This window comes from Lathamus discolor, chromosome Z (assembly GCF_037157495.1).
Source record: "Lathamus discolor isolate bLatDis1 chromosome Z, bLatDis1.hap1, whole genome shotgun sequence".
NCBI lineage: Eukaryota > Metazoa > Chordata > Aves > Psittaciformes > Psittacidae > Lathamus > Lathamus discolor.
In genome coordinates this window covers 12,341,990-12,630,347 of record NC_088909.1, presented here as the reverse complement: position 1 = coordinate 12,630,347, position 288,358 = coordinate 12,341,990, and the positions used below count along the sequence as shown (strand labels likewise).

The window sequence follows — 288,358 nt, the reverse complement described above, 5'->3', positions numbered from 1 at the left end:
TACCCATGTCTACTGGCTGCCCTCTCACCCTTACGGGCCTGGAAAAAATGGATGGAGCTAAAGGACTTTATGGTTGCTGCTGCCTCTTTGTGTCTGATAAGCGAAACATATTTGGTGTGTGTCACTGGCAATGACAGTGGCATCTGATGAGGTTATTGGATGACAAACCTTGTCACGCAGGTCTAGTGAGATTCTTGCCGTGTGTGCTGTGCCCAATGAGGAGGAGTAGTGAGGAGGAGCAGCAGCATTTGGGTCCCTATTGTATGTACATGGAGCCAGCATGTTGTCTGCAAGTGGGACGTTTGAGCTTGGAGTGTAACTCTGGAATATGTTTTTCTCCTTGGGATATTTCTGAACTGCAGTCAGCGTGCTCCCCACTAGAAAGTGCCATGAAGGAGCCACCCTTTCTTGTTGAAAGCTTGGTAGAATGTCTGAACAATATTATGGTCACCAAACTATGTCCAAACTTGAGTGGTTTCATGTGGGATTGATTGCTTGAATATAAAGAACTGAATGCACTGAAGACCTCCCAGAGGTTGTGGAAAAGATCAAAGAAGGTCAGATAGAAGGCCAAGAGTAGCTTTAGTGAGAGCAATTGTAATTGCAGTATTTCAGTGGAAGGGCTCCTGCCAACTCTGAGCTGTGGCTGTGATCTTTCAATGCGTCCATGGAGATAGACCTCGACAGGGCACGCGTTTGACAGCCACTTCTACCCACTCATGGAAACACTACAGTCCAGGCAGCTGCATGGCTTCATCTTCAGACAGAGCCAATACTCCAGTGTAAAAAGCTCAAAATGTTTCAGTCATCCTCTTTTGAGAAATTTATAGATGAAATGTCTTCAACAATTGTCAGAAACTCCACAAAAGCATCAGGAAAGGGGCACCAATCTTCCTGGTAACACTGCTACTTTCCCATTCCCACAAAGACTGCATGTAACCACTGCAGAGCTGTTACCATCATGTTGGTCCCCCATACAATAGCCAGGAATTCACTCTATTGTAAAGGGAAACCATTGCAGTTCAAAGCAAGCCCCCAGAACGCTGAGCCTGCACAGGACCTCTCTTACCTTCAGAGCCTGCTACAACCTAACTGCGCAGTGCAGCTCTACAGCGCTGCTCAGAAGGTGTAGGTCCATTTGGGGAACAGGCTCAGTGGAATCCTGGTAAAATATTTGCATTGACGTGAGACAGGTTTCTAGAAAAAAAAAAAGATGGCACGAACTTATTTTTCCATCAGCTAATTGTGTCCGCTGTTCTTCACTGGTTTGCTGCCATCTCAAAGCATGTAGAACAGCTCTGCTCAGTGCTCAAGCAGTGAGTGTTGCTGAGTCTGGAACAAGGATGGTTTCAGTGTTTCAGTGCAGAACTTCAGTATACCTCATGAAAGAAGAGCAAAACCTCAGCCGCTGCTGGGGGCACAGCCAGGACAAGCTTCCCTCTCTGCAGGGCTGCACAGTACCTGGCCAAGGGCTTAGACAAGATCCAGTAACCTTTACGAGGCTCTATCTGTGCAATGAGAGATGCAAGATAGAGCTTATTAGACAACAGAAGATGTTGCCATTAGGCACACAGAAGGCAAAGGATCAACTCCCACACTTTGGGCTTGGCCCCCATTTAAATGTTTGCGGCCATTGCTACAATGGTCAGGAAAGAGAGAGGCAGCAGACCTCTAAGCAGTGCAGCTATGTTGGCAAGGGGCCCTGTGTAAATAGCCAAGCCTCCTTCGTGCTGTGCACCCCATTACCAGACTGGGGACAGTAGCATAGGAATCCTCTCCAGCACGGCTTGCTGAGCCTGTCCTTTCCGGTTTGGCACTTTCAAGCTTGCCAGGGTGTCCCTAGCCAGAGCAAGGCAAGGACGAGGGGCCACGCTGACAACTGGAGTGGCACCGGGCATCCTCGTGAGAGAGCTTCCCAGCATCTCTACTGCCTTGTGAGCAGCAACTTGTGAGGCTGCAAAGAGGAAAGGGCAAGGTGCAAAAGCAGAATCTGGACAGACATCAGTTTTGGTCAGCACCAGGCTCCCAAAGGTTTTTGGGGTCTTCCTGTCTGTAAGAAGGGTTCTGTGCCTGGGTCTGGATAGTTTAGGGCTGGTCTTCCCTGACGGGCTCTGGATGAATTATCATCTTCTATTACATGTATGAGGAACTCTCGAGATACGCCTAAACACAACCCCTGTAATTATGGTGTGTGTGTTAGCAAATTAGACCAAACTGAGCCAAAGGGCCCTACCAAGGTATTAGAAGACGCTGTGTTGCATGGCTGCTTTCTGCAGCTGCCTGGTTGGAGAGGACACTGCCACAAAGTGAACAGCTTGAGAGCATGCAGGGAAGGCAGCTGGCTGGTTGCTGTGCTTGCATCCCTGCCCAGAGCCCCTCAAGGTCCAGGGAGATAAAGGCTGGACAGGCTAAGGTTGTTTAAACATGCACACCCCTGACTGAATTCATGAACACATTTTAGAGCCTTTTATTTCCTCAAATAACAGTGTGTAGACACCTGTAAAAGGGCTGTACCTACTTGGCACTCATGAGCCTGCTGCGGCTCATTAAGGGCCTGCCTGGATCCTGGCAGAGGCCAGGGCTGGTGCCGAGCACTCCAGAAATTCCTTTTTAGCTCCAATTCTGTTTGTTCTATCATCTGTGCAGAGCAATCCATCTAAAAGCCGCCTTCTGAAGGGCCCCATATTAAAAAACACCAAACACTCCATGGTGCTAAGTGGTGACTCAAACCAGTGTTATTTTTCCCCCATGAGACTCTTAGGGAAGCCGGGGCAGTGTGGCTGGAGAGTCCCTGTGACCTGTGCTTGTGACTTTGAATGGCTCCGACCTTCTCAGCACGGGGCAGAGTTGCCAATGCCTCCAAAGTGCTGAGAGAAAGTCCATTGTCAACAGAAGCCTTGAATTTGTCAGGATTTTTTCAAATTATCATTTCATTCGTTATTACTAATTTAGCAAATGAGTGCCATGATGAGCTTGATTAGGACTAGAATGGAAGGAAAGGTGTAAGATATTGAGGGGTCTGCTCCAGTTCAAGTGGGGCTGTGGAGCTGCTTTCCTGCAGGGAAAGAAGATGCAGTTCAGTGGCCCCCCTTGAGGCTGTCCAGGACTGGTGGGCAGGCTGCTTCTCCTGCTGCCTCTGCAGCAATCTCTGCAAATCCTCAAAGGCAGTGTAGTGCAGGCTGCCAGCTCTTTGCTGCAAGCAGGGAGGTCATGGTGGATCAGTGTTTGTGTAGAGCACGTTGAAGAGGGCTAGGAGAGCCTGAGCCACCATCATGAAGCTTTTGGCCGTGGTAAGACAAACCCTTTCAGAGACCGTCATGGCAGTTGTAGTGTCCCAGTGATATTTGTCATTCCCAGCTTCTCTCTGCTGCCACCAAATCCTTGCACCCAGCTTTGTCTGTGCCCTGGACACAATGACCAGGATTCCCCCTAACTCCCCGGGTAGAAATTTAAGTACAATAAGCAACTTTGCATTGCCTTCTTCCCACTGTGGTGCTGCCTGCTCTGAAAAGAGGGTGAAATCTCTGCGCAGGAGCTTGGGCTCATCCCCTTCATAATTTGGCCACAGAAACACTGTCCCTGCAGCTGTGGTGCTCTGGGCACCAAGCAAAGGAGCTGAGCACAGAGTTGGCACCCTGGTCCTGCTGCCTGCAGGGTGACCATGGCCCATCCAGGAGATAGAGATACTCCAGTGCCACTGAACTAAGTGAACTCCCCTTGAGCAAAATTTTCCTGTTTCTATCACAAAGTATTATTGCAACTCAGAGATGTTCAGGCGATGCTGCGTGTATCTCATGGACCGTTGCAAACTCCAGATAAACTAACTAAGAAATTGCTAGCTGAAGTAGTGGTCCAGAGGAAGCAGCAATTATATATCTATTGTCTGATTGCTGCTTCTTTGCAGCAGGGATGACCCCTTGACATTAGGCCTATGGAGTCTGCCTGTTAATAGTAGTTTTAAATGGTCAAGAGGTTACAGCAGTAAGGAATGTCAGTAAAAAAAACAAGTCTCTGTGGAGTTTAAACAACCAGTATTTTAGGCAGGGCTTGGTGGCTTACTGTCCCTGCACAAACAACTAGAATGTGAGAGTCTGGGCTGGGAAATACTTAAACTGTTTGGAAAAACTTGTTTTGTGCAGCTTGAGAGTGTCCCTGGAGGCTGTGGCCCAATGCCATGACTCCTGGTAAAGGCTGGGCTGCAGTAACAATGAAGCTTTTATGGGGAAGCTGGAGTACAATCAGAAACTTTTCAGTCCCGAGGGATTATGGGGAGGGGAGTTCCTGGGTTCAAGATGTCTGGCACATTATGCACATTTCCACCAGGATTTGGGGGTGTTCTATGGCATGCAAGGTATGCAAATTGCTAAATGTGTTTTCAATTCTGCTGTGTTGCGCTGTCTTTGTTGGGTGATCATTTTCTCTTCAATGCAGCCAGAAGACAAGATGGGTTCCTAACATGAGAGAAAAAGGGTACTTGTCTCACAAGCAGCACTGGCCTATGAAGTTCTTGTACTTCTGATTCTCCAGCATGCTCCTGAGTGGCTTCAGATCATTCACTGATTAAACTTCCTCTAGTAAGAAGTGTCCTGAACTGAAAGGTATCTTTGATGGACCGCTCCCTACCAAAGTGACCAGAAATACGCGGGTAGAAACTATCTCGTTCCTTGTTGCTATTATTTAACCTTAATCATTTGCATGCTGTCTATAGCAGATGTCAGCAAGAGGTCTAGCAAGTTACCAGTGTATCCACTCAGTCAGCATTATAGCATCAATTCAGATCTTCTTGGAAGGCATCACACTGCTGCTAATTAATATGAGAACTTCGTTGCAGGAGAGAAGGCATTTCCTTTAGACATAGACTTCCATTACTAATGGTGTTAAGTGCTAGAAAAAACAGGGCAGGGTGGGCCCTACAAACTGATGGAGAAGATAAAGGGCCGTTCCTGAGGGCTGAACGCGCATTGCCACCATACATCTGTTCTGCCATTAGGTCTGGGAACATTAAATCTTGTCCAGTGCCCATTGATATCAGCAAAAAGATTTCTGCAGATTTCAGTAGGCTGTGGAAGGGACCATCCAGAGGCTGAGGAGCAGCAATCCAGTTATCTCCTTGCCAGACTGCAGCACAGGGTAATGACCATACCTTGCTCCCCACACAGAGGCCACACATGGCAGGGCAGGGCAGGGCAGGGCTGGCCAAACCCTTGCTCACCAGGCAAGGGAACCAGGCTTCAGAGCCCAGGAGTGGAGAGGCTGGAAGTAAATCGTTTCTCTTTAGACTGCAGTAGTTATCGAGCTGAGACTGGCCAACAATTGTAAGATTTGATGGTTTTTATTCCTGCTGCTGTTCCTTTCTCTGGGCTCTGAAGGAAGCAAACCACTGACAAGGGGTCTGCCTTGCTGATGGGATTCCACTGCCAGAGCCCCATGTCCCCTGTTTTGTGCATCTTCCCAGTTCATTTGCTGAGGTTTAATGTCAGGCCTGCCTCCAGTGTGGAAGCACTGAATGGCTCTTAATGACAGCAGTACAAACAAAACCCTATAAAGGCATGATTTGTGATTTACAGGGGGTTAATTACCACAACAAGCATGTTTATTAACTCCTCTAATAAATCCTTAAGATGGAACAAGTACTAGCTTGACGAGATTCATCCTGTGCATGTATATTTCTTGTAGCCATTGTTGCAAATCTCTGTGTGCAGGATAGAAAGACGCAAAATATCTCCCATCACTTAGGCAATAACTCATGAGTTGTGTGCTTTTCTGCCTGCAATGGCATCAGCATTTACTTCAGATCTAGTACAAAATAGACTTTATCATTTCTTTTGTCATCTTGGCTTCTCTTGTTTTTAAAGGAAATGTGTAGACCATAAATGTGTATTAACTACAGCAGTGTAATCTATTGCTCTGACACCTACTTGCCACAGGAGGAATATGAATATGAGGCCTATGTTTGTTTCTGCTAAACTAATAAGACCTGATCATATAGCCATGAGGTTCAAAACCTGCAGTGACAGCTGCTGGTGCATGTCCAGGCCCCGCAGTGTGGAGCTGTGCTTCTGCGAGGGTCCTGCAAACTCCATCATTTCCTTAAACACTACTGATGATGGCAAACTGAAGACTGACACTATCAAATAAGAGGAGTAACTTGGATTCATCAGCCTGATTTACAGAAGAGAAAACTGATGTAGAGAGGTGTTTCATGGCTTTGGGAGACTGTTTTAGGGGATGGATCACTTGAATGACTTTATGGGGACCAATATTATTGAACACTGCCCCAATTCAATTGCATTCTGATGTACATAGGTTGCAAAACAGTTTTCTTCAGCTGTTGATTTTGCCTAGCTTTAGCCTTTTTTAACTAGCTTTTGTTTTCTAGGTTTCCAGTGGCCACACGTGTGGAGGGCTGTCTGCATTGCCCCTGATTTGCTGCAGAAGTATTTGCAATGGCTCAGTGCTGTGCCGGACAGGACCCATTGCCGTTCCTTAGCAATTTGTGTCCAACAGAACATTTTGTTACAATGCAGAAGATTTTGTCGCCTTCATTTGAAGGAAGTTATTTGTGTTAGTGCTTAAAGGTAATGTGAGACAAGGCAAGCTCTTTATTTCAGAACACATGTTATGCCATTGATGTACACAGTACAGTAAATATAACAAAGAGTCCACTGTGGTATTTACACTCACCACAAATGCGTTTTCAAAATAGGATTATTTGCAATCCAATAAAATAATTTTTAATTTTATTGCTTTTAGGCAGAAACCCTGTGTGTTCAGTGAAATGTGCTCCTCAGCTTTTTTTACCATTTATCAACCCAACACATTCCTCCCCAATTTTTTTAATGCCTTCCATTAATAGTTAAGAAAAACCTAGGGAAAACAAACACTCTATTCCTGATTGTTTATTCACCAGTCTCTTAGGAACCATAATTACGTCTCCCAGGAATTGTGTGTTTTATCATACTGTATATCTTAAAGAGCCACTTTAGGTAAAATAACAAGGAGTGCCTTATGAAGGAAAATTGGATTCATTTTAAGACTTTTTTAACCCTCCAAAGAATGGCTCTTTGTTTACTTCTTTAGTGCATGTGGCAACTTGCCCAAGTAAATACTATGCTGCATAAATACCAGAGATTGGTATTTATGATATTACATAAACATACTCTAGATAATGACTCATTGTTGCAGTGAAGAACACAAGCAATATACATTGCAGTCAGTGCATTATTTCTCATCACAGTATGAAGTGGCAATGAAGCGTTGTATTACAGAATGATACTGAGATTGGAGAAGGAAAGTCCTGCAGCATTGTTTAGCACATCTGAGTTTACTAAACGAAACAGAAAATATCTAAATCAGGAATGTGATGAGGATAAGAAACACAGAAGGTTAGCCACCAGTACACAGGGCTGAGGAATCAGTGGTTTGGTATATTCTGGGGTTGACTGGCAAAAGGTCTATCATTCTGTAAAGTAAAAACTCATCCAGTACATTCCTCCTGCTGTTACAGCAAGGAGCTGAGCCCTCGGGGTTCATACTCCTGGCCTGCAGTGATACTCAGGTCCACTTACGACAACAGAATATTGATACCAGTTTTTCACCCATGGAGCCATGCTTTCAAGTGACTTTATTCCTCAGAGTCTTAATTTATCCAGCTACAGTTTCATTGAACATTTACCTGCATTTCAGCAGAATCCAGTGTGTGCAAAGATTTCTGTGAACAAAAATGTCACCTTGCCATGCTTTGTATTACTGTGAAATGATGGCTCTCTTGCTGCATAGGGTTCAGATCTGAGAACTCAGAATCCCAAAGGGAAGATGTGTATGCCAGACCTTCTCTTTTAAAACCAGAGGGGTAATAACAAACTTCATTTTTCAAATCAATGGTTGTAGTCTGTCTTATCCAAACAGCAAAAATAAAATACACTCAAATTCTCAAAGGGCCACTGAACCACGACTTCAAAAAGGATTATGAAAACTGTCACCCATAATACTGCACTAGCAGCCACAGCCCTTCAAGAGCAAGGGAGAAATCCCAAAGGCAGAGCATGTCCACTAAGTGGGTGGCTGATGTTCCTAAAGTGCAGAGGTTTGGGAGTGCTCTTCGCTGGGAGCACCCTGCTTCAGGAGTGCAGGTTTGCATGTGACAGAGGGGTGACTTCTTGTGTTTGCTGTGATTTACCATCATCAGAAAGAATTTCCTGCCTGTGTGAAGAAAGGGATGAATTGAGGAGTACCCCTTCTTTGCTCCATCTCTCTCATCTGAGAAGATCGCACTAAATGTTTCCAGCAGCCTTGCAGACTTCATGGGTTTATGGAAACCTCTGCACTATGGCATGGTTAGTCGCTGTTTATTGTGGTTATTAAATTGTACCTTATTCCTCTAAATTTTACTAGTTCCTGGGTTTACTTCTTCAGTCAAAACCCACCATGTGTAAGCAGAGCTGTGTTTTGATCTTGCCCTGGGTGCCATGTGCTATTCCATCTTGTGTGCAAGGTCTTACTCGATGAATGGAGCAATCATTGATGTTTTCTTCTTTGCAACTGACAGTTTTTGTGCAGAGCATGAAGGACCACAGGTGATGGGAGGATAAAAGGCTGCAGGTCTGCAACAAGCAGTTTTTAGAGGATGTGTCCAGGGCGGAGACTCAAATGCAAGGCAATAGTTTCCTAAGGCTCTGCTAACAAGCCTGGGAATGACTGTGGTGCCTGCTGTGCCATTCTGGATGACAGAAGATTTATGCCTTGGCCACTTGCAAACAGATGCCTCAAGTGCTGCAGGTCCAGGCAGAAAGCTACACCATCAAGGTTTGTCCATATTTCCCATTTTCCCAAGAAAAAAAGTGGGGGAGTAATGTGTACCAGCAAAGCTGAGAGAACGAGAAATAAGGTCAAATTCAAAATTTAATCAGAGTTGTATTTTTTATTTTTCTATTATTTAATCAGTGACAGTGCCCAAAGCTTCTGGTTCTATGATGTTTGGTGTTTTTCAAACACATGCTGGGAATTTCACTCCTTTATTTGGATTTTGAAGCCATGCCTCACTACCAGTTGTCTCAAAGCACATACTGAAACCTGTCCCAGGCAGCTTTAACCTGATTTCTTCCCTCACAGTATTTAAGTCCTGCTATTCTCTTTTCCTAGAATCACAGAATAGTTAGGGTTGGAAAGGACCTTAAGATCATCCAGTTCCAACCCCCTGCCATGGGCAGGGACACCTCACACTAAACCATCCCACACAAGGCTTCATCCAACCTGGCCTTGAACACTGCCAGGGATGGAGCATTTACAACTTCCTTGGGCAACCCATTCCAGTGCCTCACCACCCTCACAGTAAAGAACTTCCTCCTTATATCCAATCTAAACTTCCCTTGTTCAAGTTTGAACCCATTAGCCCTTGTCCTGTCACTACAATCCCTAACGAAGAGTCCCTCCCCAGCATCCCTATAGGCCCCCTTCAGATACTGGAAGGCTGCTATTAGGTCTCCACGCAGCCTTCTCTTCTCCAGGCTGAACAGCCCCAACTTCCTCAGCCTGTCTTCATACGGGAGGTGCTCCAGTCCCCTGATCATCCTCGTGGCCTCCTCTGGACTTGTCCCAACAGTTCCATGTCCTTTTTGTGTTGAGGACACCAGAACTGCACACAATGCTCCAGGTGAGGTCTCACAAGAGCAGAGTAGAGGGGCAGGATCACCTCCTTCGACCTGCTGGTCACGCTCCTTTTGATGCAGCCCAGGATACGGTTGGCTTTCTGGGCTGCGAGCGCACACTGAAGCCGGCTCATGTTCATTTTCTCATCGACCAGCACCCCCAGGTCCTTCTCTGCAGGGCTGCTCTGAATCTCTTCTCTGCCCAACCTGTAGCTGTGCCTGGGATTGCTCCGACCCAGCTGTAGAACCTTGCACTTGTCATGGTTGAACTTCATAAGGTTGGCATCAGCCCACCTCACAAGTGTGTCAAGGTCCCTCTGGATGGCATCCCTTCACTCCAGCGTATCAACCGGACCACACATCTTGGTGTCATCAGCAAACTTGCTGAGGGCGCACTCAATCCCACTGTCCATGTTGCTGGGGAGCCTGGGAGATGAGATGGCAGACTAAGGTCAGCACCAAAGTTTGATAGCAAGCATGTCTCATCCAAGCCCCACAGAAGTCAGTGGGAAGACTTGGGTGGACAGCTGTGGTTTGACTCAAGCCCAGAGACACTAGAAAATAACAAAAGGGACAGAAGGAAATAGCTTGGTCAGCTTTGGGGGTTATTCCTCCTGTCTTTAAAAAGGAATAAATATATGGTTTTTGTTTTGAATTTCTCTGAGAAGTTGGTTGTGCTCCCAGTTAGCTGTGTCATAGCAAAGTTCCTGTGTGACAGGGGCAGAGAAATTCTGAGCTTACAGGTTTAAATATCCTTTTCTCATTGCAAGGAACTGTGAGTCACCGATCTCTCTGACATGCTGGTCTACTCTGCATGAAAGCGTTCATACACTGCATAAGCATGAGGATCACACTGACAAAGAGTGACAGCACTGCTTAAGGAGTTAAGTTGGTTATTTATTCAATTCAATGTATGCGAATCAGTGCATTTTCCTGTGATCCAAAGTGGCTGCCAAAACTCTGATTAGTTTGTAGCTCTTATTCTGCCCTGTCTCATTCTTTTGTTTGACTGATAATTGCTTTGAAAATGGCAGCCCTCTGTAGCACCTCCCAAAGAAGAAAAAGGACAAAAGATTGCATTTCATTATTTCCACATGAGCAAACTGCACACCTGTTCATTTTGTACCTGTACTCATTGTACCTGTAGAAATGCACTAGAAAAATACTCTTCTAGGCAACAGGTACATATGAGGGCCTTGTCCACAGGCAGAACTTACAGATCAGGTTAGGGGTTACACTTTTCAGAAGTTCACCTGGCAATTATGTTCTGGCTCCTTCCCCTAACTATTGCTGCACAAGTGAGTAGCCACGTGATTGCAGATGGTAGAGAAAGATGAGGCAAACTCAACATATAAAATTTGTTGAGATGGCTTAGAAAAGGATCTTACAACTCAAAGATGGTATCACAGCCATTCACTGGTACCGCTTCCTTCTGCCACTCCCCACATATGCAAACAAAGCAAACTCTATTTCACTATTTCACCCACTGTTGTTTGTACAATGATTGGCATTTTTCAGATATCTTTTCTGTTATTATGTTTCAAAGACCTTTTTGTTGATCAGAAAGCAAAAAGACAAATAAACCCGCAAACCAGACGATGTCAAGTGCTAATTAAAGTTGTCTGACAGGCAGGAAGTTGACATCCCGCTACCAAAGCAAGAGACTCATCTCTTTTTTTGGCCAGTTCAGTGTCTGAGTTTTTGGGGTCCTGAAAAACATAACCACTGGGCAAAAGGTATGTCTCCCCTGCCTCTCAGCTATACTGAGGGGTAAGAATGGTTCAGAGAAAGGATTTTCTATTCCATGGGTAATGTTTATTTGTAAAACATTTTAAGATGCTCAAATCAAAGGGATTAATGGAACATATCCACAAATATATTACAGTAAGACACACAGCTATAGATGTATGTGGACATGAAAAAAATGCAAAATTATTTAATTGAACTCTACAGTTTGCATTGTGTTAAACCCTATTAAAATTCAATATTACATTTTAATCCTACAGTGCAGTAAAGCACTGGTGAGGCATATTTTTCCAGCAGGGTAGTGTTGCCAGAGGAGCTGAGAAGTAGACATAAAGCGATGGCTGCAAAGAAGTGCTTGTAAGTCAGAGGGCACTGAGACTGGACAGTGTGCATATGTGGAAATGGGCCCAAACAGGTTCCTTACCCAAAGATGTGGGAACTGAATCCTTCTTGCCTTCTACCTCAAGAGTCAGAGGGCAGGAGCATCACCATTCCTGCCACCCACTGCCTGAGAGCAAGGAGGGGCAGGGATGGCATGGGTTGCCATTCAGGTTTTGTACTGGCATCACCCACTTGTCACCTCCCCTGTTCCAGCTGGGACATGAGGCATTGAACCACAAGCACTTTCATGCCCAATGTACCCCTGCTCTAGTTGGTCCCTCCATCCAGCAGTCCAGAGCACCCCATCCACCTCATCCCACTCAGCTCAGTGGGAACACTTGGTCTTGGCTTTGCACCTCTATGGTCTCTTGGTTCCTTTCAAGACTTCCTGTCTTCTTGGATGTAGGGATCGAGATGTGTTAAACTGGATGTAGGTGAAACAAAAGTGCATAGGAGAAGCTACCTGACAAAAGGCAGACTGATGAGTATGTTGTCTGTTGTATGTGTATATATGTATACGTACCTTTTCCTGGCATTCCTTCTAACTGCTTGATTGTTGTAGGATTGTACTGTTGAATTTCTAAACAGAAATATGTTGAACAAGTGCTTTTTCACCCAATGCTGCTCAGCTTGTCCTTTCTGATGAAGATGCCTATGAAATGATTTATGTAGAAATGATTTATATATGTTTTAGCATAAGACCAGATAAAGATGTAGGACTGTATACTTTCCCACTCCACAGAAGCTTCTGTAACTTTGCACTCTTCAGGATTTGCCTCATCTCTACGATGCAGCACATCTGCCCAACTTCAACCCATGGTAAGAAATTCACTGGGGAGTATCTGAAGAAAAGCTTAGCACCAGTGCAAAAGGTATAAGAGATGTAGTGTCAGAGATGTCTGAGAGCTGTCACAGCTGGACAATAAACTATAAAAATGGCTGAGATTGCCCCATAGTTGATAAATTCGTATTACTGAAAATACCAGAACCTATAGCCTCTGGACAGCTGTACTCAGTAGTTAGATGCAATGCCACAAGTACCAGTAGGTTTAAGTATCACATATTTAGTGTAATTAGGTGTGCCATCCACAGAATATTTTCTTTTAAATCAATAGTATAGCAGAGTTTATCTTAGAAAAAAAACCCCAAAACAAGATATATCTCAATGTTCTTGTTAGATACCTCCAAGTGAATCACTCATGATTCCTGCTCACTGAGAAGTCAACTGATTTTTTCCCATCTGCAAATGCTCTAAACTCAACCTGTGATCTGAAGAAAACAGGCAGTGTACTTTCTTCCATTTGCATCAGTGTGCTAATAAAGATTCTGCAATCAGATTTTATCTGACAAGATGATTAACTGCATTGCGTTCAGGTCCATCTCCCATCCTTGCATTTGGCTCTCCATGTAGTAAAGGGGGTTTGTTTTTATTTGCAAAATAAAAAGCCTGGCTTTTGCCAAGCACACAGCTTTGACTTGAAGATGGGTCTGTTGATTGAGTTCCATTTTTACCACTTCACTCCTGCAACCCAAACTACCTTTTTTTTAAGAAAACTGAGATCAGGCTCATCAATCATGTGAGTCAGAAACATGTCAGAGACCAGAAGTGTGATAGCTGTTCTCCTGCAACCACAGGCATCCAGCGAGTATTATTTATGTACCATTGACAATGGGACATGCTCAGACTTGAAGGACTAGTGCTGACCTTCCCTTGCTAATCATTTATATACTCCTTGTTTTGAGTGCTCCACCTTAAGGTTTCTCATGACTCACTTTCTCTCTGGAGTGAACAAATAAATCCTGAAGGACTCTGTACACTTCCAAGTGTGTAACCTGCCCCTGGAACTCACCTTGTTCTCAGAAACAGAAGTTCTCCAAGTAGTAGTGCTGTTTATTATGGTGTGACCTCAGAACCATAGCACTTAGATTGCTGAGAGGATGGTGGTGTTTAGGTTGTTTTGGGCCTCTCCTGCTGAACGCCAACCCAATGCTCTCACGGGTACTATGAGGAAGGTATAAAGCTCCTCTGCTCTCCAGAAACAGAGAAGTTGAACATTTATAGTTCACCCTACAGACAGGAAATCTCAAAAGTTCAGATAGATACTTTGACCGTAGTCAAAAGCTTACAGAAACAAAATGAAACCTGATTGTATCCCATGCGAATGAGTATATAATATACAACATATATAATACATGTAATATATACAGTATAATATAATTATGTTACTGTATATTTTCAGTTCTACCTTAGACATAAATTATACATTGCATGTGTATATACACATATATATCAATATATAGGCATCAGCATGTATACATATATATAATATATATACATAATATATATAGGCATGTATATATACATGCATGTGTGTATACACACGTGCATAAACACACACGCACTTTTTAGACCATTTTTACTCATTTTACATATACCTCTGAAGGTGACCCACTGGGTCGGCACTTGCAGACTTTTTATCTGAAAGGAACAGTAAATTGAGGAGACCTATTTCTGGGTTGTTCAGACCAAAAGACTTCAGGCTGGATGCTCAGACACTGAGGCTGCTGCTGCTGGTAACTCTGATCCTCTCTGTACTGATCGGTTGATCTGCTAAGTGGGGGCTGCTCGTGCTGACATCCTCACTTTGCTTGCACTGCTTTTATAAGACATAAGCCGTAAATAGTTGCAAATGCTTTGGACATAGAGAGTGTCCAAAGGCTAATATTATGGGTGGTACAAATGTTACAGAATATATCAATCATGGTAAAACACCAGTATGGTCATTAATGAGACACACCACAGTTCACAAACAAGATGATAAGCCTGAGAAACTTAATGGAAGGAGAGGTGAGAGAAGACATAGGTACAAGGAAATAGGTGCAAGGGTGCAAGGAAATACCGTCTTGCCTTTGTCCTTTCCTTGTGTAGCTCTTCCCCAAGAAGCACTGCAGGGAAGCAGGGTGGGTGGGAAGGACCTTCCCACTGAAGGTTTGTGGGGAGCTCTGGAGACAGCTAGTCTGCCTGGGGCAGGGTTGGTTTGGCTGTGGGGTCAGAGGTGGAGGGAAGGGAAGAACATCTTTTGGCTTAGCTCAGCAGAGGCTGGAGGGCTGGAGCTTAATTTTAGGGGCTCAGGATAGGCCAGAAATGGTGGAGGGACACATCAAAATGTCATTGGAAAGAAGGAGTGAGGCTTGATCTAACACGCTAAGAGCATTGCTGCCCTAATGGTCCTGGGTCAAGACACATCTAATGGGATGGAGCTTCACCACAGCAGTCACAGGGGAGCAATATTAGAAGTAGGGCACTATGGGTTGGTCCAGCATGAGGGAGTAACTTAAACTGCAGGGCTATGATGCAGAGAAGTATGTGGTTCTTCTAATTCCTTCCCCTTGTCCCATTGTTTCCTTCCCAAGCACACACAGAATCTTCCTCTGCCCCTCCCTCTGAGCTCAGCTTTTCTCCTTTCTGGCTTTCTGTCCTTTCCCCATTGTAGAGCCAGGCTCACCAGTATACACCCAAGCCTAGTGCAGTGAGGACTTGACCACACTGAGTTAAATTTGCCTTCTTTTGGCTACTTCTCCCTATCTGGGACCCATATGTTGAGCAAAACAATTGTAAATGGCGTTAGTTATTACTTTGGCATGGGGTGGCAGGAGGCAGGGCCAGGAACGGGTTCTTCAGAAAAGGTTGTATCTCACAGCTGTGCCCATTAGCTCTGCTGTGGGGACTCATTTTGTGAATTTACAGAGCCCAGTCCCAGCACAAAGTTCTACATGGGAGCCCAGGTTATGATTCTCCTCCCAGTGAGGCAGGAAGATGCTAGGAAGGTCTGGGAGTTGCAGGCACGTAGGCAGAACTGGCATGCGCAGGACATAAGGGACATGACCTGTCCAGCCATTAGCTTTTAGAGCTAATGAGAATAAAGAGTCCCTGACTTCAGAGGACGCTTTATGTGTGTGCAAGGAACCCCGGCAAGGTCAGGGCTAGATTGCTTCACATCACCAAAATATGGATTCATACATTCATCCTAGAGCAAGGCTTGTGCAACAAGAAGAAATAGAGTAACTTAAAAGCTGGGAGCCAGAGCACGCTGCAATGTCACTGGAGAACATACCCCAGCAGCCCCACAGGAAGGTGACGTGGAATCTGCTGTCAAATTAGTGAGGGATTTCTCTTTTTACCACAGCCATGACCTTGAAGCTTTCCTTTGGATGCTAAAGATGCCACCTTTGACACCAAGTGCTGCAGTGCAGTAGAACTACATCTTTTAATGGAAGTTCCCAGGCAACATGCCAGTACTCTGCAAACATCTGAATTAATGGTCTTTCAGGTACAAACAGGCATGATTTGTGATCCAGAGGATGTGGTTCTTTCCATTCATTCTCCCTGTCCCCTTCTAAGCCTTCCAAAACACAACTGAATGCAATCTTCCCAGGCCAGTAAACAATATTCCTATTCTAAATTACTGGAATAACTTCACCAAAAAGAAGCAAAATCTTCGCAAACTCAGGCTATTAATCGCTCTGTGAAATACTAGACTAGCTTCTTTGGTATAACTCAAGAAACCCAGCAACTATAAGGTTTATTCAAATCTCTGCTGCTGAATTCGTGCTTTTTTGATACTGACTCCAACTTAAAACTTTGTAAACATTGAACAGTTTGTAAACTGGGAAAAATCCCTTTCTCTAGATTTTAAATACGTTTTTCCATGCTGATCTTGGACTAAAACCAGGCCGTTTTCACACTGGAAAAGGACCTGATTCTAAGATCTTGTGCTGTGCAGAAAAAATACATCTCCGCAGACAGGTGCAGACAGTCCTGAACTTGCTTTGCTCACGCTCTGCACTGTTTGGACGGGTGCCCTGTTACACAGCACAGCTCCTGAGCCTCCCCATGCTCGCCCGGTAAGACCAAGCAGCTGGAGAACAAGGTTCCTCAGAAACCTCCTTTGGTCTGGGAGCGAAGAGCGAGACCGCTCTGTGGCCCTGTGGTACAGGTGACAATAGGCCCGTGCTCACACGTGCGAAGCCAGCAGCCACCTGGCTTACAATGCTAAAAACCAAAAGAATTAAAGGCACACCACGTCCAGCAACGGCCCTGAGGTGTGCTGGGGCAGGTGTGCCAAATGCAGTGATTTATAATGAAGCAGCGATTTATAGCCCTGTTCTTTTGACTGTTTTCTGTTAGCTGGCGCAGAGAGAAGTATTTGTGGCATTCTCGTTGGGCCCAGAGTTTATGGCACTGTTTCCCAGAGACTGTAAACAGGAGAGGGCTTTTCATATGAGTTTGGAGACCCTATTTAGGGTTTTCTCCTATAGTAATATATAAAACCTTGGTGTACCAGGGAGGAAGATGCAGAAACTGCTGTATGTACAATAATACTTAACGAAGCCTAGTGCTTAGCTGTTTCTCTACCCATCCGTTAATACACTGTAGAGTTTTGTTCATTTCCTCCACTCAAGGATCTTAAAAAACCTTGTAGACCAAGTAATGTTTTGATTAGATCTACTGATAAACAAACAAACTGATAGACAAATAAGCAAACATGTTTTGGGGCACAAAGGTCTGTTTCCATTCTAAAGTAAGCTCTAACAGAAGAAGCAATTTTCAGTGGTAAATGGTTCCATTCAGTGGTTCTCCCAGGCTGCAGCTAGGCAGGCTGAAGCACAGAGAGGTGGGCTGGCTTTCCCAAGGCTAGGTGCCAGTCTGGGAGATTAAGAAAGTCCTGATCCAGGGCTCCCTGTTTTTACTAAGCCTGTGAAACCACATTTTCTCCTGTTGTGGCCAGTAGTGCCTCAGCAATATTTTTGGTTGCTCTCATACAAAGCCCTTTCCCCCTGGGATGTTAATGTTGGCATACAGGCATTTTCTATCAACCTTGTCCAGAAAATTTAGGTTGTTCTGAGAAGGGAATTAAGGAAGGAAGATTTACTACAGTTTAAAAAAAGCCAGCACTTCAACACACATCCCCAGAGGACTGCTTTGCGGTGTAGAGTATCGTTGCCTATCATTGCATTGGCAGTCCTTCCTTAGACAAAGCCTTTCCATGTTTCTTCCTAGGATATTAACATGTATTTAATCATCAGTTCAAACACGGAGCAAGATAAAACTTGCTTAAAAAAATGGGTTATGTGGAAGGGACCTTAAATTTTTATCTTGCATATTTAGTGGGGTTTTGTGGAGCATTGATAGTTACACATGTTGTTGGGTTTGCTTCCCTCCCAGTAATAGGAATATAACTTGGAAAAGTTTCACACTGGTCTTGGGAGAACAAGAACAGGATGTCTTGTTCTCTGTACAGGATTCATTCTCAATTTATGGCCATTTCCAGGTAACCTCTTCATCTGGCTGTTTGTCCTGCTGGCTCCCTGGATGAAGATCATTAGAGACAGTCCTAAGGGTGAGTTGATGGAAGCAAACAACACTTTTCCCAACTTACTTAACTGGAGTACTGCCTGTGTCCTTGAAACACAAACTGAAATATCTCCACAGTCTGCCCCCCTTCTCCAAGGTCTCCAGAGCCATACCTATGGTGGCCAGGGCTGTTGCTTGGTTGTACCAAGCTCATGAAAAGCCACCATGATTATCCTGCTGCACAGACACACCGGAAGTTCGCCATGGATATGAGTGACTGTCTCCATGAGCCCAGTAAGAAACACAGGTGCATGCCTTGGTGACAGGCACACATCAGGGGTCTGCAGCCCCTTCCTCTCAGGGCATGGGCTGCCCTCTTGCAACCCTTGCAACCTCTTGCAAGGACTCTTGCAACCCCAGCCAAGATGAGGCTTTAGAGTGACAGATGTATTTTAGAAGCATGGGTTTCAAGTGATTGGTTATCCCAAACTTGTTGCCGGCTATGGACAGTCACACATGGCACTGCGACTGTCAAAATCTCTCCCAGGCAGTTGAGCAGGGCTCCTCTGCCCAAGCTGGCACTGAAGCTGTGGAGCTGGGTGAGCCCAACTTATCGTTTCAAGGGACATTTTCATTTCTAAGTGGCTTGCTGTGGCAGCAGTTGCTACTTGCCAAACAAGCTTTTTTTACGGATTTCTTTCCTTTCGTTGTAGTTTAGTTGAAGTAATTGCGGAGGTGAGCGTCCAGCCGACTGGTGTGCAACAAAACCACACACAGTGCTACAAAGAGGCTGCCCTGCTCGCGCTGCTACCCAACGCAGCCGGGGCTGGCTCGCCCGCAGCCTGGCGCGTCCCCATCCACAGCCCCGCAGCTGAGGAGCCGTCTGGGGTGCTTTGCGCCAACCCCGGCTCCCTGCAGCGGCTGCCAAACCCCTCTTAGCCCAGCGCTGTCCCGGTACAGAGGCGAGAGCCCCCGGGGCGGTGGTCTCGCAGCTCCGTGAGCATCCCGGCCTAGGCAGGCATCCCCTGGCCGCATGCCTGGGCTGCTGGCGGAGGTGACTCAGGGCAGGGAGCCCTGCGAGGGCCCTGGCACATGCCTGCGCTGAACCACTGCCTACAGCCTCCTGCCTCTGCCCAGCTCGCCCTTCCTGCCGCCTTTCCCCCCGGGTCCTAACTCCCGACTTTGTTGCTCTATAAACATAATAACAATAATTATTCTCTCATTGGACACATAGCCATCTTCTTTGTTTGCAGGCTTAGATAACTATCATCCAAATCACGGAGTCTGATTCATGAGTCAGGACGGTGGCAGCCCTCCAAAACCTACTTGCCCATGGAGAGTGTGTTTGTGTGAGAGACAGTTTCACTGTATGAAGAGTAAGAAACTGGAAGCCAAGTGAATTAAATACAAAGCAGATAATTATGTGTAATTCATTTACTGACTAATGATTGCACCTGGTACGGAGGTTTATGAATTCATTTGACTCTGCATAGGTTCTCAAAAACAATCTCCCTGCTGCAAGATAAAACCAGGCTGACATTTCTTAATAGACCAGTGTTTACACTAGTGTTATTGTAAGATTCCGCCTTTTGGGCTCATTTCTTATTTTATCTCATGACCTTTCACTTTTCCTGGGTTCATTTGGTGTCTCTGACTACGACAGAACTGGCTGAGGCTGGGTGTCATTGCAGCATGAAGCCATTGCTCTGCTCCCCAAAACCACAGTACAATTAGACATGCTACTTATCTCCCGTCTGCTGCAGCCAAACCTTGCCACAGAGACTGTGCCTTTGGCAGAGGAGCAGCAGGTCAGGGCCCCCCTTCTCCTGGGATCACCAGCAAATTGGCACTGTTTCCATGGTGTCACCCAATTGTCACCACAGCCTGATGCCATCAGCTCCTTCCAGGTGAACACTAGCAGACAGTACCAACCCTCACCTAACGCCTGGGTTGATTTCAGGTTGAACTCCCAAAGACAAAGCCTTTCAATGGGGTGAAGAAGCTTCTGCTAACCCAGTGAAGCCCAGCAGTGATGTCCCATTGTCTCAGTCTCAGCCTCAAGACGGCAGCCTCGGGGACACTGATCACACCTGGTGACCCAGGTGAGTTCCAGAGCAGAGACCTGAGCCCGGCCAGGCCAAGAAACATGCCCGAGGCCTCGCTCAGTGCTGGCAGCCACAGAGGTGCCACCCAAGGTGATGTTCTTACCACGTGGCAGAAACACAAGAGCTCTTCCAGTTGTGCTCACTATGCAGCCGCTGGGTGTAAGCTGCAGCCCCTCCGCCAGCCTGTTAATATGCTAAAGGGAGCCCCAGCTCACCCTCCCCACCCACCCAAAACTACGCTCAGTATAGTATAGCTCAGGTCCGCTGTGATAGTGGTCCATCGCATCAGCAGACACTTGGCTGTGTTTCCTGCTGAGGCTGTCTGGACAATGAAACAACAGGGACCCATTTTTTTATTAGTCAGTTTAAGCACACGGTGCATCAATGTCTGTGAGATGCCCTTTAAGACTGACTTTCGGAAAGGCACAGAACAGGAATCACATCAGGCTAAAGGGAAGTTATTTGGCAATTTGCATAAAGACTATTTAATAAATCATGAGATGATCACAGTGAAGGAACAAGCTGATCACCCTTTGATACATTTTCTAGTGTTATTTGCCACACTGAGTGTTTACCAAAGCATAACACAGTGAAGCTGAGCTCACAGCTGCCAACAAACAAGCTATAGGGTCTGATGTAACTCTCATTACTACAGAAGCACACACTTGGAGGTGGTGTCTCCTTGGGGCTGTCACCAGCCTCAGTGTGTGGTGCTGGGAGGGAGCGACCTGAACTTCCCGCAATCTCTGTGCATGGTGCTGGCCCTGTGCTGATTCTGCTTCCCCCCAGCCAGGCAGCCGGGTCAGGAAAACATCACAACAAAAGAAAGTAACTCTATGTTCTGCCATTTCTGATTGGAGACATTTGTAATGAGAAAAGCCCAAACCAGCTCATCTTGTTCACGATGCTCCCATTGACTAAAGTGCAGTCAGCAGGCACTTTAATTCTGAACCTGTGCAATCCTTTTCTGATGAAGATCTGGCAAGCCAGAACAGATTGCAGTCCGTGAGATACTTGCAGCCTGATAGTATTTTACCTGTAGGTGGATCCTCATTTTAGATAGTGGGAAGCAGTGCCAATGAGCCTGATTCACTGCTGTACTACTCCAGCTTTTCAGCAGAAAAACACCACTGAATCATCAGCACTTGAAATAACAAATGGTAAACTGGGAGAATTGTGTCTGTTTGGGGGGTCCACAAGAAAATAACCAGCTCTTTCTGGCAGAACCATTAGCCTGTATGGATTCTTTTCAGTTCAAAATGTATGAAGATGATGACAGTGTATCCAGCTAAAATTTTACATGTCAAAGCCCCCATTAAGATCTAATACAACAGCTAGAATGGGACTCCCTAAATATGTCAATGTGCTGACTTTTTAATTCAGAAAAGAGGATTTTTGAGAAAAACTTCTCAAACAGATTCTGAAAGGATGCAATTTTTGGTGCAGTTCATTTGTATGCACTGGATGGGCACCGTGTAGAGCTTAGAAATAGGCTAAGTTAAAAACCTAGTGCTGGTTTCATTCCAAATTATGAAAATACTCACTGAGCAATTGAACTGAGTAATTGTGATCTTTCTGCAAGTAGTACTCTGGAAAAGCCAACTAAAGGCAGTAAGCAAGGTTGCAATTAGTAGTTCTAATTATAAAGTGTATACATAAAACAATGTAGCATCATAAATAAAGGCCAAATTCAAATGATGCAATAGGAACTGTAGAACATCATATGAAGATGGACAAATGATCCTGCAGGAGAAATACTTCTAAATTATCCACATTATTTCAATAATAGAAACAAAAAACAGGTAAAATAATAGCAGTGCTTTGTTTTATTGTCTGTAACTTTTACAGGAACCCTGCCTCAGTGCCACCTGATGCTCATAGTGTTGTCGACCATTATCTCCCCAGTGTCAGTGTCATACTTAGGTAATGAGATGGTCTAAACCCAAACTGGTGTGGGAGCCTGTGGATCCAACAGTGGGCTCGGATCATGTCTGTTATCCATCTTTATCAAGGCACCACTTCATGACTCACTTCCATGTCCATCACTGAAAGTGCCTACCAAATGTCACAGCTGGGTTTGGGTTTTTGAGCTCAGCCTGTATGCTTTCTAGGTAAGCCAGATTTGTGTCAAATGCAGGCTACAGAGCTTGAACAAAGGACTGATCTAAGTACAAGGCAGGGAACAGTGCTCAATAGTCTGTGATATGTTTAGGCATGTGCACACCTCAAGCTCCACCAAACTAAGACAATGCTTTCTGTGCTACTTACATAGGACTTGAAACTCCGACCTTACAGAGGAGCATCACTGCAGTTCTGATCTGACTGATGCATGTGCAGGATTGCACGCTGTGCTTCTTACAGAGCTGCTCAAAATAAAGTCCTGGATGCAACTAACGAAGGTGAAGAGACATAATACCTCAGGGAAATGTTTTTATTTATTCTCCTTGAGTGCATATATGGTAATCACCCATGCAGCGTGTTCCAGGATGTTGAAAACCATTTCATTATGTTCTATAAATAAAGGACTGATGTGGTTCAATTGTATCAATTATGCAACTCTTCTAAGTGGTGTAGTCAAGGGTAAGTGCAGGCAAAGGGCACTCCCTTTGTACCCACTGCTACTCTGGGCACTTCTACTATTTACCTGCTCCTTCTGTACCACAGACAGATGAATCTGCCCACTTTTATTTACCGCTGTACCACTGACTCCTCTTTGGTCAAGAGCTTTTCCTATGCCCAGATGACACAACAAAATACAAAATGGAAGTCAAGACACTGCTATATGTTAGTCTGTTGTGCAAGATATAAGTGTGGCTGTACAGTAATTTCGAGCAAAGCATCGGTTTTAAACAATGCTTAAACTGACACCATTATTATGCAATATAGTTAATTATGGCTAGAAGGGCATTTGAGGTTAGTTGGCGCTACCTTTGTCCATTTTATAATTATACCAAGAAAAGGATGACTAAGTTGTGCCTAAGCTAATTGTATCCATTTGGTTTTATCCCTCCTCTTCACCATTGTAAGTCATTTGCATTCTGAACTCTTAAGTTTTTTTTGAGGGGCTTGGCTGAATTTGTGCTGAATACAATGGAGCTCAGCGCTGACTGGGCAGCCTCAGGTAATATTGCAATAGTAGCTTTAACAATAGTAATAACAATTACAGCTGGTCAAATTGATAAGTACAAATAAGAAGTCACTTTTTTACTGCTACAGTCACCTGCAAGAGATTTATCCTGATCTGCTCCTGCTCACTGTGTTCTAGGATGTGTTTGTGCAGCTGGAAAACAAAGCTTCACAGTGTGACGTGCCATCCTCTAGATGTGCTGTGAACACCTCCAGAGAGGTGCTGAGGACCAGCCACAGACTTATGCTGCACCAGCTCCTGCCAAAGCACTGGTGGGTCTCAGTATTTGTGGGATGCACAACCCAGCTCAACTACCCAGCCTGATGGAGCTGGGCATCACAAACAGCAGCAGCAGTGGCACCTGACAGGGTCAGGATAAAAACTGAACCAACCAAATGAACAAAAAGCACCATCAAAACCCCCACCAAAATCCCAAAGACAATGGATTTACCCTGGAAAGGAATTTGGTAAAGTGGTCTTGTTCGGCTATGACAAAAGGCTACAGCCTTCAGTTGATGGCTAGAAAGTGGATTGAACTTATGTAAAACAGAACTGCCTGCAAGGGCTGAGTGCCGTAATTAACAGGCAGTTTTAGAAATTATTGGCTAATGCCATTTAATAGAAATACTGCCAACTACTGTTGTAAAAACTTGGTTTTTTCCTTTGGTGGTAATATAAAATGACTCAACACAGCTTCACTGGGAAGAAATACCTGTGTCTCTACCTATTCTACTCCATATCACTACCTACATCTTTAGAGTAGTTTAATATAGCAATACAGGTCTTGAAATTAAACTGTATTTCCCAAAACTAACCAGAGAGCCAACTGCCTCCAAAGCAGTCACGATATTGGTGATCCAACCCAGCCTGTTTATCGTCAAATGGCATTGCTTACCCGGTCCAGCTCCCACAGCAGTTTTTGCCACTGCTGGTAGTTAAGGAGTAGGAAGTTTAAAGGTTTCTGTAACAGGCAAATATGTTTATGTGAGTCTGAACATTTCCCTTGCAGATGTACAGTGTCACTCAGCAAATTAATCCACATTTTGGTAACAAACTCTCTGAACCATACAGGAGCACACAGTTAGCTTAGAGCTAATGTACTCCATGCTTTGGTCATCATGCTGCAATAGTGACCAAAAAGTTATTTCTCAAACCTTGTCCCCCAGAAGGTACTGGCTGAAAAGTTTCTGTTTGATTGCTAAAGAGTAGAAAGCAATAAATGACTATTGGCAAATCTTGGCTGAGGCATGATGTGGATGTTGTACACCTCATCCTAACACCCACCTTCACTTCAGGGAAAGGAGAAACCAGACCTGCAGACATGCTGATCGCCACCTGGTTTGAGCATTCCCACTCACTTGTTTGGAAATGAACTCCAGAACCTCACTGCTTTCTATTTACTGCACCCAGACCACGTAATGCTTCCGAAGAGTCATTAATTGCACCCCTATTACAGCATTTTATGATGTTTTAATGTACAGATTAAAATGAAAAGGCAGTCCGTGCAGGGATTGACCTTCCTGGTTCAAGAAGGGGAGGTGGATCCTCTCTCTGTTCAGGTGGAAGTAGCGCAAAGGTGAGGCACTGCTTGTGTCTGGGATGGCTCACCAGCCACCCTAGTCACCTCAGCTCAGCTCCAGGGCTTGAGGTGACCTCGAGCACCCAGACAGTGCCAGGCACTTCAGAGAACTGGTAGGCAACACCTTCCAGACATGCTAGAAGTGAGAGAGACAGGGATGCTGACAGCACCAAAGGGACTTGGGAACCCCATCCCAGTGGCTTTTCACAGCGCTGACCATGACAAGCTCTTGGAGAACCCTGTGAAACCCAGCACACTGTCTGACGCAGTTTATAGCCTCTCCTAAGCTGAAATGCTGGTAAGCATGTACGTAACCTGCCCCACAAAGACAATTATTTCCCTACCCAGACCCATGTATCCTTGTATCTGGAGAATTCTTGTCCACTGGCTAGAAACTGTGAAGGTGTGAATGCACCTTCTCTTTTGAAATGTTACTGCATCCTCCCACACCTCTGCCACCTTTGCTAACTCGAGTCAACCATCCCCTGGACCTACAACACCCACTCACTGATGAACATACATGAAACCAGACCTTGCTAAATAGACCACAGTGCCTGTGCCATTGCTGTTTTCATAAGGTCATTTGGATACATCCAACCCACAAATGAGAGCCCAGTGGTTGGGTAAAGACTCTAGGGTTTAGCACTCACTCCATGGAACAGATTGCCCATCCCAGCACTCAGCATCTGAGATGCTCTAGAACCTCAGGACCAAACCAATTGGAGGCTACAGCTGGTCCTGATGAGGTGTTCATGAACATCCCCCTGTGGGGATGGGCTCTGCACAACATAAACAGGGAGCTGGCCCCAGAAGGGCTCTTGTGAGCCTGTTTGCAGACCGTTATGGTTGGAGCTAGAGCCCCTCACCGTGTTCCTCCTGCATGCCCTCCCCAGGAAAACCCTGCACGCTGCGGGCTGAGGTCCTACACCCTCAGCCTTGCTTCCGTTAAACATCTTCTGCTTCATACCAACAACCTCCTGCAAACAGAAAGATCAGTGTGAGACACTGGTGCAAGAGAGGTTTCAAAAGGTGAAGGGAGGAAAAGTTCCCTAGCACTGGTATCATAATGGCTCAGCACTGATGCCATAAATAAAAGGAATTGTGTTGGATGTTTCATTTTGCCTGTGTGGTAAACAGTACAGTTAGTCTGACAAACTCATTTGTCAATTTTATAAGCTTTCTGATATAAAAATAAATAACCTTAAACAAAGAAGGGGTGGAGACCTGCCAAGCCAGCCTGGTTCAATAAGCACTGCACTGACAAGGCAATAATTTAATCCTACAGCCGAGGGAATAAAATGATAAGCTTTTCAGGAAGGCAAAGCCCCTCCAGAAGGAGCTGTGCTTTACACAGGAGGATTTAGAATCTAAGAATTAAAAGCTGACTCTTCCAAAATGAAACGAAAAACCAAAAATGCCATAAAATTTTTGCTACCAGAACTGCTTTTTAGTTTGACATGATGGCTGCATGCAAGTGATTGCTGAGAAATAGGAGTGTGGCAGGGTAATAGCAAGTATGAGTATTTCAATAGTCATTAAAAAAAAACCCCGTTTACTACGCTGAATATAAATCTGACATGAAGAAATCATGCTTTTACTTTACAATTAGCCTCGTCAGTGAGTTCTAAGCTTACCACTGAGATGCCACCATGGGAACTTCCAGTAGGGAGCAACTGATAATTACCACTGGGGTGAGGTGAATCAACTACTTTCCATCACGAAGCCAAAGAGAGACCCTCAGACCATCTGCCAGAGATTGGTGGGTGAGTAAGAGTGTTACTTTCTTGCTAGACTCCAATCAGGGCACCACACCTTGTGATAGTATCTCTGTAATAAGCAAACAACTTTAAATGATCTTGTGTCACTGCAGAAGAGTGACCCAGCAAGTCAGGTTTCATCAGTGCACAAGGGACTGCAGCATGCAGGTACTAACCCTTCCTGTGGAACCCTGGAAACCTCAGCTTGCCATGAAGATGAATCTAAACTCTGAGACAGTGTCTTCATTACAGATGCATGTGGCTCCACAGCAGTGGGGTCACTACATGAATGTCCTGTTTGCTTTTCTGTGCATCGCTGTTAGACATCTTTGAATGTGCTAGTGAGAACATTATAAATATAAGTCCATTATACAAATAAAATCATGTTAGTACGGGTACAATAGAAGATGATAGGATTATGTATGGTTCTTCTAATTAGCAAAACATGCTCGATGCTGCATACACAAGTGTTCCTACAGAGTCATTATCTCCCACTGCTGCGCCTTCCTCTCTCTACAATCACAATTACACGGTCGGGTCCAGTCACAAGGATGTGTCCTCATGGCCAAGCCTCTCAGCTGTGAAGGGTCTGGTGACTGCCACAAGGCCCTGCGCAAGGCTGGCCCATGGGCCCATTGACCGCCATTTACAGGAATGCTGTTTTCCACAGAAATGGAGTGGTTCGGGGATGGCACTGTTGTCTCCCTGGCAGGGAGCAAGCGCCAAGCAAGAGGGAGCCCCAAGCCACACGGGGGCATGCCAGCTCAGCAAGGCAGCATTTGTCCTGCTCTGGCTCCACAGAGAGACTTGGTGGCTTTCCAGCCATTTTATTTCTTACTTTCTATGGCAGTACTTAGCATTCTACTGCAGACCCTACCGAACCAAAGTTACACCTCGTGAAACTCAACCATCTCCTGTGAATTCAACCTCCTCTAGGCCATTGTGCAAATATGTATTTTAGCAAGTGCCTGGCCCTTCCTGTTGGCTGAACTACTCGTGCTCTCTAGAAACGACCATAGCTGTCCCTAGCAGGTGGCCATTACCCCTTCTTCTTGTTGGCAAAGCTGGGAAGATAGTGATTCCCAGTAGAGGAGAAATAGGTATGTCGTGGCTAGATTGCTTCTGAGTTTGACCAGCTCAGCTACTCTGTAACAAAAATTCCCTCAACCAACACTGCAGGCTCACGCTGAAGGTCTCGCAAACTCAACACATGTAATCAACAGGCTTCTTCTGAAGGGCATTCGTCAAAGCATTAGCAAAGATGAAGATATCTTATGTAAGATACATTTTTCTGGGCAGATTACAGAGCAAGTCCACCCAGAAGCCATGTCCAGATACAAGAAGGTTCCTCACAGCAGCCAGCATGGATCTACTACAGACGAATTGTACCTGGTCACCATGCCTGCCGTCTTCACTGGAATAACAGGCTGGCTGGATAAGGTAGGGGCAGTAGAAGTGGCTGCCATTTACCTTGGTTTTAGCATGGCCTTTGACATTCTGTGCCATGTGGACCAAACTGATGGTATTGCCTGACTGGATGTGCTACAAGCTGGCCGAAGAAAGCTCACAGCTGGGCCATGAAGCTCAAAGGATAATAGTGGTCAACAGCTAGACATTTAATAGGCATGTCAATTAACAAATGGCATTCCTCAAGTGACAACACTAGGGCCAGTCTTCACCAGCAACCTGGATGACAAAGCAGAATGGTTCCTCAGCAAGTCTGTGCATGAGATTGAACTGAGCCTGCAGGTCATTATGCTGGATGACAAGGCAGCCATTCAGGTGGTCCTCAGCAACCCAGAAGACAAGCCTGAAAGCAATCTTCTGAAATTCAGCAAGGACAAATGTGAAGTCTGCACCTGACATGGAATATACCTGTGTGAGAGCACAGGCTGGGAACCAAGTGGTTAGAAAGCAGCTTTACTAAAAGAAGGACCTGGGGTCCTGGTGGTTAAAAACCTGACGACAAGTCAACAGTGTGCTTTTGCGGCAATGACAGCTAATCACAGTGGGGCTGTGGGCAAGAACAGACCAGGCTCTCCTCAGAGGTGCACAGCACAAGAGCAATGACCACAAGCTGTGTCAAGAGAAATTCCACTGGACATCACAGAAGAGATGTTTCAAGATAAGAGCAGGTAAACTGGAGCAGGAGTCCAGAGAGGTCTGTGAAATCCCCAGCCTTGGAGACTGCAAAAAGTTAATGGACAAAGCCCTGGGCAACCTAAGCTAATGCTGATGTTAGCCCTGCTTTGAGGAGGATGGACTGTAGCCCTCCAAATGTCCCTTCCAAATGATATTGTTTTGTGGGTTATTGTGTTGGTGGAGGTTTTTTCATAGCTGTTGATGAGATAGACCTGGCTGGAGTTAACGATTCCTTGAAAAGAGCAGAAGCTGTTATTTCTGTAGCATCACCTGCCAATTATTTATTTATAGTATGAATGAATTCTGAGTACGCATCATAAGTCTAGACCATCAAGAGACTTCGTGGGTTTTATGTTTAAGGACTGAAGAACTGAACTTACTCAGATCTTCAAATTAAGCAGAAAAAAGGTCCTGCTCTTAACATACAGGAGTCAAACTGGTAAAAAACCTCCTCATTCAGGGTTAGCATGAGAAAGACTATTTCCCGGCTTTGAGCAGTTCTCACATTCTAGTGGTGGCAACTTCACATTTTGGGAGGCTTTCTGATGAGACCACCACTTTGGTCTGAAATGTAAAAGCAACACCTGAGATCGACCTCAAACCCCAGCCCCTGCTTCAGTATTTGCCTTCCACCATAATCTCTGGTTCATACAAAAAACCATGGCCCATCTCTATTCCCAGATCTACCCTGGCATAGGGGTATGAAGCAGCCTGTGTGTACTCAGGTATGCAGGAGACAGCTTCCTGGATCTGACACAGTGCTGGGGGGCACTCTACAGACCAGAACTGATGAAGAGTGTTTATGTGCACAGGGCAACCCTACAGCACACACAGGTTCCTACAGTACATGTGCCCAAGTCCTGTCCAACACATTGTGCTGTGCAATATTTATGTGCAGCCATTTGTCCAGCAGCCCAGGCTGCCAAAAGTTCAGAGAAATAGCTAACTGCCATGAAAGAAAAAGAAGCTGAATTTGAATGCTGAGTCCCAGCAGGACCACACTGCAGCTGTGGGGCACAGGCCCATGAGACCATGCCTCCAAAGAGCACTGGCTGCAATGGCAGCTGTGTAAGCACAGCAGGAGAAGCAAAGGACACATCACTCCCTGAGACAGGCTGGTCTATTATTACCTGCTCACCAGAGACCTGAGTCTCTGGAGAGTCACAGGTCATGGCCCTAAATGCACCCCTACCATCCCCAAAGTCCCAGACAACCCAGCCCTTCTGCAAGCTTCTTGCTGTCAGAACAAAAGAGAACACTCAGAAAAGGCACCAGATTTGTCCCCTATCTCTACATCAGTTAGGTCCTGTGGTATCAACACAAAACCTGGGCCAAGAAGATGAAAATAAATAAATAAAAGTAAAAACCCAAACATATTTGAAAGTGTGTTCAGAAACAAACAAGCAAAACCTCTAATCCAAACAAATCATAGTTGGATCTTGGGTGAGACCATGTTTATGAAGGTTTAGCCAAAAAGCTTCCTTGGAGATAATTCTCCAGTCTTAACATAACACTACCAGCCTGGACAAGTGCAACTAGAAAACACCTCATTAAAATGCTGTTGTGGTATTTATTTATGGATAGTAATTTATATCACACCCACCACACACCAATCTGGCAGCTATAAAGGGCAAATTGGACTCTTTTCCCACAGCACTCCCTGCCCCAGCCCTACTCCCCGATGCCCCCTGCTTCCCTATCAACACAACTGCTTCCCACTTAGGATGGCATGTGCTCAGCATGGCAGCCACGTCACTTTAATAAGCCTCTCTTTGCCCACATTTATCCAGCCCTGCAGCACTCTCCAAACATGCACGGGGGGTATCAAAGATGCAACAGCCCTATCAAGGGCCAGACCCACATCTGTGGTGCTCTGCAGTTAAATGTTCTTGGGTATAACCATCAGCCACTCCAGAGCTCATCCCTGCAGTGGACAGGTAGTTGGAGTCTGTGTTTGCTGTAAGATCCAAAAGTCCAAGTGGCTTTGGAATCCACCAAGGATAACAGCAAAGAAGCTCATGTGTGGGTCACAGACACCAGTGCAACAGCCAGAGTGATAAAACACCTTGTAAGAAAGCACTGGGTGCACCTTCAGTGGGGGAGAAAAGATTTTTTTAAAAAAGAGAAAATAAAAAGAAAAACAGACTGGAGGAAAAAAAAAAAAAAAGAAAAAAAAGGAAGAGGTTAGATGAGGTAGCTGGCACTGCCGGGGGCAATCTGAAATCAGTTTACATTAGAGCAGGTTGCTCTCGATTTTGCTACAGCAGTTGTCACGCTTGGTAAGAATAACAAGCTATTCATGCAGCAGCCACCACTGTGCAGATCAGCACATGCAGCCTGTGGAAACAAACCCAAGGAAATGCAGTTCCTGGGATGGGACTTCTTTTTTAAAAAAGCACATAAAATGGTTATGTAAATAAGTTTCCACTTCAGGAATCTGTGAGAACAATCATTTCCCTGTAAGAGGCCTCTGTTAGTGGAGCACCTGATGTTTTACCCGAACTCTGCACTTTAGATTGAAATGCTGGCATCCCACTGCAGCTCCTAGGTCCTTCCCACTATCTGGCCCCTTCAATCTCCAACGTTTTTTAATACTTTCAAGCTCATCACCTATGAGGAGTTCCAGCTTCATGCATGCCCAGAACTGCCCAGCCCTGGCAGGGCCAAGAAGCTCAGCCCAATTCACACCTAAGTCTGATCAGGATCAAGAAACTGGGCGTTGCTTTGCCTAAATCCCCTGAGGGCTTTGATCGGGGATTATATGTTACCTGGTGACTGTTTCATGTAAAATGCATAAACAGCCCTGGGAGCAGAGTCCAGAATCTCAAAATCCCATGTGAATTCTCAAACCAAAAGGTAGGACAGCCATGTTCCCCCAAATGCACTTGCTTTCCAGCCCAATGACTCAACAGCACATTGCTGTAGAGCAGCAGATCTTCAGCAGAGAGCAGGCTAGGAGTGTCCAGCTCCCTGCCTTGGGGTTTGGGTGCTCTGTTAGAGATGGCAGATGGGAACAAACAGCCTGAGAACAACGACCTTGCTTGTCACTTCTTGGCTGCTGGTAAGCTATGTTTCAGATTAGACATCTCTGCTGTGACAGAAAGGCTGTCTGTACTCACATTCCAGAGGAGGTGCTGGGCTGGGTCACTGCAGCAGTAGCATTTAAGACCAAAAATTTCGCTATTAGTCTCTCTGGCCACCATGCTCAACGTTTTTATCCTTGTGTGGAAGTGTCAGGCTTGCCTCAGGCACACTGACTTTAAAGTCAGAAGCCAGGCACAAGAAATCAAGAAACACAGTGTTTAATACTGAGACTTCAAAGTACTCTTGGGTATAACGTCAAAAGTTTGTAATTGCATTTGCAAATGCCACATCACCTAGCTGCTCAGGCTGGGCACTCAGGTCTCGGTGCGTAACACGAGGAGTCTCATGAATTACCATGTGCTAAGGGAAAATGTGTACTGCTGCTATAGCTACAGAGAACCAAAGTGTTTCCCTATCCAGCAGCATACCAGCTCCCTCCCTGGGAATGCTCTCTCCCTAGCACACATTGGTGCATTTGTCTCACCCATGACCATCTGGTCTTTCTTTCTTTCTTCTTTGTTTCTTCTCAAAAAGAAGGAAAATCGTACTTACCTCACTAAATAGCAAAATATTTTCTTGTATCTGTTTTCATTATTCATAGATATTAGAAAAATCTTTTCATGAGAAGAAGAATTATTTTGCCATAAAAAACACACAAATGATGACATCTGTCTGAGAAAACACCCAACTGGACAAGCTTCCATTTGGACCAAACTTGTGACAGCTTGGTTTGGTTAGTTTGCATTTTTACTACACAAATTATATTTGCAATGGTGCAAATTGATACTTCTGCCCTGGACCAAATGCACAAAATGCTTTGGAAAATACCATACTTTGCTCACAAATGAAAACATAAATGCTTTCTAAGTTTCACTTACAGCAGGAATATTTCTATTGTGTCGCACATGTGTAGGCATTGGTCAAATTCTAAGGGCCAAAGGGGACAACAGACAAGGAACACTCCTAGCACTTGACCCCTAAAATAGCAAAGCCTTTGCATGGTGATCTTAGGCTACTCCTGAAGCATAGCTAGACATCCTGTATTTCTAAATGTCTGCAAATATGGCAGTTTATGAGCAAGACCTCTCTTTACGAGAAGGGCTATGGGCTATACAAACTATACAGAAAGCAGGCAGAAGGTAAACAAGAGGGGTTCACCTCTGCCAGAGGCCAAGGTGCAGCCAAATACAGTGTTTGGGAAAACAGAAGAACTTTCTCTGAGGCTGATGAGCATTGGGTGCATGAAGCTCCAAGGTACAAGCTGAAGAAGCAAGTTACCATGCTATTTCCCACCAGTGAAGCTTGCTTGGTCCAGCAACAGCAGCGCAGAGCTCTGATTCACAGCACTGTTTGCAAGGCGTTAGTATCCCATCACGTGCAAGCCAATAATGGCTTCAAGGGAAAATTAACAGATGGTCATGGGGGAAAGCTCCAGAGGGGTTTTTCCCCCATCTCCTCTGTGATAATAGGCTACTTATGATTTCTGAAACCACCTGCATATTTTCCCAGGCATCCTGGCTCCCACTTAGAACAGAGTATATGTATCTACAGTCATGGCTGCAGCACTGGGCTTGCTTTCCAGTGATTGTCTCTCATTTGTGTGCAAAAGACTGTACAGTTCACTGTCATGGTACAACTGAGAGGTGACATGGTGGTGATGACTACTGCTCAGGCTTGGATTCAGGGAACACTTAACATATTTCTACCTTACCCTACTGCTTCAGGGGAGCCACCTGACATCCTGGTACCCCAGTTTTCACACTGCTGTAAGGGGAAGATGTAACTTCTCACTGGTCTTTAGGGGAAGAGTGCAATGTATCAGTGCTGATAAAGACTCTTGCAACTCACTAGGTAGCTTGAACAACAGATGTTACCCAGAACAAAGCACAAGAGGAAATAGCATAACATCCAGGGACAGGAGCAGAAAGCTCCACCAGCCTGGGTGTATACTACTGTATACCCTGCAGAAAGGCAGGGATGGGCAGGAAATGTGTATCTCATGAGTAACGAACACGTGCATTTTCATGTGGCATCACCATTCTGCAAGGGCTGCCAGCTAGTAACGCTTGCTGCTTTCCCCACCACGACGTGTGAGGTATGGCGTGGCCACATGCTCCTTCAGAGCAGCATGGAGGCATGGGATCTAGAGCTTTATGCTACCACTTTCTTAATTTTGTCTAAGCTACAAGATACTTGCCCAGATCCCCAGCTCAGACAGACTTATAAAAGTGAGCATCAATTCCATTGTACTCCCTGCTGCCCACACCAGGTATTCTGGAATGAACATCCTGCACACACCAGAGCAGTTCAACGATCAGTGTGACACCTTCTGCTTGCCAATCACCCAGCTGCAGCCCATCATGCAGGTACAGACACACAGGGCAGCACCAGCCATGCCTGTTCCTCCAGGACACTGTGTGTCCTCCGCTCTCCTCCTCCTCCTCTTGCGTCAGTAACAGAACAGTAAGGCAAACATGAGGGCTCTGGGGCATCCAAAGTACCCCTCTCTTGGCAGCTAGGAGCCACTGGTGCTGCCTTTCTCATGTGTGTGAGCACAGACCCTACAACAGCTCCCACATGTAGTCTTCCTTCTCTACAGTTTCCACACATCAGCATCTGCTGCTCAGCCTCACTGTCTTCTGCTTGGTGCTAGAGGAGCAGCTCTGTAGAAAGCAATTCCTCCCCTTCCCTGCTTGTGTGGCCCTGCCTTGGACGGAGGCAGGACTTGATGCCCTCTAGGACTACAGAGCTCAAGAATACTCTTTGCTAAGGTTATAGCACTTGAAAGACACTTTGAGCTCACAATAAATGTGACCTGCTATACTGGGAAAATCTTTCCTCACCAACCTCTTTCCCTCCCCCTGGGTTAACAGGCAATTGCGACTGCCAGAGCAGGGGTTGTTGATTTCTTAAAGGATCACTGCCTTTCAAAACTGTACTTCAGGAAGCTAGGAACTGTAGTTTGCAATCTGTATGGGTTTTATTTCCAAAGGTGACCTCGTGCATAACATGTGTGTGTGCCCCTGCTACCTTCCTTCAAGCAATAAGTATACATAAGGTGAAACACGTCCACAAACCAGCGCTGCAGATGCATGCCAACGGTACCACGCTGTCTGTGCTTTGGCCATGCCTGCTCCAGCACTGTGTACATCACATTCCCTATTTTGAGGACTAGATCTGTGCCTCAGGCCAGTACAGTTAAAGGACATGAACACCAAGGGTTAAGAATGAGAAGCTGTGGCTAGCTGGCAGCTGGCACAAGTATTGCTTTTTTGATAAGCACTTTAAGTGGCTCATTAATGGCAAAACCTTTTCTAGTGAATCCTACCCACAGCCAGTGGGTAGACTCAATGGTCAGACTCCAGCCCTTTTCCAGAACACTGCGTGGCAGCTGAAGACAAGTGCTGCTAGAAAATTACTTAGTTTGTTTTCAAAAACAAAGACAAGGCAGGGGTCGCAATGCACATCTGCTCAGTCACTTGGAAGAAGGATGTTCTCCAGTACCCATGTTTGAATTTTAACCGTTGACTGTAAACCAGATTTGGAGATGACGTAGGTGGTCTTGTGAGTTACATCAGTAACTTAGTGGGGTGACTGTAAGCCGGCCAGCTACACCACAGCTGCTTAATTGGCACAGTTCCACAGGGAAGATGCACAGGTCTGAGCTTAAAGGAGAATTTCCCAGGAGATAAATAATGTCCTATCTGATATTTCAACCTTGGTTACCTACAGTATCCCAAGACAAACACTCGCAGAAATATGGAATGGGTTTTTTTGTTGTTGTTGCTGTTCCCCTGATACAAATCCTCTCCACAGGTTTGGAAATGTTGAAAATAATCTATGAGAATGTGGGTTATTTTTGAATTGGCATTTTAGTCCAGAACTGGACGGAAATAATGGTGATGAAAGGAAAAACTAAGCCAGGCTAATCTGCTACAGTAAAGCAGTGTTGTGCTTTAGATTACTTATTAACAAACAGCAAATGGGCCCCTGCCTTGACCTTTTTTCATTTGAGCAAATATACTCTTCCTGCCCCTTGTAAACAGCAGTTACTGGTAACTGAGTCACGTAACCCCTCACATCACTGAAGTTAAGTTTTTTTCATCTGTGGCAAGGATTTTAGTCAAATTGAATTTTGCCAGGCTCACCAAGGTTATTAGCAGTATTATTAGTCTTAATAATACCAATGGTAATAATACTACTTTGGATCACCATAAACCTGAAAACATCTAAGTACTTCACAAATATTAATTAACAAAACCCAATAGGAGGTCTGAGAAGCCATCAGAAATTGTCAGCCTCAGTTCAGAGCTGAAGAGCTGAAAACAGAGCCACAGCAAGCAGAAGTGGCTGTTTGCCTGATGAGTTTAAATTAATGGCTGTTCCTCTGGTGTCATGAAATGCCAGGTGCCCAGTGCCTCTGGCAACAGTGCCAGGTTAAAAGCAGCAGCCCACAGCACATATCTGGAGCAGGTCAGTAGTAGGTTTGGAAACTGGAGTCAAAAGGATAGGTTATTCCACTGAAAGATGGGCTTTCAGTAGCTATGCTGCTTAGAATGGGACTACTGGATGTGCCCCATATGTCCTGTGCATTGCGATCCAGGATCAATGGCTCCTTGGGCACACTGGAAAACCCCACTGTTGCTGGTCTTCAATGAAACTGAAGAACAAGAACATGCCTTGAGCCTGCATGTGTCCCAACAAACTATGGATACCCACTCCTTTGTCAGCCTTTATATTAAACCTTTATGAGTGGAGGAGGCAAACTGTGGAGGAGGCAAACACAAGGAACCCTCTGTAATAGCTGATGACTACTTTTCCCACCTATTTATTTCCCTGTTTTCGCTTTACTGGTATTAAAGCTCCAGAAATGGCCAAAACATGACAATGGCACCAAGGAGTTTGCAGCATTCAACTTGGTTATAAGTTGATTTATCCTGCAGATATCACCCAGATCCATCAGACACTCAGTAAACAAGGTAAAAGTTTCATCTAGGTTCTCAACCAGTGATGTCTAAGAGTCTTTGCAGCAACAGATGATTACTTGTATTAATTGCAGACTCCTCTAAGGTCCATTATGCCACAGCATAAAAACGATTGGACATATAAATTGCAGGACTGACTTTATTTTTCTTTTCTTTGATTTGTTCAAAATACTTACCATTTGTAGGCACAGGAAGGACACAGAGTCAATCTGGATGTGTGGTTTGCAGTCAAGACGATGCAGTGCCAAAAGCAACAGCCTCACGATTGAGAGATCCAGGTGCAGTTTCCCACTCTGGCACAGGCAGCTCATGTGATCTTGAGCATGTCATAAAACCTGTCTGTCTGTCTGTCCCCATCTGTAAAATAAGGGTAATAGTAGTTAGCTCATGTTAAAGCCTGAAAGATGTCAAAACGGGAAGAAAAAGGGAATCTGTCTACACTAACTTTTCATCCATCAGTTGCTTCTAAGAGTTACAGAAAGCACTGTGACCAGACGGAATCCATCTCCCTGTCTATGATACACTCATTGACTGGTCTTTGGTTGGTGGGCGACTTTTCACTGTGACTGTGCTCTGTGCCTAATGATGACATTCTCTTAGAATGTCTTCTCTCTGAAAAGGTGGATGACAACCAGATGCTCTAAATTCGCAGCTGGATTCACCCAATTTACTCCACTTAACTCCCTCAAGTTCTTCACAGAACTTGATCAGACATTTTCACATTTTGCAAAGAATTTGAAGCACTTTGTTTGTTGACAATAAATCCCAATGTCTCACATGCTCCTTTACATCTCCTGTGATACACACTATAATTGCTCTTTACAAAAGGGACAAAAGCCCTAATGCTGAACTTTTGTGAGGTGTTGCTTTTGTGGGCACGGTAGAGTTCATTTTCCTCTGCTTCCCTTTGTCTTGGCAGCACAAGCAGCAGCTACTCCTCTCCAGAAACATGTTAGCATCATACAAATTTTCAGTCATGTGATGGATGCCTACTAACTTTAATGGAAGTCCCATAGCTGCCATCCCACACGGTGCTTTGAAGATTCGGGCTCTGTGTTTTATCCCATATAGACAGTCTATAAAAGTCTCACAAACAATTCAGGCACAGTCTCTGACTCTGCCAGCTTTCACCACTGAAATGTTATCCTACAGCAGAACCAGCCTCAGGCTTACATTTGGGTAGGAATGGAAGTGATGCCACGTCTCTTTGGGAGCACTCTTAGTCAGCAGACCCTTGAATATATACAACACAAGCGAAACAAGGCAGGGGTCCTCTGCATGGCCCTCTGGTGTTGCACTCTCCAGGCGTAACATTTGGCCAACATCAAAGAGGGGCAGGAAGAATAAGAAACCCCCACATCAGCTTGGCAGGAGTTTTGGGGGTTTCTGTGGGATAGGGCACATTCTGTCCAGGCACACACCCTTGGCCTGCATTTGTTCAGAGCACCATGGAATTACACAGTGCTTTCTGAAGAGCTTTAATGGCTGTGATAGAAAAAACTAAAAACCAAACAAACGTCAAGGGCAGGGTGAAGGGAAGGCTGCAGGAGTCTGCTGAGAACCTGAGAGGACAGCTGTGCACAGAACTTCCCGTTCACAGGCTGGGGACAGCTGCATGTAACCTCTGCCTGGCACGGGCACAGACACCTTGGGTCTGTGCAGATCCCCTTTCTCCTACCTCTGTCTCACCCAGCTGTAAGCTCTGTGCTCTACAGATACAGCAGGCTCAGCTGCTGGTCCTACTTCACTCACAGAGCAGGGAGAGACAGACAATCCTACAAGCAGGGAATAGGACCATAGTGTGCGAATACAGTGAGGAATTCAGTATCCTGATGGGTTGCTGAGGTCCCAGGACTCATAGGCACGTGGATCCAAAGCAGGTATCAAGCAGCAGGATCATGTTACCACAGACTGCTGCATCCCTTTTCCTCAGCACTATGCCCCCATCAGCTGCCAAGAGCAGCCGCCTGGTGGGGCAGGCCCGCTCCATGCAACCCAAATGTATAGGAGCTGTTCTGCACCTGCAGTGGTGCAATGGTGCAACAGCTTGTGTCCTTGCCTAACCCTTCTTTCCTTACCTTTATCTCAGACACCAGGCTTGTCAGTAGCTGTCTCCTTTATTGAAGAGCACACCCAGGTGTGCTGTCAGGTGAACAGGGACACAGGGAACTATGTCTCACCATCACCCTGTTCCCTGGCTCTTGCACAGCTGCAGCAGAGAGTGCAAGATGACCATCTGCGGGACTAACGCAGTGCCCAGTACCTCAGCCGTCTCCTTCTTTGTGCCTTCTCTGTGGAGGTCCCCCCCCAGCAGTGTGGAGGGAATAGAAAGAATCTGGAAAGCTCTATGGCTCTTTGCTGTTTTCATGTCTGTTTACACATACTACTCTCTGAACGGACAGAGGTCTGTGGAACTGCTGATTCATGAACATCTTTGCCATCTGTGGCCTCTTCAAATGACAGTTCACCCTGACCCAAGGATGATTTAGTTTTCTTGGCCGTTCATCTCAAACTGATTCTGCCTCCAGCCCCTCAGACTTCGAGGGATTTGGGAAAAAAATCAATATTATTGAATCTCTTGTGAAGCTGTTAACTCTGCGTGGTGAAGCATTCAGGTCTGACAGAGAAAGGAAAGATATCAAGAGTTAGTGCTGGGGGAGGACTTCATACACAGCCATCTTCTTCAAACCTGCAAGTATCAGAATATTTGCAAAATCACAGTTTGGAGACCACTGAAGAACAAGCAAGAGCCTCTGGCCCCTGAGCTGGGTCTGAGCATGGACTGGAACCAGAGTTTCCAAATACTGCACACATCCATCCCAGACAGCCTACAGCCACCTCCTGTCCCATCTCCAGAAAAGCTTGATTTCCTCCTTTCTCACCCAGCCATCATCAGCACCTGTTTTTTGTAGATGTTATCAACTTTAGCTCTACTGTCTTTCCCTCCTTTCTTTTCTCACCATGCTCTTAACAATCTATTGCTGCCGATCTATTTTCCCATGAATGGTCATAGCCTCACCAAGCAGGGCAAAGCTGTGGTCAGTAAGATCTCCTGCCAGGGCATGTTATATGACACTATAGTGGCCAAGCAGCTGCCCCCACTCTCCCCCCGCAGCTACATCTTCCTACTTGTGAAACCATCCCCTCAGAACCAGAAGAACTCGCTCCAGGGTAAGATGCCTGAATAGGGATAGCTGGAATTGGCCCTAAAACTTATGAGAGCTGACACCAGAATCTGAAGAGGTGCTGCTGTGCTGCACCTCCCACTAACGTCACCAGCATGGAAGGTGCTTTGCATGCCTCAATATTAGCCCCAGTGTTATCACAGGACAAATCATAACCATCATAATAAAATTTTGCAATAACCTCAGTTTAATTAATAGTAAGAAGAAAAAAGTCTCGCCAGGCCAGATGGTGAACTCTTAGTTTCTCACATGACAAATGTCAAATTACTGTCTCCACAAAAGAACATCACAGAGCACATTCAAGAATCATAGAATCATAGAATAGTTAGGGTTGGAAAGGACCTCAAGATCATCTAGTTCCAACCCCCCTGCCATGGACAGGGACACCTCACACTAAACCATCCCACACAAGGCTTCATCCAACCTGGCCTTGAACACCGCCAGGGATGGAGCACTCACAACCTCCCCGGGCAACCCATTCCAGTGCCTCACCACCCTAACAGGAAAGAATTTCCTCCTTATATCCAATCTAAACTTCCCCTGTTTAAGTTTTAACTCGTTACCCCTTGTCCTGTCACTACAGTCCCTGACGAAGAGTCCCTCCCCAGCATCCCTATAGGCCCCCTTCAGGTACTGGAAGGCTGCTATTAGGTCCCTGGAAATGTTTATTAAAGCAGCAGTAAAGATCCTGGCTGATCCACCAGGATCCGTCCACATAAAGCAGATAAATGTAGAGTTGGGTTTAAAGGAGTTACCACCAATAAAGGACTTAAGAGCATAATACTGGACTCTAACTGAACTCAGGCACTGAAATCCACAGTCACAGAGATCACTGTCCCTCAGCCACCTGCACCCTGTGGTCTGTCCCTGGTTTTACATCAGTTTTCTGCTTCTGTGCCTGCCCAGAACAGCATCTCCAAGGAGATGCACTTCATGCTGTTCTCCACAGACATCCAGAGACAGGGTGCCTTTTGTCTGAACACTCTGAGGCATGGGGTCTTACAGCTCTGAGAACATCAAATGCAGTGTGAGGCTCCTCACACCAGGAAGCAATGATCACTTCACTCCAAAACAGAAGCTGCTCACCAACAGCAGGACAGAGAGAGCAAATTAGCAGAGGGTATAGTTTCTCTCTGAAGAGCTTCACCCAGAATAGCTGATGGTCGGCAGTTGGAGAGTCTCGTGGGAAGTGAGAGAGGAGCACTCTCAGATTGAGGAACGCATTGAACCCAGGTCTCCCACTTCCTCAGTGAATGCTCTAAAATAAAAGACAGTGACTTAGAAGACAAAGCACCAGAAGGAAGGAGCCAGAAGGAAGGAGCGCTAGTCTCTCTTACTTCCAAGTTATTGCTGGCACTGTCCTTGGGGAGAAGCATGCCATCAGAGCCCTTAAAGGACTCAAGCACTCAAGTCCTGAGCACAGTTTCTGTGCTCTAATGGGATGACATGGATGTGAGAGAGGAAGATGATTTCAGAAACACCTGTATCTTCACTCTGTCCTTTAGACATCAAACATGCTCTCTGTTTGGCAGAAAGATGTCTCAAATGTCGGGGTTAGGTCTTAATGTAGCCCTCGTGAATAGGGAGAATGACAGGGAAGGAAGGGCAGTGCCACTGTACAGGATTGCTGCTCTGGTCCCTGGGAACATGCACACATCTGGGCTACAATCCCCCCAGCCTGTCCCAGCAGCCTAGCTTACCGCCTCCTTCCTGTCCACAGCCTAGGAAAAGCCGTGGCACAACAGCACGGCTTTCGCTCCTAGGGTCTGACTCTTGAAGCTATAGACAGAGGCACCCCCTGTTAGGATAGCTGTGCCCTCTGTTGAACATCACACACCCCAAACCAGACAGTCAGCTAGGGGACTGAGGTGCCAGGGGGTCTTTCACTTCATCTGCACTCTTTGGATGAAAGGATATGGTTCACTGAAGTTTTATAGGTCTTTTATAGATAAGCAAATGGACATATTCTATGGGGATTTGTTTCAACTCTTCTGTGTTTTTATATTCTGATGGGACAGGACACTTTGCTTTCCCCCTTTTGTAGAAAATAGGAGAAAAGATGACACTTCATGGCGTTATGTGTTATCTTGCAATAAGAGTAACAACAGCAAAACAAACCAAGAAAAGTGCACAAGTTTCAAGTGTTGGCTGGTAATTCCACTAACAGTCTTGTTAGGCCTGTCATAAAAAAAGGCAACATGACACAAGTTTTGCAAGCTGTTTCTCTTGGCAGATGGCATTTCCATTTTCAGTGTAACTCAAAAGGCTGAAGTGACTGACACCACTCTTAACTTTAGTTAAACCCTACCATAGCTGCTGCAGCCACTTCAGAGTTCTGCTTTCATGTTGGTGCTAGCACAGGGAGTTTCAGAAGAATTTTGGATTGGCTTGGATACAAGTCTAGCAGTGTGCTACAAATAGAAATAGCAGAAGAAGGTAGTAGAGTAAAAATATTTAGTGTTAGATCACTGGTAGAGAAGTAGCACAGACAGGAAGTCAATGAAAGGGATAGGCAATGCTGTTGCCCTCTCCCACTTGCTATGATTCTGAATGCACCCCATTTCCAAACCCCTGACAAAACTCCCACTTGCATTAACCTTGCCTCCCTCCCTCACACCAACACTTGTAGCCATTTGGATAAAAAGGCAGCCTCACCAGGAAGGGAAACGGCTTCTTTTAAATCTGTCCTTCAAAGCTGCCCCGTGCATTGTGCAATAGCTCACATGGTCACCACATCATAAAGTTTCATCTCACAACAGGTACAGTGTGACGGAACCCTGCACTTGAACCTTTCTGACCTTTGGGGACACATGTTTGTAGGCTGGGCTCAAACCATTCATATGGTGGCCAATACCTGAAAATCTGAGTGCCTGCAGCCAGGCTTTGGTGATGCACCTAATGGCCCAGCTTGTTTTCCAAGGTGCAGACCATGTCCAGTTCCTAGTCCTGTGGGATTTGTCAGTCACATTAAGGAATATGAATATGAATTTAGGAGCCTAACTTTTGGCACTTGGGGTGGAAAACTTTAGCCAATAAGACTGCACAATCCTATTACCATGACAGCTCGAGAATGTGAGAACTCAGCAGTTTGGAATAAGGCGCCACATTAAAAATAGATTAAACTGAAAACAGCCCTTATGGCCTACGGCACCTAGGACAAGTGTCTGCCAGCTGAAATGCCTCGTGGGTAACTGTTTGCTAGTGAATCAGGTGCTGGCTGAAGGTGCCCACAGTTGCCTCCAGACACAGACAGGTTTTTTTTTTCCAGAGACACTGTATTATTTTTTTTAGCACCGTATGAAACTCGGCAGCTCCAGCCCTAGGGGGATCCATGCAAACCTCCTGCTTGCTCTGGTTCCCATGGCACTCATATCCACTAGTTTCACTTTGAATTTCAGCCTCACAGATCTCCAAACTCAGCCTACAGTGATAAACTGTGCCAAGCCTGAGCTCTAGCTATGGAGCAGGACTGATACCCTTTCTTTTAACACTACTGTGTAAAACAATGGAAGAACCAAGTTGCCCTACTGTGACACAGGAAAATATGATCTGAATCCAGTGCAAGGTGTTGGGAGGACTTACTTCCTGGTCCATTTGCAGCCTGAGGGCAAAACAAAGGGTTAGCTTGTTTCCCTAGCTGGCGTCTTCCTGCTAGCCAGGGACAAAAGTCACTTGTCCGTTTGGTTCTCTTAGAACTGTCCAGCAATGACCACAGAGATTTGCTGACCTGCTGGTGGGCACTTCTGACAGTTGATGGGGTTGCATTTCAGTGGCTCTGCATTTTCTTCTCTGACGGCTCCCAGAGGGCAGCAATGCTGTTATGCTTAACATATGCTGTCATTTTGTATTATATCTTTTCTTTGGAAGTAACTTCATAAATGACCAAAACAAAACATAATCCCAAACCCCAAAATCCAAACACCAAAGAAAGCTGAGGGGTGCTGCAGACATCACAAATGAGTTACTGCTCCTTCAGCTGCTGACACGGAGTCAAAAGAAGCCATAGCCCCCACCCGCTTTGTAAGAGTGATCTGCCATTGAGTGGTGGTTACTGGTCACTAACATTACTTCCCTGGATTTCTGCTCTTTTTCTTCTCCAGTCCCATGATGTGGTGAGGCCCTTGATAGAGGCTTTTGCTGCTGTATCAGCATTTGTGGCATTAGAAAAATTTGTGACAATAGAGCAAAACTTTGGATTCCACAACTGGGTTGCTTAAAGACATAAATAACTAAGAACAACCCCAGTGCATAACTGTCCTCTTCCTCCTCAGTCCTCCCATGCCTGATTCATGCAGCAGTCACAGCGTGACAGCAAGTGTTAGTCTTGCATAAAAAACTGACAAACTACTTGCTCAATGCAGATTGGATGCATTCACACGTAATGGCTCAGTGTGCTGGAATAATATTACAAGCACATTCTGTCCAATTTCATCTTCAGCTGAGTATAGTAATTCATTGAATATTGCAATACACTCGTCAGATTCAGAAACCTTTTTATTTTATTAGGTTTAATTCCCTGAATAACTCTATTTCCCCCACAGGATTGTTTGGGAATGCCTTACACTAACAGAACCAAGAAAAAAAAAAGTATACAGCAGGTATGTGAATGAGTAATTCTGTCCTGTGACAAAAACAATGCCAAGACTTTGGGGGATTTCAGAGTAATTCTACTTCTGCTAATACAGGTTGTCTGAAGACATCATTGACTAGATTCTGGTGGAATAACTAAAACCAGGTAAATTATAGATAGGCATATACCTCTCCTAAGCCCTGGGTTTTTCAAAGACATCTGCTCCCCACGCACAGTTGATATATTTTGAGATGCAGAAGGCACCTCTTTTCATACATGACTTTTAACATTTACACTGCTTTTATGATCCTGCAGTACCTCTGTGGCACAAGGCCACGGGTGCAAACGTGGGTGGAAAAGCTGTCAGCATAGCGGAAAAAATATTCTGCTGAAACTCAAAACTTGCAGAAACAGCTGAGTCACTCTTTTGCAGTTAAGGTAGTCTGGGCTTGTTACCCTCTTCTGTGCCTCTGGATGGTGCCTGGCACACACCCCCATCCGACTGCCAGTGACTCCAGCACACCTCTAAGTAAGAACTGCCTGGGAAGTATCCAGCTGACTTTCCTCACACAGGTGCATTCTGTCATCCATGCACAGGAACTGAATGGATGCTGACTGTCCTGGACACTCAAAGGCCCTGGGTACACACAGCAATGCAAGTAGATTTGCAGTGGCCAGCTCATGCACATCAGCTCTATTCTGGTGTGCAAGACAGCACTCATCAATACCGCCAACTTGGAATCATAGAATATTTAGAGTTGGAAAGGACCTTAAGATCAGCTAGTTCCAGCCCAGGGACACATCACACTAGACTATGCAGCCCAAGGTTCTCTCCCACCAGGCCTTGAACACTGTCAGTGATGGAAAATTTACCACATCTTTGGACTACCTGTTCTAATTTGATCACAGCTCTCAAAGCAAACCTCCCGAGGATTAATGTTTTTTTAGACTTTCATTATGTTAATGCTTCTTAACAAAACATCTCAGCTCAAGTGCACTAAGCTAAAGGAGACAAAAAAATGAAAAAACATCTTGTTGTTTATCATTTTATTTTTTCCTTTTTGTCCCTCTCCCTCCCCCTTCTATTTGCTTTTCTTTTTAAGTCTCCTGATTCTCCAGTCAGCATTACTGTTTTGGCTGGGAAGAGGGAGCTGCCTAGGAGCCATTTATTAGCACATAAAATTACTGAAATTGCAAAGGTCCAGAAGTCATAACTACCAACAGATTATAGACTCTACTGGTGCAGTAACATATGAAATCTGTAAAGCTCATTTTAAAAGGAACTCTAGTACAGCCTGTATATTTTGATCCCCAGAAAATATAATCTGGCTTGAAAATCTTTTGATCCTGTAACCTGCATTTTAACCAGAATGCAAGATTTTCCTGAAAACTTGTAGTTGTGTATCCAAATCAAAAAGTCTACACATAAACAACCACTTAATTTGCATGTACAACAATGTGCCAGATTTTCAGCATGTAAGAATAATTTTCATAAGAACTGCAGCAACAATATATATTAATTAGCTGCACCATACATACACAACAAAGCAAATGTTGTCACTGGGATTTGCCTGCTTGTGAGGCAAGTTTGCCACTGTCAAATGGCAATATCAGAAGGTAACTTTTGCCTTTTAAGCCCCTTAACAACAAGCACACTCTGAGAAATCTTCCATAAAAGCTTATTTCCCAGTTTTGTATTACATGCTAATGTGACAGTCACTTCCTTGCACCCCTGTATTTCCTCCTCCAATGGGAAGATATATTCCATAACATACATCATAAAGCATGCCCAAGATGTACACATCCCCCAAGCTTCACTTGTTCCTTTACCCTACTCTCCCATCACAGTGGAATTATGGGTGGGACACTTGTGATGGAAGAAATGCAGGGAAGAATTCCCCTATGTTTCAGAATTTTCCTGAAACTTGTCTTGTTCTCGTATTTCACAAACCCCAGCAGTCCTCCAAGAGCACTTTGCTTTTCATGGGAAATTACTCTGACTGGGGCAAAATACACTTTTCTAAATAAACAGTTTGTGTTATATAGCATGAAGGCTAAAAAAAAAAATAAATTAAGTAGCCTCAGCTACTTTCACTTTACCCAGTTACTTTACTCAGGCCTACATCCTGCCTGCCATCCCCAAGTGCACACACATACCCAAGGTTTGGCTGGATACCATCTCAAGTGCTTGGCCCTCTAAGAGCAAAAGTCAGACAACTTGTTCTCTCTTGGGCACTCTTTTCCTTTATTCCTCTCCTTGAATATTTGCTCTCAATCCAGTTAAATTTGATGCAAATTTTGCTACTGACAGAATCAAACTCTGAATATCTTCACTTCTACAACCTAACTGCAGCCTTTTTTATTCTCCCTTCTCTAACTTTCCCTCAGTATCACAGTTTCTTCCAAATATATTCCTCTTAGTCTCCAGCAGCCTTGTTTATGCTTCTGCTCACTGGTGGCTGCCCATAGCTGGCCTGCAATGACCTGTACTGTAGCACCATGCAGACAAAGGGAAACCTGCTTTCTCCACGTTTTACATGCACCACAGCACTGGAAATGGCATTGCCAGACTCATGGTAGAGTCTTGCTGTGCTCATTTACTCAGCCCTGTTTCCTCAGTTAGCAGAGTGCCTGAACAGTGAACAAGCAGAGCTCAGATACCAACTGAGTTTCTATCACCATTAACTGCATGATTTGCACAGGGAAGAGCAGCCAGATCAATACATGAACTTTCTCTCTACTAGCAGCATACCCAAGAAAGAACATAACTAGGTGTCCTTCCAGTCAACCAGTCCCTCCGAGTCAACCAGTAACGCTCAGTGAAACCAATGAAAAGACACCTATAACCTGTACTGGGCATGGAGCAGCCATCTTGACAGAAGTACTTAAGCCTTCAAAAAACATTGCTCAGTTATAAGCACAAAATACAGGCACCAAACTATGTACTGTTTAGCTGAGCACTAAAATGTTTTCATTACTTGAAATCTCCTCCACTGAAAGGGGAAGCACAAATTTCACTTGATCAGATGAATACATTAGAACTCTCCCTCTCTCTGCCAGATGCTCATAAGCTCTTGCAGGGATAATCCAGGTCACTGTAACCCTGAGGAATATATTCAGCTACTGAACAACAAACACCAGTCAAGTTGAGAAACATCTGTCACTGTTTAAAATTCTAAAGAATTCTTCCATGTACAGATTAGCAAATTAAAGTTACAGTTATATTACTGATAGTTAAAAAATCAGATTTCCTACGCTACTTGGTAATCAAATTACTAAGTAAATTACATGAACTAAAAGAAAAACGTGAATTACATTCTTCACATATTACCTAATGACATATATAGTTACGGGTCTTATGAAATTTCCACTTGGAATTTGCCTTAGCAAAGGCCGCCCTTTAAATTAGTTTTATCAACTCAGAATTCTTGATGTGATATTTGCAAATGTTATTGCTCACAATGCAAACATAAAGCAGCATACCTAGAGCTTTATTTATTTACATTACCAACATGTTCACTTGATGCTTTCATGTGGTAATCATATACTGACTTTTTCAAATAAATGTTGCCAATAGAGTTATTATATACATTCCTTGCTTAGCAAGCCAAATAATAAAGTGCTATTCTTAAAACTACAGTCTAGGGAATTGAATCCTAGTTTTATTGCAGTCAATAGCAACCCCCCTAGCCTCCAGAAACAACTGGAATAAGCTAATTCTGCAACCAATAATAAGATAGGTCAAGAAATTTTTGGTATGAAAACTCTGACAATCCCATTCTCTTGGTATTTAACATGAGTTCCAGTAAACACAGGAGGGTTGCTGACTGGAATGAAGCAAGCAGCACTGGCACATAGCCTTCCAAATTTTATATTATTTTATGAGAATTCTAAATGCTAATTTGCACAATTATGAATCAACAACAGACACTCATTTCAGCCTGACTCTGTCATCAGGGTTTTAACTGAACTGGCATGTCAATAAAAACGTGAAAATAACTTAAAAAGTTAGTTAATATACATTCCCAATCCACCAAACTGAACTTGGCTCCACCAAAGCAAATTAAATCCCACTGTATAAACGACAACACAACGAAAGTAAAGCGTATATGTTACAGAGATGACTATAAGCTTGTATATAATAGCTAGAATATGTGGTACTTACTGACCAACAGCAGGTCTGGCCTTCAGCCCTGATCTCACAGTTGCTGGTTTGGGTGTACTTAATGGTATTTGTTCACAGCATCTCCTCTCACCGAGGAACTTCAATACAAATCACATGGTGGATCCAATACACATCAGCAGCCCTAGATTTATTTGGTTCTTGAGGCAAATCTACAGCCAGATACATTAGAAGCTGTGGAGAGAACACCCAGAGTGAGACAACTGAGGTACAAAAGTTCCCTAGTATTCAAGAAAGCTCTGAAACATTTTGAAGCATTACTCAGCCATGACTTTGCTGACTCCAATGGGATCTTGCCATACAAAGTGGTGCAAATGCCTGCAGTGGGGTTAATTCCTAAATACGGCTCTTTATTTTAAATGTAAAGAATTAGAAATCATAAAACCCTGCTCAGAAAAGGTGCTGTGCTAACCCCTCTCTACAGTCATATGCTACTGACTCTCAGAGAAGCTGCACTCAGAAAAGCGCTCACTGCTGCCTACTGCCGAGCATCCTCACATTTCAAAGGAGAAGTTCTCAACCTAACAAAGGAAGGAGTAATGCCTAAAACTAGGGGAGGTCTTGATTCTGTCAACTAGGAACTGTTGCTGAAAGAAAAGCTGCCCTGAGCTGCACAGTAAATACAGTCAGTGCAGGCCAGAGCCAGCTTCCGCTGCATGGGCCCAATCCTGTTCCCACTAAAGTCAGTGGCAGAACTCCAAGTTGTTTAATGGGAACTGCAACAAGCTTTCTATCTACTTAATATAAATGAAGATACGCATCTCCTCTTTGACATATTTTGGGCTCAAAGCCATTGGCTGACACTTGTTTGGTTCTCTGCATGTATGTGACTCATGGGATAATATAATGCCTGATTCCCATTCTGCCAGACCTGTCTTTCTCCGTGGTTAACTATTAGTTTCAGAGGCAAGATGCAATACTGCAGTAAAATAAGATGGTGTTAAACTAAGAAAATTGCACTTTAATATTCAGAGTAAATGAATTGGATCCCCTTTTGTGAGGATTCCCTTCCAATTAAAGAGCTATACTCACAGAGTCCTTAAGACATCAGCCCATCACTCCTCCACAGAGATGGAGTTTGTGGAAGTCTCTAGCAAAGTGCTTGGCAGGCAAGGTAAATGTAAACATGCTGGCTTTACCCTGCCAGGACAGCTTGAGGAGAAGCATGATAATGGAAATGACATAAAACAGTCTGTGTTCCAAACAGTTGATTGTTTCAGACTACCTACACAGAACTGGGTAACTCTGGATATACAGGTGTTCGATGAAGTACAAGCATACACTGATTTTCCAGCAAAGCTGTATTCAGGATAAGGGCAAGACTTCTCTATCTGAGTGCATAGCCTAAGTTTGAGATACTAAGTAGTACCATTAAAACAAACAAACAAACATAACCCAACCAAACAAAAACTAAAACACTAATAATATAATATGAGCTGAAAGGAATTATCTGAGCAGACAAATTCTTCTGAAGTTCCTTGTGATATGCTTATTAATACTAAGTGCTGTCTTGGCTTTAAAATGCAGTTACCTCAAAGGTAATACAACATTTTCGGATCAGTTTCATATCACTCTTTCAACCACATATCACGTTTTCAATCAGTTTCATATCACACTGAAACATGGGTATCTCCATGCAAGGTGTGTGTCTGCATGGGATTTCACTTGTAGAAACACAGATTTCATTACAGGGAGACAAAGAGATACTCAGAATCAGAGATGTCATATATAAAACATTGTATTTTACTCAATCTGTTATACCAAGAGAGGGCATGGGCCTGCCTTTACCCAGTTAGACATCTACCATTCTTTTTACCATTGACTTGGGTTTGACCCAATTCAACCAGAAAATTCCAAACAGTAGGCACAAAGCACTGTGAAGCACCTGCTTTCTCCTAAAAAGAAAAATATCTTCCACTGCTCCCTTTCAGTGTGGAAATTCATGTGAAGCACTCCGAGACCTGTGCTGATCCTCCAAACCCCTGCAGCAGGTGGATGAGGCACAAAAGCTCCTTAGAGGCAAACAGCCTGTTGCAGTGGAAAAAGAAAATTAAATCACAGAGAAATCTTGACATTCCTCCACCACCCCCAACCTGCTGCAGGACTGTGCTACGGTTGTGAGCAATCCCTCAACTCTGTACACAGTGCTGGCAGACAACTACTCCCTTCCTCCCCAACATGTGATTACTCGCTTGGCCTCTCAGTCACTGCCCACCTATATGTCTCAGCCCTCTGTGTCCCCATCCTCACGTCTGGGGCTGGTGAGGGGTGGAGAAGGAAGGACTGCAGAGGCACACTTGTGCGGCAGGGCGGGCAGTGGCTGGCAGCATCGCAGCACTGCTGCATGTAAAAGGAACAGGCTCGGTGGGAATCTCAAAAAGCCACCCCGCAGTCGTGCAGACAAATGCTGCTGAGTGTACACACACCCACTCCACCCCGCCCAGCGCTGGAGCTGCTCAAGCCTTTGCCTAAGCCAGAACAGCCTTGGTGCAGGCTGTGTGCGGGTGGAGAGATGAGTGGCAATGCCACATGCAAGGCCAGCCCCTGGCCACAGTGCTGCCGCACTTACCTGCTGCATCCATGGCATGCTGCAGCAGTACAGACTGCCTGCCATCCACTTCTGCAGCAGCGTGGACTGGCAGCTGTTTTCACATGAACATGCTGGACAAGATGATTGATTCCCAGATGTCCCTTTCAGCTCCATCTGTCCTGCAGTATTTGGAGTAGACAGTGCATAAAAATCCTTTCCATTTAATGCACGTCTGAAACAGGCATAGCATGGGGTAACACATGAGACTGGAGTGCTGCAGTACTACTCACGCTGACCCTGGTGTTGAAGCAAACATCTCTGAACACACCACAGTGAGAACTGGGCAGCGGGACATGTTGAAGGTTCAGCCATGTGCTGGGCGAGGACTCAGGTTGAGAGGAAGAGACAGCGCAAAGCTGCAGCTGTAAAAGGGTGGGAGGTGGGTGCCAAATCAAAGCACAGGCTGCAACGAGCACAAAGAGGCTGCAAAAGAGCACTGTGCTGTCAGAACTGTTCTGTCTAGGCCCTGGCTGTGGGCCTTGTTGAAGGCTCAGCCTGCAGTTAGGGTTAGGATTAGGGAATGCTGCTCATTTTGGCATTGTGTTTAAGGCAAGTGTTTCTGAACACTCTTCTGCTATCAGTAATTTACCCTTTCTAGTATTCTGGGGCATGCTGTGTTTATACAACTATTGAAACACCTTTGTGGCAGATAGGTGATCCTAATTTTGAATCACAGAATGGTCAATTCTTCTGCCACCAAAGACCTGCTTAATCCACGGTTCATTTAAATTAATGGAAAAATCTGCTTTGTCCAAGGCCAGAAATGATTTGCTGAAACCACACACACACGGTGAGTCATAGTTCAGAACATAACTCAAAACGACCAGGACTGTATTCCCATGCCCTAACCACTAGATTACAGTCCCTCCCACATATACCCTGCAATAATCTTTGCTCAAATGATAACAGCATTTCCCCACTTTACACGTTGGACAGCATTACTCAGTAAGGCACATCATACCCGAAGGGAGTACAGCTCTGCAGGGCCGGGGGAGGAAGGAAGCACAAGTAAAAGTCATTATTTTTGCCCAATACCACTGGAAGTTAACCATTCCTATGGAAAACAGCCAGAAATTTACACCTAAGTGGAAAACAAAGATTTTCATCCTGCCCCTCGCGTATCTTTTGACACCCGGACCAGCGAGTGCTCGCAGACCATTATGGTGGACTGCGGAGGGGCAGCCCTACCTTTCCTGCACTCGGCACACCGGCACGAACCCTGCTTCCAGAGGAGGCAGAGCCCCTCGGCACCCTCAGAGCCTCCCCATCGATGCGGTGCGGCTGCCCGCGCGGGGCACGCCCGGCTGCACTCGGGGCTCTTCAGGAGTCCCTGTGAGGACAGGGCCCCATGGCCGGGCATCCCCGGGCGGGCGCCTGCCCCTTCGGGGTGCTCCACACGCCATGGCGGCCGCGGGGCTGCCGCTCGGCTCCCCGGGAGCAGGGGGAGCAGGGCCGCGGCTGGATCTGAGGGGGTCCGAGCGGCTTCTCTTCTCTTCACGCACCTGCGGCGCGGCCGCGCTCCAGGCGCCCGGCCGCCGCACAGGTAGCGCCCCGGCCCGCGGCCCGCAGAGCGGAGGCCGAGAGGTGACCGCGGTGTCCCCGCCACCTCAGGGACCCTCGCCCGCCGCCGGGCCAGCGCAGGACGGGGCCCGAACCCACAGAGCCCCCGGGCCCCGTACAGCTCCGGGCGGTGTCTCGGCGCCCGACCCGGCCGCGGCGGAGCTCCCCAGGGGAGGGGAGGGCCCGAGCCGCGTCTCGCCGAGAAGGGCCGGGGAGCGGAGCGGGGTCTCCCCGCGCCGTGCCCCGCGGCACTGCGTGACCCTCGCGGCCAGGACCCGGGCCTCGGGCCCCGGGAGCGTGTCCCCGGAGCCGCAGGATAGAGGAGGTCCCGGCCCAGCGAGGGGTGGCGTGAGGACGAGCGGAGGTGGCTCTGGTACGGCCGTGCATCCGACACCGCAAGCACCGGGGAAGCTGCCGTTCCCTTAAAGGCAACCGTGTGTTTATTGCTCGGGGATGGGGAAGAGAGGGAGATGCGCTCCAGAAAGGTCACTGGTGCTGGACAGGGAGAAGGGGGTCTGGAGGAAGAGGAGGGCAGCACGCTTCTGCTGCAGAGGAAGAACTGGAAACACACTGAGAGGCAGGTGGTTATGGTAGAATATATGCTGTTTATTTATGAACGTAACCAGGACTTCTGACACACTTTATATGCAGCTTCCCCCCCCCAAATTAAAAAAAAACAAAAACACCAATGTGTGTGCATATACATACATGTATACATACCCATACACACACCACACACACCCCCCCAGCACTGCGCTTCTGCTGTCACGCTTAGGAGCAGCTTCACATCCCCATCGTGGTCTCTTCTCCCATCAACCGGACAAACCATTCAACTGGACAAACTTCTGTGCAGCAATGACAGGAAGAATCACTCTGCATTGCTGCCAGCGCTCCCTCGAAGGGGGGCCTGTTGGTTTGTTTGTCTTTCTCTCACACTGGGAGAAACTCCAGAGTCCAAAGGTGCTGCAGCACCAGCGACAAGCCTCCTGGCCCCATTGTAGCCTCACGGCCTGCATCCCCCTAGGCACCCTGCCTTGGGGCCAGGAGGCAGCCGCCAGCCCAGGAAGGCGACACACACTCACACTCACCCTCCCACACAAATAATAAAATAACATTGCAGCACAAGGGCATAGTCTCTGTCACCAGATAAGAAAGTTGTGTGATGGCAAAGATCTAAGTAAAGCAATAAAAATAAAGTGTAGCTAGTATACACGGAAAGGCTTTCACATTACATGAGGCACAGCTTGGACAGACAGAGACTCAGAAAGGAGCTAAATGTCATGGAATAAAGCAAAATACACTTAAGAGTCCATAGTAAATACCCGCATCGATAGGTATTTATTCATTTGTGCTTCGCCACGTCGTGACATACAGTACAAGACACTCCTGCTCTTCCTTTCGATGGCGGGAGCCCAGCACATTCCCTGCAGGCTGCTGCTGCATCAGTCCCAGGCCATCCGTTGGTCCTGCAGCAGTGGTGGCCCCTGTCCCACTCCCAGCCAAGGCAGGGGACAGGGCTCAGTAGAGGCAGCCCAGCCAGGCTGGGGCAGTCCTGGCAGCACTCCTGCAGCTGCCCCACACCTCGGTGCTCCAAACGGGCATCCAGCACTGAAGGTCTCTCAGCCCTCTTCTCGCTGGCCTCCCCCCGCCACCCCTGCCTGCTGCACTGCAGGCTAGCTCAGGGCACCCCACAAGCATCCCCAGGTGCCCTGTTCCTCAAGCCTGCATGTCCCTCACCCTTTTTCCTCGCACGCCGCCAGGCCGGGGGGAACAGAAAGCCCCAAAGCTCCTGCAGCTAGCTTTTAAGGCACATCTGGATTCCTATGCGTGCTTTATTACTACTATTATGATTTACCCTGTGTAGACACGTGGGCTTTTTAATTCCTTCCTTTCCCTCCTCATTCTCCTTAGAAAACCCACCATGTTTTCAGCTTATTCATGTGTCATCCTTAAGGCACAAACCTTTTAATACTACAGCTGCCTGGCTTCTCGTATTAGTTGTTAATTGTTAAAAAAAAAAACCCAAACACCAAACAAAACAAACCCAAAACAAAACAAAATCATCCCTCCCCTCCCCCCCACCCACCCTGAAATAATCTGAGATCGCTGCGCTCTGCTATGTATAGTATCTATAGGTGAGTGAGGGCAGCGAGGGTCCCGGCGCTAGGCGCAGCTGCCCATGGCCTTCACCAGCGAGCTCTCGGGCAGCTGCCTGAAGATGCCCCGCAGAGTCTCCAGCTCCCGGGTGAGCTGCTCCACCCGCTTGCGCAGCCGCTCGTTGTCGGTGGTGAGCTCCAACACCTTCTGCTGCGTCTCCACGTTGCGCTGCTTGGCCTTGTCGCGGCTCTTGCGCACCGCGATGTTGTTGCGCTCCCGGCGCACCCGGTACTCGTTGCTGTTCTTGTCCACTGTCTTTTTCGATTTGCTCCGGTGGTCCGCGGGCATCATCTTTAGGGCGCCGGCGGCGGGCAGGCCGCCGGGGGGGTGTGGGTGGTGAGGATGGTGCGGGCTCGGCACGGGCGTGGGGGGCGGCGTGGGGTGCCCGGGCTGGAGGTGCATGGTGGTCTGCGCGCAGTGAGCTATCTGGTACTGCAGATGGGACGGGTGCTGCTGCGGAGCGTGGTGAGGGTACAGGGCCGACAGGGCCGCCGACTTGACCTCCTCCTCCTCGCGGGGCTCCTGCTTAATCACCAGCGGCCGCAAGCCGGGCGCGGCGATGCGCTCGTACAGGGGATCGAGCTTGCCGTCCATGTAGCCGGCCACGCAGCCGAAGAGCGGCTGCTGGTGGTGCTGCTGCTGGTGCCCCGGCGCCGAGGCGGCGGCGCCGGTCCCATGCATGCTGTGGAAGTCGAAATCCCCGGCCAGGATGGCCTTGGCTTTCTCCTGCTGCTTGCTGTGCTGGAAGAGGTCGGCCAGGAACTCGTCGTTGAAGGCGGCGGGGTCGATGTAGGCGCTGATGTCGATGGAGTTCTCGTTCTCGCAGATGTCGCCGAGCTCCGCGCCGCCCGCAGCAGGTGCCGCCGCCGAGGGAGCCTCTCTGTAGCTGTAGGCGCTGCCGGGCAGGGGAGTCTGGAGCTGGTGGTGCTGGCCGCTGCTCATCGGGGGCCGGGAATCGACCTCGTAGAAGTTGGCTTGCTCCATGAAGCACCTACAATCTGCCGGGCATGGTGAAGGGCTCCTGCAATCCAGGTTTCGGACGGGGCGGCGGCGGCAGCGGCGACGGTTCTACCAATCCCGCGGCACCCCAGCGGCGAAAGGCACCGCGCTGCACGGCGCGTTCGTGCGGCGAACGGCACCGCTCGGTACGGCGCGCCTGGAGCCCGCTTCCCGCCCCAGCCCGCCGGAGCCCTGCCTGCTCGCCTGCCCGCCTGCCCTGTTGCTAGTGGGTTGCCGCGGTCCTGCGTGCCGTATATATACACGCCCGCAGCAGGACCAGGGATCGCCCTCTAGTGTCCTGCTGGGAACCTCCTGCTGGGAGCCTTTGACCACCGCGCCGCCGGGCCCCAGCGCCGCGGCCGGGCAGAGCCGCCCTCTGAGGGGAGCAGAGAGAGCCGCCCGCACCCCCGCACCCCGCTCCCCCTCCCTGTCGCCCCGAGCTTGGCGGTCGCTGCGCGCTGGGCTCCGCCCGCCGTGCAGGCTCCGCGCTGATAAGAGGCCCCGGGAAACGTCGCGGGGACTTTGCGCCCTCGCTGCCCGGGTCCGCTCCGGGGGCAGAGGGGCCGCAGGCAGCGGGTACATTTCCACCGCCCGCCCCAGCGGCTTCCCCGCCGCGCCGCGGGGGAAGCCTCGACGTTCACCGTCACCCGCGCGGTCTTGCAAATATTTGGCCAGGCGGGAATTCTCTCTCCTCCGGGCTCCCCTGCGGGACCCCAGGCAACGTTCACCGGTGACCGGCACCGCCGGCCCGGCTGCACCGGCGGGACCAGCGGGACTCTCCCGGTGGCGACCACGGGCGGCGCTAGGACTCATCCCGGGATAGCGCCCAGCGGGCCGGGGCGGAGGCCTCGGGGGGAAGCGGGGGCTTCCCAGCGCCGCTCCGCCGGGGGGGGATCGTCCTCTCTGCGCCCGTTGTCTGGCAGCCGAGCCCGCAGGAGCTGCCATCTCCGGCCACCTGCGGGCCAGCGGCCCCGGTGCCTCCGGCAGCCCCGCGTCTCTGACCGCACGCGGGAGGGGTCGAGTGAAGGCGCGGAGCTCCCGCTGCTCCCGCCGCACGAACCCCGCAGGTAACCGTGACTACAGACACCCCAGAGGCACGGGCAGCGGTGTCCCGTGGAGCGCTGCGCCCACCGACCCTCGCCCGCCTTTACCCGAGGTAAAGCTGGCCCGGCCGCTCCGGCTCCCCCGGCGCGGCAGCAGCCCCCACCGAGACGCCGTGCGCCTTCCCAGGCTCCTTTTCCTGGCGGCTTCGGAGGAGGCGATCGGTTCACCCCTCTCCCGGGGCAGCCCCGGTATAAAGCCGCGGCCTTGTTCGGAGCCCCCGTGTCAGCTGCAGCTCGGAGGGGTGAGAATGCGCCTGATGTTCCCTCGCTGCGGTCCCTCGCAGTGTGCAGAGCAGATGTAGCTGTTCCCCCTCGCACATCCCCTCCGCGGGCATTCAGCTCTGATACTCCAGAAGGTCCCTTTGAAAAGCGCGTAGAAAAAGGACAAGTCCAGGCCGTTGGAGCAGGTGCAGGTGTTAAATTGCGACAGGAAGATTTGCAGAGAAAGCGACTCAAACATAGTGGTGGCTGGAGAAAAAGATAATGGAAATTGCTGCAATTCTCATTTATAGGTGTTGTAGTAAAACAGAAACTTGGAACAGTAAATTCTTTGCTCAGAAAGGGTTTGACAGATTCCTTGCAATTAAAAACAATTGACAAACTCTAAAACAAGAAACAAAATTACATCATACCAGGAGCCCACGTTTTTGTATCACACAATGCATACAGGAACCTGTTTCATGAGCAAAAGAGAGACCAGGGGTTCAGCTGGCTTTTGCACTCTTAGTGTTCTCTCAGGAGAATGGATTCTGTGATTACAGCAGGAAAACATTAATTGACAGGGTACAGAATATACTTTTCACCCTTTGATACCAACAGAAAATTAAAAATCAATCCTAAATTCTTTCTATACACAGTATCTACAAAAAGATACGTGTTGGCTTCACTGCAGCAACAGTGCTGCAGGAGGTGCTTCAGCCATCCCAGGAGCTGCAGCACTGTCTGGGCAACCCAAACACTAGGAAGAAGAACTCTGAACAAAGTCATGACATGGAGGAAAAAGCCTCAAGTCTGTGACAGGAGCAAGTTTGGGGTGTTTCAGAGTGGAGAGTAAAGTGCCACTGACTACACCTGACTGTTCAAATTCTGCTTGTTCTACTCAAGTGAATACAGAAAAGGGACAAACCCAGAGATGGACTTTTTACCTGCTGGGAGGAATATCACCTGGAGTAGCAGCTGGTAAGCAGTTTATACTGGGAGCTTTCAAAAGGCCTTATCCACCTCTCAAGTCAGCAGAAAGAGGAACAGGCTGCGGACATTTAAAATAAAAGGTCAGTGCTCCATGAAACAGCAGAAGCATATAACTAAGTTTGTCATTTAATAACGATACCTACGCCTCTGTAGTCTTAAAATGCTCTCACATTTTACAATCATTCTGAAATTAAGGCCTAACCACATATTAAAAGAAATTCAAAGTAAATCAGAAAGTTTAGGATCAGATTCCATTCCTAATTACTGTAATTAAAGAACAAGTCCCCACAATTTAAGGACTGGTTTGCTTGGTATCTTTTTTTCTTTTTACATAGACCCCTTTAATCAAAGTTAAGAACTTTTAAATAATCTCTTTTTACATGAAAACATAAATTTCTGTTCAAATTGTATAAAATGAGGCTCCCAGACTTAGACAAACAAGACAATTCTTCATCTTTTTATTGTCCTTCCTTCCTTAAAGGCAAGTAAAACGTTTAGAACCTGATCATACCCCAGACAAGCACATATGCATATTTCACATCCAGTAACTGGGTCCAAATATTTCAACTCTTATGTCAAGAGAAAACTTCTGTTCTCATTGCCTCAGTTCCTTGTGTCAGGGAGTTAATATTCCTAAAAGAGGAAGGACGTGTGTTGCATACTATGGATCCCTGAAGCAGCAATGTCAACTCTTGAGGGTGCTATTCTTCCATCTCAAAGCAGATCTCACTGCCTGGATGCTAGGGGAGGACAAAAGAAGTGCTCCACAATTCAAAACAGCAGCAGAAGTCATTTATACAGTCGGCAGCCGTGGTTTCTGCTAGTAGGGAAGGAAACTGAACAGAAAAACAGAATGATGGAGGAATGTGAGTATCAGTCTGCTTTATGTAAGTGAATTCTGTGACTGCTGAGAGTGTTTAATTGCACCAAAGTCTCTTCATTTCAGCTGAACTTGGCTCCTGTGCTGTTCTCAGGCCTCTGACTCCCCTGGGCTGCAAAACAGGTTACCTGGCTACAGGATCCAGGCTGGTTTTATAGGCTGTGTGGGCAGTACAGCACTCTGCTTTCTGATCCAACAGCTCGGAAGTATGTGCAGAACATGGCATGTGGCAGCCCCGTTAAGAATCAGAGTGCTATTACACATTTATTTTACTACCTTGTTAAATGAGAATATTTCATTGCTACTGACAAAACTCCAGAATGCCCCGTCTGCACGCAAAACTTCTCGGGGCGAATGCCAGCATGGCCCAGCCTCTCCTCTCTCCCACCTGCGGAACGGGTGGGGAGGAAAGGAGGCAGGGCAGGGATGGGCACTCTGGAGCTGGAAGGATAGTGCTGCTGTCCTGGGAGTGATAAGGGGATGTTATCCTCAGCTGGGCGTCGTGCTGTGCTGCGAGTGCACCTGAGGAGTAGGCAGGGATGGAGCAGCTGTAGTTTCCTATGTGCATAAAGAGCTGGCAATCTACCATCTTCCTTGTTGTGGTGTAGTGAAACACAAACTTCTCCCCTTTCCTCTGTTTTCTGCCCCAGGGAGGGGAAACGTGATACTGCACATAAAAGCTGCCACACATTACAGTTTTCAAAGGAAAAAGCTTTACGTGCAAAGCCTTGGAGACCAGCAGATCAGCATGCAGCATGGTGTGGCAAGCCAGCCAGGACCTTCCCTTCAGCTGGGAAAGGCAGCTCTCAACTGATTACCATTTTTGATGTGCAGTTTGGTCCAACAACAGATGATTTAATTACTTATCATTACAGCTTTTTCCTTTGGAGAACCACTGTTACATTTTCAATGATGAACTCAGATCCATGGTACCTTCCTCTTCCCTCTTAACACCATTCTTGTCTTCAGGGCCTCTATAACCATGTCCTCAAACCTGGCTGTCCTTGTGTTCTATTGGCTCGTCTTCTGAGAGCTCAGTCTTTTGCCATTGCCAAACTAGCTGACTGGGACAATCTTTTCACTTCCATATGCCTGCTTACTGCTTACCTCCATTCAAATGGTGCTCATAACCCAATCTGTTTCCAGCTTGTCACCTGTAATCATGTGCAACCAGTCTTTGAAGTTGTAGGTGGTTTACCTGTTCACAATTTTTGCATGGTTAACGAGCCATTACATACATAGTTCCTGTATTATAGTTAGCACCATATTTCACTATGTTCATGGTGCCCAGAATTTTCTGAATGCTTTTCAGACACAGGATTATGTTCTGTTCTAAAGAGCATACAGTTGAAATACCACAAAAAAACCCAAAGAATGTGACAGTATTACACCTATATCACCTCCCACCGTACTGTTTTCTTCTCCAGTATTAGGCCATCATCTTTGCCTCAAGACTTCCCCAAATAATGTTTACAGTCCTCCTACTGGTATGCAACAGTTATCCCTTCGCTCACTATTTGGCCTATCCATAAATCATCCATTCACTCTCTAGTATTTTACTTCAGACTGAACAATAACCTCCTTTCTTTTACACCTAAATTTCCCTTCCAATCTTCCTTCTACCTTACAAACTTCAGTGGTTTCTCCCACCATGAATAGCTCATGATCTTTAATTCATTCATGGTTACATCTCCCTGTGAAGTGGAACAATGTTGTTACTCTCTATTTCACAGCAAGAGGGCTAACAGATGGAATGACTTGCCAAGGCCACATAAGAAATAGGCAGCAAAGCTGAGACTTTAATCTCTCCTATGTCTTCAGCCAGTATCACAACCAATGAGCATGCGAAAGTTTGACTACTACTTCCCTACAAATGAAACAATTTTTCATACACTTCCTTGTTATTTTTTTTAAATTCAAAAGTTAAATTAATTTTTATCTTGAAATAAATTTATTTCTGAAATGAACAAAATTATCATTGTTTTTTATTTTTGCCATTGTATCTTTGAGGGAGTATATAGGAAATACAACTTATTTTTTAATAGGCTCTAGCTCTAGTCTATTGAATTGAAGACTCGCATTGATCCGAGTAGGAACTGATGAGACCCTTAGCTGGCATACAAATTGTGCAGCAGAATAGCAATAGGGTAGCTATCATACTCCAAACTCGGTTCCCGACCCTGTTTTTAGGGTCAGTGTTCTCAAAATGCTCTCCGAAGACTTTAACTCTTAGAATGTGGCGGGCTACTTTTCATGGCATCATCCAAGATGTAACTAAAAAAAAAAAAAAAAAAAAGAGAGAGAGATTAAATCTCCTTGTAAATCCAGAAAACTGGAACAAAGCTGGCACCTGTGTTTGCACACAGGTGACACCAACTGCAGGCCTTTAATTTAGGTGCTGTCAAAGTGCCTACATGAGCTATGCAGGGAATTTAGGCTCAATCCCAATGTCCTAAACTGCACTTAAGCCTAGATACTAACTAAAGGAGCAGCTATGACTGAACGCATATACTGGTAACTGTCCCAGAGCACACCTATGTGAACAGTGCAGTGGAACACTGAATCACACAAGAGTACCCTTGTTTGTCTATTATACAGGAGTTCTGATTTTGCATTAATCCTTTGAAAATAATCACGTAGTCATCCTGAAAGATTATTCACACCTGTTCTTTCAATGCGAAAGGTAGTTTATTGGGATAAGCATAACTTTGGCGGTGTTTAAGAAGACCATGTACAGTCAATCCCAAATCATCCATTTTCAGTAGTTACATTCATAAAGATGGGCTCATACATTTTGAGATGGCTACTTAAGTAAGGGGTAGCCTTGTCACTTAGATGTTACTCTTTGCTGACCTCACAAGAGTTTCAAAAAGAAGATGGTACTGCATGGCTCAGGCTTCATCACTCTAAGCAGTTCTTGTTTGCGCTGTGGACATTATTCTGGGAGCATCTGCAAAGATAAAATGAAAAGATTTATATTATGGAAATACCAAATATGTTAGGCACTTCCCTGAGGTACAGAAAAAGATCCTTTGCTACACAAAGAATTTACTACCAGAAGAAGATATGAAAAGTGAGAGTGATGGGAGTGGAAAGGAAGAGGAAGAACAGCTTATAAAATAGTCATGCCATTTCTTAATTATGTATTTTAGTACATGACATATCCTGCCACAAAATTTAGTCCATGGCATGGACTGAGTTCTATGTTCTCATACTCTTTAACTTTACTCTCCCTTAGGAGAGATTGTTACCAGGATCAAAATTAACTAAAGAGTTAAAATGTGGTAAAAAGATTAGATTCTGTAATATGGATACAAAATCCTCGAGTTGTCGTTCCGCAGATGAACACATGGCTGAATCCATGGCAGACTTCACTGGGCAGACTTCACATGGCAGAACTGCACAACGCCTCTCAGAGAACTCAAGGATCTGGTGGGCTTTTTACACTTCACTTACATTGAAGCTATTGTGTGATTCACAAGGCAGACAATGGAATAGCCTCTCTACCCAGTAGTTCTTAGTTTTTGATTCCCAGCCTGCAAATATTCGATGCTCAAAGCATCTATGCAATTAAGGACTAAGACCTGGAAATATGAAGATAATACACCTTCTGTGCAACCCTTCTTTATTAATGTCATAAATCATTTGACTTCAGTAGCAGAAAGGTTTGGGGCCACACTTGACTCATATTGTAAAATATCAGGTTTTGTAAGTATTGACTCTGTACTAATAGAAAGCACTTTTACTGCTCAATGTGGATACTGCCTTGTATCTGAAAGTCTGACCTCCCTGTTGAGCTAAACTCAGCTTTCTCCAATTATTCCACTGCCAGCCCAGGGATTACTGGTGTGAGTAATCTAAGCAGGAGTTGGCCTACTAAATGAAAAATGTCAAAGGCAGCAAGAGGGAAGGGAGTCACAAGGAAGCTCTGCAAAGTTCTTAGAGTCACTCAGTGGCATCACCAGTGAATCCAAACCGTGATCAAAGCAACCACCAGCACCGGGAAACAACAGACACACAGAGGAAGGAAGCAAGTTAGAGGCAATCTCAGCTTGAAATGATCGCGGTTTCGTTATCAATTTCAAGCTAACAGTGATACTTCTGGCACCAGAATTTCTCTGACTCCCCTAAGAATAACCACTGCACAAAGATGAGACTTAAGAGGTAGTTTACGCTTAGAAGTTGGTGTACAGTGCTCAAGTTACCATCTGCAGCATGTTGACCCTGGCACAGAGTGGTTTCACCTCAAGACTGACCATGCAGCAGGCTGATGGGGCAGCACCAGCTTTCCTGCAGCCACTGGCAGGTGATGTGAGATACAGCCCTCCACCCCCTGAAGAGATTCTGAAGGCCGCTTGAAAACATACAGAGGAAAGGACCTGACACACAGGTATTCTGCCTTCTAAGTCTTCATAGAAAGAGAGGTTGCACACAGACATTCAGTGCACTAATCGTGTTCATGAAAATAAGGAGACACTACTTAAATGTAAAATAAAACATAAAAATAAAGAGACATGAAAATGGGACATTACAGCACTGCCGGAGTCCCACAAGACTGCCATACTTATCTAAACTGGAATATTATGCTCTAGGTAAAACAAGTCTTAATCTTAAGTGCAGTAAGAGTTGATCACAAACTAGGTGAGATTAACAATCGATAGGTTTTTCCTGAAAGGATCACAATCCCATGAAAAAATCTAGAAACTAAGGCTGTGAGGTTACATGGACATTTCAAAGTTTTACAGGAAAACAGCAATGGCTACCTACAAACCATTCCTTCTGCTTAGTTTTTAAAGGCAGTTGACAGCTGAGCTACAGAGTGCTTTAAATAAAAATGACAGAATTCATACGAGTAAAACCAGAAGACTTCTTTTAATGGAAGCCATCATCTTCTTCATTCATTTTATGGAAGCATAAAAATAATATTTGATTTGCAATAGTATTTCAGAAAGTAAAAAGCTGGTGAGTACTGGCTGTTTGCAAGATGTTTTGGTACCTAAATCCTCATAAAGCAATGCTGAAAAGGCACTGCCCTTCAGCTAAGAGGTGGCAACAACATCGTGTGACTTACATGGTCATACAGTTAATACTGGAGTTACGTATAAGCAAAGCTAATCATTCAGCAAGAGCCCAGGGCTCAGGGGTTTCCAATTCCAAACAAAAAGTCCTTGCAAACTACTTGTAGTTCTAAGTAAAAAATGAACCAGTTATGAATTGGGCTCCCACACTGTAAAAATGTCTATTTTCTTTTTCCTTCTACTGCTGTAATTAAAGATAGGAAATGGGAATAAGTTTTTGGAGTCTTAATTATTCACTTTGAAGCACTCTTTCAGGCCTAAACAATTAAACTAGATGCTAAATGTATGCAAATTATATGTAATATATTAATATGAGCATAAATCCCACATTCCTTAACAAACCCCAACATTCTATTAATAGGGAATAGGAACAGTACAAACTGCTCACTTTTATGACACAAATGTGGTAAGTGTATCATAAAATGAAATTTAACATGACAAAGTAAAATTTAGTTTTTGAAAAAAAAAACGAGCCCTCCTGTATTCTTTAAAAGCTGGCAAAAATTCCGGATTTTTGATTACATGAGTTGCACCGTTCCAAAAAGAATTAATGCGGCATGTTTTAGTGTGGGCTGCTACAGTTCTGGGGTTCATTTTACTAAAATACATTATTTTGAAAGGAAGATAATGATCTATATCCTGCATGCCACAGAACCCATAGCATGGGGAGGATGAATCTGCGCTGGTTGTCTGCAGTCTGGCACTCAGCTGCCAAAAGAGAAAGACAGAAAAGCACAACCCAGCACAGAACCCTGCTGCTCCCTATCAGAGAAGCAATTGCTGACAGTAACAGCAGCCAACACAGATGGTATTCAGGTCTGGCTAGACAGTACAGTTGATAGTAGGTCAGTATCTTCCATTTAAAAAGGGGCTACTCCTTGAATGTTCACGGGCCTTTTAGAAAAGCTTAGTAGATGCAGTATTCCTACAACGAAGTGCAGAGCTTATGGATCCTTTACACTTAAGTCATCAAGAAATAATCTGCATCAATGGTAAACATTTAGACCACGTGGAAATTACTTTTCTCCTTTGTTAACAAACTGAAATAAACATCAATTACCCAGCTCAGGGTATCACTGATAAAGCTTGAGGCTCCCATTTCCTTCTCTGTTATGGAAGGGCAAGACACTGGGAGTGTCCAGACTGTAGGTGTCCCTTGTACATAGCTGTGCAAGCTCCGCAGCCATTTCCACTGGATGTGCAACAGTTGGTGCCTGTATGTTATAGCAGACAGTCAAACCCTAAATATCTGTGTCCCTATTATGATAAAAAGCCAAATGTTCAAACTGTGGGAAGTGCTGCAGGTAGAGCTCAGATCTTCTGACACATCAACTGCAGGAAGCCAGACTGCCGCAGTGCCAATGCCCATTTGTTTGAGTGGACTCCGAGCTATTCAGTCAAATCTCCCTTGCAGCACTGAAATACTTTTGAGTCCTTGGATCTACATATTTTGTCCATGGCTAAAAAAAGTCCATCTGGTGGTAATCAGAACATGTGACATGTATCACCTTTTTAAGCCCACTGAAAACCCAGAAGTCTAAAGACACTCAGAAAAAAAGTTAAAGGACAGGCACTCTTTAGTTTTCCCATAGCTCAGCTACTAGTGCTGCTATAGCATCAAGTATCTGAGAGCTGTCTGTGAACTCTCACCAAACCTACGGCCACAGGTAGTGTGCCTTCACAGGATGAAAGCCAAAGACAGGCAGACCACTTCAGAATAATGCTGCAGAATGAATAAATGCCCCTACATTAAGACAGTGTTCACACAAATGAAGTATGCTGTTATAAACTCCTTCATGTTTAAGGCATTGGCATTTGTGTCCAAGGTTTTCCAGCACATGCATTACACCCCCCAGTTTTGTCCCACCTGCTCAGTCCCTGCATGTCAAAGGGCTTTACACAAGAGGAAAAAGAGAACCTGAGGTGAAAGTACACACAAACAATGTACCTCGAAGAAATTCATTTCCTGGTAAGCAAAGTCCTTTTCTCCAACTGCCAAACCGCATTTCCACCAGGACTGTGGGTGACTTCAAAGCAACGCCTGCACTCCCTGCAGGAGGGCCTCAAAAACCTGGACAAACGACTGTGACTTTCACCACATCCACTATGTGCTTTGAAGGTTCCTATGATTGTGTACACCTTGGTGAAGTCCTCTTTGGAATGTGTAAGTTCAGCAAACACTGGGTATGCAGAGAAAGAGTCTTCTGGGAAGCCACCACACTCAGTCTCTGCCAAGTGGCTGCTGCACCATGTTGATTGCCAGTGCACATGCAGCACTGCGAGTCTATGAGAGCACGTTCAATGTCTTTTGAAGTGTTCTCTGTTCCCATTGCTTTTTCCTTCGCACGTTACCCTTTTTTTGTCCCATATTTTGGCAGACAGGCTGTTCCCCTCTACATCACCAACATTCACTTTATTGTAACATTGCTGGATTCTCTCCTCAGGCAAAATTCCTGATAATTTCAGTTGGTGTCTTCATTGTGCAAGAACTTCTGACCACGTAAGTCATGCCTGATGCAGGAAACCCCCTCACGATGGTTATGCAACTCAGAATGAGAAGTTTCCTCTGTATACACATCTGCTGAATTGGTTTTAAAGGCCAGTGAGGTGCAGAAACACGGCTTCTTGTTTTCTTGGAAGCATAAGACTTCTGACTATCAGAGGGAAACTGATCTAGTTACTGCTGAGAGAAAAGAAAGTCAGATGAGCTCTTCTCCAGTGACACTGTTGTCCCAGAGACATGCTATGAAAGTGGCTTTTTCCTACAAATTTGGCTGTCATGTTTATATTCAGCAGAAACCTAACACTAGATTGTGTCTGATAAGTTCACTATGACAGAAATATTCAGGAGCCTGCAAGTGTAATAGCTTATTCCTTCCGTGAGTCTGTAGGATACTGGAAGGTATGCGGAGCCAAAGAGCAGAGAACTGTGCCCCACTGTGTCTTTGGAATTTGCTTCCATTTCAGGAGGCAGAAAAAGTAACAACAATTAACTCACCAAATGTCGGGGATCAGCTTTTTGGAAGGAAGATGGCTCTGTTGAGGTAAGTACTTCTTTTCTTTTGGGGATGAGAGATTCTACTTGCCTTATGAAAGTATCACTGTCACTGACTACCGAGCACAAAATTCCCCTAGATGCCAGCAGCAGGAGGTCAATGACAGACGCACTGTAATTGCCAGTACACTTTCTCAAATTGTCCTCCCATTTATTTTGTGCCATCCAGGCATAAATAACTCATTTTCATTCTGTGAATAGAAATGAGGCAGAGGAAATAATCAGTTGACTATGCCCTGCCAGGTGACAAGCTCTCTGTTTCTTTTTTCTTTTCAAGTAGCTGTTCACTGAGCTTTTTATGGTATTTCACAGGCCATTTGGTTGCAGGGAATAATCAAGCCATGGATAAGGAAGAAATTTGTGTTCTCATTCTCCCAGCACTATGAAACTGAAGAAGAAACAGGGCTATGCCTCTCTAATTTCACTGCTTTTCTGGAAGGGTATTTATTTTAGGCTTCTGTTCTGAAGAAGCAGTTTAAAGTCTGGATAAAAATCATGCCTGAAACTATTTACTCTTCTTGATATCATATGAGTAAGGTACAGTTCTTCACCAGAGTATACCCCGTGACAAATAATGCCCTAGTAATTATGGGTGGGGATTTTCATGCGGTGACTGATGATGCCTTGGAAACGAGCCATGGCACTGTGCATTCAGAAGCTAAGCTATCTAAATCCTTGCAGACCTCATTTACGCTTTTGGGAATATAGGACAGGTGTGGCAGTTACTAAACCTGGATACTTGAGAATTCACCTCTTATTCCCAGGTGTGGGCCATTAATTCTCGCTCAGACTTGTTCAGTTCTAACAAGTCTCTTTTGAACCAGATTTTATATGTGCACATACACACACATGATACATAGCACTTTCCTTTCAATCCACTTATCTACTTTGTTTTTACTCATCTGTAGCTATGCAGCCTCACCTTACCTAACATTTCACATGCACGTGGCAGCAAACCCCAGTATTGATCAGTGGCAGCCTACAAAACCCTGTCACATTCTGTAAATACCAGAAGACCTGCAGTTTGCGTTGTTTAGTACAATTACTGAAGAAGTCCAAGTAAAACTCAAGCCAAGTCCCATTGAAATTCACAGCAATGGCTATACCAGTTTTCACTGGATCACTAGACGTCAGAGCAAAGCCCGAGAACACTCAAACACAGGCATAGGTTGATAAAAAACCTGTAAAATCCTGTTAAAAACCTGCAGAGGAACGTGGCACTCCTTCATTTTGTTAGATGCTCTTCCAGAAATCTGAACACTTTGGGGCAAAGCGACACACCTACAGCCTCCTCCCAGACCAAGCATTCTTCAGGGACATGCTTGATACTTTCAAACTCAAATACTTAGAAGAAAGCTTCTAATTCCATATTCTGATATTTCTATAGAAGGTCACATACAGTAATGCCAGCTGCTCTGCTCACTTTGAAAGGGCTTGTGGCTACTGTATACCAATGTATATCCAGCCATCACTATTTACTTAAAATACTTGGGTCATCTTCTAAGCAGGTCTCTGGAATACATGAAGTGAGGGGATGACACATGTTAAATGTTGAAAAAGTACACATTGTTGTGACAGTAATTTTGTGTGCAGAGAATTGCCACAAGACAACCAAGGATTACTCAGGGTAATGAGATGGCCTTCTACCTTCAGATCCTTCAGAGGCTACTGCCATAGTGGTACACTTTTCAAAGTAAAGTACCATCTCTGAAATAAAACAGCAGCATTGGAGAACATGAGCTGCTTTGGCATGAAGCACAACTACCTGACAGCATGAGGGATAAGCATAAGCTGGGTAGGGGTTTCACAAAAAAAGAGAATTTATCGTTAGCAAGTATTTTGTAGCTATGAAAGAGAAGCCTCTGATATGTGACTGTTGAGGGACCCAGCTTACTAACCAGAATAATGCACAAAAATTGAGACTTGCAAAAATGGGCACATCTTTTCTTATGCAGCTGGCTAGTTCCAAAAGTGCTAGCTAAAACTTCCTGATTAAAAACTTCAGCTTCCTGACAATGGCATGAAATGAAAGTATGGAAATGAAGGGATTAAATCTCAGGAAAAAATAATGCAGATTCTATTTGTATGAAAACATGACATACCAATCCCCCACTTAAAACTGCACAGGAAATAGGAACAGCTGTAGCTGGAAAGAAGTGTGGCAGGGAACACCTGGAAAGACACAGCCTGTGTTTCTAGGAAAAGTGATCACCGATACCTTAATTTTCTCAGACACTGTAAGGTTCCTGTGTAGCCTGATTCACCCAATTACCCAGCGAAGATGTGCGGGAGGGAACTGCTGTCTTTTTTTATGTCCTCCTCCATTCCCTTTATTCTGCTCATGTAATTGAGTCAATCTCCTTCCAGAAACCAGTATGAGTAACTAGATATCTGGATAACTGTAACTGATAGCTAAAAGTAAGGTAAGTAGCTCTAGAAGATACAGAACTAGAAACTGGAAACACTTAGTTGCGAGGCGTAATAACTGCATAGAGAGAAAGAACAAAGACATTGGATTTTTCCTGTAAATGAACTCCAGGCAGTGCTACAATAAAATGGATGTTTGCTATTAGAGCAGAATGGCTTCTTTCTCTACTTTGGATTTTATAGAACAAAAGCACTGTAACTTTCCAGGGCTATAGTGAGTCAGTGCTAGAATTAGAAGTACGATCCTGAAATAGTAGTCACCACTAAGCAACGTTTCCTCTCCTTTCTCTTCACCTATTCAAAAAGGCTACCTCTGACAAATCACCTATTAATAGACAAGTTTCTATCATTTACATTATTAAATTGATGAAAACCTCAGAAATTTTGTGCTTAACAAGTATAAGCTTTTTCAAACAGGTAGAGAGAGGTATTCATAATGCTGTTTCTTTCTGAATATTTTTTTTAAATATAGCCAGATTCCTGACAAATCAGCAACCCTGCTTTCTGAAGCTCTTACAGCCTCAGCTCTGCAAAATTCAGATTTCTAACAGTAGGATTTTGGCCATGGTCCTGAATGCAGAAAGTAATTCTTGCAATACCAAAATGAAAGGGCTACTTAAAAAAGGGAGGTCTGCAGTAATAAGATTAGGGAAAACCTCTGTTACAGACTTTGTACTTCAGGGATATTCCTGAATGAATGTCACCTCTTTGGTAATCGTAAGGAATGCAATCATATCCAGCGAGTTTTTCCTATCCAGTTTTGAACAAATCTGGGTTGAAAGAACAGTGGTAGCAGTTACCAAGAAAAGCATTTATTTTGTTATAATTCAGTGCATTTGCCCTCAAAACATTAAATATTACAGCCTGGAATGGTGCGTTTTTACCTAAGGGGCCTATTTATTTCCACTTGTAAAATACATATACAAATATATTAATTTCCTTCTCTGCTAAATCACTGGAAAGGAAATGACCAACTTCTCATCTAGAAGAATCCGAAGGTATGCATGGAGACCAGAGGGAAAAACTACACAGTAGCATCATATGTGAAAAGTAAACTTCTAAAAGGAATGTGCAAGTCTGAAGTAAAAAAATCCAGTGAAGGGTTATCCATGAGGGAAATAGAGGCAAATAGCTGAATACTTAGAGAAAAAGTGTGTTTTTAAAGCGTAGGTTGTACTCCAGGGTGTTTGTATGTTTTTTATTCTAGGACAAATAAATAATTGCCTACGAAGACAAAGCTAAGATGCATGAAGAATGAAATCAGACACAACAGAAGGGATTCAAAAAGCAACAAAATAGTTCTCACACTAAGTGGAAGGCTGCAGAGAACTTAAATGTTTTCGTAAGTGTTAAGGGAACCTACTGAGTGTGTAATAAACAGGGGCATTTACCCTACAGGCTCCTCTCCCCTTTACACCTTCTGCCTCCAATTCCCAGTTTATACATCTTCAATAGCATTTGTGCCTCTGACAACGATTCGCTGTAGATTACTTGAAGATGCTGAATACCCATGCAAACTTTTTCAAGGGCTAAAGTCTTTAAAGAATCATAAGACTGGATTATGCGCATAAAAATATGATACAGTGTTATCTACAGTCGTACAGGTAGACTGCTGCTCTAGCAATACATCCAGAATCACAGCAAAAAGGACTCCATCCCAGCCAGCGACACCTGGCTCCAGGGCTCCTGCGCAGCTCAGTAACTCACAAACAAGCAGGTAAAGGGTGTGTTTCAAAGCCACCTCTTGAGCAGTTCCCATATATTTATGTGACTACTTCTTAGATCGCTTCCATCGTATCCTGTTTTTACTGTAATGCTGTGGGAAAAAAAATAAATCCTGCAAACACTAAAGCACACCATGTGATGGTTTTCCTGTAACAGGATACAATACCAACCAAGCGCGGGAGCGCCTTACCTGCGCGGAATTAAGTGTGAGCATTAATGTTTAGAATAATCAGACTCTGAGAATAAGTTGGTCTACATTTTATTTTCTTCAGCTTTCTTTGATGCGGATTAATGAATGAATGGTCATAGACTGCTCTAAAATCCTAGGAAAGCACTCTAAGAGCGCGCACTTACTTAACTATTGTGAGCAAAGGATAATGGTTAATGCTTACCTGGAATTTTGCTCTACCTATAGATGGATGAGTCATTGTCACAGAAAATGTAACAGTTTCAACTGAGAAACAGAAAAACATTAGAGATTCTAAAGCAAATACTTGATGACTGACAAGGAAAAGTATCTTCATGGTAATGAGCCGAGTAAAACTCTTTGCCCAGGCTAATCCTCAGAATACTTCTGCAAATGTGGTTTGTTCTCCACAACGCTTTACAGAAACAGCCACCATCCCCTCCGCCCCAACATCATCCAGACATAAAGATGGCAAATACAAGTAACTGTACCTGCATCACTGAGCTCTGCAACTGTGTTTACAAATCTGAATTTTCCCACTTCTTTTGCGGACATGAACTATTTCCCAGGCAGGTCTATGTGCAAAACTGGTGTAAGGTACAGATTGCAGCTTTTGTTTCTCTGCTTTTAAACAAAACCTGCTTTTTTTTCCCCTCCACACCACTGTTTTCACTGACTGCACACCTGAACTTGGTCAAGCCTGACCTTACAAACTGGCTATTTTCAGAGCTGCAGATGCACACACCTGTGTACTGAAGTGCCTGTTTCCCATTTGAAGAGCTATAAGCACATCCTGCACACACAGAGCTTGAGATATTAACCTATATATATATATGTACACATTGATTTTTTTAGGTGGAATTAAAGTGTTGTAAACCAAAGTGTCAGAAAACATTAAGGGCCAAAACCCAATTCTTCTCTATGAAAAGTATTTTACAATAACAAACATGTACCAGTGAATCGGTGCATAATTTAATGCCATTTAGCTCCGTGATCTAGATGTTCCCCAGTCTGCCAGGGTTTAGCCTTTTTGCAACATCTGAAAACTGGCTGCTCGTTCACCAAATCCAGGAATTTGCCATAATTTCTGCAGTGAACAGTTCCAAATCTCACTCGGAGTCTTTAGAACTCCTTCCACCGTACCTCATCCTCCCGCAGAGGCAAACCACACCGCAGCTACACTGAAATACACAGCCCGGTGTTAATTAACAGCACGGGCCCAATTAACAGGTGCCAATCAGTACACAACTCCGGTCCGGCCAACCGGTGTCAGCTGCCGCCACGCAACACCCAGCTGCGGCCCGGCCTGGGGCACCCGCACTTGGGACGAGTCCCCAGTGCTGCCCTCGAGGGTGAGGGATCGGGAAGCACCGGCTGCAGGCAGGGCAGCAACACGGGGCGGGCGCCCCGTGTCGGGCAGGGGAAGATGGCGGCCGCGTCAGCGCCTTGCCCTCCACCCCACCCGACGGGGCGGGCGGGGGGAAGCCCTCTCCGTGACGGAGCGGCCGTGGCCTGATTGGCCGCGCAGGCTGCCAATCGGTGCTGCTATTGCATCATCCCGGCGGCCGGCGCGGTGAGCGATTGGCGAGGGGGCGGGCGGAGCGGGCGGTGTCGCAATCGCCGCTCTGCCGCACGCCGCGCGTTAAGGAAGGAGGCTCGGGCCCGGCCTCGGCCTGGCCCCTCCCGCCGCCGCCACCGCCCGTTCGCCGCCGTAGGTAAGCGCGGCTTGCGGGGGGCGGCGGGCCGGGGCGCTGGGGCGGGGGGGGCCTGCGGGCCGCGGCGGGCCGGGCTGGCCCTCGGCCGCCTCCCTCCCTCCCTCCTCCTCCTCCTCCTCCTCCTCCTGCCGTGTCGCAGCGGGCGCCGCGCAGGGGCGCGCATGATGCAATCGGCGGGCGGCCCCGGCTCCCCTCCCCTTCCCTTCCTCCCCCGGTGAAGTCACGGCTTGGCAGCGCCGGGCACCCCGGCTCCCCGCGCGGCGGCGGAGGAGGAGCAGGGGCAGGAGCAGCGCGGCCGGGGACGGGCGGCCCCCGGGGAGGGCGGCGGCGCCGCCGCCGCCACGGGCCCGCGGGAGAGGGGAGGAGCGGGCCCGGTGCCCGCGGTGGGTCCGGCCCGGGGGAGCACCCCCGGGTGCGTTTGACAGCCGGCGTCGCGGCGGGGTGCCCGGCCCGGGGAAAGGTCAGCGAGTGGCGGCCGGTGCCGGCAGAACGCCGCGCTGTAAGGGCTGGGGCGCCGTAAGGGCTCCCGGTGGAGCTGTGAACGTCTTGACGAGTCTTTGTGGTTCCCAGCAGAGTTTTACAGGCCGAGGCACAACTTTCAAAGCAGATCTAGCACAGCGCCTGGTGTCGGTTTTAGCGCTGACATCTGGTGGGAAACAGCAGTCATTAACGCGGTACTGCCCTCAGCAGTAGTGGTTGTAATGCCTCTTCAGAAAGTATACCAGTCTGTCATTTTAAAAACTTTTGGGTTTAAGACACTAGCTCATCTTTAGGAATAGCTGCCGTCATTACAACTCAGGATCGCATCAATACCTCCTTGCCTCGTGGTACCTGGAATTGTTTGTGGTTCTGTCATCGATGCTGCCGACCTGCTGTTAAAACACATAGTTCAGGTGTTCTGAGCACATTTTTTTAAGGATGTTGGAGTGTGTTTTTCTTTTTATCTGTATGGAAAATAAACTCCGAAGAAAAATATGGGAAGGCGGTTTTGTCAGTTATGGCAGCAGATGGTAGATTTAAACTACCCAGTCTCAAAGTTGTGTAGCCTTCGGTATGTGAGAGTTACCATTGGCTCTTACTAACTTGCCCATGAGAGTGGGCAGAAAACCACACAGGAGTGGGTCCATCCAGTGTTGAGCCAGTATGGCTGGAGCTTTATGCTGTTCTTTGTACAGGGTTATCTGGATTTAAAGTTAGATCGTGCTGGACTATTCCTGCTGAAGTGGGAGACAAAGGAGGCCATCTACTGCTGTGCAGATTGGGACTGATTTTGCATTAGACAAGGCATCGAAGTGACTGTGCAATAAATAAATCTGACTAAAGATCAGAATCAACACAGTCACATCTCAGAAAAGAAGCAGAGAGAAGCGCTTTGTGTTGTTTTTTTTCCTTTTTCTGCCAAGTAAAAAAAAAAACACCAAACCTGATTTAATTAACAAATTAAAACACATCTTTTGTTTTTAGCCAAAACAAACAGAAGTTCCCCCCCCCCTTTTTTTTTTTTTTTTTTTTTTGTGAAAGCAAAATAAAGGCCTTGATTTGCTTAGGAGATTCTGTGGTCGCTGAGGAGTGATGTCAGACAGTAAGAAACACCTGCCTGAGAAGACACCTCTGAGTTACCAGCTATTATGTAGGCTGCAGTGGGTGGCCAGTTGGTGTCCTGGGTGGCCAGTTGGTGGCCCAAGGAGAAAACAAGGCAGTTCTAACTGGCCACTGGAAACACTACCATGTGCTGGGTGGAACCAGCCTGGGGCTGTTGCTGAGCTTTAGCTGATGAGCAGCTTTATGGGAACAAGATGCTGGGAAGCTCGGTGGCTTTCCAAGCAGCTGCCTCCTGCTGTGCTGGGGCTGTCATCCATTTACAGGAAACCAACCTGTGTGCAGGAGAGGAGCAGAGCAGCTGTGTTTGTGTGATAGTGTCTGAGAAATGAACTCTTGAGACCCATCTGCCTCCCTGCCCTCATGACACCTGTGTCCTTCACCCAACCCTTTGTGAGAGCTCCCTCCATATGTCTTATACCTGCTGTCTTTAAACTTCCTTGTGGTATTCCTTGAAGGATGCCACACAGCACGTGCTGCTATCCAGGATATCCTTCCTTCTTGTCATTCTGTTGAAGAAATGACAGTTGGTAATAGGGATCCAGCCTCCAAATAACCAGGGGGAAAAACAGTTCCAGGCCTCAGCTGTTACGACTCCTGGGTTATCTGTGATACAGTGCAGTTAGTGCTGCTTGCTTTGCATAAATGTTAGTTGGAACAGGACCATGTGTAATCTCTCTCAGGTAAGAGTTCTGATCATCAAGCTAGATAAGAGTGTGTCTCACTTATTAAATGGTTACTTGATACAATATGGATCAGTTCCAGTGGGAAAGAATTAAGGGACATCTGTTCTAGCAGGGCTGGAATGCATGCTTGAGAGATGTGACACTGGTCCATCTTCTCTGCTTGTACCTGTGTACTGCCCAACTGAAATACTCCATTAAAATTTGATTTAATGGAACAAATAATTTCCCCTTTGAATTACAGGGGAATATGATAAGAGATCAGAAGGGAATGTTAAAGCAATATTAAAGGTTTCAATAGTGTAGAGAGAAATAGCACATGGAACCTAGTGATGTGAAGAAACTTGTCGCACATAGGGTGGGGTGCCTTTGAGGGCAGGATCCTCCCCTTCCCCTGTAGTATCTCATGAAGCACATGAAACAGATCATGAAAATGGTATGGGTTCCTTAGCTGGGCTGCCCAGATGAAGTTAACAAGCACTGTATCTGTTGAAATTGAGAGGACAGGAGAGCATGTTGTCACTTTGAGAATCAGATGCTAAAAATCAGTGGAAAAATTCAGCTGTCATAGGCAGTCTAACAGAGCTATCTGTATGCTGTATTTAAAGCTGAGATAAAGCCAGTATATGCTTCAAGAAGAACATACACTTGCATTTTGACTAACAATGTCTGTGCAATCACACATGCACAGCTACTACAACTGGCCCTGCCAGTCTGGTATTTGCGCAGTGACACCTTGTTAGCTGTATATGCAGTTTAATTGCTGAACCAAATTGTTAATTCAGTCAGAATCTAAGACTTAATACAGTTTTCAAAAGTTGCTTTCAGAGCTGAAATCAGGAAAATACTAAATACAAAGGTTAGGATGGTTTAGTGTGAGGTGTCCCTGCCCATGGCAGGGGGGTTGGAACTAGATGATCTTGAGGTCCTTTCCAACCCTAACTATTCTATGATTCTATAATTCTATGTATATATGTATTTAGCTATGCAGCAGATATCAAAAAGAGTTGATGGTCACTTTCTACTCTGAAATCCAAAAATGGAAAGATTTCGTGATAGAAGGGGTGTGGGTGTACTCATACCTCACTTGTTCTAAGCTAGAAGTCTTCTCAGTGAGAGAATGTTAGTTTTGAATAACATTCAAGCCAAACTTGTTAGGCTTTTCTGTGAATTTTACCGAATTACACAGCAACTGCCTCTTGCTCTGGCTCCCTTAGTACAAATGAAAATTTGCAATTTATCTACACAGAATTTTAACCTTTTTAATTATATCCTAGGAGAAGGTAAACCAGCAGCTCGGACTGCTGAGAGAAACAAAGAAGACCAGTAAACAGATGGTGAACTTGAATCCGTGACTTTAGAAAGATCATTGACACACAGCAGCTTGTTTACAAACACCTCACCATTTCCATTCATCAGGTAGACACAGGAGTGCAGTCAACTGTCTCTTGTGCTGTTACTGATGCAAGCCATAATCTCTGGATTGGATGCTGCTGTTACATTGCTCACCACTAATTTCAACTGCGTGCTGTCCCAGCAGGTCCTCTTGAGGATGGGCAAGGAGAATGTTGAATGCTAGTCATGTGATACTGCATGTGTGTGACAGAGCAGAGAGCTGCACCACTGCAGTGGAATCTGATCTTGGAGTCGGATTGTTTTATACCAGTTAGATACTTGTCGTGAATGTGATAAGAAATCAGCACTTGCTTGACTCATCACTGGAGCCATACGTAGATGTTTCAGGAACTTAGAAGAACCCTGTTGCCCTTCCCCTTTTCTCTCCCAGACTTCTCTCCTAGGCATTTAGGAGGTCATCCTGTGAGATGGGAAGTGAAGGGGAGCAGCTGTTGGCCTTGCCAGGGCCATGTCCTGGCAGCAGCTGTGCTGGCGTCTTCCTTGTGCCACCAGTAGGGTCAGGAGCAGGCTGACTGCGGCAGCGGGAGAATGTGAGACAGGTGAGAGGGTGTCCCTCTTGTCAGGCCTGTTTGCTGGAAAGAAGAGTGAGCAGTAACTGGTGCAGGAGCTACAGCAGGGGAATGTATTTTGTGGACAAGTCAGCTGTGGCTGCTGTCTTCCTACAGGTTGCTACAGTCCTCTGGCTTTGCAGTGGAGTGATTCTCACATTGCCATCACCCCACATTCCAGTGCCACCTGCTCGTTACAGTACTGTTAACAAGTTTAGCTTGTCTTATCTTGCTTGTGGTAAAGGGGATCCTTTAATGTCACTCAGTCACAGCCTTCACAGCACACTACCTTTTTGCGTAGAGTGTTTTTTTTCTACTTGGTAAGATCTTAAAACAGTCATCGATGTGGACATCATCTTCAGCAGCAAGTGCTGTTAAGATGCTTGAGGGAAGGTGGACAGTCTGAGCACTCTCTCTCCAGAGAAAAGAGATCAGGGAGGAATCTGTCTGTGCATAGACCCAGAGGGATGGTCTGAAGAGGACAAGGATCAAGTAGTCCTGTTGGTCAAGAGTCAGGCTGTTAATAGGTTTAAACTGCAGAAGGAAAACTCCAGTCTGAAAATTAAGAAAATTATATAACTGGAGGAAAAGTTAGACAGTGGAACCTGTTGCCAAGACAGAGGTTGTGAAACTGGAGATATTCAAGGCTAGGCTAGACACCCATCCATCAGGGATGGCTTTGGAATAACTGAGTAAAGCCAGTGAACAATACAAACAGCTTGACTAGATGACCCAGTAACAGTCCCTTCCAATCCAAATACATTCGAGAGGTTTCTGAAATGTAGTTGGCAGCTTGTCCACTTCCAGCACAGTTGCAATGTGTTATTGCCAGATGTACCATCAGTCCCTTATGCTAAAAGCCAGTGATGTATAAGGTTGTAGTTGAAGCCAGCACCTTTAATGGCTTTTTTTTGTTGTTGTTGTTGTTGTTGTTCCTACTAGGTTCACCTTGCCTGTAATCCATGTGAAGACCTGTTGGAAACACCTTCTAGGAACATAATCATTCTCAGTCTCCTAATAATTCTGTTGTGTCCAAGAAGAGCCTGTCCAAATGAGCAAGACATCCCAACAGAACACCACTACAGATGCGAATGGAGTAAGCGTGATTCACACCCAAGCACACACCAGTGGCTTGCAGCAGGTTCCCCAGCTGGTGCCTGTTAGTCCTGGTGGTGGAGGCAAAGCTGTGCCTCCGAGCAAACAGGGAAAGAAAAATTCCTTTGTGGATAGGAACAGTGATGAGTATCGTAAGCGCAGAGAGCGAAACAACATGGCAGTGAAAAAGAGCCGGTTAAAAAGCAAGCAGAAAGCACAAGACACGCTGCAAAGGGTCAACCAGCTCAAAGAAGAAAATGAACGTTTAGAGGCAAAAATTAAGCTCCTGACCAAGGAGCTGAGCGTACTGAAAGACTTGTTCCTCGAGCATGCACACAGCCTTGCAGACAATGTGCAACCTGTTGGCACTGAAACCACCACATCAAATCCAGAAAACGATGGACAGTAGACACTGTTGCTACATTATGAAATGAACTCTCAAGGTGCAGCTTGTCTGCAATGCCCATGCAGTAACCAAGCAAAAACTCCATTTGTGGCGATTTTCTTCTTTGTAGGTTTAACACTGAAGATTTGATACAATTAAACCAGAAACTGCTTAGGGTATTCATTTTGAAGTAATTTTCTCCTCTAAAAGATGTATCTGATAAATGCAGATCTAAATTCATAGCCAACAAGGAGCTTAGGATTATGGAAATAGCATTTTCACAGAAATGTTTGCTTACCTTCTTATAGTTTGCATAACGGGAGGAATCCAGCAGGATGGTTCATTGTAGTATCAGGAACTCGTAATTGGATAAAATGTCTTTTAAATACCTTTAAGTAAGTGTATTTAGGACCTTTGTTTTCCCCATTACATATTACAGAACTGCAAAGGCCATGGAGGGTGTTTGGTTTCCTACATGGTGGACAACTTTAAATCTGTAAAGCAAGTCCTATAAGGCACCACTTGGTCTTTCCTGCCCTCTTATAGTTAATGGGAAGGGTGTGTAGTAATAGTGAGCTGGGACACTGATGTTTTCTAGAAAAACAGCAATATATTATGATATATACAGGCAGTTGGCTTCCAAATGGCAAGTGGGTCTGAAGCATGTGTAAGAGGTAAAGCAGCAGAGTAACAAAGCCTAATTCTAAGCCTGCATTCACATTGCTCACACACTGACTGGGGTCTTATGAGAATAAGATTCTGTTTTTCACAAGATGTCAAAATGCTACCAGAAAACTCCGCTCTGCAAAATTGCATTCCTGCTGGGGTGCAGGTATTGCGAAGAACAAAATGTGTGGCTTGGCTAACAAATGAAGGGGATAAGACAGCATTTGTTCAGCCAGAATGTATGCATCACTGCTTGTTGACGTTCATCTCCACTTTCATAGCTGCTCAGATTTACAACCAAAATCTTGTATTTGCAGTGGTTTTAAAACTTAACGGCCCTAGTTTGAAGAACTGATTCAGTGAAATTCCTATAGCCATCATACAGTTGTGTGAAGGAATATCTTCAGTCTTGTTTTGTTTTCATAAAAGTTTTTCTATAGCAACTTTTTAAATGCTAGTGCTATGTCTTTGCCATGATCCACAATGCAGTGGTATGTTCTATATTGAGGATTTGAAGAATACAAGTAAAGCAGGAACTTTGACGTAACCTTAATTTATTTTCATTTTAAAGTATTTCATTGATGGTATGGTTGTGTTACATTTAACCTGTGTGTCTGGCTAGTGGATTATTACACTGTCTTAATTTCCCTCCTACACTAGCTTTTTCTAGAGATTATTTTGTAGGATGCTTGTTTGCCTTGTATCTGTACTTAGAAAGAGAACTTGGATATTATCTCCATAAAGATGCTGTTAGAAAATGAAACCTTGACAGTTTTGTTTTGAATTTAAACTTTTAATACATGTGGAAAACTTTTATGGATTGTTTGGTAGTCTTTTTACAAAGATATGTTTGTTTGTTTTTTTGGTTTTTTGTTGTTTCTAGCTGCAGCTTAAGTAGGTAGGGTTGAAATATCAGAAGCTAATAAAACCCTTTTGCTTCAAGTGCTGGCCTCATTTTTCCTGTCCCTTTTTGTATTTTCCTCAAATGCAGAGGTGCCTACCGCAAGCAGCTGTTATTGAGAAATCAGCGCAACAGTCTCCATTTCTGTCTTCCACACAGGTTTTTACTGAATGGAAAGAATCAAAACCTTACTACACTTTTGGCTGAATTCCTGATTTATAAACAATGACAACACACCAAAAAAAACCCCACAAACAAAACCAAAAGAAATTTAAGACTGAAAATGTACTGCAGTTAAAAGGGGGAGGAACAGAACACCAAAAACTACAAGGAAAAAGATGATGTGAAAGCACCTTATTTGTTAACTGTCTACCTACTCTGATGCAGAGGGAAGGAGCTTGCCAGTTGTCAGCTCTGTGAATTGCGATTACGTGGCCTTGTTGACTGGCTGGTGTTGGATCTTCCCCTAATAACAACAGGGACTCCAAATGATTTCTTAAATATTTTTGAATAGGAGTAATAGTCTTTCTGATGCTCTGGAGGGTGCCTTCTCCACCTGTTACTCCCGACAGCTCTGATTCCACTTCCTTCTTGTCTAAAATAAAACCACTGACTTAGTTATGAAAAGTCATTTTTTTGCACAGTGGCATTTCTGGCTTGGCAGTCTCCATGCTTGCTTTTATTGCCTAGGAAGGCTTGTAGGCTGTGTACTGCCCAGGTACCCAAGATTATAACAAATTATTATATTAAATCTGTCCTCAGTGAGAGTTTAGTTGGAAGGAAAATGTCAGTCTATTATTCTAAGCTCCCTCCTGCCAAAAAGGGGAGATTTAGATTAGCTATTAGGAAGAAATTCTTAGCTATGAAGGTGGTGAGGCCCAGGCACAGGTTGCCCAGAGAAGCTGTGGCTGCCCCATCGCTGGCAGTGTTCAAGGCCAGGCTGGAAAGGGCTTGGAGTAACCTGGTCTAGTGGAAGGTGTCCCTGACTGTGGCAGGGGGTTGAAACTAGATGAGCTGTAAGGTCCTTTCCAACCCAAACCAGTCTGTGAGACCAGTTTGCCTTAGACCTCTGAGAGGAAAAGGCAGAGGTGAGGCTTTCCAGCTCTGCCCCAGGGTGGAGCAGCCCAGGTTGTGTGACAGCAAAATGCCACTGCAGAACACAGAACACCCATGGCAGGTGACATGGATGACTCTCCTTCCTAAACCCAAGAAAATTTCATCTACACCAGAAAATTTCAGCGTAGGCCTACAAAAGTTCAGGTTGTCCTTTTTGACACATTTTTCTTAACAGCTATAGTCTGACAGAATACAGTGCTTCTCACTAGAAGGAGCACCATAAGTTTTACCAGTGAACATTCCCATTTTTTTTTTGCTTCTCTAGACTCCACAAGCACTAGGAGGCTCTACCACTTTAATTATACCCTGCAGATAAATCCTGAGTGCATCCAGCCCCAGGGAGCTGACACCGTTTAAACAGATGGGTTCAGGAGCACTCAGCCCTTTCTAAACAGCAACTTGCTCAACATAACACACTTATTCTGGTGCCACTTTATTTGAGTCTGTTTGCACCAAGGGGAAAAGCATTTGGGAAAACAGCTAACAAACAGCCTAAAATATCCTAATGTAGTCAAAGTTTGCCATAACCTGTATTTCCCCCCCACTAATACATTTAAAGCATACTGAATACCACTTTGCCATTATTGAAAGGTTTAATTCCCTGCATCACACAATTTAGAAAAAAGTTCTAATTCACTTTTTTCTCAAGTGGATAAAAATTATCATAATTACAGAATAGACTTGTGGAAGGAAGGATGAAATTCATATTCACCAAGTTCATGGGCCTGATAATGAAGGAATATGGGAGACAGTGCACCACCCCAGCCTGAAACGCACCCGTGTCTCGGGCAAGAAAACAACAGAGCAGCTGGTTGCGTGAGCAAGTGCTCTCCCCTAGAACTCACTCATGCCAGGGTTTGTTCGCTGGTACATGTCGAAGCAGAACCAGTTCTGCCTCCCGCAGCATGCCAGATTGCTCGACCTGTTCTGCAGCAGCAGAAGCCAATATTTGCCAAGATTAATCACAGGCAGGGAAAGGCCTATTAACTAGACTGGGGTTACAGCTTAGTTGAAACAATTCCAAAACTCCTTTTTCTTTTAAATCTCTGAGGTGTTACTTGGAAATTGAACCCAAGCAACAGCAGGTTTCAGAGTGCCCAAAGCAGTGAGTGATCCCACGGGTGTGTTCAGAGCAGGAAAACACTTGGATGTGGAGGGAAGAGGGCTGAGGCCATGAGCACTGTCTTGCACTGGAAAAACCTCCCCAGTTTCAGAGACAGACAACTCTGAAGCAGTGCTAGTGTAGTTTCTATGTCTGTGAATCTGCAAAGCTATCACAGCAAAGCCTGATGTCCTTTGCACAAGTACATTTCAGAGGCATGACACTTGATCACGGAAGGAAGCATTAGTGCAGTTGCAAATACAAGCTATAAATCCCACACCCTCCCCTTCTTCCCCCTTCCCCTTCACAATCAAGGCCTCCTGCACTTACCTCTTACAAACCAGTGCCCAGCAACCTTTAAAAAAATGTAAATAGGCTCATTTATTAATAAAGTGACAAGATGTGAGCAACAGAACTTCAATGCCGAGGTAATCAAGTCAACCTTCACAATGGGAAAACTCATCTGGAAAGTGGTACCCAGAAAGCCCCCCGATATCCTGCTGCGATTTCAGTCCCCCCTTGCATAGCAGAGGGACGTTCTGAAGCAGCTTTGCACTCAAACTGGGCAACAGAGCCTGAAGACCGAACAGTAGTTTGATGTGCTCATAAGGTGACCAAGATTATTTTTATGTAGCTACAGCAACTAGTGCTATTTTATGATGCAAGAAATAGATTTATTCTCCTGCAGGCTGATGAACACCTACAGTAAAGAAAGGTCTCTTTGGGTAATTTAAACCTTGCATGAATGGAAAATCAAATTACGATCTTTATTACTATGTTTGTGGTGTATCCAAATAAAGCTGACACTATTTCATTGTGAGCCGGCTAACACTGGATAGTTAAAAATACTCTATCATTCTGCACAGCATATGCTGCTGAATGACCCTGAGCCCTGCAGCAAAGATTCTCCCTTCTTGTTATTTCTAATGCTTGTCAATACCACAGCAATCAACATTTTTAAGGAACAAATAGATGGACAAATCTAATAAGCACTGGGCTGTGTGTTAAGGATCAGTACGCCCACTACCCAGAGCAGACAGATCTAGCTAACAACGGGTCAAAGTTTCCAGAGCACAAATTGGTAGAAAGGTCAGATAAAGAAGCAGGAACTGGAGCAGAAGAGCATAATGATCATGAAGTTGTGAGCATAGATGATGCCAAGGGTAATTTTAATAAAAATTTGATTCTGTGTATTCCATTGACACTGAAACAAGATCTGCAAGAAAAATGTGTCATGTTCACCGAGAACAGCTGTTTTTACTTCTATGATTTTCACAGTACCTGTGATGAAGTTCAAAAAAGGACTCAGACTGTTACAACTGCTGACAGCATTCAGATAATTAAAGAGTCCCAATCACCAAAATTCAGATTTAATTGCAAGATATGTCTGAGCTGAGATCTGACAGAAACATAAGTCCCACTGTTAATGCAGTAGGGTTATTCAGGTGGTAGTTGGCAACATAAACTGCTGATGGGAAGCAGCAGTATTTGAGTTACTTCGATATCAAGTGCTGAAGCCTTCTGCCTTCATTTTTAATAAATGGATCATTCCAGCTAATAGCCTGCCTGCCTCTCCTGCTATTAAGAATTTGGTGTGTTTTACTGTATATGCTGCAGCATTAAATCAGAATGATGAGTGATTAGCTTAGACAGTAACTATCATCCTGAAGTTTACTGCTTTTGGCTGGAGAAGCACTCAAATGACTTGGCACTGCTTTGGCCTTCCGCCATGAAAGCCTCTATTTCTTCAACAGTACGTGGGACACAGGTTAGCAGCTCCATTCCACTCGCTGTCACTGCGATGTCGTCCTCGATCCGGACCTGTTACAGAGAACACGCAGTTACCAAGGTGTTCCAGCTGGGGATGAGAAGCAGGTCAGGCACCAGTGAGAGCACAAGGCAAGTTTCAGGTTGTGGATGCAACAGCAGGCAGAGCAATACTGGAATTGTCCATCAACACCAGCACCCCTGGCACAGAGCATCCAATCCCCCTTGGGCCATCGGCTCCTGCCATCCTCCTGGGATCACACAAGCTCCACGGTGACCCCCAGCAGAGCAGCCGCACCAGAAATTATGGCCCTGCAGGTGACTCAGGTGGTGCCTCTGCTATGTTGGGTGCACCAGGAACAGGCTGAATGAGATGCTGCACCAGTGAGCTCATGGTGCCTAATTACATAGGGCCAGTAATTCCAACCCCCTGACACTGGGAGCAGCAAAACGAACATTCTCCCCTAAATTTGCCTCCAACCTTGCTAGTGCATGGCTTGTAAGGGACAGGCTCAACAGCAGCACCTCTTGATGCCAAAGTGCCGGCTCTCGAAGCAGTCCTGCTGCTGAGCGGCAGTTACGTGCTCTTTGCAATTCAACATCACATTCTCTTTTCTCTAAACACAATAAACTTTCAAAGGAGGAACTACAACATAAAATATCTTGCAGCTGATATTCGAAACATTGAATTCTGAGATGACATAAAAGTCCTAAGCATGTCAGACATTCCTTTTAAAATACAATCACTACATTTGAAATTATGCAAGGAAAAAGCAGATCCCTCTCAGCTTTCCAGCTCTTGTTCTGTTAAAATGAGAAGTATGCTCCATTTCTGTTTGACTCTAATCTCTTCTTACCACTAAATATGCCTACACAGTCATTTCCCATTATCTTATCAGAAAAATGTTAGTATGTCACTAAGCTGCAATAAAAGCAATTTTAGTAAGGTGTAAATCCAAGAGAACACAAACTCTGGGTACTCCCACCTTACAGTTGCTTTAATTGTTTCTGACCTCTTGACATTTTCAACTAAAAATAAAGCTGGTTAACATTTGTACTTCTGATTGCAAAATAATCCATTTGTTCAAACAAAATGAGTCATCCAGTCCTTATTAATCTGTTTAATGATGTCTTTGCCAGATTGTTTCTTTTACTTGGTATCAAGTTAAGGGTATTATAAAGCAGAAATAATAAACAAACTCCACTGAGTTTGCACATTTGATTTGGACAGCTGTAAATTTGAAAGCTGCAAGGCTCTTTACACTTGGTGTGCCTGAAAGGCTGGTGCCTTGCTGCAGAAGAGGAAATCAGCAACACATTGAAAGATTCTGTGCACTTGAACAGATTTTACCAGGGTGTTTTTTTTGAGTCATTGCTTCAAATTTGGCCAGCTGAGCAAAACATAACCTAAGGATTCAGCAAGATGGTCACATTGCATCTAAAAGTGAACCATGCTCTCTGCCTCACAACAGCCCCCAGCATCTGTCCTGCCAGGTCTTGAGTCTAGGCACAGCCTGCCAAAAACCAGATGGTACCAGCTGAGCCCTGCAAAAGTGCCAGAATCAGGGGACAGATCTGGTAACATGGTAAAAGCCAAAGCATCATGTTGGGAAGCATACCAGTGTAAATGGAGCTGGGCACAGCACTGATGTGGAAAGTAATAATGTTAGTACAAGTGTAAGTCTGAAAGCAGAGGGGAGGCCAGCCAAACCTAGAGCTGACTGCCTAAGGAGAGAGCCTCTTCCGAAGAACTGGCTTTACAAACCTTCACCTGCTTGAGCTCTACCTCTTCAGTGTATTTGCTACAGAATAGTATCACCCACAGTTCATCTGCTTACCCCATAAGATTAGCAAAAGAAGAAAAAAAATGTTGGTGTTTTCCAGTTCAGTGTTTCATGCCTTCACCAATACCTCAGCACTCTTTGAGAAGACTTGAAAGCACAGCAGATGAAAGCCAGACTAAAGGGGAGGAGGAAAAACAAGTGCGATGAGGTGGCTGTCACTGCTGCATGCTATTCAAACCACAAGAGAAAATCAGTAGTGAAAAGAAGGTGAAAAACGGAGCTAGAATGATGAAAGAAGCCGGAAGAATGAAGATACAGTGAGGAGAGACAGGATTGACAAATAAAGGATAAAGAGACATGGGGTGGCTAAAGAGTCCAGGAAAGGAGATCCTGGTGGGGGTGAGAAGCCAGACACCCTAATGAGGAGAGCACAGGGGTGCTTGAGCCACCTAAGCCAGGGAACAGAATTATCAAATGGGAGATGATGGGGAAACCCATCAGTCTGGAGTGCCACACACAGCAACCCACTGTTTAGGAGAAATACTTTTACTAGGTTTTATAATCACAGAGTCATAGAATTATAGAATGGTTTGGGTTGGAAACGACCTTAAAATCATCTAGTTCCACCCCCACAGCCATGGGCAGGGATGCTTCACCCTAGACTATGTTGTCCAAGGCTCTGTCCGACCTGTCCTTGAACACTGCCAGGGATGGAGCATTTATCACTTCCTTAGGCACCCTGTTCCAGTGCCTCACCACCCTCACAGTAAAGAACTTCTTCCTTATATCTAACCTAAACTTCCTCTGCTTAAGTTTAAACCCATTTCCCCTTGTCCTATTGCTACAGTCTATAATGAAGAGTCCCTCTCTGGCATCCCTGTAGGTCCCTTTCAGGTCTCCTAAGAGGTCTTCATGCAGTCTTCTCCAAATCAATGTACAGATGTGAACTGCTGTGAAAAGCGAGAGAGCCAGCACTGTTGTGTCAGCCTGCTCACCATCAGCAACTCCAAATGGTCTCTGGGACATAGCTGGGACATAGCCCCACGGCTCCCTTGGGGCCTCACTCATCATCATTCCTAGGAAAGCTCCAGCTCCTTCTCCATGATCTAACCACTTCTCTGCCTAGATGAATCTCACTTGAGATGGGTGGTTGCTATTATGGAGAAGACAGACTTACCACTCCCAGTGGTATTTTTCCTGTGTCTAAAATCAAAAGAAGTGCAAGAGGAACACAGGTTCTCAAGGGGAAGGAAATTTTTGCATTTTCTCTTTTCCTTCATACCCTCCATATTTAACTCTGAGCTTAAACTCAGCAGCAGCAAGAAGCAGCTTCAGAGGACCTGCGAAACCTTCCCTACAGGAAAGCCTGGCATTTGGTCTTGCCTTCTGTCCAAATGGACAAAAGATGCTGGATCTGCCTGGCAAGGCTCACTGGCTTGGGACTGCTTTTCCCAGTGGGGGACAGTGGTTATGAAACTTGCTCTCAGAGCTGTCCCTGTTTGCAGGCTCTTTATTCAATAGTTCTGCTTGTTTCAGGGCTACAGAGCAGTTTGGAATTGAACACAGCTTAAACGAACAGAAAACCAAGGTGGGAGGCCTGCTGAACCAGCAGCTTTCAGGGTGCTCTGAAATACCCTAAGGGAGGCTTTGCATTTTCAGTGTGAAATGGCACGCTTCAAAAAGCACTCTTGCAAAGGTGAAGTGGCCAGGAGTGATAGGACTGTCTCTAAAATGCCTTTTCTTATCAAGGGTAATGGCATGATCTGTCTAGATAGACCTGACTGCATAATTGCCACAAACCATCATGTGGCTCAACACGATGGACCCAATTCTGCCCTAAAGCAGGGCTGTGTGGGCATGGCCAAACACAGCACAGGAGTTAAAACGCCAGGGCTGCTGTCAGCTATATATACAGCCTCGCACTTTGTCCTGACTTACTAATACAGTCATGCTCCCCAGAGCCTCCTGTGTTATCTTCCAAGAGAAGGGGGTTGTAGCACTCATTCATTTCTTCTGGACGATGATTTATGTATAAAAGGCTTTTGAGAATCAAGAAACAATTCTGGCCAATTAAACAGTCCAGATTTGCAGATGACAGATCCCAGATGTGATCAAAAAAGACCACTGGTGGAATGTCTCTTTTTTTAGGAATCTATTGAGCATTTGTTTGATTATGGCTGTGGAAAGCAGAAATACTATTGCTGCAAGATCTCAGACCAGGAGAATCGCCTGGGAAAGGATGATAGGACACAGGCCACACATGCTACGCCACAAAGTAAATTAGTACACATGCTTCTTTCATCTGAAGGATCCACGTCTGTTTTTAAAGCTGGTATCCTAAAGAGGCAGATGCATGGAATCAAGAGGGCTTATTTCGACTCAGCCACTAACTCACCAATAATTTTTAATAGAGCAAACAGCATAAACAGAGCTTGACTTCTGTATTTCAGGGTGACAGCAAACACAGCTGCCTGTATGTCACACACAGGGATAGGCAGGTATGGTGCAGGGTTGGAGAAGGTACTGCTACCATGTTACGCAAAGCGGCAACACCAAGATGTTTTCTATAGAGGCTAATAGGCTCTGTGCTACACAGTGACTCTTTCTCATCCCATGCTGCCTGCCAGTCTTCCTCTTATTCGCAAGCAAGTCCACATGTCATGCACATTTTATTTTAAAGGTCCACATATAAACATTTTATAAAAGAGGATCAAGATTACTAGGGTGAGGCCATGCATTTTATTAGATCAACTGATACGTCTGGAAAAAGAAGCTTTAGGCACACAATCCCTTCATCCCGGCTCAAAAAGAAGCAATAAACTACAAGCTAAATACAGGTTAGAAGCAACTGCTCTTACTTTAACCTTATTATGTTAACTAGAAAATTAAAGAGAAAAGGGTTAGAGAAGGTTTATAAGCACCTAGTCACTGGTTTTGGGTTGCCTGCAACTATCACTACTCTTACAAGGACTTTAAAGAAAGATACATATTTTGACAACTGGTTTTCTACGAAAATTTCTCCAAAAAATGCTGTGTGGCATTATTACTGCTGCATAATATGAAATATTGAAAAAGATGAGCATAATGTTTATTGTGTAGTAAACTATTTAATTCCACAACACACATTCACAATAAACCCAGAAGCAGAGCTCAGACTTCTGAAAAATGAAAATCAGGACAGACACAACTGCAACCCTCTGCAAACCAAAGGCAGAGGCAATTAAATACCCTGCTTTTTATTTGGTTTAACATTTGTTCCTGAGTAAGTGAAGTACTACTGTTTTGAAAAATATCATAATATTAGCAGATCTTCAAGGTCCTGTGCTTTGCAAATCTATTTAACTTTTAAATGAAAAAAACCTGCAAATAAAAGAAAGTAATGTATTTTAAGCTGCATAGAGTTTTCACATATTAAGTTTAGTGACAGTTCTAACAAATCCTAGGGAAAAATAAAGCCTGAACAGAGAGTGAATATTTAAGGCCAAAAAGAGATTGAATGGTTTTACTGGGTCTTTGAGAAAACAGCCCATGAATCAGTAATCAGCTTATGAAGAATGGAAATGTCAAAACCTAAAGGGCAACATTTGGAGTCGGTCTTTCCCCTTCCCTGAGGAATCCTCTGCTTTTCCTGAGTATGTACAACTGTCTACACATACCTCTGTTTGCATATCTATGTTTATTTATGAGAGCAGCGCGGGCAGAGTCCAGGCAGAGCAGAGATGCCCTGGGACAGGCGCTGCACCAGCATCCAATGGCAGCCCTTGCCCCCCAGAATTTCTGACCTCAGTAAACTGGACCTTAGTTTTGCAGCTAGAGATCTGAAGTACATGTGACTGTGGCTTCCCAAAATTCGCCAAGGCAGATTGTGCAGGACTGAACTCGATGGCTGTCAAGCAAAGAGCTTAGGGCTTCAGACAGGGCAGCCCGTGCTCTCAGAAGCAGACCCCCTAGCAAAATGTTTTCCCTCCCTCCTAAGGGATCTGTATTTGGCTCTTGTGTGCTAAAAGCCCAAATCATAAGGTCCCTCAGCAGCAGTTACAAGTGTCTGTGTCACAGGGATAATGGAAGGACAGGGTGCTGATGGACACGTTCTGAGCATGCACAGGAGCTGTGCCAGCTCCACCAGCACACACCTCACATGCCAGGAGCAATATGGGACAGGTGAAGGAAAACCTTGTCTTGTCTCATATTTTCTTGCTCTTGCAGTTTTTACAATCTCTTTAGGGTTAACACCAGGCAGCATGACTTAGAATAAAATGGCCACCGTCTTGCCCTTTTTGGCACAGCAAAAGACCTTCTCAATGCAGAGACTTGTCATAGTCAAGAAAATTATCCAAAGCTCCAAAAAGACATGAATTTGAGGTGAATTCATTAAAATCCACAAATCCCCTGTGTGGACAGTCTTGCTAAGAATTACAGTGGTATTACTCTGGTTAATATAAGTTCATTTCTGAAGTGAATTAAGCTAAACCAAACCAAATTAAGAACATTTTAATTAGTGCTGAGCTCTGTTGAGGGAAATGGACTACTTATTTCCTTTTGCAGAATGCATTTTTCTTTTAAACTTCAAGGAAGACTGGACTGGCTGTAGTGAGCTCTTTAACTACAACTGACACCTACAGTAACCCCTGTAGTGTTCATATTTGTCAGTGAAAATACTGAACTTCACACGGTCTTTTTTGATCATAAAGTTTCCTGACATGCTTTTGAGAAAATACTTATTCTGCATAAACTAGAATGAACCAGCATGTAGATAACTGAGCATGCTACACAGCATGAGTTGCATCTTTTATTTATGCAGAATCAAGTCAGAATTGTAAAGATGGAAAAAATAATTTTGATTGCATTATAATTCAGCTTCTGTGTAGAATCCAGAAATATTCAGATGTACTTCAGTCTCAGATTTTATTTCCATTCTTTTGCTGCACAAAAAAAAGTAACAACATCTGGCTCAGGGTATGTGTTTATTATTATTTTTTTCTCTCTAAATAAAATGTATTGTTCACAGGGGGATCAGAGATTTAGAATTTTGCTCAATCGTTTTTGGGCAGCTCCCCCTTTTAGCAAAGTTTGTTGGCTAGCTCTCCTTAGAAGTCATCATTACAGGAAGCTAAGCAAAAAAAAAAAAAAAAAACCAGGGAAGAAAGCTGGATTTGCTTGAAATCTCTGGAACAAAAGTGCCTGATCCAGCAAGTTATTACCAAGCTAGAGATCCTATGCTGTCACTCCTGTTCCACGCAAACGCATGTGCATGTCTGAAGCTCCAGAGCTGGAGTGGGCAATCATGGCAAGTCATGGAAAAATGTGGGCTTTGCTGAGCATTTCCAGAGAAAGCTCACCAGGAACCAATTTCAACTGCTCAAAAACTCCCACAGAGTGTTTAAAAGGAAAGCAAAGATAACCTGTTCTTGTTGCGGTGTCAAGCTACACAAGTATATCACAGTGCTCCTTTAAAGTATGATTCAAGTGTGTGGTGCCATATATGACATGCTCACAGTCAGAAAATGCAGAGTTAGCTGCCTTTCATACACCAGTCTTTCTGCTGGCTGACTGGCAAGTCTTGATAAAGAAACAACACAGAGACAGATAACATCCCAAACCCCAGCAGTGAATTACATACCAGGGAGGGTAAAGTCCCATGTCTATCGATAAGGCTGTGCACACATCAGATGGGGAGCCTCCACAGATGGCTGCCCAGGAGGCCGGCTGGCTTACACCACTGGTGATGGCACACACAACTTTTCTGTCGGACTTGGTGATTCAAAGCCAGCTCAGACCAAAAGTATTACAGTAATTACCCTCTCATGGCTGGTGTACAGTTATAAATTAGTCAATGGCAGCAGCAGACAATTACTAATGAATGATTTTTCATACCAGAGAATCACTGCTGTTGCCAGTGATTGTTAGCTTTGTTGAGACTTGGCAGAAAAGCCATGAGGAGGACGGGGCACTGCAGCTGTCTGCTCTATCTTCTCTGTGCATGAATATGGAAGCCCGGAGAACAATGCGGTACCCTTCAAATGCTTGCCCCACTAAAATGAAAACCCACTGGAAGCCACTGCAACTGCTAAACACTCTCTGCAAGGGCAGTGGCTTTGAACGGGACATGTGCCCTGGAGAGCATGGAGAAACAAGGCCTCTCTACTTGCACAGCAACTGCCAGTGTGGGAATGATCACCCACATCACAGCTACCTCCCAGGGCAGCCAACCTTCACGCTGCTAACTGAGCCTGCAACACTACACACCTGGACCATGGGTGCTCAAAGAAGTCCACCAACCATTCCTTTGGAAAACAGGATAGGCTTTACATGCATAAGGCTCTGGCATTAACCCAGTAAGAGCAATTATTGCTGTTTTTCTGTGTTGCCTCCTTGACTTAAACAGCATCAGGGTCTTCTGCCCTCAGAGGAAGCACCGAACTGCACTGCTGTTAAGGAAGCTAACTCTGGACCTCACATCTCAGTCTTGTATTTCATAACATGTACATATTTCACACATTTGAAAAAACACCCACCTCACAAATCAGTGTATAGTGCTGACAGAGAGTATTTTGATCAATGGAAAAATATGGGTCTATTCCCTATTTTTTATTAACTGGATATCACAAGTACAAAAACACATTTAAAAATAACACTCCCCTCTCATAGTTTGTCTGCAGGGTCAAATGGCCCAAGGTGCTTCTTCAGGAACAGTCCTATGTAAAATACATTACAACTTCAAAAGATTTCTTCTCAAGTACATAGTAAGGGTGAACAAACAGAAAACCAACTTCAGAAAAACATCTGGTTAACAATTACTCACCCCACCAAATCCTCTAAAACGCATCAGGACATCATTGTTGATGAAACAGGACTGTGCAGGATCACGGAGAGCTTGGTCCAAGAGGTGGTCTATAAAGTAGATGCCTGGCTCGATGGTCAGCACCATGCCCTGTTCCAGGCTGCGGGCGGTGCGCAGGCTCCTGAGCCCTGGCAGGTCAATGCGCTCCACTCCCTGCAGGACAAACGTGGTTCCAACAAAGAGAAGGGCAATCTGTGGCTGACCTTTTATCAAGGCCCTTCTATGCTGACTGCTCCATCAGACTCCCAAAATACAAAAAATAAGAGGGAAGTAGAGGACTGAAACTGTGCTATGTAATTACCTCTCATCAGTCCCTCACTCAGCATTCACGTAGAGCAATGACCAGCATTCAATTCAACACCTAAACTCTTTTCTGCACCACAGAAATCCTGGCTTTGGGTATGCTTGGTACTGTTACTCTCTACCTTGGGAGAAGTACTTCACCATGGAAAAAAATAATTACTTGCACTATTTCTTTCTATACCCTCCCTTGCAACGTACAATACTCTAAGCAACGTGCAAATCTTAAAATTCAGCCCGCTCCACGTCATGGCTGAAATAGCTGAACTATGCAGCAGAGAACAGCTTCTCCAAGGATATGCAAATGCTTATTCTCACTGAATGTTATTAAAATTACACATTTATGATCTTGATTCAGGAGCAGTGAGTCTGCACATGACCTCATAAAAGTAGCCCATTTAAAACTAAACTTTTGTCATATTCAGACTTTCAGGCAACATGATGCTGACTGATATTATTAAGAACTAAGTCAAAACAAGTCCTGACTAGCAAAACATGCTCTTCTTCCCAAAAGCTGGTAAAGTAAAATGATATATGAGGACGTGCTTAGTCAAGGAATTAGGAACACTGCAAAGACTAGTTCAGGATACTAATTTTCTTCCCCCAAATGTGCCAAGTATTGCAACATCAGAATAAATATATCTCAATCCCATTAGCTTTTTTGAAAATTCTTTGCAACTGTAGCAAAATTTCATCAATAAAATATCATGATGACCAGTAAACAGCTCACAGGCTCACTAGCTTGCAAATATGCACACACGCTTTGCTCATGACAACTTTTCCACTTCAGCCAGTAAGTCAGAGGTTAACAAGTCTGCAAGACCAAGGCATTATTCATCTGGTCTCCACGTAGCTTTCCCAAATCCTGCTTCTGGCCAAAGTCACAGTAATTTTCCTTGCCGGCTGAAGCTTTCAGCATCACTTGAAGCATGTCTGGTATCATGATAATGAAACATCCCCTTCTCCAGGACAAGGCACACTGCCCAGCACTACCCTGTGTGCTGGGGGAGCATGTCCTGACACAGCTGTGCACCCAGGTTCCTGCCATAGCAATGCAGGGGGCAGAGGGAGGCAGAAGTATACCCTGCAGCTAGCCGCATTTTTATCTCACTGGATCATTCCCTCTTCAAAGCAGATACAGGCCCACGGTACTGTTTGCTCTTGAGCTCCACTTTCAGTTCAGAGAAAGCCTATTTCACAGAAATCCTGCTTGCAACAGACACTCAACAGTGTTGTTCTCACAGGTCACCCTAGCAATACTGGGGTTGCTTTTCTTTCTTCCTTTGCAGAGCTTATTCTGTTCCAATGCACAGCATCTTAGAGTAGCCAAGATTTTTGGAGCTAAGCAGCCAGGACATCAGCAGGTACTTTTGCCCATTTTTCACAGATGCAGAGCATTTACAGTTCTCAGTGCCCTCACAACCCTGCAAGCGTATTCTGGCCATTTTCACTGTCTATTCAATGCATTTTATTTCATGTGTTTAGTTTTAAACACTAAAGTAAAGCACAATTTTGTTTTACTAAGGCTAGGAAATAAGAATGCTCTGATATTAAGCAAGCCACTTTACATTTATATTCTTATCAAAACCCAAAGAGAATCAATATATTTCTAAACTTGAAACAATAACTGCACTGAAATTGAGCCATTTTTCTTTCTGCTGCTGCCCCATGGGGTTTGGCATCTCACACATTCATTGTAATGCGTAAAGGAAGTAAGGGCATCCAATCTTGTGGCTTAATCTCTCCATGAGCTGTAAACAATTAGATTAGTGTCTGGACCTTTTGGTGTCCTGCCAACTATCTATCGGCTGCTTTACAACAAACAACCCATATTTGGCTTTTAAGTACACTTCAATTCTACTTCTAAATGCCTTTTCTGAGCACTCAATCCAAGACAGATGCTAGAAAGATGAATGCACAGTGAGGAAAACAATGGCAAACATCCTCTGAAGGCAGCCCTGGCATGGCATCTGCATTTTTTTGCTTTTTCTTGAATAAAATGATGTTTAACATCAGGTGTGACTACTGAGAGCCCCAATGCCCACTTTATTTACCTCTGTACAGCCGTTAAAGCAATAATAGACATTTTGTCTGGATAGCTTACAATCTGACTGTGCTTTTAGTACTTCCTCCAACGAAATCAACAGAAGTTCACAGCTCTGGACCAAGACCTGGGGATTCATGTTTGGAAACCTCCTACAGCAGTGCAGGCTCCCCGGTACATCAGCATTCAGGGAGGGCCTCTGAGTCACCTGAATTCTACTGCTCACCCAAAGTAAAACTCTTAACTTCTCTAGAAGAAATTTACAAACTGTTTGATATTCCCCCCTACTTTATCTCAACTCTAGGTCCTGTTGGCTCCTGGTTTTATCTCCAGGTATTTGGATTTTGCAGCACTGAAGTCACTGTGTAAATGGAAGCAGCGACATCTCTTCCAGAAAAGCATCTCTAACAGGCCTTCGGTGAAAGGGTAATACTGCTCAGCTTTTCAAAGATAGTAAGCAGGACACCCATGGGTGGGCTTGCAGTGAAGAAGACCTACAGTCCCTTTTAACAGAGGCTAGCAAGATGTTCACTAAGAGATGTGTGAAACTGATGGAGAGACAGGCTCTGGGCATTGCATGTACATGGCCTCTGAGTGGAGGACAACCCCAGTCCAACTTACTGCAAGGCTGCAAGACAAAATGAGCTGGGACAGGGAATGAGCAGAACACGAAAGTGAGAAGGTGACCAAGCTAGAGAGATGAAAAAATGCCTTGTTTTGAGAGCAGCACTGGATTCAAATGAGCATCAGACAATGGCTTCAGTACCCCAAGTGACATGTGATCTCTGGGCACTCATGACCACCTCAGTAGCTACTACGGCCATCAGGTCCATGAGCTGACAGTTTGCAGCTCTTAGTCCACTTTGATTGTTTAGGAAAACTAGGGCAAACTTCAGGATTTTATTAATGACTGAAGCACCACAACCCCCAAACAGAAGATGACATGTCTGAAACAAAGACACTGACATTTTCTATCAAGTCAAACCCGGCAAAAGCCTGATGAGGAAACCTTGCACTTTCATCCATCAGTATCAATCTTCTGCCATTAATGAATTTTCTTCTTTGTAAGGAGGAAACTTTCCCACATACTGCACCTAAACAATGAAAACCTTGTTTTCAACAAAACCCATGATATTGCTCTGTAGTCAGACGAAATCAAGAGTAAAAAGGTGAATGCTGGTGCAGCATCTGTGTGGATATCTGCTTCTGTTACTGTTATATCCTGAAGGCTGCGCCACAGAGCAGGACCCTGTTGCACTTGGTGCTGTTCAACTCTAAAGCATAAGCCAGTCATTTGCCTCAAAAAAGTGCAGAGAAGAATCTAGAAAATATTAACTCCTAGGCAACTAAAAAGAGATTCCCAGTGATATTCTCGAAAAACTACTTTTCAAAGAACTATTTTCCTGTATATTGCAACAATAGACTCTATTTGAAATTGTTTTCTAAGACTGATTTTATTTTGGAGGTTCTGCTCACATTTTAAAATGGAGACACTCCCCCGACAGTAAGCACAGATGCATGACACTGTCATTTGTGACTGTACTCCTGCCAAGAACATCAGATTCCAATTAATGGTTCATGTAAGGTAACAAAAAACAGCATGTCTAGGCAATAAGGACTGTCAAGGGAACAAGAGAATTATTATGTAAACTGATTTCATTACTATGTAAGCAAAATAAAAGTTCAAATTAAGTGTGCAGTAATACAAAATATAGATCTATTTTTGGAATAAGCAGGGAATTAGGAAGTATGCAAATCTGACTAATCCCCAGAAAAGTGGCTGTGGAAGACCAGAAGTTGCAATATCCCCAGAATACCTCAGTATAAGGATGAACTGCTGTCTGCTCCTAAGCAGCTCAATGGTTAATGTGTTAATGGTAAATGCGTAATGGTTAATATGTTGCTTTTTTCATGGAAGAACTGCAATGTGTATCATGCTGGATCTTGTCCCACAGATGGTGGCTACCAGGCAAAGTTAGAAGCATAATAGCTCCAGGCCTACTCAGGTGAGCCTCATCTTGGGTCTGCCTTTGGATCAGGACAGAAGAAGACCACAGGTGATGTCTCTGTATTAGCTGGTTATCACCCACAGGGTCATGACACTAGCGAGGGATGCACAAGCACAGAGGTGCAAGGACACCCTCCTCTTGAAACCAGGGCTGCCGCGGTTAGTTGGCATCACCCAGAAGCTTCCTGCAGTCAGGAATGGCAGCAAAACATGCCCACAGCAGAGAACACCAAAGTTACTCTTAACTGCAATACTGAACCACAGTAAAAGACTCATACAGACATAAACTAGTTTTCAATACTTTTTATTCCAGCTAAATCATCACAGAACTTTTTTGAGCCCAACAGGTCTAACTATCCCAGTTAGACCACATCCAATACAGCAGAGTCCTAACGATTTTACCAAGCTAAGTGCAATCAAGTATTTAAATTAGTCAGAATACTAACATTATATTTAGATTATATGAACTGAACACCAAAGCGAAGTCTCAGCTCTTTCGCTCTTCCCTATTCTCCCACTGTGTATACTCAATTTTTAATTAGCTCATTTATTGTAAAAAGGACGGAGCCCTATGCAGCTAATAAAGTAAGTCTTGAATTCCACTTCATTTGTCTCCTGGTCCCTTTTCTATAAGCCCTTGCTTCTCTTTCTGACTGTTAGTAATGAAGACTAGTTTATTCAATCTATCCCACTTTTTCCCACCTGCCTGAGCTGCATATAGTCACCTGAAGGAACTGCTGTCAGTTCTGCCTTTAAAATCAGCAGCAGGTTACAGGAGAACATGCCCCAAGCATCACATACCACTTGTGGCATTTGCAAGTCAACGCTTCCACTTCTGCAAGAGAATCTAATTACTAGCTGGAGGTTTTGGGACACAGCTCAAAGTTAATACTGGGGGAATGAAGGGCACATGATGTTTAACTGGCTATTCTATTTGAAAAAAAATTGTCTTTTCCTTGGTATTAGCTGTGGTATCAGGTTTAAGCTACCTTGTAAGTTTCCTGTTACTACAGGGAATGAGAAAAACCCACCTGCCACTTGCCACTTACTCGAGGCACTGCTGCCTGCTGAATCAGATAGAACTGGATTTCAGTGCATTGCTACAGTGTGGTTCTGAGCACAACTTCCCATGTAATTTTTGCTTACTGATCCTCAGATGTCACCAAGCTCTGCTGCTATCATAATGGAAATAACAGAATGTATGGATTCTGTATTTTTTTCTTAAAACCTAAGGATGAGGAAAAAAAAAAAAGATAGCAAATAGTAAAACTGACCCAGTTGACAGCTACAACATAAACCTGGAAGATGATGAGACCAGATTTCAATAGAGGATTCATAAGAAATTTGATAAAGAATTACGAACACTACCAGCAACACTATTTTAAAATTAGACCAATGCCAAAGCACCATTCTACTGGAAATCTACTGGACAGGTTTTCTAGTGACACGCAGAAATTGTACATAGCTAATGGTCTTAAAAGAAAATTTTCTTTTTTGATCTTTAGATACTAGTACTAGTGGAAATTGGGTTACAAAACCCCTAAAGTATACCTATGATACCTTTTTATACCTCGTTTTACATGTAATTGAAAGCAGAACTATATTCTCTTGGTTTTTCTGTCCTACTGTGCCTAGAATGATCTGTTCAAAAACGCAAGAGCTCTGTTAGTCTCTCTCAAAATTTCATAAAGATCTGGACAATAAATATTCAGATAAAAACTCTCTTAGCACACAGTCTTTTGCAACGAGCTTCAACAAGTAAAAGAATCATAAGCAAGTGTCTCCCTCACTAAAAATTAGAACTAATGAAACTCAAACTAAGCAACAAAAAAACCTAAGTCCACAACACTTTCTTTCTCAGAGTAGGAGGGAAACCTTGTGGTATGACAGGGCATGGTCTGCACCATGGCACTGCACTGACACAGCACCTGAGCTTTCCCTCCTCTTCTGCCTCTGCTCAAGTCCCAAGTTTCCATAACACCCAAAATCTAGCATCTATCCTTACAGGGAAAAGCTGCCAGGAACTGACTGCAACTTTGCTGAGCACACTTAAGATTTCAAAGCAGGGTAAAAATATCTATTAGCCTAACTCTGGGAGGGGTTTAAATCCCACAGAAGAATCTTATGCTGCAGGAAACTCTCCTGGGTGATGTTTGACTCAACGGATAACAAGCAGCAATATGGATTTCAGTGCTCCTCCGCATGGAAATGCTGTAGAATTTAAGGCCTTCAACAACTTTTTTTCTTGCCTGCACTAAGCCTGCTCAGTGGCCCACACAACACAGCTCTGCTATGCAAGAATTCAAAGAATCAAAAAGAAAGTGATTCAAGGGGATCCCACAAAGCAGAAGCAACAGCTTTTTTTCTTTTAATCTTTTCTCAAGGTATACAGTGGCCTACAAGAACAAAACCTAGAGCTAAAACTGGTGAAAGACCCATTTACTCTTTGCTCATAGAAACACCTACCATACAGGTTTTTTCATGTTTGCAGGTTCTGGGTACGCTGAGCTAGAGCAAGGGTTTGCAAGGTTATGACCACGTGAAGCAATTTGCATCACTGGGGCTCTATGTAACAGCTCTAGGCTTCTTGGTAAATTCACCTCATCCTCTGCTTCTTGAAGGAAAAAACATTAATGCATCATTTGCAATGCTAACCACAAAAAACCGAAATCTTCTGCTTCAGCATAAAGTAGGATACATAAGGAAAATAACTTTTGCCAGAACAAGAAAGGGAACAAGATTATTCCTGTATTCTCTAGTAAGTTTGGTGACCTAAATCCCCAGACAGTCATCTGGAATCTGGGAGCAAGCTTTCTGTTAAAGCCAGACACAACTTGTATACCTCTCTGAGCAGCAGAGATATTCCCCAAGCGTGCACAGTAATGGAGGGACAGAGATAACTCCAGGATGAAAACAAACCTCTAACCTTAATTTGTTGATGCAGAATAGTGATGAAAGAATCAGCTTTTCACAAGAACAGAAAAATAAATTAAAACTTTAAACTAAGATAGATTGTACAATTCCAAAAGACAAACAAAATGAAACTCTTAATTCATAAGATGTTAAAATCACAGTACTTATTAACCTGACTTAATTTAACTGGCTTATTATTATAGAAAGTCATCAAATGTACTTAGTGTTCTTTAGAGCCTTAGAGTCAATTAATATAACATGAAATTGAATCAACTCAAGCATCTAGAGACACAGAACCTAGATTTAAATGAAAACTTCAGCCCCATCTACCTCAGGGCTTGAAAATTCAGGATCACCTGCCATGTTTTGCTCATTGCAACAGGCACAAACCCTCATTTATATCCCATATCGAATTTACCCAGAAACAAATGAAAGAGTGTGGGAAAACTATCTCCATGATTAAATTTTAGAGCTGAAGCTAAGCCCAGCGGAGTTTTCACCCTTTGAAGCTAGCTCTTCTGACTAAGGGCCAGATTTTCTGAAGTGATTAGTACCACTGGGGCTGCATTTTCAGAGCTGCTCAAGTTGTAGCTAGACCCTCAAAAGAAGCAGACTGGTTTTCAAAGATGTGTTTGACACTCAGTTTCCCCATGAGAAATACCATGGTACACTGCAGGGGACCCGATTCCCCAAGGAGCTCTTCACTGCTGAAAAATTAAGACATTTACTTATATGCTTCAATGGGAAGCACTGGTGGTTGCATTCTTTGAAACATCTTGTCCTAAAATGAGGGTGCTAAGATGGATTTATTGCTGGCCAAACCCAGTTATTCTTTATCATGGCAAAAAAAAGGAAGGGAAATGTTATATTTTCTAACAGAGTTTTCTATCCCAGAGTTTCCTTTGCAGAAAATCTGCAATCTGCAAGCTTTTTACAATGTTTGTCAAAAAGGAAGAAAGTGCTTGTTCAATGTTGCATGTGAAAGCAGCTTACTGGAAAAGATGAAAACTTATTCTTGCCAATTTTGAAAAAAGAAATCTTTGGCTACTAATGAATAACTAAGCTAAGCTAACAATGTCTGGAAATAGTTTTTTTGGAACACAAAAAACTTTGTGATGGATAAAAATTAGGAAATTAAATCTTATTGTATTATTCCAAATGTAACTGTTTACACTTGAGGGAAAATAATGGAATAATATCCACTTGGAAAGATTTTATTTATAAAAAATCCTTTGTAATACTCCCAGAAATTCCCTCAGCCAAAAGCAATTAAGTTGCTTCTTAACCAGCTAGAAAAATAGAGCATGATACTACAGGCATGGACTCAGTGTACAATAAACACGAAAATGGCTTTATGAATTCCTTGTGAAAATTTTGTTAGCTGCTTAACATTTAAAATGCACCAAAAAACCCTCCACAGCATACTAGATGTTTTCAAAATGCCTTTTTCATAAAACAACAAGGCATAGATAAAAAGCCTGCTCCCATTTAAGAGATATGTATCACACTCACACGAGAGGTACCCAGTTGCTCATGTTTAGATTTAACTGGGGAAAACCACATCCCCTAAAGCCTTACACTGTCATCATGGCCTCACAGCCCTACAGCTCCCTCCTGTCATGTGCATGGACTGTGCCTCCTATTGCAGCTTCAAGCCTAGAGAAGCCTAATGAAGTTCACCCTATCAATAGGCTTTTGATGTGGGTTTTCCACCATCAGGTGCTCTGGCACTCAGGTACCTCACCTTAGTCAAATGACCCAATATAAAGAGCTTCATGCTTTGTGTCAAACAGAAGTCATGGGTCTAATGGAGGTGGAATTAATGCTGCAGAGACAGTTTAAAGGGATTGCTCTTCTGCAGAGCATTACTTTTCTGCAGATACAGTATTTTTCAAGTTAACCTGATTCTATACATCCACCTCTGAGAACATTTATATGCAAATACAAGACTTCAGCTACTTGTGAGCTCACAGACAGGCTTACCCCATATTCAGGAAATCTGTTATTTAGGATTGGATTTTGAAAGTAAATCAGCTATGCAAACATTCTTAATGTAAGAATGCAGTTGCATGTCTACACAAACAAATAATTTTAATACTTGCAGGTGTAAAATTCTCTAAATACATAGATCTCTGCTATTTTTACACACATTAAGCATGTAACTGAAGAGTAGAACTCATTTGACAATACAATCCCTACACCCCTACAGGAATATATATCCCTATATTTATAAGAGGCTGCTCTTTCAAAACTGTGGACAGCTTGGTCTTTTAGAAAAATTACATAATTTTATAATTATATAATATACCAGAAAATTAATAAATTTGCTCATATGTTAATAAAAAATAGTGTCAAAACCAGATTCTGCAGCCCTTATGCCCCACTACTGAAATCTGCTCAGAGATGGAAGCTATATAGGGTCCATTGCTCTATACTCCCCCAAAATCAGTTCCAAAATCTCCCTCAGAACTAAAGAACTTGCTCTGACCTTCAAAGCACGCAATATCTAAGTAAACCCCATCACTGTAGTTTTCACTCTTCATAATTCTTCACACTTGTCCCTAAAATTTAGTTGTCTTTTTACCCTACCATGTCTTGAATGCATGCTCCAGTTTATACAGAATCATAGAATAAGTAGGGTTGGTAAGGACTTTAAGATCATCAAGTTCCAACCCCCCTGCCATGGGCAGGGACACCTCACACTAAACCATCCCACACAAGGCTTTGTCCAACCCAGCCTTGAACACTGCCAGGGATGGAGCACTCACAACCACCCTGGCCAACCCATTCCAGTGCCTCACCACCCTCACAGGAAACAACTTCTTCCTTATATCCAATCTATAATTTGCTTGTTTAAATTTGAACCCATTACACCTTGTCCTGTCACTACAGCCTCTAATGAAGAGTCCCTCCCCAGCATCTCTATAGGCCCCCTTCAGATGCTGGAAGATTGCTCTGAGGTCTCGACACAGCCTTCTCTTCTCCAGGCTGAACAGCTCCAACTTCCTCAGCCTGTCTTCATACAGGAGGTGCTTGAGCCCAACTCTGCGGCCCCCCTCTGGACTTGTTCCAACAGTTCCATGTCCTTTTTATGTTGAGGACACCAGAACTGCACACAATACTCCAGGTGAGGTCTCATGAGAGCAGAGTGGAGGGGCAGGATCACCTCCTTCGACCTGCTGGTCACGCTCCTTTTGATGCAGCCCTGGATATGGTTGGTTTCTGGGCTGTGAGCGCACACTGCTGGCTCATATTAAGCTCCTGATCGACCAGCACCCCCAAGTCCTTCTCTGCAGGGCCGCTCTGAACCTCTTCTTTGCCCAACCTGTAGCTGTGCCTGGGATTGCTCCGACCCAGGTGTAGGACCTTGCACTTGTCATGGTTGAACTTCATAAGGTTGGCATCAGCCCACCTCACAAGCGTGTCAAGGTCCCTCTGGATGGCATCCCTTCCCTCCAATGTATCAACCAAACCACACATCTTGGTGTCATCAGCAAACTTGCTGAGGGTGCACTCAATTCCACTGTCCATGTGTCATGGTTTAAACCCAACCACACAGCTCGTTCACTCACTCCCCCCCTTTTTTTCTCCCTCTTTCTTTCCCCCCCACACCCCTCCCCACTCCCGGAGGGATGGGGAGGAGAATTGAGAGAATGTAACTCCCACGGGTTGAGATAAGAACAGCCCAGTAACTAAGGTATAACACAAATCACTACTGCTACCACCAATCACAATAATGATAAGAGAAAATAACAAGAGAAGAGAATACGATACCACTGCCGAATGAATTCGACCCCCCTGAAGAGAGCCCACGCCCTTCCAGGTAACTCCCAGTTACCCCCCTGGGCATGACGTGCTGTGGTATGGAATACCTCTTTGGCTAGCTTGGGTCAGGTGTCCTGTCTCTCCTTCCTTCCGGCCTCCCCTCATCCCCAGCAGAGCATGAGGCTCACAGAGTCCTTGGCCAGAATAAACATTACTTAGCAACAGTTAAAAACAATCGGTCTTATCAGCTCTCTGACCAGGCTGGAAGTCAAAACAGAGCTTGCACCAGCTACTAAGAAGGAGAAAAACAGCTACTGGTAAACCAGGACACCACGCCAGCGATGAAGATGTTGAACAAGACCGATCCCAACACCAATCCTTGAGGGACACCACTCGTTACTGGTCTCCAGCCGGACATCGAGCCATTGACCACAACTCTTTGCATGTGGCCATCCAGCCAGTTCTTTATCCCCCGAGTGGTCCATCCATCAAATTGATGTCTCTCCAATTTAGAGAGAAGGATGTTGTGTGGGACAGTGTTGAATACTTCGCTCAAGTCCAGGTTGATGACATCAACTGCTCTACCCCTGTCCATCAGTTCCATAGCCCCATCATAGAAGGCCACCAAATTGGTCAGGCAGGATTTCCCGTTAGTGAAGCCATGCTGGCTGTCACCAAGCACCTTGTTGTTTTTCATGTGCCTTAGCATGCCTTCCAGGAGAATCTGCTCCCAGATTTTGCCAGGCACAGAGGTGAGACTGACTGGTCTGTAGATCCCTGGGTCATCCATTTTCCCCTTCATTAAAATGGGGGTTATATTTCCCTTTTTCCAGTCATTTGGAACTTCTCCTGGCTGCCATGATTTTTCAAATATGATGGACAGTGGCTTAGCAACTTCATTCGCAAGCTTCAAATTCAGCAAGGTTATTCACAACAATCTAAGTGAAGGCGTGCAACACATTAGGGTCCTGGATTTTTAAGTCTATGAACTCTGCAAGTAATCACATACCTTGTGCTTTGCTAAATGTCTCCATCTGTACACAGAGAGAATGCACTTGGGAGAGACAGAGGGGCAAACATCCACCCTTTCTGTATTAGCTAGTGAAGAAACTTTAAAATCAGAATAAGGCTGCTTTTGATTTTTGTTTCATTCTTACTACATGTACGTTTACTAGCTGATGCTAATACATTGCCATCACAGTACTGGTCACAGTAAGTACACTATGAATACGAGTACCCTCAAATACAACCTACTGTTTGCTCCCTGCCTGCAAAATGAAACCAGCTGCAGCTGCCTGTTCATCCAATATGAACAAGCTCCAAAACATGCCTAAACTGCACCTAAAAAGTCCCTAACTTCTTTTTCAGGTTCTTGTAAAAGAACATCTTACATAAGAGAGAAGACAAGTGATAAATTTTCCTACTTTATTATTAAAAAACCTTAAACAGCTACCCTCAAGTAACCAAAACATAACACACAGAAAATCCTTCTGAAATCTTTCAGAAGCTGCTGTAAGCTTCCTTTCTTTATTCAAACCTTAAGTTCAATTCCCCTTAGAAATGTTTTTCAACATCATTGCAAACATCTTCCTATTCACAGGTTACAGAATTTTACCCATTCTGCTCTCAGACCACAGCCATAAGCCATTGCGTTAATTCAAGGAAAAAGGTAATCATTCTGTGTTTTCTGCAGAAATTCAGAATGCAAGAGCTTACATTCTTTCACATTTCAAAGACTGGAAGACTTGCTGGTTTCTCTTTCTATTCTTATTCCAGGACAACACATCAACACTGGTGCCCATGTTGCCACTGGAAATCAGATTTCAAGGAATATGAGCCAGCTTGTTTCCATATGACACAGCCAGTGAAATTTAGTAGCCCAGGTGCAGCAGTGAGCTCCCACAGCTGCCTCACATCTGGAATGGAGCAAGTGAGTCTCCCCACTATAGGTCTTAGGTGGACTTAAATGCTCTCTGTGACACCATAGGTTATGCTTAAGTGATATAGAATCATAGAATCATAAAATAGTTAGGGCTGGAAAGGACCTTAAGATCATCAAGTTCCAACCCCCCTGCCATGGGCAGGGACACCTCACACTAAACCATCCCACACAAGGCTTTGTCCAACCCAGCCTTGAACACTGCCAGGGATGGAGCATTCACAACCACCCTGGCCAACCCATTCCAGTGCCTCATCACCCTCACAGGAAACAACTTCTTCCTTATATCCAATCTATAATTTGCTTGTTTAAATTTGAACCCATTACGCCTTATCCTGTTACTACAGTCCCTAATGAAGAGTCCCTCCCCAGCATCCCTATAGGCCCCCTTCAGATGCTGGAAGATTGCTCTGAGGTCTCCACGCAGCCTTCTCTTCTCCAGGCTGAACAGCCCCAGCTTCCTCAGCCTGTCTTCATACAGGAGGTGCTCCAGTCCCCTGATCATCCTCGTGGCCCCCCTCTGGACTTGTTCCAACAGTTCCATGCCCTTTTTATGTTGAGGACACCAGAACTGTACACAATACTCCAAGTGAGGTCTCACTATGTTACAGTGGAAACTCGTGGAGGAACAACACAAGCTATGTAGGAATTGAGCAGATTAAGAATGCCAGAAGGACAGCATCAGTTGACTTCTCCACGTAAGAGCTTTATGTTTTAATGAACTAACAGATTCTCTTAAAGAAAATTGCATGAAATACCACATACAGAAAAAGACACACTTAAGTGCATATTTGCTCTATTTCTGGGACGATGCAACAGGCTAATCATACATAAGCTAACAAAAACACTGGTAGAATTGAGAGTGGTTAATCTGTAAGGCAGTTGAGAATGGACTAACACTAACCTCTGGGTAGCCTCCAACATCATGCACATCGATTCCAAGTAGATGTCCAAGTCCATGTGGCATAAATATTGCACCCAGATGAACCTTCACCATGTCATCTACATTGCCTTTCAGAATGCCAATTTTAGTCAACTCCTCCAGATGGACTCTGTCAGCCAGACGGTGCATATCAGGCCAGGCGACCCCTTAGAGAGCAGAAACAAGGAGCTGAGTTAACTATTGCTGAAAGTTTTTAAAGATGACTATCCAAAAGCAGATATAACACGTTTGCTTATATAAAAAACAAAGGTGGCAAGACCAACTATATTAGCACCAAAATACTATAAACATGACAAAATCATCTTACCATGCATACGAAGCACAGAAATCTACAAATGAGAGAAGCAGCAGAACCTTATAAGCCAGATTCACATGAAAATATATTAAGACACTGTATTTAATCATGCCTATGCAGATCCAAATGTATCAGTGAGTTTTCTAAAAGAATATAAACTGGAAAATGTAGTTATTTAAAATGCAGAGCATAAAATATTACTATCCTATTATTTTCAATAATGATCATAGCTATTTAAAACATTTGAGATGGACAGTACTTTTCTATGTACACAGAAGATTTAAAACCTACATCTTTCTGGCAAAGACGCTTTCCAGAAACTGATGATTCCCTTGTGTTAATGGGCTGTGTAAAACACAAGTCCTCTAATATACGTACTAGAACAGCATTACAAAATACTGTTGGTTGACTAGAGACAGAGTGCCAGGATACATTAGATTTCTATTATTTTGGTATAGGATACAATTTTGTTTGACAAACTGCTTGGGGGAGGAGGGAGGAAGAAAGCAGCTCTTTTGTTAGTAACACAGTACTGTCTTAATTAGTTCACTATGGCTTTGAGTCATCATCAACAGAGCGATTGCAGAGTCAAGACAACTAGGGCTAAGGTACAGTAGAAGAATATTTTCCTTGTTCAATTTTGGCATGATTAAACAAATAAAAAATGAGCAATTTTTAAGGCCAAAACCCCATCAAGTTCCATTTGCTTTAATCCTACTGAAGATCAGCTCTAGGGTCTTGCGAACATGAATGCCATTTCATAATTACATTAGCACTTTCTGCTGAAAGTACTGAGGCTTCAAAGACTGAAAGAAAATCATCCTGTGGGAGTGCTTAAATAAAATTCAGTTGTTTTATACAGCTCTGATACAGAGATCAGAACCAAAGTGAAGAGCAAGGGACTGCTCGCTCTTGTACACCATCCGCACAGAAACCGATGCACCTTGATGGTCCCATTAATGCTGTCTGGGAATCAGCTCAGCATGTAAGATCGTTAATAGGCAGCCTCCTTTTCCCCAACAGACTACCCAGAGATCAAACTTTTCAGTATGTTGCAGCTGAAGAAGCACCTTCCCAGCCCAAGCAAGAGCACAAGACAGAGGTGTGGATATGCTGGACAACATGCTGGACAAACAATATGCTGGACAAACTCTTGGTTTCCTCAGAAAAGCCAACAGTGCCCATGTGAGTGATGCTCACCCACAAAATCCAGCCTTCCTGTTCAAAATGTGCTACTCTTGCATTTTCCCTCCTTAAAAATGGAATTTAGTCTTCCTTCAGTAAGAAACTATAACAAGTTATTCTTTGACAACCATGTTCTACGTAATTATATTTTATAGGAATTTATCTTTTTATCTTTTTGAACATTGATTGCATTGCAATTTTGACTTCTTTAGATTCATCTATGCCTTAAAGCTATTTCACAATAGCCTCCAATATATTGCATGGAAACCTGAAATCATTACTATCTATCACATCAATATTGCAGATTTCAAACTGGGAGTATTACTGAATCACAGTTGCTTTCCTGTTTACTTTGTGGTTGTGGGAATACAGAATTTCTGTGTGTAACTCCCAGTTCAGCTTCTGTACTCTGCAGTCAACATTAACTACTGTAAAAGCCTTCAATATTCTTTCTGGAGACACTACATGTTCTTTTGAAATCTCTCCCATTATTTCCTAACTGAGTATTACCACAAGTCTTCTATTTTCATCGCCATGACTGAAAAGCCATATGAAATTTCTGACCTGGTCAACTATTCGAAGCCTCATCCTCTCTTGATATAAATGAAGGTCAGAACTCTGCTGCTAGAAGACAAAACCACAACCATATTCTGGATGCTCTGAATCAGCTTAAGATGAGGTGCCTGTAGTCTGCAGCACAGCTGCCTTGTACAGCTGTGCAGGTACTATTTGTCTCAGTCCAAATCCACTGACTCCACTTACAGAAACAGGGTGACCTTTATCAAACCAAGAGGTACAACTAACAAGAGATATAAGGATTAAACTGATCGGATATAAAATTACTAAAAAATACATAACCATTTGTCTGCAGAAGTTTAACAGAGCAAATGAATGACACTACTGCCCTAACTGAAAAGATTGCTGAGGCTGTAAACCATAAGTATTTCTGGGCACTGAGCAAATTGATTAGAGACCCTTCTTCCATGACCTCTACTTTTTTATTTTTCTCTCACTGAGAAAAAGCATGACTATTTCTTCACTCCTCCTCCTGCCTGGAGTTCTGTGTTCTCCATCTGGTTCAGTTTTTGTTCATCTATTTCATTAGACACTGAGGACACCACAAGCCTCCACTGTGAAGCAAATAATGAGGCTGGATGGAAAACCTGAAGCTTTAAACTCTCTCTTAGAACAAGAGCAGTGCTTCGGACAGAGCCCAGCAAAACGATCTGGACCACCCTCTTACCATCTAGCCAGTGCCTTCAGTTTTCCTAAAGAAGGGAAGTACTTCAGTTCCAGCTCTTTCATGCACACTGCAGAAGCTGCAGACAGCACTGGGACAGGTCTACATGGAGGGAAATTAAGCTACTGCTGGAATAGTAAATAGTACAAATCTTGGTTTACAAGTAAATATGTGTTCAATTAATCTTAATTAAAAAATGCTTATAGATAGATTGCATTTTCTATTCTATGGTCTGGCTTCACGTTTTATGCTACTACAAATACAATGTGTTGGTATTTCCAACTATTAGCCACTCCCCTCCCAACTACCTAACCTGCAAGCATTGTACAATACAGTAGTACCTACACAGACTATTACTAGTGTGCTAAGACAAAACATGAGGATATTTTTAAGCTAACTAGAGACAGTGAACTAAGTGAAGTGATCTTACTAGTCTTCGCTTAAACAATGGCAATATCCTTGCCTTGTTTGATATGAGCTGATTCCCATCATCCTAGGAATAAACTTTAATAATAAGGTACAAACAGCTTTCCCCCTCTTTTTTTTTCTAAACAGGGAATTTGACAAAGAAAGAAGACATAAATGCCAATCTTCAAACATTTCCTAGTACCCTTATAATCTTAAAAACATTAACGTGAAGAGAAAGAACTACTTTACAGGCCAATTAATAGGGCAATTACTTAAAAGTACGGAATACAATCTACTGAAGAAAGGAAGCATCATAATTCAAGAAAGATCTCCTAGTCCATGTTATACCTAAAGTATATTGATAATATGTTGTATAGATTAAATATACAGTAAACAGAAGTACACAACTCTTCAAAATTATTTTAAACCTAAAATTGTATTAGTTTTATCTGGTTATTGGAATCTTTATAATACAATGGCTTGTGCAAACTCAGATCTCTGGGACTGGCTGGCATGGCAACTGCCATTTAAGTTAACCAGTAAGTAACTTGAAGAGCAAAAGGCCTCACATTTTGCTAATTTAATTTTCCTATGCACATACTGAATTCCAATAATTGCAGAAAGCAGTGAAGGGAGGACAAATTAAATATCACAGCTAACTTGTCTAGGAAAGCCATGACCAGAATATTCAGTACTCTCACATGACATGGAACTTAACAGTCTGGATGTGCCAGAAGGATTTGCAGTGGGGGTATGTGAATCGCTGTGTTAAAACACAGAGATACCTATATTCTGTTCGGATGTCTGTGCACGCATCTCTGTGTGGACAGCTTTAGCATGTTAAAACAAAGAAAACAGTAACAAAGAAGCCTCTGTGCAGGCAGACAGGGAACAATCTGCCCCAAAGGAGCAGATGTGAAGAAAAAAACACTAATTAAACAATGCTGAATGAACACATTTCGTATAAAGAATCCTTAATTCATGGATGTTACTGGATGTTCAGGCACTTCAGTTTTTTGGATTAGCGGTGGTCCAGTGGAGAGCTCTGTCCCTCACCACAAGCTGAGGCAGCAGAAGTCAAACACCGTATTAGCATTCTTGTTGCAAGAAAAAGCAGTTAAAAACCACAACAAAACAACTTCCACAAGTGGCTCTAACATCAGTTTTGCGAGTTACTGCAACGGCTGACTGTCTTGCAACACCAGTCTGCACTAATCTCCCACCACCAATCACTCACTAGGATGTTTTACTCCTGTATTATTCAGAATTACTATTTTTAAGCTTTGACGAAGTTTATCATAGTTGCAGACATGCTTTTTGTGTAAAAAGGTTAGTTCCATTATTATCTTTAAGCCAATTTATAAACCAATTATAGTCCACTGACAGATGAGGTTTAAGAAAGCTAGACTGGAGGGTCCTTGGACTTTGACAGCTTGTACCAAAATGAGTCTGCACTCAGGAAAATCTGCTGATGATGTGTCTGCTCCATTCTTAATTCTTTGCCAAATGAGATACTGGGTAATAAGGTCACTGAACCAGCAACTGGCTCCCCAGGAAAGCTCAGTTACTAAGGCTCATTAGGCTGCAATTTGTTACCTGCCATGAAGCATGTGCTTGGGTGAGAGGCTGGGACAAAAAGCACCTTTTACAGCAACCAAAGCATTTGAAATCCCTTGAGATACAGTGAATGAACTACACAGCAATGCTCAGCCAGTGGGTATGTCCAATAATGAAATGTGAGATCACGAATTAAACAACATATAACTATGGACGCTATTAGTTTTTAGATACCCTGCAAACAGTGTAGCAGAGGTTTACAGATGTATGAGGTACTGTATTTTAAAATGGCAAACTTAATACACTAAATTTACGAAAAGTTTTTTTAAATTTACTCCCATCAACCTAAATATTATCTGATAGATACTGTGACAGAAAAGAAAAAGATAAAGTGAATATTCTTTTACTTCCTTGAAAATACTCCCTAATTATCTGTTTGCTAAACCACCAAATTTCAGATCAAACACCATGGTTTAGGGAATCAGAAACATTATATGCAGATCTTTGCAATAATCTGTGACCTTTTGGATCCCACTTTTGATAGCGAAGATTTTTGTTCCAAAAAGAGAAAAATAAATGCTTCTAGTGAAACCAGAAATCAAAAGCATCCCTAGCTTTTAATGAATATACTGTAATTTTTTAAACAGTAGAATTAAGATGAGTTATTATAACATATCACACTACAAACTGTTCCTCAGTCGCTGTTAACTCACTAGTGTTTCCATTCCAGTGATTATTTTCTGATGTTTTATTAGAAGCTATTTGAGAACACAAAGTAGAAACAGAATACAAAAGCAATTTAGAATTACTGTGTGTATTTAGCCACTTTGGTAGGAAAGTGCTCTGAAAAGGCCTAACAGGATTTTTTTTGGCCGCTACTTAGGGTACTTTGTGGTTGCAATGTGACAATGATTAAACCACAAATGATTTAGCAGGGTTTTTTTGTTGCTGTAGGGTGGGATTTTTCTGCCAGTACAGATGTCACAATCTTACTAAAAAAATTGAGTATGGCAAGGTTGTAGTAACTTCTCCCTAAACTGTGCTAAGGTTAAGTTACATTTAATTTCTGAGTGTCCACAGACAAGGGCAAAAGGCCCATTTGTCCCCTGGCAGTGCCACTGAAAAGCAGACATAACATGCAATCCTTGTCCAGCCAGCAACCCACTGGAACAGATTAAAATCTGCCAACACACAGAGACCATATCAGACGTAAAACAATGGGTCCCTAAAAATTCCAATCAAACCCAGTTTAAAAAATTAACCAAAACATCGTTTAAATACTAAAAACATAGGGGTTTTTCCCCTCTTCACTCAAGTGCTAAAGAAGAACTTGTGGTATTTTTGATTATCATGCTTCCTTGTAGCCCACTAGATGAAACACTCAGTCATAGTTCAGTTTTCAAACTTCATTTCTTGCAGCACAAGGTAAGACAACTTTACAACAGGGAGAGGAATCAGAAAGTGAGAAACCAAAATGCTGTACTAAACACTGACAATGTCTGAGCAACAGTGAAGCTGTTCAAAGGTTCATATAATGTGTAGGTAACTGTAAGCCTCACAGAGTCAGCATCAGATGGCTAAACGGATGTTTAATTTAGGGATGCAATTTTAGGCTGTATTTTACAGCAGCGACATAGCTGCAACTGGCTGTCATACGATGAGGACAGACTGTAAACTTTCCTGTCCTAAGAAGGTGACAGGAACTATACTGAATTTGCTGCTGTGTCACACCTGCAGATACCTGCAGTACTGACTACAGGGATTACTAGACATTAGCCTGTTCTGTGCCATGAGTGCCACTGCCACAGCTCCAAACAAGGACAGACTCCTTCAAAAATCATCCTTCAATTCCCAAAGAAGATGCACCTGCCTGACAGGGGTGAGAGTTCCCAAAGGGAAACAGAGAAGACTCCCTACCACCTCTGAAATTCAGACCCCTTTTTCAAAAGACTCAACACCATTATGTTATTCAGTTGCACACTGTAATACTTCTTTTGCATCAGTATGATGGAAGTTTTAAGTGGTAAACCCACCCTTCCCATTACAAACCCTGTACATGATCATCTATAACACATCAGAGGCAACATCAAGATAATAGTCTGTCATGCTGAAATCTTGAGAGAAGCAATTTGAATAGATGCAGACAGGGAGCAAGAGGAGGATTTTTTCTGTGTCTGGAAAGATGCAGCACTGGGATTGAGCAGTGCTGGCAGACACCACGTATCTTACTGCAAGTTCCTTCCAAACAGGTGTACATTGAAAAGGAAGAGGAAAAAGATGGGGGGAAGGAGGGAAGTGTGTGGAAGGAGTGATGGTGGCATGGAAACTTACCAATCTTTGAAGCTTAGAAAAGACTGTTTAGGTAAGATTGAGGGCAAAGAGTGTAATCTATGTCCAGCAGGTTCACACTCTAATAGCTACAGCTGATGCAGTGTCAAGATAGAAGGATTCACGAACCTTGTACTTCAACTCAAATTACAATGTATAATGAGTGCATTTCCTGAATATTTAACTGGTAGAAAATTAGTGCACATCAGAACAGATAAAAGCAACTTATTTCCCTCAAAGTCACTACTAAAATCAGAATTCTACAATGTTAAAATATTACAACCTGTAACAGTTAGGAAGAAAGAATTTAAAGAAACAAACAGCCTTAAATCAAAACCCATTCACTATAGAATGGCTAAAACCTGCAATCAATTTAGGCTCTAAGTCAGTGAAGACTTCTAAATGTATTTGCTTTGTACAAGCAGCATCTTTGAAGAACCACTGGAAGTAGTAGAAAAATCCATGCAAGGCATTCAGCCTTGCTGAAAAGCTGCAGGTTTGCCTTGAACTGCAGCAGTTCCTACAGACAGGGCTGCTCAGAGACACCCACACAGAAGGGATTTCAAGGCAGAAAGGCCCAACTGTTTTAAAGTCCCTGGTTTTGTACATTTGGAAATAACTCGGTGCTATTTTAGTCTTCGTAACATTGCAGTGGTCACTGTATGCATGGGTCAGCTCCTGCACATTAGTCACCAGCAGGGAAGAGCAGCTCCCAGAAGGTTTGCAGTCAGACTCGCAGGCTGAAATCCTGCATTTCAACAGATTGCTGCTCGCACAGAGGGACTGCAGGATCTGCTCAATCTGACAGAAAAAAATGCTTTTTTTTTTTTTCACCTCTTACCACAGGTTACTGCTATTCTGGGCAAGGATAAGTTATGTGTCCATCAACATAATCCTCCAGTAATCAATGATCCAATCCTCCAGTAATCAATGACACTTGTTATTAAATGAAATCTTGCAAGAATCAAGACTGCAACTTAACTGTCACTGTTGTCTGCACATTGTAAGCACTGTCTGTGCAAACTGCCTGTGCATCCTTTAGCTCCTTCAGCTTTCTCTTCTTAAGTGGTGGCTTATACTTTAACCATTTATACTGACACAAACAGAATTAACTTACCAAGGAAAGCTATACAGCCTTTTCTGCGTCATTCTCAGAGAGTTAGTACCCAAAGGGAAACTTATTTACGAACATCAACGCTGGCAAGAAAAATACAGCCAACTCCACTCCATAGAGAAGAGAGAGAGCAGACTATCAATAGCTTTTTTAAACATACATTGACAAGATTTATTTTCCAATCTATCTGTAACATAATAACACATTCTTAACTGCAAGGGTGGGAAAAATTATACTTCAGTGTCATTCAGCAGGATTTGTGGATATCAAGTACTGGTTACAGCATGCCATGAAAGCATTTGGTCTTCAGACGAATTGGTATAAAATCTTCAACTCCTGTCATTAATGCTTTATTTCTAAGAAGAATTGTTTCGCTTTAGATATTACAGCTCATTAATAATGATCGGCAGCATTCTGCCTAAAATATGACAATCTGAATGGATGAAATATGACAATAATTCATATAGGCATTTTGAAATTATATAAACTATAAAACAGATTGTGCTCCCACACCCCTTCCTGTTGTGCTATTGTCAAAAGGCCCAGTTTATAGTCAAATTTCTTTTTAAAAAGCCACCAAAATTAGCTACTGTTTTTATACAGCACAACAGCAATCTTGACCCCATGGTATTCTACTAAGTACAACTCTGGACTACATAAAACTTTAACAACTTGCGTGAGAAAAACACCCATTGCATATGAATGAGAACCTTGTACTTAACTTGTAAGGAATAAATATTAATAAGTTACAATTATGTTATTTAGGTCCAATAGATTTTAATCCTAGATGAATACAGTGACAATTAGTCTATAGCTGTATTCAAAATAGAAGCAAACAAGAATCAAAAATTTAAAGAAGTTAAAGAGCTGTCATGAACAAAAAGAAGTAATTTGTGAAGCTGCAAATTTTGAATTTGCATGTGTTCCCAAGCACAACTGTGTTCAACTTAGTAACAGAAGTAACTGCTGGTAATATCATCTGCTATGTTAAATACCCTAGCTGTTAGTTTCCAGTTAAACAGTTCTTTGATTATTCGGGTTATTCTAATCCCTGGTCTTAATACTCTCCTACCTGAGCTAAATTCTCCACTGTTCTTTTATTGTTAGAGACATGCTATTAGAACATAGAGCAGGGAATCAGACTGCCACTCTGAATTCAAATTACAGCATTTTATATTGTGTAAAATAGGTTATTTATGAAACCGGTACACTGAACCTACCTCCACCTAACAGCCTCACTGAAAGAATCATGACTCAATATTTAGATATCAAAATGTTTTCAGGAGTACACACCACCCAAAGCTTACATCCTGCTGTACAAATATACAGACCATTCAACTGCTGAAGTCCCAGGGCTTGTATCTACCTCCGTGAGCTTTACTACTTGAATCCTTTAGCAGTAGATGAACACGGAGGAGACAAAACACTGCAAAATAAAGTGTCTGTTTTGGTTTGTCCTTCTAATTGACAACATTCCTTGAAAGGATGTACACAGGGAAACTAGTGAAGCTAGGCTCCTCCATTGCAGAGTGGTTAGGAAGCTACACCAATGAAAGAAAACTGAAGAAATCAGAAGAAAGGACAAAAAGCAGGCACAGGCTTTTACATGGCAGCTCAACACTTGTGCAGTTACAGCTGGCTGGAAGACAGAGCTCAAGCCCAGGTGGGATTAACTTTGCTTAGCTTCCTACATCTACAAACACACACAGCTGCCTTTGGTCCTCTGCCACCATGGGGAAACAAGAAAGACGAGTGGCCAACTCTAGGTGTGACTACAGCAGTAATTTAAATACTAACATGCTGAGTCTGGTTTAAGGTTGTATATGGCAGATGACACACCATCAAGTTGTCACGTTTCATTCTAGTGAACTCCAATGGCCCTCTTCTCCAGCTCCTTAAAGGAAAGCCTCAGAGTTAGACCAACAGAAGGTTCTAATGCCTTTCTCTGAATCATTCTGCACCTCACACAGTTTGGCCCTGAATCTGCTGAATCTGAGAAAGAAATGATGGAGTGGAAGTGTTATGGCTAACTTGAGAGAATCAACTTCAGACACCTATTCTCAGCTGCAAATCACAAGACTCACCTTAGTAAGACAGCTGGAGCAGAGACAGAGGAGGCACCATCAGCTACAGAGAACATTTCTTAATCCAAGCCTGACAGCTACTGGCCCTTGCTCACTGGCTGTTTGCTTCAAACCTCTCACCTTGGCCTCTTTACCTCAAAAGATCCCAGTCTTTGTGAACTACTTACTTCTTTGCATTCATTCAGCACCTGCATCAAAATGGTTCCAATTCCTGGCAGGCTTTAAGGATTAGGTGATTTCTATGTGATTAATAAAATGATGTTTCATTTGCTTGATATTTGCATTTACTTCTTTGACTGAAATGCTTTTGACTGTACTAGATTTTCACATGTTTTGAAGTGTACTTGACTGTACTTTCTTGCTTAAAGATTATATGGCAATCTCGGCATCAATGAAATTTGCAATGGCTGATCTTTGTTCCTAGAAGAAAGGATTTAAGAGCTTAAAAACCCCATGCCTTTATGTGAAACTTGAGTTCTGGGAAAGCTATAAACAGGCTTCCAGCCACAGTATGGAAAAACCTTCCATCTTCCATTATCAGAGATAGTCCTGGGATGGAGATTTCCTTCAAGGTGTTCCTCAACAGCATGTATCAGGGAAGCAAATCCTGGAAGCCAGAGGCAACACAATGCTCACTCTCTTGGACAGTAAAATGCAGGACTTGAGGATATGCATACACCCCTGAGCACGAGCTCCAACTTGACAAATTTCAGGTAGAAATCCTACAGGCAGACGCTATAATGCCAGTGTCCTGAGGAGGAAAGCTTTCACACTGCACATAAACCGACTTGGTGAACAACAACTTCTGTGCATATTTGGAACCATTTTTTATTTTTCATTTTTTATTGAAACAAACAAACATCAATCAGCGAATATTCCCAGCTGCATAGCTAATGTCTGAATGCAATTTCAGTTCAATGGGGACTTTGGATATACAAGCTTTTTAAATCATATAAATGTAGAGATAGGGAATTGAGTGGCTGCCAACCTTGCCTTACTCAACTGTTCCCTGGGAGCAGTTTGCTAGACAAAGAAATCTTTAAAAAAAAAAAAAACTCTGGAATTTAGGACAATAGAACTGACTGATTGAGGTGTTTTAATTCTTTCTTTCTCTCCCCCCAGATACTAATGTGTATAACTGAAGAGACTGAGAAAAGCATTTTGTATTCCTTTTTTTAAACATACATGAGTTTTGCACTAGTAGTAGAAAGGCTAAACACAACAAGCTCTCTTCCTTCGCCTTCTGCTGCAACTTCCCATTACTCCGCAGAGAAGACAGGAAGGAACGTTCAGAAGTTCCAGTGTGCAATCCCAAAGTGATGAAAATGGAAAGTATGTGATTGCTCCAATATTTAGCTCATTAATCTTAACGACTGTTTATGATCTAGTGCATTAATCCAAAATAGCTTTAATTGCAAAGTTTGAAGATAAGCATACTTCCTTTTAATTTCTTCTCAAAATAATAGTAGATTTAATATATTTGAGAAATTTCAATGTTTCGATAAATAGAAACTGTATATAGAAACTTTCTGTGTGTAGAAACCGTACTGTCCTCATCAACTAGGAACTGGATTTATGGAACTCTAATTAGTATTCTCTAAATGCTCAAGATAATAATCCAAAGAGTAAATATCAGAAATCATCTGAGAGGATGGACATGGTATAAACACACAGTCATTTGCTTAAGACTAGAAAAGACGCAACTCCGCAGTAACTTTCAAAACACTATTCAACTTGTATGTATCAATGCTTTACTCGACAGTAAAACATCCATATGAACAAAGTGATACTCAAAGCCAGGTTAAGTATGAATGCGCTTTATACACAGGAAGTGAAGCACATTGCTGTCTGTTGGTTTGCAAAGTACCACCTGTCCTGTTAAGAGATAGAGGTCTGCACTAAGGCACTGACTGTCATCAACATCTCTTCTTACATCACTTGATACTTTCTTTTGCATGTTTCAGAATATTTTAAGTGTCATGGAGTGATTTGGGTTAGGAAGGACACCAGGAGGCCATCTGGTCCAAACCCTGTCTCAGAGTAGGCTTACCTTCACAGCTAGACCATCCTTCTTCAACAAGTTGTTTTCCAGAAGTTTCAGAAACAGACTTTCCGCAAAATCAATTATTTTACATATTTCTTCAAACAGATTTGTATTGATGACAAAGAGAAAACAACGCTGGTCTCCCATTTGTAATTTACAACAAACAATGGTTAATAAAGCTATTACATTGACACTGGATCTAACTCACATGACCGGTATAAAGAATGGAGTGAGACAGGATTTGTGAACAATGCACATGTGCCTTTTTAAGTTCTTCAGATCTTTCCACTATCAACAGGCATGCCAAACTTGCTCACAGAAGTGTCTAATCTACCCCTGCAGTTCAGGCTTTCAACTGCTATCATGACAGCTGTCCATTGGAGGTAGTACAGGCATTAGAGCTGGGCCCTGATACCTGCCATTAACCATTACACTATATAGCCTTATACCTACTCATGCTGTGCTATACAGTGCTTTTTTTTCCACCACAGTTTGCTTTTTTAAGCCTGGGCAATTACATGGGTGGAGGAGAACTACACTAAAAGCAGTATTTTTATGGTTACAGCATCAGGACTCCAGAGTTAGGCAATACCAACTGACACTGTCTGTGCAAACTTTGCTTGGACCCTTGGTGCTGACGTGTTATTCTCCAGTCCCTTAGTTACATGACCATCCACTCCTTTGGATGGGGTGGCAGTAGCAGCACACCCTTTCTGATGATGCTGCCTTTTTCAGTCCTTTACTTTTTAACACTTTTTTGAAATTTTCAATGAGACTTACCAGAGAAGTAGACCCAGTGCTATGTTTTGTAATGTAGGCAGCTGGCTAAAAGACAGAAAACCTGATGCAAGCAAAACCCCAACACCCATGCATGCATTACTACAGAAAGGAGGAGAACCTCTGAATTACCTCAGCCCAGTGGAAAAGCTTCCATCAGACCAAGTAAAGCTTCCTACCAAACACAAGATGCAAATCCAAAGGAAGCCCCAAGTGTATTTAGTTCTAGGGCTACTTATTTCCAGAAGAGTAACTCCAAGGCAAGCACAGCTCCTGCTAGGCCACTGAAGATATCTGTTCCTTACGTAACTCATCTTCCAAAAGGAAGAAAAACAAGAGACTTCACAAGAAAGCAAGCATGGCAAATGCACCTGAATGTTGTGGCTGAAATTAGCAAGCATTCTTGCCTCAAACTCCGACTCCCAGCAGAATTCCAGGCAACTTGCTTCAATTTTTAATTTTTATATATTTTACATTTGTCTATTAATAATTTCCTTTCATTTTACTGATCTCTGGCTTGACAATCTGGAACCTGATTTGCAGAAAAGCTAGGCACTCACAGGTGCAACAGAGGTCAAAACAGCTGGGGTCTGAGCAAGAGCGATGCTCAACTGCCTTAAAAAAAACACCAAAACCAACCTCCGGACTGACAAATTTCAGTTTTGGAATCCAAAATGAGTCAATAGCTTTTATACTAGCGTCTCCAGCCCATCTGCCACTGCTTGCAGAAGGGGAACTTCTGCAGACTTCCACATCTGTAACAGGAAGTGCAAGCCAACTTACTGCTGCCAGGTACCTGCATACTGTTATGATGAGCACTAAGAAAAACTGGTGAGGATGTTAATAATTCTGGATTCAGATCAGGTTTTGAACAGTAGGCAATAAACAGCACTGGGCCACACATGGAACAAAAGGTTAAACTAAACTACTGAATAGCTGCTCATTAGCTCAGCTCTTTCTGCCATATGCATCGCACGAAGATAGCAGAGAAAGAAACAATGGATGTACCTACAAGAAGATTTTAATTCCAGTCATTCTTGGAGGTGAAACCTCTTGGCTGTCCCCACTGACTGCGTTTTGGTTTCTACAATGCAGTTTTGAAGTGCATGAGCTGAATTCTTCAGATGAAAGTAAACTAGGAGACATGCTCCAGGATTGCATCTAATTTTCTCCCACCAATTTAGTAAATCTAATGAGATCACGAAACAATGCATAAGTGAGACAAATTAGGACACTACTGAAATACCCTAAGTCTGTGTCGTGGTTTATACTTGGCTTTGCAATTTCACTTTTTTTTTCAGTTCTTTTTATGTAGAATATCTATGTAAAGACAAATTGTTTCTTGTATTGCTATTCTGAGTAAGAAGCAGATGATTCCTCAGCCACAAAAGTGAATGGAAGTGTCACTATTCTGCACATTTGCCCCTGTATTTAGTTTTGTGAAGGCGTAAATTTAATGCAAATGGACTTAATGCATTAAGAATATTCCTCTAAGTAGAAACGTAGCACTCCTCTCTGACATCTTGGATCCCAAGCTTGACTTTGTAGGAAAGAGACAATTATCCCACTGCCACACAAGCATGCCTTTTTGACTCTTTCACTTCAGTGACAAGCTTCAGTGATGAGATCCATTTTCAGCAGTTTCAAAACTGCTGCTTATGCAAGACTGAGTATGTCTTTCTCCCCTTTAATTTTAAACAGATTTGGTTTGTGGCAGCAGTTGTGACAACTGCATTGAATTTGGGCTACAATCAAATAGATAGTGTTTCTTAGCTTTCAGAATACATTATTTGGCTTGCAGAAAGCATTCTGTTCTTTCAGCTGGGAGGTAGGGAAACCCATGTATGTGATTTGAGCTGTTTGCATGTTTGGACCATGCACAGGATGTAGTCAAATGAACGCTCTGCTACAATAAAATACAATGTTATTGAGTATTTTTTAAATTATAACAACTGTTTGCATACAGAAGTATAAACAAAATGTATCAGGCAGAGGTCTATTATCTCTCCAAAAGTAACTTGACTTGGGAGTCAATTAGGTTCATATGAGAGCCAAACAGAAAAAAGAAATGCAAATCTCTGAACTATACAAAACTATAAATGATGTTTAAGGTTGCTAGCAAATGTGTGTCCTTCCATAAGCACAATTATGTAACCCAGTATTTGGCTATTAACTCTCTCTAAAATACTGGCTCCCTATCTTGTCATAAGAAAGACTCTGGAAATTATTAACCTCTTGAAGACAACAACTACATATCCCCTGTGACCCTGTGCCACAAGGCCTAATTACAGCCCCAGCTCTGCAGCTGGGGAGAAATACCATTTCCTACAGTTGCTGACACTGCTGCATACACTCTTTCTGTGCAGCCTGTGCCATGAATGGATACTGTCATGTGAGCCAGTCACTTGACTGCCTTTGATCTTAAGAAGCCAGAAATGGAGACAAACAAAAAATAGCAAAATGAGCAAGGGTTCTGTAATTCAGACAATCTGACTAAAACATAATGGGGCTGGGGTTTACATTTAGTGCCTACAAACCCACTAGCTTTTCTGCCTCCTTCTTCAGAGACCTAAAGTATTAACTGTCTGTCTGTCAGGGAGAGAAGAGACACTTGAGAGCTGAATTCACATCATCCCTTCCTGCTCTCCTCTGTGACTGTCCCCGGCTCCCCAAGGAGCAGAACCTTTTGCTTTAGTCAATGAGTTAACAAATTGGGTTTGTTCAATGAGAGGAAGGCAGCTGCTGCCTCTCCCACAGAAACAGCTTTCTCTGGGCAGCAGTAACAATACATTCAGCTTGCATCCACCCCATTGAGGGGCTCTGGGGTTTCTCAGTGGCTTGAGAAGTATGTGACACAAACCATGCTATAAAGGTCAGTGTTTCTATTTCTTCTTTTCTACAGCGGAGTATTAGCCTTCCAGGAGATACAATGCCCCTTTCAACCAGTACATGACATGGCAGTTTCTCTGTCTCAGTGTTCAATTAAAATAGCTAGCCAAAATATTTTAAAGGAATTCAGTGGAAGGTATAAAGCAGATATCTTTCTTCAACGGGATTTATGAAAGCATTTACCAGAAATGTCTTACCTCCCATGTTCCCTTTAGTAAGAAAAGGTGTGTAATTGGAAACTCAGTAACTATTTAATATCCAATTTTTAAAATAATTTAAAGTTGTATATAAAAGAGGAACTCTCTATAATTCAACTTATTATTTCAGTTTTAATTGTCTATAGAACATTTTAAATTAATTTGAGACAGTCAATGTTTTTCTGACAACTACCTATTTTAAGTGTTACATGCCAATTTCAGTACTAGAGTCTTTGGCCTTTAGAGTCTTTTCGAGAGATCATCAGAGGAAAATATAGCAATATTGTCAGATTTTTTGCATCAGTGGCAGATGGACTGCTGCAGAAGAACTAGTGTACCAGCCATATGCACCTAAAGAGCAGACTTTTCCATGTGATGAAAAATCTTGCACATTGAAGGTGTCTACCCAGATCTGTAATTCAACAGAGTGTGAAAGGTCTAGGTTGCATTTCAGTACACAGAAATACCAAGTGAACCAAACCAATGAACCAACCCACAAAACATGTGTTTAACCTGTTTTCTGTAGCCAGAAAATTCATGATTACTAGTCTTATAAACAGCATAAATACATTTGCACCATTTTTCTAAACAGGCAAGACAACTAAAGCACAGTGGGAACAAAAGTTCAGTCCCATCTTCTGCCAGACATTCAGAATGAATTCTCTGTGAATCTCAAATTCCCAAGGCTAGCAAAGGATCCTTACAACTGCTTTTCAGAAACACTTAGCTCAGTATGTCCTTATTTTCTGACACTGTAAATAAAGTGTTAAGTAAACTGAGGAATTCTCTGCACCATCCTCAGTACAGCATCATATTAGCTCTCAAGTTCTGAAGACAGTCTGCAACTTATTAGCATGAAATATTGCCAAAAAAATTACATAGAATTAAAGGTGGCACTGAAACATAAAGCAAACTATGAAGAAGAAAGGAACAAGATTCTTCAGGGGAGAAACAGCAGATGATGGAGAATGCACAGTTATTAAAATGGCAAGATACCTAGTCTCATTTTGCAGATAAGCCTCAATTGTTATTGCTCCCTTCGAAACTGTTCAAACAAACAGTGCTTCTGCCAGCTTCTGTAATAGGAAAATTACGCATGTTCTGACTGGCAATCCAGAAAACCTGTGCTAATGTGGTAAATTTAAAGGATAAGTGTGCTTTGTGCATTAACTGCATTTTTCTCAAAGCTATTCTATTAGTAATACTGAGAAATGCTCAAGTACCTCCACCAGTGAAATACTCAAAATCACAGCAGCAGTTAGCTCAAAAAGCATTTGTTGGCTGCCCTGAAAGCAGAATCGGAGAAAAGTAAGATTTTCACCAAGCCAGGCAGTTATTTCAACTATGAAAATGTAACTTGATGAATTAGGTTGCCTGCAATTTAACAGACTACAGTGAAGTACCCAATAGTCAGTGCTTTCCAGAGCTTTTTAAGGCTAATTGAGTATCCTCCTCAAAGGACACACATTCCATCCTCTTTTTCAACAGAAGATTTCTGTTGAGCTTACATGTAAAATACAGAAAATGGCTGAAACAAACTGAAGCATGACACACATGTTCACTCAGACTCTGCCTTCAGTCTTTGGCAAAAGCTTCCTGCAAACACACACCTGTGTAACTGTCACCACTAGTTTAAAGAAATTAAAAAAAAAAAAAAGGCAGAATATTAAGATATCTTATTAAAAATTGTTTATGTGGGATTTTTTTTAAAGTGTTTTATGGAAAATGTTGGGTGTTCTATTTCTATCCTCCATTAGCAGCTCTTTAAACATGTAAATTAATTTTGTCATCTTGTTCCTTTCCAGCACTTTCTAAAATCCAACCATAATTGTCTCAACAGCTTGAATGCTTCTGTCAAACTTGTCAATTCCTGCTGACATGTACTGATCTTTTACCTGGCTTGACTGCTTTCATTACAGCCCGTGATGACTTCAGCACCGCCTCATAGATAGCCCTCTGGTCAGGAGTGAACTTTCCATTCGCAGGGAAGGTGCAGGTGATGTCAGAGCCATAGCAGTAATACTCTCCTCCCATATCAAACAGGCTGAAAAGGAAACAGAGGTGGGGGGGAAGAAACGAAAATTTAATGCCAGAGAAGAGTAGAATAGAAGATATTTCTCTTGTTGTGCACTTAAAAGCCACCTGCATTTTGGGAATTGTCCACCACTTGAATGCTGTTCTTAAGTAAAATAAGAAAACAGTCCCTTGAAATCTGCCAGCAGAAGAGTATCTGCATTACATATGGCTTAAGTGGACACCCTTATGAGATGTGCTGGTCCTGGATGAAAACACTTGAGAGAATGCACAAAGGAAGATGAGAAGTACATGAGGAATCCCTGCTCTTCAGTTCCAGTTTCTAGGGCCTCTTCTCAGAAGAAAACACACATTCTTTTTTAATTTCCTGAGAAATGCTAGCACCACATAGAGGGTCTGACCTCAAAACTTAACAGAAAAATGTTAATTAAACTATGGTCTTTTGTATCTAAGTGTCAAAACACATCTGATGGTTTAAATTAAAACATCCCCAGTAAAGGTTGACTGCCACTACTCACAGTATAATCTTCCCTTTAAGACAAACTTGCCGAACAGGGATTAAAGAAACAAGGATTATGGGACAATCCAACCAGAAAAGAACATTTAATACAGTTTCCTGCATCAGAAGTAGAAGAAAAAAGAATAAAATTAACTGATTTCTTTTATGGGGACAAAAAAACCTGGTTTACCCCTTGAGAAGTTTATTTATTCTACACACAAATCAATGATTCACCACTGACTGCTCAGCTGCGAAAAATCAATCTTCAAGAACAGCAAATGGGTCTCTACACCCTTGTGAGAACCCAGTCACTGCAGGCATCTGCAGTACTATGCTTCTTGAGACTACCTGATAAGGCACTGCACTGATTTCATCAGGATCAAAAATCAGAAAATAACCAAGTAACCATTTGGATCAAACAACAGTTTGATCCAATAGTTGGATCCAATAGTTGATCCAATAGTTCATCATATATTTGATTACAGGTAGGCATGTATTGTAAGACTTCACTCTTGACACACAGTATTTGTGTGGCCTCCTGATTTCTTTGGTAACGAATGAGAGTTGAAATCTGCTAATTTAAGTCTTCTTCCAGTCACCTCAAACAACTGTATGAGATTCTTGTCATCACAAGAAATATAATTTTCCTTTACTGTGTTTGAAAACCTTGGAGTCTTCCTCCTCTTGCTTCTGCTTCACAGCAGGCTCAGTCAGACAACACAAGAAGAAGGAAGGACACTCCACAGGGGCACCCTCTCTCTGCCACTGAGTCCTAATTACAGCAATAATTAGGAAAACCATGCAGCGTAGCTCTGTCACCAACCAGCACACATGACTAAGTAAAGATAAGCATAAGCTACCATAAAAAGTGCTGCAGCACTCGGCTGTAAATGTTCACCACTTCCAAAATAACTGCCCATGCAAGCAATGGACAATAAGTAAACAAAAGCAATCATGATAAAGTGAAGTAATATTCCAGCAGGGTCAGGGCTTTTCTTGCTGTGCAGCATACCCAGACACATATCGATGAAATTTACTCTGAGAAATTTTAAAATCCACCCTACAATTTCCTTCAAGAATGAATCTTCACACTGAGAGCAAGCCCTGCTGAAGTCACCACCAGCCTCCCCAAACTGGGCAAGGTTCACCTACAGAGAGACTTGCAGGACTGGAACTTCAGGAACAAACCCCACAGTTTACAGATGCGGAACTGCACATGGCTTAAAGCTACAGGAGCAAACTCCTCAAAAGAATGCCACAGAGAGAACTGCAAAGCTATGTATGGACACACAGAGCTAGACAGAACACTATATACATTCATGAAAATATGAAATTTGGTGTGTTAAAGCCAGAAAGTTGCTAATTGAAAAAAGGTATACAATAGACAACGTCAGGCCCGGAGGGTAAGAACCCCCCCCAGGATTCGACACAAACACAGCAACCGTAAGCCAGCCTAGCCAAACCTCAAAATCAGAAACCCCATCAACACTGCTTAAGTTTTGATTTTATAGTTAGATTCACTGCTAAAAATAACTAATGATACACAAAGAAAATCTAAGGACACAGAAAACTAGTTGCAGCAACTAAGAATCACATAAGAAGCTGCTACATTCTCTAATGTGCCAAGAAGACACAGATTTCAGACTAATTACAAATCTTTCAACCTATCCCAGACTGAATCCTTTCAAAATCACAAATCAAAATCCATGTTGCTTTGTGGGATTCGCAGCACCTTTGTGGCCTAACTCTGTTACATTTACAAGTCTTAAGTGTCAGCTCAGTATGGTGACAGTAAAGCTGTGATCAAGAACTTCCAAACTCCCTGTCCATATCTTCTGGAAGTTGCTACACTTTCTGTATTTTACCTGAAGAATAGTTATTCTGAATTTACCACAGGCAAAGCTATGTTTTAACCTTACAATTACCAACATTTTCTCAAACTCATTCATCACTTGGTGGTTGTTAAATAGTTTTTTGAGTTACTGGAACACTGAGTAATGGAAAAAGAATATCACAAAGCTGACGGTACACCAAAACAAGTCTCACAAACTAGGAAGCACCATTTGTTCAGGTTTCTTGGCTTCCAGACAAGAGAAGACATGAGGGAAGATGATCGAATTCCACCTTGGAGCACAATGCATCATCCAGCCTGTGTGCTTCAGTGAATAAGCATCCAAGCCAAACTGTACATTTGGGAGATATTTTGGCTTGTATTGGGAATTCTCTTCCATTTAACTTCAGTTGGGAACATATCCATTAATTAAAATGTTGCCCAAGACATGGACATAGCCCAAATATTGTGGTTATCCTGAGGAAATAATGGGAGGCTGAGAAGATCCTAGTTTCATATCTTTGCTTGCCAGGCAAAATAAGTGTTGAAGCACATTTAAGTCAAATAAAATTCATGTGAGCTACTATCTTCTCCAGCTGACAAACTCAAAAAAGTTTCTAAAAGCAGGTTCCTTAAATCCTGGTTCCTTAAAAAAAAATACATTTATTTTACCCTGAAATTATATAGTAACTGCTAGTGAACTGCTAGTAAAAGAGATATAAATGTATTTCAGTATGTTCTCAATTGCGTGGACTAAATTACCTCCCTGATAATGAAGTCTTACAAAGGGTCCTGCAACGAAACAACTACTTAATGTTATTTGTATTGTGATCAAATGTAGCAGCAATCTAAACAAATAAAATACACAAATGAAAATAGGCCTTACAGGCATCTTGATCTATGGCTTACCTTTTTAGAACTGTCTCATCTAGAGGAGTATATTGAATAATATAACAAAGTATCTCCAAACTCCATTGTATTTACCCTTTAAAGTGCTATACATCTAACAGACTGTGTATGTTGGCTATTACAAAATTTAACTGTGAACTTAGTTTTCTGTTGAATGAAGAAAAATTTCATTCCAGAAGGTCCCTTTTCCCACTCCTTTTTCAGCAAGGATGTAACTGTTAATTGCTGATTTCAATGAATGCAGGGATATGTCTGAGGTTTTCAGGTTTCTGAGGCATCTTGAAGGGTAAGGTGGCTGCAGAAGGCGTGTTGCTGGTAAGTGAGAGGCGTGTGGTTGTATGTCAAAGTTCTCACTAATTTAGGGTGAAGCTGATGAAGGCTTTTACTGCACAGCTCAATCTCTTCTAAGACTTTCAGACAGAGAAGCCAATCTTGCTTTGCATTACTTTGTTGGGAGCAAAGGCAGCAAACACCTACCTGGCTCCTTTTCAGGGTGAAAAGCGCATGATGTAAAAAGCAGATTTAACAGTCAGAAGACCTGAACACTCTCTAAAAATTCTATATTACTGTTTCAATTTGTTTTCTAGAATAAGTGAGAAGCTATACCAAGTAAAAGATGCATAGCAAAAATATTCCAAAATCCTTCTTGGAAGCATGGGCATAGCTCTCCTAAGGAAGGTCACAGTTCTGTGCATATATATAATCTTTCCTCCTGAACATATTGCAAAATACTGTAAACATTATTAACTAAAACTGAACAATGCGAAGTATGAGAAAAATCAGATAACCTGTCAGTTGCTCTGCTGAGAGGATGACTCACATGTATCATTAATACATTAGCCAACAGTATCAAAAAAAGTTGCATTCTGCATCTGTCTTAGAAGTCCCCTTCAAAAATTACTAAAAGCATTTCATTCTTTTCATGTGGAAAAAGTCTGACACCACAACTTAAAATAATTTTGTATATAAACTGGCATCAAGTTGAAAAGAAGCAGAAACACATGTCACATGCCACAGCCTTGCAGAAAGCATCAGCTGGACATGCCCTTATTACAGGAGCTTCTAGGCCTTTCTACATCCGACCAAAGAGGGTTTCTGATCCCTGTGCAGGAACTGAGGAGGGGAGTCTGAAGAAAATATTTCAAGTCCTGTTGATTTTCATAGAAGCATAGGATCACAGACTGGTTAAGGTTGGAAGGGACCTTAAAGCTCATCCAGTTTCAATTTCCCTGCCATGGGCAGGGGCATTTGAACAGGTTGCTCCAAGCCCTGTCCAACCTGGCCTTGAACACTGCCAGTGATGGGGCAGCCACAGCTTCTTTTGGCAACCTGTGCCAGTGCCTCATCAACCTCACAGGGAAGAACTTCTTCCTAATACCTAATCTAAACCTCCACTCTACCAGCATAGATCCATTCCCCTTGTCCTATAATTTTAAAGTGAATTCAGGCTTCTAAGTTGGTACTGTGATACGCTACATGACATGATGTGCAAAAGCTCTTTTCCCTTCCTGAGCCTCTGAAAGAATACAGTTGAGTAAGATGTCACTTTTTTACTTTCACAGAACATTGGTACCACAAAATACAAATTTATAGTCACATTTTTGGTTTTCAAGCCAAAATAGTATGCATTTTGATATTGATTTTAGCTTTCTTAACCTCTAACTGTGAAGCATCATAACATACTTAGTATAACACTGTAGATTTGAAAACTGTGGACTACAAAAAGCTATGTTCTTTTCTTCATAAATTCACTGTATACCATTTTTAAAAAATAAAGCATCATCTTCCTCTAAGCATGTTTTACTTTTATAGGCTTGCTGACACTTTTATTGTCAAATAATTTGAAACTGCCAGGCAATGAAGCAAATTATGGCCAATATCACAATGGGAAGCAATGCTTTATTTGGGATATCTGAGCGATGTGTATGAATGCTTATGATCCAGTCACGAACCCAACACAAAGACAAGCTCTTGCAGGCATTTCTCAGGAAACCTGCAGCTACTCCCACAAGCTCACACGTAAAGCTGTCACCTTCCCGCTCTATGTATCTGCTCAGACTGTATACTCAGAACTGGATTGCCTCACAGTAAAACCCAATTATTCTTCTGCAGTTGTTGACGCCACAAAGCGACAACTGAGATGAAATCCAGCTGGATTTCTTCCTGGTGCCGCACACTGTGGTACAGGGTTGCACTGGGTGTCACCCACCTGTCACCCATGTCCTCCCCAGCTCCTGTTCTCAGGACAAAATCTTTCCTTCCCCAGAGTGGGTCTGCAAGACTAGCATTTAGGAAACTGACATCACTATATCTTATCATGCCCTCCCTGTACCTCAGGTTAAAGGTGAACAGGTATGAATACTGATGCACTTAGAAATGTTTATTGAGGTTTTAGGGTTTTGAGCCATTATTAACCAAGCAGCCACACAGATGAACTGGTGTCAGTCCAGTTCTAGGACAGCAGGGATAAAGGTACACCCAACCTCTTACAGCAATCAAGTAACCTCCAGCTTGAGATTTATTCTGTGTGATCTCACCATTCTCTGCTCTGAGTTCACAGAGAGTGCTCTGAGCTTTATACTTCATGCAGCAATAAAATCTTTAAGTATTCAACCTCTAACAAAATCTGACCATTTGCTTTGTTAAACACATCTAAGGCAATTTCAAGGTTAAGGGAACTACGTATCAGCATTTCTGTGAGATACATAGTTGGAAATATGCCAAATGATTTGGAAATACGGTGGTTTAACAGCAGACCACAAGAATCAATTATAGTAAAGGATATCACAAATAAGAAAATGGAGAGTGAAGTGACACACACTTTTTCATCCACTTGCATCCTAACTAGCCAAGAGCTATCAATTAGAAAAGCAACACTAAGCAAGATAACATTGCAAACCCCAACAGAGAAGTGGAATATTTTAGTGTAAAGTCCTACTATCCTCAGTTTTTTTTAAGAGATATCCTGCTGTAACCAGCTTCCATCTGATATGGTACACACAGAGCTTGTGCTGGCTCTGTCTTGAAGACAATTTTGGCTTGCTGATTTAAGGTCAGCTTTCTGTTGTCAGCACCCCTGTCGTCAACGAGTAAACTTTGGAAAACAGTAGAGAATATTTTTTATATAGGAAATAGAGTTCTGGATATTCACAAGAAAACAGTAAGTTTTTGTTTAAGCCTTATGTTCAAAAGAAGATCCTGTAGCCCACACAGGTAATGCAATCACAGACACACAAAATGGCTGTATGACTATTCTTCATCCAGCTGCAATTCACAAAACTGTGTAGCCCCATCTTTTTTGTGCTTGTCCTCATCCATGTCTTTTCGTTGTGTCTAAACTTCTCCACACTTTCCCATCCTTGCTCCTCTGTACCCCCTGTCTCACTTACGGCTTTCCCAGACTATTATAGATAATGGCAAGCTTGTCTCAACTTCGTCTCACAGAAGATGATAAGATACACCATCCTGCTTTGCTCAGATAGGATGATGGTGGGAAAAAAAACAAAAACAACCCATCAAGTATCTGTCTTTATATAATTCTGATGGAGAGAGGACTGCATGTGCCTGTACCTCTACAATGCCTACTACAGGGATTTAAGTGGCTGCAAGAACAATATACAAAAGTTTGAGCTGGCTGGATTTGAAAAAAAAAAAAAAAAAAGAGAGAGAAAGCAAACAAACAAAAAACCCCAAAACTCCTGTTCTCCAGGTGTTCGTGCCCTGCACTGCTCAGGGTTTTTCTCACTGCAACAGACACAGAGGCACTGCCTCCAGCAGCAGAGCAGCAGCGGGATGCAGAGGTGAGCAGCAGCAGAAGGTATGCCCAGCCATCCCCACGGAGATGTCCCTCTGTTCTGCTGCTCCATCCTCACTGCCCAGAAAAAATGCCTTCCTCAACCAACAACAGCATGTGGGAGTGTCCTCTCTCACAAGGATTTGAGCCAAGCAGAAGACCTTAAGACGCACTCATCTCACAGGATATGAAATCTCAGCCTCACTGAATTCACCAAATGAGCTGCATGTAAGAGCTGGTTCGATAAACACCCACATATTCTAGTAAGATTTTATGTGCTATTTTCACACATAGGTTACGGAGTCCCTTGCTTACAGTATTTACCTCTTGAAGAAATCTAAGACAACAGCCTGAAGCTTCTGCACTAAGTAAACCAACTTCCATGATCAAGCATAACCCCTCTTCTCCCTTCATGCAGTTTGTATTAATGCCTTATTAAAAATGTTAGGTTTGCCCGAGCAGAGCCAAAAAACCTTTTGATTGGCTTGTTCACAGTGAAATTTACCCCAAACACCATCTCCCAGTGTTTCTGCTAAGCAGAAGGACGTCTCTAATACAGAAGTGCTGCATACAAATAAAGAATTGGGAACACCAAGCCAGTATTGCTGGGTTAGCAAAAGGAGACAGCAGCATGAATGCTTCACAAGATGCAGAAGGTAAAGTGCCAGCACTGGCTATGTAACATCTCTGCTAGTCCCATGCAGGCAATACACCAGAGATCAGGAGTAGTCTCACGTAAAATTCTGACAGAAGGGTTACCTGTTTGACCTGTCTTTTTGCTGAACGGGTGATTTTTTCCCGGCTTTATTATCCTAATTATTATCCATTTTTAATAGACATTTTTAACAAGCAACAGTAGTCTCTTTAGCAGAGACAATTCTTTGCTGAAAAGTCAATGTAAGAGAGATGGTGGCAAACCCCAAGTTTTGGCGAGTTTCCATTCATTAGGAACCTTCCCATTGGAAAGGAGGTATCTGGGGCATTCACAGCTCCAGATGACTTGCTCAAACAAGGAGTGAGGATGTCAGAGCTGCAGGGAAGAGAAGGGAGTGTGCTAAGAAAAACCTGTATTGGCAGCTGAGGACTTCCCAATCAAACTGAGGGCAGCAAACCTCATTAGCTTCTCACCAGCATGGGAGATAGCAGCGCAGAGCAACGGCAACACAGCTACATTTTCAAGCTACTAAAATTTTGCAGTTAACCAAAATACTCAATTTCTAGATGTCTACTGAGAAGTGAACTGCAGGAGTTTGATACTTCTAATGTGGGCCACCATTCCTAGGTGCTAACATTTGGACTTGAGAGCTTTAGCTTTCAGCAGCTTTTTTTGGATACTCTGCCCTGTGTTTTCCAGCCTGGACAAACAACCAGATATCACAGGAGTAGGTTAAGTGTCAGACCTTACTTATTGATTTTTACTGTAAACACTGTCAAGTTTTATTATGTGCGTATGTGTGCACACACACACACACACATCTATGTAAAATAACCCACAATTTTTTCCATGATAAAATCTGGGCTAGTGTCCAATGGTACAGGTTCATTCAGGTTTTTTAAATATCCTATAGTTCCTGGGGTTGTTCAAGCAACCTCCAAATTATCAGTTCTCAAATGAAATCCACTGGACAGGGTTTCAGAGTACTCTACAGAAGATGACAACTGAATGCAAAAAGCCAGACAAGACAGCTGTTAGCTTTTCCATGGGCAGGTCCAAATGTTCAAGCTAAGTGCACAGTAATAAAGGCAGCGACCAACATTTCAGAAAAGAAGGCTGCCCATTCCTTTGTCAAGCATGCTATTTTGCCGGTAAGAACATCTTTTTTTTTTTTCTATTCAGAAGAAACACCTACTCTTCATGGCGGCACCTCAGGCTGAAATTACAGTGCTTCAATGTACAACTGAAATCAGAAATATTCTTGCCTTAAAGACCTAAATTGGCTCAGCCTAGATGTGGAACAGTATTACACTAGAAGGACTCCTCCTGAGGCCCCCACTTTGCAAGACTGTGCCTCCAACATTAACAAGTGGTTTTCTGAAGAGACACAAGAGAAGACCCAACGGGAACTGGGAATTACATCTGGTTCAGGGGGGATACACAAAGAGTGTGTTGTAAACTCACCGTACCTTCCCTATGCACCATACAGTGGTTTAAAAGCCAAGCAGACTCCCCCTGAAATTTTATTTTGACCTATACAGTTGAGTTCCTCACACCAAGAGCAAGGAGGAAGATTTTGCTACTGAAATCCAAGATATACAACATACATCAAGAGTACTTCTATCATACTTCATGTGTATCTATGTTAACACAGACTACCATAAAAAGTGGATTACACTGAATGGCATAAATTAGCAGTATCAAACCAACAGCCATTAAAAAAGCACCAGGTTTTTACCGTGCTTGTTTTCTTTAGAGATGAACCACCCTAGTCAAATCAGTCCAACAGCAGCTAAAGCAACTTTACATTCTTATTAATTTTTTAGACTACACTGGGAATGCTAGGCTGAAACTAAGGCAGATAAAACTCATTTACAGGTGACAAATAAAAAGACATTTCACATATGCTATAGAAGGCATAAAATTGGGAGGCAGATCATAACACAGCACTTAAAGGAAAGCTAAAATTTGTTACAGCAAACACACTATTAATACTTAGCAACCTCTGCATTGGTTAAAAGTCTTACACATTTCTGGCGGTAGGCAACCTCATAGCTTGAATTAACCAGTACCAACAGAAAACATTCAATTAGAGAAAAATGATTGCTAATTCTAGCAAATATATTTTTCTATTTTAATCTAATTCAATTTTTTTAGATTAGCATAAAATTAATATAGCCTATTAACTACAACAAAAGGAAAAATATCTACACTTGATGAAAATAGTAAATATTAATCAAACCAGAGGAATCAAGCCAAAGGAATTATTTCAGAAATGGATAGCTGGTCGATTTTGCAATCAGCCAGTAAGTAGTAGCAATGTACTTCGTATTATTATTAGAAACAAAACCATAACCAACAACAAGTTGTTTCAAAACTGCAGACTGAAAGGTTAAAGTCAACCATAATTTTTACATATTATTACTGCACTGAACTTCAAAATGCATAAAAAAATGCACAAGGCCAAATGAAAATACTAGTCTCAGCCACATAAATAGTTGAGCATTTACATCTGACACATTAATATCCTGGGATCTTAAAAGCAGTACTTTCAAAAAGTAATAAATACAATATTTTGTTCTGTAGGATAAATTGTTTTAATAGCAGACAATGAAGTACTTGGGGTGGAAAAGGGAGGATTTCTATTATCTGATGCAAAAAGATTGGTCAGTTCCTGCTTTTTAATGCAACATTGCCCCCACCTGGACAAATGAATTTTGATTTAGAGGTTGGCATTCATATCATAAAACTTGATAAAACACAGTGTAAATGCCAACAAAGTTTGGAAAAGTCACAGCAACCTTTTATTACCTTTTGTAGTATACTTTTTTCAAGCTCATCTAAGTCTTTTAGTTTTACTGAAAGTCTCTCAATATCTTCCTGAAATAAATGACAGCCACTCAGTCATAAAAAGTCCTTTTACATTATACACCTATTCATTCCTGAAAAAAAGACAATAGTGCATTTTCTACAAAGAATACTGTATAATCAGATAAATATGCTGATGTAGTTTCAATGCAATATATATAATGCATTTGCATATTGTGTGTACATATAGAAGGTAAATGCACATTGTACAGAAAACAACAAATCTTTGGATTGCACAAAACCATACATTACACTTTTAGATTAAAGAAGTAAACATAGCAAGGTAACTTCTTTCACCTAATAGAAGAATTAACCTTCATGAATAACCATGAAATCTGATCAGTTCTTATAATAAGCAACTTAGTTTTGCAATATTCTTCACCTTGAAATGAACAACTCCAGGAGCCTGAAACTGCCTTTTGTCTCTCCTGAGTAATTAAAAAATAAAAAACCTCCTTACAATGAACAAAGCTTCTGAAATGACAAGCACTTAGAAATTAAACAGGATCTTTCAACAGCACCAGAAGTTATAATAATAAATCAAAAAAGTATTAAAAGGTATATATGAGTGCCAAATGGAAGGAAACAAACCCAGGTTTAGCACAACTTGAGTGGAATGCACCTTATACACATTAAGGCAGTGCTCCTGGAAAGCTGCTAGGCCTTTGCTCTGGGAAGTACAATCAAAACATGAGATAATGACAACCTCCTTCCAGAGAGCAGAATAGGTTTTTTTAGTGCCCCCTGGTGTCAATCCTATTCTGATACCTTAAATTTGCATTGGGATATTAAGGAAAGAAATAAAAACAGAGTTTCTATTCCTCAGAGATAAGTAATTCTGATTAAGTCTTTTTGCAACACTGAATTGCTTTCCATATCCCCAACTCTGTTGACTAAGTAAATAACAATGCCCGTCAACATAGCCAAGACATATTTAAAAAATTTAATATAGATGTATTACGCTAACACATTTTATGACAGATGTGCTTGACTGTGACACTAACAAAATCTTCCCTAGTGCTTATGTTCTTGTACCTGAATGCAATAAAACTATCCGCAGGTAGAACTTGTTTTACTGTCATCACCAGAAGGTCATAGGAACAGCAGTGAGCTTTTGCAGCAGGAAACATCCTGCTTCACTAAGGATACTGAACTATTCCCAATGTTTTCATTGAAATCAGTAAGCTTAAAAATCTGAGAGTGTTAAAAGAAATAGTCATAAAAAATAAAAGACAGCACCTGATGATCTAACATACTTCCATTTGAACTTCTAAAGTAAGTTTTAGTTTATAATTAACAGTCCCACTGTGAAGACAAAGGCCATGGTCTCTCTCTCTGAGGTCTGCTGCACTTCACAAGCAGTTGACGCTGTACTTCCCTTATATACGCTTTCACACAGCCCTCTTAATAAATTACAGTCTGGACATCATTCCAGGGAGGATTAGCATTCCCTGCTAAGTGCTTGTGCAGCATTGGGCCCTGGACGAGAAAGCAGAAGTACCGAAGTGCGCGTTTGTGCAGGGGCGTGCAGACCAGACACAGCTCAGCCTTGGGGCCCCATTGGCAAGTATGCTCCTATCAGGGACCTGCCCATGCATGGGGAAAGGCGACCAGGACAGCCATGCATCAGCAGACCTTTCTTAACATTGTGACACAGGTGACACAGGAGAACACCTCAAATTGTCAAAAATACTGAGTGCTTCAGCAGAATAGGCAATTATTTTCAGTATTTTGCAAAGCCAGAATGAACCAACTAACCCTCCAAAATGTCATCAAGTGCTTGAAGGTCAGTGAGCTTGCCAACAGAAGTTGCTTACTAAGTGCTGAATTTTCACTGAGACACATGTGCCAGGTACCACAAAAAGACCAAGACCTGTAACTCACGACATCTGCAGAAAACCATCTCAGGTAATAGGCATATCTATCTCAGTGACATCCGGGGTCAGGCTTATTTTCTCACATTTCTATTATTTACACTCATCACGAAGAATCAATCTTTATTTTAAGATCGCAGAAGTATTTTCTATTTGTCAGACATTGCAGGAGCCCTGCTGGTCAACTGCAATAAAGCAATCGGCTCCAGATGTGCCTTCAGCATGCAGCAATGCCAAGAATCCACAAAGGCAGGCTGCATGAATCACCAGACTGCAAATTGAACGCAATAAACTATCATTTTCCCAAATACCTTCCCAAAATCAAAATGTAAAATACACACTTCAGGTTCAGCACCTCTGATGGCTCCTACAACAACCCACCAAAGCACAAAGGTGAGAAGGGACATCTGCCTTGCCCCTGGCTTCCTCTGCTGCACCCTATGTATCTTGATGGCCAGTATTCTCCTTCCCTGTGACAACCATGGTGTGGCTCCACACTGCAGCAATGGGAGGGCATGGGCAGAAGACAGAAGGAAGGACTCAAGGCTACTTGCTTCCTTCCTTTTTAAGAAAGTAGATGCTTCCATTTCTCAGAAGGCAGATGATGATTAGTTGAGACCAATGCTTTTCGAAGAAACACACTGTCTTTGACTGAACTTTTCACAGATGCTATTTCCCAGGGTCAAGTCTTAACTTCCAGCCAAAGTCAGAGATCAGTTTGAGGAGAGCTGAAACAAGAGGTTTCTGTCTCCCACAAGGGCACTCTAACGATTGAACCAGTCTGCCTCCCTAGTACAGACAAAGGCAAAATAACTGCAAAAGGAGAGATGAGTCCCAGGTGCTCATTTGCTCTTGATTTATGCATAGTGGGGACTAGGATCTTTGCTTCTTGAATTTATCTGCTTTGGGTTTTGTTTTGTTGTGTTTTTTTCTTCTTGAGTAGCAACTCTGAATTTCATTCTACTCCCCACCAACCTTTGAAAGACCTTTGGTTATCCAAACTGGACTGTGGAGTGGGGTGGGGTGGGGTGGGAGGATAGCTCAGAAAATGCCTGGAAAATTTGATGTGGTTATTTTCTGATGAAGAGACTCTTGTGCACATGGCAGGAGATTGCAAACTACAACAAGAACTTTTGCTTATGAGTCCACTTTTCATATTACAAAATGTAGTTACAGCCTCACTACAGAAACAGTAGATGTCTTGGCCTACAATGAGCAATGTAATACCTTGAGAAACCTCAGTCTAGGGCCCAGTTTCAATCCAAGCTGTCACAGGTTTAAGGCAACAGAAGAAAACCAGTATCTGCGCATTAGCCTGGCCGTACATCATCACTGCAGGCTGCGATTTGCATCATTCTGAGTCGAAGATTTTATCTAAAGTTAATATCGAGTGAAAGGGTCGAGTGCCTAAAATTGTGATTCATAAGGGTGGTCAGCCTACCCATTTATCTGCATGACCTTTTTGACCAGGGAGACAAAAGACACTTGCTACATGAAAGGATTTGGTTTAGACCATATTGATCATACAATTTAAATGTTCACCACATAGATGTTACAGTACATGAATTATATATGTAAAAAACTGACTTACTGCAATTTTACCTTTAATATCAGTATCAGTTAAGTGCATGTATCTCCTGAATACCCACACTTGCCTAAAAATACTAATTTCTTTCTATGTCAATAATAATGCTTTCTTTAAATGGGTTAGCTGTTTTGGTTTTAATATTTAATAGACTGTAAATTTCAGGCCAGGTTAGCCAGACAGTCTATATTAACAAGAAGAGTAAGAAATTTTCTTTATATTCTTTGTTTTGCACCAAGATCCTTGGCTATACCTATACAAAATCTGGATTACAATGCATTAGAGATGTAATTCCACAGCAGTTTCTTACAGAAGCCATAAACCCTTTTCATGTCGATTAATTCTCAAAAATTAACATCATAAAACCAGGCTGTTCTAAGCCTGCCACAGTTTTTGAAGGAGTAGTCAGAATAACAGTCTTACAAAAAATTAAAAATGCAATAGCACAAATATCTTTGCCTATCATCTCCTCTAAATACCACCAAATCCTTGTAACTTACATTTTGAAATTGCGAACAACGCATGCACTTGAGTGTTGCACAGAAGCAAAGCACTAGTCTTCTAAAAATATTTTTTCTAATATTCAGGTGCTTTGTTGACTTATTTACTGGCACTGCACTGCTTCGTACATAAAAAACCTCAGAAGCTCATTTCTGCAAAGCTCGTGATTGTTATTCATATCCACCAAATAATATTAAAAAATAAGACATTAAATTCTACCGAATAATTTAATAAATACCGAGTACCCAGTCTTCCAATTCCATTCCATACAGGTATGGGAATTGTTAAATTAGATATATGCAAAAATACTGTCAGAAGCAGAAATAACCCTTAAAACACTTCACTTTTTTTCACCAAAGTCAAGTCATTTTTTCCCTATGTTCAGGGCTTCCTAAGATTATCCAACAGAGGGCTCTCACTAGCTATTAAAAAGCTCAATTGAGAGCCAAATGCACGAACTCTTAGCATATACACACAAATCAGCATACTGTCATTTTAATAACCTGTTCTGTATGCACCTACACCCAATTTAGAAATTTGTAAAGGCATACATTAAAACCACCCAGGTAGTGCCTTGTCAGAATTTGCATGCTGCTGAATTCACAGTTTGCATGCTAGCTCAATGTTTTTTAATGGTGGAAAATTAGTGTATTCTTAAAGTTTTCTTTACACAAATTAAATTACATTTTTGTATACTTTCTCTACTCTTGCTTGAGGAAAATACTAAGAAAATTGTGCGGAACAAAGTTTGCCTGCTACATGAGTATCAGTCAGTGGGAACGCAAAGGGTGTACTTATGCACATGGAGCATCTATTTGCAAAAGCCAATTTACACCTGACAAACTTCATCTCATCAAGACAAAGATGCAAGTGGACCATTTCAGCAGCAGGGTTAAACCTTGTTCTCTTTGTTGAGATGGTTACAAAGTGGGGTTGCAGTACAGTAGTTCTGAAATGCTTAAGTGATCAATTTACTTGGTAGATTATGCTTTTCTGACATTCAGATTATCTGAAGCTAATAAAGCTCAAACACTTTTTAAAGATTTTGCCAATACAGCAGGAAATCTGAGTTTGCAAGGAGTCTTGGCATATGCTGTCAGAGTTTAAGAAGGACTTCAGCCATCCACTAAACTGTCCTCAGAGACTGTAAGGAAAAGCGTCCTGTCCTTCACCCTGATGTGTCCAAGCAATACTACCACCCTCACCGTTTAAAGGCCTTAATTTTACATACAGTACATGATAATGCACTGTGGCATGTCTTCTCTCAGTAACATATGATGAGATTACCTGTGCGAACACACATTTTTTGAAAATTTAATCACATGCTACAGCCAATATTGTACCATGTTGGTGTGCAATGCCTGACCAAAAAATCCTCACAGCATATTAGCCATTGAAACACAATGTGATCATAAGTCAAGCTACTGTCCTGCAAAAATTAATGTTAGTATTTGATGGGTTTAGTGAACTATTCACCAGAGATAATACATAAACTACCATACAAAAAGCTTTCAAAACATCTTTACAGTGTTAAAAAGAAATTACCTATCTGTAGTTCTGGAGATTCATTCTGCAGCACCTGCAGATACACCCAGAACACTAGCCAACAAGGCACATTTTTTCACTTTGCGATTCAATGTGTTTTCCATAATAGCTTTGGAGCTTATCTATAATGGTACTAATTTGCTTTCCTCCATACATTTACATTCAACTGAAAATACATACCTGCACCCTTTAAGCATGTCCTATGAAAGTACTCTAATACATATCTTGCACCAAATGTCAGTAACTAACTCCTCCAAAGCTAGTTCTGCATTTTCATAAATGCAGGTTTTTTGACCAAAGTCTTTGGAGATGAGGTAAAAAATGCATATTCTGCTACACTACACACCACACAATTAGGTTTGTCTTTCCATCAACAGCAATGTATTTGGTGCTTTCATTCACCCTGCTTTTACCTGCAGTGATACTGCAAAGCATGTGGACAGGTAAGTAGAGAAAAAATTATGGTATTTGCAACTGCATTATGGCAATGCTAAACTCTAAGCAAAACTTTTTTTGGCACAATACAGGACAAGAAGCACCCTGCCCTAACTTGACTGAGCTGACTTCAATCTCCACACACATTCAAGAGTCTACTTTCAGGCTGGGGTGTCTGCGTGCACATAAGCAATTGGAAGACCTAATTCATACTGCAATTTGATGCAATTCCTGAAAAATAGCCAACACTCTCTCGACTCTCTACCCCACCACGATAGCTGAGGTTCAAGAGGATACTCAGAGGCCAACTTTTGCAACTCTCCTTAGAATACAGCAATTTCTCAAACTAAATTCTAAGTGCCTTTCGCACAGAAGTGTTTGGAAACAATCTCTCTTTTCTATTTCAACTGAGATGCAGGTATACAGGACCTTTGGAAAAAAACAGACAACTCTAGCATGCAAAATGCTATTTTAAAGATTTAGATTTTCAGCATTACACAGCCATCATTCTACTAATTTACTCCAAGAGTACATACAATGCATGTACGGGAACAGCAGTAGTGTAACAAAAATATCAAATGAACTCTAACCTTTTACTTACCACAAGTCTCCATCTTCAATAGTCTTATCATTTGGGGCTCCAGCATGGCCGTAGTGCAAAACAGACGAGTTCTCCCCACTGATAAGCAAAAAGAAAACTCAGGATATTTAATGGGAGAAGAAACATTAACAAACACAGCATGAGAAGAAACATCGTAAACATGTGACATTGTAAACATCACTGTATTCATGCATTAAGGATGAAATTTTGCAGTGTGTAAGAACTGCCAGAGGTCTTGCCCTGGCACAGGCTGTAATAACATGTCCTGCAGCTCGCTCAGCAGAAATGAGTATGGAGAGGGCATTTTGCTACTCTGGCTGCAAGACATGACCTTTCTGCAGAAGGAACTTGGCACAGTTCATAGAAATACTTCCCACATCCATGAGAGTGTTAAGGAAGCAATTATGCACGAGTAATTATTCAACTTACACCCATTTATTACCTTCTGGATTTTTTTAGATTACTAAACAATACATTTCCCTAATTTGAGGTTAAATATACTGAGGCATAAAAAAATAACTTCCATTGGAGTAAATCCCACATGTCTGAAATGCTCTAGGAGTCACTGGGACTGGAAAAATTCATCTGTCCAAATAAACAGTTCCAGTTCACCTCTGGCACTCCTACATGTGACCTCTGCTGGAGTGGATATACTGCACACTGCACAGGGAGCACTCACAACATACAGTGCTGGCAGCAGTAACAGGCATTCTATTCTTACCTCTTATTAAAAAACATATTACAAAAAAAAGCTGAAACCTTTCAGACTAAACTGCTGATTCACAGAAAAACATCTCCAGCGAAGGATGGACCCTTGTTCTGCGCTTCTGAAGCTCCATGGTCTATTCAGTCACTTGTATTAGGCCTTGACATCCTCTCCTGTCTACTGATATTCCCCCAGGTCCATCAAACATTAAAAGACTGATAAAGACCTCAAGCTCTACCTATTTTTCTTTCCTATTCTCCTCAGAAAGATGCTTTTTCTCTTCAAAAAGCTAGAAGGATTGTATCATATCCAAAAATGCACATGTTTATATAGGGCTACTGTGGCATCTCTCTGACCTCCCAGTTGACTTGTCAGTCTCTATTCTACCTTTCATTAAAACTCAACTGGTCATCTTGCTCAAATTTGATTCTTTTGAGTTGTAATAGTGGAACAGCTTCATATCTTATGTGAAAGGAATCTGAGGCTCAATATCAATGAATCTTTTGTTGTATCTGCAGCAAATGTGCCATCTGACATATTAGACATAATATTCTCATATCAGACTTCTAATACATGCAATTACAAAAACAGTAAACATGCACTGTATCCAAAAAGAGATTACAGTCAAGATACATTAAGTACTTGTGACCAATTAGATATTTAACAGATCACTGGTCATTCAGATATAATAACTCCGTAAGCAACGATGATGGGGCAGAAAGCAGAGGCTGCTTTAAGTTTCTGATGGCTGGATCATGTTAGTATTTTGAAATCAGTAAGTTTTTATTAAGTATTTTTTAGCATACAAAAATCACTATGTTACAAGGAAGTAAAGGACAGTGTTTCATGGGAATGATTCTATGATACAAAGTGTATTTCTTAAAATTATGCTTCAAAGGGAAAAATTAAGTTGTTAAATCAAGAATTTAAAACCCCCCACAGAATTAAGGCTGCAACAAATTTGTTTTGTGATGCTGGTCCAATGGCTTATGCACAGTTTTGCAATTGGCTACTCGCTGGCTGCTTTTGACTTCCTGGATTCCTGACTTGGTAACCTAGACTCTTATGCAGGTAACTAAAAATGGCACCATAAAGCTTGCACACAGGAAGAAGACATGATGTGAGTTTCCTTCTGAGATGTTGTGTCTCCTGCGCAGTGCTGGGATAGCTCCTTCTGGCCACAGTCTCAGTTCTCCACAGTTAGGACACTTTCAAACTTAATTTGCTCTGTCTGAAAAAAGATGTGTAATAGGGTGATGGACTGCAATCAAAACAAAATGACCTCCTGTGCCAAGCAATATGTACAGCAGGCACCACGCTTACAGCCTCAGCTGTCTCCTTTCACATGGAGGGCACCTATCTTAGCTGGACTATCAGCATGACAAAAGGAGACAGCATCATTTCCTGTCTGAAGAACTGCTTTCCAGCTGGAGGGCTACAATTTTGGGTGGATTGGCACTTCAAAGCAGCTATAATGAGTTTGGTGCTATGCGTGACATTGTTTGTGAACCCACACACTTGGTATTTAACTTAAAATATAAAAACTATTAAAAACAAAACAAAACAAAAAACCCCAACACCTGTTATGCACACACATGCTCACACAGCAGTGTGTCAGGATTTTAGCTGCTCATACTATTCCTTCTCTTCCTTTAAAAATGGGGATAAAGCAGAAGAAGCAGATAGCACACGCATGTATTTATGATCAAATTTAAAAAAAAATCCATGGAGCTTAAGGGCATGACTCCATGCTAATGTATTTGCAGATAGCTTGTTTACTTATCCTCATATGCTGGCACCCTTGGTGCCATATACCATACTAACTGCATAAAGAGGTCATATATTCAAATATGAGCACCTCACAAATGCTTTTAACAACAGACATTACAAATACAAAGATGGGGTATTTCTTTTGCACATTTTAACGTAAAGGTTTTAGTTTACAAAATATTTCTGTAAGGTTCGGCACCAACTGTTACAGAAGATACATGAAAAATCTGTTTTTCAGCACCGTTAGTGAAGCGTTAACAGCACACAATCTTTCTTGGCATTTGGGACTCCTTATCTGTCATGCACATCTTGGCTCTGTCAAGGAAACGGGATCATACCACAGAGAGCACAGTTGGTGCTGAAGACCAGACAGACACACCATATGCATTTCATTTTTTCTGGCTGTTTGAAGTGACTGGGGTGAAGAGGTCTGGGATGCACTTGGGACTGGCTCTGGGCAGGTCCCCTGAGCTGAACACCCATCAGCAACTGAAGCACAGCAGACCTGCTCCTGAAAACTCTCAGCTGTTTTTCACCCAAAAGAAATTCAGTGTGTGCGCTCCAGGACTGGTCCCTGGCTCTAAGCAAAGCCCTGCAGCTGGGCATGAGTGGGAGACCTTGCCTCAGAAATGCACTCCTGACCCAAATTAAAACACTGATGTGGACACACCTCCAGCCTGTTCCTGCCAAGAGGTACAAGTCCAAACTTCCTCACAGGAAGCATCTTTACCACCATCCCGAGATGCAGGCAGGAAAGATGCTTTAGGAGCAATGTTACAGAAGTGATGTGTACCCACAAGGCAAATGTTAACATCTATCCAGAAACTGTTCCTAATGATTCAGTTAAACTTTCAAGGTGGCTTCAAAACAATTAATACAAAACCCCCAGCCACAGGAAAAAAGCAAATGAGCCTTCCTGTAGAAGCTATTTCCTTTCTTCCCAAGGAGCAACAGTTGAAATGTCTAGCATCAGCACACCACAGTCAGGGTTTAAAATTATGCACTGTGGGGAGGCATGAATCACTGGCAGCTCTGCTGCCTTCCTGGAGGTCAGCACCTCTGAAAACCACCACACGTTGGGTGTCCGATGTCTGCCTTCAGGCAGCCAACCTGAAAAATTCTTCAAGAGCGTTCTGTGTTTTTATTCCTTTAATAATTTGCCTCTAACTGGTGCCAAAGATGTGTTTGTTACAGAAAGGACTGCACAAAGTGGTGAAAAATCTGCAAATTAACACCACTGAGAGTGCAAACAGTAGGAAGAGATTCATATACTAGGAAAGGAAAAAATATCCCCCAAATACATTTTAGATCAGAAAATATCCTGAAAACAAAGTATTAGGAAAAAGACAAAGAATGCAGGTAATATTTTAAGAACAGGAGTAAGCTAAGCATCAATCATTACAAACAGTGCAGCTATTAACTCTACATTAAGAACATCTAAAAGAAAAAACAATAGACCATTAAATAAAACAGCAATCTATTTCCATCATGATTTAAATAATAAAATCAATCCAGAGGGAAGCACTAATAGCCTTCTCTCAAATTTTCCATCTGAGATATGACATCTTTGAAAGTTGTACTGAAAAGAAAGGAAAGAAAACCAGATTAAATAAGTATCCTAATCTTATCCAAAAAGCTTTACATTTGGCAGCCCTCGGATAGAGGAAAGCATTTTACTGCACTACGCTATTCTTAATCACTGGAATTATCTGCTGAGAGCTGTCATCTGCCTGGAGACATCTGTCAAGATGATCAGAACCTAAGTCTAAGATTCCCCAGTATCAAATTGCAGCTGACCATGGTTTCTGCACTGGTTGCAGAGATACTGATGCTTCCCTCTCCACCTGAATACAGCTGGAAACTCTGTGCCTGGTTCCCAGTGGGTACCATCCATTGTAGGGTTACCAGGATGCACTGTGCATGTAACTCAGCCTTTGCTTTCCCTTTTGTAAAAACGGTTACTTGATACACCAAGACACTGCAATGAATAATTCGTTAGCATTTGAACACCACTCAGAAGTCAACACTTTGTTAATTGGTGCTAAATATATCCAAGTACATTTATAAAATACTATCATTCTCGTTTAATTGCACTTATGTGGCGTCTGTTTGCACTTCAAACCACTGACAAGTTGACAAGTGTTTGAAAGTATCACTAACTACAGGACTACCCTAGCTATGCAATGACTTGTAATACTAATACATGTGTCCTATTATTCTCAACTGATTGGAAAGTGAATACAAGCAAGTGAATCCATAAAGCATATTTGGTCACACAAAATATTCATTTACCATCTCGGGAAGAGTACTCAACACTGGATAGGAACAGCTGCAAATGATGCACTCAACATGTGCAAAGCGATTTATTTCTATACCGAAATATAGTATTGACTACTCTTGATTTCCAGCTTAGTGAGCATCTTTTCTAAAATCTAAATAACAAACATGGTTTTTATTTAGAAGCATGATTCCTTTCTACAGAAATTATTATCAGGCCTGTAATCTAACAAGGAAAGATCCTGTCAAAATACCACAGCTTTAAGTGTCAGGAAAACAGCAAAACTCAGCATGAATAGAAGAAAACATAACTATACAAAAATCCTAATTGCAATAGCTATCTTTAATTATAACATAGGTAAGCGTAATATTTACTGTGCATGACATTTTCATGATTAAAAATGCCTATTATTTTTGCTGTTGTTAACTGAATTCATCAAATAGATCTACTTTCATTCATTTTATTAGGACCTAGCTTAAAAATGTTACTATTATTCACTCTTACTTCATTGCTGATAGTCAGACTACAGCAATTTACAGACAAAGGCCTTTGTATTCTATCTTCTTATAATTTTTTTTTTTAATCAAGTTTGATTATACTTTTAATTGTAGTGGTAGCATACAATGCCAGCTCCCAACTGCAACAGTGAGTCACAATATTGTTAGGCTCTTGCATTTCAAGGGCAGCCCTTTCCATGTATTGAATCCTCTAGCAGTTCTGAGGCAGCTCAAACACCCCCCCCCCCACACCCTGCTAAGCCCCTCCAGCATGGTGGGGCCAGACACCCATGACACTCCTGTGTTCACCCACTTCTGAACTACTGTTGGGGCTTTCCTCCTCCTGGGTTACTGGAGTCATGTAATCAAGTCCTGTATTTTTCAGTCCTGTGGAGAGTTTAGTCTGCCCCCACAGGGTCACAAGGATCCACAGTACCATTATAAGCATATAGTAGATGTTTCTATAGGTTTATCAAAACCACGGATGGCTAGCATCCAAAGCAGACCCTGCAGCACGAGTTCTAATTTACTACAAGTGAATATGAAATCTCTATGGCTGTGAAAAACCATATACAGAGACAACTTGATTTTACCATCACAGCCTGTGACAATACCACAGAGATGGAGTCTCATTTCAATGGGATGTTAATTCTTAAGTTATACGACGGTACTTAAAACAGGAAACTTTTCAGACAATTTAGATGCACAATTTGCCATAAAACTGCTCATGCTCCTACTGCAATTTTGCATACAAATTGGAAAATTGCATTTACGAATAAGCAATTGAGTAAACAGCAGAAAGAAGTGAAGATGCTAATTGTCCCTATTACCTCCAAAGCAATATAACACTACTGTCATTAATATAAAATTTATTTTTTGTAAGAGTATGTGATTTCAGTGTAGGGCAAATGTTTGTGAGTAGCAGCAGATTTACAAGTGGAGTATATATACTGATACACATGCCTCATCTGTCACACATTTCTAATTAGATTAATGCCACTAAGTAAGATTAATATCTGAACAAAGCACAGAGCTGTTCTTCAACATGTATGCAATGCTATTCTCTTAAGTTCTGTAAATCAAAAATGTGCATTTCTACAACTGCAGGGAAAACTTTTATAATACCTTAACAAATACAATACCTCCAACACTAGCTGTTCAGCAAGAAAATTAGAGAGCAAAGAATTTCCAAATTCCCAAAAGATTAACTGCATGCTCACCTATAAGGCAAAGAATTTTGAGAAAGATATTAAATACTTAAGGTATATTTCAAAGGGAGTATTTTTGAGCAACAGAAAACAGCTCTAAAGCCCTTCTCCATAACACTGTTTAATAAAAAAGGCAATGGCAGCACAGACATGAGCATAAACATGATCTTGGCAATAGTAGCAGTCATTGTGGAATCTCTTGAGTGTAGCAGAATCTGTAACCAAGTTATTTCTTGACACCTTTCTTTGGCTTTTCCAGAGGAAACAGTTTAAAACTCACTGTGGTGGCACTTGCAAACACATCATGGGCCTCAAAGGAACAATATTACAAATATCCAGTGGAAAACTGACCATAAAGACTACAACAATTCAGTGTAAACCATCCACTTACCTGCCACAGATGCAAGTGTAGGAAGTGTGGCGCATGCCACCTCGAGCATAGCAGTAGTGCTGGAATAGGCTGCAAAGAAAGAAAGGTGGTAATTAATAATATATTCAAAGCCTCCACAGGACAGGGATCAAAACTAAGTCTTTCTTGAGTACAGCTGTGTTGGTGCAAATCCATGGCTCTCTGACGAGGCTCTCTGCCTATTTCTGCACATCTGAAGACTCAGATTCACCCACATCCACAGCTCAGCAGTCCTGCAGAGCATCATGCAATTTTCACAAAACCCATTAAGCAACTCTGTAGCAGAGAAGAGCGGATCAAGTGCAGCTCGGTAACTTCAAATGGGAAATTGCTTTCCTTAACAGCACAACACAGAAAGGCAAAGCATTGTTGGCAAAAGGTAGATCATCTGGCCACAGACTGAAAGGAAGGGTAACAGGTAAATGCTGAAGCTGGCCAAACTCTCTGAAACGAGGTTGAGAAAACCACTGCAGCATTTTCAGGTATAAAATCACATCTATGATCCTTATTTTCAACCCTCCTGCCTTCAGTCTACAGTGTGCAAATTCAGCAAAAGTGAAGTCCAACCAACCCTTAATAGGGAAGGAGCGCACCAGACAGGGAAAAGCTGTTCTTCAAAATTAATTCAGCAGAAGCTTTCTCATTTTTACCACCCCACTGATACCTGCTGCTGAAAGCTGAAATAAATATTTCTGAAGCCTGAACTACATCTGACTATGCTGTACACCCTCTTCTCCAGACAAGCCAGCAGAACTCTGGCATTGAGTCAAGCCAGTCACTCTCCACTAGCACCATGGTCCACCCTGGAATGGATGGTCTCATGTTTTCTTGCCTGTAGCACAACAGACACAGAGAAAACATAAAACTATTCAATTTCAGATTGTGGTACCTTAATACCTCTGTGATCTCCCCTGTCAAAACATGGTGTCATCGTTTAAGCCCAGCTGGTAACTCAGAACCACGCAGCTGCTCGCTCACTCACCCCCTTCTTCCTCCCGTGCTCCTGGAGGAATGGGGAGGAGAACTGAAAGAATGCAACTCCCCCAGGTTGACATAAGAGCAGTACAGTAACTAAGGTGTAACACAAAACCACTGCTGCTACCACCAATAATAATAATGGTAACAGAAATAACAAGGGGAGAGAATACAACTGCTCACCACCCACCAACCAATACCCAGCCCCACCTGAGCAGTGATCTAGCCCTTCCAGGTAACTGCCCTCAGTTTCTATACTGGGCATGACGCGCTGTGGTATGGAATACCCCTTTGGTTAGTTTGGGTCAGGTGTCCTGTCTCTGCTTCCTCCCAGCTTCCCCTCCTCCCTGGCAGAGCATGAGACTCGGAAAGTCCTTGGTCAGAGTAAACATTACTGAGCAGCAACTAAAAACATCGGTGTTATCAGTGCTGTTCCCAGGCTGAAAGTCAAAACCACAGCACTGCACCAGCTACTAAGAAGGAGAAAAATGACTGCTACTGCTGAACCTAGGACACATAGGGAAAAAAATTACTGCACACTCAATCCCAACAGCAAGAAAATAATATGATGACATTAGACTGAGCCCCATGTTCTCCAACAGTACTTCTCTTCCACTGACATCCTGCTGGAGGAGCTGCTTGGCTTTAAAAGCACTAAAACATTTTTATCTTCACTGTCAAAGTCTCCTTCATATGAGGGCAGATGTGCCCAAAGAACAATTAATACAGGATTAGGTGCTTTAAGAGCTGAGCACATATCATGGATCCTTTTATTCTTTTTGAAATATGCTCTAATTACAATCCAATTCCCTTTAATACTGAATAATTTCAAAAACTCATTACTTGTAATACTGAAATAATTTCATTAACACAGAGTGATAATGGTGCTATTCAGAAGAATAGAGATGTTGTGATTTTGTCCTTCTACAGCAGCGATCCACAGAACACAATTCAAATACTTTGAAGGATATTAAAGACATTACATGCTCGTAAATCCAAACCAGATTTTAAAATTATACAAAATGACAGTATTTAAAGAGAGACAAAACAAAACACACAAATTAATCACAAAAGGAAAAAAGAAAATATAGAGGCTTACTGGGGAGACCCAATTTTCAAGATCTCTTTTCTGCTCAAAATGCTGTGTTTTTATGAGGTAATTGTGTATTGCCCCAAAACCAAGTAATGGCAAAAAGCAGGTCAAATGGCAGAAGAGCCAAAGAGTTTGCTCCTTTGATCCTGTAACCTATGAAACCTTTGACCCCCTTGACATTTGACCTATGACAGAAATGTGACCTTTGATCCCATGACCTTTGATCTATTACCATTTGACTTCACAGTGTCATGACCTTTGACCTCTGCCCCATGGCACTGGTGTACCTGCAATTCAGGTGTTAACTTTTAAACGCGTACAACTCTATTGGAGCTGAAACAGGTTCTGCATTGCTTTTGAAACTAACTTTTTTTTAACACACGGGTAAATCTTGGGTTTGTTACTTTTTCTTTTTACAAATAGTCACCAGCTTCTTCAATTGACTGAAAACACGGAGATCGTGGGTAATTTTAAAAACCTCACTGCTTTTTTCCATTAACTTAAAACAAGTATTAGCCACCAACAATTCAAGTTATCCTCACCACTCTACTGACTCTTGACTATCTCAAGTACGGACCTGAGAGAGCAGAAACCTCTGCTTTCTTCATCATTAGAAGCAACAGAAAAAGTATATACTTGCTATTTTTGGAATCTTGTGGAGTATTGCGTATATCCAAACAAAACTCCAGAATGCTTAATAAACCTCAATTTCAGAACAGCCTGAAAAGCCATTAAAGTAAAACCTGCTATGGATAAACTTTCTGACAAATTATAAGAACTACTCTGACAATGTCTGTGTGTTTTGTGATCATCTTTGGTCTTCCTATTGTTATCTCATGCACACTGCAATTACAATCAGATCTGTGCTACAAATGTAATTGAAATAAATGAAATAGTCTAATGTCTTCCTAACTTAAGTGGATTTAAGGAATAAGGGCACTTAAAAGCAGGAGGGACAGAAACTATCTGTAATGATTTCCATCACACTTTTGCTAATTTTCAGATTTTCCTCAGGACTAGACTACAACATATCCATACATGCTTACCAGAGTGTGATTTTTATTTCCCAAAAGAGGTAAACAAGCAACCTCTAATTTGAATTCCTGTCATCGGTTCTTCTTGAGTTATAACAAATATTTATATGAAAACCACAGTTTGTATTTCTCAGCTATTCACTTCCGAAACTGAGACACTTTTAGATCAAAAAGGTTCAGTATCTATATAAAAATCCAATTCAGTATTTTGGCTTGCATCTTACAAAACAGGTAAAAACTGTAATTACAGAAAATAGAGCAAGTACAGAGAAAAGAAAGATAAAGAAGGAATAAAAAGTGGCAAGAACATCTGAAAGAAATTAAAAACTTAAGCCAAGTTCCTCTAACACTGACATTCCTCAGTGGCAACTTCTACCTCTAACCAAGTCCCACGTTCATAGTGACTAAAGTGCTGCAGAACAAGGTGTGCACATTGCTTTGGGAAAGAGGAACGATTACGCATTCCAAGTTTTCCAGCGGAGGAGGACCAAAACCACCGAATAAACCTGTTTGTTATTCCAGATGTAAGAGCCATGTCAAGAACACCTCCTGGATACTGGTAGTTCAGGAACTAGATTTTCAGATTGCGTATCAGAGATCTGCTGTCAGGAGCGCATCTTGCCTGTACATCAGAGTCCCAAACACTCATGGGTCAATATCTCATTAAGGTGATTATATTTAAATAATGATAACTTAAAATACATTTGTATTAAAAAAAATCACACTGGTAACTAACTGTTTTAAGGATGTTTCAGATCCACAATAATATCCACAGTGTACCTTTGAGAAAGTTGCCTTCTAATAAAAAGAAACCTTTACATACTTCAAAAACAGTATTCTTTGAACACAGCCCTTGAGACTTGCCTTGAAATGCAAGAAGGTGGTTTTGAACTACAAACTGGAAGCCATAGCAGTTTAAGGTAGTTCTGTATAGAACTTGGAGAATTTTCTGTAGGTTTGGTGTTTTTTTTTTTTTTTTTTGCTGAGCTGTTTGTTTTGTTTTGTTTTGTTATCAATGAGTACAGTTGGAAGATGTAGGGGAATATCTATTAGTTATCTGTGCACTGAATTACTTTTGAATTGCACCTAGAATGTGCCCTTATATTTTTGTACGCTGCAAGTATCATGCATAGCCATGAGACAGGCTAAAACCCAGAGCTTTTACAAAGATTTCACATAAGGCCAAATTTTCCAAAGCTGATCTCTTTATACCAGGATGGAAAGCCACTGTTTTGATCATTTAGTCACATAAACATCTTCACATGAGAAAGCTATAAAGCCCAAATAATGCAAAACTTTTAAGACACAGTAAATATAATTTGCATGTGATATCTAAAGTATTTATACTTAGCATCAAACTATGCTGGAAGAACTATGCACATAGGAAAGAAGAGGCGTCAGTAACAGACTATCAGTGGAAATATGAGCAGTGTTCCATTTAATTCCACACTAGACATTGTGAGGTTTTTTAATACAGAGTATTTTTCTTTGTTAACCAATTTACTTTGGTAACGTAATCTATTTTCCATGGACAACTTGATGCTTTAAGGCTTAGTTTATCTAATCCTATTTTCATTTAGTTCACAACCAACATTGCAGTATTGCAAAACGTGACTGAGGTTGTTTTAACACAAAAAAAAAAAGTACTTCATTGCAAAAGATTAAAGAAGGGGAGTGGAGAAGAGCAGGAGAAATAATCCAGTTTACTATTAATGAACAAATTGTGGATTACAAACTTGCATCACAAGGAAATTAGAACTGTGAACAAATGAGCAAAGGATTCTTCTACACCTTGGAGACAATGTAATTAGAGATTTATGAAAGCAACGCTATTATTTAAGTGGTTTACATGACCAGAAATTGCTTAGAACAGATTTATTGCTCCAAGAACAGGAAATAAAACCACTTCTGGACGATGAGTTCTTAAACCCGTTTACACTACTTGCAATGAAAATGTTGCAATTCAAACCATCAGCTGGGTTATTCTGCACAATCATGGAGTAGATCTGTTGAAGCTTACTATCAACCAGAGACACTGAAGCAGCTATACTTCGAAGCACCTCTTATTTAAAATTCTCCTAATTTGTATCATGCACAAGCAAAAAATGTGTTATTTTTCTAAAAAATGTTGATCCTTCTGAATTCCAACATTGAAATTCTGTTCTCTTGTGTGTGTGCGTGTGTTTTCTCTAGATAATAATAGGTCCATAGAAGATAAAAATGTTATTTTGAGTACAGCAAGGATAGAAGAACTGTAACTTAGCAAGTAGGTATGACACATGAAACCGGCAGTACATTAATGTTGGTATATGAAGAACATCTATTATGAAATAAAGCTGTGTAGAAGCAGCATAGAAGTGAGTGGTCTCACTTTTGTAACCAAAAATTTTGGTTGGTGTTTCTAAATGTGCTAGTTCTCTGTACTAAAATGGATGCATACAGAGCTCTGCGCAGGAACAGATGGCAAGATTACCCAAAAAATGCAGACACATTTTAAGAAGGCAAAATGACACAGATCAGAAGGAATGCCATACCTTCAGGAGACAGTGCACCAAAGCAAACCATTCCACCAACCACTAATGCTACCTGGAAACCAGTCACTCATTAAACAGAAAGTCCACAAATAATACAAAACTCAGCACTGTCACATATGTCACATATGATTTGCAACGATTGAAGGTAACTGATAATCTTAGCTCAAGAAGAGAGTTTGGGTGGGGTGTAATCAGTATTTTAATTGCATAATTCGGAATTATAAATTATCTGTCTTACATAAAGAATAACTGAAGAGATTATATGACATCAGCTGCCACTACATCTCTTTTGCTGAACTATATGGATTGGTCAATTTAGAGAACCTGGAGTTGCTTTCTTCTCTTACACACACACATATATATTTTCTTTTCGTTGATTAATTTGTCCTTTTATTGCCACAGTTAACTACTCCATGTGAAACAAGCTTTCCACCATCATTTTTCAAACCCCAAATTTTTGAATAATTTTTGGTAGGGGAACAACATGACTTTACAGTACTGCAGCAGTTTAAGACTGCCTATGGAATTACCTCCTTTTCTCCCTCCCAGACAGATTGACGTTAAGTTTTTTCTAACAGTTCTGTTTGAGTTTAAATTCATTTTTTTCCCCAGTATGCGGAAAGGGCAAGAGTTTTGGCAGATGCAGTTTAAAGAACTGTATATACCCACTCTCATTTGATGTGCCCTTCATCTAATTCTAGGCTGGTGCAACATCTCCCTACATCACTCTGAGAATTCATTTCACAGAAATTCAGCTAACCCATTTCATTACCAACATTCAAGTGCAAACAACAATTCTGTAAGTCTATAACCTCATACTTTGCTGATGATGATTTTCCAGAAGCTTGGCAAGACAACTGAACAGGTACCCTAGATATAGGACAGCTGCCAGAGTGCTCTCTAAATACACCTTTCCAATAAGCCAATCTTTAAATTAACACTCCAGAAGCCTTCTAAGAAAGTCCTCAAGTATGGATGCCAAATAATTATTTTCCTGAAACTATTTTAACTCTGTTCACCTATCATTTGTCAGAATTGACTCATTTGCATAAAAAAACAGTCAATTTATGGATTCAAATATTATGACTATGGACCTATTGAAATCCTTTATTGTTTCATAGCAATTAAGCTCATTAAGATATTCATAGTACGAACCTGCAAGTTAAGGTCTACCTCTCTCTATTTGTTTTCATATGCAGAAGCTCAACCTGCTCTGTCAGCAGAAGAATATGCCTCTTCCAGATCTGCTAAGTTTGCCGAGGGGCTGTTACAAAGATTACAAACAAGGGCTACCCAAAGGCCTGCATCAGAGCTCCAGGGTGTCAAAGAACCATCATCAAGTAACTGACAGAAAAAACATAAACAGTACAAGAGACTGCCATCACTGAGACTGCAGTTATGATTAGGTAATTAATCATTGCTATTAGGTCATTGCAATGGTCTATGATCAGACCACTGCAAGCAATGAAATTGAATGGATTTGCATAACCATCCCTGCAGCTGAAAGAGGTAGCAGACCCTGAGCGCAGTTTTGGAGTCTGTACCAAGTACAGCAGTCAGTCTCCAGCAGGGTGGTTCAGTACTGAATACAGCTGTAAAGCATGTGGTTTAAGGCGGGAACTTGTCCTTCTTCCACACTGTGCTACCATTACCTTCTTCATGCTCCTGGCCTGCCTATCAGTCTGTAACCCTCCATCTGTATTTAGGCAGTTAACAGCAACATGATCTCCTTGTGCACTGTTCCCATACAGCCAAGTGGTAGCTGTAAAACCTTGAATCCAGGATTTATTTTCATCTACTTTCTACAGCAGAAGGATTTTTAAATGACTTTTCAATCTTCACCAAACATGTGAATGCAAAAACATTCTCACTGACGCACTAGAAAGCAACAGCCTTTAAGAGGGCTCTCCATTTTATTTCTTCACCAATTCTAAAGTCCATTTGAGTCACGTCCATTACTAACAAGGCAGAACTAAGTTCTGTACTAGTCAGAATTTCATCCTTAATCTAATATTACAGAGAGAGCTGGCATGGATTTTTCTTAGATTCACTGCTCCATTCCCAACTCTTAATAATTCTAGATCACAACTGGCATATTTTAAATTAATTTTTTTGTAGTTTAAACCTATTTATCAACAGCTAATTAATGAGGTCTAAATCCTTTGATGACAGAATGATTAAACTGCATTTTAACTAATCCATCTTTAATTAAAATGCTGCCAGCAAACCATTTCTAGATGTGCAAAAAGGACACATTTATAGATGCTCACTCTTTAACTAAGTATTATGTAAAGCCAGTAATTAGAAGAACTCATGATTTCAATTATATTTTAATTACTGTTACATATAAAACATGCTTTAATAGATGTAATGCAATACATTTTCTTTCTTTACAACCCACTAATCATTCCTATTGGGGTGACAACCAAATAAAAGGAAGTTTAATATATGCACTAGTACAGGAATCTTGTTTTAGCTTTCAGCCAATTCTCTCTTGATTTCTTCTTTGCAGCAGAAAGGTACTTAATTATCTCCAAACCTAAAACATAAATGAATCCCTATAAATCCCTGTTAAAACTCTAAAGGGAGATTAGCAGTAACTGACTGTAATAAAGAGAAATGCTTTATCCTTATTATTATACTTGCATGTCTTCAAGTTTCTCCAACTGAAAATACAAGGCTAATAAAAAAACCTGATAGAGTTAAGAAAAAATTACAAGGTGACATCTGTACCAGTTTTCCTACTTCTCTCCTTTACAATCTTAGGACACAACATGAGCCAAGAGATGCTTTAGTTATTACAGTAGCCATCAATTTTCATTATGAAAATTATAGAAGTTTAACTGTTCTTTACTATGGCTGATTCCGTTTTTAATGCAAGTATGGAACAAATTATTTCTATCTGAACCACAGAAAATACAGATAGCTGGTTGTGAACACTCAATGTCCTGCAGAAATTCAACCTTTAGAATTGCATGTTACTACTTTTCTGAGACAACCTAAAATGTGATAAATTAGTTATTAAACATGTTTCTAAACTCGTCATATTTCAAGCAGTTGTACAAAACAATAAGCTCAGCCTTAGGGTATTGCTGCTTTCAGTGATCTGAATTTGATATGAAGAAACTAGTAAGCTTATAGGAGAAACCTGATTAATTTACCCATTCAATTGTATTTTACAAATATTCAAAAAGGTGTGTTACGCTATTTCCACTGACTCATATACATGAAATACAAGCTGGTATCTCTTATGTAGATATATTAGTGAAATTGGTGGTATTTTGGCTTATTTCAAGTTTTCTCTAAAAATATTTAGCATTGAACACACACGAATAGTTAATGCTCTCACATCACAGCTGCCTATGATGATGTCACAGAACACACAGATACTGAAATGGTGGCGTTCAAGGCCAGGCTGGACAGAGCCTTGGGATGACATGGTTTACTGTGAGGTGTCCCTGCCTGTGGCAGGAGGGTTGGAACTTGATGATCTTAAGGTCCTTTCCAATCCTAACTATTCTATGATTCTATGAAATATCGGAACAAGACTTAAGTTGCAGCAGAATTCGATTTACATATATCCTCTCCTCTAATTTCCCTGTCTATTCCCACATACAGGCAAGCTGTTGGGGGCAGGAAAATTTATTTTCCCACCTTTTAAAGTGCACATTACCCATTTATATTTTGATTAAATAACAAGAGCTTATTGTAAGAAATAGAGGAACTGTATCTCCTCAAGAGCACATATATGGAAAAGAATATTGAATATTTAATTATTCATACTTAACAGACGTCAAGAACAAATGCTGATACTGCAATGTGCTTTATCAAAGTTTACTGAGAACACTCCTTACTTTTTAAAAGATTACCTGGAATAATAATAAAAAAAATAATAATAAAAAAAACCCCAATCTCTTAAATTCATTACAAATAGCACCCAACTGCTGTTCCACTATGTCAAGAGTCTCATAGTACCAACATAAGTGACAAGCAGACAAATGAGACTATGTCCTCACATAGAATCATAGAATAGTTAGGGTTGGAAAGGACCTCAAGATCATCTAGTTCCAACCCCCCTGCCATAGGCAGGGACACCTCACACTAAACCATGTCACCCAGGGCTTCATCCAACCTGGCCTTGAACACCGCCAGGGATGGAGCACTCACAACCCCCCTGGGCACCCCATTCCAGTGCCTCAACATCCTCACAGGAAAGAATTTCCTCCTTATATCCAATCTAAACTTCCCCTGTTTAAGTTTTAACCTGTTACCCCTTGTCCTGTCACTACAGTCCCTGATGAAGAAACCCTCCCCAGCATTCCTGTAGGCCCCCTTCAGGTACCGGAAGGCTGCTATGAGGTCTCCATGCAGCCTTCTCTTCTCCAGGCTGAACAGCCCCAACTTCCTCAGCCTGTCTTCATATGGGAATTGCTCCAGTCCCCTGATCATCCTTGTGGCCCTCCTCTGGACTTGTTCCAGCAGTTCCATGTCCTTTTTATGTTGAGGACACCAGAACTGCACACAACGCTCCAGGTGAGGTCTCACAAGAGCAGAGCAGAGGGGTGGGATCACCTCTTTCGACCTGCTGGTCACGCTCCTTTTGATGCAGCCCAGGATACGGTTGGCCTTCCGGGCTGCGAGCACACGCTGCCGGCCCATGTTCATTTTCTCATCGACCAGCACCTCCAACTCCTTCTCTGCAGGGCCGCTCTGAATCTCTTCTTTGCCCAGTCTGTAGCTGTGCCGGGGATTGCTCCGACCGAGGTGTAGGACCTTGCACTTGTCATGGTTAAACTTCATGAGGTTGGCATCAGCCCACCTCACAAGTTTATCAAGGTCCCTCTGAATGGCATCCCTTCCCTCCAGCATATCAACTGGACCACACAGCTTGGTGTCATCGGCAAAGTTGCTGAGGGCGCACTCAATCCCATTGTCCATGTCAGCGATGAAGATGTTAAACAAGTCCGGTCCCAACACCGATCCCTGAGGGACACCACTCGTTACTGGTCTCCAGCCGGACATTGAGCCATTGACCACCACTCTTTGTGTGCGGCCATCCAGCCAGTTCTTTATCATCACCTGTCCATCCTACCAGGTTACTGCTTTTACTATCTTGGTGCCTGTAAGTATGAGGCCAAGGACAAACACAATTAAGGACTGCATGCACAGTAATATTAAGTGGGAAAAAACATTTGAGAAGACAAAACGTGTTAGCTGTTAGAAGTGCTGTGGAAGAACAGTAATAAGGCGAATGTAAGAAATAACATTATGATAGAAGCTAAACAGATATATATTGACAGCTTGTCTTACTTTCAGTTTAATTTACTTATTTATTTAAATGCTAACTACAGTAACCACCTTTGTTTTACAATGGCACTTTGGCCAGTAAGCACTGTGATTTCTTTCTCTGTTTACAAAGATCTTCTACTAAAGCAAGGACACAGCACAGAAATGCCAGCTGCCTACCTGAGAGAATATAGTGCCACCGGAGCAATATGGAAATGGAGAGTTGACTAACATATTATCAGCGAGGATACTTTTTTTGGAGGAGTTCATGCTTACTTCCCACGAGGCAGAACCCTGCAACCATGCCTGTATCTCCCACATGCTTTCTGGAATAACACAGTGCATTACTGCTTCCACAGCAAAGAAATGTAGCTAGGTACAGAAAGCCTGGTTAAGTATTTCAGAATCATTTAGCTAACTTCAGAACACTACCTAAACTTTTCTCAAAATTGCATTTTCCCTGCCACAGAAGCCCAGAGTGTGATGGTATGTTTGTCTGGGTCTGCTTCCAGATACTGTATTGTCAAAAGGAGGGAAGTTTTCCTGGCTTGTGCAGATAAATGACAGAGAAGAGATGTCCTTCTCTAATCTTTCTGACCATGTTTCAAGGGTCCTGGTCATATAAAATGAGTGAATGGCTGCCCAGAGGACTACACCATTTACCACAAATTACTTCTTTATGGAACAATCAATTTTATAGTCTCCTGAATTTCAAACACTTGCCTCTTCAATCCAGTGGAATTACTCTTTTGAGAGCCAACCCTGAGACAGATGAGCCCAAGGATCTACTCTTGGGGCTATGAACTATCTGTTATAAAAATCTAGAGAGGGCTTATAAGTCTTTGAAAAAGACTCTGAGCAAAGAAAACATGTATCAACACTTTAAATGGCTAAAAGTGTCCACAGATTAATCCGTTGAGTCTCCAACAATCTTCTGTCCCAACAGACCAGAAAGCTAAATTCAAGTCAATCTAATACAACAGAACCAGAAAGCATTTTCAAGAGACAGAAGAAGCTACATTCTGCTGCATGCTGCCCTGGAAACTCGAACATGAGTGGATTTCTGCTCATGCAGGACGAATTTTGCAAACTGAAATCACCAGAGCAAAGCTTTATAAACATACTTACTAACTTCAACTCCTAAGAAGCCAATATGCAACTTTCAAAACAAATACCATTGCAAGACTGGAGAACAAAATGAAATGTGTTCAGCAGAGATGATTACAACAGCTCTGGAGCTCTTGCAGTCTCAAGAAGAAATCTATAACGCTGATGGTAGTTCCCTTACCCCACACAGCAGAGTACATACCATCATTCAGGCGAAAGTGAAGGGAAAGTACACACTCAACAGAACTATCAACAATCCAAGCTGTCATGCAAGGTCTGACAAATCCACTTTCCTGCTCAGAAGTGACACACAGAAAATTGCCCAGCTCAGTCCTCATCGTTTCTCCAGATCTACTGATCTCATTAGAAAGAATTAAAACCATACGGATTAGAAAGATGACATCAAACAACTATAAATGAGCCTAACATTTCACTGCATGCCCAAAACTCTGAGGATGTTTTGGTTACTCCACTCCTGGCATTGCTGAGTCTCCACTAGCAGCAAATAAAACAAGAATTCCAGTAGTGGACCAACAGTATACAATCTTTGGATCTGTCAAAAAATTGAAGAAAAAGTTTTGCCGCGATGCTGCATGTATACACAGTGCTCGAAACTGCTCATGTCAGTATGTAAAACTTCGTCACAAAGCCACATCTGTCAGGAGGCACAGTCACGCTCTTACACAAAAGTCACATCATCTGCTCACTCTATATGGAAGATTTGTTACCCACCAAACACAGCTCCTTCTCCCTACAGGAAGATGAAAGCAACCAGGAAAACATACAGAGGCAGGACTTGCAGGACAACAGCTCCCAGACTAACTCCACAAGGTGTTCTGCACTTCCTCCTGATGTAGATGAACAATCAATCACATCCCCAAATACAGTGGGAAAAGATGTACACAGTCCCACTGTCTTAAAGTATGTCCCAAAATCTAATGCCACATCCAAGCAGCACTGGATCAATTCACAGAAATTCTCAACACTTATTTCTTGCCTTGAAAATCTGGGAATATGAGCAGCTCCAACAGACAGTCCAGGATGCATGCAGAGAGAATCTAGTGAGAATCAGAGAATCTAAATGCATGCAAGCCATAAGCACTAGTTCTGCTGGGAATATAAAAAGTGTTTTAAATACTTCTTGATTTAGCTGGCACTTATCTTTTCAGTAGCCTATTAGACCTTTCATCTCCCTCTGGAGGTGACTACACACAGAACAGGTAAATCTCTTCTGCTGCATTCAGTAAACTTAAAAGATATATACAGAAATACAGGCTTTATTTGCCATTCCTCACTGACAAAGCAAGAATCAGATGAGATCAGCGCTGAAACCCAATAAACAGCCTAAAAGGAGCAGCCACTCCCACCATAGATTTGTCAGGTCTCTGCAAACAGAAGGCAAAAAGATCGGGCTCATGCCCCAAGCACCAGAGAGAGGACCAAGACCAGGACATGCTCTTGAAGACCATGGCACATCAGGGAGCAGTTGAGGGCCACTGACTTCTATGAATTTAGGGTAAAGTTTAGGAAACACTGACAACTGGTTTGCTCAGACACGTGTTTTTACACTTAACTTGCCTGACTTCGTTCTTAGAAAAGTCTCTACCAAAATATGCTGGTTTTCCATTTAAGAAGTGCCGATTTTGCAAACAGGTAAAATTCACTGTTTCCCTTGTTTAGTATTTTACCTATACATATCAGTTTCTATTCAAGTTTGTCAGGCTTCACCACACAGCTACTAAACATCTGGGGGCTTTTTGTTTAAGCATCCAAGTAGCCCCCATGTACCTGTACATGCTTTAAAAAATTGCCTATTTCCCAAAATGACTGTTCTTGGGTAATTGAATATGTAGGCATTCATTTCTCAAGGAGAAGGCATTCCCTGCCATCACTCTCAAAATGGAGCTGACATTAGAAGAATCATAAAATCACAAAATCATAGAACAGTTAGGGTTGGAAAGGACCTCAAGATCATCTAGTTCCAACCCCCTCACCATGGGCAGGGACACCTTGCACTAAACCATGTCACCCAGGGCTTCGTCCAACCTGGCCTTTAACACTGCCAGGGATGGAGCATTCATAACCTCCCTGGACAACCCATTAAACTGCCTCACCACCCTAACAGGAAAGAACTTCCTCCTTATATCCAATCTAAAACTCCCCAGTTTAAGTTTGAACCCGTTACCCCTTGTCCTGTCACTACAGTCCCTGACACAGAGTCCCTCCCCAGCATTCCTGTAGGCCTCCTTCAGATACTGGAAGGCTGCTCTGAGGTCCCCACACAGCCTTCTCTTCTCCAGGCTGAACAGCCCCAACTTCCTCAGCCTGTCTTCATACGGGAGGTGCTCCAGTCCCCTGATCATCCTCGTGGCCCTCCTCTGGACTTGTTCCAGCAGTTCCATATCCTTTTTATGTTGAGGACACCAGAACTGCACACAATACTCCAGGTGAGATCTCACAAGAGCAGAGTAGAGGGGCAGGATCACCTCCCTCGACTTGCTGGTCACGCTCCTTTTGATGCAGCCCAGGATACGGTTGGCCTTCCAGGCTGCAAGCACACACTGAAGCCGGCTCATGTTCATTTTCTCATCGACCAGCACCCCCAGGTCCTTCTCCACAGGGCCACTCTGAACCTCTTCTTTGCCCAACCTGTAGCTGTGCCTGGGATTGCTCTGACCCAGGTGCAGGACCTTGCACTTGTCATGGTTGAACATCATGAGGCTGGCATCAGCCCACCTCACAAGTGTGTCGTGTGTCGAGGTCCCTCTGGATGGCATTCCTTCCCTCCAGCGTATCAACCAAACCACACAGCTTGGTGTCATCGGCAAAGTTGCTGAGGGCGCACTCAATCCCACTGTCCATGTCGGCAACAAAGATCTTAAACAAGACCGGTCCCAACACCGATCCCTGAGGGACACCACTCGTTACTGGTCTCCAGCCAGACACTGAGCCATTGACCACAACTCTTTGTGTGTGGCCGTCCAGCCAGTTCTTTATCCCCCGAGTGGTCCATCCATCAAATTGATATCTCTCCAATTTAGAGAGAAGGATGTCATGTGGGACAGTGTCAAACGCTTTGCACAAGACCATGTAGATGACATCAACTGCTCTACCCCTGTCCATTGGTTCTGTAGTCCCATCATAGAAGGGCACCAAATTGGTCAGGCAGGATTTCCCCTTAGTGAAGCCATGCTGGCTGTCACCAAGCACCTTGTTGTTTTTCATGTGCCTTAGCATGCCTTCCAGGAGAATGTGCTCCAAGATTTTGCCAGGCAGAGAGGTGAGACTGACTGGCCTGTAATTCCCTGGGTCTTCCATTTTCCCCTTCTTGAAAATGGGGGTTATATTTCCCTTTTTCCAGTCGTCGGGAACTTCACCTGACTGCCATGATTTTTCAAATACGATGGCCAGTGGCTTAGCAACTTCATTCGCCAGCTCCTTCAGGACCCACGGATGGATTCCATCAGGTCCCACGGACTTGTGCACGTTCAGATTTTTAAGATGGTCTCGAACCAGACCCTCTCCTACAGTGGGCCCAAGGTCTTCATCCTCACAGTCCCTGCATCTGCCTTCCAAGAATTGGGTGGTGCAGTCAGAGCCTTTGCCAGTGAAGACCGAGGCAAAGAAGTCATTCAGAACCTCAGCCTTCTCCAAATCCTGTGTAGCCAGTTCTCTCGAGAGCTTCCTCAGGGGGCCTACATTGTCCCTAGTCTGTTTTTTGTTTGCTACGTACCTGTAGAATCCCTTCCTGTTATCCTTAACATGCCTGGCTAGGTTTAATGCTAACTGGGCCTTAGCCTTCCTAACCTGGCCCCTAGCTTCCCGGACAACATCCCTGTACTCTTCCCAGGCTGCCTGTCCTTGCTTCCACTTTTTATAAGCCTCTTTTTTTCATTTGAATTTTCCTCAGCAGCTCCTTATCCATCCAGGGAGGTCTCCTGGCCCTCCTGCTGCACTTCCTTCTAATTGGGACGCAACACTCCTGAGCTTGTAGCAGGTGATCCTTGAAAATCAACCAGAAGTCTTGGGCCCCCCTGCCCTCCAGGGCTATATCCCATGGAACCTTACTGAGCAGGTTCCTGAAGAGGCCAAAGTCTGCTCCCTTGAAGTCCAGGGCAGTGAGCTTGCTGCACGCTCTTCTCACTGTCCTGAGGATCTCAAATTCGACCATCTCGTGATCGCTGCATCCAAGGCTGCCCTGGAGCATCACATTCTCAACGAGCCCTTCCCTGTTGGTGAGCACAGGGTCAAGCATGGCCCCTCTCCTTGGCTCCTCTGTTACTTGCAGAAGGAAGCTGTCTTCCACACAATCGAGGAACCTCCTGGACTGCTTGTGCCGTGCAGTGCCATCGTTCCAACAGATGTCAGGGTGGTTGAAGTCCCCCATGAGAACAAGGGCCTGTGAGCATGAGGCTTTTCCTATCTGTCTATAGAGCGCTTCATCTGCAGGTTCTCCCTGCTCAGGCGGTCTGTAACAGATCCCCACAGTAATGACTCCCATCACTGTTCTCCCTTTAACCCTGACCCACAAACTCTCTGTAAACTGCTCACCTGTGCCCAGAAACAGTTCCACACTCTCCAGCCTATCCCTAACATAAAGGGCAACTCCCCCTCCCTGCCTGCCGGGCCTGTCCTTTCTAAAGAGCCTGTAACCTTCCATTCCAACACTCCAGTCATAGGAGCCATCCCACCACGTTTCTGTGATGCCTGTTCTATCATGCCTCCGTAGACGTGCACACATCTCTAATTCCTCTTGTTTGTTCCCCACGCTACGGGCATTTGTATAGAGGCATTTGAGACGAGCTCCAACTGAAGCCGGCTCGTTGGCTGGCGCGGCTGGAACATAACTTACATTGCTCTGAGCATTTATTATAGGTTCTGGCAACTGACTGGGTGTGTTGGGATGGAATGATGCCACCCTCCCCCAACACATCTAGTTTAAAGCCTCCTTGACCAGTCTGGCAAGCCTCCTACCAAAACAGGTGTTCCCCTTCTTTATCAGACCAGCTCCACCAGCCCCCAGTAGACCTGGCTTAAAAACTTCAGTCCCATGTTCAAGACACCCAAACCCCTGACTATGATACCACCCTTTTAACCATTTATTAACCTGGCCAATCCTCCTAGCTTTTTTTAGGTCCTCCCCTGTGTCCTGGAGAATTGCCAAAAAGACTGAGCTCCAGAGCCCCTAACCACCTCTCCCAGGGCTCTGTAGTCTTTCTTTATGGTCCCCAGTCTACTACTACCTATATCCCTAGCACCCACATGGATCACTAGGAGTGGGTAACAGTCCATGGGACTTACTAGAGCAGGCAGCCACTCTGTAACGTCCCTGATCCATGCTCCTGCTAGGCAGCACACCTCCCTCGAGACCACATAAGGCCGACAGATGAGTGCTTCTGTCCCTTTCAAAGTACAGACCCCTACTACCACGACCTGCTGCTTTTTCTTGGGAGCGCCAGTAGAGATCTTTACCTGTGCATCAGCCAGCTGTTTCTGGTGCAAGTGTTTCATCATTAGCCTCCTGCAGGACAGCAAAGCGGTTCTGCGTGGGGACAACAGATTTAGGAGAAAGCTCCTTTCTTTTAATTGTCCTTTCCCTCCTTCTTTTGTGGTTTGGGTTGTTTTTTTTTGTCACTAATTCCCAGCTTCCCGGGTTAACGGCCTCCTTCTTTCCTTCATGAGCTGGAGCGGAAGCTTGAGGCCCCTGCACAGTTTGGGGCTGGAGCAAGCAGCCCTGCTTCTTCTCAGCTACCCTTACATCTTGCAGCCTATTAATAGCATCCCGCAGCTCAGTCACCTGCTGCAGGAGGAGCTCCACCAGGGAGCACCGAGCGCAGCCCTGCCCATTGTGTACCTAACCCTCACGAGACCAGTGCAGGCACTCCCTACACTGTAGCCTCCCCTGTCATCTTCTCTGTCTGGGTGCCTACTCTGGCCACCGCCGGGGCAGCCAGAGCAGAGCTCCCAGACCGGGCCCTGGTCATACGACGGGTGCTCACCACCCACTCGAACTGCCGCGCAAACTGCCTCGCCGCGCTCCTGGTGGCTTGCGCTCCCTGGGGCAGGTTTTTACCCACTCAGGGCTGGTGCCGCTCCTCCTGGCTCCACTCCCTGTTAGTCAGCTGCTCACATCAGCGGAGCTGCTGGCTCCTGGGCGGGTGCTTTCGAGGACTTGAGGTTCCTTCAGTAGCTCTTGCTTCTCTGAGTTGAGACCTCTAAATTGCAGATCACCCTAGTGTGGTAATTGTTGCGATTACTGAAGGGAAATAGAATAAATAGGTGAAACTTTCTTTATTCTCCCCCAGAAGCTTGGAGCATTTGTAAAGGAGTTTTACAAGAGTATGCAGAAAACTTACTCAAGAGAAACATGATAAAATGCGTTATAAAAATAGCAGTATAAATTAAAAAATGACACTTTTTTTAGCTGTGGGTGGACTTTTTACATTTTGTGATCAAGAGGATGAAAATTTGAATGATAGTACACTTGGAAAAGATGACTTGTAGCAATTTAAGAGCTTGTATAGCATTATTATTTTGTAGGAAAGTAAATAAAATAGTTTGGAGAACTGCAGTTTATTTCCATAATATGTGCGCTTTAACAACATGTCTGTTTTCAGTTGCAACTATCATAAATTCAAAAAGAGAAATAAAAAATCTGTGTTCTTCCCACAGTCACCACAGTTGTTAAATGTTATTCTTAAGACTCTCCTTTTCAATTTTTTCTAATGAAGACTGACAGTAATGATTACATTCACTTGCCTAAAGAAGGCTGGAGGATCTGTGCTCTCCCAGAGGCAGGCTTGGGCTGTGCTGAGTGCTCGCAAGCTCACCTGGTGCACAAGAAGGTGCAAGTGAAATGGTTCATCTGTTTTCGTTATCCAGGCTAACAGGGAATTGAAAGTAAGGCTAGAGAGTGAAAAATGCATTGGATTCCCTTCAGCTTAGATTATCAATGGAGCTTCTGCTAACATAAGGAAAGACCTTGGTTTCAGTTTTGAAAAGTGCTGTAGTTGCACTTCCATAGTGCCTTTTCAGTAGAATTTAAGCTTTTACAGTCTGGATTTTTAAAGACAACTGTATCTTTTCAGATAAGTATGAATCAGTGCTTTAGTACTTTTGGGGAAGTGGGCTTTGGGGAGGTGGGCTTAAATTTCCAAGATATTTAGGTGCTGAGATGACCGTCTATCTTCCCAGATAGCCTTGATTGAAAAGCCTTACTAATAATCCAGATGGGGCATAAAAAAATGTTCCTGTTGAAAAGCAATAGCAGAAGTTTGTCTGATAGCCTTGTTGTCCTCTTCCCTAGTAGCATGTTGAAGAAATCGGTGAGCAGCAACCAGTAGGTTCACCATGTGCGTCAGTGACTTGCTGGAATGAACATGTGGCAGCTCAGAGGCAAAGGGAAGGTCCTGAGGAAGAACCAGTCCTGCCTCTTGTTATGAGCAGGACTCTGGTGCTAAGAGAATTCTGCATGAAGTGGTTTCTCTTAGTGTTTGTTAGAAGTAATTAGGACGGTTTGTTTGGTTTTGGGTAGTGGGTTTTTTTTTTTTTGTGACATGGAAGGTGGAAAACGTCAAACAAAATGAAACAAGTATGAAAGGAAAAGTTAAATGAACATCTTAGAATTTTTTAGAAAATGAACATGAGCCGGCAGTGTGCGCTCGCAGCCCAGAAAGCCAACTGTATCCTGGGCTGCATCAAAAGGAGCGTGACCAGCAGGTCGAAGGAGATGATCCTGCCTCTCTACTCTGCTCTTGTGAGACCTCACCTGGAGCATTGTGTGCAGTTCTGGTGTCCTCAACATAAAAAGGACATGGAACTGCTGGAACAAGTCCAGAGGACGGCCATGAGGATGATCACGGGACTGGAGCAATTCACGTATGAAGACAGGCTAAGGAAGTTGGGGCTGTTCAGCCTGGAGAAGAGAAGGCTGCATGGAAACCTCATAGCAGATTTCCAGTATCTGAAGGGGGCCTATAGGGATGCTGGGGAGGAAATTCTTTCCTGTGAGGGTGTTGAGGCACTGGAATGGGTTGCCCAGGGAGGTTGTGAGTGCTCCATCCCTGGCGGTGTTCAAGGCCAGGTTGGATGAAGCCTTGTGTGGGATGGTTTAGTGTGAGGTGTCCCTGCCCATGGCAGGGGGGTTGGAACTAGATGATCTCGAGGTCCTCTCCAACCCTAACTATTCTATGATTCTATGATTCGATGAAATGCTGTCAAGATCACTGTGCACATTGTTAAACAAAAAATCAGGAACTGCTTTAGCTGCAAAGTTTTGCTTAGATTCCTTTCTTAATGTGAGTAATACTGATGTCCTACCTTTGGCTTATGAAAATTGGGTATTTACCCATGATGTTTTATCTGTCATTAAACTTGGGAATCTGACCAATTAAAAAATATTTCTATCTGATTAGTCCATTTTAAGTACAGATAGCATAAAACCAAAGAATGATTTGATAGCAGAGGGGAGAAGCAGAAAATGTTATTTAAACACCAGTGATATCTCTAGCAAAGCCACTGTAATTTCTCTTTTTCTATAGTGATTTTCTGATTAGTTCTATGTCAATCTCCTTTACCTCATTTGTTCTTGTAGACCTCTGCTCAAGTACCTGTATTAAGTAATTTTAATTTATTATAAACCATATGCATTTTGGTGTTTAGCAAAGTGCTTGTCACTTTGCTGTAAACCATCTCATGTGATGTGACCTAATCAATTCTGACCGTAGAGAGAGTTCAACCACAATGTCGAGTGTTAAAGTTATTTACAGCGCTTGGAAGTTTGTCTCCGCACAGTATCCACTTAATCTGGCCTTAATCTGGGGAGCTGTCTTCTAGTCCTGCCATTCTGTCTAATGGGTGTTAATAATAGCTGTTCTAGACACCCTGTCTTCTGACTGAAAATCTATCTGAAGCTGTTGCATCTTATGAGGCAGATCAAAATTGACATTTTTTTTATTGATGTAACTGGTTGCTGCTAAATACTTGGGGACAAATAAAAGTAACTGAACTCAGAGATGAAGGGAAAAAGTAATTTGGTGGAATTGTAAGCCAACTGATGTATGTATTTAAGTAAGCAGTCCTCTAAAAAATAGAATTTAAAATATACTTGAAAAATGCAGAATTAAAATTAGCCTTGAAGCTATCAATTGCTTTAGTATATCGCATTTATGTTCTTGAATATAAAAATCATTTAATTATTAACTTCATTAAATAAATCCATGATGTAGACAGACCTCATTTAACACTTCCATTTGGTTTTCAGTGGATTAGCATTCAAAGTGAGAAAGTGTGCAACGCTTCATGAGAAAATGATCTTTGTTTCACAATAAAGTGGATGATCTTTGTTCACTGTTATTGTTTCCTAACTATTTTAATATCAATATGTGTATGCAATATAGAAGATTTAAAATGTGGCTTAAATTTTAGCAAATCATCTGGCTCTGGTTTAGACTTGGGGCAGGAGGAAAGAGAACCACTAGTAGGTGAAGATTGGGGTTATGGGGCACGCCGAGTTGGATTTCTGCTGAGGAAAGCTATTTGCAAACTGTGACAGTGTTGATATGAGGTTCCAGTAGTGGAGGACAAGTATTTAATTAATAAGAGTTAATGTGGTATTGTGAAGGACATCTTATTAAAGAAACCTGGATTTAATTTCTTACATTAGATTACAGTTAGTTGATAAAGTTACCTCTGTAGCTGTAATATATTTAGCCTTCAGTATTGTATGTAACTTATTATCACACAACATTCTGATTAGTTATATAGAATATTAATAAGGTACACATTAAATGGATTAAAACTTGGCTAACCGACAGAAGTAGGTTTCAGGAATGAGTCATTTTCTAGTGCTTGTTCTTTTTTCACAACTGGGTTACAAAAGAGTTGCTATTAAACCTGATGGTGTTTGGTTTCTCTTAAGTAATTTTTAGATCCCAATAAATCATATAGTTGTAGACCTTTGGGAGTTGGTAGGTCAGCAAGATGGTGGGAAGGTTGAGCAGTAAGATCTGGATCGTTTGATTAGCTGAACTTGTAAGATTTTTTTGATATAGCCAAGAGAGAGATCATAACTGTAAGACGGAAGAATTTAGATGAAAGCTGGAGAATACTGGACTTCTGATCTAGAAATAATTTAGACATGAGAATTTGCAAACAACGGAACATACCTTCTGTGTAGGGAGACTCAAGAACAGCTAATGAGATATTTATATATGCACCAGAACAAAGGTTTAAATACCTCATGAGGAATGAATATAGCCCAAAGTAATGTTTATAAAATATCTATCGTAATTCTGTGTCTGATGTCTGAGTTGAAAGTCACAAAGGATCAGCGGCACCATCCCTGAATGGTTAAAAACCTGCCCCAGGGAGTGCAAGCGACCAGGAGTGTGGCGAACAGAGCGGGTCGAGACAGTTTGAGCAGCAGTTTGCACGGGCAGGTGAGCGGGATGGTGAGCACCCGTCGTATGACCAGGGCCCGGTCTGGGAGCTCTGCTCTGGCTGCCCCGGCGGTGGCCAGAGTAGGCACCCAGACAGAGAAGATGACAGGGGAGGCTACAGTGTAGGGAGTGCCTGCACTGGTCTCGTGAGGGTTAGGTACACAATGGGCAGGGCTGCGCTCGGTGCTCCCTGGTGGAGCTCCTCCTGCAGCAGGTGACTGAGCTGCGGGATGCTATTAATAGGCTGCAAGATGTAAGGGTAGCTGAGAAGAAGCAGGGCTGCTTGCTCCAGCCCCAAACTGTGCAGGGGCCTCAAGCTTCCGCTCCAGCTCATGAAGGAAAGAAGGAGGCCGTTAACCCGGGAAGCTGGGAATTAGTGACAAAAAAAAAAAAACTCAAACCACAAAAGAAGGAGGGAAAGGACAATTAAAAGAAAGGAGCTTCCTCCTAAATCTGTTGTCCCCATGCAGAACCGCTTTGCTGTCCTGCAGGAGGCTAATGATGAAACACTTGCACCAGAAACAGCTGGCTGATGCACAGGTAAAGATCTCTACTGGCGCTCCCAAGAAAAAGCAGCAGGTCGTGGTAGTAGGGGTCTGTACTTTGAAAGGGACAGAAGCACTCATCTGTCGGCCTTATGTGGTCTCGAGGGAGGTGTGCTGCCTAGCAGGAGCATGGATCAGGGACGTTACAGAGTGGCTGCCTGCTCTAGTAAGTCCCATGGACTGTTACCCACTCCTAGTGATCCATGTGGGTGCTAGGGATATAGGTAGTAGTAGACTGGGGACCATAAAGAAAGACTACAGAGCCCTGGGAGAGGTGGTTAGGGGCTCTGGAGCTCAGTCTTTTTGGCAATTCTCCAGGACACAGGGGAGGACCTAAAAAAAGCTAGGAGGATTGGCCAGGTTAATAAATGGTTAAAAGGGTGGTATCATAGTCAGGGGTTTGGGTGTCTTGAACATGGGACTGAAGTTTTTAAGCCAGGTCTACTGGGGGCTGGTGGAGCTGGTCTGATAAAGAAGGGGAACACCTGTTTTGGTAGGAGGCTTGCCAGACTGGTCAAGGAGGCTTTAAACTAGATGTGTTGGGGGAGGGTGGCATCATTCCATCCCAACACACCCAGTCAGTTGCCAGAACCTATAATAAATGCTCAGAGCAATGTAAGTTATGTTCCAGCCGCGCCAGCCAACGAGCCGGCTTCAGTTGGAGCTCGTCTCAAATGCCTCTATACAAATGCCCGTAGCGTGGGGAACAAACAAGAGGAATTAGAGATGTGTGCACGTCTACGGAGGCATGATAGAACAGGCATCACAGAAACGTGGTGGGATGGCTCCTATGACTGGAGTGTTGGAATGGAAGGTTACAGGCTCTTTAGAAAGGACAGGCCCGGCAGGCAGGGAGGGGGAGTTGCCCTTTATGTTAGGGATAGGCTGGAGAGTGTGGAACTGTTTCTGGGCACAGGTGAGCAGTTTACAGAGAGTTTGTGGGTCAGGGTTAAAGGGAGAACAGTGATGGGAGACATTACTGTGGGGATCTGTTACAGACCGCCTGAGCAGGGAGAACCTGCAGATGAAGCGCTCTATAGACAGATAGGAAAAGCCTCATGCTCACAGGCCCTTGTTCTCATGGGGGACTTCAACCACCCTGACATCTGTTGGAACGATGGCACTGCACGGCACAAGCAGTCCAGGAGGTTCCTCGATTGTGTGGAAGACAGCTTCCTTCTGCAAGTAACAGAGGAGCCAAGGAGAGGGGCCATGCTTGACCCTGTGCTCACCAACAGGGAAGGGCTCGTTGAGAATGTGATGCTCCAGGGCAGCCTTGGATGCAGCGATCACGAGATGGTCGAATTTGAGATCCTCAGGACAGTGAGAAGAGCGTGCAGCAAGCTCACTGCCCTGGACTTCAAGGGAGCAGACTTTGGCCTCTTCAGGAACCTGCTCAGTAAGGTTCCATGGGATATAGCCCTGGAGGGCAGGGGGGCCCAAGACTGTTGGTTGATATCCAAGGATCACCTGCTACAAGCTCAGGAGTGTTGCATCCCAACTAGAAGGAAGTGCAGCAGGAGGGCCAGGAGACCTCCTTGGATGGATAAGGAGCTGCTGAGGAAAATTCAAATGAAAAAAGAGTCTTATAAAAAGTGGAAGCAAGGACAGGCAGCCTGGGAAGAGTACAGGGGTGTTGTCCGGGAAGCTAGGGGCCAGGTTAGGAAAGCTAAGGCCCAGTTAGAATTAAACTTGGCTAGGGATGTTAAGGATAACAGGAAGGGATTCTGCAGGTAATTAGCAAATAAAAAACAGACTAGGGACAACGCAGGCCCCCTGAGGAAGCTCTCGAGAGAATTGGCTGCACAGGATTTGGAGAAGGCTGAGGTTCTGAATGACTTCTTTGCCTCGGTCTTCACTGGCAAAGGCTCTGACTGCACCACCCAATTCTTGGAAGGCAGACGCAGGGACTGTGAGAATGAAGGCCTTGGGCCCACTGTAGGAGAGGATCTGGTTCGAGACCATCTTAAAAATCTGAATGCGCACAAGTCCATGGGACCTGATGGAATCCATCCGTGGGTCCTGAAGGAGCTGGCGAATGAAGCTGCAAAGCGTTTGACACTGTCCCGCATGACATCCTTCTCTCTAAATTGGAGAGATATCAATTTGATGGATGGACACCTCGGTGGATAAAGAACTGGCTGGATGGCCGTGCACAAAGAGTTGTGGTCAATGGCTCAATATCCGGCTGGAGACCAGTAACGAGTGGTGTCCCTCAGGGATCGGTGTTGGGACCGGTCTTGTTTAAGATCTTTGTTGCCGACATGGACAGTGGGATTGAGTGCGCCCTCAGCAAGTTTCCCGATGACACCAAGCTGTGTGGTTTGGTTGATACGCTGGAGGGAAGGAATGCCATCCAGAGGGACCTCGACACACGACACACTTGTGAGGTGGGCTGATGCCAACCTTATGATGTTCAACCATGACAAGTGCAAGGTCCTGCACCTGGGTCAGAGCAATCCCAGGCACAGCTACAGGTTGGGCAAAGAAGAGGTTCAGAGTGGCCCTGTGGAGAAGGACCTGGGGGTGCTGGTCGATGAGAAAATGAACATGAGCCGGCTTCAGTGTGTGCTTGCAGCCTGGAAGGCCAACTGTATCCTGGGCTGCATCAAAAGGAGCGTGACCAGCAGGTCGAGGGAGGTGATCCTGCCCCTCTACTCTGCTCTTGTGAGATCTCACCTGGAGTATTGTGTGCAGTTCTGGTGTCCTCAACATAAAAAGGATATGGAACTGCTGGAACAAGTCCAGAGGAGGGCCACGAGGATGATCAGGGGACTGGAGCACCTCCCGTATGAAGACGGGCTGAGGAAGTTGTGTCTGTTCAGCCTGGAGAAGAGAAGGCTGCGTGGGGACCTCAGAGCAGCCTTCCAGTATCTGAAGGAGGCCTACAGGAATGCTGGGGAGGGACTCTTTGTCAGGGACTGTAGTGAGAGGACAAGGGGTAACGGGTTCAAACTTAAATTGGGGAGTTTTAGATTGGATATAAGGAGGAAGTTCTTTCCTGTTAGGGTGGTGAGGCAGTTTAATGGGTTGTCCAGGGAGGTTATGAATGCTCCATCCCTGGCAGTGTTAAAGGCCAGGCTGGACAAAGCCCTGGGTGACATGGTTTAGTGCGAGGTGTCCCTGCCCATGGTGAGGGGGTTGGAACTAGATGATCTTGAGGTCCTTTCCAACCCTAACTGTTCTATGATTCTACGATTCTACCCAGGCTTATGTTCCTACTCTGTCACTCACCAGCAGTTTCATTTTGTTCTCATATTCATTAACAGTGTTAAGAATCTTTAAAAACAAGTCTACTGCTCCTTTAATTAGTAATTTCCTGAGTTGTTTCTGTTGGTTTTATTTCACCTCTTAATGAATAACAACAACACTTGTAATAAAAGCAAATCTGATTAGCTTAACAGAAAACTGGAATTTAACTTTTGAATACCTAAAGAGCATGACTGCAGGAGGTGTATCCTGTGTTTGAAAGGGAAGTGGGCCTTACAGGTGGCTTTTGGGGCCTATTTGAGTATGATCACAGAGGAGCAAGAGATGCAGCTGAAGTTGGCTGTTTGCTGTTGTAGGTATCATACAAGGAATCCGAGCTTTTGCTCTGTCTCCACAGAGAAGAGAAATAACGAAAGAAAATATATAAGGTGTACAAAGAGACTTGTATAGCATTTCCTGGCAGAGGTCAGTACAGAAACACGTTTTTAACTTCTGGTCCAAACCTTAGCCCCTGGATATGCTGATTCTTGTTCCAGCTGGTCGAGTTGGCAGTTTCTCAGCTGACAATCTTCTTGACTTCTGTTATTATATGACCATTTATTATCATTCTAGTTTTCTATTCTGTTCTCATAGGAAAACTGTTGTGCAAGGCAAGTTCCCCAACCCCCATTACTGAATTACCTGTATTAACAGTATTAAAAAGCAAATATTTTCACACCACGGGATGTATAGGCTATGCATTGCCACACTGGCACGCTTAGCAGTGCTTTGTTGCACTCATACCCTTACAACAGCAAACTTTAGCCTCAGAGAAAATCATACATTTAGGCAAATATATAATTTGTTTACTAAGGATGTTCATGTGTAATAATTTTTTTTCAGCTTCTGTACTTCACAGATTATTCTTTTGCCAAATTCCTTTCCCCATTATTTTTCATAGGTAATTTATTTATCAAACTCCTTTCACCCTTATTTTCTGAACTATCCTCTCGTTGCTCCACACTGCCCATTACACTCTGCCTACAACGTTTCTGTAAAGTACATCCCAAAGAGTGGGACCCATACTGTGAGACACCTCTCCTTGTTTTAGTATATTGCATGTGCCTGAGGAGAGGCTGAAGAAGACTGAAAAGACACAAAGAAAGAGGGAGGGAAGAAGAAGGAAATAAAAAAAGAGAAGGAAAGAGAACTAAAAACTAAAATAAAAAATAATAAGTATCAGTTATCAGGCTGGTTATTCTGAAATAGCACGTTCCCATAGGTATTTCAGAAATGGCTGCCAGAGGAGTATTCTTAAGCAATTTCAAAGAAATAACATGAAAACAGAGATGTTAAAAATGAAGCTGGAAATTTGAACTGATGCTGTTATGTCTGGAAAGCAAGAGAAGTCATAGTTTCAAGCCATGATTCTTCATTGGTACATGTGTACGGGAGACTCATCAAGGTTCTAGTCTCTGCTTCAAACTATGGGTCAATTGGAAAAACAGTTGTGGTTGGTACAGAACTTCCTCGTTACCTCTTCTCATTCAGAAAAGAAGCAGCAAGTAGCATGCACGTGAAAAGTCGCATTTTGAATTTTGAGCAACGTATATTATTGTGCAATAGGATTTAACATGTATTTTTAGAGGAATATCTTGCAAGACATTTTGAAGTATCTGTTCAATGAAATGCCATTCCTATCAACAATCCTATTCATTGGATAATCATATCAAACCATTCTTTCACAACAAGAGATAGCATGTGACTTACAAGACCAACTGTTTTTGCTGATTTTTTTTCATTAAAAAATACCTTTTTTTTTTACACATGCCCTTCCCTTCCTTTTTTTTACACATGCTCCTTCTTAACAGCTTTTTATTATTATCATTATTATTCTTTAAAAATGTTCTTCAGCACAGATTGAAAGCTTATGTTGCTCTTTTTCTCCTTCTTAGTAGCTGGTGCAATGCTGTATTTTCAACTTCAGTCTGAGAACAACACTGATAACACATTGATGTTTTTAGTTGTTGCTAAGTAACGTTGACTCCAACCAAGGACTTTCTGAGCATCATGCTTTGCCAGGGAGGAGGGGCATCAGAAGCCAGGAGGAAGCAGAGACAGGACACCTGACCCAAACTAGCCAAAGGGGTATTCTATACCACAGCACTTCATGCCCAGTATATAAACTACGGGGAGTTATCTGGAAGGGCCAGATGGTAGCTCAGGTCGGGCTGGGTATCGCTAGGGGGGTGGTGAGCAATTGTATTGTGCGTCGTTTGTATTTATTGCGTTGGGGTTTTTTGTTTGTTTGTGGGGTTTTGGTTGATTGGTTTTGGTTTGGTTTGGTTTGGATTTGGGGCTTTTTCTTTCCCCTTTAATTTTGTATTCTTTCCCCTTGTTATTCCCCTTATTATTATTATTGGTGGTAGCAGTAGTGGTTTGTGTTATACCTTAGTTACTGGACTGTTCTTATCTCAGCCCATGGGATTTACATTCTTTTTATTCTCCTCCCCATCCCTCTGGCAGTGGGAAGTAGGGAAGAAAAACAGGGGGTGAGCAAGTGGCTGCGCGGTTCTGAGTTACTGGCTGGGCTTAAACCACGCCAACCCTCCAACCAGCGCTACCATACAGGGCTTATAAGTATATCCCAGAGGGGAATACTTCTAGGGAATTTAACAGATACTACATTACAATAGTACAAATCAGGAAGACTAGTGGCTTTAAAAAAGTATTTTTGGTAGCAGTATGCTGTGTGAACATTACTTTTATCAAAGACGTGTTACAACTCACTCCACAAATAAATTGCAACCTCATAAAATTGTCAAAATTGTATCCCTTAGGAACAACAAGAGTTTGATTCACATGCACTTTCTGCATTGTAAAATATTTCATGTTTTGTTTCTCCTATGTAAAGCGTAATAGGCTACATAATATGATTTACACTTTAGGGATCCAAAGTATAACAATACATCTATTAACTACGTAAAAGACAGCACACCAAATATTTCACAGTTTACACTCCAAGTTTCAAATATTCCTGATACTGAAATAACAAATGGGTGCAGGCAAGAAAGCACTGGGGGGGGGGGGGGGGGGGGAAGAGAGGGAAAGAAAACCAAAACCACAACAACAAAACAATTGTCTGCTGACTATTGGCAGCCTAAATCATTACACAGTAAAGCAGAAGCCAGACTGGGGAAACATGAAGAGCCGAGAGACCAGAAAATATCAGCTTCCTATTGAGGTAGCAGCTTTCTAGTATTAGGGTGGGGAAACATTTTCATTCATTCCTATCCCATCATTTACATTGAAATTAATATTCCTACGTGAACTGAGAAAAAAACTGTTTTATTATGCCTAAAGCATATTTGATTAATTGAAAATACGAAGATGAAATAATGCTAGATAGATTGTTGCTATGAATGAAAACCTTACCTTAGTTCGCAAATTGCTAGTTTTGGAAATGAAGATCACTTATGCAAGTTAGCAGTCACCTTTCAAAAAAATCCCTCAAATCCATGTTAAAAGAAGTCACATCAGAAGAGTCTATCACATGCATTAGAAACTCCTGACATTACGTGCACGTTAATATAGGGACAATGACATTGACAGCACTCTGTGCACACAACATAGAGTTAAACTTGCACTTCTGAACAATTCGTTTGTCAGATGATGAAGACAGTTTTCTGGATTTTAACAGTAGATAAATCGTTCTGAGTAGTGGAAACAACTGCTATAATAAACACATTAAAACTTTAAGATCAGAAAGATCAGCTCTTCATTACGTCCAAGATTTACTAATGTACCAGAAAAAGCCTGTGCATGCAAACGGAAAACCGCTAGGTCCCCAAACAGTAGTACTGCCCCCCTGGCTATAAAAATGACAAGCTACATCCTCAGTTGCAGTACACCCAAACTCTGAAACAGATTAGATTTAAAATTGAGCAATGCACTGAGGGAGCTATTAGTCTTTCAACTCAAGTGTCAACTTCAAACAAATTAACAATAACGCAGTCTCAACCAAATAGTGCCTTGACAATTAAAACTGCATTTCTAAATCCAAATTCCAGAGCAATATTCCTGAGTAAATTTTCTGAACTGTAGTGATTTACTTGAGTAAAAAAATACTGCTGCATGCGGTTCTTGAAAGATTCTGCAAGATATCACATCCACTTCACCATCCAATTCTTTAATGAAAGACATACTGAAGATGAAAGAAAAAGAGATCAGAGCAGGAATTTGATATACAAGGGCTGGAAGTTACATCACACATGCACTTCTTGTCAAATTCCTCCAACTACACCTCTCTACACATAACCTATAGCTAAGATGAAACTGAATATTCTCCAAGAAGCAGCATGATGTGAACCATATCTCAGCTTGAAGCTACAAAGGAATTGGCCAATAGTTGAGATTTTTACACACTATCATCCATTTTCAGCACACACTTCTGGAATTACAGAAGACAAGTAAGCAGACAGTAACAACTAATGGTATGGCCCTTCCCGTTGCCTTAGAGGCTTTTTTTTTTTTCTCTTCAAAGCTTTATGGATTGATTGTACAGCCATGCCGTAAATCAAAAGAAAGACACTACTCATTACCTAATTAGCATTTCCTGGGCTCTTACTGTGAAGCTGTTTCTCTGCTGTTTGATCTCGAGGCCACCGGCAATGTCTACAAGCAAACTACCTATCATGGCAGCTAACACACATGTTTTCCCAGATCCCTTTTCAGCACCCGAATGAATTTCCACCTGCTTCCAGTTCTAAAAAAAAATTACGAAGATAAATGATTCATAGATTCAAAACACAGGCTGGAAAAGAGAAAAGCATATGTAAAACCAGCAAGGAGTGACTCAGAGTTGAAGGAAATGGAGCTCATGGTCTATTGGTGTAGACCAGCATGGCCAGGTGTAATTGCCTATGCAACGAAATATAAAGTAAGCAATGCTTGCTCCCTCCACCTCAAAAAAAAAAAACAAACAAACAAAACAAAAAACCTGCTGTTGTACTGTTGCACTCTAACAGCTATCTTCAGCTGCAAAATCTACATAAAAAGATACATGCTTCTTGGTCATCCCTATCAGCTTCTGAATTTATCTTGATTTATGAAAAATGGCACGGAAAGTTTTAAATTACAGGGGTTTTAATCTACGAAATACCAGGAAAGAACAAGCCACCTCTTTCCAGTGTTGCTGGAGGGCAGTGCTCAAACAATCTAGTACCTTTTTTCCAGTCCTTCAGCAGGCAAGAGCACTCAATCCTTCACTCAGGTTTTTCTAGATAAAAGCAAATACTTTAAGGCAAGTTTTCATCTCTGCCAGCTTTGCGAGGCCCTATGCCTCTTATTCTAGTACCAACAGTACATATAACTACAATTGGCATGTCTCTACCAGCAACCTAGCTCCACACTCCATTCAGATGTTGAGGATCAATGTGAGGCCACCATCAGACTGTCAAGATGAAGATGGTGCAGAGCGCTTCAGAGCACAGGAGCAGGACCCCATATATGAATGTGGTCTCACAGGTCCCTACATGCTCCCCAGCCAGCCCCACCAACCATGGCCAAGCAACCTGGTGTGATACTGTAACAGGCAACCTTTGTCTCACATTCAAAAGTAAAATATTTGAACAGTCTCTACCTACACATACTTATACCCATTGATTTTTTCCAAGCTGTCCTGAAAGAATGAAAGCAGCAGTTAAGAGGTTAAGGGAATAACCCTACTCTTTCTCTCTGCATCACCTCACCAAACAGGAGGGGAAAGTGAAGCAAGATAAAACGCATAGACTGGACCTTGAAGAAAGGAATACACCTGGCAAACAGCAAATTTATATAAAAATTACACAGAAGGATCATGCCCTCAGATGTAGATACAGACAGGGTGCCTGTAGAGACAAAAGTGGGATAATGTGCAGGGGGTTGCAGAGCTCCACGTAAGAGCTGGCCATCTCACCTGAGTTCTGTAACATGGTACATAATCTCAGGGCAGTGCATTTTCCCGTAATATTTTGTAATAAACTTTTAATGTTTATCACCATATGCTAGAATAAAGTTCTGAACTGCTGAAAGGCCTCACGAAATCTTTTATAATTACTTCTTCATACAATCATGCTAACTGAAGCATAAGTGAACCAAAACTTAACATAACTTTCCTCAAAAAAATTTATCAGATTTCACTGGAATTCTAGACAACAGCTACAATATATTACTTGTGCCTACAGATACAAATGGCTCTGCATCATATTTCGCATGAGCCCAACAGAAAAAGCTTACTCATTTTTACTTGAAAGGTCCTCGTCTGCTTTCTCAAAACCAGAAACTCTTCTCTTAACTTTGACTGAAACTGCTTTGAGTATCATCAATATTTTAAATATAGAAAAGTACTGAAGAATGTGATAAATACAAATCACTAGATGAAAAAAAAAAATATATATATATAAATTAAGTAGAAATGAAGGTCCTGGGGTCCATGAAATGAAGGAGGCTGGGGTCCTTCTCGTCCTGGGGTTGGTAGATTTGGGACCAATTTGTCTTTATGCCTCTCTGCAGTGTTTGGGTGAGAGAAAGGTGCTTCTGCCCATCTTAGACTTCAACTTCAGAGACAGGTAGCATAACATCCCTCTTTGCATTTCACAACTACTTTCACTTTGCAAAAGCCTTTGGACATACAATGCAAGTTCTATTCATTTTCTCAGTTTCATCACAGTTAATGAGCAACCTGCACTCAGCACCAAAAAACATACATGAGAAAACAGAGAAGGATGGGGGCAGAGAATCTGCTGGATTTGGATCTCTTATTTTAAGTAATAGAAAAATATTATTTTAATTCCTGCTAGCAATGATGCACATGCTTTGATTGCTAAGACTTAAACAAACACACACCAGAATTAAGGAAGTGAAAATGAATATGTTGCACCTCTTCAAAAGGCAGCTGATTCCCCTGAAGGCAAGCATCAGCTCCTGCTACCCACTGCTTTCTATAGACCCACGGCTGGAAGATGAACATAATGCTCTTGTTCACCAAAACACTTCACTCATGCGCACACTGAATATTAGATGCTAACCCATGTTCCTAAGCAACCCACACTTACTCGACATTCTCCCCCCTCTGCCACCAGTAGACAAGAGGTTTTAATCATCAATTCACACTGCACCCAATGTGCAAGAATCCAGTCATGAGCAGCTTGGGCACAGCACTGCATTAAGCAGCATCAGACAGTTTCAGCCCCTGTTTTATCGTCACCAGTGCATACAGACTATAACTAAAACACAGCACTGTTACCTTTGAGTTGCGTATGAAGACAAGTTTTTATAAAAATCCTGGCTTAGAGATAAATGCTTGCACATACAGGCTAAAAATTTATATTCTTGCCAGCACGTATGGAAACATTATTTTAGAGGTACTGAGGGTTAAACTTTTTTCTGATATTTATAATTTTCCATACTGTAAAAAAAAAAAAAAATCTCTGCAAAGAATAATTGCTCCCACAGGGACCAATCCATGGGTCACAGTTTTTTGCACTTGATGACAACAGAGCCTTGAATGAGATTTTCTATAAAACCTAGACTTCAGCTTGCAGCATAATCACAATGTTTGCCCTAGCTCTAGAAGCTGAACTAAAGCACTACTTCTACAGTGTAATTATTCTACATATGTTCCAAAAACCCATGGGGAAATTTTATTATTCAGAAGAATAAATAGGGTAAAAATAAATGGTTTTTAATTTTAGCCAATTTTTACACTCCTTATGAATTTTCATTTTTCTTGTGCAAGTTAAAGTCTATGGGAGAGAGGATTGCCTTGAAGAAATAATTAAACTTTCATCTTCAGTTATGCTTCTTAGCAAATACACAGCCACCCACATAGCACACAAAAAACAAGCACTATTCAGTGGCACAGAATGCCAATATAATCACCAATGCTTCATAATCTTTATTTCAGTTTCAAATTGGGTATTTGAAGTTTGAACTTCTGTTCAACACCACAGAGTATGCAGAACTGTATTAAGGCCATAGGTTAGAAGGAGGCTGCGGTCAGAATATGGAGCTTAATTTGCCCTCAGTACTTTTCTGAATACTTGAAACTATTCTTGGAGTATAATGTAGTAATTTGTCATACAGGATACGTAAGCCTACTACCTTAAGGGTAAAGTTTGTAACACTCAATTTACAATGACAGTGTCTGAACCAGATTCAGACAGCTGCAGAAGGCAGATTTTTTTGGGGAAGGGAAGCTGAGGAAGCAGGACTCCATCTGGCCCAAGAATATGGAGGCACATTTTTTGATCAAGTCTACCTATCACACTTTCTCTAATTCCTGGTAAGTTTTCATCACTCCTTTCTTAATGCAGGGCCCAAACAAATGACCACAACAGGTGCTCTGTAGGCAGGTCACAAAAATCTGCAAGTCCCCAAACTCCTATGCAAACAAGCTGCACCCTGTTCAGAGGGTCCTGCTAACACAGCACATACTAATTCTGCAACTCCTGCTCCTTTTTCCCAGAGCTGAGGCTGTTGTCCAGCACCTGACCTGGCTGAAGAGCAGGTCAGAAAGACCAAACACCAACAGTGCAAATCAGAGACTAATGCAGACTGATGGGCTGAAACACAAAAATGGATGCATTTTCAATGCTTATGCTGAACTGCACTAGGGACCTAGAGAGCAGCAGTTTAGCAGTCTTCCTAAAGATGCCAAATCTAGCTCCAAGGGACTATCACAAGTGGTAAAATCACTACACTTACCCCCAAGTGCGAGAATCAATATGAAAATTAAGCACAACGCAATACAGAGAACTACCAGGAAGAACTTACAACATCCATTCAGGAACTCTTTCAAATAACAGGGATTTCCTTGCCCCACTGGCCCCAAATAACTAACAAGCTCACCTGACCCAAACTAGTTCTGTACCTCCTAGGAAGGTCTTATGGACACAAGCCTCTCTGATTTGCAACTGCAATAGGAACAGCATTGGCTTAGGACCCTCCACAATTAAATGGTTTCTTGTTATATGACACCAACTTCCTTCACACAAAGACAGGATTTCTGATGAAAACCAGATGACTCCTCCCTCAACACAAACATCTCTGAAATCTCCCCAAATCTTGCAGGACCGGGAAGACAACTCCTGAATGGTGTTGCCATTTCCAACCCAAATAACACAGTAGTCACAGACATGCTGTTGTTTTTCTTCAAACACACAACAAAGAAAAAAAGTAACTTGGGAGAGTTGACCCAAACCTAATTTATTACACCCAGCGTCAAGCCTTCAATTACAGAGCAAATTTAGAGATTTGGCAGGCATGATGCTATTAATAAATCATATCTAACATCTAAACTTCACCCAATCCTAGTATTTGCAATGTTTAGCTACACTTTGCACCCAAATAACTTCACCCAATTTTTACAAATCATCTGCTCGCCAGAGACATTAGAATGCCTGCCCACCTCTGGCATTTAGTGCTGGGCAAGGGGACATAGTAGGTCCATTTGGAAATAAGGAGCAAAACTCCAATCCAATACACCTGAAAGATATGACAATTTACAAGACGATTGTACTAAGTGATAAGTGACGGCAATGGATAGGTGATGGCAACTGTAGTTTACACCACCAGATTAACTTGTGGAGCCTTTAAATATCGTGTATCTTACTGGTTCTTTAAAATATGCAGGTTTCAGTAAGTGAATCAGAAGACAGAGTCAGCTGTCAACAAAGGTCTTTGTACCCCTCACTTCCTAAGAATGCCTCAAGGCTCAACTTTATTTTAGCAGAAACATCACCTCTACTGTCTTAATATAATCCAGGTTCCTCTCAGTCGTTTCACTTCATTTTCCATCACTTCTGCCTGGCAATTCAGCTCTATTGTGCCCTGCTATACAAGTTAGTTATACAGGCCACCTTCAGCACTGCTAAGACAGTAGAAATCCAGTAGTTAGGCATGAAGTCTTCAGTGCTAAGCAAACACCAGTACTCTTGCATCTCTCACTACAGACAACCACCTGCTGCTTTATCCTTTCCTACTTTCATTGACTTCCCATATATTTATTTTTTTCAATTGTTTGTAATCTCAGACCTTAGTAAGCATTAAGTGACTCAAGCCTACCATCTCTGAACAACACTTAAAACCCCACAACCACACCTAGGTCAAAAATATTACAACAGTTGAGAACAACACAACACTATGCAAATAAGACCAAGCTTATGTGCACAGAAAACAAAACTAGAAGAGACTATCACATACCATCCTGTAACTGTAATCCTGACCTTGTGTTTTGCAATACTGCTAATAATCAGTGCACTAAAAAAACTCTAACACCTGCCAAAATAGCACACTTTTTTGCACAATTCTTCCCCTAGAGAGATGATGCAACAACAGAAAGCCAAACAAAAATCAAACAAACTAAAAGAGAACGATCAGGATAGATGCTAGAAATGCTGCGTAATAATCTGGGAGGCAGTACTTGCACACTGCAGTGATAATGATGCCCTATGAACCAATTTGGAAAAAAAATTATGCAGGGGGCATGCTGACAGCAAGGAACAGAATCTTCTCATTTTCTTTTCATCTGTGTAAAATAGTTCTGATTTGCAGAAGGACACTGCAACACCATATTATTAATGGATAGTCTTGGTATCCTGCCCATTTCCTTCAAGTTGGGCTTCCAGTCTCCAAGCATGACCACATAGCAACTGTGGTTATCCAAAGATGAGGTCCAAAGAACACAAAATTGTGATCTCTCTGTTTCAACATTAATGAGCAAGAATTATTGAACTAAAGCTCACAATGCAGATAAAGCCTTGCATATGGTAAAATCTTTACATTTGACTTGTCTGAACAAGCATGAACAAAATCCACAGCAAATAATAATCAGTTCCGCCTGCTGTGTTTTACAATGAGTTCCATTTCACATATCTTCCATCTTGGCTTGTCATTAGTAATGCTAATTAGTTCACTATCTCAATGCCACACTAGATTCAGTAAAACCTGACATCATTGTTAATCTGCGAAGAAGGCTTGTTCTTTCCTTAATATAAATAATAGTAATAGCCACACTATGAAACACCCACAGAACTTAACATTGCTTGAGATTTTCCATCAGATTCAAAATTCAAATAAAAACTGTGACTACCTTTTGATTTCCAAAATGATAATAAAATGGTAATTATGAATTATCTTAGCACTAACTAGATTAATAACCCTGTAAGGACATACAATGACACAGTATCTGAAATTAGGTTACATCTTGCTGCACAAGCAAGCCAAGTTTTGTACGTATGCATGTTGCATACATCCTCCCGCAGCTTGCTCTCTGAAGGGAACCATTTTCTAATACCAACATGGTAATTGTTCTTCGGTATCTGTGGGCTGATAGAGGGTTTTATTTTAAAGCTCTCATACAGTCCGATTCCACAATTTTTTAGAGGAAGATAAAACCCAATTATGTGGAACTTCAATCACAAGTCACAGAAGAGACCTGTGCAATTAAACAGCACTCTTCTACACAAAGAGCTAATTAAAGTGACGTTAAGGAGGTGAACCAAGCTGTCCTCTACTGAAAGAGAGAATGTATGAGCTTGCCTCAGGACCTCCTGCAAGGAGGGAACGCTGCTAAGGTTCAGGTTACTGTGAGAATACTGTTTCAGATCTGCTCCCTCCTGGCAGTTAATGCCGTCCACCAGCAACCACCATGACCACTGAGACCAGCAGTTCGGGGTCTTGGAGGTTCCAGTTCCCCAACACTCCCCTTCCCAGGAGACTTCTGCACCCGTTTCTCCTCTCAGCTGCGGAGAGCAGCTGGAAACGGGTGACTGGAAATGGGTATGTGTTTGCCAGGGCTGGGGCTGCTGGAACCTCATTTACCACAGAGGAGTTCTTCCCCTAAAGCAGATGAGGTGCTGAGACAGGAGGCTCCATTTGCAGGAGCCAGTCCTCACCCCCACTTCTGCTGAGTCGAGTGCATGTACATATGCATTTGTGCCTCTGTGTGCCACAGAAGAGGAGCAATGCTCAGGGGTTTTCTAAACCAATTCTTAAATTCAGATTTATTTTAAGACTATTTACAACCTTAACTCAGCTGGATGAGGAAATCAGCAGTGACAGGCTAATTTAAAACATCAAAGGACGAGCCGTACCTGAGGGCAGGTAGGCAGGAGTGGAAGGCTGCAGGAACCGTCCCTCTGAATCCAGTTGCTCTTCCCAGCAAAAATAATGTGTCTGACTTCCCTCTGGGCACTGGACACCTGAGATAAAGTGGCTCGCTCAGCCTAAGCAATTAGCAGCTACCTGATGTGTGCTGTCAGAGCTCCACTGAGCTGCCCACCTGCCCTGGGCTGCTGCAGGTCATTTCATGCTACTGTTTTTAGGAGGTTCTGTGTGACTACCACAGAACCAATAAATTGAGGCTAAACAAAATGTATTGTTCAAACTCAATTAAAACTGAACCAACATTAACTACAGACTCAGGATGACACACGAAATCATCACTACACTGCTGATTCTTAAACTTTATAGCCAATGATCTCAAATGTGCAATCCCTCACCTAAAAAGGGAGTGCTGTCAACCTTCAGGAGTTTCCCTGGTCAGTGTCCTGACCTGAGGGCACAGTCCCCAGTGCAGACCGCTGCTCTGAGGAGGAATGGCTCAAAATGGCTGCCCACAGGTCTGAGCTGTGTCCAAACATGGTTCCATTGGCTCAGGACCCCACATCCTGACCCCCACACCCTCCACGCGCCACCAGGAGGACAGGACAAGAGCTGCACACCCGGGGGCTCGCGCAGGCTGTGTCAGGGTGTACCTCTCACAGGGACCCTGAGCTGCTGTCTCCCACCGTGTGCTCGCCAGGCTCAGGTATGAAATCACCGGCTCGGCTACTCAGTGTTAGAGCAAGTCCACAGGTGGGGCACAAAGATGACCAGAAGCAGCTCTGCTCTGGAGCCAGGCTGAGAGAGCTGGGTCTGTTCAGCCTGGAGAAGAGAAGGCTCCAGGAAGAACTCAGAGCAGCTTCCAGTGCGTAAAGGACCTGCGAGAAAGCTGGAAGTGGGACTTTTGACAAGGGCCTGTAGTGACAGGACAAGGGGGAATGGCATTAAACTGAAAGAGGGGAGATTTACGTTAGATATTAGAAATAAATTCTTCCCTGTGAAGGTGCTGAGGGGCTGCCACAGGGTGCCCAGAGAAGCTGTGGCTGCCCCATCCCTGGCAGTGTTCAAGGCCAGGCTGGACACAGGGGCTTGGAGCAACCTGCTCTAGTGGAAGGTGCCCCTGCCCATGGCAGGGGGTTGGAACTGGATGAGCTTTAAGGTCCCTTCCAACCCAAACCAGTCTGGGATTTTGTGATTCCGCAGTGGCCTCAGTACAATGCCTGTGGAACAGAAGCTCCTGGGCTGTTGTGCAGCGAGCAGACATTTTGCTAAAAAAAAGAAATTGCTGCTGATCTGTTTCTTCCTTTGACCCTTCTACTAAAACTAGATACAAAGGCAAATAAATAATACTGGATACAGGACTGTCTTAGTACCAAAATACTGCCCAAACAGCAGTCAGAGACATACACCAGTCTTAACACACAGGCAAGAAATAAAGGAAAAATGAGTCGACTTTTGTTTTAAACACAGAGGGAAAGGCCTCCTTCCTCCTCTCTTTCAGATGTTTTTCATGTATTTTAAAGTTTTAAATCCAGCCTATTGATAGCTGCAACATACAGTTAAAAACCCATCACCTCTACTTGTTAGGCAGCTGTGGGAAACAAAGCAGTCAAGCCATTTTCAGGCTACACACCACTACCAACCACCTGAAAAATAAAATTAAAGGAAAAGGAAAATCTCGTTTCAGTAACTGAGCATCCTGACATGATTCATGGAGTCCTCATCTCTTGTTTAATGAAAATAAATCCTATAGAGAAATACCAGTGAGGGTCATGGCACAATTCAATACCATTCCCATGTCAAAAAGCAACTGTGAAGAATTCGCCTGTGTATTTTTGTCAGCTGCAATGGGCATTCTTGTTTACTATCCATACACACACTTATGTAAAGGACTTTACAAGGCTACACTTAAGCTGAAATGCTAAATGCAAAAACTGAACCACAAAAAAAAAAAAAAAAAAAAAAAAGTAGAGATTATTTGCTGCAAAAGTTAGTGTCTTTCTCAAGAACATCCAAAGAGCAAAATCTACCAGGAGATAGTAAAGTGGCAAATCCTGATCAGTTAAAATGATCAGCATTACACTAAAGGGAAATAAAAAAAATAAATAAATAAATAAAAAAGGCTATTTTCTCTTTCCTAGTGAAATAACACACGTGGCTTTTTTTTTTTTTTAGTTTGTTCCAGTGGAGTTGAGGAGAGACAGATAAAAGAAAGATGAGAGCCATAATCCATGACAGCACTCTCAGACTTCCACAGATAGTGAAATTTAACATTGACAGATATGACACGAACTCATCTCAGAGTCTAAGCTCTGCTTTAGAATCAGGGACAGCACTAAAAAGAATAGGGAAAAAGAACTCATATCAGCCTCAGCTGGTAAGAGAGGCAACATGTAAAAACAGCCTGCAAGCACTGCAAACCAAGAAGGATAAACCTCTGTAGCTGCCTTCTTCCCATTTCATTCTTCACTTTGTTGCTGTTACAGCAGGGTGGAGTTTAAGTTTAGCATTAACTACTACAGAATCCCCACAATTATTTCAAGGTTGTAAAGACCTAAAATATCCACTACACTACATAGAGACGGGTCACAAGTTCTTGACTTGGCTGGCATATACTCTGAATAAACTCCAACTCCCCCCTCTACAACCATATCTGGAGAACAAGATAGCATGATCACATACTGCTCTCCACCACTTGCATCAACCTTAGGGCTGAAACATTTAAAATCACAAGAAGGAAATGCAGGCAAACCTCAGAGAGAGGAAAGCAGACATGCAAGCCAATTATAAAACCAATAGTACTTGAGCAGTGCCCAAGAGTCTCAGAGCTCCTCTGTGCAGATATAGAATCATAGAATCATAGAACAGTTAGGGTTGGAAAGGACCTCAAGATCATCTAGTTCCAAGCCCCCCACCATGGGCAGGGACACCTCACACGTCGCCCAAGGCTTCATCCACCCCGGCCTTGAACACTCCCAGGGATGGAGCATTTGTGACCTCCCTGGACAACCCATTCCAGTGCCTCACCACCCTAACAGGAAAGAATTTCCTCCTTATAGCCAATCTAAACTTCCCCTGTTTAAGTTTTAACCCGTTACCCCTTGTCCTGTCACTACAGTCCCTGACGAAGAGTCCCTCCCCAGCATCCCTGTAGGCCCCCTTCAGGTACTCAAAGGCTGCTATTAGGTCCCCACGCAGCCTTCTCTTCTCCAGGCTGAACAGACACAACTTTCTCAGCCTGTCTTCATACGGGAGGTGCTCCAGTCCCCTGATCATCCTCATGGTCCTCCTCTGGACTTGTTCCAGCAGTTCCATGTCCTTTTTATGTTGAGGACACCAGAACTGCACACAATACTCCACGTGAGAGCTCACGAGAGCAGAGTAGAGGGGCAGGATCACCTCCTTTGACCTACTGGTCACACTCCTTTTGATGCAGCCCAGGATACGGTTGGCTTTCTGGGCTGCGAGCGCACACTGAAGCCGGCTCATGTTCATTTTCTCATCGACCAGCACCCCCAAGTCCTTCTCTGCAGGGCTGCTCTGAATCTCTTCTCTGCCCAATCTGTAGCTGTGCCTGGGATTGCTCCAACCCAGGTGCAGGACCTTGCACTTATCATGGTTGAACTTCATGAGGTTGGCATCAGCCCACCTCACAAGTGTTTCAAGGTCCCTCTGGATGGCATCCCTTCCCTCCAGCGTATCAACCGAACCACACAGCTTGGTGTCATCGGCAAACTTGCTGACGGCGCACTCAATCCCACTGTCCATGTCAGCGATGAAGATGTTAAACAAGACCGGTCCCAACACCGATCCCTGAGGGACACCACTCGTTACTGGTTTCTAGCCAGACATTGAGCCATAGACCACAACTCTGTGTGCGGCCATCCAGCCAGTTCTTTATCCACCGAGTGGTCCATCCATCAAATTGATATCTCTCCCAGATCCTTCTTACTTTGCTGCTTTACTGATGGAAACAACACACAAAGTTCTGTTACCCACCTCTGACACCTTTACACCAGCTAATTGCTCCTTTGTTTTCAAAAAGCCACTCTACAGGATCAAAGTTTTTGGATCCTAGATACTGGAATCAGTTATGTGCATGGTAACACTATGGTGCTCTTGCGTTAGTAGTCACAGAAGGTTCAGAGATAGTCAAATAATCAAGGGAGATCTTGGACAAGAGCAGCGTTTACGCCTGGCTTAGTGCTGCTCAGCTTCATCAAGGCAATGATGACTATATTATCATATAATGAATTCAGGACTGTGCACACACTCTATCACTGAGCCTTCAGTGCTATAAAGAACAAGGTAAAACCTCACAAAAACAGGCAATGCATATAATAGCTACGTGTTCAATACTCTTAATGTAGGAAGTTGCTCTTCTGTTGCCGCAGCATACACTTTCATGTCATTCCCCAAGTAAATCAACAATTCCAAATAGCCATCCCAATCTTAAAATCGTTTTCTTCAATAAAAAATGGAACAAATGAGAGAATGCACATAAGATTAAAAACTTCATTTTATAAATACTAAGAAGCAGCCTACAAACTGATAACACTGATCTAGAGATGGTATCTCCAGCACCTTAGAGCATCCTGAAACAGATGACTGTAGGTCCTAATTAGTACTTTCAGTGTGTATATATATATGTTGCTATATATACACACAAAATATTTTTGTTTATATATATACACACTTAAACCAACTTAGCTGAAATCAGATTTTTTTCACATACTTGTGCTGAAGAGATTTCCCTTATAATTTTGTTGCATTCCAACAATATATTCACTACAGAGCAGTTTCATAATTAAAAGCCTTTAATTAAAGAAGATTAATTAAACATGAGATAAGCACAAATACCAAACAAACTGCTTCAGAGAAAATCCAGAATTTGACCTACCAAAATAACTTCATATGCAATTACACATGCTGTGAATTACTGTTTGTAGATAATTGCCTTGGCTGTCTCTTTAAAGTCAACCAACCACGTATTAAAGTTAAATAACATCAAACCAAAAAAAGAACTCAGGGCTGATTGGACTTGCAGTTAAATGCATTCATTTTTTTATATATCTTAGTGTTAACACATTACTGGTTCAAAATAATTTACCAGTGGACCTTAAAGAACACTTCTAGCACATTTCTGAAGCTGGCTTTCAACCCTAGAAATAAAAGATACTATCTTATCTGGAGATATCTCCGTCATTTACTTAATTTCTTTCAAATTACTTTTCAGAGAGAATAATCTCAATCCTAGAAATATAACTAGCTTTATGCATTGCTGACTCTTAGATACATTTCCTGGAGTACTTTTAACATATTCTTGCTGTATGTTACAGAAGTAAAATGACTCATTTTTTTGTAGGAATGCTGCCTAACCGAACGAACAAAGAAAAGGCAATGCTTAGGTCCTACATGTAGTAATGGAAAATTTTAATTGCTTTGGAGATCTCTGGCATTATTCTTCCTAGCCAACAGGGTCAGACTAGCTTTGTACCCAACTACACATGCTATGCTCCACAATGTCAAAGAATGAAGTGAAACAATATGAAAGGGGGTTTTATCAGCCACATTTCAAGAGGTATCTGTACTCATTTAAAAAATTCACAATTTCACAGCTGTAAGTGGGAACTGCAAATGCACCTGGGGAAAGGACCACACAATTCAGAAGGTTTCCACAAAAGGAGCGGAAGCCCTAGAAACATCAGAATATTAAAAACTTCATTAATGTTTAATTGATCTTTTAAATACAAGTGTGAATACTTCAGATAAATCTATACAGACTAAGAATTCTGGTTCTCTGCACCCTTAGATTTCAGCTGTACCAAAGCTGTCACACAGCTGACCAAAAAAACCCACCACAAAACAAACAAAACACCTCAACCAAGCCTCCCAATTCCCCCAAACAACAAAAACCAACAAACCAAACTTACTACTTCAAAGAAAATTGATTTTTTTGGATGCTTCCTATTTTCAGGTCTTTGAAGGTTCCCTTCTTAGATGAGGTTGATCTGCATACAGAGTAGAGATTTCCTAGATTGTTTTCTAACTTCATTTATAACCACTTCAACTACGCATTTCTTGCCAGAAAGGTGCGGACATGACAGGTTTACGTTTTTAGGACCTGTTTCACCTAACCAACAAGGGACAGAAAGCAGAGCAGGGATGGATTCCACTAGCAACAGAAACTAAAGTTGTAATTATAGTTTCCAAGGCAGACGCTACAGTAGTAGTCTGCCAAGACCTCTTTCATTAATGAAATAACCTCAAACTCTTTCAGGAACTGTAATCTATCAGGACATATGGAAGAACAGAAGGCAATTTTAAATAGGTCTAATAGACAGTTGCCTAATTTATTTATTTATTTTTTTAAATTGAAAGACACAAATAAATCTTTTCAAAAGGTTGCTATGTATCGATGAAGCTAGCCAGAGAAGAATGAAAGTCCTGAGGAGAAAACAGTTATACAAAGACTTCCAAAAGAGCATATGTATATATATACATATATATATATACACACACACACACATATATACACACATATATACACATATCTATATGTATTTGCTGCATGACATTAAACCAAACTGCCAGGATCATGATATTTACAAGCACTGGAGAACAAACTCTGCTATATGGAAATTTTTTGTTACTATCACCTTCCAGAACCAAAATTTCACTATCAGCACATACAGCATGAGCAGTGTATAAAATGAACACAAACACAAGGTTCACTAACAAAGGTAACAGGGGAATGCATACCACATTTTTTCTCCCTGTTACCTGGCAGTATATGAAGCTGCAATTTGAAGCACATTCAAATTATGGGCATGAGCCTATAGAGTCTGTAGAAATTTAAACTACTTAAATGCAACACTGTTTTTCCATATTGTGTATGTTGTAAGGTCATTATTTCTTTTTTTGAGCTACCTTGAAATACTGATGACAAACACTGAGACCACTTTATTTTCCCCTCACTGGGTGCTAAACTAGCCTGCTTACTAATGTTTGAAAAACTACTACAAAGAAACAACAGTAACTGAGAAATGGCTGCTGTTTTCTATTTCTTCATTAGGCAAATACTTTGAAAATTGAAAATACAGTATGCAAGCTAAAAATAAATGGACTTGGTGATCAAAAATGTGCTTTACATGATAAGCTGCTGCTGATCTAGTGTAAATATTGATTTAAAAGAGGAGGCAATGTTTTCCTTGTATCTAGACACATCACTACTATATCAGTTAAGAGCAGCCAATCTTTCCTATATATATGCCCGTACAGCATGTTTTCTTCAACACAAGAGATACAAGCTGCATTCTTATTGACTTCTTAACCGCTCTAGCAACATCCACTGCACTTGTGAGATGAGCTGCTTGTATAGTCTAAGTACAGGTAATGCTGACTTGTAATTGCAGGCAAAATGTAATTGAACACAGCCTTTTATAAGGTTCTTAAACACTCATATATGCAGTCTTCTAAGCAATGGGGCATTGTTTATCCATAAGGGCAATGTTTATCCGTAAACACCATTTTATTGGATGAATTCAAACAATAACATATATTTTGTAAAGCTTCTGTAAATTGCTAAAACTCAAAAAAACAGAATTTTGCTACAATAAACCACCACCAGAAAATAATCAACTATCATGAAATACAAGTTTGAAACTGATGAAGTATCACCTCAAAATAATAAAATGATTGCAACTGTCTTCAAACAGTAATGAGCTCTCAGTCTCAACTGAATCAATGCTACTACTTTGCCTCAGCTATTGCTTCTACCCTTACTACAGAGAGATTTTCTTCTTTTTATTACAATTATTGAAAGAACTCTTACCTCTCCATCTCGTATTCTTTCATACCTGCTTTTACTGCCTTCATTACCTGTAAGATACATATTAACATGGGACATTCATAGCAGGAGGGAATATCATATTTATAAATTTATGACTTATGACTGAGTTATCTCCAGAGGAACCTATATTACAAAAATATAATCTGTACTTAATTTAAATTTACATCAGTAGACACATTTTAAAACTACATTAGAAATCAAACTCATTTTAATTTTTATAAATGCCTGCAGTCTCCAGCAAAAAAGCAAGTTCAATTACCAAACTACTATACCCTAATGAAGTACAGCTCCTTGAAATACCAATGCTTAATTCTTAAAGCCCTGGTGAACTTACCAGCAAAGTTCTTTTGTTTTACTTGTATGGAACGCCAGCAAAACAAAACTGTGAACTGGAATAAACTACAATAGGAGATACTCTTTCATACTTTGCAATCTGAACCAACAGAAAACTACTAGAGTTAACACTATTTCGCAACCCCTAAGTCTGAATATTGCTCTTGGATTTGCTGAAAATGTGCATCAGTTTTATTCCTTTGCCTGTTTCTGTATTAAAAAGAAGTTCTAGGCAGCTGCTCTATGAAGAATAGACACGACAGGCTTATTCCAGGATGATGAAGGACCAACCAGAAAGAATGCAAATAACTATTCCTAGACTTCACAATTTTAACTTTATATTCCCTTTAAAATATTTTTATACTTCACAGTTCAGAAACTGAGGAACAGGAGCAAAGACAACAGTTGAGCCAGTAACCTTATCAGTTACTTTTTCTTAAGCTCCCTCTGGTCAGTCAGAACTCATGGCATCTCTGCATCACAATATGGAGTACAGGATTAACACTCAAGTTAATTTTGTCATGAATTAGAAAGTAGAGCAATATGACTCCACTGGGACAGTGCTAGGTCCAACCTGGGTAGACTTGCTGAGAGCATAGATTGTCTTTGACACTCTGCTATGTCAACACAATAGCATCATGAAGCACTACACTGTTGGACATATGTACTTCTGAGGAACAACCTACGGAGCACTATCAAACACTGACAATCATTACAGACTGAACTGTAAGGATCTGGAGAATGTAACCTATGAAGTTAAACTTTCCAGAGCTGCACAGGCTGACATGGGCCAAAAGAATAATCTTCTTGATCTCTTGGTTGGACAGATCTATAGGTTGGACAGAGCAACATGGTCTAGTGTGAGCCATCTCTGCCCATGGCAGGGGGCTGGAACTAGACATTTTTAAGGTCCTTTCCAAACCCAATCATTCTATGATTCTATGATTCTTCTTTCTCCATCACTATACTGATATTTGTCCATACAGGAGAGATACACTGCAAGCAGGTCCCCTTCTGCTGAGGCTCCAGCTTTTGTCCAAAACCACACTTCATTTCTCACGTATCACAAATGTACTAGTGAGTTCAAGGACAATGTAAGGTATATTACTGGGCTGTAATAGGATGATATTATCCTCTTATTTCTATCCAGCTTTTACATTATTTTATTACTAAGTAATTCAGGGTTGCTGGGAACATTTCTGAGTACCACTGCTACACGAAGAGCAAAAATTATTATCAGTAAAAGATCCATTACCTCTTTATGAGCTTCACTGGAGATTTTATTGGTGTAGCGCAGAACTTCCAACTCCATGTCTGTCTTAATCACACGACTTAAAGAAAAGTAGAAGAGGTATCAGGTTATGTTGCAACCTCACAGCTTAAGGATTATGAAATAAAAACCCCTGAAAATAAAATGCATCACCTATGGTAAAATTAGATCAAGTATAACTCAGGTGCAAAGAGCTTTTACAGTATTCATGGCAGCAAAGTTTTGTTGTCATTGATTCAGCATTAGCAAAACAATCTTACAAAAGGAAGTCACAAGCATTTCAAACATCAGCGGCCATTATTTTAATGCTAATAAACAAGTGGTCCAACCGACATTTTTCAACTCATTCTACAATAGATTAGGAACAAAAGCAATGTATTTCTGCTTTTGCCATGGCTCAAACACCACTTCAAAAGGAACATTTCTACAAGCATACCTGTTTTATTTTTTAAACAAAACTTGAAACTAGTTTACATAATGAAATTCCCAGAGCTCCAGAATTTCTATTTAGCACAACCTCAACTCCCACCTAGTTGCAATACTTCAAAAAGGGGAGAGGAGAGAGGAAGGAGAAGGGTGGTGGTAATGAAAAAATGCTATTTCTGTTTGGTGTTAAAAAAAACAAAACAAGAAATTCAGAAACCGCAGCAGCAGTAATTACAGACACGATGTCCATTCTTTTTCATGTGCTGCTGGAGGAAAAAAAACAACCCAACCCTCTAAAAATTCCATCCTGTTCTTCATGCCTTACGAGATACTGAATTTGTGTCTATTTATGAGCCTCGATACTCTGCTCTGAACTCATCTCAAAAAATTTGACATTCTCTTATCTACTTGTATCGCTTTCTACCACGTATTTCAAATAAAAGCAGCTAGTGTGTCGTGAACAGGGAAGCACAGATAGTTCCATACCATCTATTAAAAATCACCTACACTCTCCACTGCTACACATACTGATTTCCTAATATTTCTCATACTCATCTCAAAGGCAGCCGTGAAGTACATACTCAGCTGCTTACAAAGAACAAAACTACATCTATAGAATTGCGTGAAAATATTTAAGTTGTATTTTCCAGCTCCACTCCAGAGCTTGCAGTACTTACAAAGTACCATAACAGGTATACTTTGAAACTGCCACCAAGATACCCCTTTGTCACTGTAACACGCTCCTGCTCACACTGCTGCAGAAAACTATTTACTGTATTTCTGCTCCTGTAGTTTGTCTTAATGAATCCAGAAACAGGCTTCTCAGCCATCAGTACCTCTGATGTGTGGTAAGAGCTTTTCCCACAGAGAGAGATCACATCACTATGCGGCACAGCCACTCCCTTGCAAACACAACTTCTCTGGCAAGAGTAAAGGTACCTTTGTAAAAAATGCCAATATCAATCAAAATGCTCTCACAAACAGAAATACAGTAGAGGGGAATGGATTGACATTCTTAGTCAATTGGAATATGACACAAAACAATCATTATGCATATTGAGAAGTACAAGGTTTTAAAATGGGCACCAAGATGAAAAAAATGCAATGGAATGGTATAATCTGCTCACCAGGGGTGAGCAAACAGACTTTTGCTTCTGCCTTTCAGCCAAGACATAAAGAATAGCACCTCAAATCTATTCATGTTAGAATGAGGTAGCAAAGGCTTATATATATTTATTTAATCCTGTTCTTTGGAAGATTGCATGTACAGGCAGGATAATTTAATACTTGTTTGATGTGCCTTTATATTACTTTCAATACACAGTACATATCCCTGATCTGCAAGTGCCTCAAAAATAGATTGTTTCAAAATTCAGTTGTCTGATCTCTTAACTGGGATCTGCTAGTAATACACAACAGCAAGTGCAAAGAGTATTAGAATTTATTTTACTGGGCTAGGTCATAAGGCTTCAGGGTCAAAGTATTTTAGATCATACCTTTTCGGTATCTTTTTGCATTTACAAATTCATGCTCAGGCTCAGACTTTTTATGCAATGCACCACCTTCACTTATAAAAGGTCAAGCACTGAAACATTTTACAGAAAATGTTCACTCATTCTGAGACCAATAAAACCCACTACCCAACCATTAACATGGAAGAGAGGGAGGATGTACAATCAGGCAGGGAACATGATCAACTTCACACTCCACTGGATACAGAAAGGAAAACATCACTGAGCTCCTATGTTGCCTGCCCTGGTGCTGCTGATGGAACTACCAACAGCAGACTTGAGTAGCACAAGGGCATGTATTTCACCACCATCTCACTGCATAAAAAACAACATTCTCCCATGCCAGGTTCAAAGCACTGCTAGTCAAAGCACTCTGGTTAGCACTGCAGAGCAATCTTCAGGGTGACGAGTGGCCCACAGTTCTCATGATGTTTTTCCCCCACTTCTGAGATAAGGCTAGGAAGAAAGTCCCACCTTCGTTCATGACTGAACTACAGTGTTCTATTAAAAATGGCTCTTGGAGCAGTTACTCTGAATGCATTCATTAATATTTTGATGGGAACACACCATCTACAGGCTCCAGCTATGGCAACTGCGAAAATGTACAGATTCAGCATGTAACGCGGTTCTTGGGTTAACAGGCAAGCCACTCAGTGCAGTCAAGTTAAATTAGAAGCACAAGCCTCCTACTGTCAGGACTGACCTGTAACTTTTAACTTCCCTCCCCCTGCATTTTACTAGTGTAAAATTATTCCTTCTTCCTCATTCTACTCTTTTGCATACCTTTGTGCTTTTATTTGCACTTGTCCATATGAGCAGGTGGTCTTTCATGCATGTCAGTCATCCAACAAAAGAGAAAAATTTCAATACAAAGTACGATTTCAATTCTGAAATTAAGTTTGGGCATTTTAAGTGGCTGGATACCAAATTTCATGCACAACCTATTTTCCACTGATCAAGTGGTCAACAGCATACAGAATTCAAGACAATTATGAGGTTGAAACTTGTGAACTCAACACTATTTCCCTAAACCAGCGCTTTCCTTAAAGACAAACAATCGTTTGCTTCCCTTCACGCATTCAGTCTTGATCATACTGCCAGAAGTATCTGTCCTCAGTTACCAGCTCAGTGTTTATCAGATGTCTTCTTTTGCTGCTTTTAGTACATGTGTGCAACCTTAACGGCTGCTTTTTGTGCCATGCATGGAAAACATCTGGGTACATCCATTTTTCCTTATCCTTCTGGAAATACTATGCTTACAGACCACCTACTAAATACAGATGCTACCCACACAGACTCCAAAGTCCTGCGTTGTATTCTCCCTTTTTCACCGCTGCTGTTACTTTTCCACATTTTATTTATAGACATTTTTCTACCGTAGTTGATGTATTTATGCTCTTCAGCAAGTTTTAACTTGCTAACTGAATTAGTATTGAAGCTACTAAACATAGTAATGAACACATGCAAAGAAGAAGCATTGCAGTACAATTCTTAAAGCCAGCTGCATGAACACCGAACATGGAAGTTCATCTTAAAACAGTTCAAAAAGATATCAGAGTTTACAACATAGAAAAGAAAATCCTCTAAACCCACAAAGAGCATATACCCAACCTTAAGACATTAAGATACAGATTACTTTCCCAGAACAAACAATATAGCTTTCCATCAAAGTAATGCAAAATACAGAATACATGAAATCTTCATTGTGGTTATAGCAAAATAAAGTATATGCAAGCAGAAAACAAGCTGTAGATTATCTTCCAGCACTACCACAAGTATGGTAAACAGACATTGGTATCCTAAGGTAATAAAAGGCCATTTTTCTAAGTGCTAGTGTAAAAGTAATTCCTTCTGACAACTAGAGGGATAATCTGGGTAAGTTTTGACTTTGTCTTCTGTTAGATGATATTTTCTTTTCAAAATGCTGAAATCAATACTTAAGAGTACACATTCAGTATCAGATCTGAAACGGGGACCCTGAAATTTACATTTTAAGTGCTTAAATGTGTTTGTAGACACATTCACCCAATTGAAAAAAAAAAAGTGAAAATGCCCTATGCAAACTGCTGCAGTCTTGTTTAAGGTCAGATCCTTTTGGTTTATATTTAAGTTTCATAGCAAGTGAGAAAATGTTGAGATCTTGAAAAAGGATGAGTAAGCAAGGGAGGCAACAGATCCTTAATCACAAACACTTTGCCCCTTGTCAGTACTGAACTATTTTCCCTGTATTTTATGAGAAGACTGTACAATATTAGAATTGCCTTCTGCAGCTCACAGCTCTCCCTGGCTGGTTCAGAAAGCTCAGACATTTCACTTCTTGCTGGCAGCTTTGACAGCATGGTATAGATCGGAGTTTTACTGACAAGTATCGTGGTAAACCAGAGTAGTTCAGCACTTGTTGAATTTGAAATTACATGCATCCATGCAAACACATGATTTAAGTGAAGCAATTTTCTACTCTAGCATATAACCCCCCCAGAAAATAATCTTCCTAAGAGTAGAATATTCTTAATTCTAAAAATATTATTGCTTTCTAAAGAAAGCTTCCTGGTCAATAACTTTACATTCCAAGGAAATTTTCTACTTTAGGAAGTTTTAATATGCACAGCCTGTCATTCACATAGTGATTTCACCAGACACTTAAAATCCTAACAACCGTCCACAACATACCTCTGACTTAAAATGAAATCCACCAAACTCAATAAAACCTTTTAAAACACTTCTGAATGAATATATGAACTTTGGCTCCCCTTAGAATTCCCTTTCCCTGAAAGCAAAGTGGAGAGAAGGTACACACTGAGCAACTCTCCCCTGTGAGATCACAGCGAGAACAAAATCAGAATTCGAGGCTGGCACTTGCAATTCACAGAAAAGATTCTCTCCACACCAAGATGAACAGCTCCAAGTGCTGCCTTTCTACTGCCTCAATACTCCATCTATCTCAGGACAGATGCATGGACCTCATATTTCTCCAACTCTGAGCTTCCTGAAGAATATTTAACACCCCCATTAATGCAAAACACAGAGCAGAAAAGCTTATCAGGTGACACCTTGGTAAGGTAGATGGAACTAGAATGAAAACTGACTTGGGAATCAGCTTGTGGCCCTAATCCAAAGCCTTCTGCAGCTAAAACTGTCACCTCTCTCCCTGTAGCACTGCTGTATCTACAGATCAAAGTCTGGAAGTTAGACCAGGCCCTCTTCAGGTCACCCTTCTTGCCCCTTGTTGTTCCCTGCTAACAAGAGTACAAAAAGGCAAACAAACAAGAGGAGCAAGAAAATGACACTGTCAGCTTAAAGATGAAGGTGTAGCTCTCTCCTCTGCTTCTCAAACAGCTTGTCAGGTCACTTAGGAGAATCCTCCTCTGGCTGCTGGGCACATGATAATGAAGAGAACTGAAAGTTCCCAATGTCTTAAAAACAAAAAAAACCACACCATGCCCTACACCAAACCAACGAACTAGAGCTCAAGAGCAGCCACCTCTGCAAGAAAATAAGACTTTATGAAGAGCTTCTAACCTGACTTATCCTTTCTTTTAGTTTTGTATGCCACTGTAGCACGGCATCAGGGGTCTTCGAGCATGTGTGAAAATTACTAGATCTTCCCTATCAATATCTGTAATGACAGGAACTTGACTAATTAAACCCTAATGATATTAAAAAAAAACACCCAAACAAAACCAAAACAAACTGAGTTTCGCCATGCTCCTCCTTTACCTGATTGTGTTTAACCTGTGCATCTGAAAAGCACATCCCTACACATCAATTTCCAATCTTCTATTCTGTCTACATTACTCAGCACTTTGCACCTCAAAGGCTCTTGACTCTTAAATTCTGAAATCACTTCTGTATGATAAATTTAGAAATCAATTCTCTACGATAACTTTGTTTTGGAAAAGGAAGGTCAAAATTCTAGAAGGACAGAATAGGCGTGATTTAAAAATTGGCACCCTGAGATTTCTGTGTTACAAAGCAGCACTGAATTTCCCCCTTCCACTCACCAGCAGGATCTGCAAGCAATGAGTCCCACTACTACACATCTCCAAGCCCACCAATGACTCTATAATGCAACAAAGTCTAAGCAAAGTTTCCCCTCTTCCCCTCTTCCTTTTGCAACATTTTTGTGCCATGCCTAGCAATGACAAATGGCTGCAATAACAGAAATGTGACCTACTAAAAATTCTACATATTCTGAGATCACACTGATGTTCAAAACAACATCTCCACAGTTTTCCAGCTGGCAATTAGACACAAAGGAAGACAGCAGACTGTTCTCAACATATGCGCTAATAACAAGCATTAAGAAGAATAACATGTAGTAACATATATTGCAATAAGCTACAACAGTGGTAGTCACAGTGTATACTCTCCTGTTTGTATTTTAAGATTCTGAGTTCATCTGTCTTAACTAAGGATTTGCTTCCTCATTTCTAGATTAATATATTGAAAAAGCTTAGATAAAAACCTAATTCATTAACAAAAATCCGCTGTGTTGTTTCTTCAGTTAATTTCCTAAATGGAAAACTAGAAAGCCCTAGTTACGGAGCAATCCCAAGGACAAAATCCGCAATGCTGACCAGAATAGGAAAACTAGTGAAAAGCAGTAGCTTTATGAGCTACTACCACACTTTGCCACACTCTCTAGTTTTGTCTATTCTAGATAGGCTACAGCAGTATTCCCCTAGAATTATAAATTATAGCTACATTAATAATAATTCAACATAATTAATGTTTTTATAATAAACCCTAGAGAAGTAATAACACTTTATTAAATATTACCTGTTCAGACAGTTTTGATCTACCTTTGATTTTTGGTTCTAGAATATGAATTATGAATTATCCTCATTCTTTTCTTATTCATACAAATTCACATTTACACGAATGTGACTTAACTCCTAACACATCCTATAAAAAATATATCCAGACACAATGCTTAAGGAATGACACATTAATTCTTCACTTTCCAGTGTTACCTGTTTTTATGTCTGTACATTGTTTCCACCCTACAGGGTAAAATCAACTTAAAATTCAAACCTAGTAAAGTAGCATGCTTCAGCTGAGGAATTGCTCTCTGAAGCAACAGAATCACAGAATCATAGAACAGTTAGGGTTGGAAAGGACCTTAAGATCATCTAGTTTCAACGCCCCTGCCATGGGCAGGGGCACCTCGCGCTAAATCATGTCACTCAAGTTAAGTCCAACCTGGCCTCAAACACCGCCAGTGATGGAGCATTCACAACCTCCCTGGGCAACCCATCCCAGTGCCTCATCACCCTTCAGTAAAGAACTTCTTCCTTACGTCTAACCTGAACTTCCCGTTTCAGTTTGAAACAGTTATCCCTTGCTCTAATATAAGCACGTTCAACAATACTCAAAGAGAAAGATTTTATGCTACTCACCATTCTGCAATTTCAGGATGAAGGATTTTGTTGTTCACATTAAATCTATATAAAAAAAAGAAATACAAATATTAAAAAAAAAGCCACACAACAGCAAAGACTACATATTTTTTTAACTGTGTCTTCTCTGGGGACATGAAAACTTGTGAAAGCAAACAATGTATTGAAATTAATTATAGATCAGATCCCAGTAAGCAGAATGCACACTCTTGTCTTCACTGTGCAAGTGTTCAATTTTGAAATACATGAGACTAAACCACATACATAATTTTAAGAATGTGAAGAAACCAGAGGAACAGTATGTTCAGGACACATTCCTTAAACTTCTTTTGACAAAGTTGTTACCACTTCACTGCTATGAGTGTGGGCTGAACCAGATCGACCTCCAGAGACCCTTCCGAAGTGTTCTGTGATTTTAACTTTGCTCCTTAAAAACGCTTCAGTGAAATTAAACACAGTGAACTGCTAATTTCATCCTTCGTTTTATGCTTTCCCATTTTTCTGTGCACAGAATGTGGCATGTGATAAACAAGCTTGGTTAGGGGACTATGAAAACAATCTCTCCTTGTCTTTTTTGACCTAGAGAAGAGGCAAAGCAAAAGTTTTCATTTCATCTTGGCCTCAAACACTTCACTATTTTTCTGTTTATTTTCTGCATTAGCAATTCATGTATTCCTGGAACTAGTTTGAGGCTCTCCAAACAATAACATTACAGTAGCCAACAGAGTAAGAAGCTTAGTAATTAAGTGGAACACAAATAGATTTTCAAGCATTGTTCAAGGGGTTTTTTTTGCTTACAACTTAAAATGCCCAAGGAGTGCTCTGCACCAAAGATATTTTTGTCTAACTGCTGGCTCCTCAGTTATGGCATTTAAGAGAATTAAAATGCTCCAAGGCTCCTAACAGATCTTTAGAAGAATGTTATAAGGCAATAATTCATTTTCTCAAATTTTTGAAGGAAAAATTAATCTATTCCAGGTTATTAACCATTCTTTACACCTCAGAAGGGACCAACAAAAACACAAATCCAATTAAAAAAAAATATTTAGAAGTCACTCCTAATTGTACCAGGGTCTTCCTGCATACTCAGATAGCAGGAAAAAAAAAATACTCTATGTTTCTCTTTTTCAAAAACACATGCTCATAAACTCATAAAATCCTAACAAGGTAAAGGTCAATAGCTTTGTGTCACTACTCCAGGGTAGAAAACAACAATTTATCTCAACATTCAACAAGGACAAGCTGTATGGTACTCAGTATTATGGGTATTAATTAGAAGCCACTGGAAAAGAAACACAATACAAAAAGCTACAAGTCACAGAACAATGCATCATTATAGAATAACGTTAGTCACTTGGAAACAAGAAAGTCTCATAAAACCACAGAAAAAAGGCATTTTTTAAATTTAATCACCACCATCCCAACAACTATTACCTACGTACAATAATGCAGAAATAGTTCTGGGATGGAAGAGCCCATTAAACACAAATTTATACAGAAGAAAATATAACAATGATAGACTGTAATCAATCTATACAAATTAAAAAAAAAAAAAAAATCAAAAGCCTGAGCTCCTTGTTTGGCCAGAAAGCATATCAACTGACATCACCACAGAAAAACAGGACACAGAAGAATTAAGCTGGAGCTGCAACGACACAAGGACATTCAATAATTGTCATCAGTATGTCAGAGAGAAAACAGATCAATGAAGGCAAGCGTAAGGAGACACTGCAGCACTGCAGAAAGCTCCAACAGCAGCTCTATGCAAATATGACAAGTATAAACTATGGTTATTAGGAAGTAACAGAAGAAAATAAAGGGCAGGGAAGGGCAAGAAGGCAGCTGACTGAGGCTCTGAAAATTCACGTCTCTCAAGAACCTGACACACTCATTTTAACCACAAGCACAAACAGATGAAACCAAAAGCAAATCAAATGAACAAACACGAACCTCACAACAGAAGACTGTCTCTCATCAGAGCATTAAATAAATACAAACAAAAAGGAAAAACCTGTACACCAGTGTAGACTTGTAATAGGTCAGATAATGCTCTTATACAAAGGAAATTTCAGTCAAGAGATGTACCATCTCTGCTGCAGTCCCTGGATTTTTCCTCTCCTGGCCAGTTTTCCTCTCCTCTTGATCTGTGTTTGTGCTGCCAGAAATGCAAGTTTTAGTTGCTGGCTGGAACCCTCTACCAGGTTGGATGAAGCCTTGGGTGGAATGGTTTAGTGTGAGGTATCCCTGCCTATGGTAGGGGGGTTGGAACTAGATGATCTTGAGGTCCTTTCCAACCCTAACTGTTCTATGATTCTATGATTCTACTATGTGGCAGCTCCTTAAAATGACAGTTGCTGTCAATAATGAAAGTGAATTAAACACACAGAAAGGGGGCAGGATTGGAACGAGAGGGTGTAGGGTAAGGGTAAAGAGGCAGGAGGTCATCAGTCACACAGTAGTTTTATCTCTCACCTGAAAGACAGACTTTCTGATATGATGGCAAGTAGATAACAAGATTTTAGATCTCCGAGACACAGCATCAATTCAGACTTAGAAGAGAACCTGATCTATTGTATGTAGCTTTTTCAGACAAGCCAACGATTAAGGATTGAGTTGTCTCAACTTTGCTTAGCTTGTGATAGCTGTGGGTCCTGTCCGAGTGGCCATGGGGCAACCTGTTTATTAGTGCCAGACTTCTAAAACTAATGACTCAAATTATGCTTCATTTCAGTTACCAACAAGACAGCTAAACCAAAACACATCCTTAAAGTTACTGGTTAAATATCAAGCTTAAGGGGAAGAGCTTGTCATCACCAACACAAGTACACAATGGTGTTTAATTCACACAATTTGTGCACAAGTGTACAAAGAGACCCTATTTTGTCAGTTTAATGAATATAGCTTGTGTATATATGGTGAGAAAATTCTAAACATACTCATACACAATATTAGAATTCTCTGCTCTTCTCAACATGAGTCTTTCTCCTAACAATGGACCTCACTACACAATAGGGAAGAGGCCTTTTAGATGGTTTTCACTGTCACACTCAAGAAGTACAATTCTGAGGGAAAGGAATTCACTTGAAAAACTGCAGACATTTAGGTACACCTGCTTACACTATCCATCATTTCCATCAATTGATTGAGGATGAAAAACAAACAAAAACAGAACAAAATCAAGCAACACAACAAGCAAAGACTGATTCAGCAGTGGTTTAAAGTATATGACACATTTACAAGTGCTACATAACTGGCAGATGACTGGATTTAGAAAATTCCTGCTCATTTTCCAGTCTGAAAAATGGGTCCATGAATTAGAAAAAACAAAAACCCACCACTCACAGAACTAGCCTTTATTAGCAAACAGAAGCACCTGTCTAGAAAAAATGCATTGGCACTACTTCAGAAATCTGCCTTCTACACTTTAAGCCACCTGAAGCAAATGGCAGCAAGTCACTTCTGTGGGATTTGTAACAGCTGCAAACAAGGCTGACCTGAGGGGAGCTACCAGGAACAGCATTAGCAATGGTCCAGTCTCCTGTTGGAGTCCCTGTCCCAGGCTGCTCCCTTCATGGGACAACAGGACTACCCACTGCTGAGCAGGACAACTTCCCAAGCACCACCATTCTCCATTTTTATAGACTGCAGCAACATAAAAGCTTTTTTCAGTACAAGATACTTTGCTGACAGAGGGCAGATTTAGATTAAACATTAGGGATAAGTTCTTCCCAGTGAGGGTGCTGAGGAGCTGGCACAGGTTGCCCAGAGAAGCTGCGGCTGCCCCATCCCTGGCAGTGTTCAGTGCCAGGTAGGAAGGGGCTTGGAGCAACCTGGTATAGTGGAAGGTGTCCGTGCCCATGGCAGGGGGTTGGAACTGGATTTGCTTTAAGGTCCCTTCCAACCCAAACCAGTCTGGGATTCTATATGAAAGAACTATACATAAACTGATTAAAAATATTATGAATTTCACCATTATGGGCTCTATAATCAGCATAAAATCAAGTTTGATCACTGCTACCAGCAAAAAAATAACTCAAGATTGATCTTCAGGTGATCAAAGAAATAACCCATTACCACAATAGTCATTTTGTCTCAAATGGCTACTTATTACAGTGGAAAAATTAATCAAATAGTTTAGGTAATTATGTTCCAGAAGAAGTTCAAAAGGTTCAAAAAGTAAGGCAAGGAAGCAATATCATTAGAGGAACTTGTGACAGGAGCAGATGAACAGCCTGCAAAGGCAGCAAGATCCAGCTTTTTCCAGAAATGACACATTATTTCTCCTGTTATCCATCACAAACAAAAAAAACCCAAACAGAAAAACCACACCAGGGCAAGTCAGTCTAGGAGAAAAAAGACGAATGGGAGCAGGAAAAACACAAAAGGGCCCTAGCAAGCAAATACATCTTGGCCAGGTAGCCAGAAAATGGAAACGAACAAAAAACCTAGGAGTAAGATACAGCATCACAGTTAGGGCAGAGGACAGAAAGCTGACAACTCACAGGCACAGAGAGATGGGAGGGAGCGCAGTCTGAAGGAGTCCGTTGCTTGATACAAACTCCATGGGTTTAGTCCTCTCAGAAGAAACAAGTACATCCAAAATACACAGAAACAGGCCAGTTTGGATGGGGCTTTGAACAACCTGGCCCCGTGGAAGGCAGGGGGGTGGAACTGGCTTTAAGGCCCCTTCCAACCCAAACCATTGTATGATTCTGTGAAATGTAAAGGAAATATTTGACATAGGAGAGGTAGAAAAGCAGGAAAGCAGGAATGCTGAAATCGGTTTGAGGCTGCATCAAAAACATATAAAATGAACTGGTTTATATATGCAGTTACAAAAATCTGAGGAGAGCAGAGTTTAAAAGGGAGCTTTCCCCCTCCTTCATGCCCTCAATGAGCAGCGTTCACTCTCCGCACGCTGCCGCTGGCATGCAGGCCAAGCATGCTCTCACCAGAGACATGACAGCCCCGGAGAAGACAAAAGCAGGAATCAGGGAGATCAAGGGAAGGCTGGAGTGACAAGTGGTTTGAGGGCACGGCATCTGCCAGAAGAGGGGACTGGATCTTCAGCACATTCAACAACCAAATCAGCGCTTCTCTTACACACCACGTGCGCGGGAAGGGAACACACCAACCAGATTTGTCAAAGGCAGCAAGTTGAACAACTTGGTGCCGAGGGGTGGAGAGGGATAAGCATTAACTCCACTCTCAAAAGAGACTAACTAAACTATTGAACAGCTGGAAATAGCCTGTGAAGAAGGGACCCTTCTCCTGGAGCACAGCGACAGCATGTTTACCACAAACTGTGAACCCACAATAAAATATCACTAATCCCTTTAAGAGTTGCAGGAGACATGCTATTAAAATCTCAGATCAAGTGCTAAACGGAGTGGCTTCCTAACTTAATGTTGACTTGTAATAGAATGTGTTACTAATTAAACTCTAGTATTTAGTGAAATTCAGGTGAAAAAGGGGCTTTTTGGTACTTCAAACAGATCTTTGTACATCATTCCCATAAAGAGTTAGTGCTGGAGATAATAACTGTTTATATTTCATGTGGAGATATTTCAGATAAAACCAGAGGTATTGCTCCACACAGATTTTTGAGTTCACCTGCACCTGGAAAGTGTAAGATAAATGAGTATGTACTTGGTCAAAGCAACAGAACATCACACTGCTGTAACAGCTGAAAGGAGACCAAATGTTCATTTAAAACTGCTTGCTTTATTCTGAAATAATTTATATTTAACTCACTGAGCAGCAAAAGATGCCTAAAAGTCTGAAACTCTGGTCCCCAATATGCCTGACAGACTCATTAAGTTTCCATTTAGGTTGTAGAGAACAGTAGGGGAGAACAAAGTAATTATGGAATCAGATTCCAGATTTCAGTTCACGTGACAGGAAGACAAGATGATCCCAGCAGAAAGCACGCTCTTGGACTATACAAACCAGTGCCCAGACTTCCAGCAAATACTGTGCATTACAATCTTCACTGCAGAATTAATATGCTCTCAACAGAGGCAAATGGAGAAAAATGCAGCAGGGTGACTGGGAGTCAAGTATTAAGAAAAAAGGACCACCTACTCAACATCTCAGAATAAGTGGGGGTTTTAACAGGCTTTTTAATGGGGGGAGTGTTTCTTTTTTGCCATACACTTGAGCAAAAAATGGAAAATTATCTCATTTGGGGATATTAGAATAGATAGTTGTATTTCATTCAAAATTGAGGCCATCATCTTCACATCCCAGAGCAGGCTGTGATGCACTGTTATTTACTACCTTTTCAAAATACTGCAAGCAGGAAAACATTTTTACTCCACTAGCAGCCAAACTTTGTATAAAGACAACATGAAGGGACAATAAAGGATCACATCTAGGCAGAAAAGTGATCTTTAATTTTCCAGCTGCAATGCAACATCTTTTCAGAAGATTGTGCTTACCAGAATCACTAATATCTACCTTAATAATGAACAAGGAGGTCAGTAAGAAAAAAAAGCTCATCTTAAAGACTAATTTTCCTGAAATCTGAAACCCAAATATTCCAATCCCAGTTGTGGAAATAGAGGCAAAGGGATGGGTCTTTTTTGGATTTAGATACTTAAAGCAAAAACAAATGAAGAGAAACACTGGACAAAGTCAGATATAAAAAAGATTTAAGAAAAAAACACAACACAAAACCAAGCCAAAATCCACTGTATTTCAAGTCATTAGAAACCTGTCAAACATTTTATTCCCAAAGAAGTATTAATATATTTCATCCGCCATTCAACATCTTGTCAATAGGCAAAACATCATTTAACATGAAGTATAAAATGAATTAACATAACCGTGCAACAACTAATGGATAAAAAAGCCTTGTCACTTACTGGCTGATTCCTTCAAAAGAAGCTTCTTTGGTGACATTTCCGCTATCAGTATTAACACCACGCTGGGAGGGAAAAGATGAAAAGGACCATGATTCTGAGCTGAACGCAAGTATTTAAAACACACATCATGGGCAGAACCTGACTGCAGTGAGTATTTAGGAAAACTTATATGTAAGCTTACTTGAATGACTATAATTGAAACCCCAGACTTTCATAGGATACCAACACAGAACTTAGGATGTGCTGCTTAGGAGTAGGGCTGGCTTTGATTTCTAATTCCCTTATGTCTTGAGAGGGAGTTAGGAGACCTATATAGTAACCATGGGCAAAAGAGTAACAAATGGACAAATTTCTTTCTAAAGTAATTTCATTTAAAAAAAAATTATTACACCCTGCCTTGGCAATGCTTATTATTTAAATTTGCATGCCATTCCCCTACAGCTTTCCATTCAAGCAAGTAGCATAAGCAAGAGTACTTTGGCTGCTACACAGCAGATGAACACTGTGCCTGGGAAACCCTGTGAAGCAGCATTACAGCTCCATATCTGCAAAGAGACCACAGGAGAAGAGGTCCAAGTGTCAATTCAGGCAGAAAAAAGAGAAGAACTCTTCGCTTCTCTGCACACTTCTTCAGTGGGAGGAATTTGGAAGAATCACCATTCCTTCCTCTCAGCCAAAAATCAGGTTAAAATTCTTCACACAACAGGATGCTCATGAAGTGACAGCTACTAAAGAACTTGATGTGCAGAAACGCACATGAAGTACAAGGTGATCAAATATTCTCTTTCCCACTCACTTCTCTTAAAGAACATGAAAAAAAATGATACGGTCATCTTTTATATGTGTATGTGTATGTATACAAATGTAAGTGGAAGAAAGATTGAAAACTTTTTAGGGCCTCTGCTCTTAATGGATCAGATCTCATGCTATGTGACTGCTTTAAGGAGGGATTTTTTGTCTGGTCATTGGTAAATCCAAGAGCTGCCACTGCATTTGCTGTAAGGTAAAGCTCAGTCAGCAAATTATTTCATACAGTTTACAAAACATCTGTCAAGGAAAGCAGCTGGGAAAGAGGTGATGGGAAAGAAGAAACTTGCAGGCTTTAAACCCACTCATTCATCCTCCTACCAGAGAAATAAGCAAGCACCACTCAAAATACTTGGCAGGCATTTGATATCATCCCCTCCTTCCAGCAGTTGTTCTTATCAACTTTATGCAGGAAAAGTATACCCTGAATCCTTATGGGAATCCCACAGAAAGGCCCTAACATGCTCATGACATGACCAGAACAGCGTAAAACATAAAAGGAGTTTGCAGTCATTGTACACAGGCTGGAGGATAGCATGAGTGATGATAGATAGGCTTGTCATGTTTTACCAGAAAACAGATAAAGCTTTTGGCAGCACGAATACAGACTGGAAGGCCCGAGGTTACAAATCTTTAGATCATGGAGGAGCCAGAAGCCTAGATGACTATACACAGGTGGCCTCAAATCTGGCAAAGATGGGGAGGAAAACATTTTGAATAACACGTCAAAGAAATGCTGAATGAACTGATCTCCTCATTGAAAAACATGAATAGTTATTATTCTGAATATGACTCACCAAAGTAAGAAGCACAGAAGGGCTCTTCGAAGCCAAAACACTGGATATCTAAAAAGAAATTTTATATTGCTATTAATTATTTTTTTTCTTCCTCAGAATCACACTGATAACATTTTCATGAACACGTGCTGTATACAAAGTAAACAAGCTGCAAAGGCAAAAACAACTAAGGTGACCCAAAATAAAAGTGATTAAAAAAAAAAAAAAAAACCCATGTATTTTCCACTTGCAATTTTCAGGGTCTGACAGATAAGTATTGGAGCACCTGCATTCTACATGACACACACGTCAAAGAGCAATGTCTCCACAGCTTCCTTCACCCCAGGCTACTGAAATACAGGATCAAACTTCACTTCATAGCTGGACTCATTATGAAAATGAAATGAAACAACCTCGCAGCTGACGAGAGCAGAATTTTTGGTCTAGTTAGTGCTCTTCAGGGACAGAAGTATCAGAGTCTTCCTTTTCAAGCTGCTCTCTATGAAAATCACCCACAGAGCTTGGCAGGAAAACTGTCCTCACCCTGCTGTGCTTTCCTACCAAAGAAAAGACAACTGGACAGGTGGATAAGTATCCAAACATCTGCTCAGAAATGAAACGAGAAACCTACCTAAGCAAGTCACACTTGTATTTAAAAATATGAACATATTTGCTTATTCAAATATTAGAATGATCCAACATAAACTAAGATTAAGGCAGACAGCCTTTCTTCACAGCTCTTTGGAGTCATAAAATAAATGTCAGCTCCCAGGTCAGAGCTAGGACATGCAATGTCGCTGATCGCAATCTTGTCAAATCTCCGAGGCACTGCAAAAAATGTATTTAGCAACATGCTTCTGTTGGGTAAATTTGCAGACTGACAGGTCTCACAATGCAAAAAACATGTCTATGAGACCATTGTTTGATTAAGACTTTAGTGTTCAGCTCAAAACAGCAGTCTTTAAAGAAAAGGAAAAATAATAAATGACAAATGCTTTACTAGAATGAAGGACCATTTCCAGTAACTCAGAGGGCGGAAAGTCCCACCAAATCAGGAGATATCCAGTAAGCAGAGTGCTAAAATTAAGCAATCATTGCCACGTATTGATTTTCTATTTGCAGAAAAATATTCAGACACACAAGAGAACTCACCTCATTCACATAGTGGACTTCATCCACAGCGTATTTTTTCCTGAAGAATTCAGGGGGATGAATCCTTTGGAAAACAACAAAAAGAAAAGTTTGGGATTAGCCTTACTGTTTGTTGTAGTTTAACTGTTACATTTAATAAGGCCACAGACAAAGAAATAATATCCTCTACTATCACAACAGAATCAGATATGAGGAATGTTTTAATAATCCCACTCTTGACCCCATTTCTCAAAATAGAAGATTACACAGGAAGTTGCCACAGCTACAAAAATCAGTGTGCTTTAATCCAGTCCATGGATACTTAGATTTCATGGTCTCCTCTGGAACTAAAGGGTTTTTTTTTTCCCCCATTCACTCTACACAAGCCAGTTTTGTTAAAGATTTTTGCTATTTATATACAACTTTCCAACTCACCAGATGCTGGAAGGATGTGGGATAGTAAAAGAGTGGTGTTATATGCAAAGAATGAATGAAACACTGATTTTGTACCTGATTTCTCTGATTACAATCCTTACCCACTTCCTGCAACTGAAACAAACACATTCAACATAATTGTGAAATTGTAATCTCAAGAGAAAAAAATTTAAAAAACCACTCATCTTACATCGTTCCAGAGAGTAACGAAAACAGAAGAAAAATGTGGTTGGAAGAGCTGGGGTTTGGAGGATCCCCTGCATTTTGCTTCCTGAGTCACAGCAGAACAGCACAAGACGTGTGTGCAGGACCAAACCTTCAGCTTTTTGAATTACAAGAACACAAGACAGCTGGAGAAAGAATAAACTAAGCTGGAGAGCAAAGAAAATTTCTAACCCTTGCAGTGAGGAAGAGCAGAAGTGGTGAGACAATGAGCTCAGCATCTTTAGGAGGCTCCATAACAAAGACCCATGCCATTGCTGCCTGCAGTACCTGGTGGCCAGAGCTCTGATTTACATCATTTTTTCAATCTTGTGCACTCATTTTTTATTTTACATACCTTCATACTGCAAACAGCACTGGGCTGAGGCAGGAACAACAACATGAAAGCACTTATGGTGTTCTCAAGCAGTAAATCACAATTATTTTTTTTTTTTAGAATTTATTTATCTGTGAAAGTACTACTCAAAAGGAACACAAGAATACCTCATAGTATGTTCCCTTTTGCAACGCTCCTTTTGTGGACTCTTTTTCTAATTTATGGTAACATACGCTCTTTAGAGCAATACATCCAAAATACCATTTACAATTAAGTGCATTATTTGAATTGAGGAACTGCTTCTTGTAAATATTTCTTAGAAGTATGCACAAAAATGTGCTGGATTTTATTCACTTCATTTAATGCAGTTGAAGTAGGAGTAGTTCTCATTTTCCAAAAGGCCAATAAGAAAACTTTTGTTTTTTTCACAAGCTATTTTTCAACTTTTTGTTTTGTTTCGGTTATTTGCTTTCTACCATTGTGTGGTCCACAGCACACTAATGATGACTTAATTCTTTGGTTAGGGTTTAATATTAATCCATTATTAATTCCACTCTGGCTGTAATCCCTCCAACGTCTCTTATGTATACAATCACTCTTTTGAGGAACAAAAGTAGCTCATCATCCTTTCAAGGCTGCTGATTTTTTCTCTACTTTGAAAGAAAGAAAATAGCAGTTACCCACAATCCTCCGTCCTCTCTCAGTTAAACTAGGTCATCTTCCAGGTACTTTCGACTCTACCAGACCTAGTGACAAGCCATCACATTTCCCAGATGTACACCTCCTTGCTGGTCTTGTTCCTCCTACCTTACTCGTAAGTCAGCAAGTCTTTTAGTATGAAGTAGAGCATGAGACTTCTCAGCTCCTCTCTGAAGCACTGAGAGCTCTGCCTTGCTTCTTCAGGCACTTTGCACCTCTGACTATACAGTAAAATCAGTTCACATACACTTCCAACAAGCTACCATCCCCTACCCATCCCACAGGAGCCACGATGCCGCAGTGCTGAAGATACCCCTCCCACTGGGAAGATTTCTGCAAAGATCTACTCTATTGCAGAACAATACAGGTAAACAGAAAAAGTGCACATAGAAGCCTACACTAGATTGGAAAAATTCTGTGCTGCACAGACCGAAAAGTAGTGTAGAGGCAAAACAGAAGCTCAAGGAGAAAGAGGAGAAAAGATGATTCTCACTTTTCCATATTCTCCCCAGTCTCTTAATTTTTTTCCCTCAGTTTAGCAGGGATCTATGAGAGGTCATTATGTGCCAACACCATAGGTACTGTAAAAAAGTCCCACTGCAGAGTTCCTTAGCAGATGCAGGGCACAGTATTCATTTTTACATAATTTAAATGTAAAACAGGCTGAAGTCTAGCACTGACCATCACTGCCACAAGAATGGTACCTTTCGCACTCACTGGCATCATGAAAATTATATTCAGTTATACTAATTTCAAGTACACCTGATACTTCACAGAGATAAGGAATGCTTCTCCCTACAAGTGACTCTCAGGCAGGTAGGATAAGTTAATTGGTTACAATTTTTTGTAATTTTGGCTTTGTCTTTTGCAATGCTGCTATGGGCTGCCAGTTTCAAAATTCTGATTAATCACTGCAGAGACTACACATAAAAAATCCCAGTGCAAGTCATAAATTAATTAGAAGGATTACCCAAGTGGAAGATATGATCCTAGATATTACTGCATCATGTCTCTCCTTACCTATCAAAAAAAAAAAAACCCAAATCCCCTTTTGCAAACAGATGTGAACAGAAACAATGGCATCATTTTTGAAGGTTTTGGGGCGGATGCGCAAAAACTTTAGATTCCCTGGCAACATATATTAGCAAAAACCTAAAAAGAATAATGCACTGCCATCCTAAAAAGCTCAATATCCTTCCCCTATAATTTTATATTCCAGTCAAGCAAATACCAGGGTTTGTTAGAAATGTCAACAGTATCATGCTCAAGTATATATGCTCAAGAGGCTAGGCAAAAATCTGGCACCTCATAGTTTATGGCTATTAGAGAGAAGACAGGAGAGTTCAGAACTTCTATTTATTTACAATACAGTCCTCATTTTTTCCACCAAAGGATCCCTTAAACAAGGGAGTGTCCCTAGTTCACCACTTAGAACACATCACAATTTCTAGTCCAATGAAAAAGCTTGAGTTATTTTGGGTTAAACATTAAAGCTGTTAACATTCTGCTGATGCTTCCTACATAACTCTTTCCTCTTCCATTTTCTTTTAAGCGATCCAGTTCACCTACTTCATTTCTTACTCTCAAGATCTTCATAGCAACTGGGAAACACTGAAGACAGTGTAAAGATGTGAAGCTACATTTTAAAGAGAAGATCTGAATTCTGAGGTACTGTCTCATTTTAACAGCTAAGGTTTTATTAAAGCACCAAATATTGGAGATCCAGCTTTCAATCATAGCAAGTGACAGCTTTATTACAAACAAAATTCTACTGAGGTAGCAACGGGAAAAAGAGGAGGAGGAGCTGCAGAAGTACTTTTACTGCAAAAATACAGTATGAAACATTAAGGCAGACAGTAAAATAAGACTCCAAGTTAGCTGTACCTCATTTCTCTTACATATTAATCAAACAGGAAAACCACCAGCAAAAGAGTAAGGGAGTGTAGCATTAAAAACTAGTAACCAGGAATCCCAGTCAGTCGATCAGCTTACTGAAATCTTCCAAGTTTATTCTGAAATTTTCCATTTGGTTTAACTAAATTTACAATGGTACATAGGTGGCATTTTTAAAAAACAAGTTGCTTCACCAAAACATAATGTCATGGTTTAAGCCCAGGCCATAATCAGAACCACGCAGTCTACTTCCCCTCCCCTTTCTTCCCCCCGTTCCCGAGGGATGGGAAGGAGAATTGAAAGAATGTAGCTCCCAAGGGCTGAGATAGGAAGAGTCCAGTAACTAAGGTATAACACAAACCACTGCTGCTACCACCAGTAATAATAATGGTAAGGGAAATAACAAGGGGAGAGAATACAATACCTCACCGACCAATACCTAGCCCAACCCAGCAGCGAACTAGCCCTTTCGGGAAACTCTCAGTTACATCCTGGGCATGACATGCTGTGGTACGGAATATCTCCTCGGCTAGTTTGAGTCAGGTGTCCCGTCCCCGCCCCTCCCCTGGCTTCCCCTCCTCCCTGGCAGAGCATGAGACTCAGAAAGTCCTTGGTCAGAGTAAACATGATTGAGCAACAACTAAAAACATCGGTGTTAGCAGCACTGTTCCTAGGCTGAAAGTCAAAAGCACAGCACTGCACCAGCTACTAAGGAGAAAAAACGACTGCTACTGCTGAACCCAGGACACATAACCTCATCACATCAGCGACAATTTTGACAGACCACAGTATTACAGTTGGCTCCACCTAAGGGTCAATCCTTCTAACATGAATGTAATACTGACTCCTCTGTTTATCCACCAGTAAGATGAACAGCTCTGATAGCCTACATGTAAGTACACAAAAAAACCCTACTTTTAAGCTTTTATATAGTTGGACAACCTCAGTTTCTTTCCAATATTTTATTAACCATGTAGTGTTTCCACTTGAAACCCAATAAAAACTTAGTCTCATTGTCTAAAACCATTTTAAACCTGTTGTTCATTACATTGCACAAGAATTCATAACAGTAAACCTCAAGAGATTTGTACAAATTTGACATTACTGTAAGAATTCCATTAAGCAACATTTCTTTGTATTCTAAAGGACTCTGGAGCAATAGCCTCATAATACCAACACGATAAAAGAGTGCTCTAGTTTTCAGAACTGCATTCAGAAGACAGGTACAAATGAGATGGATCTAAATCACAAATGCCAAAGAAAAATTGTGAACAGAATTTATAAGAGTTGATAGCTATTCCTGAAAGAAACGCCAACTGCTAATATATTTGCAACCTAATTGCTGATATACATTCACAGGTATATGTTTTCGTTTGCATCTAAACATTCTTCCAAGCAATCTTCAATATATGTAACAACTTACTCCTACCGGTTGCTTTGTACTTGCATTTCTTAATGCTTCTAGGACAGATATTCAGTTTTTAGCTTTTACAGTAGATCAGCTTTAAAATGAAATTCAGTTTTCCTGAAGTAGTCCAATTTAGCTTTTCTTCAGTGTTTTCAGTTGGAGTTTGTCATTCAAGATTACTTGTTTTACTGCATAGCCTAGAATGTAAAACTATTCCTGTCCGAAGAAAATATTCTTAATGGTATGTTCATTACAAAAATTTGAGAAATTCTACTTAGGACTAACTTCAAAACATATAAAAGAAAGCAATAGGTGTATCCTAACATAAGCTCTGATGTGAGGTAACCATTCTCCAGCAAAAGGAAATACTAAGTTAATAACACAGCACAGACATTAAAACAGGCACTCTGATCACAAACACTATCAGTGAATAGACATTAGGGACAAAGAATCACCTGCAATTCCTAAGCACTGAACCTGACTTTAGCCAAAAAACAACAGCATTAATGTATTTTTTTAAAGTATTAGTAGGAACCTCTAAATGAAAGTCTGCAACCATTTTGACGATCTCTTATTCGTATGTCAGGGAAGAAGACAGCAAGTACTGACACAAAGCACAACATGCCATACTAAAAACTATATCCTGCAATTAAAATACAGATGCACAAGTCTTGTCTACTACTTGCTGTCTTTCAGATCCACAGCTCCTGACAGTTATCAGAAAGTGATGTTCTTAGAAGCAGTAACTAAAGGCAAGAATTAAGAAAGTTGGAACAAACAGGCAAATATCAAAGACACAAGTCATGACAAAATCTAAAGCAAAAAGGTTTCTACACAATAATGTTCAGGGTACAGTGCTCTCTTAAAAGGTCCTAAGAGTATTATCACCTAAAGTGCACCAGAAACTGTCCAAGCTCATAGCACAAAATCACAAGAGGTAGATTCTTCCTGCAGCGAGACAGAACACCAAAACCCAGCAAACTACACATTAAAGCTTCCTGCTTTACATGGATGTAGCAGTACTGCTTCCTCGATTCCACCCTTTCACATTCAGAGGAACAGACATAAAACACCACTTTATGGCAAATTCACTTTGTTTTGAGCAAGTAGTCTCTACTAAGCAAAGTAAATGCCTGCATTAGCCTGCACATAGTGCCTGAACTTGGCACTGCAGAATGACCATATTTCCTGCCAGCAAATCCCTGACTGAGTTACATCACATTTATCCTCACTTTTATGAGGGGAAACACACGTACAAGGATTAAATTGAACAAACATAGTCTTCAGCAATTGAAGTTCTACACAGTCAACAAGTCATTTCCCAGGACTTGCTTAAAGCAGAGTAAAAGTTTCAGTAAGACTGCATACAAAGAGTAAGAACCATGGCAAAAATTAAAGCAGAAAAACAGAAATACACCAGCAAAGCACACAGAGCTGAAGGAGGAAAAGGGGATACTAAAGCTGTGCTTTAATGCTGTCAGAGATTCACCAATAAACTCCCTCCTCATTACAATATCATCAAGTTAACAGATGGCATAGCATTAACCAAACAAGAAGGTGTCGAGAACTGGAAGGAAGAACAACACAGGAGGCTTTACAAAACACCTGCAGATGTTCCTGACTTTGTCAAAAAAATGCAATCCCCTATATACCCAAAAGGAATTTCACTATCTCAAATAAGAAGATTAAAAGGCATCAAGCTAGACTTAAAACAAAACAATTCTAATGGTCTCACAGGCAGCCTCCAGCAATGTTTTGACTACCTTAACACCATTCTCTTTCCACATTTGCATAGATTCCTGGTTTATCCTTTGAAGGACAGAAATACCTACATACACAGAAATTCAGACTCCATGCTCCTTTTATCAGTCCAGAGCAAGATGGATTTTGAGAAAATAACAGAATTTAAAAGAAACTGAACTAAAGATTAAGACTCAAGACTTGAAAAGATAACCAGGGCTGTAACTGAAGACATATCTGGCAGAGGGATGGAACAGTAGAGTCCACATGCATGATGCTGGACACAGGATGCTGGGTATATGATACCAGACTTCCTAGTGCCTCTACACACAGGCTATACAGAAGCAGAATAACTATGAACAACATACAGACTACTGGACTTATGCAGTCAGAAAACAGTGTATTGAGGAGACTCTCATGGTTCTTCCTAAAAAAAGACAAGCTCTGAACTACCATTTCAACTACTTCAAACATACAGTCTCACTGCTCCTGCTCAGCTATTCCCATCACAGGCATTCCCAAAAGATGAAAAGTTCTTTAGGTTTTTTATAAATTCTACCTCAAGAGGCAGTGCCTCATTAGACATTTAAGAGATACTACCAAGAGCTACCCAAAATCACAGAACACTTGCTATTGGTAACCTTTGCTTTATTTCTCTTTGCAAATAACACTTATCCTTGGAGAGAAGGGCTCTATAAAACTACAGAAAAACACTGTAACAAAGGAAACGTTTATACACTGAAATCCCTGAAAGATTTCTTGTAGCGTAAGACTGCTGACAATTGCTCATTAAACAGCTCTCTTCCCCAAAAAAGGGCACAAGATGAATTACAATTATTAAAAGGGTAAGTATAATTTCTAGGTCACTATATAACACTCGAACACTGGTCTCAATTCATGATTCCTAACCGAAAAGGTTACATACTGAATCTGTCAATAGCAGATGTTCTGCTTTTACTTTGAAAAAATGCCTACACTTGGGAAAACACGCAATATTTTATGTCCCACACATAAAAGTACTACAGCAAGCTCTGGAATGTGTGCAGCATGTCCCACACCTTCCATATTAATTGGTAATAGCATCAAAGAAAGCTATACTGTTGTTTACAACAGCATTAAGATGACCTGTACAGCTTTAGGAAGGGGATGATAAGAGTCCCATGTTATCACTTGTAAAGAAAACTAAACAATAAAGAAATTAACTTGCCACAACAACACACTGGGCAGAAAGAAAAGGCATAACCTACCCATGCAAACAGTGCTGGATCCACCATGGCACTTTGCTCTGTAACACAAGAAGTATCTGGCATGCCCCAGGACTTCGGTTGAGGCCACACTCTGACACCCAGAGCTCCAGCAGGTACACAGGCAAAGGGGTGCACAGCAAGTAAAATGCAATCTGCCCAGTCACTCACATTTAGCTTTCAAGAAGCATTAATATTGATTGCACTTTTCCCTATCTTATTTTAACCAAACAACTGGGGTTGGTTTTCCCTCTTTGTATGTTTCTCAACAGAAAAAACACCCACAGAGTCCTTCCTGAGCATACAGACACAGCACAGGCCACAGGGAATAAAAAGCCTAAAGAAAATGGTTAATATCAAGAGCTGAAAGCATGGCATTCTAGAAGTGCAAGGAGAGAGGCACCACTGTAGGTATTTCACTTGGGAGTTCTCTCACTGAAGTGTCTTCTCAAATCCAGGCTGACAAGAGGCTGAGAGCTCTGCACTCAAGCCAGGCAGCTGCACAGCAGAAGGCAGTGTGGAGGTGCAGAACCTTGTCGGAGCACTGCTAGAAAATGCCTGTGGGCATTTCTTTTGCTGCAGCCTACCTTCCTACCAACAGCAGCTGAGTCCTTGGAGGAAAAGCATGTGGCACACCTGATCAAAAGAAAACTTGGATTCCCTGGTAAATCAAAATGTTATTGGGAGTTTATAGCACTGAACTTGATGTTCCTGCTAGCACATTAAAGTATAAAATAAGAAATGCCTGGTGGGGGTTATCACCATTCCCTGTCATACCGCAGGAATCAGACATGCGCAGGCAAGACTTAAACTTTCTCATGCTGTGGTTTGAAGCCACATCAAGATGTTAAAAAACCTCTAACGTAGCACTGTCAAGCAGATTTACTTAGTGGTGGTTCCATTTCTCAGTACACCCAAATCAAAAAGGAGAGGAAACAGAAGCACTTTCACACTTAGCAAATCACCAACTTGTGCATCCAGTTAAAGGTGTATGCTGGCAGAGACTGCAAGTCAATGGACTGGTATAAATTACTATTATCGTTTAAAACATTCTCAACAAGAAATACAAGGAAACCTAAGCAGCTGGAAAGCAAAGATTTATAAAAATAATTACTTAAGTAAAATGCGTAGAAACAATACACATTCATCCTGGAGCAGCAAAGCTCAGACACAGTTAGAATACTGAAACAATGACTAAACTAAGACAAATGACTAATCATTTGAGAAGTCAGAGCATTCAAGCAGCACTGTTTAGAGAAAACCAACCATGTGTAAAGTGGTAAGAGCAATCCAGACACTAATTATTCTGTAAAAGTAATTTTTATCCATAGAGAAATTAGGTAAATGAATGGGAGACAGAAATGGAAATCACTGTACTACAGAGAACTGGAATCATGGAAAATAAGCAGCATGGACAACTAGACAAGTAATCTAGTCAATCGAAAGCAACCAGCTTTATTGTACAGTTTCGAAAGGATTGGATGAAGGGTGAAGTAACTCATGTACTATCTGAATAATAGTAAAACATTTGATAAAAATCTCTCTCAAGAGTGTTACTCTCCAAATTCAACTGAAATTTGCCTGGCTAGGAACACTACAATGTGACCTGAAACCCAATTACTAGTCATAATAAAAAAGTGAAAAGCCTGAAGCAGAAAATAAAAATAAATAAAGAGATAAAAAGATGAGCTTTTCAAGGGCTGGGAAACCCTTCAACTACCACATCGAAAAGTGCTATATCCATTCAGACTGATGTTCTCAGAAGTTAAAGTGATAAAAAGCAGTGGACTGAAGTCTTGATTAGTGGGGTACTGCAAAGCCTGAAATTAGTTCTGATGCTATTCACAACCAGAAACAGGACATGAATATGTTCATGAGATCCACAGATGGCATTTGCAGGTAGTAACAAACTCTGCAGATAAATTGCAATTGTCAGTTGGCACATGTGGTTTAACTCCAGCCAGCAGCTAAGCACCACGCCGCTACTCACTCACACCCCTCTACCCTCAACCCCAGTGGGAGGGGGAGGAGAATCAGAACAAAGGTAAAACACATGGGCTGAGATAAGAACAGATTAATAATTGAAATAAAGTAAAAAATAACAATGATAATAATAATAATAGGAAATAAAAAAAGAGGGATAAAACTCAAGAGAGACAAGTGATGCACAATACAACTGCTCAAGACTCATTTAGCCAATCCCAGATCAGTGGCATTTGGGCAACTCCCCCCACTTTCTATACTAGGCCTGACATGCTGTGGTATGGAATATCCCTTTGGCTAGATCAGGTCAGGTGTCCTCGTCATGCCTCTCATCACTGACAAAGCATGGGACACAGAAAAGCCCTTGATTTAGCTTAAACACTACTGAGCAACAACTAAAACATCGGTGTGTTATCAACACCATTCTCAGACTAAAGCCAAAACACAGCACTGCATCAGCTACTAGAAATGACATGGAAAAAGAAAACACTAAATGTGTTTCATTTTAGAGAAAAAATGACAAGAAAAAATACAAGAGGATGGCATGAAACACCAGTTCAGAAGGTAAAACCAAAGACTATCTGAATACACAGCTGCAGAGTACGCTATGGAGAAGAGGAACTGTACGCACCACATCAATAAAACTCATTTAGAAATATCACATACTTCTGCAACTTTTCTGAAGGCAGTAAAACTTCTCAGCTTTGCTGAAGTCAGTGAAGTTTAATCACTGAAAACCAAAGGTTAATTTTGGTTGTAACCTACTTAGAAAATTATGACAATGCTTAAGAAGCTCCCACATCAGGTCACTGAGAAAACATTAACATTTGCAAAGGATTTCATTGTGCTTTATTACAGCTCCTAAGTGCCACACCAAGGTTCGACTTCGCAAATACAGATAGCTTCCAATCAAGCAAATGGAAAAAAAACATTACTTGCAGTGGATGCAATGCTAGATTAATGTTGTTATACTTACTAATCAGTTATCAGGGCTTCAAAGAAAACACAGGAAACCACACATAAATATTGCTCTGTCCCATTTAATATGTATTTCTAAAGTTAAAGCATGAAAGCGTTAAATATTTTTGTTTTCCATCAGAACCACTCTTTATGTGGCAAGGCAATTAAGTTATTTTGGCATCCGCTCCACACAAAGCAGCTGCTGTACAGTATGTTTTACTTTATAAAATACCTTTAATCAGCACACTGACTAGTTCTGCCATTTATAATTAAGGAGGTAAACGGCAGGTGCAGCATTAATTAGTGAAATTGAAGTCTCTGTGCAAGACATGTACTCATACCAACTTAATGCTTCCGAGGAATAGAAATGATTGCTAACAGCTTTGCACCACAAAATTGACTAGGTAAGACCATGCCAAAAAAGAGAGGCACTTACAACACAGTTACGTTTCTGAAGCTTTACAATCTTGTATTACCAGATTCATTTCTCAAACTCTTCCTCCAGAAGTAGGAATAGAAAAATACTGCAGGAGGCCAAGAGTAAGCCATCCTGTGAGAGTCTTTGTTTCTGCCTTACAATCAACAGAAGGAGCAGGGAGCAGAGGTACAGATCAAGAGATAGGCAAAGTCAGTTGAAAAGATTTTCCCAACCAGCAACTAACAAATGGGCTAGACGAACATCTGCAGAAATGCCCACACTCACAGTTTAAAAACAGAGAAGCTGTTGCAATCCCCTCCCAACACTTAGGTAGGACCTACCAGACCACCAATTACCCTCCTAACAATTCTGTGACTGCCGTCATAAAAGGTTGTGGGGTTTTCTGGGAATGCCCAGTTTTCAACTAAAATTAAATCTCTCCTTCCTTTTAAAATTGCAGAGGGTATTTTGGCATTAAGGACTTCTGAAAGGTAGCCTTACAGCTATATACAAATCTTTAGAGGACCCACATTCAGCAAGAAGTCATAGAAGATAAATAATACTTCTGAAGATGTGATAGTCATCCTCAGCATCAATAGTACGTAGTGATGGGTCCCTGCAGGCTCTCTGCAGACCACAGCCAAGGGTGGTGAATTCATCTGGTTCAGCAGAACCTCAGTTCATAAAAACAAGTGCAGTTAGTGAGACTAAAATAATTACAGTGTATATGGTGTGTGTTATTTATAAACTATCAGTCTACTCATCTCCAAGCAAGCACTCTCAGACACTTCACTGCTTCTGGCCAAACTAAAACTACGATTTGAACGAAGCCAAGAAGCCCCACTTTTACATTACTTCAAGGCAAAAAAATTAACTCTTCTGCCATATTCCTAAGGTACTTTTTGAAAACAACTCAAATAAGTGTCCTTCAAAAGTGGAAACACATCAAACAATACATTTAGTAATACAGTAGCAGTAACATAGTAGCAAAAAGCATTCTGAATTAATTTTAAGAAAATCTATGCATTTCTGCCTATAGTCACAGAGCAGATTCCCACATCTGTCTTGAATAGAAAGCAATATAAACACTAGGCAAAGCAACTGCACCCTGTGCTATGAACTAGAAGACCAGCTGTAGACCTCTGCAAAATACCAACTGCACAAATACTGTATAAGGAATTGAATTGATTTATGCTTCATTGATGCTAAATGAATGTTTCTTCAGCAGGCAGGTAGTGCCTTTCACATGCACAGAAACAAGCACTTCCAATGCAAAATACGGTAGATGAACAGCGACTGATGGAAGCAAACTTATTTGTGTTTTTCTTTCAGTGCTAATTTTGACTTAAAACTGAGTCTTCTGGGAAGGAACACAAACCCTAGCTGTGCACAGTACCCCCTGCCAACCAACTTATGAAGCAGAACTGCTACTGACTCACAAATGAGTTGTTCATCCATCCTCCTTCTGACAAGCAGAAAAAGTACATGACCACAGCTGACAGAAGAGAAAACAAAGATTCAAACAGAGAAACTCAGGAAGGGTAAGGAGGAGAATTTAGAAAACAAGGATGCTGTGATAAAGACAATTTGTCATACTCTGTAAGAAGACACAACAACAATAAACTCTTAGCCAGACTTGCAAGTCTTTTAATGGACCACTAACGCATGCTGCACAAGCAAATCAAAAAGGCTACCATTTATAAACACCACATTCTGTTTGAAAACGCAAAATAAGACAGTGGAATTTCAGTAACATTTTTAAGCTTTTTCAGATTAGGCACAATCAGTGTAGGTATGAAAGAACTAGTTTAACAGAAGAGAACTTGAGGGAGGAAAAAGCTTTGCCTATAAATGGGAACAAGCACCACTAGGGAACAGACTTTGGAGAGCACATGTTGGGGTTAAACAGAACCTACCCTCCCAGACAGGTGCAGCTCTCAGCTGAAATATTTCAGACAGCAGTATTCGCATTTTTATGCTATCACAAACAATTTCGGTTCCCAGGCAGGTCTAAGGCAGTGATAGTCGTATAAACTCTCTGAGAAGACAGCAGCCATGCCCTACCATATGGTCTGGCACAGTTCAGCATACGGGATTGGTTGTGATTGGTCTTTTTCCCAAAATTAGCATTAAAATATAAGTGATTGCTTCAATTAGAAGAGAGGCAACCTGAGCTCAAAATATTAAATTAGAAGTAATCCAATGTTCTGAGACAATGTAGACAATAAAAAAAAATACACTTTGTTACAGGGCATAAATACAATTAAGAACGAGAAAAGAAATGAACACATAAATAAACCAATTCTTCCACTTTTATGGCACTGAACAATATTTCCTAACAATGTGGATAGAGAGACAGTTATGGCATACTCACAAAAAAAGTATTAAAATCACCTTCACTAGTCCACCATTTCACATCTAAAAACGTACTGAAGAGGCTAAACTACCTTCTGCCATTCAAAAACCTTCATTAGCTAAAGTAATTGCAAACTGGTAAAGCAACTTGAAAAAGCCTGCTTTTTCATTTAACTTGTTTGGTCTTAACACAAGACTTATACTTTTCTTTAAGGTTCAGCTTCCTTTCATGGACAGCATGAGAGCCATGGGTTCCAATTCTAAAGATATTCTCTACCAGACGATGGTGAATCATTTGACGCCATATGAACAATACCAATTGATCACATTTTGTACCACTGCATTATGTATCACTATAATTCACACCGAATGATTCGGCGGAATCTGATTAAAATGAGATAGCATTCCAGCTCTACAGTTACATTATATGAAGTATTCAGGTATATCGGAACACAGTTAAAACGTATGTCTTACTTTCCCATCCAAACGGCATAGCTTTCAGGGAGTTGTGGAATAAAAAGCATGGATCTTCCAGTATCAACATCTACTGCTCCAAAGCAGCCTGCTTCAGTTACTCCAAAAGTCCAGTGAAAGTAAGATTCCTAAGTTAACACAAAATATATTCTTAGAAGAAAACCCTCACTTCTACCAGCTCTAATAATACACTACAGTACACACTAATTCGTACTTCCACGTATCTGAGAGATCTCTCTTGCTTTTGAAGAGGGGAAAGTGGTTTAGGTCTAAAGCTTTTCACAGTGAAATAACAATCACAGTATTACAAAAATACAAATCCTTTGGTTGGCAACTAGATAGGATCTGAGATTAATAAGCTACTATAAGAAATGAAAAGGCCAACTCAGTGCAATAAACATACAGCACACCATAAAATACATTCTTTCAATGTAGAATTAGGGAATGTAGGATCAGGAAGAAACACCACATGCGACAAGGCAAAAGCAGAGCACACTGTCATTGGGTTGTGATGTCAAGTGCTGAAGCGAAGACCCAACCTCCCCAGAGAACAGGAACCTGCACTAATAACAAGAGTTATTTTAAGAGCAAGCAAGCAAACAACAGAACACTAACAATACAGGGATTAATTTTGGTAAGGATAGACATATGCTATGATACCCTGAAAGGTGCCTCTCATCTAAAAAAAGACCAGTAACTACATTAAGATATATGCTATCTAGATTAAAATTTGTTGGGTTTGTTTCTTCATAACATACAACAGCTCACTGAAATTCACAAAACAAAGTAGTGTAGCAGTCATGTAAAGTATGTGGTATGCATAATTAGGGTTCTGCTACACCAGCTTCCCCGAAGACCATGAATGCATTTGGCACGACATTAACAAGTTATTGAGTCCTATTTGTGACAGAACACATGGGTACTTAAGGAAGAGTCTAATTTGAGAAGACGCAAGTTGTAAATTCTAAGATACATCCAGTTTTGTGGAATATACTATTTATAAAAACTTGAAATATGCTTTTCTATGAATTAATTCAGTTTAGCTCCACTGTAACATGTTTCACTACAGAAAAAAGGTTATTTTTTTAGCTCACAGACAAGACTAAAAAACCTAAGAAATACGCCATTGCTGTCTTTAACATGGCATTAAACACTGATAGGCAGTAGGGCCTTGAACAGGTTTGAGCCTACATATTAAAGCACTGAAAGATAGAGTAACTGGAAGTTGAAGAGGCAATGTAATAAAGAAGACAATTTCTTTAAGTGAAGCAAGGCAAAGTGCATGAGAGATAAAAGGAAAATAATTAAAAATTGTTTAAAAATTCATGCAGTTGAAGAAAGCTTCTTAATTTTATTTGAAGCTCCCATTCAGCTGTTACCTGGCGAAACACGATACCAGTATCAGTACAGTATCTCTGGGTTTCTTCTCCACCCTGTAGCAGAACAATTGAATTCTTCCCAACATCCTTATTCAGTCTCAGGCGATCACACAGTCGTCTTCTATTCAAGGCAAAGAGCGCGACAGGCACTTTCAATGTCTCATTCCCCAGCCAAAAAGATGGTCTAGAAAAGATTTAACAGACAAATAATGGAAGACAAAGTCAGTGGTCAGCACAATTCAGCCTCAGTGTCTGTTACTTCACACTAGAACAGAAAAGAAGTTCAGTTCAACTCTAAAAATAAGACTCTAATCACTCACGGGGAAGAGATGCTGCATAGGAGCATCACTCTAGCGACGATCAAACATTGCTCATACCAGTACCAAAGGAAAATGAGTGCAACAGAAGACAGGGCTGGCTGCAGCTACGGCCCACAGAATGTCACTCATTACATTCCTATAGGTAAAGCAATGCAAAAAGCAGATGCAGAAAGCAACAGCCTGGGTCAGCTGAGTGAAGGCATAACAGGAGAGAAGAAAATGAGTATTGAGTTACTGAAAAAGGAAGGGAATGATTACATTAAGCTAGGCAAACTTCAGCAAGTCCTTCTGGGAAATGTTCAGTAGCTGAAACGGGGACGGGAGACAAAAGATGACGAATAGCAGATGCAGGACAACAGCATTTCCCATACTCACACAGTGTCTGCAAACTTCTTGTCTATATATGTATGCTCATTCTCGCACGCATACAAACAGCTTCAGCAAGCGACTGAACTCACACAGACATGGCGCAAGGAGCATGTCCTGGGTACCAATGACCTCCTATACCACCACCTGCCCCTAAGGCAGCCTGGAAAGTACACAATAGAGCTGCAACTGTTTAAAAGTAGAGAGCTCTTTTTTAAATTAAACTGGTTATTGAGTAATTTAAGGTGTTTATGGTACTACAAGAGTATATTGCTGATTCGTTCACATTTCTTATAGGTCCATACCTGGACTTTTTGGAGCTTTACCCGTAGAAGCATTAATAGCTTGTTATAGGATTTTTTCTTTTTCTTTTTTTTTTTTTAATCAGATGGGGAGAGAACATTCCTTTTTTTTAATGTTTAATATAGCAAAGCCATGCTATACTATTGATGAATAGTGTTTTATCAATAAAATCCTATGATTTAAGTTCAGTTTGTACCTACACCTCAGCTTCTCTCAGCTTATTGAGCACTAACTGGGTGGATGGTTATTTTCTATCCAATATGCTTCTAGAGATGACAGAAAGGTGCAGTACTGTGTTAAGATGACAAGAAATCAACTACCAAGAGACTTAACCTTAGAGAAGCAAAGTTCCACATCTTAATTATTATATAGTTTACATAGACAATCTGAAAAGTAACCTTTGATTTACAGCTGCATTAAAGTAACCTCCTGAAAGACTTTATCAGCATCAGAAATTAAAACCCTATCATTTCTTGCTGCAGACAGCACAAAAAGCTAATAAAATATTTTATTTTACTTGTTTATATCTACTTGATATAACAGTGTGAGTAATTTTAGAAGCTGGAAGATTGCTCTTGCTAATCCAATTTTCAAACTATCTGCCTAGGAGTTCAGCTGATGGTGCACAAAACCCAAATGTGTTTATTACTTCCCACACACACCTGATAACCCAGCACCATGGCAGGTGATCATTACAAGGGCTGCAGACTACCTATTGAAGCACATCAGCATAGTGTGGAAGCACAGCAAAAGCTTTCATTTTGGAGTATCTGTGCCTATAGGAAGAACGAAGCAAGTTCTTACTATCCTAACAAAAGCTGCTGGATGTTTTAAATCAGATAGCAAACCTTAAAATAAGTACAGGCAAGGCTTTTTGGGTGCAAAGCTTTTGGTGGTTTAGCAACCCAGCAATGCACAAGATGTTGAAAACACAAGTAAGATCCCCCCCACGAAGTAACTCCATGCAGGGGCCTAGAAATCACATGCTCACCTTATTACAAGTATAAAAGGGAAGAGAGAACATCTTCAGATACCCTTATGCCATAGGCTGCTCTCAGATCTTTGTATCTGCTGATTAAAAAAAACCCAAACCCAAAAAAGGCAGAGGCTGTAGCACAACCTGTCTTATGTTTTGTCTTTACAGGAAGGAAAAAAAAGGTCATTTTCACTGTAATTTTACCTGCTTCACAAGTTTGGGGTTTTTTTGCTGTTACTCTGATCTCCCTTCTTCTCCAGGCCTATTCCTACACCCTGGAGCTCATAGGAAGCTGCTACAAAGGCACGTTCTTATCCCCATTATGTTTACTATTAATGTTTTCATTGCACTTAAAACCTTTGACAACCAAAATGAGACTCAAGGAGAAATAACAACGTCAGGCAGCAATTCCTACTAGTAGTCCCACTGCACCACTTTCAGACTGCCTTTTACTGGGATCTCAACACTGGAGCTGAAATGCATACCAGTGCAAAATGACAGTTCTGCACATTTTGTCTAAGGCCACGGCAAAACTGTGCTCTTCCTTAGATATAAAAGATACTACTTTCCCTGTCTGAATTTGATGCCACAGTCTCATCAACAGCAGAATTTGGGCTTGTATAGCTGGTTTAGACTTGCAGGTTTTTCACAGGTATGGCCTTGGTCTCTATTTTAAGGCTACCGTAACAGTCACAGGAGCTGAGCATGCTGGAGCCCACAGCGAGGGCTGTACGACACAGGAGGGCTGAGTGTTGTTGCAAATGCCACTCAGTTCTTCAGCTTCTCCACTGAGCACTCATATATTAATTCATGCCTTGTACAGTACAAGCTTGCCATGCAACAGACCTACTTTCACAACTGTGATTCTGCAGAGAAAACCAGCTAGGTTTCAGAAAGGATTCAACTCAGAGCTGTTTGCTTCCCCCATAGCCTTTGTTCACTCTTTCTTCCTGCAAGCCACTGAGATACCAAACTAACAGCACCCTCACAGATGGACTAGCAGCACAGCAAGACACCCACAGCGCTGTACTGCCTGCAGAGACTGGGTCACTCCACACACATGATCCCAGCACAAGCTTTCCACAACTTATGCTCTTTTCAGAGACTATCACTGACAGGAATTTTAAGTCTTACGAAAAAAAAAAAAAAAAAAAAAGGAGTACAGCTTTCTATTGCAAATAATGATTTAGGAAGAAAAACTCTCAGTACTCAAGACCACAAGAAACGTCTTCACACACAGGACTGTCTGTGTAACCATCACTCTGTCATGACCATTGCTCTGTTACTAAGAAATACATGGCAGATCAGTAGGTTATGACTGGCCTGGTCTTTTCCACATTCCTTCCATCTCTGTTAGAATCCCCTGTGGCTATGCAATACTGTCTATGCCATGACTATTATTTAGCACTTTTTCAGTTTCAAATATAAGAAGTCATTGCTATGCCACTTGTAGTAAATTGAGTGGGTACACGTATGTAAGTGCCTCACGTGTATATCACCCCTGCAAATACACATGCAATTACAGCTTAATCAGCATAAAACTGTTATTTGCCACCTCGCAATACCACCAGAGCTCTTTCTAGGAATGGAACAACGAACTTTCAATGCTGGTCCGTGATCTCTCATCACTCAGTTTATACCACACAAGACACACAAATATCAGAATTTGATTAGTACAATACATTGGCTGGTCCTTCAAGGTCTGTTTCTTCTGTTAGTGAAAGGTCTCTTGCGTCTCCAGCCACAAACTCAAATCAAAACTCTCATGGAATTTGGTAACGAAGCGTATTTAATGCAAGCACTGCTTTGCGGTGCATGTCTCTTCAAAGCTATGCAAGCTTCCGCAAATAAGCATTAGTCAGTGTCAGAAACGGCTACTCGCAAGAGGACAGGACAATTGAAGTTCAGCTTCCTCATTTTCTCTAGTCTGGTATGAGAATTCAGCCACTGCTCAGTCTGGTAAAGGCCTCCTACATTAGCTGAGAGTTTCCCTGCTGTCTGTCATACACAATCTTTATGATCACTTAGAGCCAAGCCCACACAAGAGAACTTTCATTATACTGGAAGTGAACTGCGGCGAGGAACATTAAACTAGATGTGCTTCTTTAAAGGCTATTTTTCTGTAGCCTCCATTTGTTAATTTTCAATGCTTATTTCAGAAGTTTTATATTTTCAGAGAGCTTACACTTTGCTACTGTATGATCCATCTAACATCTTGGATTTGCTTTGATAAGCCACCAGAACACACCAATAACCAAAAATCCTATTTTATTTCTGGGGTTTTCCCACCATTTTTCAGTTAACCTTTTGTAGTCGTAGGGTTTTTTTTTCAGAAGAAAATTCATGGACTACCACTGCTGTTCCACTGAGGTCATGCAGACAAGCACCATATTTCAGTGAGGACGACAAACCACTGAAACTAGTTTTCAAGAAGTTATAATTTGTTTTGTTGACTGGGCCTTATTTATCTGTTTTGAACAATTGAGTTGTCGACATCAGCCTGAAGATTAGACAATACTTAATGCTACTTCCACATCAAATATGTGAAATACAGAAGGCCTATGCTAACATTAGCACAAGCAAATCAATGACACAAGGGAAACAACTACTGCTTTTTAAAGCATAAACTGGATGTCTTCTTCATGGCAAATACAGTGCTCCTTGTAAATAAGTTAACTTGAAGTCCCAGCCCCACTTGATGTCCCACCTCCCCCCCCCCCAGCCCAACATTACTCTCAGCAGGGCCAGAGGATGCAGGAGCATCTCTGCACAGGGGCTCAGCATGGGGAAACCCAGGGCAGGAGAGAGGACCTCACAGGGGAGCAACCTCCATCCACAGACTAAAGAGTCAAAACCAAGTCGCAGCGTGATCTGTTGGGCCCAATTGTGAAAAGTCCCCCCTCATTCCTATTAATTTTTAATAGCACCTTCTTATACCACTGAAAAAATAGCTGAGTTTAGCTATAAATGTGGTGAAGACCCCGCGTTAAGTAATCCACACCCACTTTTCCGCATGACTTCCCCAACCTAACCCAACTTAGAGGATACCCCGCGGTTCGGGGTAGGCCTTGCCAAACCGCCCCGGCGGGCAGGGAGCCCGCGGGACCCTGAACCGCTCTCTCGCGCCCCGCTCCAAAGCTGGCTCCGCTTGGAGCCCCTGCTCCAGCGCAGACACCCGGCCCGCTGCGCAGGCTGCGCCGGCACCCCCGACCCACCCGCGCCCCTCAGAGAGACCCGCCGGCCTCGCACAGGCAGGCTGCCGCAGAGCGGCCGCGGCGGGCGCCGGGGGCCGGGGCGCAGGGCCCGTGAGGAGCCGGGCGCACGAGCGGCACCGGCCCGGGAGCGACGCTTACCCCTCCGCCGCCATGTTGCCTCGCCGGACTTCGCCTATCACGTGATGGCGGGGCCGCCTCTGCGGGAACCGGGGGTGGGGCGAGGGCAATGGCAGGCGGGGGGTCAGGGTCGCCTCAGGGTCGCTGGCACGGGCCGGGCCCGGCGCGGTCGGGATCTGGGTGTTTGTCTGCTGAGGGATGGTGTTCATCGGCACGCTCTGCAGCTGCCTGCGCCACCGTAGAGGTGTGTTTGTGACCATCACCTCAGGTGTTGGCTTCTGGTACGAGACAGCCCTGAAGGCCGAAATCTGTGTAACGTATATACAGTCTTAACAGGGATTGCTGCATTCTACAGCGGAGCTCCCTGAAATAGTTGCTTAAAATATCCATTTATCATGCCGTGCTGCAATAATCCCTGTAAGAGATGCTTTCCTCTTGCGTTTTGAAATGGAGAAGGTGTTTAACAGCAGCCTCCATTCACGGTGCACTGCAGCCAGCACCAGCCCTCGCACTCGCCCACTGTTGAATTCAGCTCTTACACAGATATGTTCAGAACTTGAGTTCTTCTAGCCTAAAAATTATAAACTACCTGAATAAACCAGCAATTCCTAGGCCAGGGTTCATGTTGCCATCAACCACCATGCAGCAGCAAGAGGAAATAGCCAAAAGCATGGAATACTAGATGAAGAGTCACAAGGTAGTTTGGGTTACAAGGGACCTTAAAGCTCATCCAGTTCCAACCCCCCTGCCACAGGCAGGGACACCTTCTGCTAGGCCAGGTTGCTCCAAGCCCCATCCAACCAGGCCTCAAACGCTGTCTGCTACGGGGCAGCCACAGCTTCTCTGGGCAGGCTGTGCCAGCACCTCAGCACCCTCACAGGAAAGATTTTTTTCCCAAATATCTAATGTAAATTACTCTGTAAATTAAAAATAAAAATTAAAAAAAAAAAAATACCACAACTAATATAAAGCCATTTCCCCTTGTCCTGTCACTATATGTCCTTGTGAAATGTCCCTCTCCTGATTACTTGTATGCCCCCACACAAGGGAATAAGAGAGGGGAGCTCTGAGCTGTGGCCTGAAATGCACTTGTTTTGCTGCTCAGTGCTTCAATAAAACAGTGATAACTACTGCTGAGCTGGCAGCTAATTGCAGGTGCCTAAGTGCTCCCTTCTTGGAACGAAAGCACCAGTCGTTGCTCTGCTGCTGGTGAGCAATGCCACTTATTTATTGTTCTGGCACTGTTCTCAAAAGAAAGTACTGTGATACCACAGAGTATTTGTTAATACACCTGGAAGGTCTACTTCTACTACAAGTGCTTGGGAAAAAAGAGAGGATTGCAGAGCAGGGTGAAGAGGTGGCAGAAGGAGAATCATAACATAGATGGAGCTTCAAGTTTGTCATAACAAACTAGTGCACTGGTGTCAAACCTGCATGATTAAAACCATTTCTTGATTGGCCAAATCATCCACTAGAAGCTGGGAGAAAACTGCAGCTACTCGTGCACAGCTGGCTCTGAAGTGGTGTGTGAAGGCTGCGATCACAGGGAAAGTCTGACTTCAGGAGGTCTGCAGAGGAGTGTGTAAATTAGGAAGACTAGAACAGGCAAGTAGTCATCCTCTAGCTCTTTATGTTTTTACACCCAAGGGTCACAGACCTTGACTACAAAATATATAATGAAAGAATCAGAAGCTTCTTTCATGGACTGCCCATTTGACAAGAAGCAATCATAGAATCGTAGAATAGTTAAGGTTGGAAAGGACCTTAAGATCATCAAGTTCCAACCCCCCTGCCATGGGCAGGGACACCACACGCTAAACACCCAAGACTCCGTCCAACCAGGCCTTGATACAATGCTTAATTTTGGCTCCAGATTAATGGGAAAAGCCCCATTTTAGACATTATCACCAATAAGCTATTGAATTTCAAGGAAATTTCTTTAGTTTATGCAGAATGAAAAATTTTTTAATGTAAACTTCAGCAAAATACTTTACCACCTTCGATACCCTAGTGGTGCTCTGTTCTGCTTAGATTTCTGCAGAATTAGTAGGAGGAGGCAGGGAAGTTAATTTTGCCTTTCCTTCTGTCATGAGTAGAGAAAAGACTAGATCCTTGAAGGCACTCTTCCAAATACTGCATTAGAGGCTTCAGGCATTCATTCTTCCCAGCTCCTCTTTGTCTACCCGTACACTTGCTCTTCTTAGAGAAAAGGTATCCTGCATTGTATTATCTGCTCTTTAAAATGGTGGTTCTGGGTTCCTTTGTCCTGTTTTATTTCATTTCCTTATTTCTTCCCCTTGGTGATTTTACACACCTTTTAAAACTAATTGCTGAGATTTAGAAGAGTTACCTGCATTGTATTAAATCTCAGCAGAAAATAAGACTCTGTTCCTTAGGAAAAAAAAAAAAAACAAAACAGAAAACCAGAACTAACATATCTCATTGTTTTTTGGGGGTTTTCTTGTGGGTTTTTTTTTGGGGGGGGACGGGGGACGGGGACGTTCATTAACTAAAACACTCTCTTCTCCTGTCTTAGGATCTGAAAGAATGAAACTTCTGCACTGTGCACAGATTAAACTCATTTGCAAGGTGGCTATACTGGCAGACAGTTGAAATGCAAGCCACAGGAAGGACACTGGCAGCCAGACTGGGAGCAAGACCAGCTTTATTGCACACATAGATAATTCTGATTCTCTCTGCACTTCATTTGGCTCTGCAACTGAGATAACGCAGGGTAGACCTTAATATCTGAGAGACTAGTTTAAAGCATTTCCCTCTAAACCAAGGTTTGTCTGACCATTTACCTCCCAGTAAGACTATTCCCCATGCTCAAGAGCATCCTCTATCATGCTGAAAGCTTGGTTTTGCACTTTTGCATCTTCAAAATCCCCACTGTAGCAGTCTGGGGGTACAAGAGAAGCAATACGGCAATGTGTGACTGGAGAATATGGTACCACAATAAGAAATCCTGCGCTGCTAGCATTATGCTATGAAGTGGGGAACAGGATCTAATGCTGAGCGACTAAGGTCACCATCGGCCCTACTTAGTATATCCTGAGCTGGATATATGATTTCACCATAAGTTTCAGCTGATTTCCTAAATATCTAGAAAGCTTCTATATTATATGTGCCATCACAAAACCAGAAATAACAGGAAATGCTGATTTATCAGCACAGAAATGTTTCTAAGTTCAGCTTGATCTGGTTTTCTGCTGATTATTCCTCCAGATTTTTGTAAGATGGAATGTTGCTGGCTTGAGATGCTCTGTGACCCTCTTCATTTGGATGGAATAGCATTGGCTAGGCAAAGAACAACACAGTTCGTAGGTATATGAGTGAAAGTATTTTATACATTGCAGAATCATGTTAGTTCAAAATAATTATACATTTCCCTTTGTTAAAATGTGTCAATATTGGGTTTTTCCCCCATCAAATTACTGTACATGGATCCCTAGCATTTCATCACTAAAAGATACATATGCTGCCTTTGTCTGATTAACAGCTATGAGTCTTTAAATTGGAATTAAGATCACAATGTCCCTTCAAAGTACTGGATTGAACAAAAGCATCTGCCTTTGGCATTTTCATCATGAAACAATTCTGAGTAAATTTTCCCTCAAGCACTAAATGTATACTGCTGTATTGATCTTTGGGATCTTGAAATAAAAGTGTGATTTTCCCAAAGCCTCCGTGAACTAAGTTATTATAAAAGACAAGAAAGGTAAAGCATTACATTGCCTCATTACTCTCCCCATTGACATTCACTTCAGAGTAAGAAAACTTCATATATTCATAATGTCCAAATCGAGGATCAGGCAGTCCAAGGTAGCTACTCACTGATCTTTACAAAACTTTATCATTTTATTTTTTGAGTGGTTTGGGTTTTGGGGGGCTTTTTGTTGTTTTGTTGGGTTTTTGGGGGGTTTGTTTTAGGTTTGAGTTTTTTTTTCCAGTTCCTTAGTATAGACTGATACTGTTTCATTTGAATCAGTCTGCCCATCTGCATTTATAAGTTGCTGCCACAGGAACTATTATCTCATAAAGATATATTAAAACAGCACTATAAAACTGCTTGTAAGACTCCATTCTAGTAGGGGTTTTGGCTTGTTAGTTTTTTGAAGATTAGTGGTCAATGTTATGATCTCAGTAACGTTTCTCTAATATCTCTGGCAGCTTGAAAGAATCAATTTTTTGTATATTGCAACATATTGTTTTGTTTCAATAACAGGCAACTTCTCAATGACTTTCAGTCCATTTGCTCATATATTGTTTTTTTGCTAACCCACAGCCATGAAGGCACAGTTTATACCTATCTGCATGTCCTTTGCATAGTGCCCAGCACCATAACTCCTTTTTGTTTCTCTAAGAGGTGTGTTTTCTTGTACTGTGTAATACCTGCACATATGAACATACAACCAGTTGTACAGTGGGAAAGCATCACTTCTCATACAAGTTCCCCATGCTACCACAAATTTACCTGAACCCTTGCAATAGATTGTACAGTTATAATACAGAACATGCTTACAAATCTTAATTTTTCATTCATTATTATGTAATATATTCTCCACCCCATGCATAACAAATCCCCAAACAAGCTTATAATATGTTTATGTAAATATTTTCTCAAAAGATTGATGCCTTCAGGGTTTTGAAGATTCTGATTTGTATCTTCACACTAATTTAAAGTCAGATTTCCCACTTATTTTTTCTAAGAAAATCCTCTTTTATTATTTACTGTTTATATGGAAAGTATTTTCCACTCTGAGATCTTGCATAAAAATTTTAAGCCAATGATTTATCAAGATCTGCATTTCCTTGATAATGAAGAAATTGCTTTCTCTTACACAGACAGATTATCTGAAATGAGTTCTTACAAGCTTTGCATGGGCAAAATTTCCTTTTTTCTTCTTGAAACAGCCCTACCCTGCTTGCAAGGAAAGAAAGACCAGCTTCTTCCTATGATGCCTTCTAATGATAGAAACCACCACTTCTTCAGCTTTTCCTTTCTTATACTGTTCCATTGTGTGGCTACAGCTGGTCTAAGAGGGTCGAGTGACAGTGAGGTTGCCATGGAGCCATGTCTGCCACTGCGGTGAACTTGATGGTGTGACTGTTCCTGGCCAAAAGTCATCAGAAGGGGCTCCCAGGGTCAGCCCTCAGTGCCAACCACAGAAGATGAGATACACAACTTCCTGTCCATGCACAGCACTCATCTAATCTCCACTTTATCCGACTGGAAATTTAACCGAGCTGGCTCCTGGCTTCAATTTAAAGCCAAAGTAATAAGCAACTGCCATCAGATTATCTAATCGCAGCTTTTGTCCTGTGACTGCAGCACTGTTTCAGTTAGTCAGACCAGTTAAGCTACCCTGTGTCCAAAGGCCACTCCCATGAGCAAGCTCTAACCTGAGAGTTTAGGAAGTAACAGAGGGCTTTGTGCAGCAACCTGCAAGAGGACCGAGATGGTAAATACCAAGAGCTTGTGAATCAGGAAATTCAGTTGTCTTTTGAACTGTAAAGAAATGGCTGGTTTACACAAATGCTCTCTCCCCAAAAGACAAACTACAGGCTTTCTCACAGGCAGTGGAAACTGTGCCAACAGTGCAAACTACACTATGGATATAATATGCCTCTTCGCCTTTTAATGAATCAACTGACAAATATTTATTTTAAAAATGGGTCATATTTATAGGCATTTTTCAAAGACTACCAGTTTGTTAAGAGTGGGACTCTGTTTATTGCAGAGACATCAGCCCTTGTTTCCAGAGCATGTACCTGTGCATCTTTTGCCCAGCTGCCTCCCTCTGGCAGCCTCCCTGCAGCCGTTAGACTAGGCACAGGTATCTACAAAGTGACTTAGAGTAATGCATAAAAATTGGGCTCAATGAGATTCAACTTGGGCAACACAAATAATATCCACAATCACCATCCTCTGCTGCCTATTCAAATATTAACATCTGGTTTTAACTTCACAGTCAAAAATGTAGACGTGGTTTCTAAGAAGTGGCTATTTTACATCTCAAAAACTCTGTTTTGCTAATCTACCCTTTGGTTCTGTAAAAGTTGAAATTATTGTGAGGACAGCTTCACTTGGTTTCTATCAGCATTAGCAGTGTTAATGCAATTTGTGCAAAGGAGGCTCAGAAAGGAAGCTCAAAACGTGAGTGGTTTAGAAGCTCAAATAACGTGTGTGGTTTAATTGTGTGTGCATGTGTGGTATTTCCAAGCATCCTGTGTTTCAGGTGGCATCTGTCTGCATCCTAGAAAATAAAAAGGTTCATACAATTTCACTAACGCAGTGCTATAGCTGTGCCATTTTTTCCGCCTTAAGCCCTGACAGTCATCTTTGTTTGCTTGCATGCAGGGGCTCTGTTTGAACTGCTGCCTGGTGTCCTTGCTTTATATGCAGGCAGGAGAGGTGACTTTTTTGGTTTGTTTTCATTTTCAGAAGATGTGGTAACTTTATTGCTGCTACTGCTGGTGACAGCAACAACTCTTCTAATCCAGGCTGGTATCATATGATGGCCAGAGATGAAGAATTCAGCTTCAGAAAATAACATGGGTTCTTACTGAGTTTCAGAACTGTGAAGATGCTGGGCAGAAGCCAAGAAGGTGCAGGCGTCACCCTGGGATGCTGTCAACTTGTAGCAGTCAGCCTGTTCTCTTCCAGCCCCAGCTTCCTTCTCAATGAAAATACTTAGGGGTTTATACTGAATATGAGGAGGCATAAAGCAGATACAAACCAGAACAATTCCAGGATTAAACATGACACAGCAGTGCTCTTTTATGACCTGACTGTATGCTGATTTACTTCCTACTAAGTGCATGTTTTAACTTTGCAGCACCCCTTTTTGTGATACCACCCTTTTCACTGTACAGAGTAGTAGGCAGACAACCAATAACATTTGCTGCTTTCCCAAGACTGACAGGAGGCAATTTTCACTTGTTTTCACAGATACAAATAAAAGAGAAGGAGAAACCTCTTCACCCTCAGCCTTCTTTACAAAGTCACATTTTAGGGCATTTTGGTACCATCCACCAGCTCATCAGCAGCTCAGGGCTGTGCACAGCTCCCCCACTGAGTGAGGTTTTCCCAGTTTCACTTTTCTGCAGTAAGTATGGAAAAGCAAATCTCTGAGTCACACCGCAAAGCAGGCCTGATGACAGGCTGACTAATGGTGCTTTGACAACATCCAATAGATTTTACAGAGATTAAGGTCTCCTCAGAAATTTGTCAGCAGTAGTTTAGGAAATGCTTACTGAAGATTTGCAGAGTTAACAACTCTGTGGGTGTTTGCTGTTTGGCTATCTACGAAAACAAACAGCTGGTGCAGCTGGAATAAAATCAGCAAAGTTGTTCCCAATTTAGACTCTTTGGGCATGTCTGTGCTCCAGGCACAGCAACGACTGTGCTGGAACATACTGGAACCCCAGTTATTTTTAAAGTGCCTAGCTTGATACTGGAGGAAGCCATCTACAGCAGAACAGAGCTCATCATGGATTCATTTACCCATCTTTCTGACTCCAATACTAGGGCCAACAAGATTAGCGAAGCCATTTAAAAATCAGAAAAGAGGAGATATAAAGGACTTTTAGCAACAGTCTGATTCAAAGAGAAAACTCTTAGTTGCTCACACTAGGAGCAGTGACAGGCTTCACAGATGAATAAGAAGCTTAAATTAGCTGTAGTGGACAACAGGGAGGCAGGAAGCGAGTAAATGCAGCGGCCGCTGTGGGGAAGGGTCTGGCCTTCACTGAGAATCCTTTATGTCATTGCAAATGGAAAACGTCACATGGAAAAGAAGGAGACTCCTATTAATAAGGAGTCACTGGAGTAATGTGCAGTAGAAAAGGAGGAGGGGTTGTGTCTGGACTTGTTTATCTGTGAAGAGCTTTATGTGCTGCAACAGCTCTGACTTACTGCTTCTGGAAGACTTTTCTGACTTCAGTGTCAAAGTTCAAGGACCCTTTCCACATCCCCAGTGCTAGCTGGCAGAACTATCCCTTTGTTTGCAATAATTCCTTGTCAACAGTGACTTGTTTTATGCATGTCACTCTTGCTCCTTAGGGACTGGTCAGACAAGCAGGACAGGCAATTGCCCGAGGCAGTCAAATGCTCACTGTGTCATAACTTCTGGCTAAGAGGAAGGACATAGTCCTACTTACCTAATAACCTATTGACCTATCCTTAATCTTAGATTTGTTCTTTTCACTAGCTTGAGAGTCAGTAAGATTAAAAAGTGCAATAAACACAAATGTAAAGTATAAAATTAAAACATGCAGTAAACTTCAGACTTCCACCAAGAGCCATACTGCTTGCTGAAATTGCAGTCTGTGAGAATAGGACTTGCTGAGAAAAGCAGTTCCTTGGAAAAGATTGCTGCCTTGTTGAGAATATTTAGGGCCATGGGTAAGGCACAGATCAGGGCTAGGAACTCAGAAAACCAAAATGAAGACTAAAGAGCTGTACATTAAGAAGCTTCCTAAAGCTATGCCAGCTGAGTCCAAAGGGGACTACAGCAGAAAATGTATCCAACTATTAACTGAAGAGAAGCACAGTCCCTGCAGTACACTGAAGAAAGAGCGAGGAATGTCATTGCTATGGCACAGTGTAAGCCTGCCAGACTCTAATGAGAGAGGCTGACTAATGGGGGAATGATATGGGAGATGTTCAGCAGGAGCAGGCCTCAACCTTGGAACTGAGCCCAAATTCTGTAGTGGAGAGTAATAATGAAAAAGGCAAGATCACAGGATACAGCTCTAACAAAGAGGCAAAAGAGATAGGTAAAGAGATGCAAGCACTTACCAAGTACATGGTTTCTCAGTCCTTTGCTTTGGGCTTGACTTCATATTCTCACGAGTCTCTCTGCTATTGTATCTGTAAGCCTGAGCCTGGTGAGCAGGGACATCCTGTAGCTGGGCTGGTGTGGCACACTGTATACAGTACACTTGCTTGATACATTCACAGCCATTATGCATGGGTAATTTTTATTACCCAGGGGCATTTCTCTTTTACATATCCCTAGCTGCAATTTTACTGAAATCATTTTCTTTTTTATTGGTCTCTTACATTGTTAGAGTGCCTGTGATTTCCCCAAGGTTAGATGATGAATGACAGCACATCATACAAAGAAAAAATACAGGCATTTGCCAACTATAAAAACAGATTTCTTTCATTTGATATGTTTCCTTTTCTTGTGCAACAATGATAAGCAACCTTGATGAGATGAACAGTAGAAATAGAAGTTTAACAAGCTCTCTTCTGAATCCAGGATCACACAAAACCAGGTTCAGTAAAGATACTAGAATTCTGCTAACGTGATGGATCTCCAGAAAATGGATTAACCATTTTAAAGAGAATTTCAAACATAATCAGCTGTGTTCAGTCCTGCAATTGGTTGTGTCTGGGCATCCAGCCTAGTCCTTGAGAGGTTCCAGTGACTTCAGCAAAACCAGTGGGAATGCACAGAGACATAACCTTTAATCTCTGTACTATCAAATGCAGGCTCAACTCCTCAGCAGCTTAGGGATCTCCTTTTTCCCAGGTCTCTCCCTCAAACCAGGCAGCACAGAGGCTCTACCAGTCACCCACGAGCAGGCAGTGTGCCTCTTTCCCTCCCACCCTTTCCTCCCACCCTTCCCTCTCCATATGATTATTTGGTAGCAGCAGTAGCTCCTGGCCAACCCCATGCAGGAGGCAGCTTTTGTACAGACAGTATTTTCTGTTCAAACAGTCATTCCCAGCTGCTCCCAGGGAACAGAACATGAATATCATTGCTTTTCTGGCTGAAGTTACGTGATCTTAGCCAAGCTTCCATCTGACCAACAGATCTTTCTTTAAAAAAACAGTAAAGAAGCAACAAGCAATGTGTGGGTGTCCACCCGCAGGTACCCGGTGTGACAGTGTTGCCATACCTGCAGATGAAAGGAGCTCAGGGGCATTCCAAGGAAAGACAGAATTGATCCAAATGTGTGAAGAGATGTTTCCTCTAAAATACATGCGGACTATATGGGCAGCAGTGATTTGGACTCAAAAAAAAAAAAAAAAAAAAAAATTTAAATTAAGATTAGAAAAATAATGTAAAAGGTAGACGATCAGCACTTTTAATATGTTAAATACTTCCAAAAAATCCAAGTATCAGAATCTCAAGGTGAACATTATTAGGTTCAACAGCCTGAAGATGACCATTTTGGTGGCAGAATGGAAAGTTATAGGAATCCAAGTGCCCAAGCACTACAGAAATTCTTCAAATCGAATACTATACATCTGCCTACGTACACAACTCTGGAAGGAGTGCAGGTAGCCAATTTTATCTTCATAGAATCACAGGCTGGTTTGGGTTGGAAGCGACCTTAAAGCTCATCCAGTTCCAACGCCCCCTGCCACAGGCAGGGACACCTTCCGCTAAGCCAGGTTGCTCCAAGCCCAGTCCAGTCTGGCCTTGAACACTGCCAGGGATGGGCATGGGATGGGGATCTTGCTTTCTTCACTCCTGGCTTGTTGCCCAAACAAGCATGCTGAGGGGGATGAGCTGCCACCACAGTTACTTCTATCTCCCTTTTTCAATGTTATCCAAAACTCAGTGAAGTTCACCGGAAGACTCCAAATGATCCAAGGCTTTTGGTTGACTCTTGTAACCTAATTTCTTCTATTAAAGGGATGTAAAGAAAGTGAGTCTGTTGTTAAAACCAAAACCAACCAAACAAAAAAACCCTCAACAGAATAGATTTTCAAAGCATCAGATGTAACAAACGTTTTTAAAATGAAGGTCTAATCAGAAAGCGTAAATAACATATAAGCCAGAAAGAGCTTAGTAAGAAGTTACGAGCCTGAACTTTTGAACTCAGTCTTTCCCCTGTGCTGTCATAGAAATGACAAGACTGGTGGACTTGAAAGCTGCATTTCAAATTTTGCAGGTGAGATTAAATTAGAGAAAACATCCAAACCATTTCTAATACAATGGAGGTGTTAGATTGATTACACTCGTGGATTAACAGATGGTAATTGCAGATACGCAAAGACTTTTAAGTCTTCAAGCAAAAAACCTGCAGAAGAAATAGCTATTATTTGGAAAGGCACTGGAGCAATCTACCTCATAAAACAGATAAAACTTACAGTGTAATATTGTTAAGGTTTTCAGCCAATGTACATATGAAATGAAAAATAGAGAATCAGATTGCTTAAGGAATAATGGAGAGATAAAAGGAGCGACAGTTTTATTGTGTGAGGCATTGGTTAGATATCACAGAGAATTCAATCACCTAAATGAAAAAATATTTTCACTATACCAGTAGCGAGCAGAGAAAGAATAATGTAATTAAGGGTGTACTCAGACATGCAGTGTCAAACCTCTGCCATCACTTGGAAAAGCCAACACTAAATAAGGCTGTTCCACAGAGGGAGTTGAGGCTAAGGCGTATGACTCCCCAGGTACAGCCAGCTCAGCACAGCTCGCTCACTGAGGAGCAGTAACTCAGGTGCTTGTGCGCGTTTTGCAAGTACAGGATTTAAACAGGACTCATAGCTTTGCATCTTGCAGTATTTGTACTCTTCACCAAGACCAGACATGGTATCAGGTTAGCGCAAAGTATCCAAATAGTGTGTAACTCTTTTGCTAAGTGGGGTTTTTTTAGATAAAAGGGAAAAGGGAATCCCCAGCATTTCAGCATTAGGTGGCAAGTGAAAAGGATCTAAATGTAGTAGCTATAAAATCTCGTGATTGATCTAATGTTTCTGTGCTTGAAGTAGGCTTTTATGTCCAAGGTTCTGCCAATCATACAAATTGCTGACAAAACCATGAAAATCAAAACTAAGGGTTTAAAAATGCAGTTTTTCTGGAGTGATCATAATATTGATAAACAGACAGGCTGGGTGATACAAATGCACAAGCCTCCCCATACCAGGTGCAAGATTTCTGTTCTCGCCTACACGTACATAACCATGGCTGATTCTCTCACCCGTGTTTCTTTGATTAAAACTATTTATTTGGGATTTTCTAAACTCTTCATAAAAGAAATGCATATCCTGTGGAGAAGGGAAGTGATCAAAGAATTTGCCACAGCTACTACCTTGTGTAGTCCTGGAACAATCAATATGGATCGTAGTATGATCCAGCATTACTGTGACAGACCTATGCTGTAAAAGCTTAAAGAAAGGCAGTGTTGGATCAGTTCTTAGAGCCAACAAGAAACAGACGCCACTCACCAGATTTTTTAAAATCTAAAAACTGGTGTCCCTTTTTTCACATGCAACAGTGATTATGAAGTTTTAAATCTTGGCCTTGAGCATCCTGGTACAGTGGAAGGTGCCCCTGTCTGTGGCAGGGAGCTTGGACCTAGGTGATCTTTAGAGTCCCTTCCAACCCAAACTATTCTGTGGTTCTATGATCTGTTTATCACAAAAATGCTATGTGATTTCCAAAACCTTCCCTACCCCTGGTATTTGCAAAAACTGAAACTTTCGTGCTATTTAACAGTGGTCCTGGAACGTATACCAAGGGCTTGTGTAATAGTAGGAGCATGCAAGCTTCAGGAGTTTGAATTCAAGCACAGCCCTTTTTTGTTCACATGTGGACAAATATGGAACCTGCTGAGAGAAAGCTAACTGGAAAATACCAGCTTAAAATACAATCCTAAACTTACATGCCTCAGACGAACATCTGGAATGTAGGAGATGCAAGTTCATACCCTTTTGAGGGTGAAGAAATCCCTTGTTTCCAGGCCAGCACCATGTCATAAGAAGAAAACTGAAGTGGGTGGCATTTTGCTGGGGACATTCTGTGGTAGCAGGGGTGACCCATGCAGACCTCACCTCCTGCTCTGTGCCTTGCCTATCTCTGCAATAAGAAATACCTGGGTTGAGACAATGCCTGAAAATCCTGCCTAAATCCCCCTCTCTCCTGAAATCACTCCAGTCTGCTAAAAATATTTTAGCAGTATCTCAGTGGGAAATGATTTCCTGTGCAGTTTTCTAAGCACCAGGATGACACACCTGCGCTAAGGACTTGGGCTGTAGATGTTAATCAGGAAAACCTCCTGATAATGTAACTGTGTCAAGACCACGAGATCGTACTCTTAACACCATGGATTTCTTCACAGCAGCTAATGAAGGGGTCTGCACATGTGTAGATGCAGCCTTGCTTTATTATTTCCAAGGTTCAGTTGGGAAAAAAAAACCAAAACACCAAAGTCTTAGATGACTGAAAATGATGTTTACTTTTTGTTTTCTGTTTAAATGTAGGTTTAAAACAATTTTCCCCTATAAAACAAACTCACAATCTGGAAAATAAGAATCTTCTTATCCTCCTTTATTGCTTAAATCAGACCTTCTGGAGACAGTTCTTACTTTGCAAGAAAAACCATGTTAACGCTGACAATAAGACTGAGATCAATGTTTTATTACAAATAGACTCCTGTTACAACCTGCACAGATTATTTTAAATCATGCCTTTGTATCTAAATTACAGTTTTCATTTGAACAGTATTTTGGATAGAGAAAGGGATTTGTTCTCAGTGTCTTGAGTCCCTGTTGGAATACCAGAAATATAGCAGGAGCTGTCAAGAAAGTCTGCATTCTTATATTAAAGCTATTACTCTGACCAGAGCTTGCATATATGCAAAGTACTTACACTTGTAGCTATCTTTATTTCCATTTAGATATGGTCTATAGCAAAAGCACCTTTGTCCTTCTAGCCACTGCAGTAGCATTGAAGAAGTTTTGAAACAGGAGCAAACATAAAGGATTTAATTATTCCTACCTCAGCTGCATGTTCACACATTTCTCTCTTGAGAAAACAAGAATTCTGCACATACAGTTGTTTGCAAACTAATGTTTTAAATACATTTCTGAGTGGAAGTTAATTTGCTTGCACATTTGCAGTAAATTATAGCCAAACCTAAGCTTGGATTTTCTGAATAAAGCAGTGTGTTTGAGATGCCTATGTATGACACAATAGCAAATATTAAGTTATGTGCACTCACACCATATCAGGGGGCAGGTCATTATGGGAGTCTGCTCAGTAGGAAGCCATTTCAGATAACACTGTACTTGAAAAGCTGCATAGATTTCAGAGTGTAAAACCAATAGGTATTTACATTTTTACTTATTTATAAAAGGCATCTAGATCACATCTAATATATTAAGCATGGCTAACTGCTCATACATTTACAAGTATCAAGCCTCTGGTCTCCTACCACAATTGCATGGCTGGAATGGAATAGCTGAAGGAAACCTGCCCACAGATTAGCTCCTGGTTTATTTTGGGAGATGGACAAAAAACTGGGCTCTGCAAAAAAATCACTGTCCTTGCAGGGGAATCCCTTCACGTTACATGGTGTACTACGGCACAGATACCAAAGCAATTGGTGACAGCCAGCAAGGTCCTGCACCTGGGTCGGAGCAATCCCAGGCACAGCTACAGATTGGGCAGAGAAGAGATTCAGAGCAGCCCTGCAGAGAAGGACTTGGGGGTGCTGGTCGATGAGAAAATGAACATGAGCCGGCTTCAGTGTGCGCTCGCAGCCCAGAAAGCCAACCGTATCCTGGGCTGCATCAAAAGGAGCGTGACCAGCAGGGCGAAGGAGGTGATCCTGCCCCTCTACTCTGCTCTTGTGAGACCTCACCTGGAGCATTGTGTGCAGTTCTGGTGTCCTCAACATAAAAAGGACATGGAACTGCTGGAACAAGTCCAAAGGAGGCCACGAGGATGATCAGGGGACTGGAGCACCTCCCGTATGAAGACAGGCTGAGGAAGTTGGGGCTGTTCAGCCTGGAGAAGAGAAGGCTGCATGGGGCCTAATAGCAGCCTTCCAGTATCTGAAGGGGGCCTATAGGGATGCTGGGGAGGGACTCTTCATCAGGGACTGTAGTGACAGGACAAGGGGTAAAGGGTTAAAACTTAAACAGGGGAAGTTTAGATTGGATATAAGGAGGAAGTTCTTTACTGTAAGGGTGGTGAGGCACTGGAATGGGTTGCCCAAGGAAGCTGCAAATGCTGCATCCCTGGGAGTGTTCAAGGCCAGGTTGGATGGAGCCTTGTGTGGGGTGGTTTAGTGTGAGGTGTCCCTGCCCATGGCAGGGGGGCTGGAACTAGATGATATTGACGTCCTTTCCAACCCTAACTATTCTATGATTCTGTGATTGGAAAGGTGCAACCTGGGCAGGCAAAAAGATCTGTGAGGTTTGGGAATGACTGCTTAAAGGGAAACTGGGGCAGTTGCATGGAGGAGTGTAGGGCCACGAATTCCATCTTCAACTGCATTAGGACAGTGTTGTCGCTGACAACCAGCTAGAGCATCTCCTACTTCCACCAGTGACACAATACTTAAGTTCAAAACACATGAATTCTGGGGAACAAGGCTGAGGGGGCTGTTTTCTCTGTGTGCAGAAGATAGAGCCACACCACCCTGCTAAATAGCTGTGAATGCACAAAACTTGATTTGAACTTGGAAGTGCCAAAACATCACTTCAGATTTTAGGACTATAATTTTAAAAGCCTGGTTGAGAATTATATCAGAATATGGAAATTACATGCATAAACTTAGTTGCTTTGCAAAAGTGACACATGCTTCAAAAGCCTGCTATTGACATGTTTTCTGTGCTGAATTCTCTCTTGAAGCCGGAAAAAAGAGAGCTCCCAAATACAAGTTTCTGACTTCCATTCTGCTATACATACTATATTTGTGCAGATTATCATAAATGCAAACTAACATTTTCATAAGTGAGAAAGATTGTATTAAGGTCATGGAATGGGTATTTATAGTCTTATTACTCATCAGTTCCTGGTAAATAACTATGGTATAACAACCACCAAAAATAATCACATTGTGTGACCTTATCACAATTCTACTAGTTACAGTATGGAAAGTGATAACAACATGCTTAAAATTTTCTCCATGGAAGCTCTGAAGAGAGGCCAGAAGAAGGACATAGGAGGACTATAAAGTACAGATATGAAGGCACAGCACATTCCACTGTCTCTCTGCGTGAAGATTAGTGGCCCACCATGCCCCAGTGGAATTGCTTCAGAGTTGTGCTGTTCAGAGAGAAGAAAGCAAAGAAAATTAGGAAAGTGCCATTTGAATTTGCATAGTGGCAAATAATGTATCTCAAAAACTTCCAGGCTATGATTCTGACTTTGATTATGATCATGTGAACAAACAGTTCCTTCTAGTCTCTCATGGATTTAAGACACCTCCAAACAGACTCTCCGAGGAATGAGATGCTCACTGTGGGCAGTGAGGAGGTGTTTCCAGCTCTGCTAGTTATATGCTTCTTGAGATGCTTTTCCTCCCTTCCACAGCACCCTCCACCCCCATTTTCTCTCCTTCTTTGCACATACGCATACCAGACGACAAATTTTCTTCATCCTCCCATTACGATACCACATTGTTTTGCTACTTATGTGGAAAGATGGAGCCAAGAGGCCAAAAGTTAAACTTCACTCCACAGCAGAGAGATGGGGAAAACAATAAATTTATGGCAAATCACGAAGTGTTATCCTGCAAACTGAAGAAGGTGCAAAGAAGAGCCATCTGGCAGTAACTCCTTCCTCCTTCTGAATTGCTGTCACATTTCAAGATCAGCCTGTGTTTTCCATCAAAAATTATGAACCCATAGGCCACAGGCTGGGAAATATCTATAGAGTAGGTGGAATGGGGGGGGGTGGGGGGGGGAGGGGAGTGCAGGAAGCTTGAATGCTTACTTGGTACTTTATTTTGTCTTGAATTACTTCCAGTTACTTCCAAATCTACTGCTTTCACTTCTAGGAGAGGAGCTGGCAGCCAGCAGGTAGGCAGACAGGCAGTCCATCCTTTGGCCACAACTTGAGTGCTGGAGTTGGGAGGCAGGATCAAACCCTGAAATTTCCTGAGGGTCCTTTATTTCTCTAAAGTCATGAGACCAACGCAGTCAGTCTAGTGCAGGAGACCTCTCCTGCAGGGGAAAAGCTTACCCCCCCTCCAAGCAGCAGCTATGCTGACATTTGGCTCTGTATTACTGCATTTGAGTAAACAAGCTTCTGCAGAGAGATTGGGAGAAGAGTGAGCACAAATTCAGCTCTTGCGATGAAAAGAGAATTTCTCTGTGTGCAGGTATGTGACTGTTTAGGCTCCATTTGAACAGAGCACATTGATAAGCATGTGTACCCATGACAACGCGGCACTTAGACCTGGATATTCCACATGGGGATGATGGGTTAGGACATCCACAATGAAAAGAATCTTGTAATGAGGGATGACAGCAAATCACTTCCATCTGTGATTTAAAAGAAAACCTTGCCATTTCATTCTACATGCTTGATCTCCTTTAAGTACCTTCCAGTTTGTCCTATAAATGAATAATTGTTTTATTTTGAGTATGCTGTTCTCGCAGGTAAGTGGAAAAGGCCTGTTCCCTTACCAAGAAGGAAAAACATATTTGCTGCAGTTATGTCAATAAGGCAACATTTGTACCCAGCAAACCCTGGGAAAGAAAAGAAAACAGAAAAATGATAGGTGGAGTAGCTCCATGTTTACTTTGCTGTTCTTATTCTTCTGTTAACAATCAAAAATTCTTGAATCTTTAGGGGTAAAATACTGACTCAACTAGCAAAACAAACCTACACTTTAATCACATTCATGACCCAATTATTTCACTCTGCTTGGCAATTCCCTTCCCACAGGTGAGGGCTGCAATGTAGAGCAGTAGTCTGGAGTGAAAAAAAAAAAAAATCACGAGGACAGGATTATGCCCTTTTTCTTCTTTTAATTTTGTTTTCCTATACATGCAACCTCCATAAGAACTGTCTTGATACAGGTCCTTGCGAGGATGCAGTAAATAGAGGCATGTACTTCCATGCATTTGCTAATGAGTCACAGGGGACTTACTTCGTATCTTAGTTCCATATCTCTTCCATAGGACCACCATTATTTCACTGTTGTCTTTTTTATTTTCTTTTCTAAGCACAAGCCCTAAAGTCTTGATCCAATTACTGTGCTTAAACGGACTTGCTCTCATGTCAGAAGCTACATCACAACATAAAAAGACAGAACATGTCCTTTAAATGCTATGGAAATACTGCCCTAACAAAGATGCACAAAATGCCACAGAATGTAGAATGCACTTACATCTCTCTTATTCGTGCTGAGATCTTTGAATAGTTTCCCTATTGCCATTTATTTTATTGGGGCAGCATTTACTGCAAAATATTCATGCTAATTTTCAGGCCATTGCCTCAGTCCGATTTATAATACAAGTTCTTTCTTTTTTTAAGCCATTCATGCAGGCTTTTCATTAAAATAGAAGAGAATCTATAATGGATTCAATATGTAATGCAAAGATTAGCTTTGAAAATAGACTTATTTCTGCCTAAGTCATCAAATATTACATGTACATGAGTCTAAGTTTGAGAAAGCCAAGTGAAATGAGAAGCTCTGAAGATGATACTGTGTGTGCTGCGTATTAGAGAGATTTTTCCATTTGTTCAAGGTCTCCTTTCTACTTCTGTACTTGGATCTTCCTTCCCAAATCTGTATATCCTTCCTCTTTCCATTTCTTGCAGTCTCTTTGCCACCTCTGTTCCCTGAGACTCCCTGACACCTCTCCTTGGTGATCTTGTGGGAGATGCGGTTATATGGCCTTCCAATATTACTGCACCATCAAAACTGGTAACTAGCCAGAACCTTTCATCCTCATTTGGCAAAGCTTCCACTGAAGTTAACAGAGTCAATGAGTGATTTTGCCTGATTTGGCCTTAAATGCTGCTTATATTAAAATGGAAAGGAAAGCAAGGAGATGCTGTCAGTTAGCATCCCCGTATTTGGGTACAAAATTAAGAATCAAAGTCTTTTCCCAAATTAGAGCAGACATGCATTCTTAAGAATAGGGCAGAACCTACCAGCAAAACAAACAATGAGTTCTGAAAAGCTATTTCTAGTAATAATGAGCCATCGGTCCATCTGGACAAGATTTTTAAGTTCTCAGGGACATGTACAGGTTAATAACTAAATCAACATGGGTAACAAGAAGACCAAGGAACAGAAATCTTCGAGGCATCAGCTACAGTAAATGTAAGCAAATGGGAAGATATTCACAGAAATTATTTTTCAGCAAACAGTTTGCTATAAAGGATCTGCCAAGGGCATAAGGTAAAATTGAACACTTCAGGAGTAAACCCACTAATGACATATATCTGTTTGGATGTCTAGAAATATATAGCCAAAATGAGCAAACAAATTCATGAAGAATCTGAGCAGTTAATAACTGGCCTACAGAATTTCAAGGCTGACAGTACATGCACTAGTGAGCCAGGCTAATGCCAATTAAGTGTGTAGTTCTCTGACATACTACTACAGAGGACCAAACCATTGCTCAATTCATACTTGACAAATAATTGATCTGGCAACTTTATTTATTTGGAATAAGGTGTATAGTGATTTACCTTCCTCCTTCCCATCTTTATTTTTAGCTCATAGTGCTGCATAAATGACTAGTGGATATATTCATGGAACATTTTATTGGATCGATTTTTCAAAAAGGCTTATAGACATCCAATGTTTTTTCCTTTTCATTTTATTGCTCATGTCATGCCACTACACTGAGTTATGGATGGCCAGGAGCACAGGAATCAGAGCCTCTGGGAGCCTACAGCCTTCTTGGTTACAAACAACAGCAGCAAGCACCTCTTCATTAGCAGCTACCAGAGGACTTACGACACACAAGTGGAAACCCTGACTCCATCCATCAGGACCATCCCCCTATTGCCTTAGGAACACCCACACCTCTGCAATAGCCTTGCAAACAAGAGAATGTGTATTAGCATACTGCCAGGGCCTCAAGTATTCCAGTGACCGAAATTTTAGGATGCTTAACACTCTGCATTTCTTTTTAATGCTACTCTGTGTAAAATCAGAGCCATTCGAAATCTTTCTGTAAAGGTGTTTCAGTAAAAGCTGTGCTGGTAAAATGAGAAGATTCCTGTGGTTTAATCCCCCACATCTCCACTGTATTTTTCCTGCTGTTCTTGTTGCTTTCAGTTCTTTCACTACTGGGTCAGTAAAGCAAAGCATGATGTTAGTAGTTGTTTAAATATATTTTGGGGAAAAATATAAACCCCCTACAAAACCCTAACTAAGAGGATTGCTCTAAGCCCTGAGGAGCTGCAGCATTGCCTCTCCGTGTAGGTGGCCTGAGCAAACAGCAGACACAGCAAAGCACCAGAAACCTAAATAGTACCGCAGAGTTGAGGATCAAACTCTGTTCAAGTGCAGCTACATCCAAATCTACATCAGTAGCTGTGCCTGCTTTTCCCAGAATGGTTTTCTGCCAACTGCATGTACCAATAGCATGTCTCTGCAGTCAAGGCTGGCCAACCCCGCAGAAGGCCGTCCTGACCAACAAGGAGAGACTGTGCTGGGAAGCTGTTAGCCAAAACCTGCCATTTTACAAACATAATTTTGCAGTACTCTTAATCCTCCTGTTCATTATGAACTAGGAGGTCTGTACTTCTTGCTAAAGGCTCAAAATGACTCATTCCTACGCAACTGACATTTTTGCATGACATGCTTACATGTCACCTTTCCTCTGCAGGGAGCGAGGTGAGGACCAGATCAGAAGCTGGAACTTCAGTAACGGGCAAGTTCCCTCGAGATTCTCCTCTGAAGCCTTAGCACAGCAGGTATTACATGAAGAAGCTTGCAGGATGCAGAAAATCAAACACCAGTACAAACCTTATCAAAGCCCAGCTCAAAATTGGTGAAGATTGTGCCATGCTCTTTTTTAAAGTGTTCTGTTCTGCATGGCGGAGATTACAGTGACGTTGGGTGAAATCCTGAAGCAGATCAAAGCTCAGAGCAACTGTTCTCACACATAGACCCTACTTCAAACAGAGAAATCAGAGAAGAGGAACAAGTGATAAAACATACTCCAAATGCCAAAATTCATGCCCCTGCTACTGCTGAGCCAGAGGCACAGATTAACTTGCTGTGACACACAGGGAGGCTCAGCATCACCAGAAAAAGCAATCCAGCTTCAGTGTTTGATATTGCTTAATCAGAATGAAAGATGTTTGGCCTGTCTACCATGTGTCCCCCAATCAAAGATTCTTCACACTTTTACAGCAGGCCTACTCATCTTTCCTCCTAAAACAAATAATCTCCCAGTCTCACTGTAAACCACCAGTGACACTTAGTATTCTGATCACTCCATGCAAGTCCACCTGGTATATAGCGTTTTAAATCCAAACACTGTTATGGCTATGCATTTTCACTAGCTCTATCATACAACACAGTAGCTCTATTCACTAAGAAGTAAATCTAAATTCCAGTCCACAACTCATGAGCTTTATATAGGTATTTTTATTTTTTTTTTAGACTTTTATGCATCTTGAAGCCACATCTGTCAAAACACGTTAACTAAACAATGGGATACTTAAACACCCACTGCAATATCAAGAAGCTTTTTCTTCCTCCCATTTCACTGGTTACAAACCTTTTTGATCTTAAACAGTGACACAGGATCATTGAAAAAGGCCCCACTGTCTGGTAATGCCTGGAAAACACTATTTATCCTAGACAGGTTATCAATGTGTCATTTAGTTCAAGAGGATTATAAAAAGGGATGAAACAACCAGCTCCAGAGAGACACCCCACCCCCACCCCTTGGCTCATTGCTTGTGTGCCCCCACATTCCTGCAAAAAATTATCCTACCAATATTTCTATTCTCATGCTAGATGGACGGAGCTGTGCAATGCACCCTTTTGCTTGGCAGTGGATGAAATCTCCAGCCCCACTTCCACAAGTATGAGAAGTGTGATCCCAGACCAAGAGGGACAGAGAAGCATACAACACTTCAACAGCAAACGGGAGCAAAATACAGGGTCTACTCCACAGACCACAAACATCACTTGGAGTTTCTATTGAGTCCTTTGTGGTTTTGCTGTTCTTTAACTTGATAAAAGCAGAAGGATAGATGTGAGCCTGGGTGTGCCTAACCTGCCATGTCTAAATGGTTTCATGATAAAACGATAATAGTTTCCTGTAATCCTGGAGGCTCTCCTTACACCTACCTTATCTCATTTACCACTGTCCAGGTCTCCTGGTTGTAGGTACTGCCCATAATTCCCCATTAGCCTCTCTAGCAAAGAGCAAACTTTTGTGTCACATAACTCCTTGCTGTGATTTATAAAGCTATCTAACCTGTTTTCTTCCTCTTGTATCTCATGTAACCTATTTGTCTTTTGATCACAGCATCTTATCTGCCTCTTATTTGCTGTAGCCATTTATCAAGGGCTTACAATATCTATTTCTCTAACCTCATTGGTGCGGGTATGACCACAGTCAAAACCTAGGTTTCATCACAGGCTGGCCATACCACCACAATGCTGACAGAACACAGGCACCCCTGTGGAGCAGTGGTATCCCTAACCAACAGGGGTACCTTCACACACCTCCCACCTCCACATAAGCAGCTTGTACACATACACCTCCAGTGAAACATCTCCAGTTTGCTCTGTAGGACACCAAGCACTGGGAGATACTACAGGGCCCTGGGACGGCTGGTTAAAGGGTCTGGAGCGCAAGTGGTGTTTGCCTCCATACCTGTTGCAAGCGAGGGTGAAGGGATATATAAGAAGACTCTGCAGGTTAATGTATGGCTACGTGACTGGTGCCAAAGGCAGGGGTTTGGGTTTTTCAGTCACGGGCTGCTGTATGGGACACCTGGTTTGCTGGTGACAGGCGGGATACACCAGTCCCAGAGAAAAAAAAGGGTTTTGGGGCAGGAGTTAGCAGGGCTTATTGACAGGGCTTTAAACTAGTTAGGAAGGGGGGAGGGGATTTAACTGGGCCTGTTGGGGACAAGCCCAAGAGGAACATGCTAGGGATTGAAGGATGGCGGGCTAAGGAGGACTATCAATCTCTTGTTTCACTTGTGGGAAAGGATAGCTCTTTAGACCCTGTCCCGCAGGGGAAAAAGAGTACTAGGACTGGCTCCCTGAAATGCCTGTACACCAATGCACGCAGCATGGGGAATAAACAGGAGGAGTTAGAAGTCTGTGTGCGGGCTAAAGGTTATGATCTAGTGGCGATTACAGAGACATGGTGGGACAGTTCACATGACTGGAATGTGGTCATGGATGGCTATGTCCTTTTTAGGAAAGATAGGTCAGCGAAGCGAGGTGGTGGAGTTGCTCTTTACGTGAGAGAGCAACTAGAATGTATTGAGTTCTGTCCGGGGTCGGATGAGGAGCAAGTGGAATGTCTGTGGGTACGAATCAAGGGGCTGACTGGCACGGGTGATACAGTTGTGGGGGTCTATTACAGACCTCCTGATCAGGACGAAGGAGTTGATGAGGCTTTCTACAGGCAACTGGAAGTAGCCTCGCGACTACATGCCTTAGTCGTCGTGGGGGACTTTAATTACCCCGATATTTGCTGGAAGACTCACACAGCCAGTCATTCACAGTCTAGGAGGTTCCTCGAGTGCATTGATGATAATTTCTTAATGCAAATGGTGGACGTACCAACTAGGGGAGCAGCGCTGCTAGATTTAGTACTCGCCAACAAGGAGGGTTTGGTCGAAGTGGTGACGGTCAATGGCAGCCTTGGCTGCAGTGACCATGAGATGGTGGAGTTTAGGATCCTGTGTGGGAGGAATAGAATACCTAGCAAAGCCACAGTTCTGGATTTCCGAAGGGCCAACTTTGGCCTCTTCAGTCAACTGCTAAGGGAAGTCTCATGGGAAAGTGTACTAGGCAGTAAAGGGGCTCAAGATAGTTGGTTAGCATTCAAGGACCGCTTCTTCCAAGCTCAGGATCGGAGCGTCCCAATGAGTAGGAAGTCAAGTAAGGGATCTAGGAGACCGGCGTGGTTAAACAAGGAGCTGCTGGGCAAACTCAAGTGGAAAAGGAGAATCTATGGATTATGGAAGGAGGGGCTGGCCGCTTGGGAGGAATATAGGACAGTTGTTAGAGGATGTAGGGAGGCAATTAGGACAGCTAAGGCCTCCTTGGAACTCAATCTTGCTAGTCGGGTTAAAGACAATAGAAAGGGCTTCTTCAAATACATAGCAAATAAAACTAACACAAGAGGCAATATAGGCCCACTGCTGAACGAAGTGGGTACCCTGGAGACAGAGGATATAAAGAAGGCAGAGGTGCTGAATGCCTTCTTTGCCTCTGTCTTTACTCCTGCAGACTCTCCCCGAGGGCCCCGGATTTCTATAGCCCCAGAAGGAGTCAGGACAAAGGAGGAGTTTGCTTTGGTAGATGAGGATTGGGTTAGGGATCAGCTATGCAAACTGGACATCTGTAAATCGATGGGTCCGGATGGAATGCACCCACGGGTGCTGAGGGAGCTGGCGGAGGTCATTGCTAGGCCACTTTCCATCATCTTTGGTAAGTCGTGGGAAATGGGCGAGGTGCCTGAGGATTGGCGGATGGCAAAGGTCACACCAATCTATAAGAAGGGCAAGAAGGAGGACCCGGGTAATTATAGACCGGTCAGCCTTACCTCCATCCCTGGAAAGATGATGGAACAACTTATTCTTGACTCCATCACTAGGCATATCAAGGATGAGGGGGTCATTAAGAACAGCCAACATGGTTTTATGAGGGGGAAGTCATGTATGACCAACCTTATAGCCTTCTATGAGGAAGTGACTAGGTGGAGGGATGATGGTAGAGCGGTAGATGTGGTTTTTCTTGATTTCAGTAAGGCATTTGATACTGTCTCCCACAGCATCCTCATAGATAAGCTGAGGAAGTGTGGGCTTGACGATCAAGTAGTGAGGTGGATCGAGAACTGGTTGAAAGGAAGAAGGCAGAGAGTTGTGGTCAATGGCGCAGAATCTAGCTGGAGGTCTGTGACTAGTGGAGTTCCTCAGGGGTCGGTGCTGGGACCGGTGCTGTTTAATATTTTCATCAATGACCTGGATGAGGGAACTGAGTGCACCCTCAGCAAGTTTGCTGATGACACAAAACTGGGAGGAGTGGCTGACACACCAGAGGACTGTGCTGCCATTCAGCGAGACCTGGACAGGCTGGAGAGTTGGGCGGGGAGAAACTTGATGAAATTTAACAAGGGCAAGTGTAGAGTCTTGCATCTGGGGAAGAACAACCCCATGTACCAGTACAGGTTGGGGGTTGACCTGCTGGAAAGTAGTGAAGGGGAAAGGGACCTGGGGGTCCTGGTGGATAGGAGGATGACCATGAGCCAGCAATGTGCTCTTGTGGCCAAGAAGGCAAATGGCATCTTAGGGTGCATTAGAAAGGGAGTGGTTAGTAGGTCAAGAGAGGTTCTCCTCCCCCTCTACTCAGCCTTGGTGAGGCCGCATCTGGAATATTGCGTCCAGTTCTGGGCCCCTCTGTTCAAGAAGGACAGGGAATTGCTTGAAGGAGTCCAGCGCAGAGCCACAAAGATGATTAAGGGAGTGGAACATCTCCCTTATGAGGAGAGGCTGAGGGAGCTGGGTCTCTTTAGCTTGCAAAAGAGGAGACTGAGGGGTGACCTCATCAATGTTTACAAATATGTGAAGGGTAGGTGTCAGGATGATGGAGCTAGGCTTTTTTCAGTGATATCCAGTGATAGGACAAGGGGCAATGGGTGTAAACTGGAACATAGGAAGTTCCACGTTAACATCAGGAAGAACTTCTTTACTGTAAGAGTGACAGAGCACTGGAACAGGCTGCCCAGGGGGGTTGTGGAGTCTCCTACACTGGAGATATTCAAGGCCCGCCTGGACAAGTTCCTGTGTGATGTACTGTAGGTTACCCTGCTCTTGCAGGGGGGTTGGACTAGATGATCTTTTTAGGTCCCTTCCAACCCTTGGGATTCTGTGATTCTGTGATACCCACCATGCCTGTTCCCACAGAGATTAGCAAGGCAACAAGCATACACCCACCAGCAGCCATTTTCTGCAGCCGATGAGAGTTCGCTTTGATGTTTGGAGACTGACGCAGACTCTCTCCCTTAGCTTGTCTGTTGTAAATGAGTTATACTGGTATTTTGCTGCATGACAGAACATTTAAAAGGGTTAGATCATTCAGTATGTAGAGCCCTCTGGAGATGCGCTCAGTTTTATTACTCTATTGGCAATACTATTGCTGCAATAGTTGCAGTTATTTCCAATCAAATAACATGCTGTTCTGCATCAGTCAGCAGCAGCTTTTTGAGGTTGTTTTTTGGTCTAATTTGCTACTTAACATCAGCTTTAAAAATGTAATGAAAAGCAAAATAGTGACAAAAACGTTGTTTAACATTTAAAAAAGGTAACAGAGAAACTGTTTCTTAGAACACATATATATTTATATACATGTTTACATACCAGGGGGCATAGAGATGTTTCAAGATGTGTGGTCAGTAAAGCATCTTCCAGGCATTAGCTCTCCCAGACAGAAGGACTTCGTGGTGTCTGCTGAGAATGCAAAGCACAAGCTCTTTCAGAGCCTTCTGTGTATTTGATACTGGAAGTTGTCTAAAACTAAAATCCATCTAGCTGTGTGTTCACATTATGAGATCTCTTGAAGCTTCTCTGTAGTACAGAGATGTCAATTTTACCATCCTGAAAAAACCCAACAGGCACCTGCAGTCAGGCTGCCTAAGATACCCTGCACTTTGACCAGCCAGGAGATGCTCCCCTGAGAGCCTCAGGCACCAGGAACAAATCTGGTAGTTTTAGAATATAAAAGGACCAACCTATGTTGGAATTTGCTGCCATGCCAATGGCTCAAATATCCTCCAGGCTGAACTTCCCTGAGCATCTGCAGCCAGCCAGGGAAGCTAGGGACAGGGCCATCATTAGCACACATGATCTCTGGGGAATACAGCGTCCCCACGCAGAGTGAGATGGCTCCTAGAGCACTTTTTCTGGAAGGAAGATGAATCAAACTGAAGTGGGACACTGGAGGATGTATCCCACTGCAGCTGTGAGAGGGCAAGGGCTGAAACGAGAAGGGGGATGTCAGAACCTGTGAGATTGTCTCCTTTAAATTCTCCAAAAGGTTTCCTCATGCACTGGCTGAGCCCACAAAAATTGCAATGTCAGAGAGATGTGGATGGCAGGGCAAAAGGAGAGGTCAGGCATGAACAAGGAGAAACAAAAGGCAGTATTTTTTCTGCAGCAGAAAAGCAGTGGGAAGCTTCAGGTACTGAGTGACCTGACAGGAGAATACAATAAGCATTATTAAGTATGCAGTAAGGAGGGAGAATAATTTCTTCTTTTCAAAATCAAATTCAAGTAGAAGCAGCCTTAGCCAAAGCCACTTTATATAAATTGACACAATTCTTCCATATATCACAATGACCAGTTAGGCCAGAGGACTTTCATTGTCTTCAATTTCCTCCCAGCTGCGGTCCTTTGGCTGCACCGTGCACAGCAATAAATGCAATATAGTGGCTCAGCATGAAGACAAGGGCTGTCTGTGATATTTACCAGTTCCTTTCTGCCTCCTAAATGGTACAATGAGGGTCGGATTATCTAATTAGTCTACACTGACTTAGCATAGACCTAGAAAAAGGGATGAAAGAGACTTTAAGACATGCCTATTTCTGTCTGATCGCTGAGCGACTCTGGACAAGCAGGAGGGAAGCTGGTAGCAAACCCCCGGTGCACCCCACCATGGGTTCCTTACAAAGTGCCTGACCCTACTAGGGCAGGCATTGAAAATTTGCAAAGTAGGCTGGAACAAGGTCAGGGAAATCATGAAACACAGTACAATTACAAAATTTGGTAAGTAACGGACTAATCAGAGGAAAATCAGGAGTGTCATACTGCTGTACAGCAGAGGTGAACCTAATGATTTTGAGTCTTTCTTTTGAGCAATGATCTCCATCAAAGGGTCAACACCATGGAGACAGTTAACAATTAAGACCTCTGATGGAAATAACTATGTTCATCTACATTAAGGGAAAGGAAAAAAGCAATCCAACCCAATCTCAGAGTTACTTGAGTAAGTTAGATCTTTCTGATTGCTTCAGCTCATTAGTTCCCGAGGTAAATAGCTTCTAGGTTGTTATTCAGAACCAGTCAGGGACATCATTAGGAGTTCACCTTCGAGAAGTCGTGAAAGAGGCACAGGGCAATTGGAAAATGACATTGCTCAGTAACGGCAAAGGATGGTAGTGTGAGGAATGAAAGGGCAGTCAAGAATGCTGGAACAAATAAACAAGTGATTTGTAAGGCCATGGAAGCCATGAAGGAGATGAACAGCACTGTGCACGAATCTGTCACATAAAAATAATGTCAAAACTATATCATTTAATTTTGCAACAAGGTAGCAGACCTTGTGCAAAGAGAGAAGGATAAATATACTTCATCTAGTAAGTCTCTGACACTGTTTCGCATGATATTTTTATGTAAGCTATGGATACACAATGTATATTACACTACTGTAGGTGGACACAAGGAAGACAGGGTGACTTAAGCCAGGGAGGAGTTATTGATTGTTTACTGTCAAAATAGAAGGATGCACAAACAAAGGTAATTCCTTGGGGATTTGTCCTGAGCCAGCTCTGTTCAATGCCGTATTATAGTGAACTAGAAGGTAGGATATAGAGTATTTTCAGTACATTTGCAAATGACCCCCAGCCAGAAGGGACTGCAAATGTGCAGGAGGATAGGATCAGAATTGCAAATGGTCCCAACAAGCTGGAGAACTAGCGCAAACAATAGGGTGCATTTCAATTAGAGCATGCAAAAATATTCCACTGCAGAAATACAGGATGGAGAAAATTGACAAGTTGGATGCTTTTTAGGAAAGGATCTAGCAATTACAGTAAATTACATTGAGTGGGAACCAAGAATGCCACAACTTTGAAAGAGACAAACATACATGAATATATAAGGGGACAGTCTGCACTTTGTGCAGGGTAACAAGGCATTTGTTGGGAAAGTTTAGCCAAAGTGTGGGGCATTGCCCTCCAGAAGAAACCTGGACTGCTTGATATAAGAGTCTGAAGGAGAGCAGCAGGAAAGGTCAAAGTCCAGGAAATGGGCCTACATAGAAACTGTGAATGAGTATTTTTGTTTAGCCTAATGTTCTGGTGCAAAGACACAAGGAATTAAATGCTTTCTTTGTCCACAGCTGACAAAATAGGAAGCAGTGGGAACCCAGGGTCACTGGCCCTGCACAAAGGAGGCAGCAGCAGAGCTGGTTAATACAGACACTGCAGTGGGGACCTTTTCCTAGAAGAAAAAAGGAATCAAACCCTCTCAGGTAATCTGAAACCGGCTTAGCACGTGCTCACACAACTACTTCAGACTTCAAACAATCAATCCTATGATGAAAAAGGTATAGCCAAGATCAGCATACAGTGATCAGGCAGTGTTAACCACTGAATACTTGAGTTCAAGGTGTGCCAGTCAATCAAGGGGGAAAAAATAATGAAAATCTATCCTATCTCAAGGATAAAAAAAGCTCCATGATTTGTATGTTCAGGTGATTGCAATATTATCAGAGGTCATCACACTGGATACTCATAGATTGCCCTAGGCAAAGGCTTAAAGTGGTCAGAGAAGCCCACAATATAATTTTATTTGTTCTTAATCAAATTTTAGGATCAGACAAGCTTGTATAATTGCACCTAAAATGCTCCCTTGCTGGACATCTATCCCTTTCAGCCTCACCTCTTATTGTCTAACCTTGTTTCTTAGGGACTGCTTTTGCATTAGCTGCACAGAGCCTACTCCAAATCCTACAGAAAACAGCTTCTGAAAATTCAGGCAGTGGCAAGGAGCCACCTCAAACTCCTGCAAACCATCAAAAAGGTCAATCTCCCACCAGCCCAGCCATCGCTGTTCTGGAGCTGTATTAAACCATCTAGACACAACTGTAACAAGTCAAACTCAAGACAAACCTTGATTCCCAATCACCTTGCTTTTTGCTGCTTGTAGCGGTAATGAAAATATTCACCCTGAGAAACTCCCACATCTTATTCTTACAGGAGTACATAGTACTGTAACGTTAATGAATTAGCAGTAGAAGAAAACTACTCATCTGGAAGAAGGCTTTTGGAGCAACATAAAGCTGCAGGAAACCTGCCTGGTTTGTCTTTTGGCAGGTTCTGCTACTAGCTTTAAATTAACACTGCAAGTTTTAGCAACTGATTCTCAGTTGAGTGAACCTGAGCACACCTGTAATTGCATGTTGAAGTTACACAGACCTCAGTTTTCTGTCTTAGAACAAATTAGATTTATTTTTAGGGTTTGCCTCTACCTGAATCCAAAGCTCCAGCCACAGCATTTTAATGTTAAACCCACAAAGGTCAAAAAACAGAGGAAAATTATTGCAGCAGCCCTTATAAAGTGAAACAAGCATTTTACAGAGCTCTGTTAGTAATGTTTTTTTCCACTTCTTTGTTCTTTCACAATTCTGTGTGCAAAGAGCATTTTGACATTGTCACTGTGAGTGCTGACTAGGAGCAGCTTCTCTAAGCTTACAGGAGCGTTTTATAACTATGATGGTTTTTTAGTATAATCTTCACTCCCCCTATGTCAACTTAGCAGTGATTGGCAAGGACTAATTGGGTTCTTTGGGTTTTCCTTACCTCTTGAGTACAATAGTGAGGAACTATGTGTTTTACCAAATTAGGGTGGTTTAAGACATGTCATAAGAGCTAAGGAAATTTCTAAACTATTAAAGCTTCTATATTCTTAGTCATATATGATGAGCAGAAGGAAACATAAACACAGGGTAAAAACGTTGTGAAAATCTAAGAAATTTTAGAAGTAACATTAATAACTCATCCAATATGCTTGCTACCATTGCCAAGTATAATCTGGAAGTCAGAGTTAACAAAACTCTCACCCCAACTTATATATGCCTCAGTCACTGTCAGAACCTCTCAAGATTTTCCAGTCAGCTCTAATTAAGAGTATTTTGGAGACAGAAACAGAATTTTATTCCTCCTAGTCTTGATAGCACAGAACCTGCATTTTCTCTCATCTTCTCTTTACATGTCAATGCTCCTTCACCTGCCAGCTTCTGGTCACCACTGCCTGGTGTCCTTTGTGGTACTGTTCCAGAGGGTGGCATTCACCATAAACATTCAGAACAACCTTCAAACTATTTTTACTCCCACCAAGCAACCTACCTGATGCTACAGAAGCAGAAAATTGGGCAGTCATTAGCAAGTAATTTGGTTCAGCTGGAGTGGTTTCAGGAGACCAAAGCAGCAAGTGCTGAGACCCTTCATATCTCCAGCATGTAGCTTGATCACCTAGAACAAATCTTCCTGTTTCTCAGGGAAACGAAGCTTTCCAAAGAGCAAAAGCATTAGGTAAGCTTTTAAATAATCTTATGGTCCACGGAGCAGCTCAGATCCCAATGTGCCATTAAACACAAGAGACCATCGAACGGCTTACCTCAAAGCACACCACTGCCCCTACCTGAAACGCCATGTTAAAGTCCTGTTGTCCTCACTTCTCTGTCCCAGATCATTGGAAAGTTTCTTAAAGTATTTGGCCTCATTTTGGGAGGAATATTGCAGATGCCTTGAAAAATGGCATCATGCAAATCTAGCAATCTCTGTTATGAAGCGCCTTAACTATGCACCACTGCTCTGAATTACATAGGTCTAATTCCCATTTGAAATTCATTCAGCTTCCAGCACAAACATTAGATTCGATTACCATATGATTTTTAAGAAATGGTAGCTCTACCGACTAGCAGAAGTCTACCTGAGCTATTTCAACTGGTTTTGCTTAAAGCAGCAGTGCATGTCTTCCTTCTCTATGCATTACAAACATCATCCACTTCCTGTAAGTTACAAAGTTGAGATCTAAAAAGGCAAAACCCCCTAAGTTTATATAGCAAACCACCTTGCCTTATAACCTGAAGATAAGAAGAAGCAGATTTCCAGTGCAGCGAGTTACCCACCCATCTGCAGTTATTGTGTGTTAAAACTCACTGTGTACCAGGCAAAAAATTTGTCCCTAGGCAATTTATTTTTTTTTTTCATCCTGCAAACTGCCAGAATACTAAGCAGATTTTTAGGAAATTGCTCTCAGTGGTAAAAATGCACCATCTGATCTCCAAACAGAATTATAAGCCTGAAACACAGAGGCCAGATACAGCTCTCTAATTAGGAGTAGGTAGGGATTTTCTGGCAAAACATACAGCCCAGTAGTTCTGCTCCGATCTTTGAGGAGCAGCAAATTAGAAGGTTGTCTCCTCTACTGCCCTAAAGCCATCAGGACTGGGTGCTTAATACTCATCTAGTGGTGCGTGGCTCAGTCCCAGTCTCCTCAGTGTGAATTGTTAACTAAGTGAAATCATTTTAAGTCACCACGAGGTTTGGCTAAAACAGAGGGTAGCTTTGGACTATGGCAAGTCATTTAAGAATAATAAATCATACAGATTTACCATTTCTTTTGCAAAATGTGAGAAAGGCTGTCTGCCAATCTCTCCCCTGCTCACAGCACTATCAGTATTCTACTCTCTTGACTAGACTTTGGCCAATACATCGCAAACTGATGTTCGTAGTTGAAATTCATTAAAAGAGACATGTCTGAGTTGCTTCTTTGGCAGGAATGAGATTTTCTTCTGCAAACTGAGAGGTGATAAAAATTCTTTTTGTAAATATCAAGGTAGCTTGAAATTTTTCCTTCTATTTTTCTTTTATGAATGTGTCTGAGAATTTTTGTGCGGGATGTCTGAGGGGAGGGTTATAGAACAGATAATGGCAGAAATGTTGGGGTGTTTTTCCTCCTGAAGCAGTCTGCTCTTTACGGGAAAGCTGAAAACATTTTCACTTTATCTGGTTCTGAACTAAAAATATTTATTTTTTTCAGCTTCTTAAGGCTTCCACAAGAAATCAAATTTTTTTTTTTTCCAAAAGATAATCATTTTACCAAAGCAGGCCAGTGTCTCTCAAAGGAATGAATAGCTGCCTGTTACTCACAGCTGCGCCTCTCAGCCATGCTCAGCACATTCTGCACATCAGAAAGAGAGGGAAATGTGAAGAACTATTGATCGCCACTGCTTAAATGCACTGAAATTCAGAATTTAACAAAAGCACAGTTCTGACAGTAGAAACTTCTGTATGTCCCCAAGAAAAGTGCTTGGAATAAGCACGGCTTGTGGAGACTTGCTCATGGTGCCCCAAGTTTAGTTATTTTCCTCAGAAACAAACCTGCCTTGGTCCTGTTGCAGGTCATAACCAGGACCATCCAAACAGGCTGTCAGTTTATGTTCAGCTTGGGAGATTTTTATCATGTCAATAAAGAATTAGATGGTAGCACTCGCATGCTGAAACAAATGGGAATGATATACAGGCAGAGTAAGCCTGAAATAATGCCTTGCTAGTAACTTAGCCATATTCTTTTAATTCTTTCTAAATCTCTGTGCTCATGGAAATCTCAAAAGAGAAAATCTAAATAAATGAATCATAAATATAAATGTTCTTTATGTAATTGGCAAATGATGCAGCAATAAGTGAGCACTGCTTATTCCTACACAAACACAAATTAAATATGGACACTGTAGCAAAGACATGCACTTTGGTACTCCGAATTTAACACAGGTCAAAGATTAAGCAGGCTTGTCTAGTGGAAGGCGTCCCTGCCCATGTCTGGGAACTACATGATCTTCAAGATCCCTTCAAACCCAAACATTCTGTGATTAGAATCACAGCCCACTCCTACAATTTGCATCTCTTTCTGTCATACCAACCCTTCCCATCTAGGCACACCCACATACCAAGGGTCCCAAACTGGAACTGTGGATTAGGTATTTTCAAGAAAGCCGAAGAAGTACATTTTTCACATTCCAAGTGAAAAAGGAAAGGGCAAGATAATCCGTCAGCAAACTGACCTCTTATTGGGATCATAGGCAATCCCATTACTGCTGTGACAACTAGTTCAGCTGTGAGCCAAATGCCTGGAAAAGGCCAGCCAAAAATCCATCAGCAAAAACTCATTTATCACTGCTAAAACTCAAACTGGTGCTGCCATCCAAGGCCGGCATCCGCAGAGCCAGCCAGCCCCTTTCCACAAAGGCCAGGCTCCAGAGCACAGGTCCACACCGCAGAGCGAGCCTTCAGGGCTCGTCACGGAGCTGCTCCGGACTGGAAACAGCCGTGTTTCTATTCAAAGCAAAATCTATTAAAGCAGAAATAATAGTTCAGGCCATAGTAATTTTCAAAGCTCAGAGGTTAGCGTGCTGTCACTGAGTCATTCTGAGCCTGCTACACAGCAAGGACCCGCAATGCATAGATTTTAATATTTTACCAAATGAACTTCAGAAATTCATCAGATGGATTATTTGGTGGAGCCTATAAATAGTAGCAAGTGGGGGTTTTGAGCACATCCTAGCGTTTCTTTTCAAGTCTGTACTCTGAGGAAGCACAATGCAACCATACCTTTCTTTTAAAACATCTTTCTTAGAGACCTCAGTGCTGGTGGAGGTGCTGGATTGACAGCTCCACAGATTCATTCTGCTGTTTACCCACTGAACAGGCATAACGCAGGCAGCACAGACTTCACTGAGCCTGCCCTATCCATGTGCCTTTGGCACTTATTAAAAAATTTAACACCCTCAAATACAAAGTATGTGTTGCAAAGGGAAGCAGGCCAGAGCACCCAGTGTCTCAGCTGGCAGCAGTGACCCACTTTATTGCAGTGTTAATCCCACATGGATTGACATCCTATGGCATTCTGCACCCCACTGTTTCACCTGACATCACAGGCAGTGGGAGAGATGCAGATATACTATTTCTCAGTATTGCTGGTGTGCTAATGTTAGTGTTGATGCACTGCCGAGCCCCAGGGAGGGTTTAGGATTGGTTCTTTGTTTGCATCAGACTCAGAGCACAGTGAGTCCCTCTCTACAGACAAAGCTGCAGCAATGTTCCTGAGAGGCAATAGCATTTCTTCCCTATTTACCCAGACATAGAGCACCAAGGATGCAGTGGAGAAGCAGTGGGACATGGCCTGTTGGGGCCCGGGATGTGGGTGCACAGCCACATCCCTGCTCCTTGTCCTTTTCCTGAAGAGCACTGCTGCACCACTGCCCTCCTCCCTCATCACACTGCTCAGGCCACTTTCAGAGCATATCCCACGTCTGAGCAGGACAGAAGGGCACAAAAGCCACACAAATTCAGAAGTCTGCATTCTCAGCAAGAACCCACGTCTACCCCCTTAAAACTGTGCCAGGCAATTCGCCTGAGGGACTACGTACACAGCAAATTCTCAGATTCACAGGGTCTTATTTCAGCAGAAGACTCGCAGGCATTACAAAAGCAAGACAGTGACGCAGGAGTCGGCAGACAAGAGCAGGAGATGGAGGTCTGCTGTTTAAATACCTTCTGTACACTGTGTGTAAGCAGATACAAGCTCAGCTTCCTCAAATTGCTTTACTAACCACATTAACCTCCGGGACTCCCCTTCGTTTCCTGAGGTGAGTGAGTAATAACTCAGGGATACAACAGTAATGGCTGAGCTCACTTTCCAGTGAGTATTGTATGCGATGACTGCTATAGCATGCCCTACATCTAAAGCTGTGGTTTTCAGAAATGATGTATTATTAACCCTGCATCTGAAATAACCCAGTAATTACTTAATGTTTTATATTTACATGGGCTGTACATTATGTTTGCTCTGAGAGAGGGAAGGAGAACTAAGCAGAAAAGGAGTTTGCAATAAACCTACAGTAAGCAATAAAGAGCTATAAATGGTAATCTGTCAATAGCATCAGCTTCACTGAGGGCTTGATTCAGGAAAAGAGGAACATTCTCAGCTCCCAACAGATCTAAACCAGCCCAAATTGGATGTAGTGCCTAGCAGGATTGAGCCCTTCCTGAAGGATGAGCTATTAAATTTAAACATATATAAAATCTTATTTGAAAGATCATATTCATTATTAACAACAGGAAAGATGATCCTTCAAATAAAGCACTGCTGTGCTGGGACTCTGCAGTGAGCTCTAGCTCTTCCACAAATTCTGTGCTTCATCTTGAATGACTTCCTCAAGGTCCCTGTTCACATCTTTACCCTCGCAATGGGGATAATTCCTCTCCCATACTGGGATGTGCTGTCATTCTATGAGTGGGTACAGTTCTCAAGTAAAAGCAGGCCCTCCAGTTCAGCTGTAAAGTTAAAAAATGATTGGTAGAAATAATTTCTGAGTATTTCTTCTTTGTTTCCATCTCAGTAATTGCTTCCTACAATACCATACATCACAGTAATATTCTATTACAGTGGATTGGATTTATACAGTGAGAGAAAGGGGCAAGAACCCATTTTATTTCATTTGCATAGTAAATGAATACTTCTGCAGAGTTCACCATATTCCCTAAGAAGCTAAGACTAAACCAGCTACTTGCTAGGTCGTCATTTTAATGTTTGGTCTCTTCTGAGTTTGCTCACTGGGAAAAGGGGAACAAAGTCACATACACCGACTTGTGGGTGCTCATCTGTTTTATACAAGAAAATCTTCAGGTTTTAATAGCAAAACTGTCTGCCCTGAGAAATAAACAACCAAACCCTAGTAAGTAAGCAAGTACATACACATGTGTGTGCAGTGTAATGTGAATGCAAACTCAAAGAGGCAGTGGGTAACTGAAGTTTGCAACCTGCTTGTTTTCCAGGTCTTCAATTTATGTCACATGGAATGCAAAATGAAACAGCTCTTAGCTGTGCAGGGTGAAGAATGCCTCTGAACTTAGCTGTAATAGCTAAAAGCTATTAGGTCAGGAATTTTTTATGCATGTGCAATGGTGGAAAAACCCACTGGAGAGAGTACTCTGCATGAGCCAGCAGCTGTGATAGAGGGTGGAAGGGTAGGTAAGACAACGAGCACTACCCAACCTCCCACCAACTATGCACTGCCATATGGTATATGGTACTGCATAGAGAAACTTGTATAAGGATATAGGAAAACTGGGAGCTATAAAACTGTGAGGATATTATACAAGGATTACCATGTTACACATATCACAGGCTACTTTTGACAAAAAGGAAAAAAAAAAGTAGAGAGAGAGAGAAAGAAAGAAGAAAACCTAGCCGAAGCTAATTCCCTCAATTTACATACAGTTGTGTCTTGCAAGTAAAATACAAGATTCAGCTACTCCCAGCTTCTTGTGATTCCAAGAGAAAAGCTGCTTGAGTGGTAAAAAGGTCACACAGGGGTGAGCAGCAACCAGAGCAGAAGGAGAAGCCGTGATAAAAATAAGAGTCTGGGGTAGGAGGGAGAGAATGCACAGATCCAAGATTATAAAACCCAGGCAGGTCTTGCATTAACATGACAATTGCGTCCTCGAGGGCCTGCTGCCTGTACAAATGGTGCTGGGACAAGAGGGGCTGGTAGCTCACAGCTTCCCCACACCCATGGGGCCACGGTGGGCAGCACCCAAAATGCACAAGCAATCAGCATGGTGCCAGGTCACAGTCAAGGAGCCCAAGACTGATTCCTTAGCACTGGCTCACCCATTCAGGGGTTATCTCAAGGTACAAACTTCCATGCAAAACAAGTTACAAAACAAAATCACTTTGGTCCTGGTCTTTGCGCTGCCCCACTGGCGCCCAATGCTTCCCATGGGGATGAGCCACCAGTCAGCCCGTCCTTTGTGCACTCAGGCAGTCTCTAGGCTGAAATCCAGCATGATATTATTCAGGACTTTGGTAGTACAGCATAGGAGTCACAGCCCTGGCTCCCCTGACATCAGAGATCAGGACAGGAGTGACAGCTTAACTGTGAAGCAGAGCTCTCCTTTCCCAGTGCCATCTCTTCTTCACACCTTTTTAGTAAGTCACACATATGATGATGACTACAGAATAGCCACGAGAGGTGACAGGACTCCTTTCTAGTGATCATGCAAAGGACTTCCACAGCAACAGCACTGTAGGAAACCCTGTGGGAGATGCCAGCATACCGAGTTACTGAGAGAGATTCATCAAAATTGTAGGAAAAAGGAACTAATTAGCAGTGAGTGGTAGGAGCAGAGGAACTTTTTTAAAGGGAAGACCTTTTAAAAGGAAGACCTAATTTTATACCTATGGCACCTCAGTAGCAAGCAGAAGGGAAGAGGAATATAGAAAGTACGCAGGACTGATGAGAAATTATTTGAGAATTCATAGAGCAGGGCTAGGCATTTAGTTACAGCCAATAAACAAGAAATGTATTAGCTGCTCCATCCCAAGAGTCACTGCACAGAAAGAAGCCTCTCTGGCTCCAGCATGTCTTTGCTGGGGCAGGGATTTTCTGCAGGCATAGAGACGAGACAAGGAAAGGAACGTTTCTAGGTGTAGCACCATAGAGGAGGGTGCCTGTATCTTTCCTTGCCAAGGAGAAGCAATAGCTGCAAATACCATCCAATGCTCAGGGAATGAAAGAGGGATCATATTGACCTGACCAATCAGCCAAAATCAATCTAGGCCATAATAAAATGTGTTACGGATTAACCCAATGCACAGCAAACACAAAGCAAAGAACTCGCTGACGTCAGTGGGAAATGGCCTAGTTGCAGGTGGCATTTACCAGAGGCAAATGGAGGAATATCTGCTCAGAAAACCTGTTAGTGGGACAGTCAGCAGGAGTCTGCACACAGTTAAAGGGAAAGCAAACTGGGGCCTTCGTGGTGAGATAGCAATGGCGATACTGAAAAACTGCCTTCCCAGTGTGTTCTGGACCCAAGGCAAGGCTTCCTGACAGTCGTTTGTCCATGGACAGCACTACAAAGAACTGAAGAATCTGGCTTAACAAAGAGAAAAATATTTCTTGGAAAAAAAACCTTAAGCCCACCCCACACTAAAAGCTGTGCAAGAAGATGCCATTAAAATAGCTTGCGGGAAAATCTTCCAGTTGGTCAGCCCGAGCTGGGGATCTGAGTAGCCTGAAAAGTCTGTATATATTTAATTTATTATTTTCACCATGGAAACGCTCAACAAAACTGACCTTTTCAGTTTCAATAAAACTGGATTTTCCTGTAGGTCCCTGGTAAGCTGCTGCAATAATAAGTGGAAGTGCTAAAACACGGGGTTATTAAAAACAGAAGAAGGGTACAATGGCGTCCAAGCTCTGCCACCCTGGATCCAACTGAAATTGGTCTGCCGGGAGATGCATACTCCCCGGCAAGCATTTCAGAAGCATCACCCCATTCCATCTGTGATTTTGCTGATGCAAATCTGGAGCATCTGCTAACTTCCAAGAAGTTAATCCGGGTTTGCTGGGTCCCACTCAGGGCAGGATATGACCAATGCTTCACTGCTGACACGCTGCAGCTACGTTCATCTTTGGCATGTCATTTATGGAGTATCTTTGGTACTGCTGACTATTCTGGATTATTTATCCTTCCCCATCATGCTCTTCATTTACCTGGTCATACACAGAGCACTAACACACAGTCTGCAGGCACCAATAAAGATGTGTCTTTCTTCTCTCTCTGAGATGCTTTTTCCCTCTGGCTGGCCAGGGCAACAATAGATAGGGGTGCAGGTGGGGGAACAAAGTAGGATAGGGGAGATGGAAAAGAGCATGGGCTATAATAATTCGTGGAATTATTTTTTTATTATTATTACCATTAGTATTATTTCAAACCCCGAAGTTTCTTGTATTTTTTACCAGGGAATTTTGGCATGCCTGTCCTTTAGACTATGACCAGTCTCAAGAGCAATAGCTATAAAACATGGCTAGAAAAATTTTGAGGATGTTTGTTTAGTTGTGTGCTTTGTTAAGTATCCATCATTTGGCAGCAGTTGAACAAAGAAAGTATTTCTCCCTTGTGTTTAACTTCTTCCAGGGGCTGGGCAGCCTATCTTTGTTCAGGAAGGTATCCTCAAGCCTGATGAAATTCAGGCATTCACATCTGAGTCAATGCTCCTGGAACCAGGTGGTTTTGAAGTATCCTAATCTACATTTCACATGTCACATTTTTACTAAAATACAGATACGAGTAGACAAAACATAAATGCAGCTTTTAATAACCCTCTCAGATCCCAGGCAAACCACATTGTTAACAACAGCTACAACCACCTTCCAGTGTGTCACTCTCTTCCCCCTGCTGCGCACTGTATTAGCTCAAAAGGCTGTATTTTCTCTTGAGACTGGAAATGAGTTGTTAACACGCCAGGTGTATTTGATTCAGTTATTTCACATGTCAGACAGACAACAATATCTGACTCCAAACAGGAGCCCTTCCACACAAGCAGGGTGAGGAGTTGCTGGGTGGCTGTGGGTGGCATGGAGGGCCCTGGAGACACAGCCCCTCTTCAGCAGGCTCACACACCGCTGCTCTCTGTGCCTCACTTCACCTTCCATAAGACACGTGAGACTGCATTAAATTGGGACTGTGCTTTGCTATGCTTTCAGTAAAACACTGCCTGGCTATGAAAGCAGTATATTACAAGGACAAGATATGGCAATTATTGGGTATTAGCGATGACATTTCCATTTGAAGTGTGTTTCGAAGCAGGCTTCCGTGCACACTACCTGCTTGCCTAGAAGAAAGGTGCAGAATCAGAATGAACCTTTCTTCTCAGCAGCTTTACCGTCCCTTCAGACTTCCCAAAATACAGATCATGCAAGTATCTGATCTCACATGATCTTCTTTCTTTTTCCTTTATGACAGAACTTTTGGCCCTCCTCATTCCCACAGTGAAATTAATCCCCGAAGGCACAAACTCAGCTGAACCTTATTCAATATTTGTTGGCTGGGGCAGCAACAGCAGAACATGCTGCTCATTAGAGAGGCCACATCTTTCAGTGGTGCAACCCTGCTTTTCATGTACAGTGACATGAAAAGAGAAATCTCTTCTGCTCCCAGGTACCATGGACTAGACTGTGATGGAGCACCGCTTTGTCTAGATTCCTCTTGTCTCTTCCCACTGCCTCCTGATATCCAGGTCTCCTAGCCAACAAAACCAAAACCCCTTTTTTTCTGTTTCTCACTCCAATTTCTGGAAGCATTTTACAGCAAAATGGCTGAGGCAGTTGGTATGGGAATAGCTCGCAGCTATACGATTGCCTGAATGTCGCTATCATGTCACTGCAGTTACATAGGTGCACATGCTGCAGCAGCTCCTAGATTGCAGCAGGCAGGATACATCACAGCTCCATGGCATGAGATGGTCCGTGCCCTGGAGAACTTCACAGCACAATAGTGTCACGGAACCCTTGGGGCTGCTGGGATGTCTTCAGGAAGGTCTGGGTTCAGAGAGGCCCAAATAAAAGCAACTTTTAGAAGAGTTAACTCAAAATTTTAAATTCACCAGAATGAGTAGCTTTACGTGGCCAGCCAAGAGCCCCATCTCTGCCCGCCATGTCTGCACTGGAGAGCTGGCAATGCCTTCAGCAGGTAAGCTATCAGGCTTTGCCAATGCAGGGCAAATTACAGAGATAAGGATTTAAATGATTTCATATCCCCAAAACTTAAAGACTGTTCCTGCAAACCTGTAGCAAAGCCAGCTGAAAAACAAGGGAAATAAAGGGAGCAAGTGAAAAGCTAATCCTGAAGTAGGCATGTGGATGAGCCTATCCAGGAGCTCTGAGGTAAGACATTTTATTTTAGACCTTTTATCTGTTGTTTTGTTCTGTTTATTAGAGCTTTAGACCTTTCACTCTACCATTGCATTTGCTAAAGGCAGTATGGATGATTAAACGTAATACATTTCCTCTACTGGTGACATTCAGACACCTCTCAGCCATACAACCAGCAGAGCTGTGAGCAGGATGCTGGATGGGAATGCATTAAGAGATTGCTCATCCTCTCGGAAAGTCCACCTGGGACAGTGGTGTGTCATTAAACCCCACATCAGATGGAGAGACCAGGGCACTGTGCACAAATCAGGAACACGGTTTAACTGTCATAGTTCACAGTTTAGACAGGCAACCCGAGGCATGAGGCTGGAGGTTCATGCTCTGATAAAAAACATAAGAAAACAACCCAGGGGTCTTTAAAATAGGCATGATACCCAAGGCAAAGACCATGGCAGAGAGAGGGAAGATTCCAGAGCATCTACATCCCAGGCTTCATGCACTCAGAGAAAGGTTTTTCAAACAACACCAGCCTCTTTCCACAGCAGAGACGTTAGCGCTGAACTACCTACCAGCAATCTGGCAAGTGAGTCAGAGCTAATTTTAAGCCAAGTGCTTGTGGGATGGGGGTGGGGTAGAGGAGAAACCTCTTCACAGTTTATTCTGCAGAAATGAAAGGTCTGACACGGTTCTTCCTTCCAGCCCTGCTTGGCAAACACAGCATCTTCAGAAATAGGTTTCTTCACATACAGAGTCAAACACAGTGCTGGAGCCACCCCATTGCCCCTGAGGTACCCAATAGTGGGCTGGGCCCCTCCGTCCCTTAGGAAATGGGATGACTCTTGACTTCCTAAGACAACTTTATATGAAGCTGGGTTCAAAGAAACTGTGCAAAATCAAAGTCTGCCTGGGGGAAATTAAGCAAGCCCATTTCTGCACGTCATTAAAGCCCAAATTTGAAGGAAACAACCTTGTGCATTTCAGTTTGTTTCACATCGCTAGTTCTTCAAATGATTTTTAATTACATATGCTCAAATAGAAAAAGAATGGCAGTAAATAGGATGCTGTAACTAAACATTTCTCCCTAACAGTTAGCAGATGAGATGCCAGCTATACCATGCAATGGCATAAAATCTAAACAGATTTCCCTCATATTTCTCCTTCACTTTGATTCAAGAAAAAGAGGACTCCTATTTGCAGCCTATCATGGATTGCTCTGAACACTGCTTGGTTTTTCCTTTGGGTTCCTTATTATTTATCTAATTTTCTAAGCACATTTCTCAAGAATTATCCATGGACATGTTAAGTTTTTATATATTTACTCCAGTTTTAACTCAATCCCAGTATTCCCATAGGAATTGAAGCAACAGAGCACAGAATCCTCACCCTTGCTGGTCTTTGATGGTTTTGGAGTGACACAGGCTCTTTAGATGCACAAAGAGAAGACTCCAGACATTTGCTCTACACTGCAACCCATCCTTCTCACCCCTCTGTGTAGACATTAGCTCTGCTCATCTGTTACCTGCTCCCTGGGCAAGTTTACCATGTTGCATGACAGGGCAGATACAAAGAAAGAAGGTGAGGGTTTATGTGATAACATATTGTTAGCGTAAACAAGACGGAAACGATGACCTGGCCTAAGAGGGGCCCTAGGTGAGAAAGTCTGAGTCCTTGATAAACCCAATTACAGCCACTAACACCTGGTGGTGAAGAGGCCCACACAAGGAGGGCCACCACTAGGATTACACTGGGAGAACCTCTAGCAGTGTTTTGGCATCTTAATGCCAGCTGCCATTGGAAGCCTGAGCAGCCCCTGCTTCTACAGGCACATTCCCTGAAACAGAGATTTCAAAAGTACCCCAAAATAAACGCTAATAGCTGCAGGGTCTATTTGCTGGCCCAGTAGCCACTGCTATCCTGTGCCGGACAGCAGGGCCGCATTCTGCTGCCTTCTCTATTTTAGCTTGACTACTTCATTAAGCATGCTGAGGAAAAGACACTTCCTTTTATAAATTAGGCTATTAGCTCAGATTCACTTTCTCTCTTCACTTAATGAAAAGTAAGTTTCTACAGCATGTCAAATAAATAGCTCATAAGTACAACATAGTCAAGTTCTTTTAATGTATGTATTTCCTGGAAAATTGAGAGTTTTCATGGTAGGCTCAGGCTCTCATTTGTATCCGTCACAACCCCCAACAAAAGGATGACCAGTATCTTTGTGCCCCAGTAGAAGGTAGCACCACCTCCTTCTTGTTAGCAGCTGCACCTTCTTTCGAAAGTGGACAAGTGGGAATGGCTTTAAACTGACAGAGGGGAGATTTAGATTAGATCCTAGAGAGAAGCTCTTCCCTGTGAGGGTGCTGAGGTGCTGGCACAGGTTGCCCAGAGAAGCTGTGGCTGCCCCATCCTTTGCAGTGCTCAGGGCCAGGCTGATGAGCTTTAAGGTCCCTTCCAGCCCAAGCCAGTCTATGATTCTGTGATTCTTGCTCACTGCTCATATCCCCTTTACATTTTTTTCATTTTTTCCTATTGATCCATTTTTCTCTTCTCTCTCTTCCCTTCAGCTCCTTGCTCCTCTTTTTTTCTCCTTATCTCATCCCACTGAAGCTTTCTGGCTAGCTATATCGCCTACTGTGGTGAGAGGAAGCAGAGGATGAGAATTCAGGTTGCACTATAAAGCAAAAGCAATACTATGTATGCTAGATACCTACAGAAACAGCAATACATAATCTTAGTGTTCTCCCCTCCCTGTGCTAAATTCCGAAGTCCAGAAGCCTCCCATTGCCAACATGATTTTAAATAAAGCTAAGGAGAGAATTAAATGGAAAATAAATTGGTCATTAATGTTCTGATTCCAGAACACTCGGCTCCTTTCACTTCAATCACCATACCACAAACCTTTCATCAGGCTCTGGCTCTGCAGATGTTTTGCTATTTGCCTGCATGTTCCCCATTCTTCCAAAGATGATACAGACACCCTGTATTGCCAGATAAGCAATACATGTCATTCTTCCTTGCCTAAGATCAAAATGAGTATGGTAATTTATTTTCTATTGCAGGCTGCAGCACAAATAAGAGAGGGAGAGGGAGAGCGTTCTGCTCTCGGCATTCTGCTCAGAACCACGTATCACCCCATGGGCAGGCTCTGCCTTCCTCCACACACTTGGTTGACAAGTCTCTTGCTTTCATGGTAAACCCTCGGATACTTCTGCATAAGGTGGGTGTCAATAAATTACTACTACAAGATTACATAATTTTATGGTTTTTACACCTAAAGCAAGTGACCCCTGAACTATCTTCTACCCACAGCCTTGTGGGATATACCCTCATCAGCTGGAGTGCGGGCAGAGCACATCAGGTGACATGATTCCCAACATAATCAATACAATACCACCCGTGAAGTGAAAGTATTTTAATCGAAAGCCATGCCAGAAAACTCAGTGATACTGAGAGAACAATTTTTCAACCCTAAAGACTATGAGAATAAAAATGTAGAAAATAGTTGTTCAGAGGGTGAAGGAGAACTAGCTAGGAGATAATATTGCAAGTTTATACCTTCTGTGTATTTCCTTTCTGTTTTATAGAGAATCATTTCTAAACTGGCTGTCACCCGTGTGTGAATTATTGCATCAGGCTCGGGAGGTTGTAGATACAGACAGACTAAACACACGTATACTGCACCCATATATGCTGACACATAACTCTTACTTGCACTGCTAAATGGATGCAGAGAAAGTAACAAAGAGAGACACCTCTCACATTTAAATTAAATGTCAGGGAAGGAAACTCTTCCTGCCAATGAAAAACTACAGAATATTCATGTGTGTTCAGATATATGCGTACACACAGAAACACATGTACCTCTACATGCACTGTGGGAGGGAAAGAGGGAGAATGAGACATGAAAAAAAAAACACTAAGATCTTCCTGCTGCCACTAAATCACAGTAGTCCTGTTAATAGGAAAAGATCCAATATTGTACACAAGCAAATCTCTCAAGATGCAGTCTAACATGTACCTTGTGCTTTCTATTTAGATGTACCCTTGGACTACTGAACTACAGATTTAAAACACGCAGAATCAGCATAGGAAAATGTGCGGAAATGCAGAAGTAGGTTCCTCCTGAATACTCAATTGAACTACTCTGAAAAGATTAATTAAAATTGAATTCTCTTTTGACACAAAATCACCTGGTTTCTAGTTCTTGGTATGTCTATTACCTGGTTTCAAGGTAAACTTCAAGGATACTGTGGGAGCAAAAAGGAAGTTTACTGTATTCTGACAGCAGCAGCAGTGAGGTTACTATGCAAGCTGGCATGCTTAATGAAAAAGGGTTGACATATTATCACTGAGCCCCTATCAGTGAACTCTGTCATTGCTTTTTAAGGTACAGAAGGGCAAATACTTGACTGTTTTCTTGATTAGGAAACCACTTGATTTGCAAAATGACAACCTAGAATCAGGTCTTCATTCAGTCTCACCAAAAATCTGGGGAGAGGGGAGGGAAAGCAGGGGAGTTCCTTCAACCCTAAGAACGGCTTTATAACTAGAGTAGGTATTATTAAAAATGCAAGGCCATTCATTAGCCTTTCCAGCATATGGCTGTGTTTTTGCCATCAGTACCTGGGGAAGCCATCCAGGGGATCACCCCTATTAGGGACCAGTGTGAATGAGTCACATACAAGAGTAAAAGCATCTACATTGCAATTGGTGCCTCAGGTCTGCCACTCTATAACATACTGTTTCGTGCTTTACTATATCACACTTGGAGCCTAACAAGACATTTGACATGCTAAGAAACCACCCAAAATGCATGTGAAGGCAGAGTCTGGCCCTAGGTGATATAAAGGAGAATTTCAGTGCAGTGGGAATTAACAGCAGCACAGAGTCACTGACCACTTTCACTCTACAAGGAAAATCAGCTTGAGAGCCAGAGCAAACATTTTTTGTGTCTCTATTTCTGCATATTCTCCTTCTCTGGTACCTACAAAACCAAATTAAAATCCCCAGAGCCATAAGCCTTTGCCCCAGAAGCTGGCACTCACATCAGAAGGATAAATGTTTGTGTGTTGGCTGTTCAGTGCACTGAAACAGGGTCCACGGAACAGGTACTTGCCACATCCTGTATCTGTGCTTCCAGCTACGCAGCCAGCAGCCTCGCAGTGGAAAGTTAACATGTAAACACAGGCTGCTATTATAGTACAATCACACAAATGCAGCAGCTTGTATTTGCTCTTCCTTTATTTCCAGAACAGAGAGAATGCTTAAATCATTTTTCTTTTTCCTCCTTTTTCCTTTTTCTTCCTAAGTGCCTGGTCAATTAAATCTTGCTCAAACAAGTAACTCTTACTTGCCTTATTCCTATAGTGACAGTTGACAGTGTTCAGACTAAAGGATGCCAAAATCTGTTTTTCCCTACATAGTAAAATCAAAACCAAGCAGACTAATAAAGGATTATAAGAGCTGATAATGCTTTGTGAATCTGAAGGGTTACATTGCTTGGTTCAAAATAGAACTGAAATCCTGATTCTACCCTGAGCTTTTGCCTCCCTTTTTCACAATTCTTAAAGGGCATTCTTCCCTTTGTCATATGGATAGCTGTTCACAGAGGAGTTCACTGATATCACCTTGGTCATCTAGTCCAGATGGCCCAAAGTGATGAAAATCCAAAGGTGTTCCAGGAAGTGACCTTGGAGATGCTTTTGTGATTCAAAATCTGGGGAAGACTGGAAGCCTCATGCTGGAAGCATCACTGCTTTAGCTTTAAAGAACACCAGTGCACCTAGGCAGCAGCTAATTTCTAAAGGACAGCAGCAGACTTTCCCCAGTTGACAAGATATCTGCTACAGTATTCCACAATCCCCAATTTACAAAGGAAATAACAGCTAGTTTGCATCATGTATGTCAATAGCCAGGGTTTTTGTCTTTTTACCCTTCGGATTCTATTACCTCTAACGAGACACAATGACGATGCCTGTTCAGAAATGAAAACTGAGAGGGAATAATTGGGAAAATCTACAGGACAGTTTACTTTTTTTTTTTTTTTTTTTTCCCTAAATTTACCTGGCAGCTTTCCTTGGAGAAGTTGGCCAAACTAAAAATCACAGGTCTGTGCTGCTCTCATCTGTGTGTTAAAATATATAGTACCTCCATCCAAACCACACCCAGCTCTGTGAAACAAAAATTAAATCAACAGGGTTTTGCAACACAAACCTCTCGCTTTTGCTGAGTACTATTTGAAATAAAGATGGATCATAATGTGAGTCATTTATCTCTCCTCTCTGATGCATTCACACACACGCCTACCACTGCAGGGGGATTGAGAGAAGTGACCTGAATCTCAAGCACCCTTGGGTTTGCAAGCAGAACCCAACCAACAAGGTTATGCAAAAGCCAGACCTAAATCTACAGCTTTCCCTTTACCCTGTTTGTCTCTCCTCAGTATTTCAGTATCTTATAATGAAACTGTGTAGCAAAAAGTGGTTCCAGACATTCCCATTTCATAGGAGGGATATTCAGAAAAACACACTAGGTGAAATCCCAATTGACCACACTACTTGTACTTATTTTAGCTGTTTATTGAAAACAGCATGACAGATGTAAAAGAAAGATAGAAGGAAAACTCAGAAACATTGGCTTTATTCACAGGCTCAGCCCACCTCCATGTCAACTATGCACAAAATCAATTCTTCATATTGTATGGTAAAATAAATAAATAAATAAATAAATAAATAAATAGAACTCGTAATAGTAACATGGAAAAGAAAACCAGCAGCAAAGGAAAAGAGAAGAGGTGGAAGGGAGGTTTGGTCAAAGATGGTTTTGTTTCTGCAATAGGATGTGGGACAGATGGCTCAGAGGCACGTTAGCAGAAGGCAAGAGAGGCTGAAGAGAGAGAAGGTCCATGGTAAGGGAGCAGAAGCCAGGCTTAATGTGAGGCTAGGAAGAGTATTATATATTACACTCTGTAGTTATTTTGGTTTGGTTGGTCCTCAGAATAGTTCTTCAGAAACAGCCTTACATGCCTGCACTGTGTTCCCTCTCTGCTGAGTCACACCACCAACTTAGAAAACATATAAAATCAAGAAGAATGAATGTAAGTGCCAGGAAATCTGCCCCTGTTCCTGGCAGCCTAAAAAGAACCTTGTTTATGTTACCTATGAAAGAGCTGTGACACATTTCCTCAGTGATGGAGCGATCCCTTTAGGATCCCTTTTGCTGCCCAGCATTACGCTTCAATTAATTCTCTCCAATTAATCTTTCCAGTATGATTCATTCCACTCACCCCCTTGGAAAAACATGCTCAGGGTCATCCCAACCACTGCACTGCAAAGTCCATCACTATACTGATAGATCAGAGTTCCATTTCTAGCCCAAACATGAACAATAAAGAGCTGCATATGAGATGCATACAAATTCTCTCCCTGAGGTTTACTATCTCTTGAAATGACAAAGTTAATCCATCCAGGAGACCCAAGTAATTTTTAAAGAGCCCCAAGCCCCAAATGCCAAAACTGGATGGAGTGGAGACCCAAAGTTAGAACACTGCATGGTTTCACTCACCATAAATTATGTCTTAGAGAGTGACATTATCCAACAGAACCAACAGAACCAGGTTCAGTCCTTCAGAGTGCCATCAGCAATTGCTCCATCTCAACCACCATTCTTCTAGGAAGGAGAAAATAGAAGCAGTAAAATATTCCAAACACCTGTGACCTTATGTTCTGTCGTGGGGGGGTACCTCAGTATGCATCTTTGTACGTCCTGCGGAAAGAATCCCTTTCAGCACCTTCCCAGTGTAATGAAGACAAAAGCTCCCGGTTACTCCAGGTTATTGATGGAGTTTCCAAAGAGTAAAAAGGCAGTTTTTGGATTCTGAGTCTGGTAGGTCTGGCTGTTCTCACTTAGACTAAATCACATGCTTCTCAGGCTTCCCTGTCAAAATCATATTGTTCCTTCTGGGCCTTTTGGCTATATTTTATGAAATAACTGATGTCCTCTGTCTCTAGGGGACAATTTGCTGCTGCTACTAAAGGATGAACTGTATGATCTAATACAGCTCTTCCAATTCTGTCTTTTGAGGTTTCTATAATTTTTCCAGAGATTTTCATTTTGTTCCCAAAGAATGCTTTGTGTACCCAACAAATTGTCCCATTGATATTCTTCAGTCTGATAGATACTTCCTCTCTGTAGAAACCTTGCCACTCCTACTTTTCAAATACTACCCATGCAGAAGCATTGCTCCAGGAGCAGAGTGTATGGAATTATTTCATATTTTCTTATTTTTCGTAAACTTCCACAAAATTCACTTTTATTCTGCTTTCTTTTATCCCTAGCATTACCTACCACTGCTCTTATCCCCATTCCGTGACCCTAGCTGACACTGTTCCATTCCTCAGCCTGCCAAGCTCACCCTTACTGGCTGTCTGCAACATAAGCAATTCTCAAGTAATGATCTTTAGAGGAAAGCCCTATTTCCAGTTAGGCATAGGTACCCCAAAGCAGCATCGGTAAAATAATATCAGATCCTGGGACTGCTCATAGAAGAAATTGAACTCTAGCCCAAGTGTCTATGTAGTTCCACATAGTTGTTTACCATAGTTTCACTGATCATCTGGGATGCACCTATTTCAGCTGGGCATCAAAATGAAAGGAGCTTGCAAATGAGCTTGCTTCCCAATGGGTTTACATATGGGGCTCAATTCCAGGTGCATTAGCATGCCATTATGAACTGCTTTTCCAGGGAAGGATCCAAAGGGAATGAAGGATTAGAGATATGGGAGGCAATCTGGCCTACATTCGCTTTAGACTTTCATATCAGGCTCTTAATTTGCTGCTTTGTTGCACTATTCCGGATGTACCACTCAGGGAACTTTATTCACAGGGTCTGCCTTTGGATCTCTGTGGTGTTTCAACAACACTGGGGGGAAGGGGAGGAAGGTGGAAGAAAAAAAATGAACACTTAGGTTTTTCTGGCCTGAGGATTTGTCTGATCTGAGGAAATCTGCCAGGTTGCAGATAAATACATATATACACACATATATATACATTTCCCTCCCCCAAAGCCCTCCACTGCTTTTGCTGCTTCTGTAGGAGGTTGATTTTGAAATATCCCTTCCAAAGCTGGGATGGATGTTTCCAGTGTTGAGGTTTATTAAGTTCCTATGGCAGCTATTTCCAAGGCTGCTTTGTCATGTATTTCTTTGCAAGAGACTTTAAGAATGGCAGAGAGGCTTTGCAGATAAGGATTTGAATGGCAACCTTTAGACTAGAAGTGTAATAGGAACATCAGGGAATTAAATAAAATTATATTTTTCCTAGATGTCTGCTTAAAAAGGAAATTCAGGATTTTATGGATGCCCCAGAGACAAACTATTACATTACATTCCCCGCAGTTCTTATTTGAGTACTGTCTGTTTGAACACCTCAAATAGCACAGAATCATTCATAAAGAATGGGCAAGAGAGACTGTGTCCCATCAATATTTCAAGCTTGGCTATCAAATCAAGAGAAATTCATGAGTTCTGCTCCAGCTCAACATTTGCAGGTTTGATACTATTGTTTGACAGTTTAGGGGGGTTTCCCTCTTCATTCTCATTGTCTTTAATATTTTATATATCCTCCCAGTTGATGCTATTGTAATATTTATTAATTTTCTTTCTTTTCTTTTTTTTTTTTCTTACTTGGCTGCACTAACCAGTTTCCTCTTTTCTCTTTCAGCAGGCAGAAATTCACACTCATTTGCTATTTGTGGGGTGATGACATAGTGTGAAGAAGCAGTAATGATGACTGACTGATAGAAGACACCATATGTTCTCTTCGTTTTTCCCTGTGATATTTTCTGAGAGATGAATAAAGACTCAATATAAGATGAACTTTCCTGTAATACTTAATAATAAAAAGAATTTTTTTTTCTTTTAACATAATTGTCAGAATGGGGGAAATAATATTTTTTAAAAGCATTCAGATAGTATTGCTATAAGTACCAGGCTCTAAATCACCAAGATAAATAATTTTCAGTCTTTTCCACCAGAGATATGCTACATGTGTCTAAGCACCAAAACCAAATTTATAGTTAATTTCACCCCCCAAATGTTTTCCAGCCTTTCACAATGCGTTTTGTAAATTGCATTTACTTTTGACAAAACAAAGGTAAACAATTCCTTTCCATTTTAAAAGAAGTGAGATTATAAACAGGATTCTAAGTGACAATTTGTGACATATGATAACCAGAAATCCTGATTATAAGCACGGTGCTAGTATCACTAGATCACAATGACAATACTAGATTCTATGCTGGGACGTTTCCTTACACCCTGAGTGTACGAGTCTGTACAACTAATGCAAAAGATCCCCTTCAGTAAATATTACATTCGTTTTAATATGTTTTAATATCAGAATAATAAGAAATCTCATTTCACATGAGCACCTGTATGAAAATCTTTTACAGTTATAGCATAGATATTTACCAGGTATATTTTCTTATGTAATTATTAATTTTTTTTCCATTCTGTCCTTTTATTTCATTCTACTATCTCAAAACCAAGGCTTTTTGATTGTTGCTCCTCCTCTTAACTTCCTAATAGCCACTAACTAGCACCAGCCTGCAGCCAGAGCCATACATATAACTGCTCAATTTATTAGGCAGTCAGCAGCAGAAACAAAGAAGTAAACAAAAGGGATTCACGTTGCCTTCTGTTCTATTGGAGACAGAGTGGGGAACAGATAAAAATCAATCCTCTCAAATACAAAAATAAATCCCAGAAATCCTTGTTTTGAATACTTTATTTATCAAATTTCCAAGAATGCTTTGCAAGTGATGGAGACAAAAATTGAAGAAAAACATAACAGTGAGTCCTGCCAGGGCTCTTCTTGGCGTTTTGTTTTCAAGGTCATTCATTTAAAGCAATTTTCATAACCCAACCTGAATAAAGGATACAGAGCCAGCTCTGTTCACTTGTTCACAAAAGAGAGCACCACGCATGTAGCAGGTGCAAGTTTCCTTATGCTATATGAACAGGAGCCAGCCCTCAGAGGACAGTATTATCCTTGGTCACCTGCCATAGCAACAGACATCTAGGAATGTTTGACATTTAAAATCTGTAACTCGATGCACTTTCCCCAGTTAGACTATTTATTTGTGCTGTTAAAGCATATGCACCCTGCATCAGAAAGAATATGACAGAAGACGCTCAAGCGATGATTGCAGTTTTCACGTAAGGAGCATGTGTTATTCTTCCTTTGAACTCCAAGTGGCACAAATGCATCTCCCCCTGGAAAGCTGTATGGTGTGCACTTTTCCTTCCTATGACAACAGAATTACATAAAGTCTGATCTCAAAACTCTCAATCAAACATTCCATTCATCAGCAAAGACCTGTCTTGCTTAAAGACTACCGAATTGGGTCCCTAATCAATACTTTAATAAATAACACCTACTTAGTGGGAACAATTGATTGCTAGGGAGCAGACTAAGTGTAATGTATTTCTGTTAATCTAGTCAAAGGATAAATGTCACAGTTTATTTATAAAACACACCTGGAACTATTCAGAGGCTTGTAGGTAGGATCCATCTTGACATGCATTTAACACTGTATGTGCACAACGTCCTGTTAAGGATGGGTGTCAGGGACATCAGTGTAACACAGTGGCTTTTTCTGCTGGTGAGTCCTGCTGCTAAAGCTCAGCTCCATGATCCCCCAGTACGAAGGGCAGCCTCTGGGACCCGCTGCTCCAGGAGCTGACGAGTGGGCGCAGAGCACTATGCGCCTCCTTGACCGACAGGCCATGGGAATACTATTTCATTTCATCTAACTCTAGTGTTTCTTGATTTCATCCAGTGGCCACTTCATTTTACACCAAGCAACAACCAGGTGTGCCGGAGAGGCCATTCTGGGAATTATAGCCATACCCTGGTTTTACTCTTACTAGAC

At 42.3% G+C, this 288,358-nt stretch overlaps 3 protein-coding genes across 4 annotated transcripts; 1 reads left to right on the top strand and 2 right to left on the bottom strand.

Moving 5' to 3' along the window:
* Positions 1–53,581: 53,581 nt before the first annotated feature.
* On the bottom strand, positions 53,582–56,375 carry CEBPA (CCAAT enhancer binding protein alpha). Its single transcript, XM_065663155.1, has one exon. The coding sequence runs from the start codon at positions 56,135–56,137 to the stop codon at positions 55,160–55,162; it is 978 nt and encodes a 325-aa protein (XP_065519227.1). The 5' UTR covers positions 56,138–56,375; the 3' UTR covers positions 53,582–55,159.
* A 16,985-nt stretch (positions 56,376–73,360) lies between these two features.
* Positions 73,361–80,847, top strand: CEBPG (CCAAT enhancer binding protein gamma). 2 transcript variants are annotated; one of them, XM_065661259.1, is made up of 3 exons: positions 73,361–73,513; positions 77,582–77,750; positions 78,702–80,847. In XM_065661259.1, exon 3 carries the CDS (start codon positions 78,811–78,813, stop codon positions 79,261–79,263), a length of 453 nt encoding a protein of 150 aa, XP_065517331.1. In that variant the 5' UTR covers positions 73,361–73,513; positions 77,582–77,750; positions 78,702–78,810; the 3' UTR covers positions 79,264–80,847. The 2 variants fall into 2 exon arrangements, with proteins under 2 accessions (XP_065517331.1, XP_065517330.1); XM_065661258.1 differs by lacking the exon at positions 77,582–77,750.
* Positions 80,848–84,176: 3,329 nt separating this feature from the next.
* Positions 84,177–235,052, bottom strand: PEPD (peptidase D). The gene is made up of 15 exons (XM_065661257.1): positions 235,006–235,052; positions 229,688–229,871; positions 228,309–228,436; positions 214,183–214,246; positions 213,052–213,099; positions 211,448–211,509; positions 204,582–204,626; positions 197,231–197,306; positions 195,625–195,671; positions 149,427–149,495; positions 142,577–142,654; positions 125,342–125,490; positions 107,290–107,474; positions 93,378–93,569; positions 84,177–84,845 (listed from the first exon to the last, which is right to left on the bottom strand). Exons 1-15 carry the CDS (start codon positions 235,017–235,019, stop codon positions 84,696–84,698), a joined length of 1,491 nt encoding a protein of 496 aa, XP_065517329.1. The 5' UTR covers positions 235,020–235,052; the 3' UTR covers positions 84,177–84,695.
* Positions 235,053–288,358: the final 53,306 nt, after the last annotated feature.

Coding starts and splice junctions, on each gene's coding strand:
- CEBPG (XM_065661258.1), top strand. CDS start 78,811: ATGAGCAAGACATCCCAACAGAACACCACTACAGATGCGAATGGAGTA.
- CEBPA (XM_065663155.1), bottom strand. CDS start 56,137: ATGGAGCAAGCCAACTTCTACGAGGTCGATTCCCGGCCCCCGATGAGC.
- PEPD (XM_065661257.1), bottom strand. Junction 195,672..197,230: donor CCAGTGAAGCTCATAAAGAG/GTAATGGATCTT, acceptor TGTATCTTACAG/GTAATGAAGGCAGTAAAAGC. Junction 142,655..149,426: donor TACACTTGCATCTGTGGCAG/GTAAGTGGATGG, acceptor TTTGCTTATCAG/TGGGGAGAACTCGTCTGTTT.